This window comes from Ascaphus truei, chromosome 13 (genome assembly GCF_040206685.1).
Source record: "Ascaphus truei isolate aAscTru1 chromosome 13, aAscTru1.hap1, whole genome shotgun sequence".
Taxonomy (NCBI): Eukaryota; Metazoa; Chordata; class Amphibia; order Anura; family Ascaphidae; genus Ascaphus; species Ascaphus truei.
The window spans coordinates 6,210,403-6,415,590 of NC_134495.1; the positions used below are offsets into that span (position 1 = coordinate 6,210,403).

General features: G+C 47.9%; 5 protein-coding genes and 2 non-coding genes across 12 annotated transcripts; 4 read left to right on the forward strand and 3 right to left on the reverse strand.

Annotated features, from left to right (window-relative positions):
* The first annotated feature begins 16,519 nt into the window (after positions 1–16,519).
* Positions 16,520–42,693, forward strand: ALDH2 (aldehyde dehydrogenase 2 family member). Its single transcript, XM_075568180.1, has 13 exons — positions 16,520–16,747; positions 22,818–22,922; positions 26,485–26,625; positions 27,783–27,862; positions 28,788–28,899; positions 29,456–29,584; positions 30,274–30,387; positions 32,230–32,332; positions 33,992–34,176; positions 35,609–35,773; positions 37,438–37,595; positions 38,089–38,203; positions 41,769–42,693. Exons 1-13 carry the CDS (start codon positions 16,613–16,615, stop codon positions 41,799–41,801), a joined length of 1,575 nt encoding a protein of 524 aa, XP_075424295.1. The 5' UTR covers positions 16,520–16,612; the 3' UTR covers positions 41,802–42,693.
* Positions 42,694–53,081: 10,388 nt separating this feature from the next.
* CCDC63 (coiled-coil domain containing 63) lies at positions 53,082–83,469 on the reverse strand. The gene is made up of 10 exons (XM_075567876.1): positions 83,295–83,469; positions 80,513–80,702; positions 79,335–79,454; positions 78,393–78,574; positions 74,154–74,341; positions 70,542–70,759; positions 61,859–61,933; positions 61,355–61,547; positions 54,451–54,657; positions 53,082–53,315 (listed from the first exon to the last, which is right to left on the reverse strand). Exons 1-10 carry the CDS (start codon positions 83,444–83,446, stop codon positions 53,158–53,160), a joined length of 1,683 nt encoding a protein of 560 aa, XP_075423991.1. The 5' UTR covers positions 83,447–83,469; the 3' UTR covers positions 53,082–53,157.
* An 8,317-nt stretch (positions 83,470–91,786) lies between these two features.
* Positions 91,787–91,858, forward strand: TRNAQ-UUG (transfer RNA glutamine (anticodon UUG)). The gene has a single exon. It is a non-coding gene; the product is annotated as a tRNA-Gln (tRNA).
* Positions 91,859–93,133: 1,275 nt separating this feature from the next.
* Positions 93,134–93,205, reverse strand: TRNAQ-UUG (transfer RNA glutamine (anticodon UUG)). Its single transcript has one exon. It is a non-coding gene; the product is annotated as a tRNA-Gln (tRNA).
* Positions 93,206–112,769: 19,564 nt separating this feature from the next.
* PPP1CC (protein phosphatase 1 catalytic subunit gamma) lies at positions 112,770–123,799 on the forward strand. Its single transcript, XM_075568181.1, has 7 exons — positions 112,770–113,071; positions 118,579–118,710; positions 119,286–119,516; positions 120,108–120,212; positions 120,318–120,541; positions 122,083–122,217; positions 122,811–123,799. Exons 1-7 carry the CDS (start codon positions 113,017–113,019, stop codon positions 122,898–122,900), a joined length of 972 nt encoding a protein of 323 aa, XP_075424296.1. The 5' UTR covers positions 112,770–113,016; the 3' UTR covers positions 122,901–123,799.
* A 10,290-nt stretch (positions 123,800–134,089) lies between these two features.
* Positions 134,090–153,109, forward strand: HVCN1 (hydrogen voltage gated channel 1). 5 transcript variants are annotated; one of them, XM_075568185.1, is made up of 8 exons: positions 134,092–134,245; positions 135,377–135,476; positions 135,594–135,745; positions 147,596–147,833; positions 148,875–148,979; positions 149,780–150,011; positions 150,734–150,846; positions 152,835–153,109. In XM_075568185.1, the coding sequence occupies exons 4-8, from the start codon at positions 147,654–147,656 to the stop codon at positions 152,913–152,915; spliced, it is 711 nt and encodes a 236-aa protein (XP_075424300.1). In that variant the 5' UTR covers positions 134,092–134,245; positions 135,377–135,476; positions 135,594–135,745; positions 147,596–147,653; the 3' UTR covers positions 152,916–153,109. The 5 variants fall into 5 exon arrangements, with proteins under 5 accessions (XP_075424301.1, XP_075424300.1, XP_075424302.1 ...); XM_075568188.1 differs by having other exon boundaries at positions 134,133–134,241; XM_075568187.1 differs by lacking the exon at positions 135,594–135,745 and having other exon boundaries at positions 147,594–147,833.
* A 121-nt stretch (positions 153,110–153,230) lies between these two features.
* TCTN1 (tectonic family member 1) lies at positions 153,231–185,752 on the reverse strand. 2 transcript variants are annotated; one of them, XM_075568183.1, is made up of 14 exons: positions 184,826–185,752; positions 183,557–183,677; positions 181,523–181,653; positions 178,793–178,947; positions 176,860–176,947; positions 173,505–173,611; positions 173,370–173,390; positions 172,066–172,191; positions 170,417–170,542; positions 165,998–166,082; positions 157,634–157,772; positions 155,664–155,802; positions 155,059–155,184; positions 153,231–154,406 (listed from the first exon to the last, which is right to left on the reverse strand). In XM_075568183.1, exons 1-14 carry the CDS (start codon positions 185,643–185,645, stop codon positions 154,269–154,271), a joined length of 2,322 nt encoding a protein of 773 aa, XP_075424298.1. In that variant the 5' UTR covers positions 185,646–185,752; the 3' UTR covers positions 153,231–154,268. The 2 variants fall into 2 exon arrangements, with proteins under 2 accessions (XP_075424298.1, XP_075424297.1); XM_075568182.1 differs by having other exon boundaries at positions 155,634–155,802.
* Between the last annotated feature and the right edge of the window lie 19,436 nt (positions 185,753–205,188).

The following is a 205,188-nucleotide window of genomic DNA, read 5'->3' on the forward strand; positions in this document are numbered from 1 at the left end:
CGCGCTGGTGGCGCGTGCACCCGTTTAATCCGCGGCCGGTGGTCTGCGGCTGTGCTTTCAGAGCAGAGCAGGCGGTCCGACGGGGGGGCACGGCCATGGCGTCACGCAACAGTTTTGCCCTCATTGGCTGAACCGCCGCCGCGACCAGCGCTCCGTCGCCACTAGCAAAGACAAAATCCTTGTGGTCGCGCATTGTGACGGGGCAGCAGCGGCGCAGGCAGCTACTGGGGCCAGCCCCATAGAGGGCTGTACCTTGTGTGCGCCGCACACGCTGTCACGGCCACTGGGGCCCTAGCCTTATGCTTCTCTCGGAACCCAATCGGCTGTAAGGGAGAGCGAACCAGCTCTGTCTCCTATCCTCCCAGGAACTGCGTCCGGATTCGTTCAAACCATTTCCGGGTCACGTGGGATGCTGCTCCGCCGCTGTGCTTACGGGTTGACAGGGAGGGTCCCAACCCCCTTTGGGCCCCTCCCCCCAAGCTTGGACCCCCGGGACATGCCCCGGCTGTAGTTACGCCACTGAGGGCGGCAGGATGACACCATATTTTCAAATACCCATTATTTTTCTTGGAACAGCAAATTCACACGCCGATCTTAGCATCGTGCCCCAAGCAAATATATTTTACACCTTTCGTTTGTTGGGTATATAACCTCCATTCACTCTTGGGGGGGGGGGGGGGGGGGCGGTTACAACCTGTCTGTCTGCGCATGAAACCGTTCCCTTGGGCTCTCATTTCTATGGTAAGACACCTGTATACTTATGATAAGAGGGGTTCCCGCACTTTGCGGAACCTCTTCGTGGTATCTTCAGGACAACGTGTCATGCTCTCCATCAGCACTACATGAGATATTTGTTCCCTAACCCTTTGGGTGGTTGGTCTGCCTCCAACATCTGTCAACCAAGCATCTGGTGGCATCAAGTGGCATTAAGGATATGATTGGCTTGTTGACATACAAAGCCCTACATGGGGTCCCAGCTATGTGAGAGCTCCTAGTTCCCTGCACTCCCATTCGTTCACTTCCAGCTGCAGGTGAAGGACTCCTAACAGTTCCCAGAATCCCCGTCACTTCCTTTGGGCCCGAGCTTTTAGCCGCGCTGCTCCCACTCTCTGGAACAGTCTGCCCCGTACAGCCCGAGAGGCCCCCTCTCTGGGAATTTATAAAAACAGGCTCATGACCGCCCTGTTTCCCCAGGCATTTAATTAATGACCCGCAACCTGTCCGGCGTTTAATAGCTACAGCACCGTCCCATCCTGTGTTGTATCTTTCCTTGTGTTTGGTCTTTTATTAACCTTAAATGTTTTCTTCTTTTTTTCCTTTTTATAACTGGGAAGCACGTTGAGTCCCATTGGGAGAAGAGCACGCTACAAATAAAGTAATTATTATATGTACAATCAATTTAGCCACACTTTGGTTCATGTCTTCAATTGGCTTGTTTAAAAGTAAAAACCATGGGTCCCTTAGCACTTTGATCTCAGTTGTTCAGAATAAATATAAATATCTTGGCCCCATAGGATTGGCTCAGTGAGTAAAGACACTGACTCTGAGAACAATGACACTGATTTTTCTGGGGTTCCTGGTTCAATTCCCAGTGTCAGGACCTTGGGTAAGTCACTTTATCTCCCTGTGCCTCAGGAACAAAAAATAGATTGTAAACTCTACTGGACGGGGACTGTGTCTGCAAAATTTCTCTGTACAGCATTATGTACACTAGCAGTGCTGTACAAGAAAAAACAATCTATATATATCATTCTAAAAAATTGTTTGTCTGTGGGTTGTTGCTGATTGGTTGGCGGTCACAAACAACGGTATGGGGGATGTTAAACAAGCTTCTAGGACCCCCATCTTTTCATTCTTGGTGGGGTGTGCCATTGAACCACTTCTCCCAGTTGAGCCGCTTTGTAATAGTGAAGAATATTTGGCATATCCAGACCGCCTGCCTCTTTAGATTACATTATGTTGTTTCTGATTCAGGGTTTTTTTATTGTTTAGTAGAAATGTAAGTATTACCCCCTACAAAAAGGGTAATTCCTGGGTTGGTACCTGTATTGAGAGGCTATGGAAGAAATATAGGAGACATGGCAGGGTGTTTATCTTAATCTCCCAAATACGACCCAGCTGCGAGATTGGGTAAGAAGGCCATTGTGATATTTATTTCTCTAACTTTTTTAACAGGTGGGCATCATTAAATATATACCGTAATGCATTCATTTTGGGGGGGAACTGAATGCCCAGATATTTTAGGGTTTTTGGATCCCATTTGAAATCAAAATCAATATGTAATTTTGTAGTTTGTGGGGGGAGATTAATACTGAAGGCCTCTGATCTGGAGTTGATCATTTTAAACCCAGAATAAATGCCTAATTGGGACATTATATGGAAGAGATTAGGAAGGGATGTCAAGGGTCTAGTGATGGTTAAAATGATATCGTCTGCAAATAAGGCTATTTTAAATTCTTCTGCTGCTACTTCAAAACCTGAAATATCTGCTCTACTCCTGACAAGGCAGCTGAGGAGTTTTATGGAGAGGGCAAAGAGCAAGGGAGAAAGGGGGCATCCTTGCCTGGTCCCGTTCGTTCGATATAGAAAACTTATCTGAGGGTTGTCCATTAACTGTTATGGACGCTGTTGGTGTCACATACAGAGCCTTTATACCTTCCATAAAGGAAGGTATAAACCTTTATGGAAGGAACCTTTATACCTTCCATAAAGGTTTTCCCAAACCCAAAAGTTTCTAGATTGGGACTTTATCTTTAGCACTCTTATTAACATTTTTGCAAGTCCATCTCACTTTTTTTCATACTTAAAATAACAAGTTTCCAACTTAAAAAAATAAACTGAACTAGTGGATTATATTGTTGCTAAACCTTAATTGTTTTCAGCTCTTTTCTCAATATATGTATATTTTTATTAATGAGGGGTGGCTCAGTGAGTAAAGACACTGACTGGCACTGAGTGTGAAGCAGGACAATCTGGTTCAATTCCCGGTGTCGGCTCCGTGTGACCTTGGGTAAGTCACCTTATCTCCCTGTGCCTCGGGCACCAAAAACATAGATTGTAAGCTCCACGGGGCAGGGACTTGTGCCTGAAAAATGTCTCTGTAAAGCTCTACGTAAAACTAGCAGCGCTATACAAGAACATGCTATTATTATTATTTGCCTTCTTTGAAATGTTCTTCTGTGAAATTAATATGGCAGTCAGGATTCCTTTACTCCAGAGAGCCAATAGAAAACGGTTACATCATTGGCACCATAACATCGCTACTTTCTTCCTATTGGTTGGTATCAACCCCGTTATTTCAGCTCCGGGGACGCTTATTCTCATTATGTATTATATAATGATGTCATAGGTTTTACTGCTGTGAAGCGCTATGTACATAGATGGTGCTATATAAATAAAGATATATATATATACACACACACTATTAAAATGGGCTGTAGAACTTTGCTAAATCTGGAGATATTAGTAGGCCCCGGGGACGTTGGCTGTACCTTAGACTATTTAATGTTACGACAAGCAGACTGAAAATAGAAGAAAACTGCACACAATGCGCACCAGGGATTAAAATAAAGTAATGATATTTATTAATAAAACAAAAAATAACTGAGGGGATCCAACCCCACCTCAGTACACAAGTGCTATAGATCCGGGTTGATGTAACATGGGACAAAAACCACATAAAAGGGTAAAATGTATCTAATTAGACTAAATCTACAAACAACACAACGATTAAATAAAAAGGCATGAATGTTCAAAAAACAGGATGCATATACCCAGAATTAAGCTAAAATAGTAGCTGAACAACTGCCTGAGACTGAAAGGGGGAGACGGAGACTTAGGCTGGGGCCATAGAGGGTTGAGCCGCGCTGACGCTGAGGCTCGCCTACTGAAATCTGCGCGATTTCATGCCCAAGCGGGCGCGATCGGAGGCGGGGGGAGACTGAGGGAGGCAGGCCAGTGACCTCGCTGGGCCAATCGCCCGCGACGCACCAACATCGACGTCACGGCGCCGTGACGTTGAGGCAGCTCCGCGCTGATTGGATGTTTTCAGCCGACATCGCGCTGAAAAACAGCTTGGCGCTCGGCTGAAAACTCCAAAGCCTGAGCACGCCTACGGATGCTCGCGTGAGCCCCCCTCCCAAGGCATCCTCATTGAGGATGCAGGGGCTCAGCGCGGAGCGTCCGCACGGCTCAGCACGGCCTGTCCTTCTATGGACTCGGCCTTACACTGAAGCCCCAAGCGGGTTCCGCAGGTGAACGTATGAGGGCCCGGACCGCGCCAACGCAGAGATGTTACCACCGCAAGAGCTCCCTGCAAACGCCGTCTCAGCCTAACAGCATACGCGCAGAGTGACCTGTCGTGACCTCTACGCGTTTCGCACAACGTGCTTCGTCAGGAGGTCACGTACAGAGTCACGTACGCGTATTTACATAAGCTTCAACCAATCAGCAGCCGAGCTGTGAATTGAAACATACTATGTACCAGACGTGTATATTGTATCGTGGGACATGTATAACCAAATATACTCAGAGATAATGATCTCCATCGAAATATGTTTAGACAGAATGTATAATCAGTATAGTTACTGCATAGACATTTCGTCCAAAAAACATATCTTAGAAACGGGGTGAGTTCTATTAACTCATTAAAGCCAGTGGGGTTCCTTGTTTGAAATGTGAAGATCCAATATTGTTCTCTCTTTAATAAATGGAGATCTCTATTGCCTTGTCTAATGTTATAAGGAACACATTCCAATCCCTTAAATCTAATACAGCTAGGGTCATTGTTATGAACTCCTTTGAAGTGTCTCAGTAAGGGAGTGAGGGGCATACCTTTCGCTATAGTTTTAGGTATATTCCTAACATGTCTCAGATGTTCCAGCATGCGCATTTTAAATGGTCTCTTTGTCTTGCCAATGTACTGCATATTGCAGCTACACTGCATGACATAGACCACATGCGTGGTGAGACAATTTATAAAACTCTTGATGTTATAAATATGATTAGTAGCAAAAGATGTGACAGATTTGTCTTTGGTGACATGATTGCACGCCTTGCATTTGCCCAATTTGTATGTGCCTACAATTCCTAAGCGTGTTTTCATATCACCAGAGGCTGATAGCACTTGTGTACTGAGGTGGGGTTGGATCCCCTCGGTTATTTTTTGTTTTATTAATAAATATCATTACTTTATTTTAATCCCTGGTGCACATTGTGTGCAGTTTTCTTCTTTTCATCTCAAGGTGCCCCCCATCTTGGGGGTCACCTTGTTCCAGGAGCCTATTGGGGAGACGCTTTACACACATGCTGCAAGGGGATTAATGCTTCCAGCAAACCGTATATCTGCAGCACGAGCGCTGAATCTTACTATATATTTCTGAAAGCGTCATATGTGTCCGTGTCTGTATGTGTCTCCCTGTGTCCCTAGCGGCAATCCCATTGGACCTTGGGCCAGGCCAATGAGATTGCTCCCTATGCCCGCCCGCCCCCGCACACCTCTCATTGGCCTGAGGAGGAGTGACGGGCCAAAGGAGAGACACACACACACACCCCACCGGCTCCCGGACGGAGGGGAAGCGCGGCCCTCCTGCCGCCAACTTCAGGCTCCTCCCCCCCTCTCTCTCAACCGGCTCCCGGAAAGACAGAGGGAAGCGAGGCGCTACCTCACCGCCGCACCCTTACCTCTCCGCAACATCCCTACCACGTGCGCCGCCACCCTGCACCGGCTCCCGGACGGAGGGGAAGCGCGGCCCTCCTACCCCAGCCGCCAACGCTCCCTTACCCCCCCACCGCTAACTCCCCAGCCGCTAACTCCCCGGCCGCTAACTCCCCGGCGCTACCTCCCCGCCGCTAACTCCCCGGCCGCTGGGGGGCCAAGCAGCCTCCTCGGATCTGCGGCAGTCCCACTCTCCACCACCTCTCACTCCCGTCGTGTGTGTGTGTGTGTGTGTGTGTGTGTGTGTGTGTGTGTGTGTGTAGGGACATTTTACTCCTGCCAACAATTTGTGCCTCACTTTCACCCCTACCCCTGCCCTTCACCCCCCCTACCCCTGCCCTTCACCCCCCCCTACCTCTGCCCTTCACCCCCCCTACCCCTCACCCCCCCCTACCCCTGCCCTTCACCCCCCCCCTACCCTTCATCCCCCTTCCCCCGCCCTACCCCTGCCCTTCACCCCCCCCTACCCTTCACCCCCCTACCTCTGCCCTTCACCCCCCCTACCCTTCACCCCCCCTACCCCTGCCCTTCACCCCCCCCCCTACCCCTGCCCTTCACACCCCTCTATCCCTGCCCTTCACCCCCTCCTACCCCTGCCCTTCACCCCCTCCTACCCCTGCCCTTCACCCCCTACCCCTGCCCTTCACCCCCCCTACCCCTGCCCTTCACCCCCCCTACCCCTGCCCTTCACCCCCCCAACCCCTGCCCTTCACCCCCCCTACCCCTGCACTTCACCCCCCCCTACCCCTGCACTTCACCCCCCCTACCCCTGCCCTTCACCCCCCCTACCCCTGCCCTTCACCCCCCCAACCCCTGCCCTTCACCCCCCCAACCCCTGCCCTTCACCCCCCCAACCCCTGCCCTTCACCCCCCCAACCCCTGCCCTTCACCCCCCCAACCCCTGCCCTTCACCCCCCCAACCCCTGCCCTTCACCCCCCCTACCCCTGCCCTTCACCCCCCTACGCCTGACCTTCACCCTCCCCACGCCTGCCCTTTGACTGACGCACGCACACAAACCCTGACTGACGCACGCACACACCCTGACTGACGCACGCACACACCCTGACTGATGCACGCACACACCCTGACTGACGCACGCACACACCGACTGACGCACGCACACACCCTGACTGACGCACGCACACACACACACTGACTGACTCCCGCACACAACCCCTCACAGCCGCACGCACACAACCCCTCACAGCCGCACGCACACAACCCGACAGCCGCACGCACACACACTGACGCACACACACACACTGACTGACGCGCACACACACACACTGACTGACGCGCGCACACACACTGACTGACGCGCGCACACACACACACACACAGACTGACGCACACACACACACACACAGACGCACACACACACAGACGCGCACACACACACACACGCACACACACACACTGACTGGCGCACACACACACTGACTGGCGCACACACACACTGACACACACACACACTGACACACACACACACTGACTGACACACACACTGACTGACGCGCGCGCGCACACACCCCCACACCCACGCACGCACACACACACTGACTGACTGCCGCACGCACACTGACTGATGCGCACGCACACACTGACTGACTGAGGCACACACACACCGACTGTGTGTGTGTGTGCGTCAGTCAGTCTGTGTGTTTGTGTTTCTGCGTCAGACTCACTGACGCGCGCGCGCACACACACTGCATGAAGCTGTAAAGGGGGACAAACAGAGCTGTAAATGAGGGAGGGGGGGGAACTGGATTGATGTGAATGGGGGACAAACAGAGAGAGGGTGAAGGGGAGAGGAGAGAGGAGCGGGAACATTACATCCCGGGCAACGCCGGGTCTCTCAGCTAGTTACCAATATTCTCTGCAGACTGAAAATAGAATTCAGAAGTAATTTATGTACAGTACATTTGATTTATTATTTTTTGTGTTAAAGTGTTTGATTCTTAATCTTTAATGTTTACCTTTAATTTGTCACTGATTGAGCCAGCTATGCTGAAGCACGGATATCCTTAACTCCATCCCATATATCAGGCAAGGGAACCTTCTTACTCACTGAAGTGTTTATTTGGGGCAACAACATACAAATAAAAAGGGGGAAAAGGTACTGAGGGAACTCTGGGACATGAGGGCAATGGAGGGGATGGGGAGCTGTGGGGGAAGGGGAGCTGTGGGGGAAGGGGAGGTGTGGGGGAAGGGAGGGGAAGGGGAGCTGTGGGGGAAGGGGAGCTATGGGGGAAGGGGGCTACATGTAGTATATAGGGATAGGTAAAAACCAGTCCCTTTCCCAGGATAGGAGAGATGGCGGCTCAGGGTGGCTGCTGGTACTAAGAGGCAGCATGCTGGCCTGGGCTGATGGGAAATTAACTGGGACAATACCACCTGGCAAGGGGAGGGGGGCAGTCCATGCTGGTAAAAAGCAGGGGGGGGAGAGTTGCCAAGGCAACTGGCTGAAGCCAAGAAACCCACAAGGGGTTGCAACATTGTTGCAGCGGGGAGGCTGAGGACACACTGGCAGCCAGAAGGCGGGGAACACGCAGTCCTGTTCCAGGACAGTAATAATAATGGCCGGAATGTCACAGCTTTAGCCTATGTAACGGGTTTCCCCCCCCCCCCAATCGCAGATACAGTGTGGGGGTGCAGGGAACATATAGTGTTACTCGGTGTTGGTGCGTTACCTGTTGGCTCACAGGAGGGCTGAGCTTCCGCCACGGGGAACCTGGGGCAATTATACTAGGGGTATTCACATACAACGATGCAGCGCCTCCACCTGCAATGGCTCCCACCAGAGGGGGAGTGGTTCCTCGCAGGACAACACAATAATCACATAGACAACATGTATATTAACTAGGGACTTTACTAACATGCAATACAATACATCACATTCATAATGACCTGTGTCCCTCTCACGAGGGGACACTAACCGCGACGTCTCGCAGGACGCTTCCCCAACACCAGGTGATCCCACCCAGTGTCCAAAGAACCCCACCCAAAGTCCCGCACTCTTGCAGAGAGAGTCAATGGGTGACTGCGCAGTCACTATTTAAGCTAAGGGCCCGGTGGTGCACATATGACTGTAGGTACCTGCCGAGCAATCCGGTGCTCGGGTCAGCAACACTTCACAAAAGGATCAGTCGGGCGATGACTCCTTCTGATCCTCCAACCGAACTCCTGCCAGGGCGGTCCCACTCTGGAATAGTCTCTGCGGACCCCAACGTGGGTCCGAACCGCTTCACAGGAACAGCAGCAGCCGCTGAGTCCCTAACTATCTAAGTTGCACGCGCTATACTATAGGCCGTCCCTATAGCACAGCAACCTGTAGTGGCTTTGGGGAAAACTCCTAGGGGCCTACAGGGGTGAATGACCTGCCCCACTCCCCTAACTCTTCCCAGCCCTGACTGTACTTACTAAGACCTAACGAGTCCCAGCGCCTGCAGCAGCAAGCTGTAGCTCACTGGATGCTGCAGCCAACGTGCTGCGCAACAAGGTGCCTGCCTGTCAGACCTCACAGCACTAACAGCCGTGACTCTGACAAGGCAGCACTCTATACTAAGGGCAGCGTCCCTATCTTGGGCCTCCCTCAGCAGTTACCCACTGCCCTAGTGGGGGGTTGGGGCCTACCTGGGGTGTGGGTACCTATAGGGCCGCAGGAGCTGCACTCGCTCCCCGCGCCCTTCCTTCCCTCACAGCTCCCCTGCTCCAACTGACTATCCTGAGTGACACGGTCCCTCTCTCTAGGGCAGTCCCTGGCAACACTCTCTCTCAGGGGGTACTTAGCTACCTCAGACCCTGGGGGGGCTGGCCTAGTACAGGGGGTCCCCGACTCCTGTACCCTACCTCCTTCCCTGGGCTGCTCCGGTCTCTGACTGCCTAACGTGCTCCAAGCCCGCCAAATGTATCCACTTGCCTTCTGAGGCTTCCTAAGCCCTATTGGCTCCCTGGACATGGGGCATACAGAGGCTCATGGGATCTGTAGTCCCTGCTCAGAGCCTCTCCTAATAGGCTAGGGCTTCGCAGGCTTTTTCCTACCTCTCCTGCGCCTGCGCAAGCTGTTTGGGGCTGCCTCAACCTTTCCCTGACTAACCTCACTCGCGCGCGGCTTTGCCCTAACTCTGGGGCCTTACCTGCGCCTGCGCGATCACTGCGCATGCGCGAGCCTATCATCAATGACGGCGCCCCCTTCGCCAGCCGCCGGGACCTTAGAGACGCGACCGCGGCCTTAGCAACGGCCCGATCGCGTCCCCGGCAACCGGACGCATGCGGGGGAAGCCGCGCTGCTCCCTGCTCCAGCCCCCACCCTTGGAAGCAGCCGTCGGGGCGGGTGCCGCGCTGCAACAAGGGAGGGGGGTCTCCAGGAGCCACGGGAGCTCCAGGCTACACCTATAATATTCTGTAACAAGTTGGGTCGGTCTTTGGATGTTGTTTAAGGCGCAGGGGAGCGCAATCTTTTTTCCCTGCGCCCCCCTGCCCTCTGTCCCCCTCTCCTCGCCCCCCCCTGCCCTCTGTCCCCCTCTCCTCGCCCCCCCCCCTGCTTCCCTTGCTTCAGACGTCCTGGCAACGCGACGCACATGACCCCGCGGCATTATTTCATGCCGTGTTGCCATGGCAACGCGTGACCAGGAGCGTCTGGAACAAGGTAAGTAGAAGTTTAGTGGCCCCGCAGCTCCCCCGGCGTTAATTTAAGTGTATCCGTGAAGCGTGCGGGGGTCCTCTGTAAACCCCGCGCCCCACGCAGCGAGTCTCGCACCCCCCCCCCTGAGCTGCAAACTGTAACCATAGATATTACCTTAGTAATATCAGGATACATTGTAGTTGCTGAGTTACACTGACTGAAGGATTTGATGGAAACTGAAAGGTCGGCCATTATGTTAGGCACACAATCAGGATTGTGCTTTACATATACAAATAATAATAAAAAAAAAAAAAGGGAATGTAGTTGCTGCTTGGGACGTTTTTTATGTTGTCTGCAGTGATCCTTTCCTTCCTTACCTTTTTAGGACAGTGAAAAGGCGGGTGGCATTTCCTTTCCAGTGGAAATAAATGATTTTGGTGATATATGATTCAAAACACAATATATCATTTATTTAAGCTAAAAAAAAATAACTATTTTTTTTTAAGTCCCATTTGACAGGGGAACAACCGAGGCTCCTTGAGCCAAATGCCACTATTTTCAGCCCTGGGGAACGCCCGCTACCTGAGACACCGGCGAAGTTACCGGATTTAAATGTTCCTCAGTGGAAACAAAATGGTGGCTGTAGCTCGGGCCACTAGGAAGCTGCAACATCATCGTTTAGCTCCTCCGGCCATCAACATGTGACTCTGCGTCTTGGTGACGACTGTCCGGCAACATTGTTACATTTGTGAAATTCTCAAATATGTACAAAACTAACAGATTTCCCCCCATTTGTGGTGAGTCAAAAATGTGATAATAAAGACTAAGGCCTGGGACATAGTACGCTGAGCCGCGCTGAGCAGAAGCACTTACCCCCTGCATCTGCCATCAGCGCGGCTTTAGCAGCCGCTTACGCATGCGTGCGGAGGCTCAGCTATTTTGGAGAGACAGGCAAATTTAAAATTTGCCGCTCAGGGAAGCAGAGGAGCGGTCACGTGACCGCTCACATCCAATGGGAGCGAGGGACTAGCCCCGCCTCCCGCTCCGCCTCCGCCCCCCCCACCCCGCCCCCAAAGCGCGCTCACTGCCTCGCCTGACAGGACACAAAAAAGCTCCAGTTTGAGCAGGCGAGGCAGAGCAGGAGCGCGGATCAGCGCGGCCCGAGGCCTTAGAGATGCATTAAAACAAGGGGGTGCAAACTGGGGGGTGCAGGCAGGGGGGGTGCAAACGGGGGTGCAGGCAGGGTGGTGCAGGGAGAAGAGTTTGCGCACCCCTGCATTAAAACATGCTTTGTATTGATGCCGCTTGTTCTGTCGCGTGTTACATATAGCGTGTACTTCCGGCTTATAGAAGATGTCACATTTCATTTCACACATTTTTAAATGATGTTTTGGGGTTTACGCCAAGTTGAAATTGCCGGATGATTTTTCTGCACATTCTTCTTTTTTTGGGGTGCACCGAAATCTTATTTTTAGTTCATACCATTTACATCTGTGCGCCCCCGAAAATGGCGTGAAAAAAACCTTACTATTCAGGTCAGTGTACAAGCGCACAGAGGCGCGCACACAGGAGCGCTCAGACGCACACACAGGAGCACACAGACGCACACACAGGAGCGCACATACTGGAGTGCACAGGCGCACACACAGGAGCGCACAGACACACAAAGGGGCGCACAGACGCACACCGGAGCGCACAGACACAGGCGCTCACAGACGCACGCACACAGAGGAGCCAGGGGGTGCTGCAGCCCCCCACCCAGGTGTATATATACCCATATATACCCGGGTGTATATGTATAGTTCCTGCTTCCTGGAGACATCAATGAATATAGTGTTACGCGGTTTAATCACTAATATATTATTATATTATATAAGCTTTGCTATAGTGATTCCAAACCGGGGGTCCAGGAACCCCCTGGGGTTTGTGAGGTGTCTCCAAGGGGTCTAGCCAAAAACAATATGTACTGGCAGACCTCAGGCTGTATTGGGGGGTTCCTGAGCCTGTGTGGTCTTTGCGCGGGGGGGATCGCAGCACGAGCTTCCAAAATCGCTCCCAACCGCAGCAAGGCATTGTGGGGCGTGACTTTGGAAGCACCCGCAGTGAGTTATTCGCCCCATGCTGCCTGCACACACTGAGGGTCCATTAGGGGCCTTATAAAGCGTGCTCCCCCCCCCCCCCCCCCCCCACGAGCTCAGGACACTACACTGCCTGCGATCATCGGTCACACTGTTTTGTTAGTGATAGTCTGATGAGTCGGCAATAAGATTTATTAAAGCTGCAGTTCAGTCAATATCCTGCATGTGTGGTTTTTTAATAAATCAGTTCTGTAGTAAGAAAAAATACTTTTAGCATTTTCTGTTTTAAAAAAAAACAGCTTTTAAAGACCAATTTTCTTGTATTCTATTTTAACAGCCATTTGCTAAGGCGCTGCCCCTTCATGTCCTGTCACAAGCCCTGGCACACCCCTTTGTCAGCCCTGCCCTCCCTCTAGCACATGTCAGTGCAGGAGTGCTCATGAATATTCATGAGCTTCCACTGAGTGACAGAAGCAGAGGAAAAACATATCCCATATCTAAAGATTTCGCCAATGAATACATGGAGAACGAATTGACCGGCAGCTATGCAGTTCTTTAGGTAATTAGAGATTGCACACATGAAACTATTGAATTAAAAAAAAAAAAAAAAAAAGACTGTACTGCAGCTTTAATTAGGGGTTCACAGAACAACTATTTTCTAGCGGGGGTGCACAAGGTAATAAAGGTTTCTCTACAATTAAAAAAAATATTGATTGCCTGTAATAATAATTTTGTTCTTGTATAGCGCTGCTAGTTTTACGTAGCCCTTTACAGGCACAAGCCCTGCCCCGGGGAGCTTACAATCTATGTTTTTGGTGCCCGAGGCACAGGCGATAAAGTGACTTGCCCAAGGTCACACGGAGCCGACACCGGTTCCCCTGCTTCACACTCAGTGCCAGAGTCAGTGTCTTTACTCACTGAGCCGCTGCTTCTCCCAGGTTCCCCTGCCTCACACTCAGTGCCAGAGTCAGTGTCTTTACTCACTGAGCCGCTGCTTCTCCCAGACTCCCCCGCTTCACACTCAGTGCCAGAGTCAGTGTCTTTACTCACTGAGCCGCTGCTTCTCCCAGACTCCCCTGCTTCACACTCAGTGCCAGTCAGTGTCTTTACTCACTGAGCCGCTGCTTCTCCCAGACTCCCCTGCTTCACACTCAGTGCCAGAGTCAGTGTCTTTACTCACTGAGCCGCTGCTTCTCCCAGACTCCCCTGCTTCACACTCAGTGCCAGTCAGTGTCTTTACTCACTGAGCCGCTGCTTCTCCCAGACTCCCCTGCTTCACACTCAGTGCCAGAGTCAGTGTCTTTACTCACTGAGCCGCTCCTCCCAGGTTCCCCTGCTTCACACTCAGTGCCAGAGTCAGTGTCTTTACTCACTGAGCCGCTGCTCCTCCCAGGTTCCCCTGCTTCACACTCAGTGCCAGAGTCAGTGTCTTTACTCACTGAGCCGCTGCTTCTCCCAGGTTCCCCTGCTTCACACTCAGTGCCAGAGTCAGTGTCTTTACTCACTGAGCCGCTGCTTCTCCCAGGTTCCCCTGCTTCACACTCAGTGCCAGTCAGTGTCTTTACTCACTGAGCCGCTGCTACTCCCAGACTCCCCTGCTTCACACTCAGTGCCAGAGTCAGTGTCTTTACTCACTGAGCCGCTGCTTCTCCCAGACTCCCCTGCCTCACACTCAGTGCCAGAGTCAGTGTCTTTACTCACTGAGCCGCTGCTTCTCCCAGACTCCCCTGCTTCACACTCAGTGCCAGAGTCAGTGTCTTTACTCACTGAGTCGCTCCTTCTCCCAGGTTCCCCTGCTTCACACTCAGTGCCAGAGTCAGTGTCTGTACTCACTGAGCCGCTGCTTCTCCCAGACTCCCCTGCTTCACACTCAGTGCCAGTCAGTGTCTTTACTCACTGAGCCGCTGCTTCTCCCAGACTCCCCTGCTTCACACTCAGTGCCAGAGTCAGTGTCTTTACTCACTGAGCCGCTGCTTCTCCCAGGTTCCCCTGCTTCACACTCAGTGCCAGTCAGTGTCTTTACTCACTGAGCCGCTGCTACTCCCAGACTCCCCTGCTTCACACTCAGTGCCAGAGTCAGTGTCTTTACTCACTGAGCCGCTGCTTCTCCCAGACTCCCCTGCCTCACACTCAGTGCCAGAGTCAGTGTCTTTACTCACTGAGCCGCTGCTTCTCCCAGACTCCCCTGCTTCACACTCAGTGCCAGAGTCAGTGTCTTTACTCACTGAGTCGCTCCTTCTCCCAGGTTCCCCTGCTTCACACTCAGTGCCAGAGTCAGTGTCTGTACTCACTGAGCCGCTGCTTCTCCCAGACTCCCCTGCTTCACACTCAGTGCCAGTCAGTGTCTTTACTCACTGAGCCGCTGCTTCTCCCAGACTCCCCTGCTTCACACTCAGTGCCAGAGTCAGTGTCTTTACTCACTGAGCCGCTGCTTCTCCCAGGTTCCCCTGCTTCACACTCAGTGCCAGTCAGTGTCTTTACTCACTGAGCCGCTGCTACTCCCAGACTCCCCTGCTTCACACTCAGTGCCAGAGTCAGTGTCTTTACTCACTGAGCCGCTGCTTCTCCCAGACTCCCCTGCCTCACACTCAGTGCCAGAGTCAGTGTCTTTACTCACTGAGCCGCTGCTTCTCCCAGACTCCCCTGCTTCACACTCAGTGCCAGAGTCAGTGTCTTTACTCACTGAGTCGCTCCTTCTCCCAGGTTCCCCTGCTTCACACTCAGTGCCAGAGTCAGTGTCTGTACTCACTGAGCCGCTGCTTCTCCCAGACTCCCCTGCTTCACACTCAGTGCCAGTCAGTGTCTTTACTCACTGAGCCGCTGCTTCTCCCAGACTCCCCTGCTTCACACTCAGTGCCAGAGTCAGTGTCTTTACTCACTGAGCCGCTGTTTCTCCCAGACTCCCCTGCTTCACACTCAGTGCCAGAGTCAGTGTCTGTACTCACTGAGCCGCTGCTTCTCCCAGACTCCCCTGCTTCACACTCAGTGCCAGTCAGTGTCTTTACTCACTGAGCCGCTGCTTCTCCCAGACTCCCCTGCTTCACACTCAGTGCCAGTCAGTGTCTTTACTCACTGAGCCGCTGCTTCTCCCAGACTCCCCTGCTTCACACTCAGTGCCAGAGTCAGTGTCTTTACTCACTGAGCCGCTGCTTCTCCCAGGTTCCCCTGCTTCACACTCAGTGCCAGTCAGTGTCTTTACTCACTGAGCCGCTGCTACTCCCAGACTCCCCTGCTTCACACTCAGTGCCAGAGTCAGTGTCTTTACTCACTGAGCCGCTGCTTCTCCCAGACTCCCCTGCCTCACACTCAGTGCCAGAGTCAGTGTCTTTACTCACTGAGCCGCTGCTTCTCCCAGACTCCCCTGCTTCACACTCAGTGCCAGAGTCAGTGTCTTTACTCACTGAGTCGCTCCTTCTCCCAGGTTCCCCTGCTTCACACTCAGTGCCAGAGTCAGTGTCTGTACTCACTGAGCCGCTGCTTCTCCCAGACTCCCCTGCTTCACACTCAGTGCCAGTCAGTGTCTTTACTCACTGAGCCGCTGCTTCTCCCAGACTCCCCTGCTTCACACTCAGTGCCAGAGTCAGTGTCTTTACTCACTGAGCCGCTGCTTCTCCCAGACTCCCCTGCTTCACACTCAGTGCCAGAGTCAGTGTCTGTACTCACTGAGCCGCTGCTTCTCCCAGACTCCCCTGCTTCACACTCAGTGCCAGTCAGTGTCTTTACTCACTGAGCCGCTGCTTCTCCCAGACTCCCCTGCTTCACACTCAGTGCCAGAGTCAGTGTCTTTACTCACTGAGCCGCTGCTTCTCCTAAATGTTACTCCTAAGCTATAAGCTCCACAGTGTCCAATGGTTCTGAGCCTGGGGATCAGCACCCTGCCAGTCACTCAGAGGGTGGGTGGGTGTTCTCGTGCTGCGTTTCCTACTGGCTGGTGTATGCAGCACCAGCCTGATTGGCCTGGAAGCCTCCCTGACAGGGGGTGGGGGCATCTCACCGACAGGGGGTGGGGGTATCTCACAGATAGTGGGTGGGGGCATCTCACCGACAGGGGGTGGGGGTATCTCACAGATAGTGGGTGGGGGCATCTCAGAGACAGGGGGTGGGGGTATCTCACAGTTGGGTGATTTCTTCTTCCTGTACTTTGGCAGCAGGAGCTGAAGTTAGAAGTCAGTGCTTGCGCCAGTGTTTGCGCCATGCTGCTGCTGAGGGCTGTCTTGGGGAACATTTGTTCCAGGGTCTCCCGTGTCCCCCTGGGGGTCCCGATCAGCAGATTCTCTGCTGCTGCCATCCCTGCACCCAACCCCAAGGCAGATGTGCACTTTAACCAGGTAATGCTCCTGTGTGACCCGCACGCCCGGCGGCGAGGCTGTTTCTGCAAGTTGCTGGCAAACATTGTAGGGAGAGGGGGGGTGCTGCAGAGCATTGCAGGGAGAGGGGGGTGCTGCAGAGCATTGCAGGGAGAGGGGGGGGGGTGCTGCAGAGCATTGCAGGGAGAGAGGGGAGAGGGGGAGAGCTGCAGAGCATTGCAGGGAGAGAGGGGAGAGGGAGAGAGCTGCAGAGCATTGCAGGGAGAGAGGGGAGGGGGAGAGCTGCAGAGCATTGCAGGGAGAGAGGGGAGAGGGAGAGAGCTGCAGAGCATTGCAGGGAGAGGGGGGGGTGCTGCAGAGCATTGCAGGGAGAGGGGGGAGAGCTGCAGAGCATTGCAGGGAGAGAGGGGAGAGGGGGAGAGCTGCAGAGCATTGCAGGGAGAGAGGGGAGAGGGAGAGGGGGAGAGCTGCAGAGCATTGCAGGGAGAGAGGGGAGAGGGAGAGGGGGAGAGCTGCAGAGCATTGCAGGGAGAGGGGGGGGTGCTGCAGAGCATTGCAGGGAGAGGGGGTGAGCTGCAGAGCATTGCAGGGAGAGGGGGAGAGCTGCAGAGCATTGCAGGGAGAGGGGGGGTGCTGCAGAGCATTGCAGGAAGAAGGGGAGTGCTGCACAGCATTGCATGGAGAGGCGGGGGAGTTGCATGGAGAGGCGGGAGAGTTGCATGGAGAGGCGGGAGAGTTGCAGGGAGCTGCAGAGCCTTGCAGGGAGAGGGGGGATATCTGCAGAGCCTTGCAGGGAGAAGGGGGTGCTGCAGAGCATTGCAGGGAGAGGGGGGTGCTGCAGAGCATTGCAGGGAGAGGGGGGTGCTGCAGAGCATTGCAGGGAGAGGGGGAGATCTGCAGAGCATTGCAGGGAGAGGGGGAGTGCTGCAGAGCATTGCAGGGAGAGTTGCAGAGCATTGCAGGGAGAGAGGGGGAGTGCTGCAGAGCATTGCAGGGATAGTTGCATTGCAGGGAAAGGGGGAGTGCTGCAGAGCATTGCAGGGACAGGGGGAGAGCTGCAGAGCATTGCAGGGAGAGTTGCAGAACATTGCAGGGAGAGGGGGAGTGCTGCAGAGCATTGCAGGGAGAGGGGGAGAGCTGCAGAGCATTGCAGGGAGAGTTGCAGAGCATTGCAGGGAGAGGGGGAGTGCTGCAGAGCATTGCAGGGAGAGGGGAGAGCTGCAGAGCATTGCAGGGAGAGGGGGGTGCTGCAGAGCATTGCAGGGAGAGGGGGTGCTGCAGAGCCTTGCAGGGAGAGGGGGAGATCTGCAGAGCATTGCAGGGAGAGGGGGAGTGCTGCAGAGCATTGCAGGGAGAGTTGCAGAGCATTGCAGGGAGAGAGGGGGAGTGCTGCAGAGCATTGCAGGGAGAGTTGCATTGCAGGGAGAGGGGGAGTGCTGCAGAGCATTGCAGGGAGAGGGGGAGAGCTGCAGAGCATTGCAGGGAGAGTTGCAGAGCATTGCAGGGAGAGGGGGAGTGCTGCAGAGCATTGCAGGGAGAGGGGGAGAGCTGCAGAGCATTGCAGGGAGAGTTGCAGAGCATTGCAGGGAGAGGGGGAGTGCTGCAGAGCATTGCAGGGAGAGGGGAGAGCTGCAGAGCATTGCATGGAGAGGCGGGGGAGTTGCAGGGAGCTTGGGAGAGTTGCAGGGAGAGGGGCGATGCTGCAGAGCCTTACAGGGAGAGGGGGGAGTGCTGCAGAGCCTTGCAGGGAGAGGGGGGAGTGCTGCAGAGCCTTGCAGGGAGAGGGGGGAGTGCTGCAGAGCCTTGCAGGGAGAGGGGGGAGATCTGCAGAGCCTTGCAGGGAGAGGGGCGAGTGCTGCAGAGCCTTGCAGGGAGAGGGGAGTGCTGCAGAGCCTTGGAGGGAGAGGGGCGAGTGCTGCAGAGCCTTGCAGGGAGAGGGGGAGAGCTGCAGAGCATTGCAGGGAGAGGGGGAGAGCTGCAGAAAGAGTGTGTTAGTAGGGGGGTGTTGCAAAGCAGGTAATGCTCCTGTGTGAACCGCACGCCCGGCGGCGAGGCTGTTTCTGCAAATTGCTGGCAAACATTGTAGGGTGGGGAGATCTGCAGAGCATTGCAGGGAGAGGGGGAGAGCTGCAGAGCATTGCAGGGAGAGGGGGGGGGGGTGCAGAGCATTGCAGGGAGAGGGGGGGTGCTGCAGAGCATTGCAGGGAGAGGGGGGGGGTTCTGCAGAGCATTGCAGGGAGAGGGTGGGGAGATCTGCAGAGCATTGCAGGGAGGGGGGGTGCAGAGCATTGCAGGGAGGGGGGGTGCAGAGCATTGCAGGGAGAGGGGGGGGTGCTGCAGAGCATTGCAGGGAGGGGGGGGTGCTGCAGAGCATTGCAGGGAGAGGGAGGGTGCTGCAGAGCATTGCAGGGAGAGGGAGGGTGCTGCAGAAATTGCAGGGAGAGGGGGGGTGCTGCAGAGCATTGCAGGGAGAGGGGGGGTGCTGCAGAGCATTGCAGGGAGAAGGTGGGGTACAGAGCAGGGAGAGGGGAGTATGTGGGGGTGCACGGAGAGGGGGGGGGGGAGTATGTGGTGGTGCAGGGCCTTGGGTAAGCCTAAAGCACACAGCGGTGAGTGAGAGAGCGCCGCCCTGTGCCTATAATGTCATTCTGCTATAGAAAGAAGTTACTGGTTTGTTTCCCCTCTGACCCGGTTCTCTGCAAACTTTCTGGCACTTCTCCAAACCCATTTATCTGGCAAACAACTAGAAGGAAGAGAACTGAGCGCAGCCATATAGTGAGAGTGGGGGGTGTGCTATAAACACCGCCCGCGGCCCTATAGTGAGAGTGGGGTGTGTGATATAAACACCGCCCGCGGCCCTATAGTGAGAGTGGGGTGTGTGATATAAACACCGCCCCGCGGCCCTATAGTGAGAGTGGGGTGTGTGATATAAACACCGCCCCGCGGCCCTATAGTGAGAGTGGGGTGTGTGATATAAACACCGCCCCGCGGCCCTATAGTGAGAGTGGGGTGTGTGATATAAACACCGCCCCGCGGCCCTATAGTGAGAGTGGGGTGTGTGCTATAAACACCGCCCCGCGGCCCTATAGTGAGAGTGGGGTGTGTGATATAAACACAGGCCGCGGCCCTATAGTGAGAGTGGGGTGTGTGATATAAACACCGCCCCGCGGCCCTATAGTGAGAGTGGGGTGTGTGATATAAACACCGCCCCGCGGCCCTATAGTGAGAGTGGGGTGTGTGCTATAAACACCGCCCCGCGGCCCTATAGTGAGAGTGGGGACGTGTGCTATAAACACCGCCCCGCAGCCATATAGTGAGAGTGGGGTGTGTGCTATAAACACCGCCCCGCGGCCCTATAGTGAGAGTGGGGTGTGTGCTATAAACACCGCCCCGCGGCCCTATAGTGAGAGTGGGGGGTGTGCTATAAACACCGCCCGCGGCCCTATAGTGAGAGTGGGGACGTGTGCTATAAACACCGCCCCGCGGCCCTATAGTGAGAGTGGGGACGTGTGCTATAAACACCGCCCGCGGTCCTATAGTGAGAGTGGGGACGTGTGCTATAAACACCGCCCGCGGTCCTATAGTGAGAGTGGGGTGTGTGATATAAACACCGCCCCGCGGCCCTATAGTGTGAGTGGGGTGTGTGCTATAAACACCGCCCCGCGGCCCTATAGTGAGAGTGGGGGGTGTGCTATAAACACCGCCCCGCGGCCCTATAGTGAGAGTGTGGACGTGTGCTATAAACACCGCTCCGCGGCCCTATAGTGAGAGTGTGGACGTGTGCTATAAACACCGCCCGCGGTCCTATAGTGAGAGTGGGGACGTGTGCTATAAACACCGCCCCGCGGCCCTATAGTGAGAGTGGGGACGTGTGCTATAAACACCGCCCCGCGGCCCTATAGTGAGAGTGGGATGTGTGCTATAAACACCGCCCCGCGGCCCTATAGTGAGAGTGGGGACGTGTGCTATAAACACCGCCCCGCGGCCCTATAGTGAGAGTGGGGTGTGTGCTATAAACACCGCCCCGCGGCCCTATAGTGAGAGTGGGGTGTGTGCTATAAACACCGCCCCGCGGCCATATAGTGAGAGTGGGGTGTGTGATATAAACACCGCCCCGCGGCCATATAGTGAGAGTGGGGACGTGTGCTATAAACACCGCCCCGCGGCCCTATAGTGAGAGTGGGGTGTGTGCTATAAACACCGCCCCGCGGCCCTATAGTGAGAGTGGGGACGTGTGCTATAAACACCGCCCCGCGGCCCTATAGTGAGAGTGGGGTGTGTGCTATAAACACCGCCCCGCGGCCCTATAGTGAGAGTGGGGTGTGTGCTATAAACACCGCCCCGCGGCCATATAGTGAGAGTGGGGTGTGTGATATAAACACCGCCCCGCGGCCCTATAGTGAGAGTGGGGTGTGTGATATAAACACCGCCCGCGGCCCTATAGTGAGAGTGGGGTGTGTGCTATAAACACCGCCCGCGGCCCTATAGTGAGAGTGGGGTGTGTGATATAAACACCGCCCCGCGGCCCTATAGTGAGAGTGGGGTGTGTGATATAAACACCGCCCCGCGGCCCTATAGTGAGAGTGGGGTGTGTGATATAAACACCGCCCCGCGGCCCTATAGTGAGAGTGGGGACGTGTGCTATAAACACCGCCCCGCGGCCATATAGTGAGAGTGTGGACGTGTGCTATAAACACCGCCCCGCGGCCATATAGTGAGAGTGGGGACGTGTGCTATAAACACCGCCCGCGGTCCTATAGTGAGAGTGGGGACGTGTGCTATAAACACGGCCCCGCGGCCATATAGTGAGAGTGGGGTGTGTGCTATAAACACCGCCCCGCGGCCCTATAGTGAGAGTGGGGTGTGTGCTATAAACACCGCCCCGCGGCCCTATAGTGAGAGTGGGGTGTGTGCTATAAACACCGCCCCGCGGCCCTATAGTGAGAGTGGGGACGTGTGCTATAAACACCGCCCCGCGGCCCTATAGTGAGAGTGGGAGATGTGATTTTGGACAGAATTTTTGATGGCCTCCGGCCGCTTAAAGCTGCAGACCGAGCAATATCCTACGTGTGTTTATTTTAATAAATCAGTTCTGTACTATGAGAAAATAATTGTAACATTTTTTTAAACCACTCTGAATGACATTTTTAATGTATTATAATGTAACAAGCCTTTTTTGTTTCTATAGCAACCATTTACAAAGTCACAGAGACTGAGTCAATACTCCTCTGCAGTCATTTAGTGAACCCCCGAGCCAAATCTTCGCCAATCGATGTGCAACTTGGCTAATTACTTCTCGCTGTGCGGATTGTATTGATGCGCATATTAAAGGGGGGAAGACTGGGACAGCTGCTTTGTGCAGATCTAGAATACGCGCGTTAATATATAACATTCCCAAACAGAACTTTTTTAGATTTCAAGATAAAGTGTTATAATGAGCAACACTATCTTTTATAGATGGGTCTCGGGAGGGGGGTGGCGGGGGGGGGGGGGGGTAAACCGTGTTAATTTAAACTCCTGGGGACCCCCTGCTAAACAATATGGAAGCTTAAATCTCTTGTGGCGCTGCAGCCGATACGAAGCTGCGATAGTTTCCTATTGAGCCGCGGGATGTGGGTGGGGATTTAAGTCTCCATAAGGTACCGGCGGCGCCTTCCCCGGTATCTCGGGGAGCAGGGGGTCCCGCAGCTGAAATAAATGGGGTTGTGCACCCGAGACGCCCTGCTCCCCAACGGGGGGAGAATTCTTTATTTAAACCCGGTACAGTATAGTAATCGCTCACGGTGAGAATTCGGCGTTTCTGAACAAGGAGAACGTTTGCGTTCTCTGGTCACTCGGCAGTTACGTCCCCGCAATAACCAAACCAGCCGGACCCTCCTCTCCCACGGAGCGCGTTGGGGCGATCAATAAGATCTCATTCTTGTTGGTGACCAATAGAATTGTGTTCTGTAGTCATGCCCGGGCCTTGTATACTGCAGGGCTTTGGTTGGCTGTCACCCCCAGCAGATCGGACGTTGGCGGGGATGTGATTGGACGTGGCTTGGGGCAAACTGTAATGTAACTTCCCGCGCGTTCCTCTCCTTCCTTCCAGATTTTTATAAACAACGAATGGCAGGATGCGGTCAGCAAGAAAACCTTCCCGACTGTGAACCCGTCCACGGGAGAGGTCATCTGCCAAGTTGCCGAGGGAGATAAAGTGAGTTATACCACTGCATTCGTGGCCCATTTGTTGAGTTGTCCTCCGGGGTTTGAGGGAAGCGAGGTCAACGTGTTCCAAAAGCGTAATGTAGATATTCGTTGTGACCTGTATCTCTTGCGCCTGTGACTTCATGTGCCACGCTGTGCTGGACCCTGTGGCAGGAAGGGGATTAATACCCCGAGCCAGGGGTGGCAAACTGCAGCCCTCCCGGTGTTTGCTTTGGTTAGTGGGGGTTGTCCTGCATTATTACCGCTTCTATGATGCAGTATGAGGGGGGGGGGGGGAGCTCCTCACAGTATGAGGGGGGGGGGGAGCTCCTCACAGTATGAGGGGGGGGGCTCCTCACAGTATGAGGGGGGGGCTCCTCGCAGTATGAGGGGGGGGCTCCTCGCAGTATGGGGGGGGGGGGCTCCTCGCAGTATGAGGGGGGGGGCTCCTCGCAGTATGAGGGGGTGGGTCTCACAGTATGAGGGGGGGTGGGTCTCACAGTATGAGGGGGGGTCGTCTCACAGTAGGAGGGGGGGGTCTCACAGTAGGAGGGGGGGGTCTCACAGTATGAGGGGGGGTCTCACAGTATGAGGGGGGGGTCTCAGTATGAGGGGGGGGTCTCACAGTATGAGGGGGTCTCACAGTATGAGGGGGGGGGCTCCTCACAGTATGAGGGGGGGGGGCTCCTCACAGTATGAGTGGGGGGGGCTCCTCACTGTATGAGGGGGGGGCTCCTCACAGTATGAGGGGGGGTCTCACAGTATGAGGGGGGGGGTCTCACAGTATGAGGGGCCTCAAACATAAAACTTGAAAATCTGATGCTAAAGATTTGGGGGGAAAAGATTCTCTATCAATATGGAAATTTTCATTCAAATATAACAATATCTCCTACTGTAGTAATAAAAGTCTCATTTTGGGGCCTCTTAACCTTGACATGGTTTAGGCCCTGAGAAGGTCAAAGTCTGACCTTGCTTTCCTCCAACGTATAACACAATGGCCCATGTTATCTATACTGTATATCTATATATCTTCCGAATGATGTTTCTAGTTCCTGTCTGGAATTGTACATTGATCACAATTACTGCATTTCTGTGTCAGAGGATTAGCCGTCACGTGGAATTAGCTGTTTTAATTCTATAGCGGGCAGGGTGTTAAAGGATAAAAGTTAGAAAACATCTTCTCCAAACAGGATTATGTATCAAATATTTTCTGTTCTTATTTGTTTGCCTCCAGAAACGTTAAATGCATTTATGTATTAATGCCCCGTGTTTTCTTACTGTAACATATTAGTGTGTTTGGGGGATACAAAAAGGTGTGTGTGTGTGTGTGTGTGTGTGTATATAATATATATATATATATATATATATATGTGTGTGTGTGTGTGTGTGTGTGTGCAATACAGCTCTTCTAATGATTAACATATAGTTTGTGAGAGCCCCATAAGCGTATTTACTTCTGTCGCAGTCGCTTTTGTCTCTTGGAACTTAGTGATGAATGGTTTATCCTGCCTGGGTGCCGGTGTCGGCCGGGATTGTGTAAGGTGGTTACCGCACCTAAATGCAGCCCTGCTTCCTTCTGAATACAGTATGCTACCAATGCTGTCTAACCTGTTGGCTCGCAGGCCCTAAGCCTCTGCCACGGAGAGCCTGGGGCAATGTATATGTAGGGGTAATCTCTTACCAGGTGCAGCGCCTCCACCTGCGACGGCTCCCAGCAGAGCGGGAGTTGCTCCTCACAGGACAATAATACAATACTACTCACACAGCATATAAAAGAAACAGTAGCTTTACTAACGGTAACCATAACCATGCATATATCATTCCTAATGGTGTTACTCTTCAAGGACAAAACAATACTAACGCGTCTCGCAGGACGCGACCCTTCACCGTGTTCCCACACCGTGTCCAATACCCCAAAGTGAGTGTATGTGTGTGACTGCGCAGCCACTAGTATGAGTAATATTATAGTTGGTGCACTTAATGGATGTTACAGCGCTCGGGCCCGCAAACAGACTTTACAAAGTATCCGACGACGCAGAGCGGCCAGTGATACCTTCCGGGGCGATCCCACCCGGACGGCTGATGATAGGCCTCAAGAGGTCTGGTCCCAAACCTCTGGGACGGTGCCGTGACAGTCTCTGTGTCTTTAACAACTTCTCTCACTAACGTGACAGGTTGCTATTCTAGGGCCTGTCCCTACATTAACTCTGACAGGCCCTGAGTCACAGTCAATCTGGGCCTGGGGGTATTCGGACCTAGTGTAGAGGCTACTTGCCTCTCTACACACGGAGCTCCTACCTCTTCCCCTTCCCGGTCTTCTCTGCCCAACGTGCTCCCCTGCACAACCTCCTAACCTCCCCCTGCTCAGTCTCCTCGCCCTATTGGCTCCCGGCCGTCACCTGGTCCTGCTGAGGCTTCTGTGACTTGTAGTCCCCAACTCTAAACCTCCTCTGGTTGGTCACTGCTTCGCGCTCGCGCAACCACTTGCTGCGCATGCGCGACCTCTCTTGTGTCGCCGTTTGCCTACGGAACTACTGCACATGCGCAATACAGAAATGGCGGCGCCCTGGCCGCTCGGGCCGCCGCGGAGCCTCCGGTGCACCGGAGCGCTCCCTGCACCCTTCCCTAACTCTCTCACCACAACGGAGGTGAGGGTCAGCCTGGAGGACCTGGCTACATAAGCCTGCAAGCCGATGGATCTAATGAATGGTAATCGGCTCTGTGTATCCGCTAATGCAGTCTCTACAGTAGGGCCGGCCAGCACCAGTTCTCAAGAGCCAGCACCAGGTCAGGCTTTCAGGATATCCCTGCTTCAGCGCAGGTGGTGCAGTTGTTGATTGAGCCACCTGTGCTGAAGCAGTGATATCCCTGACCTGTTGGTGGCCCTTGAGGACTGGAGTTGGCCGCCGCTGGGACTATCGCCTCCAGTCCAATAACCTGCAAAATATTCATTGCGGAAGCCAGGAGAGGGATCTCGGCAGGGGAGACGCCGAGACAGATCTAGGAAAGAGCAGAGCGATTCTGGCAGCAGCGTTTAGGATAGATCGCAGGTGAGAGGCAGGAAGGCCGGACGTTAGAAACTTAGCTGTCAAGGCGAGAAAGGATGAGGGCCTGTGTTGGTTTTAGCCGTCCGACAGGGGGAAGCTCGTATCTTGGTAATGTCACAGAGGAATAATCAAAGGTTTTAGTGACCGGATTAATTTGAGGGAAGCGTCAAATGTGACATCACCTATAGGCGGCGTGCTTGTTACTGGGTGTATGACGGCGCCACTCGCCATAATGAAGGGGGGACATAGGGTCAGGTATGAGGGGCCGTGTCTTCCACGTGTTGCGTTTGCGTCAGTGGGGGTCCTCCAGGATATGGAAGAAATATTCTTTATATATCTGTGTATTTGGCTGTATTTACATACGTGTAACTTATGTCACACGTGCTAGTGTATCATGTCTTTCGCAGCAGCTTTCGTGTCATTTTCAAACACGCGAAGGGAACCGTTTTATTAAAGGTGTCATTGTGTGGCACCTGCACATGTACCGGGCATTATCCAAGTTAATTTGTAGCCATCTCTTTGTAGGTGGATGTGGACAGGGCAGTTAAAGCGGCACAGGAGGCGTTTAAACTGGGATCACCATGGAGACGAATGGACGCTTCGCATCGGGGAGTCCTGCTGAATCGTCTGGCCGACCTCATACAAAGGGACAGAGCTTACCTGGCCGTGAGTAAGGGTGGGGGGTCCCCGTCATATCTGGGGAAACACTGGGTGAAGGGGGGGTCCCCCGTCATATCTGGGGAAACACTGGGTGAGGGGGGGGGGTACAAAAACACAGCACCACATTTGTAAGGCAGGAGATGCAAAATGATGAAGATCTCCCACCTGTTACTGGGGGGAGAGTATTTTCCATGGAGAAGTTGGGCTGTTTTTGCTCCCGTTTTGCAGCCTGACCCTTTTATTACATAAACACAGTTTTTTTTATTTATTTTTTTTGTATTTTAATTTCCCTAGAAGAACCGAACTTCGGGTTATTATTATGACAGTTGCTGCCTCTCCGTCTCCCAGCACACTATTTAGATTGTCAGCTCTTGGGTAAAGGCACTTCCTTCGCCTAAGGCTTACTTTTAGACTGGATCCCAGCATTTCTCTCTGTTTTGGCTTTATATTGACCTCTACTTTCTTGTGTCCATATAAGACCCTCCGTATATATCCATTTTAAAGCACTATGCACTCCATAATCAATCAATAAAGATATACTGTACGCACACCGGTTAATGTGTGATGGGACTTGAGTGCCACAACTTTAAAACCTAAACCTACATTTTCACACTTGTTTTTTTTAATTATTATCATTTTTTTTATTAAACGCATCCGTTTTTAATTGATAAATATTTCTAAAATGTTAAACATTTGGGAAAAAAAAGTTATGTTTCTCAAGTTTACAATTCCGTGAAACCCCAGTACTGCTACTTTATGTCTTGTAAGAGACGTTGACCCCTATACACCAGGGGTCTCCAACACCATCCTCAAGGGCCACAAAAATAGCAGCTTTTATGGATATCCCTGCTTCAGCACAGGTGGCTCAATCAGTGACTCAGTCTTCGACTGAGCCACTGATTGAGCCACCTGTGCTGAAGCTGGGACTGAGCCACCTGTGCTGAAGCAGGGATATTCATAAACCTGGCCTGTTGGTGACCCTAGAGGACTGAGCTTGAGACCCCTGCTATACACAGGCCCCCCCCCCCCCCCCCCCATGGACCATTGTAGGAACACTTCATAGGTCTGCGGCTGCCAGCGGCGGTTCAGCGCAGCTGTTCAATCGCTTCACGCCAGGCCCTGTGCTATTTAATTTCCACGCATGTGATGCGCTCTTTCTGTAGACGCTGGAGACACTGGATAACGGGAAGCCGTACGCCGTCTCCTACGCGGTGGATTTGGACTTGGTCATTAAATGTTTGAGGTAACTTACTCCGTGTGTAAATCTGGTGAGGAATCGGTTGACCTGAATTTGGCAGGAATTCCAGCAGTTGGATTTTACACAGAACCCCCGGCTGCTTCCACTGCAAAGAGATAATGGGGAAAGGCAGGGTTGCAGAACTGGCAGACAAGTGAATGCATGTATTTATAGACGCATCACCCTCCACTAATTATCTTTGCGAGAGGGAGCCCTTGTAGAAAAGTTTGCATGACTCCGGGAATCAAACCATGGTGAACTGTTCAGAGCTGTTACGCCGTATCTTTTCTGTAATGCTACAGCATATCCCCGGCGTATCCATCAGTATTTGCCACGGCGCCATGCAGTGTGTAGTCGGGGTTCGCCCCGAGTGTTAAACTGCAATTCACTGCCGTATGAGGCCGGATCGGGGGTGATGCTCTGCATCGTAGATTAGTGAGTTTATGAGTTTTGACCTTTAGCTAGAAATTGTACTATACGTTGTGAAACAAACCTCAGAAACGGCTAAGAATGTGTCTGCATGGCGTGGAAACGGGCATTTTTTTTTTTGCCTCCATTTTTTTTTTTAATTGCAGCAAAAACTGCTACCACCCCCCTGCCCCACCACACACGTTGAAAATGAGCAGATGTTTGAAAACAAGATTTTAAGAAACTTTCTCTCTTCTCATTTCCCTGCCTAGCACTCGCGTTCCCCTCCCCCTTGCCCCCCCCCCGGCCTGGGTGGGGCAATAAGATATTATCATTATCTGCTGTCAAATTCTGTCTTTTAAAAAAAAAAATGTAAATAATTCTAAAATTGTCTGTAAGCTTCTGCGTCTCCGTCCCGTGTGTGGGAGACTCTTAAAGACTAAAGACTTGTCGCTGTATTGGAAATCGGGGGTTTTAAACATGTTTTTTCACCCGATGAGTAATTGCCGTTTCCGTGTATTAGGTATTATGCCGGCTGGGCTGATAAATACCACGGGAAAAACATCCCGATTGACGGGGATTATTTTTCCTACACGAGACATGAGCCGGTAGGCGTGTGCGGACAGATCATTCCGGTATGTTTCAACCACTTTTAAAGTAATCTTTTGTACTCCAAAGTGAATTCGCTGGCAGCCGACCCCCCCCCTCCCCCCCAAAAAAACAAACATTTTGCACAACCTACTAATTTTCCCTAAACAAATGTAACCGTACTCATAGCAAATATTTGGAGGCTTCTATCTCTGTGGAAATGAAACACAAAATTCTTTGTCTCTGGATGGGGGAGTGTTTCTTCCTCTCTTACCCCCCCCCCCCCCCCCCACTGTCCTTATCAGGGAACCCATAAAGGTAATGGGGGGGATACCTGTGCGAACTCTTAGCCGCCCCGTGACATAAAATAGAAGAGATCCAAGGTCTCCCAAATATGTTGCAAAATACTTTGCCACTGAACTAACATTTGACACCGATCTCCCCTGATTTGACTCTTTAGAAGGTTGCTGACAATGTTACATTATGCTGCACTCGTTCCTATTGCAAGTCTCCCGTTCTCCCACATAGATTGTAAGCTCTGTGGGGCAGGTCTCCCTAATTCCCATTCACTTCCTGGTTTAATGTGTTGTGTTTTTTATATAGTGGAACTTCCCCCTGCTGATGCTGGCATGGAAATTCGGCCCCGCGCTGGCCACTGGAAATGTCATCGTCATGAAGGTGGCCGAGCAGACGCCACTGACCGCCCTGTATATCGCCAGTCTGGTGAAGGAAGTAAGGCCCAATGTTGAGCTTGGTGGCGTGTTTGGCGTGTTTGGCGTGTTTTGGCATGAGCTTGTACAAGAGTGAACCACAACTCCCATCCTACATGGAGGTCCATATGCCCAACTTTCAGAGCCTTGGCGAAGGTCTAGGATGAACCAGACACTTTAAGCGGGCCATATCCTATGTTTGGGACCCTTGTATGCAAATGGGAAGCTCAAAATGCATTGATCCTATAACTGTTCTGAATTGGGCTTGTCCCAACAATACCGACCAACATCAAGGTCCTTTTGAGAAAAAGCAGAGACAAATTCACTGTTGCAAACACATTAAATGGGCAACGATTTCTGAGAAATGTTTTTCCTGTTTGCATTAATATCGCCCTGGCATATACCGGTATATAAAAATAAGGAGACCATATGATACAACTTTAGTGTTTTTTAAAGGGCCATATTTTAGAATCCATGTTCAGGATGTGGAGCTGGGAAGGGGAAAACGGGTTCAGATTTTAAGTGCTGATCAGAATTCACTGCCAAACCTGCGATCCAATAGCAATTCATGTAGGTTACCCATCCGGGGGAAGGCACATACGTTCTGGTGGCGATGTGAACACCACATGGTTACGTGGTTGGAGGTGACATCTGGTGCCTGGGGCTGGACAGTAGCACAGAAAGGGGATCTACCGCTCCATTCTCTTCCAGGCCGGGTTCCCACCGGGCGTTGTGAACATCGTACCTGGACTGGGCCCAACTGCCGGTGCTGCCATCGCCGCTCACATGGATGTGGATAAAGTGGCCTTCACGGGCTCCACAGAGGTAAGGAACCCAAGAAGGCGCGCTCCCCCGGGTCGGCTCGAACCCTCTTTGCTGACAGGAGAGCTACAGTAGCAGTGCTGTACATTGTAAAACTTTACCCAGAATCCTTTGTATCTACGCTGCCTCACACTGAGCTTTACAGTTCTCTAGATTTCGTTTGCGTACTTGTGTATTTTTTTTGTGACTGAGATGTCTCGCTGCTAAGCCGGTCCGGTAGCCATTCCACTAGCACTTTCACCCACGGCACCCGTCGCCTCTCAGTAAAGGTGCACAGCTGGCTGAAGGGCTGTTCACATCCTTTTTAATTAAAATCTTCTTAAGCCTGAATCCGTTTAAACTGTATAATTGCTCATAAAGCGTTTAAGTGCCTAATAATAAGCCTGTACTACGAATGTAGCCGCCCTTTCAGTTGAATTGCTAATTTAATACGGGCACACAAGGACACAATCTAGATTGGACCAGACGTCTGTTAAACGAATGCGATCCGATTTATCTTTGGATCTTTTTACAGGATTACGCAAATGGAAACTCCCAATGACTGCCCCAACAGCGCCAACTATTGGGTTGCATGTTTTGCATGAAGAGACCTGTAATTATTAAATGCAGTATTCTTTAAGTACTGCACATGGCGTTGTAGTATACTCGCACAGTGTGTGTTTATATGGTTTACACCAGACTCGCTCTTATCTCTTAAGAAGGTGTTGCTTAGGGTGCTAGAAAGTGGGGTGTTAGGGTTACTGGCTGTGCTCTTTAACCCCAGCAGTGCTGAAAAGCTGTATACAGCGATACAGCAAGTATAACCTTATACAGATTTGTGTTAAAATGGACAAGACGCGTGACACTGTGTGCTCATTTGCATGCCATTACCCAGAATCCCTGACTGCAGCAGACGCATTGTATGCTAAGAGATAATGGGGAAAGGCGCAGGTTGCAGACCTGTCGGGTACATGTGACTGTGCTCACACGGAATTTGTATTTGCTGTTAGAATTACAGGATGCTAAGGAGGTCATTATTCCCCTAAGAGGCTGTTAGACGGAAATTTCCCGTTGACGTCAGTGGGAGTCTTTGGCCGATAACACCGTGACTGTCCACTTCGGCTGTTGATTGACCTTCTAAAAGTTATTAGATGTATAGTTTTAATCCCTTTTAGCCATGTATATTGAATTACCCCCTTAAAATTATTAGGTGTCCGATTTAATCAATTTTAGCCATTGGTTTAAGTGCATTACATGGCCAATGGGACAGTGTAATCCTCCTCCAGAACGGTTTAATCTCGCATGATCCTCTCCATTTGTGTCATTGTGGCAGAAGATCGAAAATCTTAAAATTCGCAGGTAATACATTAATCCATTCTGCGCGGGAGGTGGCCCGCCTGCTCCCGGAGGTGGCCCGCCTGCTCCCGGAGGTGGCCCGCCTGCTCCCGGAGGTGGCCCGCCTGCTCCCGGAGGTGGCCCGCCTGCTCCCGGAGGTGGCCCGCCTGCTCCCGGAGGTGGCCCGCCTGCTCCCGGAGGTGGCCCGCCTGCTCCCGGAGGTGGCCCGCCTGCTCCCGGAGGTGGCCCGCCTGCTCCCGGAGGTGGCCCGCCTGCTCCCGGAGGTGGCCCGCCTGCTCCCGGAGGTGGCCCGCCTGCTCCCGGAGGTGGCCCGCCTGCTCCCGGAGGTGGCCCGCCTGCTCCCGGAGGTGGCCCGCCTGCTCCCGGAGGTGGCCCGCCTGCTCCCGGAGGTGGCCCCCCAGCTCCCGGAGATGTTGCTTGTGCAGAATTCTGACACTTGCAGCGACCGATCTCCTATGCGACACGAGTGGGCTGTTCATGTAGTTGGTGATGTTCTGCGTTCTGCTGCAGGTGGGGCGTTTTATCCAGCAGGCGGCGGGGAAGAGTAACCTGAAGAAAGTGACGCTGGAGCTGGGTGGGAAGAGCCCAAACATCATCTTGTCCGACTCCGACTGTGAGTGCTCCAATAACTGGCCATGTCTCTGCTACGTTGTAATACAGGGAGGGGGCCGTCTCCTGTCATCGAGGGTTACCGTCAGGTTTTCAGGATCTCCCTGCTTCGGCATAGATGGCTGTCATTATGACCCACCTGTGCTGAAGCAGGGGTATCCTGAAAACCTGAACTGTTGGTGGCCCTTGGGGACTGGAGTTGGCCACCCCCGTGGTAATACATTCTCGGGGCATGCGCGGGAGATGGGGTTGAGATGTTCTTCACTCTTGATGTGCAGCATCAGGTTCCCAGCCACGCACCCACTTCAAGTGCTAGCATGATGTTTGCGCTTGTCATGCGATACTGGGAGATGTCGCTCTGTTTCCTGATCTAATCCTTTTCTGCTCTAGGCATTATTCCTGCGAGCTCTGTTTGCCGGGATGTTGGTGTCAGGGTGGGGTTTGTAGGGGACGTGGTGCTGCCACAGTGGGACCATTGTAGCCCATGTTTACTAAGCTGTCTTCTGCCAGAAGATACCACCTGGTGCTGGAGGACACTCGAGTCCTGTGCGGTAAAGCAGGATGGTGCCTTATGGGAGAAGACTGCTTAGTGGATCTGGCCCTAAATGACGCAGCTCCTGACCTTCCCCGTTAGTGCAGTATTATGCTTGTGGTGTTTTTGTAACGGGATTTCTAACGCCTTGCTGCTTAACCTTTTCACTGCCAGATGAGCGAACAATCTATTTCTTAGCAATGGTTTGCTGGCCCTTGTGGAGGGGTTAATAATTTTAGGGTAGTACGCCTAGCATAGAAATGGCTTAAGCATATTAACCTTCACTGACCGTGAGGGCAGAGGCAAGTGCATTAACCCCTCCGAGGTCAGCACTAAGGTCAGCAGCTGATGAAACATAATGGATACACAAACGCCCTTTAATATCAATAGCTGAACTGTTATGGTTTGGGTTGGGTGGAAATATCACTGCTCCTACTAAAATAAAGATAAAGTTGAGAATATATTTTAAAAGGGTTTTTTTCCCCTTAATTTCCCTGTGAAACATTGCACAAACCACGACTTTATTTAAAAAAAAAAAAAAAAAACCTGTTGTTACCATAAAGGGTTTGTGGTACGCTGTGCATTGTTTAAATGTTCTTTTCAGTAATACTTGCTATCTTTCTCCTCATTTCTTTGCTGTTTTGGCCAACGAGAACAACCTATTCCTGTTTTTCCTGCTAAGCTTCTGCAGTGCCTTCCTCTTGATGTATGTAACAATGTCTGTCTTCACTGCAGTGCCTTCCTCTTGATGTATGTAACAATGTCTGTCTTCACTGCAGTGCCTTCCTCTTGATGTATGTAACGATGTCTGTCTTCACTGCAGTGCCTTCCCCTTGATGTATGTAACGATGTCTGTCTTCACTGCAGTGCCTTCCTCTTGATGTATGTAACGATGTCTGTCTTCACTGCAGTGCCTTCCTCTTGATGTATGTAACGATGTCTGTCTTCACTGCAGTGCCTTCCTCTTGATGTATGTAACGATGTCTGTCTTCACTGCAGTGCCTTCCTCTTGATGTATGTAACGATGTCTGTCTTCACTGCAGTGCCTTCCTCTTGATGTATGTAACGATGTCTGTCTTCACTGCAGTACCTTCCTCTTGATGTATGTAACGATGTCTGTCTTCACTGCAGTGGACTGGGCTGTTGAGCAATCCCACTTTGCCCTGTTCTTCAACCAAGGCCAGTGCTGCTGTGCCGGCTCTCGGACCTACGTCCAGGAAGATATCTACAAGGAGTTTGTCGAGAGGAGTGTCCAGAGAGCCAAGACCAGGGTTGTTGGAGACCCCTTTGACTTCAAAACCGAGCAGGGACCTCAGGTGAGCCGGAGATCACAGTATCCGTTGAAGAGCCATTAAAGTTGCGATCTCATCTCGATAGTGCTTTGATGTTCTTTTAGAAATGTATTCTCGCTCTCCATTGGCGAGTTACACCACGAAATAGATATTCTGATTTTGATTTTTAAACATAAAATGTCGCTGACCCTGTGTTCTATAATTAACATGTATTCAAACTCTCAGAATCGAATCTCCTCTTGTTCGCTGCAATGTCCAATAACAAGTCCCTTAGTTGAGTCTTTCAAACATTTATTTGCAGAATTCTTTATCAAACGCACAATGTTTCGGGGGAACCCCCTTCCTCAGGGGGGCAAACCGAACTCTTAAAGACTCTCCTGACAATGGGCTGTCTCCTTTGCTTTTGGCGCCATCTGCAAATTTCACTTGTACATATTCATTACATTTTAATGATTACGGCGCACTCTAGTACTAGAACCATCCCATTGGCAGTCTAGAACCTTTTTGGCCGCGACCAAAGTGCCGCTGGCAGTCCACTACAACTCACCATTGGGCAGGTTGCTGCTGTAACATTCGTTACACAAATTGTACAACACGACCTGCCGGTGGTGGTGGTAATGGTGGTGGTGGTGGAATGCCAATGGTGCTTTTGGTCACGGCCAATTGGCTGCAGACAAAGGTTTCGTTGGCTTGTTTGAATCGGCTGTAGACCAAGGGAGTCACACATTAGCCACATCTATATTGTTCTATATTGGTGTAGAATTCCTATAGATACTTGGAACAATCTTGTTACTTGTGTCGACATTCAACATAGTCGCTATATATTTAACTTGCTATCTACAAAAAAGAAAATGCTAGAAGCGCTAATGCACTAAAAATGACGTGTGATAGAACCACTAGTGATTTAAATATAATCAAGAGTAAAGGAAACTTGTGTATATAAGCCGGGCGGCCGGATTAAAGACTGACCGATGCAGATCAGAACAGTTTACATATAACAAATACACACACATACATACACACACACACATACACATACATACACATACACATACACACATACATACATATTTAAATGTAGCACCTTCAGCCCTGGCTGTTGCACGCCTCTTCTGCACGTTCAACCCATTTCCCAATGTTATTCTCCCATTTCACGTCCGTTGTAAGAGCCTTGCACACAATCTGGGCCGCCCGCCGAGGGGAGGGAGATCCGGGACAACTGCCTCGGGCCTGGCAGCTCCAGAGGAGCCCGGCCAATACCAGAAGTGGGGCACAACTTCCATGATAGCCCAGCAAGGCCCTCTTCTGCCACTCGGTGGGTGCAAGCCCCCGGCAGCCCTGCACACAACTGGCGGTCTCGTGGTCACCCTGGAACTTGCATGTTGCACCACACGGTATAAGATATGGGTCACCGTGTTGTGCCGTACTTACTGATTGCTCTAATGACGCTCTTCAGGTTGACGAGGCTCAGTTTAAGAAGATCATGGGCTACATCAAAACTGGGAGGCAAGAGGGGGCCAAGCTGCTCTGTGGTGGGAGCGCCGCTGCTGACCGGGGGTACTTCATCCAGCCCACTGTGTTTGGAGACGTAACTGATAACATGACCATTGCCAGAGAAGAGGTATGAGCTTTGCCAACCTAAAACTATATGTAACAATGTAGCACGATTTGAAGTCTGTCTCCATTCAGCACTGGAGGAGTCCATAAGCCCTTTGAAACTGATAAGCCAGGAAGGACATTATGGCGGCTCCTTTTCAGAGGGTGGTTTTCTTTTCTTAACACTTACACTGCCAGGAGAGCATGCAAACGTTTTGCTGTTCCAGTTTCTGAATGCAGAAGACGATAATAATAATTTATAACGCGTCAATATATTCCGTAGCGCAGTACAAAAGGGATGGAGGACAAAAAACAATAAGATATCCAAACTTAACATTGTTACAGTCGGTCAGGAGGGCCTGCCCCAAGAATATTACAATCTGTAAGGAAGGGTCAGTGAAAACCTAAGGTACAGGGGCATAGGAAGGCTGGTGTGTTTTGGATAGCTGTGGGTTATTTGATGGAGTTGGGGAAGCAGTAAGTGGGAGTGTGAGGAGGTAGAGCTGTGAGAGCAGGTAATGTGTGAGGGAGTTGGGGAAGCAGTAAGTGGGAGTGTGCGGAGGTAGAGCTGTGAGAGCAGGTAATGTGTGAGGGAGTTGGGGAAGCAGTAAGTGGGAGTGTGAGGAGGTAGAGCTGTGAGATCAGGTAATGTGTGAGGGAGTTGGGGAAGCAGTAAGTGGGAGTGTGAGGAGGTAGAGCTGTGAGAGCAGGTAATGTGTGAGGGAGTTGGTGTTGGGGAAGCAGTAAGTGGGAGTGTGCGGAGGTAGAGCTGTGAGAGCAGGTAATGTGTGAGGGAGTTGGGGAAGCAGTAAGTGGGATTGTGCGGAGGTAGAGCTGTGAGAGCAGGTAATGTGTGAGGGAGTTGGGGAAGCAGTAAGTGGGATTGTGCGGAGGTAGAGCTGTGAGAGCAGGTAATGTGTGAGGGAGTTGGCGTTGGGGAAGCAGTAAGTGGGAGTGGGGGGAGGTAGAGCTGGGAGAGCAGGTAATCTGTGAGGGAGTTGGGGAAGCAGTAAGTGGGAGTGTGAGGAGGTAGAGCTGTGAGAGCAGGTAATGTGTGAGGGAGTTGGTGTTGGGGAAGCAGTAAGTGGGAGTGTGCGGAGGTAGAGCTGTGAGAGCAGGTAATGTGTGAGGGAGTTGGGGAAGCAGTAAGTGGGAGTGTGCGGAGGTAGAGCTGTGAGAGCATGTAATGTGTGAGGGAGTTGGGGAAGCAGTAAGTGGGAGTGTGCGGAGGTAGAGCTGTGAGACAGGTAATGTGTGAGGGAGTTGGTGCGATTTGGGTGTTATGTCCCAGAGATTCTGAGGTGGAGACTCTTCGAAACCTCTCCCCTCCAAACCCTCGCAATCGCCTTCAACCTCGCGAATTAACGTCTGAAACATTACTCACCGATAATTGTCAGTTCTGACACTTGCCACTAACACCATTATAATACCATTTGTTGTTATATAGTGCTGACAATGCAGACGGTGGTGTACGTAATATTGTTCAGGCACCGTGAGTGTGGCAAAGAGCTTACAACTTAATTCTGATGCACAGGGAGGTACGATTACTTGCCCAGAGTGCCTAGGAGTGCTTACACTAGCATCCCAACTAGAATTCACCCACGCCAAAGGCCATGTTCTAACTATGAAGATGTTACTTGCGCCTGTTGCATAAAATGTAAACATGTCCGTGTTCATTATTTGTAACAGATTTTTGGGCCTGTGATGCAAATTCTAAAGTTCAAGTCGATTGAAGAGGTTATTGAGAGAGCCAACAACTCTATGTATGGACTGGCAGCGTCTGTGTTCACCAAGGACCTTGATAAAGCCAACTACGTATCCCAGGCACTGAGAGCTGGGACAGTCTGGTAAGTATTGGCACTTGGAGACGGGGCCCCTGGTCCGTGATTGCGCTTCTCCGTCCAAATCCACAATCCAAACTGTTTTATTGAACCTATCTGCTCCCAGACGGGACTGCAATACCACAAAGGGGTCAGCCTGCTGAGATCTAGCAGACCAGTGATGACTTTACGACTGCGAACCCCCACCAGTATACCAAAATAGTCACCAGCCATTATTCAGACATTTTGAGGGGGAATTTAAAATGGCCGTAAGCCAGTCCCTAATAATCAATTATGAGGTAATCGTTGCCAATTGGTTCACAGATCTGTCAGGAAACCCATCACTTCCAGAGCGCACCCCGTGTGTCGCTCGCCCCGAATACGGGGGAAGTCCATATCTCATTTTGTTTTTGTGTCGAAGACTCGTGCAGATAAATCTACCAACTAAACTGCCACATTGTTACCAATCGCTGACTGCTCTATATGAAACCCACCAATTAACCCTTTGTTCTGTATTTAGGATTAATTGCTATGATGTGCTGGGAGCCCAGGCCCCCTTTGGCGGGTACAAGGCATCGGGTACAGGAAGAGAGGGCGGGGAATATGCGCTGCAGGCTTACACCGAAGTGAAGACCGTGAGTATTAGCAAAATGTTTCTAACGCTTCCCTGTGCTTAGAACGCGGCGATAACAACATTCTAATTCTCAGGGAGGGGCCGTGTCGGATATTAAGCAAAATGTCATAGCGTATCAATGTGACGGACTTACACAGAAAGATGCAATCGCTGCAAAGCAAGCATTTTATTTGTATTATATTATAGGTTATTATGGTGTCACACCCTATGAAATCCACTCTCTGTATGTATGTATCCATGTATGTATGTATGTATGTATGTATGTTTGAAAGATCCACCACCAGTCTTCTCACAGGAGATACTGTAAAGATTGTGTCAGGCCTCCAAATGCCAGAGGACCATATACCTAACCCCTTACGATGGTAGCAAAGTTTTCCTTCATGGGGATCTGTCTTAGTATATTTTTTTGTCTGGTAAAATATTTGTTATAAATTAAAATGTAATTAGTTACCTCCTTGTTTTTAAGTATGTCCTGGGCACAGACGCAACACGTTGACAACATTCTAAATGAGTTACAAATCTGCCTAAAGTAGGAAAAAGACAAAGTCTTGAAGGAACTTGGACTTTTGATGGATTTGAAACATTAGGAAATTGCTTCAGAATTGGGGTGTTGGGTAAGAGGAGGAAGAGGAGGAAGAGCGACCAGATTCTCTGTTGAACCATAAGCAGGTTTTTGGAGGTGGATCTAAGAAGATGAGGGGCTGTGTATAGTGGGGGTGAGGAGCCGGCTCGGAGAATTGGGTAACAGAAAGTATTTAAAGGCGAGAATGGGAATATGTACGTTGTTTCGGGATTTGAGGGACAGCCAACCCAGTCCCATTAACAGATCACAATGGTGGGGGTTGCAGGTACATTGGGAGAGAAAACGGCAAGTCTTGTAGTGTAGGCGCGTGTGTGTTGTAGCGTAGGCGCGTGTGTGTGTTGCAGCGTAGGCGCGTGTGTCTTGTAGTGTAGGCTTGTGTGTCTTGTAGCGTAGGCGCGTGTGTCTTGCAGCGTAGGCGCGTGTGTCTTGCAGCGTAGGCGCGTGTGTCTTGTAGCGTAGGCGCGTGTGTCTTGTAGCGTAGGCGCGTGTGTCTTGCAGCGTAGGCGCGTGTGTCTTGTAGCGTAAGCGCGTGTGTCTTGTAGCGTAGGCGCGTGTGTCTTGTAGCGTAGGCGCGTGTGTCTTGTTGCGTAGGCGCGTGTGTCTTGCAGCGTAGGCGCGTGTGTCTTGCAGCGTAGGCGCGTGTGTCTTGTTGCGTAGGCGCGTGTGTCTTGTAGCGTAGGCGCGTGTCTTGTAGCATAGGCGCGTGTGCCTTGTAGGTAGGCGTGTGTGTCTTGTAGCGTAGGCGCGTGTGTCTTGTAGCGTAGGCGCGTGTGCCTTGTAGCGTAGGCGCGTGTGCCTTGTAGTGTAGGCGCGTGTGTCTTGTAGCGTAGGCGCGTGTGCCTTGTAGCGTAGGCGCGTGTGTCTTGTAGCGTAGGCGCGTGTGCCTTGTAGCGTAGGCGCGTGTGCCTTGTAGTGTAGGCGCGTGTGTCTTGTAGCGTAGGCGCGTGTGTCTTGTAGCGTAGGCGCGTGTGTCTTGTAGCGTAGGCGCGTGTGTCTTGTAGCGTAGGCGCGTGTGTCTTGCAGGGTAGGCGCGTGTGTCTTGTAGCGTAGGCGCGTGTGTCTTGTAGCGTAGGCGCGTGTGTCTTGTAGCGTAGGCGCGTGTGTCTTGTAGCTTAGGCGCGTGTGTCTTGTAGCGTAGGCGCGTGTGTCTTGCAGTGTAGGCGCGTGTGTCTTGTAGCGTAGGCGCGTGTGTCTTGTTGCATAGGCGCGTGTGTCTTGTTGCGTAGGCGCGTGTGTCTTGTAGCGTAGGCGCGTGTCTTGTAGCGTAGGCGCGTGTGTCTTGTAGCGTAGGCGCGTGTGTCTTGTAACGTAGGCGCGTGTCTTGTAGCATAGGCGCGTGTGCCTTGTAGCGTAGGCGCGTGTGTCTTGTAGCGTAGGCGCGTGTCTTGCAGCGTAGGCGCGTGTGTCTTGTAGCGTAGGCGCGTGTGTCTTGCAGCGTAGGCGCGTGTGTCTTGTAGCGTAGGCGCGTGTGTCTTGCAGCGTAGGCGCGTGTGTCTTGTAGTGTAGGTGCGTGTGTCTTGTAGCGTAGGCGCGTGTGTCTTGCAGCGTAGGCGCGTGTGTCTTGCAGTGTAGGCGCGTGTGTCTTGTAGCGTAGGCGCGTGTGTCTTGTAGCGTAGGCGCGTGTGTCTTGTAGCGTAGGCGCGTGTGTCTTGTTGCGTAGGCGCGTGTGTCTTGTTGCGTAGGCGCGTGTGTCTTGTAGCGTAGGCGCGTGTGTCTTGTAGCGTAGGCGCGTGTGTCTTGTAGCGTAGGCGCGTGTGTCTTGCAGCGTAGGCGCGTGTGTCTTGCAGCGTAGGCGCGTGTGTCTTGCAGCGTAGGCGCGTGTGTCTTGCAGCGTAGGCGCGTGTGTCTTGCAGCGTAGGCGCGTGTGTCTTGTAGCGTAGGCGCGTGTGTCTTGTAGCGTAGGCGCGTGTGTCTTGTAGCGTAGGCGCGTGTGTCTTGTAGCGTAGGCGCGTGTGTCTTGTAGCGTAGGCGCGTGTGTCTTGCAGCGTAGGCGCGTGTGTCTTGCAGCGTAGGCGCGTGTGTCTTGCAGCGTAGGCGCGTGTGTCTTGCAGCGTAGGCGCGTGTGTCTTGCAGCGTAGGCGCGTGTGTCTTGTAGCGTAGGCGCGTGTGTCTTGTAGCGTAGGCGCGTGTGTCTTGTAGCGTAGGCGCGTGTGTCTTGTAGCGTAGGCGCGTGTGTCTTGTAGCGTAGGCGCGTGTGTCTTGTAGCGTAGGCGCGTGTGTCTTGTAGCGTAGGCGCGTGTGTCTTGTAGCGTAGGCGCGTGTGTCTTGCAGCGTAGGCGCGTGTGTCTTGCAGCGTAGGCGCGTGTGTCTTGCAGCGTAGGCGCGTGTGTCTTGCAGCGTAGGCGCGTGTGTCTTGCTGCGTAGGCGCGTGTGTCTTGCAGCGTAGGCGCGTGTGTCTTGCAGCGTAGGCGCGTGTGTCTTGCAGCGTAGGCGCGTGTGTCTTGCAGCGTAGGCGCGTGTGTCTTGCAGCGTAGGCGCGTGTGTCTTGCAGCGTAGGCGCGTGTGTCTTGCAGCGTAGGCGCGTGTGTCTTGCAGCGTAGGCGCGTGTGTCTTGCAGCGTAGGCGCGTGTGTCTTGCAGCGTAGGCGCGTGTGTCTTGTAGCGTAGGCGCGTGTGTCTTGTAGCGTAGGCGCGTGTGTCTTGTTGCGTAGGCGCGTGTGTCTTGCAGCGTAGGCGCGTGTGTCTTGCAGCGTAGGCGCGTGTGTCTTGCAGCGTAGGCGCGTGTGTCTTGCAGCGTAGGCGCGTGTGTAAAACATTTCTTGTTTTTTTTTTTTTTCGTTCCAGCTTTTGGATGCAAATGTAGCGTTTTGTGGTTGATACAAGGCAGATAATCTTTTCCCCAAATGTTGTTCTGTAGCCCAATGTTTACCTAAAAACTGAATAAAATAGCAGTTAAATAAAGAAAAAGATACAAGGCCGGTGGTGCCACTCGGATTGGCTCATCTTACCCATGTGGATTTCCTAACAGTGTCTCCATTTTGTAGGTCACAATGAAAGTTCCCCAGAAGAATTCCTAAGTGCCTCTCTGAGGCCGTTCTCCTCTGATCGGAAGACACTGGAATAAACGATGATCACGGGGGGAATCGGGATTTGCCAGAAACGTAAAGATGGCAAAATGATCGTTAACATCTTGGAAATCAGAACGGCCGCTCTGGTAGCACACGGGGAACGTGGTGGTGACGTGTCCATGTTTCTTAGCTTGGTTATCTAGAATGCATTATGCATCTTTTTATATACAGTACAAACATTTAAAGGGGCAGTTTCCCCAACTAGTTTCCTTTTTGTCCCCTTCTTCCTCTTCCCCCTCCCCACAGGGGGTCCCTGGAGGAGAAACGGGCTAATTTCAACTCCGTGGATACTCGACACTGAAGGTAGCGCCTGTACTGTACCCGTGCGGGGAAACAAAATGGAGGTTTAAATCTTCCGGGTCAGTCGGAATCCGCGTGACGCAGGGGATTTGAATCTATCGGAGGTACCAGCTGCATCTTTATCGCAGTACCGCTCCAGGGACCCCCTGCTACCAGCCGTTAATAAATACAATTCCTTTAGGGAATCCTAACCTTGGAATACTTTAGCATTTGTGTGCAGTTATTTCTTAGCGGAGAGTAAGGTTTGTTTTGCTTACGGATGCCCAGAAATGAGCCCCCGCCACCCACCCCCCTCTTAACCAATCCTTGATTTGCCCCCACGATGGCAATAACAATCTCTGGAATCCCTCTGTTAATTGTGTCCTCATTGAGCTCTACAAATCTAGTTCTTTTATCTACTCTGTATAGTATGAGCCATACCTTCTTATATACTGTGTGTGCCCACCCCTCTGTCGTCACCCCCTCTTTATAGTATATTTCTGTTCTTGTTCTATCTGTATACTCTCTTGTAACGCAGAAAATAAAGGTGATAAGAAAAATGGGCGGTCTGGCTATAATTCCGTTTGTTTAAAATTAGTGGTGTGTGTGTGTGTGTGTGTCTGTGTGTGTCTGTGTGTGTCTGTGTGTGTCTGTGTGTGTCTGTGTGTGTCTGTGTGTGTCTGTGTGTGTCTGTGTGTCCCCGTGTTCGTCCAGCACGGACTCCTCCTGGTGGAAGCTGGCAACACTCACGGCTTCTTCTGCCAGGAGTGATGTCACTTCCGCCACCACTGACTTCCGTCTCCCATCAGTACACGAACGGCGCTAAAGAAGTTTCACTTCAAAAAGGAAAGGATACAGCAAGGAAGAGACTAAGAGAAAATTACGTACAAGAGGGAAAAGAAAAACATGGGGAGAAAAGAAAGACATGACGGGGATCAGAGAGAGAGAGACGAGGGGGGGGGGCAAAGAGAGACATAAGGGGGGCAAAGAGCAAGAGAGAGAGACACACGAGGGGAAGAGAGATGAAGGGGAGAGACGTGAAAGGGAGCAAAGAGAGAGACGAGGGGGAGAAAACAGAAACAAAGGGGGAAAGACAGACATGAATGGGAGAAGAGGCACGAGGGGAGAAAAGAGACATGAGGGGAAGCAAAGAGAGAGACTTGAGGGGGAGAAAAGCGAGAGACATGAGGGGAGAAAAGAGAGACATGAGGGGAGAAAAGAGACATGAGGGGAAGCAAAGAGAGATTTGAGGGGGAGAAAAGCGAGAGACATGAAAGGAGCAAAGGGAGAGAGACATAAGGGGGAGCAAAGAGAGAAACAGGGGAAAGAGAGAGACATGAATGGGAGAAGAGAGACACGAAAGGGAGAAAAAAGACGTGTGGGAGAAAAGAGAAAGCCATGGCGGGGAGAAAATAGAGAGACATGAGGGGGCCCTGAATTTTTTTTTGCTTGGGGGCTCGCCCATGTTTAGCTACGCCACCGACTACAGCGGTCTCAAACTCAGTCCTCAAGGGCCACCAACAGGCCAGGTTTTATGGATATCCCTGCTTCAGCACAGGTGGTGAACTGATTGAGCCACTTGCACTGAAGCCGGGATATCCATAAAATCTGGCCTGTTGGTGGCCCTTGAGGACTGAGTTTGAGACGCCGGCTTTACTACTTATCCATTTTAACATGGACCCCTATAAGCTTATGCATGCCGTATTGCACAGCCTGGGTTAAAGTGCAGAGCCAGTAACCCTACTCAGGCTGTTTTGACTTTTTGGGTCTCATCAGTATGAGTTTTGTTCCTGGCTATGTAACGTGAAGCTGGTACATGGGTATCACCCAAATTGGAAAAAAAAGTTATGGTTTGTCACAAAAGTGACAAAAACCCTCCAAAAACCTCGCACTGATGAAACCCAAGATATAAAAACCACTGTCTGTGAACAGGGTTACTGGCTCTGCACTTCTGTAACCCAGGCTGCGATGAAAAGCTGTGTAATGCGGCAGGCAGAAGTTTATGTTAAAATGGATAAGTCAATGGTGACTCTACTTATTTGCATGTAATTTCCCAGAATCCCCGGCTGCAGCGGACCTTTTTGGGACGTGCAAATGTATCACGAGAGATATTTTTTATTTGCTGTAAAGTGCACAGTGGAGGGTTTTGTCATTTTTTTTTTTTTACCCACTGTAACTTGTGGGGCGGTTTTATTACACTCGGTCCTTTTGCAAGTGAATGAATGATGATGGCACCACAGGATTATAGATTACCGCTCCTCCTGTCTCAAACCCGGCACACCACTGCAATATATCTTCCTGGACTAACTGTTTTATATTTTTCACACCCAGGCGGCTGCTGCTTCTGTTATTGAGGGAACCGTCCTGTTTGTTTTGTTCCGCTTCTGTTATTGCAAAGCTCATCTGCCACCAGTTTAAAAAAAAAAAAACATTTAAAAACATTTTTATACCAATGTCCAAAATGTTAAAGGAATGAATTGTATTAAAGCGCCTCCCCTTTATCTTCGGGCGCCTCCCCTTTATCTTCGGGCGCCTCCCCTTTATCTTCGGGCGCCTCCCCTTTATCTTCGGGCGCCTCCCCTTTATCTTCGGGCGCCTCCCCTTTATCTTCGGGCGCCTCCCCCTTTATCTTCGGGCGCCTCCCCCTTTATCTTCGGCCGCCTCCCCTTTATCTTCGGGCGCCTCCCCTTTATCGTCGGGCGCCTTCCCTTTATCTTCGGGCGCCTCCCCTTTATCTTCGGGCGCCTCCCCTTTATCTTCGGGCGCCTCCCCTTTATCGTCGGGCGCCTTCCCTTTATCTTCGGGCGCCTCCCCTTTATCTGCGGCCGCCTCCCCTTTATCTTCGGGCGCCTCCCCTTTATCTGCGGCCGCCTCCCCTTTATCTTCGTGCGCCTCCCCTTTATCTTCGGGCGCCTTCCCTTTATCTGCGGGCGCCTCCCCCTTTATCTTCGGGCGCCTCCCCCTTTATCTTCAGGCGCCTCCCCTTTATCTTCGGGTGCCTCCCCTTTATCTTCGGGCTCCTCCCCCTTTATCTTCGGGCGCCTCCCCTTTATCTTCGGGCGCCTCCCCCTTTATCTTCGGGCGCCTCCCCCTTTATCTTCGGGCGCCTCCCCTTTATCTTCGGGCGCCTCCCCTTTATCTTCGGCCGCCTCCCCTTTATCTTCGGCCGCCTCCCCTTTATCTTCGGCCGCCTCCCCTTTATCTTCGGGCGCCTCCCCTTTATCTTCGGGCGCCTCCCCTTTATCTTCGGAGCACTGTAAGTTGTGTAAACTGCTCTATAGAAATGAAGTGAGAAGAACTCCAAGATGATGGTAAAGTGGTTTTCGTCCAACACAGCAACAACAACCCTTTCTCGGGGTGCAAACTATTCTAACGGGGGTGTCCCTTAAACAACCCACGTTTATTTAACCAGTTGAGTTTCTTGAAATTGGGCGCTGTACCTACGCGTTTCTTTGGCAGTCTCGCCACTGTTTGTACCATGTTGGGGAAAAGTCTTCCACTGACCACGGTATATAACCGTGGCTCCGTTCTCGAACCCGCAACAGGTCAGGTTTTAAGGATATCCATTATTTGGCACAGGTGGCTCACTCAAAATGGATGAGCCACCTGTGCTGAAGCAGCGACATCCTTTAAACCCTGACCTGTTGGGGGTTCTTGAGGACTGGCGTTGGGCTGCACTGGTATATAGCACACCCTATATAATGGTGCATAATATCGAAAGCATTTCTTATCATATATTTATATCGTGCCAACATATTCCGTAGGGCAGTACAACATTGTTGGTGGACGAAAAACAGTGAAATTGTCAAAGGGAGTGACTGTGAGGCTGGAGTCCAGTAACTGGGACAGGCTAGCAGGCAGTGGCCAGAGGCGGGCAGCAGGTAGGTAGTGATGGTTGGTCAGCGGACAGGTAATGGTCAGAGGCGGGCAGCAGGTAGGTAGTGATGGTTGGTCAGCAGACAGGTAATGGTCAGAGGCGGGCAGCAGGTAGGTAGTGATGGTTGGTCAGCAGACAGGTAATGGTCAGAGGCGGGCAGCAGGTAGGTAGTGATGGTTGGTCAGCGGACAGGTAATGGTCAGAGGCGGGCAGCAGGTAACCGGCAAGGAGGAACAAGGAGGGGAGGCTTACAAAGGGCTCCGGCTGCTGATAAGGGACCGGTGCTGATAAGGGACCGGTGCTGATAAGGGACAGGTGCTGATAAGTGGCCGGTGCTGATAAGGGACCGGTGCTGATAAGGGACCGGTGCTGATAAGGGACAGGTGCTGATAAGGGACAGGTGCTGATAAGGGACCGGTGCTGATCATCGGAGGATCCCTGCAGGAACCCACAATAACGGTCCGCAGTACCGGTGTCACAGGCAGAACTCCAGCCCGAGAATGCCGAGACCCAGCAGGAACATCTGATAGCAATATCAAACATTAACATACATTGTAACAGTACGTTAGGTGGGCCCGGACCAAGGAGCTTACACTCTATAAGGAAGGTTAAGTGGAAACACAGGGTACCGGGGGATAAGAAGGTTGGTGTGTTTCGAATTGTAACAGCATTTCTAACATGCGCAGGTGGCTGACAACGTTTGGTGCGGTGAAGTGATATCAGGTGACCCGCAAACTGAGGGGGGGAAGGGGGAGAGAGGGGGGGGAAGGGGGAGAGAGGGGGGGGGAAGGGGGAGAGAGGGGGGGAAGGGGGAGAGAGGGGGGGGAAGGGGGAGAGAGGGGGGGGAAGGGGGAGAGAGGGGGGGGAAGGGGGAGAGAGGGGGGAAGGGGGAGAGAGGGGGGGAGAGGGGGGGGGAGGGGGAGAGAGGGGGGGGAAGGGGGAGAGAGGGGGGGGGAGAAAGGGGGGGGAAGGGGGAGAGAGGGGGGGGAAGGGGGAGAGAGGGGGGGGAAGGGGGAGTGAGAGGGGGGAGGGGGAGTGAGAGGGGGGGAGTGAGAGGGGGGGAAGGGGGAGTGAGGGGGAAGGGGGAGTGAGAGAGGGGGAAGGGGGAGTGAGAGAGGGGGAAGGGGGAGTGAGAGGGGGAAGGGGGAGTGAGGGGGGAAGGGGGAGAGGGGGAGGGGGGAAGGGGGAGAGGGAGGGGGGAAGGGGGAGAGAGAGGGGGAAGAGGGAGAGAGAGGGGGAAAGAGGGAGGGATAGAGAGGGGGTAGGAGAAAAGGGGCAAGAAGAGAGAGAAAGAGAGAGAAACAGAAAGAGAGATGGAGGAGAAAGGGGGCACGGTGGAGAGAAAGGGGGGAAGGGAGAAGGGGAAGTTAGAGGGGGGAGGAGAAGAAGGTGGTGAACTCCAAGTGTTCATTTTATTATATACCGCACATATACTGATGTGGTCTCCAGCATGAAAACCCAAAGGCCGTTCTTACGCAATGTCAGGGGGGGAAGAGAAGGGCGTCTGCCAATGACTTTAGCTGCTAACGTTCGTGTTTGCTAATGAAAAACAGACCTGTTGCATATTAACTGTCATCCTGTCCTCCAACTACTTTAAACAAAAGCCAAAAATAGTTTTTGGTAAATGCGAACCGGCCGCGCTGCGAGGAATATTTACAGCTGCAGCGTTTCAGGTTTTAATTAAAGCTCTTATTTAATAAAAAATAAAACCAGGGTTATGGACCATTTACTAAGGTGGTTTATATTCTGTATAAAAAAAAGAGAGCGAAGCGCAAATCCCGCTAAAGTATAATTTGTTTTTTATATTCAATTAAAGAAAAGGTAAGTAATGCTCTGACAATGTCAGACAAATATCAGCATACAGTTAAAACCCAGTGGCTCAGTTCTGGACCTCGGTGTTCACTCGACCTTCACTCGACCTTCACACCGGATCCCCAGCCTTGTAAGTACACGGACGCAGCGTCACACGGGCTTTCCGAAGGGACGTGGCTCTGATAGATCATGGCTGACTTGCTCTCCTATCCCAACGCGTTTCTTGACGTCGGACACCGACTCACTTCAGGGAAATTGTTTCTATTTTGGGCTCAGGGCTGGGAACTGGACAGCGGCTACATTTTATTCTGCTTAAAGCAAGGGTATATGCACCCTAGGCATGTTTCAGCGCCAGCCACTCCTTTCAGTTTAACCTTCCCTTTCGTGGATAGAGAGCAGGAGGCATCGCAGGTCCCGCTGCATTTCCAAAGCGACTCTGTGTCAGCATAACACTTTGATCGCCGCGCGTTCCGCTTCTTAATAGTCTTTTATTTACATGGATAATCTAGGTCTTAAGAACCAGGACTGGCTGAAATCTCATTCTACAGAGGCAGATTGGCATCAGAATGGACTAACGCCTTCGCACCCAGGAAATGAAGGGTCCACTGATGGTTATAAAGAACGCATCACAATAGGAGAGACGGGCGAAGACTTTTGAAGCATTTAGAGACCCACCAGAAGTCATTGACTTGTATACCGCCCAAAACGCTCCTCTACAGAGCATGTGAAGATATAGCTGGCAAATTAGAATACTTGCATACGCAGATTAACGGTTCCCCGGGGATCCCTCCACATGTTGTGTAAAAGGAGCGTTTTGGCAGCTACACAAGCCCATGGGTTCTTCAAATAAAAAATAAAATCAGAGACCTCATTTTTAACGCCCTGTTTTAGCTTGGCGAAATCTCACCCACGCTAACGTAAACAGTTTCGCTAACTCAGTTAGGATAGTTTTACACATCTCGACTTAATACGGCCTGGGCTGTACTTGTGTCCGGTGACATTATAGATATAAAGCCAGTCAGCATAGCAGCCCCCAGCTGGCTGTAGCCCCCAGCCACGTGGCCCGTTTAAGTGGCAAGCATAGTGGAGTTTAAAGGGAGTTCACAAAGGAGTGAAAATGTGGACAACACCTACAGGCCCCGATTCCTGCATTTGACCTACGCTGGAAAGGGGGATATCATCTATCCCAGACTGCACATCTCAACACTTAACTATCGCTGTGATGCCGCCTTTATTTTTTATATTTGCTGTGGCCTCACTTCTTTTCAAATTATGCACTTCTTTTTACCAGCCTCATGTTGTCTCTAACTCTATTCCTATATCTCCACCTCTCCTTCCTTCACCACTTCTCAGTTCACAGGAACTCCTTTCTTACCTGCGCCCTCTGACACCACACAGCTATATCCCCTGCACTAAATCACACCCCTACAAATCCTCCTCACACATCCTCTTTCTATCCATGCTTCTCCTCTTTGCTTCTCGGGGTATCTCTCCCGATCCTGGTCCCTGCCTTATTCCTACATGCGCTCGTCCTCGCCTTCCAAATGCAACTTCTACTCCTTCTGGTGTCAACCCCTCCAACCTCATACCCATCCCCTGCCACCCTTCCTCCTCTCTCCCTTTCTCCTGTGCCCTTTGGAATGCTCGCTCCCTCTCTAACAAGTTCCTCTCTGTGCATGACTTCTTTCTCTCTCACTCCCTGCTCCTATTTGCTATAACTGAGACCTGGCTCACTCAGTCTGACTCCGCTCTGTAAGCTGCCCTTTCTTATGGTGGCCTTTCCTTCTCCCACACTCCGCGCACTGATGGCAGGGGTGGAGGCGTGGGGCTCCTGCTCTCCTCTCTCTGCCGTTACCGAACCCTTCCTATTCCTCCCTCTCTTGCTTTTCCCTCCTTTGAGGCTCACACTGTCCAGATCTTCTCTCCTCTCCCTGTTCACGTGGCGGTCATCTATCGCCCAGCTACCTCTACTCATCCCCCTTCTGCTTTCTCTCTGACTTTGAATCCTGGCTCTCTTTCTTTCTCTCCTCAGACTCCCCATGTTCTTCTCCTTGGGGATTTCAATTGCCACATTGATGACCCCTCTCTCCCTTCGGCTGCCCGTATTCTCCTCTAACCTATTCTTTTGGCCTTCAACAGTGGACCGCAGCCAGCACCCACAAGGATGGCCACTACCTTGACCTGGTTTTCACTAAAAACTTCTCACTGATTTCTCCATTTCCCACTTTCCTCTCTCTGATCATCACCTCATCTATTTTTCTCTCTCTCCCTTCTCCCCTTCTCCACCTCCATCTACCCCTTGTTTCTGCAGAAACCTGCGCTCTATTAACCTACCAGCTTTTGAGTCCACTTTATGCTCCTCCCTCTCCTCTCTCAGTTCTGCTTCAGACCCTGACAACCTGGTCAGGAACTACAACTCTGCCTTATCCTTCTCTCTTGATCTACATGCCACGCTTGCTCTCTTCCGTCCTCGCCCTTCTAACCCTAGACCCTGGCTAAATTCCCACACGCGCATGCTGCGTTCCTCCACTCGTTCCTCTGAACGCCTCTGGAGGAAATCTCATACTCTCACAGACTTCCTTCACTACAAATTTATGCTATCCTGTTTCAACTCTGCCCTCTCTCAGGCTAAACAAACCTACTTTTCTTCACTAAACAACACGCACAAGTCTAACCCACGACGACTCTTCTCTGTCTTTGACTCTCTACTCAGACCACCCTCAGCTGCCTCCTCTTCTTCCGCTATCTCACCTCAGGACTTTGCTGACTATTTTAAGGAAAAGGTGGAATCCATAAGTCAGAACATCCCCTCTGTTTCTTCCTCCCATCCTACACCTCTTCCTAACTCTCCTCCTGCCTTCCTTGACTCTTTTTCCGCTGTCACGGAGGAGGATGTGTCACTGCTGCTCTCCTCTTCTCCCTCTACCACCTGCCCTCTTGACCCCATTCCCTCCCATCTCCTAAAACCTCTTGCTCCTAATATAATCCCTACGCTAACACAGATTTTTAACTCTTCCCTCTACTCTGGTACCTTTCCCTCCTCCTTCAAACATGCAACAGTTATACCATTACTCAAAAACAGCAAGCTTGACCCTACCTGTCTTTCTAACTATCGACCTGTCTCCCTCCTGCCTTTTGCCTCCAAACTCCTTGAACGTCTTGTATTCTCTCGATTGCTCCATTTTCTCAACACCTAATCTCTCCTAGACCCTCTACAATCTGGCTTCCGCACTGCTCACTCCACGGAAACAGCCCTCACTAAAATAGCTATTGACCTCCATGCTGCCAAAGACAGAGGTCATTACACTTTGCTCGTATTACTCGACCTCTCTGCAGCATTTGACACCGTGGACCACCCTCTTCTCCTTCACATTCTCCATACTCTTGGTATTCGGAACAAAGCTCTATCCTGGATCTCATCCTACCTCTCCCATCGTACTTTCAGTGTCTCTTCTGCTAACATCTCCTCCTCCTCTATTGATCTCTCTGTGGGGGTACCCCAGGGCTCTGTCCTAGGACCTCTTCTCTTTTCTCTGTACACACTCTCTCTAGGTGACCTAATCACATCTCTTGGGTTTAAATATCACCTCTATGCTGACGACACACAAATTTACTTTTCTACCCCTGACCTTAAACCTGCTGTACAGACCAAAGTTTCTGAATGTCTCTCTGCTATATCATCCTGGATGGCCCTCCATCGCCTTAAACTCAACATGGCAAAAACAGCTCCTCATACTTCCTCCCAAACCTGGCCCTACTACCTCCTTCCACATTATTGTTGGACGTACCATCATTCACCCAGTAGCCCAAGCACGCTGCCTAGGGATCACACTCAACTCCTCTCTCACATTCGCCCCTCACATTCAAAACGTATCTAAAACCTGTCACATTTTCCTCCGCAATATAACAAAGATACGCCCTTTCCTCTGTTGCTCGACTGCTAAAACTCTGACTCAGGCCCTCATTCTCTCCCGTCTCGATTACTGTAACCTCCTGCTGTCCGGCCTTCCTGCCTCTCACCTGTCTCCCCTACAATCTATCCTAAATACTGCTGCCAGAATCACTCTACTCTTTCCTAGATCTGTCTCCGCGTCTCCCCTGCTGAAATCCCTCTCCTGGCTTCCGATCAAATCCCGCATCTCGCATTCTATTCTGCTCCTCACTTTTAAAGCTTTACACTCTTCTGCTCCTCCTTACATCTCAGCCCTAATTTCTCGCTGTGCACCATCCAGACTCTTACGTTCTTCTCAAGGATGTCTTTTCTCTACCCCCTTAGTATCTAAAGCCCTCTCCCGCCTTAAGCCTTTCTCACTGACTGCCCCGCACCTCTGGAATGCCCTTCCCCTCAATACCCGACTTGCACTCTCTCTATCCACCTTTAAGACCCACCTTAAGACACACTTGCTTAAAGAAGCATAAGAGTAGCACCGTGGCTAATGATATATACGATACATAAAGCTTGGCCCCCTGCAGACGCACTTACCTGAATGCCCTCCTACTGTCTGTACGTTCTCCCCACCAATTAGATTGTAAGCTCTTCGGAACAGGGACTTCTCTTCTACAATGTTACATTTATGTCTGAAGCACTTATTCCCATGATCTGTTATTTGTAGTCATTTGTTATTTATATGATTGTCACGTGTATTACTGCTGTGAAGCGCTATGTACATTAATCGAGGTATATAAATAAATACATACATACTTTATTAATCTGAGATAAATAAAAGACTAGTAGTAATGTGTAGAAACGCCACTTGATGGCAGCACCATATCACAAATCCTGAACCATTAAGTGAGGAGCAATTAGCATGTCCTTTATTTCCTATGTGTATAATTAGTAAAGTATTAAGCATTGCAGGTGTGAAGCGCTTAAACGAGCAACATCGTGAATATGCATTCTGAATTTTAAGTTGATTTCTCAAATGTATTAATGTCCCTTAATATATATATATATTTTTAATAAAGTATATTAAACTGAATACTTCTATAACTGAGTAAAATGTATAACTACCAGCACTTAATACATTGCTGGGAAAATAAAATGTCGTTTAGTTGGGTTTATTTTTGTAACCGGCTATTATGATCGCTGCACCATTATTCAGCAGCATCAGCGTGATTATCGCATATTTTACAGCATATTCTGTATATAGGTTACCAAGCTACTAAATATGCACATATTCAAACTGTAATTGGAGTTACATCGCATTGAAATAACGTATTCCCGGATGTTATAATGTATCATTTATTCGTTGAAGTTGCAGAATATGTAAGTCACGCGTGTGTTAGTACAGGCGACGCAGGACCGCCTGCGCAGTAATACTGCATTCACCAGCATCTCTATGCAGTCACTGCCCGCCTCTTGCCCTTGCGGTACCTCTTGTTTGATTTATAGGTTTCTTCTGGTTTGTCAAGGGAGGCCCCCTTAAATTGTTTCTTGGTGAGCAGATCCAGCAGAACCATCTTCCGCAAATCTGTGTGGTCCAGAATCCTGGGAACTATTTATAGAAATGCGTACAAAAGGTGAACATGTCAGTTTCACTCCTGTTGTATTTTATTCGTTTACTTTTGAAATACTAATATTACATTTCTTAAGTAATTTCTGATATATATATATATATATATATATACACACCCTATATAAAGGCTACCTATCATGTCAATATGTATCAAGCCCAATGTCACCCTAAAAATCACGTGGGAGATATTTTGGGTGTTGTTTCTCGAAGTCTCCTGGCCACATTAATGACGGTAAAACTTTCCCACTAAACCCTAGGGGATTGTGTTCGCTTTGATCAATCTGGACCGGTATTTCTTTTCACCCACTTTTGCAGCCGGTAGCCTTTCAGAAAATGAAACCTTTTGCTGTTGATAAGCTGGGTGCAGTTTTTGTACGCCCTCGCTTTGAGAGCAGTGTATATAATACAGCATACTCTGTGATACTCTGTAATACTCTGTGATACTCTGTGATACTCTGTGACGGAGTTTAGCATCTTCACACATCCTGCTGCAGCAGTCAGTAACGTGCAGTCCTGTGTGTCATATTTATACAACCATCATTACGATTCCCAGAATGCTTACTGGTAAAAAGAACCAAAGACAATGTTGTTAGGTTCATTTTGCGCAGGATTTCCTTGTACTATACAGCAGCGGTGCGCAAAGATTATTTTTGCGGGGCGCGGACTTCACTTACATTTCCTCTGCGCCGCTTCGCCATGACAACGCTGCATCAAATGACGCAGCGGGGTCATGATGTGTGTGGCGCCATAGCAACACGCGTCAAATTACGCCGTTGGTGTGACGTGACGTCATGTGACCCACGCGTCATTTGACGCTGGATATTGGGTAAGGGGGGGGGGCGCGAGCATAGGAGCTGGCAGGCAGGGGGGCGCAGCACAGAAAGTTTGCGTGCCCCTGCTATACAGTACACCACCTGCTTGTGCGCCGGCGTTACCATGCTGATTACTACAACGGGCGCCACTTCCACCATCTTTCCTGCATGTACTTGTTGGGTCTCCATAATATCAGTGAAATATGAGTGACATGGCGGTGGATAAATAACCCCAAGATGATCAGGTAGGGTTAAGGATTGAAAATACATTGATACATAAATCAACGTAGATTGTGTTTTACCAGGATCATCGGTGATCTCCGTTTCCAAGTCTTCTTCTAGGACGGGTGAAGATATTTTGATGGGCGCCACCAAACTAAGGAGGTCTGAGCCGCCCAAGAATGGGTTGAGTCGAACGGATGAATGATCCCAAGGCTTCTCCGGCAGGTCCTTAATATGCAGGTAGGCCTGGATCTGCAGTAGCTCGTCGGTCTTCTTCTCGAGGATACCTGTAGGCAAGGATGAAAGAACACCATCAATGGAGGAAAATGACGTGCAGGAATGGGTGACCTGCTGTCGTACATGTCCAGCGTGCCCTTTGTAAGATGACCATTGGTATACACGCTAACTTAGGAAGAAGGGGGTAAGATGGTCCGTGGTTCACAGCAACTTCAGCAGCCAACGCATGGATGTCTAAAAAAACTTTATTGATCGCTAGCAGCAAACATCAGGCAACCACTCTAACATGTTTCGTCCAGGCTATGGACTTTTTCAAAGAGTGCTGATAGTGTATGGCAGCCAAATAGATATAGGGAGTGGTGAGTGTATGCCACCAATAGAAACAGGGAACGTATTTAAACCTCACCTGTGGTAGATTAATCATTAAAGTGGATAACTATCTCCCCAACAATCCCCATAGCAATGGCTGCACAACAAGGTATTTACAACATACACATGAAAAATCTTAAAAACAAAACAGAACATATAATGAATAAATGTAAAAACACAACTACTGATGTTTTAAGTTACCAGCATCATTATTATTATATAAAGCTATATCAATTAATGGAAGTATACAGATGTATAACAAAGGATTTCATATATCTAGTACTTATAAAATCTTTTTTGTACTTATAAAGCATTTTCAGTATCAAGATTCACTTTAAAGGGATATAAACATTTTATCAATTTATTCACATAATTCATATCCATGAATACAGTGGCAACCGCATGACAGACAGTAACTTAATATGTCACCTCCCAGATCACAATGTAATTGGGTGAACACTGTGAACCCACCCCAAAACTTAGCCATTACCCCATCAGGAAGTGTTTCAGTTCCCACTCCTGATTGATGCCGGCCGGATGGAGTGTGTTCAGAGTGTACACCCAATACATTTCCTGTTTATTTAATACCCCCTCTCTATGGCCTCCTCTAGCGTTACAAGGGATATGTTCAATTGCCATATAGGAAAAGTTGGCTATTCCCCCTTTAGGGCATCTGGAGAAGTGTCTGGGAACTGGATGAGACACATCATTCTTTTTAATAAGTCTGACATGCTCGGCAATGCGGGTCTTGACTGGCCGAATGGTTCGTCCCACATACAATTTTTTGCAACCACATCTCAAAAGATAAATGGTGTAGGATGTATTACAATTCAAAAATTCTTTAATAAAATATTTTTTTCCATTGATGTCAGTTTGGACAAATTTTGTACTATGAACATATTTACACATGGAACAATTTCCACATGCATAAAAACCTTTAGGAATACTACCAATTCTTTTAAGATCAGTTTTAGTTTGAAAGTGACTTGGCGAGAGGTGTGATGCTAGTGTCTTAGCCCTACGGAATGAAAATTTTGGTCCCTTCAAGGTAAACTCAGCAATATCCTTATCAAGGCACAGGGTGTGCCAATGTTTATGCACAATGTCGCATATAAGCTTGGATTGGCGACTATAAGTCGTGATGAATAATGGACTCATATCACTATACTTGCTCTTAGATTGTATGTACCCCTTATGATGTTTGTCTTTTTTCTTTTTATCGAGGATTCCAGGGCGATCCAAAGTCATAGCGTACTCGTATGCTGTCTGGATATCTGTATATTTGTAACCCCTGGCTTGGAATCTCTCAAATAGTGCTTGTGACTGCAAAGAGAAATTCTCGTCATCAGAACATATCCGTCTCAACCTTACAAATTGGGCCCTCGGAATACTTTTGATTAAAGATTGTGGATGACAACTTTTGGCTGACAGTAGTGTGTTTCGGGAGTTTGGCTTGCGAAATATGTCAGTTTGGATTAGCATGTCATGGTCTATGTAAAGGAGCAGGTCCAGATAATTGATGCAATTTATATTTTGTTCATAAGTGAATTTGATATTAACATTATTGATATTAAGTGTGTTTATAAATGCTACAAGTGATGATTCATCGCCGTCCCATATAATAATGAGATCGTCGATGAATCTTTTATAGTAAATAATTTGTGAACGATAAGAATTATTACTGTGATATATATATTGTGCTTCCCATAACCCCATGAATAAGTTTGCATATGATGGTGCAAAACTTGTGCCCATTGCAGTGCCTAATAATTGTAAATAAAAACGTGAATCAAATAAGAAATAATTGTGAGTTAATAAAAATTTAATAGATTCTAATAGAAAAGTGCAAAGTGAAGTGGACAGATGTGATAAATTTAAAAAGTGCGTGATAGCTAATAACCCGTGATCGTGATTAATGATGGAATACAGAGAGATCACGTCAAGGGTGACCCATCTGTATTCTTTTTTCCAGACCAGATCCTTTACATCTACCATGAGGTCCGTGGAATCCTTAATGAATGACGGTAATGCCAGTACCAATGGTTTGAGATAAGAGTCCACATACCGCGATAACCCATCTCCCAAAGATCCAATACCTGCCACTATAGGACGACCAGGAGGGTCGACCAGTGACTTATGGATCTTTGGGAGATGGTGGAATACCGGAATCACGGGATGTGGACTTCTCAAAAATTCAATCTCATGTTTGTCTAATGTACAAAGTATCTTTCCAAATTCAATAATTTCATCTAGTTGACTAATAAAGTCCTGTGTTGGATCCTTTTTAAGAAGTTTATACTGATCCGGATTCCCTAGCTGCCGTAATGCCTCCTGTTTGTATTGTAGGGTGGATAAAACCACAAGGGCTCCACCTTTATCAGCATTTCTAAACATGATGTCTTTGTTATGCTTCAAGGTGTCTAGTTCATGAATCTCCGTGTATGACATTAAACTTCTTAAAAAGGATCCAACACAGGACTTTATTAGTCAACTAGATGAAATTATTGAATTTGGAAAGATACTTTGTACATTAGACAAACATGAGATTGAATTTTTGAGAAGTCCACATCCCGTGATTCCGGTATTCCACCATCTCCCAAAGATCCATAAGTCACTGGTCGACCCTCCTGGTCGTCCTATAGTGGCAGGTATTGGATCTTTGGGAGATGGGTTATCGCGGTATGTGGACTCTTATCTCAAACCATTGGTACTGGCATTACCGTCATTCATTAAGGATTCCACGGACCTCATGGTAGATGTAAAGGATCTGGTCTGGAAAAAAGAATACAGATGGGTCACCCTTGACGTGATCTCTCTGTATTCCATCATTAATCACGATCACGGGTTATTAGCTATCACGCACTTTTTAAATTTATCACATCTGTCCACTTCACTTTGCACTTTTCTATTAGAATCTATTAAATTTTTATTAACTCACAATTATTTCTTATTTGATTCACGTTTTTATTTACAATTATTAGGCACTGCAATGGGCACAAGTTTTGCACCATCATATGCAAACTTATTCATGGGGTTATGGGAAGCACAATATATATATCACAGTAATAATTCTTATCGTTCACAAATTATTTACTATAAAAGATTCATCGACGATCTCATTATTATATGGGACGGCGATGAATCATCACTTGTAGCATTTATAAACACACTTAATATCAATAATGTTAATATCAAATTCACTTATGAACAAAATATAAATTGCATCAATTATCTGGACCTGCTCCTTTACATAGACCATGACATGCTAATCCAAACTGACATATTTCGCAAGCCAAACTCCCGAAACACACTACTGTCAGCCAAAAGTTGTCATCCACAATCTTTAATCAAAAGTATTCCGAGGGCCCAATTTGTAAGGTTGAGACGGATATGTTCTGATGACGAGAATTTCTCTTTGCAGTCACAAGCACTATTTGAGAGATTCCAAGCCAGGGGTTACAAATATACAGATATCCAGACAGCATACGAGTACGCTATGACTTTGGATCGCCCTGGAATCCTCGATAAAAAGAAAAAAGACAAACATCATAAGGGGTACATACAATCTAAGAGCAAGTATAGTGATATGAGTCCATTATTCATCACGACTTATAGTCGCCAATCCAAGCTTATATGCGACATTGTGCATAAACATTGGCACACCCTGTGCCTTGATAAGGATATTGCTGAGTTTACCTTGAAGGGACCAAAATTTTCATTCCGTAGGGCTAAGACACTAGCATCACACCTCTCGCCAAGTCACTTTCAAACTAAAACTGATCTTAAAAGAATTGGTAGTATTCCTAAAGGTTTTTATGCATGTGGAAATTGTTCCATGTGTAAATATGTTCATAGTACAAAATTTGTCCAAACTGACATCAATGGAAAAAAAATATTTTATTAAAGAATTTTTGAATTGTAATACATCCTACACCATTTATCTTTTGAGATGTGGTTGCAAAAAATTGTATGTGGGACGAACCATTCGGCCAGTCAAGACCCGCATTGCCGAGCATGTCAGACTTATTAAAAAGAATGATGTGTCTCATCCAGTTCCCAGACACTTCTCCAGATGCCCTAAAGGGGGAATAGCCAACTTTTCCTATATGGCAATTGAACATATCCCTTGTAACGCTAGAGGAGGCCATAGAGAGGGGGTATTAAATAAACAGGAAATGTATTGGGTGTACACTCTGAACACACTCCATCCGGCCGGCATCAATCAGGAGTGGGAACTGAAACACTTCCTGATGGGGTAATGGCTAAGTTTTGGGGTGGGTTCACAGTGTTCACCCAATTACATTGTGATCTGGGAGGTGACATATTAAGTTACTGTCTGTCATGCGGTTGCCACTGTATTCATGGATATGAATTATGTGAATAAATTGATAAAATGTTTATATCCCTTTAAAGTGAATCTTGATACTGAAAATGCTTTATAAGTACAAAAAAGATTTTATAAGTACTAGATATATGAAATCCTTTGTTATACATCTGTATACTTCCATTAATTGATATAGCTTTATATAATAATAATGATGCTGGTAACTTAAAACATCAGTAGTTGTGTTTTTAAATTTATTCATTATATGTTCTGTTTTGTTTTTAAGATTTTTCATGTGTATGTTGTAAATACCTTGTTGTGCAGCCATTGCTATGGGGATTGTTGGGGAGATAGTTATCCACTTTAATGATTAATCTACCACAGGTGAGGTTTAAATACGTTCCCTGTTTCTATTGGTGGCATACACTCACCACTCCCTATATCTATTTGGCTGCCATACACTATCAGCACTCTTTGAAAAAGTCCATAGCCTGGACGAAACATGTTAGAGTGGTTGCCTGATGTTTGCTGCTAGCGATCAATAAAGTTTTTTTAGACATCCATGCGTTGGCTGCTGAAGTTGCTGTGAACCACGGACCATCTTACCCCCTTCTTCCTGTGTCATCATTTCCGGCGGAGCACGCTGACGCCAGCTACACCAGAGGAGGAAGCCGCTGCAGAATTCCCTGCACCAACAGGGACGGCTTTTTCGTGAGTACTCCTAACCTCCACGCGGTATTTCAGGGAGATTATTGAGGCGGTTAGTGCCGGGCTGTGATTTACTTGGGGGCGCCCCTTAGGGAGGTGTCCCCCTGTACCTCTATCCGGCTTACTATTACCCAACTCCCTGTTTTCAATACCGGAGGCTTATTGTTTCATTAATCATTGCTGGGTCTCTCTTCAATCAAGTTGCCATAAAGTGTGTGCACTACCTGTTAGCAGCCTCGGTATACTGGGTAATTCCATATTCTCTACACGCTAACTTACTCCAGCTCAGCTGTGTGATAAAGGTCCAGTGTGGTCTTCCATTAGACCTTACTCTATCCAAGCTTAGCGGACCAGCGAAAAGGAATACAGAACCAGGAGTGGGCCGTTATCATACAGCTGACCTGATGTTGGGTGCCGGCCGGGTACCACTTGTTGAAGAAGGATTGTAGTCACTGCTGTAAGGATTCTTCCCGAAATTCTTCTCCCATTTTTGAACATCAGTTACACCTCCAGGTGTCCTCTGGCCTTACCCTGTCTGCCGGAGAACCTTTGCGTGAAAAGTAACTAAGGTGTCACCAAATCGGTTAGGTTTGATGCAGACACAAAAAGAGGGGGTATTAAATAATATGCCGGCTACACGGCGTTAACACAGAGTACGTAACTCCCACGTTATCCGGGCGCCATGAAGCTGGGATGTGGGACACGGCGCCCGAAAGGCGGTAACTGCCATTCAAGTCAGCGGTCATTGATTTGACGCAGGATCGGAAAGTTGACCTCTCACCACGGCTTCAGGACTTTTTGTGTTAAGAAATCAGAAAAGCTAAAGCTCTACGTCTAGTGGCGGCCAACGCCGGTCCTCAAGGGCCACCAGCGGGTCAGGGTTTCAGGATATTCCTGCTTCAGCACAGGCGGCTCAATCAGCGGCTCAGTCATTATCACTGTGCAACCTGTGCTGAAGCAGGGCCCTTGAGCAGTGGAGTTGGACACCCTGGCCTACTCTTTTATTGCATTGCCTTTTTTTCTCCTTTGGTTTTCTCAGGTCGTTGTTGAAGGTTTTGGGGGGTTTGTTGTAGTTTTGCTGATTTTGTTTTTCAATGTGTGTGTTTTTTTTTTTTTTAATGTTTTTGATATATTTTTCTAAAAATCAAAAATGATGAAAAGAGAGAAAATCGGATGGAAAAAAAAGTGTTAAACTGATAAGTCTTACGGGAGGCATCAATGGATAGCACAACAAGGGTCCAATGATAAAACAAACATAAAACAGCAGAGATGCAGTTATGTAGTTACGTGCTCTTACGCTATTGCTACTATGTTGCTACATTGAGGTGAAACTAAGCAATACTTACTGAAATACTGCATTACATTTAAATATGTGAGTCCCTCACTCCCTCCCAGCAACTCTTTCACGGACGAGGGGTCACAGTGGAAAGTTGTGAATAGACTGTCCACCGCTGTTATCAGCTGGTCGAGAAGCTTGTTGTTCTCCTTGTATCCTTGCTCATAAATGTTAGCATCTTCAGTGGTCTTTTGGAGTTTTGCCTGGACACAAAGTAAATGCAGTTAGAGAGAAGCCCAAGGGGGGAGGGACATCTGTTAGTGAGTTTGGTGGCGTTTTAATGGCTGAGATGGCGGTTCCGTGATGGTGAGACTGGTACCTGACGAAGACTTACACAAGAGAGTTGTACTTACTGCGAGGCCTCACAAATTGTGTGTTCTGATTTCACCGCAGGCAAATGTGTACACGTGTTCTAACTATACAAAAGTGAGGAATGAATGAAAAGCAAAATGTTTTGTGTGGTTTATATGTAGTTGGGGTGTAACTAGAAGCATGCACACGGTCAATCTCTTACCTCCACCTGTTTAAGGGTAACATGTGTCTCCTCAAGAGATTGGTTTTGCTGGGACTGCAAATTAATAATTTCATCCTAGACCGACAGAAGAAAAATGTAACCAGAATAGCAAAACAGTACAAAAAGGGGAATGTATCTTTTAATTTAAGTAAATATAAAAACGTACAAAATAAGAGAAAAAGAAAATCACAACATAGCAAAGAATTAGAAAATGATGGACATGCCAATGCATTGCAGGATTACATTCCCAAGCACTTCTGGATTACATGCCCGTGCGTTTCTCTATTACATGCCCATGCGTTTCGGGATGACATGCCTGTGCGTTTCAGGATGACATGCCTGTGCATTTCTCTATTACATGCCCATGCGTTTCTCTATTACATGCCCATGCGTTTCTCTATTACATGCCCATGCGTTTCTCTATTACATGCCCGTGCGTTTCTCTATTACATGCCCGTGCGTTTCTCTATTACATGCCCGTGCGTTTTGGAATTGCATGCCCATGCGTTTTGGAATTACGTGCCCGTGCGTTTTGGAATTACGTGCCCGTGCGTTTTGGAATTACATGCCCATGCGTTTCGGGATTACATGCCCATGCGTTTCGGGATTACATGCCCATGCGTTTCGGGATGACATGCCTTGCATTTCTATATTACATGCCCATGCGTTTCTCTATTACATACCCTTGCGTTTCTCTATTACATGCCCGTGCATTTCTCTATTACATGCCCATGCGTTTCTCTATTACATGCCCGTGCGTTTCTCTATTACATGCCTATGCGTTTCTCTATTACATGCCCGTGCATTTCTCTATTACATGCCCGTGCGTTTCTCTATTACATGCCCATGTGTTTCTCTACTACATGCCCATGTGTTTCTCTATTACATGCCCATGCGTTTCTCTATTACATGCCCGTGCGTTTCTCTATTACATGCCCATGCGTTTCTCTATTACATGCCCGTGCGTTTTGGGATTACATGCCCATGCGTTTCGGGATTACATGCCCATGCGTTTCGGGATTACATGCCCATGCATTTCGGGATTACATGCCCATGCGTTTCAGGGCTACACACTAGTCAGGAGGTCTCTGGAATACCTGAGGAAGAACTCTGTGAGGTTCGAAAGTCTATTGGTCCAATGAGAGGTATCATACTACCTACTCCTTCTCCTCTGTTACTACATGGAAGAAAGGACCAACATGGCTGCCTACACTTCTTTCTTTGCTATGGAAGACACCTCAATCAGCTGTCTCACATGGCAGGTCTACAGCATGAGTCTAGTCCAACTGATGATGAACCCATGAAAGCTTAGAACTGATCAACTATATGTTGGTCCTATACAATTATATTCCCTACTTCTTCTCCCTCCTGTTACTTTACTGCCATCGGTGTGCAGGTTCTCTGGTTTCTGTCTTTTTTCGGATCATTATATATCTTAGACCAGGGGTGCGTAACCTTTCTCCCCTGCGCCCCCCTGCCGGATTTCCCCCAATGCTCGCGCACCCCCTCATTACCTTGGCTCTGGCGTTCTGACATCACAACGTCATGTAACATCACGTCAACGCGATGCCAGAATCCGTCTGAGCCAAGGTATTTCATTTATATGCCTTCGGGAAGCGCACGGGGCCTCTAAGCGCCACGCCCCCGAAAAGAATTGGGCGCACACCCCAGTTTGCGCACCCCTGTATTAGACCATCCTACATAAATCTGTACATAGACCATATTACAACTCCTCTAACGCCAATGGGATGATATGGTTTTGTGCAGCTGGTGTGGCAGCTCCATTAAAGTTGAGTGATACTAAAGACAGACAGAGGTCATTACACTCTGCTCATATTACTCGACCTCTCTGCAGGATTTGACACCGTGGACGACCCTCTTCTCCTTCACATTCTCCATACTCTTGGTATTCGGAACAAAGCTCTATCCTGGATCTCATCCTACCTCTCTCGTAGTTTCAGTGTCTCTTCTGCTAACACCTCCTCCTCCTCTATCGATCTCTCTGTGGGGGTACCCCAGGGCTCTGTCCTGGGACCTCTTCTCTTTTCTCTTTACACACTCTCTCTAGGTGACCTAATCACATCTCTTGGATCCAAATATCACCTCTACGCTGACGACACACACATTTACTTTTCAACACCCGACCTTACACCTGCTGTACAAACCAACGTTTCTGAATGTCTCTCTGCTATATCATCCTGGATGGCCCTCCGTCGCCTTAAACTCAACATGGCTAAAACAGAGCTCCTCATACTTCCTCCCAAACCTGGCCCTACTACCTCCTTCCACATTACTGTTGGGAGTACTATCATTCACCCAGTAGCCCAAGCACGCTGCCTAGGGGTCACACTCGACTCCTCTCTCACATTCACCCCTCACATTCAAAACATTTCTAAAACCTGTCGCTTTTTCCTCCGCAATATAACAAAGATACGCCCTTTCCTCTGTTACTCAACAACTAAAACTCTGACTCAGGCCCTCATTCTCTCCCGTCTTGATTACTGTAACCTCCTGCTGTCCGGCCTTCCTGCCTCTCACCTGTCTCCCCTACAATCTATCCTAAACGCTGCTGCCAGAATCACTCTACTCTTTCTTAAATCTGTCTCAGCATCTCCCCTCATGAAATCCCTCTCCTGGCTTCCGATCAAATCCCGCATCTCACACTCAATTCTCCTCCTCACTTTTAAAGCTTTACACTCTCCTGCCCCTCATTTATGTGTTATTTGTATTATTTATCATTTCTATGAGTGTCGCGTGTATTACTGCTGGGGAGCGCCACACACACACACACACACACACACACACACACACACACACACACACACACACACACACACACACACACACACACACACACACACACACACACACACACACACACACACACACACACACACACACACACACACACTAGGTCCCCAGAATAGCTCTTTACATATGAATCATGTTCCTGGCTTGCAGTTACTGGTTTGCATTTTCTGTGTGGCAATGCCTCTACAAAGCTGTACAGTCACCCACAAGTAACAGCTGCCCGTCGCCCCTCCAAACGCCATCCCCCCCCCCCCCCCGCTGCCAACATGAAAAGCACAGTGTGCGTGTATTAACACCTTCACTGCCAGAGGCCCCTGTAATGCAGTGTCAAACACAAAGGGAATTCTCTCGGTTTCTGATGAGCCAGTTCCACGTTATTCTCTGTAGTTTCTTGTGTTTATCGATTTTGCGGCTGGATTTAAGGGGCAAATATAATGGATTATTAGAGAGCTGAGGAGCTGTAGATGCAACTATTTCTTAGTTACTTCATTTTTAAGGATTGAATAGATTATAAATAGAATATATAGTTACTGCAGATACTCAGTCTTGTTATTTTTCTACAGAATTGTCTGAAAAATAACTTGGCTACGCGATGTATGTAACGGGTTCCAAGTTATGAGATAATGCTGCAGGGGCAGATAATGCTGCAAGGGCAGATAATGCTGCAGGGGCAGATAATGCTGCAGGGGCAGAGGATGCTGCAGGGCAGATAATGCTGCAGAGGCAGATAATGCTGCAGGGGCAGATAATGCTGCAGGGGCAGAGGATGCTGCAGGGGCAGATAATGCTGCAGGGGCAGATAATGCTGCAGGGGCAGAGGATGCTGCAGGGGCAGAGGATGCTGCAGGGGCAGAGGATGCTGTAGGGGCAGATGAGAGGATGCTATAGGGGCAGAGGATGCTGTAGGGGCAGAGGATGCTGTAGGGGCAGATGAGAGGAAGCTATAGGGGCAGAGGATGCTGTAGGGGCAGAGGATGCTGCAGGGGCAGATGAGAGGATGCTGCAGGGGCAGATGATGCTGTAGGGGCAGATGAGAGGAAGCTGTAGGGGCCGATGAGAGGATGCTGCAGGGGCAGATGATGCTGTAGGGGCAGATGAGAGGATGCTGCAGGGGGCAGAGGATGCTGCAGTGGCAGATGAGATGAGATGAGGATGCTGTAGGGGCAGATGATGCTGTAGGGGCAGATGAGAGGATGCTATAGGGGCAGAGGATGCTGTAGGGGCAGAGGATGCTGCAGGGGCAGATGAGAGGATGCTGCAGGGGCAGATGATGCTGTAGGGGCAGATGAGAGGATGCTGCAGGGGGCAGAGGATGCTGCAGTGGCAGATGAGATGAGATGAGGATGGTGTAGGGGCAGATGATGCTGTAGGGGCAGATGATGCGGTAGGGGCAGATGATGCTGTAGGGGCAGAGGATGCTGTAGGGGCAGATTAGAGGATGCTGCAGGGGCAGATGAGAGGATGCTGTAGGGGCAGATGAGAGGATGCTGCAGGGGCAGATGAGAGGATGCTGCAGGGGCAGAGGATGCTGTAGGGGCAGATGAGAGGATGCTGTAGGGGCAGAGGATGCTGTAGGGGCAGAGGATGCTGTAGGGGCAGAGGATGCTGTAGGGGCAGAGGATGCTGTAGGGGCAGAGGATGCAGCAGGGGCAGAGGATGCTGTAGGGGCAGAGGATGCTGTAGGGGCTGATTAGAGGATGCTGCAGGGGCAGATGAGAGGATGCTGCAGGGGCAGATGAGAGGATGCTGCAGGGGCAGAGAATGCTGTAGGGGCAGATGAGAGGATGCTGTAGGGGCAGAGGATGCTGTAGGGGCAGATGAGAGGATGCTGTAGGGACAGAGGATGCTGTGGGTGCAGATAAGAGGATGCTGTAGGGGCAGAGGATGCTAGAGGGGCAGATGAGAGGATGCTGCAGGGGCAGATGAGAGGATGCTGCAGGGGCAGAGGATGCTGTAGGGGCAGATGAGAGGATGCTGTAGGGGCAGAGGATGCTGTAGGGGCAGATGATGCTGTAGGGGCAGATGATGCGGTAGGGGCAGAGGATGCTGTAGGGGCAGAGGATGCTGTAGGGGCAGAGGATGCTGTAGGGGCAGATGAGAGGATGCTGCAGGGGCAGAGGATGCTGCAGGGGCAGAGGATGCTGTAGGGGCAGATGAGAGGATGCTATAGGGGCAGAGGATGCTGTAGCGGCAGAGGATGCTGTAGGGGCAGATGAGAGGAAGCTATAGGGGCAGAGGATGCTGCAGGGGCAGAGGATGCTGTAGGGGCAGATGAGAGGATGCTATAGGGGCAGAGGATGCTGTAGGGGCAGAGGATGCTGCAGGGGCAGATGAGAGGATGCTGCAGGGGCAGATGATGCTGTATGGGCAGATGAGAGGAAGCTGTAGGGGCCGATGAGAGGATGCTGCAGGGGCAGATGATGCTGTAGGGGCAGATGAGAGGATGCTGCAGGGGGCAGAGGATGCTGCAGTGGCAGATGAGATGAGATGAGGATGCTGTAGGGGCAGATGATGCTGTAGGGGCAGATGATGCGGTAGGGGCAGAGGATGCTGTAGGGGCAGAGGATGCTGTATGGGCAGATGATGCTGTAGGGGCAGAGGATGCTGTAGGGGCAGATTAGAGGATGCTGTAGGGGCAGATGAGAGGATGCTGCAGGGGCAGATGAGAGGATGCTGCAGGGGCAGATGAGAGGATGCTGCAGGGGCAGAGGATGCTGTAGGGTCAGATGAGAGGATGCTGTAGGGGCAGAGGATGCTGTAGGGGCAGAGGATGCAGCAGAGGCAGAGGATGCTGTAGGGGCAGATGATGCTGTAGGGGCAGAGGATGCTGTAGGGGCAGATGAGAGGATGCTGCAGGGGCAGATTAGAGGATGCTGCAGGGGTAGATGAGAGGATGCTGCAGGGGCAGAGGATGCTGTAGGGGCAGATGAGAGGATGCTGTAGGGGCAGAGGATGCAGTAGGGGCAGATGAGAGGATGCTGTAGGGACAGAGGATGCTGTGGGGGCAGATGAGAGGATGCTGTAGGGGCAGAGGATGCTGTAGGGACAGAGGATGCTGTGGGGGCAGATGAGAGGATGCTGTAGGGGCAGAGGATGCTGTGGGGGCAGATGAGAGGATGCTGTAGGGGCAGAGGATGCTGTAGGGGCAGATGAGAGGATGCTGTAGGGGCAGATGAGAGGATGCTGTGGGGGCAGAGGATGCTGTAGGGGCAGATGAGAGGATGCTGTAGGGACAGAGGATGCTGTAGGGGCAGAGGATGCTGTAGGGGCAGATGATGCTGTAGGGACAGAGGATGCTGTAGGGGCAGATGAGAGGATGCTGTAGGGGCAGAGGATGCTGTAGGGGAAGATGAGAGGATGCTGTAGGGACAGAGGATGCTGTAGGGGCAGATGAGAGGATGCTGCAGGGGCAGATGAGAGGATGCTGCCGGGGCAGAGGATGCTGTAGGGGCAGATGAGAGGATGCTGTAGGGGCAGAGGATGCTGTAGGGGCAGATGATGCTGTAGGGGCAGATGATGCGGTAGGGGCAGAGGATGCTGTAGGGGCAGAGGATGCTGTAGGGGCAGAGGATGCTGTAGGGGCAGAGGATGCTGTAGGGGTGACTCTTGGGTAGGCCAGTCCTAATGGGTTTACTTTCAGTGTGACGAGAAGGTAACACAGATGACTACAGCCAAGGTTTGCTCTTTATTCAGTTACAGGTCCAGTAATTACATTCAGGCTGTGTGTGTGTGTGTGTGTGTGTGTGTGTGTGTGTGTGTGTGTGTGTGTGTGTGTGTGTGTGTGTGTGTGTGTGTGTGTGTGTGTGTGTGTGTGTGTGTGTGTGTGTGTGTGTGTGTGTGTGTGTTAGCCAATAAAGAATATCACTTGTGAGCACATTCACATATCTTAGATAGGTCTGCAGCCCTGCCTTTCCCCATTATCACCCAGCATACAGTGCTTCCACTGCAGCAAGGGATTCTGGGAAATTACATGCAAATTATCCCATGCTGTGCTTAAAAGCTGTGTGAACAGCAGAGCATTTGCTTATATGGGTTCCATGTAAAAATGGATTTCAGGCAAAAGTTGACACGTGTGCTCATTTGCATGTCATTTCCCAGAATCCCTTACTGCAGTGTAAGCACTGCATTCTAGGTGATAATGGTGAAAGGCAGGGTTGCAGACCTGTCTAAAACATGTGAATGTGCTCACAAGTGATATTCCTTATTGGCTGGCTGGACACACACACACACACACACTCACTATGTGTGTATATTGCGTGTCCTGATCTGTGTGATTGAATTACCTGTTGATTTCAAGTGCTGTTTGTATTAAGTGTTGAGTTAGAACCAGAAGTAGTTGGAAGAAAGAGTTAAGCAAGATATAGTATATTGAAGTACAGTAAATTGTTAGAATTTATAACTCTATTGTTGCAACAATGATCAGGATTGAGACTCCCACTCAGTGGCCATCCTGTCACGTGTGTGCACTTAGAGAAGCTGTTCCAGGGAGCGTATCGCTGTGGGAAGTGTGAGCGGGGGGTCGCTTTGGAGTCTCAGATTGCTGATCTGAAGAGGACACTTGCAATATTGAGGGACATTGGCAATCTTGAAAGGGGTTTAGAGCTCACTGAGCAGGTCCTGGCTGGGACTAATGGTGCAGATGGTGGCGCTGGGAGTGAGGAGCAGGTAGGTAGCTGGGTAACAGTTAGAAGGGGAAGGAGAAACATTAGTAAGACCACACCTTGAGTATGGAGTACGATTTTGTGCACCACTCTTAGAAAATACATTATTTAACTAGGGAAAGTGCAGAGAAGAGCCACCAAATTAATAAAGGGGGTGGATAATCTGATTTATGAGGAGAGGCTAGCTAAATTAGATTTATTTACATTAGAAAAGAGGCGTCTAAGGGGATATGATAACTATATACAAATATATTCAGGGACAACATAAGGAACCTTCAGAAGAACGATTCTTTCCGAGGTTAGTACAAAGGACACGGGGGCCATCCCTTAAGGTTGGAAGAAAAGAGATTTCACCAGCAACAAAGGAAAAGGGTTCTTTACAGTAAGGGCAGTTACAATGTGGGATTCATTACCCATGGAGACTGTGATGGCAGATATGATAGATATGTTTAAAAAAAAAGGTTGGACATCTTTTTAGATAGGAAAGGTATACAGGGATATACCAAATAAGTAAACATGAGTAGGATGTTGATCCAGGGATTAATCCGATTGCCAATTACTGGAGTCAGGAAGGAATTTATTTTCCCCTTATGAGACAGCATTGGATGATATGACTCTGGGGTTTGTTTGCTTCCTCTGGATCAATATGCTGTAAGTACGGATATAGGATAAAGTGTCTGTCGTCTAAATTTAGCACAGGTTGAACTTGATGGACGCATGTCTTTTTTCAACCTCATCTACTATGTAACCATGTAACCATGTAACTATGAAACATACACACACATTTATATCTCCTGACCCATTGTGTTATGATGCGTTAATTGATGTTAATTGATTTTAATGCTACTCTGCAAAACTTGTTGACTATTAAAATAAAGAAAGATAATTATAATAGTATGTCGATGTACACACACACACACACACACACACACACACACACACACACACACACACACACACACACACACACACACACACATATTACATTGTCACATGGTTTACTATGATGTCCAGTAATAGATAACAGACCAGCAGTTAGTTCTATGTAGAATATTCTGGCACAATGTATCCGGAAGGGAAATGCTGTATTGGTAACATCACAGCCTCTGAAGTGGGTCAAATTTGGCATCAAATATCAGCTCTACCAAGCAAGGACGTGTGCCTGAGACATGGCACGTACAGCGCTGCTGAGTATAATATGTATCACCCACCTCAAGGACTTTTATTTTCTCCTGCAGTCTCACCACTTCATTATTCAATTCATTCATAAAACTGTAGCTGGCAAAGTTCTTCTCCTCGTTTTCAACGAACTGCCCGATCAGAGTCTCCATGTCCTCCTCTCCGCTCAGCGCCACCAGCTGTTTATACGTTACTTGGTAGCTCTCAATGACATCTGCTCTCGCCTTTAACGCCTTTTCTTCGGCCAAGGCTGTAAAATAGAAGGATTGAGCATTGTGGAAGACGAAACGTGTGTCGGGTTGCCCAGGTTTGTATCTTGCAGCACGTTAATGTTGTTCAATATTATTTCGTGTGTGTCTGTGTTACTCTGTTGCTGAGATACCAAGCCACAAAAAACATGGCCACAGGGATGCATAAAAGTAGCAACCATGGATTGCCACAGAAACCACAGCATTCAAAAGCTATAGACCTCAGAGACCTGGATTGACTAAGTGCCGCCGTGGGATTTCACATCCCAATCCAGCGCTAACTGCCACCATATTGCCATTTAGTGAACCCCGCTCGAAATGCTTTTTGTTGCTGTAACTTAACCCTTCTGCCGGGCAGGCTGGCAATGCAACAACGGATTAAACTCGAAAGGTGCTAATTGTCCATTCTATACTGTGCTATTTTATTATATGTGATCATATATAATAGTATACATTATAATATTATTTAACTATACCATTCTAGAGAAATCCACTCTTAGACCCAATAAGAGATAGGCGCAGCTGCCCGTATAGAAAGGGTCTTCAGACCATATATTAAATATAAGACCAACAAGGCACAATGTGTCAGGTACAGATTAACCCTTCTTCACAACTCTGAATGACATTTTTTATGTATTATAATGCAACAAGCCTTTTTTGTTTCTATAGCAACCATTTGCAAAGCCACAGATAATGAGTCAATACTCCTCTGCAGCCATTTAGTGAACCCCCAAGATGAATCCTCGCCGATCGATCACAGGACAATCGTCAACTTAGCTAAATACTTATCATTGTGTGGATTGTATTTTATATATAACTAGCTGATATACCCGGCGTTGCCCGGGCGTGGAAGGGCAGGGGGCGTGGAAGGGCGGGGGGGGGGGCAGGGGGCGTGGAAGGGCGGGGGGGGGGCAGGGGGCGTCGAAGGGTGGGGGGGGCAGGGGGCGTGGAAGGGCACGGGGCGTGGAAGGGCGGGGGGGGAAGGGGGCGTGGAAGGGCGGGGGGGGGCAGGGGGCGTGGAAGGGCGGGGGGGGGCAGGGGGCGTGGAAGGGCGGGGGGGGGCAGGGGGCGTGGAAGGGCGGGGGGGAAGGGGGCGTGGAAGGGTGGGGGGGGCGTGGAAGGGTGGGGGGGGCAGGGGGCGTGGAAGGGCGGGGGGGGGCAAGGGGCATGGAAGGGCGGGGGGGGCAAGGGCATGGAAGGGCGGGGGGCAAGGGGTGTGGAAGGGTGGGGGGGGCAAGGGGTGTGGAAGGGTGGGGGGGGCAAGGGGCGTGGAAGGGTGGGGGGGGCAAGGGGCGTGGAAGGGCGGGGGGCAAGGGGCGTAGAAGGGCAGGGGGGCAAGGGGTGTGGAAGGGCAAGGGGCGTGGAGGGGAGGGCAGGGAAGAGGGGGGCAAAGGGCAGGGAAGAGGGGGGCAAAGGGCAGGGGGGGCAAATGGCAGGGGGGGCAAAGGGAAGGGAAGGGCGGGGGGAAGGGGCAGGGAGGGGCGGGGGGCGAGGGGCAGGGAGGGGCGGGGGGCGAGGGGCAGGGAGGGGCAAGGGGCAGGGATGGGCGCGGGGGCAAGGGGCAGGGATGGGCGGGGGGGCAAAGGGCAGGGAGGGGCAGGGGGTGGGCAAAGGGCAGGGAGGGGCGGGAGGGGGCAAAGGGCAGGGAGGGGCGGGGGGGCAAAGGGCAGGGGGGGCAAAGGGCAGGGAGGGGTGGGAGGGGGGGCAAAGGGCAGGGCGGGGGGGGCAAAGGGCAGGGAGGGGCGGGGGGAAAAGGGCAGGGAGGGAGGGGGGCAAAGGGCAGGGAGGGAGGGGGGGCAAAGGGGAGGGAGGGGGGGCAAAGGGCAGGGAGGGGCGGGGGGGGCAGGGGGGGCAAATGGCAGGGAGGGGCAGGGGGGCAAAGGCCAGGGAGGGGCGGGGGGGGCAAAGGGCAGGGAGGGTTGGGGGGGGGCAAAGGGCAGGGAGGGGCGGGGGCAAAGGGCAGGGAGGGGCGGGGGGCAAAGGGCAGGGAGGGGCGGGGGGCAAAGGGCAGGGAGGGCAAAGGGCAGGGAGGGAGGGCAAAGGGCAGGGAGGGAGGGAGGGAGGGAAAAGGGCAGGGGGAGGGTAGGGGGCAAAGGGCAGGGGGAGGGAGGGCAGGGGGCAAAGGGCAGGGGGAGGGAGGGCAGGGGCAAAGGGCAGGGGGGGGGAGTCAGGGACGCGGTAAATTACCCATTCCCCTGCGTTTCCTCACATTGCACCCGGCCGCGCTCCTCCTCCACCTCGGGCTCCTCAGCGGTGTCCGTGACCCCCGGCGAGGCTGAGAGGCTCCAGTGAGGAGGTGTTGCGCCTTGCACGGGAGAGGCGGAGAGAGCCGGAGGAGCGCTCTCGGGGATGGGGAGCGGCCTTTGTGAGGGGAGAGCCGCAGAGAGCGTGCTCTGTGAGGGTGGGGGGAGCGCCGGGGAAGGGTGAGTTCGCCGGGGAAGGGTGAGAGCGCCGGGTGAGAGCACCGGGTGAGGGAGAGCGCTGTGTGAGAGCGCCGGGTGAGGGAGAGCGCCGGGTGAGGGTGCGGTGTGTGTGAGGGAGAGCGCTGGGTGAGGGAGAGCGCCGGGTGAGGGAGAGCGCCGGGTGAGGTTGAGAGCGCCGGGTGAGGTTGAGAGAGCCGGGTGAGGTTGAGAGCCGGGGGAGGGAGTGGCCTATGGGAGGTGAGAGCCGGGTAAGGGTGAGAGGCGTGGGGAGGGTGAGAACCGTAGGGAGGTGAGAGCCGTGGGAAGGGTGAGAGCCTTTGGGAGGGTGAGAGAGCCGGGGAGAGTGAGAGAGCCGGTGAAGGGAGCAGCCTGGGGGAGGGTGAGAGCGCCGGGGAAGGGAGCGGCCTGGGGGAGGGTGAGAGCGCTGTGGGAGGGTGAGAGCGCCAGGGAAGGGAGCGGACTGTGGGAGGGTGAGAGCGCCGGGGAAGGGAGCGGCCTGTAGGAGTGTGAGAGCGCCGGGGAAGGGAGCAGACTGTGGGAGGAGAGAGCAGGAGAGAGCGTGTTCTGGGGGGCCAATGAGAGCCGGGGGGGGGCAGACACACCGGCCAATGAGAGCCGTGGGAGGGCGGGCGGACCGACGGACCAAGCAAATGGTCTCCGGACACTCACAAACAAGATTTTAGATTATATAGCTATAGATATATATGTTATTTGTATTATTTGTTATTTATATGATTGTCACGTGTATTACTAATGTGAAGCGCTATGTACACTAATGGCGCTATATAAATAAAGACATACATACATTATATTGATGCACATATTAAAAGGGGATTAAAACGGCAGCTCGGGCGGCTGCTTTAAACACTCATTCCAAGTTCTCTTATGGGTTTCTATGTCACATGATCAGCCCAAAAGGATGAAGAAACAGAGCAGATGGCACTTTCTGGGAGATATCCAACTCCTTCAATACCTTCTCTCTTTAATCTAATTTCTTCCCCATCCAACTCTGAGCGGTCAAAAGACTTGATCTGCATAAATCCCCGGAGTTTTTTCTCATGGTCAAAGGTTCGGACCAGTTCCTTGATCTCGATGTTATACTGGTTGAGATCTTTGGCACACCTCTCCTTCATGGCCTGGATCCGAGCTTGATTTTCTTCTCTAAACACGGGGAAGATATTTCCCACGTCATATAGTTCCTGTGTTACTGTATCTATTAGAAATACTCCCAGGCACGTCTGCTGCACCCAGTTTCACTGCCAAAGGGCCTTGCAACGTATACTGTATGAATCTAAGCTGCAAAAATGAGCAGTTCGCTCTTTGCCAGCACAGCACATTTCAACCTTGTTTTAGAAGTGGAGATCTGCTTAGACCAGGGGGATCTCAACTCCAGTCCTCCCCCCCCCCCCCCCCCCCACAGGTCAGATTTTCAGGATATCCCTACTTCAGCACAGGTGGTGCAGTTGAAGTGCTGACTGCCGGGGGGGAGGGGGGGTGACTGTCCCACACTCACCGTCGCCCCTACCAACCATTGTGCCCAAGCACTGCCATCTACTGCACTTATTCCCTCACCTGCTGTCTCTGTAACTCTCCCAACATACCACTTAGATTGTAAGCTCTCCGGGGCAGGGATTTCCTTTCCTATTGTCTGACTTTGCTGCGTTTATTGTATTATTAGAATTCCCTGTGCTGTATTATCTTTGTGACGATCTGCGCACATGGTAGGCGCAATATAAATATAAACAAATACATACATACATACAGTACATACATACTGTACATACATACATACCAACCTCATACCCATCCCCTGCCACCCTCCCTCCTCTCTCCCTTTCTCCTGTGCCCTTTGGAATGCTCGCTCCCTCTCTAACAAGTTCCTCTCTGTGCATGACTTCTTTCTCTCTCACTCTCTGCTCCTATTTGCTATAACTGAGACCTGGCTCACTCAGTCTGACTCTGCTCTGGAAGCTGCCCTCTCCTATGGCAGCCTTTCCTTCTCCCACACTCCGCGCCCTGATGGCAGGGGTGGAGGCGTGGGGCTCCTGCTCTCCTCTCTCTGCCGTTACTGAACCCTTCCTATTTATCCATCTCTTGCTTTTCCCTCCTTTGAGGCTCACACTGTCCAGATCTTCTCTCCTCTCCCTGTCCATGTGGCGGTCATCTATCGCCCACCTACCTCTACTCATCCCCCTTTTGCCTTTCTCTCTCACTTTGAATCCTGGCTCTCTTTCTTTCTCTCCTCAGACTCCCCTGTTCTTCTCCTTGGGGACTTCAATTGCCACATTGATGACCCCTCTCTCCCTTGGGCTTCCCACTTTCTTTCTCTAACCTTTTCTTTTAGCCTTCAACAGTGGACTGCAGCCAGCACCCACAAGGATGGCCACTACTTAGACCTGGTTTTCACTAAAAACTTCTCTCTCTCCAATTTCTCCATTTCCCCTTTTCCTCTCTCTGACCATTACCTCATCTCATTCTCTCTATCTCGCTTCTCCCCTCCTCCACCTCCATCTCCCCGGTTCTGCCGAAACCTGCACTCTATTCACTTACCTGACTTTGAGTCCACTTTATGCTCCTCCTTCTCCTCTCTCAGCTCTGCTACAGACCCTGACAACCTGGTCAGGAACTACAACTCTGCCTTGTCCTCCTCTCTTGATCTACATGCCCCGCTTTCTCTCTGCCACCCTCGCCCTTCTAACCCCAGACCCTGGCTAAATTCCCACACGCGCATGCTGCGTTCCTCCAGTCATTCCTCTGAACGCCTCTGGACTAAATCTCATACTCTCGCAGACTTCCTTCACTACAAATTTATACTATCCTGTTTCAACTCTGTCCTCTCGCAAGCTAAACAAGCCTACTTTTCTTCACTTATCAACACGCACAAGTCTAACCCACGCCGACTGTTCTCTGTCTTTGATACTCTACTCAAACCACCCTCAGCTGCCTCTCCTTCCTCCATCTCCGCTCAGGACTTTGCTGACTATTTTAAGGAAAAGGTGGAATCCATACAGCAGAACATCCCCTCTGTTTCTTCCTCCCATCCTACACCTCTTCCTAACTCTCCTCCTGCCTTCCTTGACTCTTTTTCCACTGTCTCAGAGGAGGGTGTGTCGCTGTTGATCGCCTCTTCGCCCTCTACCACTTGCCCTCTTGACCCCATTCCCTCCCATCTCCTAAAACCTCTTGCTCCTACTATAATCCCTACGCTCACACACATTTTTAACTCTTCCCTCTGCTCTGGAACCTTTCCATCCTCCTTCAAAAATGCAACAGTTATACCATTACTCAAAAACAGCAAGCTTGACCCTACCTGTCTTTCTAACTATCGACCTGTCTCCCTCCTGCCTTTTGCCTCTAAACTCCTTGAACGTCTTGTATTCTCTCGCTTGCTCCATTTTCTCACTGCCTATTCTCTCCTAGACCCTCTACAATCTGGCTTCCGCACTGCTCACTCCACCGAAACAGCCCTCACTAAAATAACTGACGACCTCCATGCTGCCAAAGACAGAGGTCATTACACTCTGCTCATATTACTTGACCTCTCTGCAGCATTTGACACCGTGGACCACCCTCTTCTCTTTCACATTCTCCATACTCTTGGTATTCGGAACAAAGCTCTATCCTGGATCTCATCCTACCTCTCCCATCGTACATTCAGTGTCCCTTCTGCTAACACCTCCTCCTCTATTGATCTCTCTGTGGGGGTACCCCAGGGCTCTGTCCTGGGACCCCTTCTCTTTTCTCTGTACACACTCTCTCTAGGTGACCTAATAACATCTTTTGGGTTTAATTATCACCTCTATGCTGACGACACACAAATATACTTTTCAACACCCGACCTTACACCTGCTGCACAAACCAAAGTTTCTGAATGTCTCTCTGCTATATCATCCTGGATGGCCCTCCGCCGCCTTAAACTCAACATGGCTAAAACAGAGCTCCTCATACTTCCTCCCAAACCTGGCCCTACTAGCTCCTTCCACATTACTGTTGGGAGTACTATCATTCACCCAGTAGCCCAAGCACGCTGCCTAGGGGTCACACTCGACTCCTCTCTCACATTCAAAACGTCTCTAAAACCTGTCGCTTTTTCCTCCGCAATATAACAAAGATACGCCCTTTCCTCTGTTACTCGACTGCTAAAACTCTGACTCAGGCCCTCATTCTCTCCCGTCTTGATTACTGTAACCTCCTGCTGTCCGGCCTTCCTGCCTCTCACCTGTCTCCCCTACAATCTATCCTAAACGCTGCTGCCAGAATCACTCTACTCTTTCCTAGATCTCTCTCAGCATCACCCTCATGAAAACCCTCTCCTGGCTTCCGATCAAATCCCGCATCTCACACTCCATTCTTCTCCTCACTTTTAAAGCTTTAAACTCTTCTGCCACTCCTTACATCTCAGCCCTAATTTCTCGTTATGCACCATCCCGACTCGTGCGTTCTTCTTAAGGATGTCTTCCTTCTACCCCCTTTGTATCTAAAGCTCTCTCCCGCCTTAAACCCCTTTTCACTGACTGCCCCACACCTCTGGAATGCCCTTCCCCTCAGTACCCGACTAGCACCCTCTCTATCCACCTTTAAGACCCACCTTAAGACACACCTGCTTAAAGAAGCATATGAATAGCACTGTGGATATTCTGAATACATGATACATAAAGCTTGGCCCCCTGCAGACGCACTTACCAGAACTCCCTCCTACTGTCTCTGTACGTTCTCCCTACCTACCAATTAGATTGTAAGCTCCTCGGAGCAGGGACTCCTCTTCCTTAATTTAACTTTTATGTCTAAAGCACTTATTCACATTCTCTGTTATTTATTTGATTACCACATGCATTAATACTGTGAAGCGCTATGTACATTAATGGCGCTATATAAATAAAGACATACAATACAATACAGTACATACATACAGTACATACATAATGTACATACTTTACATACATACTGTACATACGGTACATACATACATATTGTACATACATACTGTACATACATACTGTACATATGGTACATACATACATACATACCAGAGACTCTTACATCCACCACCAGTCTAAGTTCTTTCAAATCTAAGGCTGTCACACATTTTAATCTGGTCTGTAACTGTTTCAGTCCTTGCTTCAGCACACGTGGCTCAATCAGTGGCACAGTCTTTGAAGTTGCCCACCCCTGTTCCACATAGTTACCAGTGTCCTCCATAAAGCGCACTTACCTTTGGTCATGTGCCTGCATAGACTGTCCAATCACAGCGTCCATGGCGATCTTCTGCTGATGTAACTCCTTCAGGAGCTTCTGGTAGAACGCGTCGAATGCTCCTCTCTGGGAACGCAAGTGGTCAATGTCTTTCCTCAGCTTCGCGTTCATGACCAACATCATGTTGAAATTTGTTGTGACCTGTGACACACATTGCGGAGCAGGTTCAGTGCTTATTATTATACAAATGTACACGTAATTGGCTGCCACAGAAATATTCAATCAGACTGCACAGCGTTCCAGGTGCTTCGTGCGTTAAATCTGGCCCGTTTGTATTTTCTTTGGCTCACTTTCACTCTAACCATAGCGGGTAATGGTGTGGGGCTTCAGCACATGTGGCTCAATCAGTGAACTGAGCCACTGATTAAGCCACCTGTGCTGACGCATGGATATCCTTAAAACCTGACCTGTTGGTGGCCCTTGAGGACGGGAGATGGCCGCCCCTGCTCTAACTCATCCTGTTGACATTCCTCAAATCACAAGCTGATGCCAACAGGGCAATATTGGAAGTACGTACACTCATGCCGGATAACAACGCCTCTCCCCCGGTATGTCAAACACCGGGTTATCTGCACCGTCTCTGCCGGACTCGTCTCTTTTACATACATTGCTAAAGCAGATTCAAGTCATTTGACTTTAGTTTCCCCAACATTGTGTGGTCATCTTTTGAATACAGAATAATTAAAAATAATGAGGTTTATGCAAACCTCTATATTATATTTGGAAAACTGGACATTAGGTTGAATTGCATTTGGGTGAAACTGAGCGAGGATGATCATATGGGGAATTTTGAGGTTTCAATTGTCATCATTTGTCAAGATTAAAAATGTACCCAATGCCCTTTGCACATCATTCTGACACATAACGTGATATACATACGTATTATTATTATTATACGTACATGATCGAGCTGGGCCTCCAGCATCTTGATCCGCTTATTCAAATTTTGACTTCGATTAATAGTTGTCACACCAGAGACAATTCTTTTCTGGCTGCTAATTTTTTCTTCCATTTCTTTAATCTGCATAAAACATACACGTCATATTACATACATATTACAGACAAAGGGACACAAGTATAACTGACATGTTCTATTGATAATAATAATAACAGCATGTTCTTGTATAGCGCTGCTAGTTATACGAAGCGCTTTACAGAGACATTTTGCAGGCACAGGTCCCTGCCCCGTGGAGCTTACAATCTATGTTTTTGGTGCCTGAGGCACAGGGAGATAAAGTGACTTGCCCAAGGTCACAAGGAGCCGACACCGGGAATTGAACCAGGCTCCCCTGCTTCAAACTCTCAGTGCCAGTCAGTGTCTGTACTCACTGAGCCGCTTCCTCTATTGCCCATTAAACAAAAAATACCCCCTGTGAGCACATTCACACGTGTCTCAGACAGGTCTGCAAACCTGCCTTTCCCCATTACCCCTTAGCATGCAATGCTTCCACTGCAGCCAGGGGTTCTGGGTAGTGACATGCAAATGAGCGCTCAGTGTCACCTTTTGCTTCTTGTCCATTTTAACACGGATCCCATAAGCGAATGCCTGCCGTATTACACAGCTTTGTCAGCACATCCTGGGATAAAGAAGTGCAGAGCCAGTAACCGTACTCACAGACAGCTGCTTCGAAACTTTGGTGTCTCATCAGTGTGAGGATAGTTACTGATGTGCAGCTGGGAGTGGCTGCTGGATACTGCACATTGGGACCCTAAATACATATCTTCTGCAATGTAACTTCACTCTCTAAGGCAGCGGTGCGCAAACTGGGGGGGCGCGTCCCCCAGGGGGGGCAGGGGATTTTTGTAGGGGGGCGCGGTGGTTTCAGAGGTCTCGCGCTCTTCGCGACGGGATTTAAATGAAATGCCGGGGGATCGTGTGAGGCCTCTGCTACCTATTACTTACCGAGATTCAGACGGCTGCTGACGCAGCGCCATGGCAGCGCGGCGACTCGTGACATCACATGACCCCGCTGCATCATTTGACGCAGGGAATGGAGGTAAGGGGGGCGCGAGCACCGGGGGCAGCAGACAGGGGGGGGGCGCAGCTGCAAAAGTTTGCGCACCCCTGATCTAAGGTACCTTGATGTCCAATTTGGATATGAGAGCTTTTTCTTCTTCAATGATGGCGTCATATTGATCTTTTATCTCTAGAAGGTCTCGCAGTTCTGTAACATTGTTACTGTCGAGGGAAATGTTTCTCTGAGTGTTTGTCAGGCTTATGTTCAACGTGATCTCTTTGCGTTCTTGGTGCAGTGAGGAGATTTCTTTCCTGCAGTGGTGAGAAGTACATTGTTTGTACATGAACACTTGAAATTATGTTTACATACACATAGATTACCTGATGTGTGTGTGTGTGAGCTGTGTGTGAGCTGTGTGTGTGTGCGAGGTGTGTGTGTGTATGTATATATACACACACACACATACACATATACATACACATAGATTACCTGCCTGCTGTGTGTGCATGTGTGTGCGTGTGCGTGTGCGTGTGCGTGTGCGTGTATGTATGTATGTATGCCTATTGTCCCTTTTTCCATCACGGTAAATGGTACGACCATTTATCCTGTCGCCAAAGCACAATGTCTATGACTCCTCCCTTCTCCATTCACACCAAAAATGGTGTCTTCTTCCTATATACACACAGCTCACACCAGGCAGGTAATCTATGTGTATGTATATGTGTATGTGTGTGTGTGTGTGTGTATATATCTATATATATATATATATCTATATATATATATACACACACACACACACACATACACATATACATACACATAGATTACCTGCCTGGTGTGAGCTGTGTGTATATAGGAAGAAGACACCATTTTTGGTGTGAATGGAGAAGGGAGGAGTCATAGACATTGTGCTTTGGCGACAGGATAAATGGTCGTACCATTTACCGTGATGGAAAAAGGGACAATAGGCCGGGTTAAGGAAGAAATACGAGGAGCTCAGTTTTAGCCATATTAAGTTTAAGGCGGCGGAGTGCCATCCTCGAGGATATAGCCAGGACACAATTCGAGACTTGGGACCTGATTGCAGGAGTGAGGGTATAGGTGGATAGATATATCTGTATATTATCTGCATAGAGATGATATCTAAGGCCAAAAGAGTTAATCTAGTGATAGTCTGTAGAAGAGAAAAGGAGAGGTCCCAGAACAGAGCCTGGAGGTAAAAACCAACAGAAAGATCAACAGAAGACGAAGACATGATAGCAACAGAGACGGACAACGTGCGATGGGAGAGGTGGGATGAGAACCAGGACAGAAATTGGTTGCGGATACCAAGAGAGTTTGGAATATGAAGGAGAAGAGTGTGCGCCACAGTACAGAAGGCAGCAGGGCGATGGAGGATGAGAAGCAGGGAAACATGAGCTTGGGATTTTGCTTTATGGAGACCATTGGCTTCTTTAGTGAGCACAGTCTGAGCTGTACGAAAGCCAGATTGTAAATAGGAGGGCATGGGAATTAAGGAAGTCTATCATAGGGGAGAACACAAGACGTCGTAGCAGATTGGAGGCAAAAGGTAGGAGGGATACAGGGGGGCAGTTAGCAAGGCACGTAGGGTCTACGGTGTTTTTGAGAATAGGTGTGATCACCGCATGCTTAAAGGAAGAGGGGACAGTGCCGGGGGTCAGGGAGGAATTGAAGATGTGGGTGAGAGTGGGGACTAAGACAGAAGTAAGAGATCTGATAAGGCGTGAGGGGATAGGATGGAGAGGGCGTGTGGGAGAGAGAGAAGAGAAAGTCCGCTTAGAAACTTCCAACTCTGTAACAGAAGAAACGAATGGAAGAAGGAGACTTAGGTAAAAGCAGAGAGGAGCGTGAAGGTTCAGTACATATGTATGTTATATATTATATACATATATGTAATTGCAGAATTGTATACACATACATACATAGGTAGTGTGTATAGTGCTCTCATATATATCTTTACATATATACTTTTCACTTTCTTTTATTGTGTGTGTGTATATATATATATATATATATATATGTGTATATATATATATATATATATATATATATATATATATATATATATATAATAAAGAATATCACTTGTGAGCACATTCACATGTCTTAGACAGGTCTGCAACCCTGCCTTTCAACCATTATCACCTCGCATACAGTGCTCCCACTGCAGCAAGGGATTCTGGGAAATGACATGCAAATGAGCACACAATGTATCACCTTTTGCCTGGAATATCCATTCACATATATTTTGTGACCTGAATTGCTTGATGTTGGCGTTCATTAGAATCACTACCCCACTATTTGGTGCGCTTCCTAACAGAACATTTGATAACCCACACTCTAATCTGCTGCACTAATCGCTCCGTGACCCAGTTATTATGAATACCGTGTCTCCGAGCTGATCACACGCACGCCGTTCAATGCGAATGTATAGTATCAAAGCCTTGCGCACTGCCCCGCTCAGCACGGAGGCCCTGGCAAGGGCAGGTTAGCACTGGCACGCTCAGCATGGAGGCTCTGGCAAGGGCAGGTTAGCACTGGCACGCTCAGCATGGAGGCTCTGGCAAGGGCAGGTTAGCACTGCCCCGCTCAGCATGGAGGCCCTGGCAAGGGCAGGTTAGCACTGGCACGCTCAGCATGGAGGCTCTGGCAAGGGCAGGTTAGCACTGGCACGCTCAGCACGGAGGCTCTGGCAAGGGCAGGTTAGCACTGGCACGCTCAGCATGGAGGCTCTGGCAAGGGCAGGTTAGCACTGGACCATCACCACACGGATGACGTTGGAGTTAGGTACATACGTGTGTTCTGAGCTTTGAACCCTTTAACCGCCTACTTTGCAGCTTCCTAGCGGTACGCAGCGTACGCTCCCCAGCGGTGTCACTTACTGCTGATTCTCGATACATCGTTTCGCCCTTTTATTGTACGCCCTGCGCGACGCCTCCAGAATCCGGAACTGCTGCTGGGCCTTCCTCAGCTCGTTCTCAGCCTGCGCCTCCCTGGCTTTCTCTCCGTCTTTCTTCCTCATGTAACGTGGCATGTCTCTCCGTTATTTATCCACGGCAGGCGCGTTCCTACGCATCAGCGAAAAAACGGGAGAGGGTGAACCTGTCGTTAGTCATAGTCAGGAGAATATAAATCTGTGACGTCCCCCCCCCGACTTCCTACGCCCTGGCCAAAGTGAGCCTATCATCATACGGGAAATAGCCGTCCATTTCCGCATCATGTGATCGGTCCAAGAGGCCCCGGGCGCCGGAAATGCTCCACTTCCGTTTTGATAAGGCTGGCTGCGGCGTTGCGAGAAACAGGCGTCAGAACCCCACTATGAGGCCGTAACAGACAAAGAGGGGGGGAAAGATTTCGCTCATTAACCCTGTGAGTGCCGGAGTGCTCGTGGCGCCTGAGTGGCACAGTGCGCTCAGGTGACCGCGGCAGAGATTTGGGAGTAAATGAACCTCACTGGTTGGATGGCGCCCTGTGCTGCGTGGCATCGCAGGACGCTATCGGCGACCCCGCAAAGAAACAAGCCCTTCGAGCCTCATCGTGGGTCTCCCAGAGTGCCAGCGTCGTGTCAGCGTCCTGGGGCACTCAAAGCGTTTAGGTGCGATGATGGCAATCCGGCATTACCGCGGGAAAACGGCTGTTGACTTGAACGCGCTTTAATTAATCGCCCCCAAAGAATTGATAGCGGGTCTGACTCTGATGCATGCAAACACAGGGCCACACAGGTGTAGCAGGATGTAGCAGGATGTAGCAGGATGTAGCAGGATGTAGCAGGATGTAGCAGGATGTAGCAGGATGTAGACAGCCTTACCGCTCCCAGAGCCGGGTGAAATGCAGAAAAGCCGCCGGGGGACGTGGCAGCCGTGTTAATACTTCCGAGGCCGCGATAGGCACGGTCACAGGACGGCGCGGAACTGTAAGGTTGGCTACATCTGTACCTGTATTCTACATGCACACGTACATACATACATACATTCATACATGCATACATACACATACATACAAACATTCATACATGCATACACGCATACATACATGCATACATACACGCATACATACATACATACACACATACACACATACATGGATACATACATGCATACATACATACACACATACATACATACACATACATACATGCATACATACATACACACATACATACATACATGCATACATTCATACATTCATACATACATGCATACATACACGCATACATACACGCATACATACATACACACATACATACATACACACATACATACATGCATACATACATACACACATACATACATACATACATACACACATACATACATACACACATACATACATACACACATACATACATACACACATACATACATACATGCGCTCATTGCTACATGCACACTATACTGACAGACACAGAGCAGACTGACTCTCCCTGCGGGTTTATAGGTTTCAAGCTGGGGGTCTCTGGAACTGAACGACCTTAATTTTAGCTCCAGGTTCCCCCTGCTTCCCGAGATACTTACCTCTGTAGGGGGTGCCGGTACCCCTGCAGACGGCCGCTCCAGCGGGGCATGGTGGGGCCATCAAAATGGCGGATTTACAGTTCCCGGGTTACACGGGCCAATAGGAAGCCGTGACATCATCCCTTGCGGCTTCCTATTGGCCCGCATTACCAGGACATTAAAACCTGCAGAGCTGCTACTGGCTCCCACTACCAAGGTTAGTATCTCTGCAAGCAGGGGGTCCCCAGTGCAGAGATTAACGCGGTTCAGCTCAGGAGACCCCCTGCTTCCAAAAAAATGACCGTCACGTTAAGCCTAACAGGGTATTTTCAAAGGACACTGATGTCACATGGTCAGGTTTTTCCCCCATAAAGAACATATCGTTAACTATAAAGCAGGGATATCGTTAAAACCTGTCCTGTTGGTGGCTCTTGCGGACTGAAGTATGCCGCCCCTGCAATAGATTTAGTTTAGTTATCATAATGCTAAAGCGAAAAATGAACAATATATATAATATTATATACATACATAAACATACGCTATTCAGATGCCTCGTCCCTGTTGCCTCTGGGGCAATCTTGAACTTGAATGAGTTTATTGATCCTGTTGCTAGGTTGCTACAATTCTATGTCAGAACTAAACAGAATGATGTGACCACATCACTCCCACTGCAGGACTGTCCACATCATTCCACGCGTGGCTACTGGGGAAAATCTGAGCTCCCCATTCTACGGAGTCGGGAGGTGGAAATATTTAGCAAGTATGCACACCAACACGGGGTTAATCGTGCCTTCTGCCACCACAGTTACTGACCCAGTATACCAGCACCTGATGCCCCTTGAATGTACACATACACCAACACACAGGGATACACGTACACAAACACAGCTGTAATAGCTGCATGAGTTAATCCCGTGAGCCCTGTGATAAATCAGTAACAGAAAGGTGGTTACCTCTGTGCCCATGTCTATTTCAGTGATAATTCTCCATCATGGCATACTTTTAATACACTAAACCTCTCACTGGCAGCGTAGTTCAGAATAGCAGTATTTGTGAAAGCGTGTACCTCGCAATATGACGTGTATTCCCATCGAGGGACTCAGGGAGCTGTGTGCAAAGGCAGGAAGGGAATGGAAAATATAAGTGACTAATCTTTCTAGCTTGGCAATATGCCGGTATAGAACCTAATCCGCAGCTATCATTAAGGGTCCTTAGGGGGCTGGTGAAGATTATTTAAAAATAAAACAAGTGTCTTCGTGGTCTTGTAGGAAGTAAGGTAGTATCTACAAACAGAAGTGCAACCACAATCTGCCACATTGTACAAAACCCTTTTTATCACAAGTCAGTTAAACAAAAAGGGCAAAATTGCCCTCACAAAACAGAAATGTGATCTGTCCTTAATCACACGCAGAAATCTGGCTGCCTCTGCTGGTAAACTAATGCAGAACCAGGTCCGCTGGACCCAGCGTCTCAGATTACAGACAAATATCATTACAAGAACGTACAATGTCAGTAAATACGGGACAGTTCCTTAAAATAACAGGATAAAACAGAAATCTCTATATACATTACCATATGTCAGGATTCCCCCCCCCCCCCCCGAGAGGTCAGTGGCGCGGAAAGATGAGAAATCACGTGTTTGATCCAAAACACACGTCTGTTGAAATCTGATTTTCATCATACCTTGCTAAATCTTATGCCCACTATGTATATTTATTTCCCCATTTATTGTTAGCCCAATGGGAGAAGCGCAGGGATTTGCTTTCTGTCTTTTCACACTTGTATGGCCAATCTTGTCACCAGCAGCATGCTCCCTACACAGAGAAGCGCGGTGAATATATATATTTGCTAAATTTTATTTACTAGTTTTTTCCCCATTGAAACAACATAAGCCCAAAGCTGTCGTATGTCAGCTGCTAGGTTGACGGCTTTAAGACAGAGTAAAAAAAAACTCCCAAAAGATGTTTGAGTTTTTGCTTCCCTCTCCCCTCCCCCAATTAAGTCCTCTTTCTAGGTCTGCACAGACCCAGGAAAAGTCTTGAGTCGTCATAAACCCAATATATTGCATTTTTAAACTCCAACTGTTGCTACATTAACCCCTGTAGCACCAGGTTGACTAAAATAAATAATATGGCATGATATTATCATGACAGTTCATTATCAAAGGGATTATGTGTCCCACATCAGAAACTGTTGGAAGGTCATCTATATAATTAGAAAGCGAAAGAGAAGTTATATTTTGATGCAATCAGTTTGACAGAAAACAGAAACTTACAAGTTACTTAGAAAAGTCATAATGAAAGAATTAATATCTACTGAAATAAATGTGTGCTATCAGCTGTGTGTGTAAAGTAGGTCATGTAAAACCTGGATAATATATAATAATGCGAAATATCTGTTTAATGTGTACATCATGTTTATTATTTTAATGACTAAGAGCATGAGAATATAGTTTGTGAAACGCCCGCTCACCAGGTTCCTCGGAGGAGTAAGGGTTAATCCCTCTGGCTTTTGCATCACATGATACAAGTTTAACTCTTGGTGGGAACCTGTGTTTCATTTTTGTTTGTTTTTCTTTTACAGTTTTTCCCATTAAATAAATACATGAAATTCAGTGTTCCCACAAATCTTCCCTCTGTACCGTGTTGGGGTGACGTTTCCTTCGTTTAACGTTCCAGCCGAGACTTATCGTGACTTAAAACTATTGCTGCACAACGAATGCTCACAGTGTTTTTGTTTTAGCTGATGCGCAAACATTTCTGCACATGTACAGCGCCTGTGATCTCGTCTTCTCACTTCTCCTTGTAATATTGCACAACTGGGTAATGTTGTTACAGGCGGTCCTCGGTTACCCAACGGAATCCGTTCTGGAAGTAGCGTTGGATAGTGAAACCGCTGTAAAGTGAGTCCCATGTTAATCAGCGGCGGTGAGCGTCGGATAACGCATTCAGGCGTTGAAAAACGGCCCATAGGGAGGCATTGTAAAGCGTTGGATATGCCCTTCGTTGTAAAGTGAAACTTTGGATAGCGAGGACTGCCTGTATTAACAGATGTTCTGTTCCTTTCAGTTTGGGGCTGGAAGGACGGGGTAGTGTGTGAACCACCTCTGGGTTTGTACATGGGTACTGAGCAACCCTTTCTGCGCTCTCTGGCAAAGTGCTGGTATACCTATCAAGTGCAGCAATTTATCCTGATGGATCAATAACTTGCATTTGCTCCTGCTCCAAAGGTATGAAGCTTGTTACATCTCGCGCTGAGCAAAGGAGGTTAACGTCTGACCGAATGACGCAAATCTGCTCCATTATATTGACTCAAACTTTGATACATCTCCTTATACTATTAATTACTCCACGCAACTTCTCACCAACCGCTCCACAACTCATTCCCAACATGCTACCTGGCCCAAATCTGCTCCATTATATTGACTCAAACTTTGATACATAGTTACATAGTTAAATAATTACATAGTAGTTACACATAGTTACATAGTAGATGAGGTTGAAAAAAGGCACGCGTCCATCAAGTCCAACCTATGCTAAATTTAGACAACAGATACTTTATCCTATATCTATACCTACTTACTGACCCAGAGGAAGGCAAACAAAAAACCCCAGTGTTATATCATCCAATGATATCTCATAAGGGGAAAAATAATTCCTTCCTGACTCCAAGAATTGGCAATCGGATTACTCCCTCCTTATACAATTAATCACTCCACGCAACTTCTCTCCAACCGCTCCACAACTCATCCCCAACCTGCTACCTGGCCCAAATCCGACGCAAAGTACCTTGTTACATTGACGCAAGCGTAACACTAAGGCCTCGGGCATGGTCAGCGCTCGGCAGTGAGCTCCTGCAGCCGCAATGAGAGCGGCTTTAGCAGGGGCTCGCGCACGCTTCCGCAAGCGCGTGGAAGCGTAGGACTTAGAAAAATTTTAGATTTTCGCGTTCATGGGAGCGCAGGGCCGGTCACGTGAGCGGTTCGTCCAATGAGGGCGAACTAGCTCCGTGACGTTACAGGCCCCCCCCCCCGACAAGCCCCCGAACGGCGCGCGGTTTAAGGCCTCAGCCTCAGCGCGCCTCCGCACGGGCAAAGTCTCTATGGACTCAGCCTAAGTCAAAATCATACCATTTGCATCATTTTTGAAACAATGCATGATAAATACGACCTTAACTCGCAGTGACTTTCCACGGCTGCCATCTTCCACCAAGGAGCGCTGGCGTTACCAAAACGCACCCAATAAAACCGAGAGGCCTTTATTGCTGTTGTTAAGAAAATGTAGCATTTCGAAATAAAGAGAAACAGCACGTCACATGCTTTCTACGATTGGACAGATAAAAAGCATTCCTGACACCGATCATAATACAGATTGTAGTGTTATCAGTTAATGGCAAATAATGAAAGATTGCATTCCAACAAGAAATGATGAGATTCCAGCTATGAAGAGACGAAGAAAAGGTTTGCCCTGTGACGCGGTGCGTGGTATTAGGCTGACAGATCACTGTGTCCTCGCACTGAGCAGTGACGTTCCCTTACTAACCTATAATTATTGTTAATATTAGCTAAAGCTGTAAAATACACAAACAAGTTGAACGACAGCCCTGCTCCTGTATACGGAAGTAACGATGCAATCGGAGTCCCGACACTAACAAGGTTAATGTAACACAGACGTAATCGCTATAGCAGCAGAGTTCATTCAGCTAATGACTGGAAACGCTGATACATTTGTAACTTATAGGAGGTTTATTTATAAGTCTTCTAACAGGATAACCGGTGCGAAATGGGAGCAAAAATGTACATTATCAAAGAGAAAAGTGTCTCAAATAAATAAATAATTGTTTCCTCAATCTTGTGCTATATTTTGGGGCGGGATTGCTCCAGTTTTGCAGGTGTATAATCCTTTAATTATTTATTGCTACTTATTCAAATGAAAACTTTTTATATCCCTGGTAATTTGAAATCTCTTTTCAGATGTTCATGGTAAAACCCAAACAGAAAACCTTATTTACCTCTTTCATTTCTTACACGTCCCCTACACGGTTTAAGACATTAGGTCGCGACGAACAAATCGCCACCGGCGTTTATCGGTTACTCACCTCGCTGCCGGGACATCTCTCCACCGGCCGCTTCACCACCAAGGTAAGCCCCTAACCTTACCCCTTACCCTAAAGCCCCCTCATTTAACCCCTAATACAAACGCTACCCCCTACCCTAAAAACCCTAAACTCCTTACCCTAATTACCTTCCCTAAAAACCATAACCCTTTAACCTAATCCCCTTACCCTAAACCCTTTACCCTAATCCCCTTACCCTAAACCCTTTACCCTAATCCCCTTACCCTAAACCCTTTACCCTAATCCCCTTACCCTAAACCCTTTACCCTAATCACTTTACCCTAAACCCTTTACCCTAATCACCTTACCCTAAACCCTTTACCCTAATCACCTTACCCTAAAAACCTTCACTAAAGCCCCCTGTACTTAACCCCCTACTCTAACCGCTAAAACCCCTTAAATTAATTTACCTTAATGACGAAACAGCCGGTGGCTGAGTGGCCAGCGGCGGATCGGCTGCAGTGATGGACTCCTTGGCAGCCACACACCGGCGCCGTCGTGGTTGCGGCAAAACAGCCGCGCGCGACCGAATATCCGATTCTATCTATCTATATACACATATATATATCTGGGAGGATGAAATGGGAAAGGGTGTTGTTGAAGCAATGTGGAAAAGAAAGGCTGTAACCGCAGTACCTAGAACAGTGGTCGGCAGCCTGCGGCTCTTTCCGCTCCTACTTGCGGCTTTCTGCAGGTTGCTGACCCCCCAGCTTCTGCCGCGCTCCCTCATTATCCTGGTGGTAGCTGCTGGGGGGGCCCCCCGTCAGGCGCTAGTCGGGCCGCCGGGCCGGCGTCTCCCCAGCTGCTTACCTGCCTCTCTCCTGTACTGTCCCACGCCGGGCTCTCATGACGATGCGCGCCGGAACAGAGCCCGGCGTGGGACAGTACAGGAGAGAGGCAGGTAAGCAGCTGGGGAGACGCCGCCCCCCTACCCCACAGGAGTGTGAGGGAGAGAGGTCCAATGTAAGTGTATGTATGTATGTGTGTGTATTTGTGGGGGGGGGGGGTAGTGTGTGTGTATTTGTGGGGGGGGGTAGTTTGTGTGTATTTGTGGGGGGGGGTAGTGTGTGTGTATTTGTGGGGGGGGGGTAGTGTGTGTGTATTTGTGGGGGGGTAGTGTTGAGTGTATTTGTGGGGGTTAGCGTAGGTGTTTTTTGGGGGGGCAGTGTATGTATTGTGTATTTGTAAATGACAATGTTTTGCACAGAAAAGCAATGAAAAAATAAATAAATAAAGGGACTTATTACTGTGAGACGCATTTTATTCCCCACATATTTTGTTGTATGTTAATGTTATACAGTACAGTATATACCTATTAGTGTGTGTATTGTATATACCTATTAGTGTGTATGCATTTCATGCATGTGCTGCATGTTAATGCTTATACAGTATATACCTATTGGTGTGTGTACAGTATATGCATGTGCTGCATGTTAATGCTTATACAGTATATACCTATTGGTGTGTGTACAGTATATGCATGTGCTGCATGTTAATGCTTATACGGTATATACCTATTGGTGTGTGTACAGTATATGTATGTGCTTGGGGGTGGAATATTCATGCATGAGTTGCGGCTCTCTGAATATTTTGGATAATAATAATAATAATAATAACAGCAGCCAAAGTTTATTAGCTTTGCTCTAATATTTCTGCGTTGTATTGTACTGTTGGTCTTTGAGGTGATATAAATGTGAGGTGTGTAGCTACCTGCTGTCATTCTGCGGGTCATTGTTATGCATTCCTTCCCATAAACCCCTCTGTCAGGTTCCATGGTGTAATGGTTAGCACTCTGGACTTTGAATCCAGCGATTCGAGTTCAAATCTCAGTGGAACCTGTACACTTTTTTACCCAAAGTGTTTACATAAAAAAATAAATATGTATTTAAATCTAAAGCACTGACGCTTTTAGTCACTCTTTAGTTTGTACAAGCAGGGATCACATTTCTGATCTTTTTCCTTAATTCTGCGCTCTTTTCATCACCCAATGCAATATATACATTATTAACAGAGGAGGAGCGGCTCAGTGAGTAAAGACACCGACTGGCACTGAGTTTGGAGCGGGGGAATATGGTTCAATTCCTGGTGTTGCTCCCTTGTGACCTTGGGCAAGTCACTTTATCTCTCACCAAAAACATAGATTCTTTGTGAAGTGCTATACAAGAACAAATTATTATTATTATTATTATTATTATTATTATAACAAAATTGGTTTCCATGAATAAATCTGTATTTCCACGTGAGGTGAACAGACGAGACACAGAATAAAGGTGTTATTAGCCTAATATGGAAACACTTGGGGTCTGATGGTCTCATCTTTCCTTATACATATCAGGAAAATGAAACAAAACATGTTAACATTGTGCTCTGCGGATGTAATGTTGGCCGAGCTACACAGCGTCTTACAGTTCATCGCAATGAATAGGTCATAATGCGCTTTACGACTAAGCTGCGCTTAGTAACTGTGGCCCGACGTGGCTTGCACAGTCACAAGGAGCAGGCAGGGGTATTTCAGCCGGGACACTTCCTGGGTCATAATGCAGGTGCATTAGTGATGTCATCCTGACCTACAGGAAGTAGATCACACACACACACAGATATATATATATATATATATATATATATATACATATATATATATATATTGTACAGAGCAATATGTGAGAGCAAATACCTTTTATTTTACTTAAATAAACCACCTTATGTGAAAAAAATTCTATATACATATATCCATAAACTTTTTATATAAATGAATAAACAAAAACGATGTATGGGAAGTGTTATTACGGGAATACACCCAATGAAAGAATCATTGCACTCCCTGTTGTCTCTAAATAAATGGAAACTAAGGTACGTAGCGCTCTGCTTTGTACTTTTTTTGCAAATGCCAAATTGTACCATTTACTCACCCACATCATTGCACAAATAATTGTCCACTTACAACCCAATAACGCTATGAGCATAGATCATATGTTGAGAGCTAAACTTTTAAGGCCTTTGAGGTTGATCCCATAATATTCTGTTGACAAAGTCTGAATTAATGTATTTTGAGGTACATTGTGATTCGAGAATAAATATGAAAGTAGACAGCAATTGGGAGTTGGGAAAAAGGCAGGTTCCACCGAGATTTGAACTCGGATCGCTGGATTCAAAGTCCAGAGTGCTAACCATTATACCATGGAACCTGTCATAGAGAGTGTTGGGATGCTGTACATAACAATGAAATATATAATGGAGGGAACCGTACATGACATACAGTATCTGACTCACACTAATGTCATTAAGAAAAGGTTTTCTTGAGTAGTAGGGCTGCAGGCAGCTTTCTCGGGGCCCTGGACTAGAGTCCCTCGCCAGGCCTTCCTGTCAGAGACCTTGCAAGTTCCCTTTCTCTTACCCCCTCTCACTTTCCAACCACTCCCCGTCACTCACCACCCTCTCTATCTCCCTCATTCACCCCCTCTCTCTATCTCCCTCACTCACCCTCTCTCTCTATCCCCCTCACTCACCACCCGCTCTATCTCCCTCACTCACTCTCTCTACCTCCCTCACTCACCCCTTCTATCCCACTCACCCCTTTTCTCTATCCCTCTCACTCACCACCCTATCTATCTCCCTCACCCCCTCTCTCTATCTCCCTCCCTCACCCTCTCTCTCTATCTCCCTCACTCACCCCTTCTATCTATCCCACTCACCCCTTCTCTCTATCCCCCTCACTCACCACCCTCTCTCTATCTCCCTCACTCACCCTTTCTCTCTATCCCCCTCACTCACCACCATCTCTCTATCTCCCTCACTCACCCCCTTTCTCGATCCCTCTCGCTCACCCCCTCTCACTATCCCCCTCACTCAACTGTCTCTCTCCTTATCTGTCTCACTCTGCCTCTCTTCTCTCACGCTGCCCCCACTCTCTCACCCACCTCTCTCTAACCTCTCTCACTCTACGCCATCTTACCCAACCCTCTCTCTCAGCCTTCTCTCTCTCACTCACCCTCACTCTCTTTCACCCCCTCTCCCACTCACTCACCCCTCTTCCTCTCACTCACCCCTCTCACTTACCACCCTCTCTCTCACTCACTGCTCCTTAAAACTCCTATTGATACATATACCCACTCCTCATACTCACTTTTATTAAGATATCCTGTGACTGGCTGCCGAGTCCCTCAGGATAACTTGGTGGAGTATAGAGTGCTGGTCTGACGGACATTGGATCAAGTAAAGTATGACCCCGAAGGACCACCCATCCACAATAGAATGATACTCACACTTTATGTATATCTTGCAAAAAAAGAGACAGAAGACCCTTTACCAAACTGTACATCAATAATTTATCTATTTATCTATCTATCGGGGCAGCAGAGAGCAGAGCATACAGGGAGGAGAGCAGGGGGGGCAACAGAGAGCAGAGAATGCCGGCATGGAGGAGAGCAGGAGCCCCAGCAGTGAGACCCGGAAGTGAGTCAGTGTCTGCTGCCAGGGGTCAAGATTAGTGTTGGAGCGGGTCCTACTTAAAAAAAAAAAAAAACGGGTAACGTCTACCAGGCCAAAATGAAATGATCTACCTGGCCGGGTAGCCGGTTACCCGGTTGGCACTTACCTGGGGGTGGAGGAAGACGGCAGCGACATCTAGGCAGGTCAGCAGAGGTCCGGTGGCGGTGGCAGCATCAGCAGTGTGTGGTCAGCCGGCACGGGAGCTGCAGGACTCCATAGCAGTGTCAGCTGGGGAACCATGTCACCGGAGCAGGAGCAGAAGCGTTCCTATTGGACAGCGACTGAACACAAACTGCAGATGCTGCCACCGCCACTGGACCGCTGCTGACCTGCCTAGATGTCGCCGCCGTCTTCCTCACGGGCCTTCCTCGCCTTCCGTCGCTGACAGCAGGTAAGTGATCATGTATTTTTCAGCTACCCTGACATTACCCGGCGCCGGGCCCACTTTTCAGTTGCCAGGTCCGGTTAATGTCCGGTTAGCTGAAAACCTGCCGGGTAACGCCGTGTACCGGGTAATTCCGGGTACTCGGTACATCACTTGTCAAGATGGCTTCTCCCAGGAATGGGGGAGAGAGACACAGAGAATGGGGGATATAGACACAGAGAATGGGGGAGAGAGAGACTGAGAATGGGGGAGACACTGAGAATGGGGGAGAGAGACACAGAATGGGGAGAGAGACATTGAGAATGGGGGAGAGAGACAGAGAATGGGGGAGAGGGAGACTGAGAATGGGGGAGAGAGACACACAGAATGGGGGAGAGAGACACACAGAATGGGGGAGAGAGACACACCGAATGGGGGAGAGAGACACAGAGAATGGGGGAGAGAGACACAGAGAATGGGGGAGAGAGACACAGAGAATGGGGAGAGAGACACTGAGAATGGGGGAGAGAGACACTGAGAATGGGGAGAGAGACACTGAGAATGGGGGAGAGAGACACACAGAATGGGGGAGAGAGACACACAGAATGGGGGCGAGAGACACACAGAATGGGGGAGAGAGACACACAGAATGGGGGAGAGAGACACAGAGAATGGGGGAGAGAGACACAGAGAATGGGGGAGAGAGACACAGAGAATGGGGAGAGAGACACTGAGAATGGGGGAGAGAGACACTGAGAATGGGGAGAGAGACACTGAGAATGGGGGAGAGAGACACACAGAATGGGGGAGAGAGACACACAGAATGGGGGCGAGAGACACACAGAATGGGGGAGAGAGACACACAGAATGGGGGAGAGAGACACAGAGAATGGGGGAGAGAGACACAGAATGGGGGAGAGAGACACTGAGAATAGGGGAGAGAGACACAGAGAATGGGGGAGAGAGACACAGAGAATGGGGGAGAGAGACACAGAGAATGGGGGAGAGAGACACTGAGAATGGGGAGAGAGACACTGAGAATGGGGGAGAGAGACAGAGAATGAGGGAGAGAGACACAGATAGTGGGGGAGAGAGACACTGAGAATGGGGGAGAGAGACACAGAGAGAGAGATGGGAAATGTAGTGGAACATGTTATGCTATGTTTTACTATATATATACTATATATATATATATGTACAAAAACAGAAAAAAGACAGGCGCACTCATAGCGTAAAAAGGTATAACAATAAATTTATGGAGTCAAGGATTTAAAAATACACACTCACAAACATAGCAGAATAAAAAGCAATTTTGAGTAAAACTCAACCCGCCAGACACAGGAACCAGGTAACGGATGTCTTCAGTATAGTGTCCGGTGTAGATGAACTGCAGCAACCTCTGTAAAAGCCTCCGGATACCGGGGAACACGAGGGATGCCGCCTTCCTCTAAATCCAGCGTCACAGCAGTGAGTTCTCAGCTCCAGGTACCGCGAGAACTCAGTGATGTCAGAGGATACAACCGGAGACAGTCCCAATGGATATCGTGTGATCGGCTGAGATCAATGTATTGCAGCAGAAATATTAAAGTACCATGTACAAAGTAGTGAGTGATATTAGACTGGACAATATCACATATCACATCCACATAACGCTCTCTACGCGTTTCGTCTTCGAAAGACTTCATCAGGAGATAACAGCATAGGTGTGGGACATAATTTTATAGTAAAATAGACCAATCAGGACACAAAAAAACACTAATTGCTAATGGGATACAAGAGGTTCACATAAGAATAAATTTAACCCCTATACTATCCAAAGGATGCAAGGGCTGACATGAATATCAATACTAGAAAAGGTATATATAACGTTGAAATCCTATAAACAACCAGATAGACATATTATTACAGTGACATAATACCAATATGCAAGTTGATAACAATTATATATATTTCTATATAATACATTAAAATACATTCAGATATGATAGGATAATGTAATATTATAATGAGTCATCGTTGGCTGAATATTACAATAAACAGATAATTTATCAAATAAATAACCATTACAAGTGGTTAAAGACAATAAACCTATAACTTAATAGTGTATGTATAGAGATGATGATAATAAAAAGAGGATTCAGAGAAACCAGAGGACGGAAAACAAATGCATAACCAATAATGTATATGGAAAAAGGGGGGGTAGGGGAAGAAAATGATGGGGGGGGGAAAGGGGGAGGGGAATGGGGGGAAAAGAGGAGAAAAGGTGAGAAGATGGGCATAACCCATAGGAAAGATGACAAATGATGAATGTTTTTTTCTCATCATTTATTGTTTTTTATATATAGTGGGTTTAGGTTGGCGCCATTTTTCCTCTTTTTTTCTGTGCTTGCATATATATATATATATATATATATATATATAAATATATATTGTGCTCAAAGCTGTGACCATGCAGCAAGCTTAAGCCTATAGGGAACCATGTATAAAATGGTTTTTGAAGCAAAAAGTGGCACTGTGTGCTCATTTGCATGTCATTTCCCAGAATCCCTTGCTGCAGTGGAAGTGCTGTGTGCTGGGTGATAATGGTGAAAGGCGGGGTTGCAGACCTGCCTAAGACATGCAAATGAGCATACAGTAATATTTCCATATTTCCATATATATAGTGAGAACAATTGTTCCACTACATTCCCCGTCTTCCTGCTTCCTCCCTCCTTGCGCTTGTTTTATCAGCTGGCAGAAAGAGACGTACAAGTCTGCCTGTTCCGCACATTTTGTATGCATTTCTTCTCAAAGAAGCTTCCGAGGCTGCAGTAAGAACACAAGGCATCAATTAAAGCGTGATGCAATCTCCCTGAAATAGGTTTCCCTCAATTATCATAATTGTACCTTAGAGAAAACGCTCGGTTACATAACATGTGTCTTGGCTAATTCTGTTCCGTGACAGTGGGTCCCCTCCCCGGTATCTGTGCCCTTCATATCTGTGAAGGTCTCCTGAAGTTAGGAGGAGTTCATAGCCTCTCAATAAAGAAGCAGTTTCCTCCCGTTTTGTCAGCGCTTAAGTGTTAGCTTCTCTGCCAAGCCCAGGTCTGAAAAAGCTCAAGGCCAGAACCTATTAGGACCTACTGTCGGATTACTAGAAAACCACCAGTTTGGCTACTTAGTAAGGCCGCTGGCTATATGGGGACAGTATGGAATGGTCAAGTGGCTGTTTAAGTCCGAGAACTGGTGACTTTTTTTTATTTAAACGTATTTTTTTAATTATATTTCCGTTTTCAGGAAAAGAGGTAGTGAAAGGGGTATTAGTCACAAGCAAATTAAACATTCTTTACATTGGTGCAGACCCATGCAATGGGTTTTTAGCTAGACTCATTACAAATAACCAGATAGCCAGGGGGGCAGCATGGCCCAAACGTTAAACAGATAGACCTCTTTATCAGATTATGAATTATGACCAAAATCTATATCTATATGGGGTCCCAACTCAGCCAAGGTTCCCAAGTTAGTGCAAACTCACTTAAATCGCTTTAACACTTGTTGATTCTTCATTGGAGGCCCTATGCCAAATGTTGGTATATATATAAGATTCATATGAGGAACCTCTGGAGTTCGCCTCTTAGATGTCAAATCACATCTAGTTGCTAATCACATTTGAGTAATTAGCTTATTGTCACGCTTTGATAAATTCCTGTATTGGACGACCCAGAAGAGCGACTGGGAATCCAGAGGAATAGAAAACCCAAATATCTCGGAGATCATATTGAAAATGCTGACCCAACATTGAGACACTACTGAGCAGGACCACCACATGTGTACTTAAATACCCACTTGGCCCCATCCTTTCAAGCATAATGGGGAAATAATCTGATCAATTAGATGAAGGCATGAAGGTGTGATGTACCCTCTGTACACAACTTTCTTTAAACACTCTACAAATAGGATTATTGGCCGATCTCTCCCAGTCATCCTCCCAATACCAATTCCAACCCAGATCCCTTTCCCAAATTGCTCATGTATTTATCCTCTGCTGGATCTAAGGAGGCCACCTCCAGCTATATTTTGGGATTAGCCCTTTCCGTGTGCTTGAATAGTTGCACACATTTTCAAAGCCTGTCACGGTCCGGAATACGTTTTGTATGAGAACCGAGTTGATATTATAGTGCCGAATCTGGAGGGAATGGTAAACTGACCGTGGGATTGAAAGTTTTTCCTAGAAAAGACCTTACGTAAGAATCTTACAGAAAGCCCTTAATTGATGTCAATTGTTTTTTATTCCAGGGGACAACGCCCTCTTGAGCAGACTTGGCCTAAAATCGGGATTCTCTGATATCGGCTTCCATGGAATGAGCCTACAGCAGTGTTTCCCAAGTGAAAAAAACTAACAATAGCGCTCTAACACACCCTAAATGTGACAATATACAATTCAACCACATATGTGTAAATAATAAAGCAATGTGATAATAACAATCAAGTGATCTAAGGAAAAAATGAAGAAACTTAGAAACAAACTGCAACCCTTGATAAAGACTGTTCCACTCGTCTTGCACCAGGTGATCCTCCAACAAATCAGGGGAGCTCGTCTCGTAGTTATGAAATAAAGAAACACTACATAGAATAAATTTGTGCAAACAAAGCTCAAAAATGACTACTCACAATAAAGCAGTCAAATTCAGGCAGTCATCCAACTTAAGGGGTGGATGTTCCCTGTGTATACCCCTTAAGTTGGATGACTGCCTGAATTTGACTGCTTTATTGTGAGTAGTCATTTTTGAGCTTTGTTTGCACAAATTTATTCACAACAGTATTACACTATGTAGTGTTTCTTTCTTTCATAACTACGAGACGAGCAGTGTTTCCCAACCTGTTACACTGTGCTTCCCAGATAGAAAATATTTGTTACCACTAAATCCCCTAAAGTTAAGCCCCTACCCTAACCACTAAAACCCCTAAAACTTACCTTATGTTAGAAATGGACAGCAGCTCAATGTCCAGTGGCGGATTGTCTGCGGCGGAGGGTCCGTCTGCGGCCGAACCCTGGCAGTCAGTTAAATGTCCCATTCCGCAATGCCTTGCTGTTCTGGATGAAATGCATTGTGGGGAGCGACTTTGGAAGCTCCTGCTGTAAGTGACATTGATACCCCCCAAGCTAAGGGGCAGTTTGGGGCATTACTAAGTGCGCTGTCCCCACACGGGCTCAGGAACCCAATATGCAGCCTGGGATTTGCCATGACATATTTTGGGGATAAGCCTCACATACCCCTGTTGGCAATCACTGGTCTAGAGGATCATTTAAATGTATTTGATAGATAGTTCCATAAAGCAAGAGAGTGTAACATTTTGATAGATAGTTCCACAAAACAAAGTAATTTTTTGTGGAAAACTAAAAGATTTTATATTTTTCTATGAGGGCGCGGGCAGGGGGGTACAAAAAAGAAAACGGGCTGGGGGATGGGAGGGGGACAATTTATAACGGTAGGGATGGATAAGCAACAATTATATGTTCCACAGCAGGTGGGATTTCCATACAAATTTTAAAGAAGCCTCAACCTTAGCGTATGATGTACCTACTCGACCAAGGACTGGTAAGTCCAAGTCACGTCTTAAAGCAGCAATTATTTATTTTACAGAATTGGCGCCGGGGGGGTTCCCTGAAAGTGAACATCGCTACGAAGGCCCCTCCAGTTCCCGACATGTTTACCTTTTTATGTGTCAGTGTTTCTGGTCCATAATGGAAAATCAATATGGCCACTATCCAAGCCTCACTCCCACGGGCCAATAGGGCGTCGCCGTGTCAGCAGAGCAAGACATGGCAGCTTCCTATAGGATGACATGCGTAGCCATCTTTGAATTGACTTTCATTTTACTGGCACATAAAAGGTAAAAAGGTCCCCCGAAGCTAGAAAGAGCACTGTTCAGCTTCAGGGGACCACTGGTTATTCTAAAAATGGGGGTGATTGATGCTTTACGGTATTGGATTGTAATGTCTCTGTGGTATGGCCATTTCTGCTTCTATTGTTCTGTTTTAACTGCATTCAATAATAACAGGACTTGTTTTTGTGGGGGAAACCTGAGGAACGACATTAAAGTGACGTTTTTGAAGTGCCAACGCTTTTTATTTTGGGTTACGGATAAACAAGAAACGCGGCGTGGTGATTAGGAAATGATTGGGAATAAGTGGGAATAGTGAATAGGATTTAATCATTGCTTTTTCTATCATGAATCTTTATTTAAAACAGAATTATTTGTTCTGGTTTGGATAGAAATTACTTTTCCTTTCACCTTTCACACTACAAAAACCCCACTGATTAATAGTATTACTGTATACACGAAAATACAGTGTATTTATATATTTATGTATGTTAGAGGTCATTCTGCTACTTAAAAGTGATTTGAGTGGATATTTTGCATGTTTATCTGGGATAAAGCAAATTGCTTTAGGTCATGAACTGTCACCGGGTCTCAAACCAGCATCTTCCACTTCAGAGGACAGCATCTAACTACAAAAGCTATACTTCCCCCTCTCTGATTGTTAGTAGGTCAGTCAGGTTGATGTATTAGGGGGGGGGGGGTCGATTGTTGAGAGGAGTGAGCTCAGGTCGGTGGATTAGGTGGGGGGGGGGAGCTGATTGTTCAGAGGAGTGAGCTCAGGTCGGTGGGCTAGTTTACCAGTCTGTGTAGGCAGCGTAAATGACAGTGAGGTGTGGTTGCTAAGATCAGAAGAAGGAAGAACCAGGGGGGGGCAAAAATAATGCAGAGCTGTAAGCCTGGGAATTGTATTGTAACCGGGCAGGAGACAGAACAGGAACAACAACAGGTATGCAGCAGCAAGAAAAGCGAGGCAATTAGTGCGGGGAAGAAGTAGACCTCTACAAGAATAGCTTGGAAAAAAGGAGGGAGAGACATAATTAAAACTTGCCAGGTCGTATAAGAAGCAATTTTACAACAGCAATCTCTCTGTATGTTTTTTTATCGCCCCTCTCCCCGCCCCCACCATGTTATTTTTACCTCCGAGATAGTGAGCTGCTGAAGGTAGCGGGTTGCAGTACGCAGGGCCTTTAAAAACCAGGAAGTACCAGCGCTACCTTCACCGGTATGTATCTCTGGAACAAGGACGTCTCCGGAGCTGAAATTAGCGTGGTTCATCTCTGGCGTGGGACTGCTGCTTGTAGGAGAAGTGGAAAGCTAGAACATGAGGTCAAACATTGAAACGGAAGGGTGTGCGGCTTGGGAGAAACATGGGGAAGAACATCTTTTGCTAAAATAGTAGTGGATTCATGGAACAGTCTCCTGGCAGTGGCAGTGTAGGCTAATGTAACAATAGAATCCAAAAACACATGGGATACACATAAGGGCGTGGGAAAAAGTCACGGATTATATACGGTGTGAAGCTTTGCCGCAGCTCAGGAGACTGGGTGGGCCATCTTCTATATCTGCCATTTATATTCCTACCTCTTGGGCTGGCAAGGCTACTGTTAGGGTCGCGAGGTGGCTTCTCCAAAAATACTGGACACAATGGTGGAAGGTGCGATGCTCTCGAGACATACAGACACACACACACCCCTCTCTCACGTCTCTCTGCGCTCCATGCTGTTTCCTCCTCACCTTGGCCCCACCCCCAGGCTCCTGACACCTCCTCCTGATTGGCTGCATTACCCAGCAGCAGCCAATCAAAATGGAGGCGGTTGCCCAGCTCCTTATCAACCGCCCTGCTCTCTCCCTGCTCGGGGAAATCCCACAGACCGGTCAGGTCACTGTGTCCAGAGAGGTAATACCAGACACATACAAGTCTAGTGTTACCTTTAATTTGTTACTGGACAGAGTGTCCAAATACAGGACAGTCCGGTTCAATACTGGACACCTGGACACCCTACCTACTGTATTAGCGTATAATGTATGTCAACCTTTTCAATATAAAGTCAAAAGAATCCTTCTCCCATGTTAAACAGGTGTAGAAAGTCTTCCCACCGAGAACAATACCACTGCTTCTTTTACAGCTGTCAATACGTTTCACATCGCAGACTCCTGACGAAGGGTACTGTGAGACTCTGACAGCTCTGTACATTGTAATTACATCTATAAAGAACTCCCTCGTTGATCCATTACAACATATCGTAGCCAACGAGAAATGTTCCAAGTGACCCTCCTAACATCAATCCAAACGTCAGTTTGTGGAACTTGACAGCATTCTTTTTATAGGATGTTTTCGGCCTCTCTGCCGGCTCTTAATTTCACGCCCGTCGCAGGAAATAAATCCATCTTTGCCCGTGTTGTCGCTTCTATATTTTCTTCAGAAAGCCTTGGATTAGTAAAATTGTCAGGGATCCTCGAGCTCACATTCAGATGTAATCCCTTTTCCATTAGAAACTGTCCCTTATCTGAAATTGCAAGTGTCACTTCCTGCCCCACTCTCTCTCTTTCCCTTAACGTGCCCCGCACACAACCATTAACTCAAACCCAAAGAGCTCCACTGACACGAATGTGAAACAGGCCACATCTTTTATACAACCATGACACATTAACCCTGTGGTGCCCCAGGACACAGTGACTATGTCTTGCCCAGGGAGGGCGTGTGTTTGAGCTTTGATTGTGTGGCTGCGTTCCAATGGAACCTAACCAATAATCCCTCCCCTTCCGTTTCCTCCAAAATGGCCGCCATGGTCATGTGACTGCACTGTACCAGAGAGACTGTGGCACTCAGACACCATAACCCCCCCAGGCGCTCAAATGGTTAAGAGGAACCCCCGGACTTGCTGGATCTAGCAATTCCACCACCAAGCTAATAGCGCCAGGCTTCAGTGATCCATCTCACCCAGCGGGCGGGAATCCTGACCCACCACAGCAGGTGAACGAAATTCTCTGGCCGTAAGGACTTTGGGATCCCTGCGCTACTTTTCTCCCGTGGACAGTAAGGCCACGCTTATAGTGCCGTCGCCGGCGACAGCGACGTCAGGCTGCGGTCACTGGAAAAATCAAATTGACTTGACTTCCAGCGATCGCGACCAAGCCGTCGCTCCGTCGCGCCGCTCCTACTATAAGCGCACGTGACAGCGGCAATACATTTGTACTATAAACGCCGTCCTAACAGCAACAACTAGGCGTACCAGCTATATCCTGCAAAGCTGTGACATAATCGCCAAATACTCAACAATATTAAAAAACCACCAATGAACAGCCTCTGTCGGACATGCTGCCACGTATGTTCTGGCCCAAGCACACGCTGAGGGACACGCAGGGACAGGCAGGTTAACTCCATCCCATATATCAGGCAAGGGAGGGAACCTTCTTACTCACTGAAGGGTTTATTTGGGGCAACAACATACAAATAAAAAGGGGGAAAAGGTACTGAGGGAACACTGGGACATGAGGGCAATGGAGGGGAAGGGGAGCTGTGGGGGAAGGGAGGGGAAGGGGAGCTATGGGGGAAGGGGAGCTATGGGGGAAGGGGAGCTATGGGGGAAGGGAGGGGAAGGGGAGCTATGGGGGAAGTGGGCTAAATGCAGGAAATAGGGATAGGTAAAAACCAGTCCCTTTCCCAGGATAGGAGAGATGGCGGCTCAGGGTGGCTGCTGGTACTAAGAGGCAGCGTGCTGGGACAATACCACCTGGCAAGGGGAGGGGGGCAGTCCATCCTGGTAAAAAGCAGGGGGGTTGCCATGGCAACTGGCTGAAGCCAAGAAACCCACAAGCGGTCGCCACATTGTTGCAGCGGGGAGGCTGAGGGGCGCTGGCAGCCTGAAGGCCGAGGACACGCAGTCCTGTTCCAGGACAACGTAGAAGGCCCTTCTTAAAAGAAGAGGACCTCTCCTACCGGTTGCCCCTACTAGTTCCTCCCAACTCCACCTAGTTACCCCTTTCCTATCAGTTACCCACGGGGCTGGAGGTGGTGCTTCTGTGTCGGGGGGGGGAAACCCTCCCCATTTTGGGTTCATGCCCGTCCCCCTTGTTATCACAGCACAGGATGGATAAGGACGTGAAATTAAAAAAATAAAAGTTTAGATTACCCTAATAATATATTGCAGAGGAGCCAGGCAGGGATAATATTTTGTAAGCACAAATGTTAAACCCAACTGACACACATACAGAGTTACTGATGTACATAACACACGGCATATTAACACACTAATACACAAAGGAGCTTTTACACACGCAGCTTCCCTATCATTTCTAGGGTTGCCAGGCGGCTTCTCCAAAAATACTGGACACAATGGTGAAAGGTGTGATGCACTCGATGCGCACACACACAGACACACACACACCTCTCTCTCCGCTCTCTGCTCCATGCTGTTTCCTCCTCTCCTTGGCCCCACCCCCAGGCTCCTAACACCTGCTCCTGATTTGCTGTATTACCCAAAAGCAGCTAATCAGGATAGAGGAAGCTGCCCAGCCCCCTAGCAACAGCCCTGCTCTCTCCCTGCTCGGGGAAATCCTGCGGCCCCTTAAGCCGGTCAGGTCACTGTGTCCAGAGAGGTAATACCGGTATACACATACACGCCCAGAGAGGTAATACCGGTATACACATACACGCCCAGAGAGGTAATACCGGTATACACATACACGCCCAGAGAGGTAATACCGGTATACACATACACGCCCAGAGAGGTAATACCGGTATACACATACACACCCAGAGAGGTAATACCGGTATACACATACACGCCCAGAGAGGTAATACCGGTATACACATACACGCCCAGAGAGGTAATACCGGTATACACATACACGCCCAGAGAGGTAATACCGGTTGACACATACGCGCCCAGCGAGGTAATACCGGTATACACATACGCGCCCAGAGAGGTAATACCGGTATACACATACACGCCCAGAGAGGTAATACCGGTATACACATACACGCCCAGAGTGGTAATACCGGTATACACATACACGCCCAGAGAGGTAATACCGGTATACACATACACGCCCAGAGAGGTAATACCGGTATACACATACACGCCCAGAGAGGTAATACCGGTATACACATACACGCCCAGAGAGGTAATACCGGTATACACATACACTCCCAGAGAGGTAATACCGGTATACACATACACGCCCAGAGAGGTAATACCGGTATACACATACACGCCCAGAGAGGTAATACCATTATACACATGCACACCCAGAGAGGTAATACCAGAATACACATACAGTTCCAGAGAGGTAATACCGGTATACACGTACCTGGAAAACTGCCAGAGTTGTCCCAATCTTCAAAAGTGGGGACAAAAACACTGTCTCAAACTACAGGCCAATCTCACTTTTCCCAATTCTATCCAAAGTTATGGAAAAATGTGTCCACTCCCAATTAAGCGATTACTATACCAAGACAAATTTCCCTAGCCAATTCCAATCTGGCTTTCGCCCCAAACACTCCACCGTAACTACCCTGCTAAAACTTTGCAATGAGATCCAGTGTGTAATGGAACGGGGACAACTCACTGGTGCAGTATTCCTAGATTTTGCAAAGGCTTTTGACACAGTCGATCATGTTATCCTGCTTAACAAACTCCAGAGCTCTGGAATAGGGAAGCATGCTTTAAACTGGTTTCAGTCCTACCTATCAGGAAGATCCCAACATGTGTCCATCTCAGGCTCTAACTCCAACCCCCTGGATATCACCTGTGGTGTCCCGCAAGGCTCTGTTCTGGGGCCCCTACTCTTCTCAGTGTTCATTAATGATCTTCCCACAGCTTGTAAGGAAGTCTCAATACACATGTATGCAGATGACACAATCCTATATGCGCACAGCCATAGCCTCTCTGACCTTCAACACATACTTCAGTCTGACTTTTTGAGACTCGAAAACTGGATTTCCCAAAACAAACTGTTTTTAAACACTGACAAGACTGCAACAATGGTATTTGGGACCAAGACTACATTTTTAAAGCTGCCAGCGACTGAGCTCCAGATTAGAACCAACGCTAACACCACCCTAACCCCTGTCACTAGTTTTAAATACCTGGGCATATGGTTTGACTCCCACTTAACATTCGGGATGCACATTGATACCCTGACAACCAAGACCTATGCCAAACTAGGGGTACATTACAGGAACAAATCCTCCCTAAGTCTCCTGGTCAGAAAGCGTATCGCACAGCAGATGCTAATGCCAATTATTGACTATGGAGACATAGTATATGGCTCGGCACCTCAAACCCACCTTAGCAAACTTGACACCGTCTACAATTCAATTTGTCGTTTTGTTCTCCAATACAACTACAACACACATCACTGCGAAATGCTCAAAGAACTAGATTGGTCATCACTAGAGTCTATGCGCAAAGTTCACCTTTCCTGTCTTGCCTTTAAATTCTTTATGGGCAAGCTACCCAGCTATCTGACCAAGCTCCTCACCCCTACCACATGCAGCACTTATCATCTGAGATCAGACGCCAAAAGACTGTTCATGGTCCCAAGGCTCAACAAAGTATCCGGCCGTTCCTCCTTCTCTTACCGTGCACCCCAAAACTGGAACAACCTACCAGAGACTCTCACATCCACCACCAGTTTAAGTTCTTTCAAATCTAAGGCTGTCTCACATTTTAATCTGGTCTGTAACTGTTACATATGCCTATAATATATATTATCTGTAACTGTGCACGCAATGTCTTGTATATAATGTATACCCTGCTCATTTATGTAACTGTATTTGTAACCATGTATTATTTTTCTTAACTCTGTGCACAGGACACACTTGAAAACGAGCGGTAACTCTCAATGTATTACTTCCTGGTAATATATTTATAAATAAATAAACATGTCCAGTATTACCTCTCATTTTTTACTGGACAGTCTGGTTTAATACTGGACACTGGGAAAGCCTTTTTGTAACACTTTTTTATCATTTAAAGTTGAAATCCTCCCCCTACTGTAAAATAACCTGCTTTCCTTACCGTTTCCACATTCCTGCAGACCCTAAGGCCTCGGCCATGTTACTTGCTTGCTGGCGGAAGCGCGCTGAGGCGCGCTCCCGCTCAGCACTGAGCCCCTACAGCCGCAATTAGAGCGGCTTTAGTAGGGGCTCACCTGCGCTTCCGCGCGCTTGCGGAAGCGCAGGTCTTGGGGGAATTTAAAATTCCCCCGCTTGCCGGCGAGACAGGCCGGTCACGTGAGCGGTTCGCCCAATGAGGGCGAACCAGCTCCGTGACGTCACTGGCCCGCCCCCGGCCAGTGACGCGCCCGCCCCCGGACCGCCCCCGGACCGCCCCCTGACGGCTGCTGAGAGCGCTTGCGGTAAGCAACCGCAAGGCCAGGGAAAGCACCCGCTTTCCCTGCGCCTCAGCGCGCCTCAGCACGCCAGCAGGGACCGTGGACTCGGCCTTAAACTTCACTGATCTTTAGAAAGCCCCATTTTACTATCTTCTGCTTGGGATAGAACAAGATGGCAGACAGCATCAAATGAAGCTTTAACATCAATCGTTTGATGTCGCTGCCCTCACTCACTTGGGATTGAAGAAAGCGATAAACAGGTAGGTGAGGCAAGCAAGGGATTCTGGGAGGGGAAATAGCAACCAAGAATGGCAAGCCTGGGAACTAAAATTGTTTATAAATCCATAGATTTGGGATTTTGTTTTAGAGAAAATAAAGTTAGATTGTGCTGTAAACTCTTTCATATGATGTGTTTAACTAAAAGTCCATTTTGGGTGGCATTGCAGTTAAGTATGTTTTTTAAATTTAGGCCCAAAAGCCTAAATGCAAAAAAAATACAATCAGGCAATCCAATTCTCGCTGCTTTCCTGCGAGTCAGGCTGATCTGGAGTCAGTATCACTGATTGTTAGAACATCTGCAGCCTTGTAGATTTCAATTGAGTCTCACTGATAACAATCGGCACTTCTTGCATAATTCTTCACGTCAGCCTTGTGCCGAACAAGAGACCAATGTACTGTAGGTTGGTTGTATCTGGTGCAAGCGAGCGAGATCAGGTTATGCAGCTGACAAAGAGGAGAGCAGTCGGGTAAACCTCAATCAAACCGGAATGTGTCGGTAATATGAGTGTGCGGCAGAATATTCCGTCCGTCCCCAGAAGTCATTTCATCTTTGTGTGGTTCAGGGTGGAACTGCTCTCTATCTTCTCTCCTTCAATCTGCTTCCCGTCCATAATCAGCTGATCATTATCAGAGATTTATTTATTTGTAATATGTTTTACCAGGAAGTAATACATTCAGCGTTACCTCTCGTTTTCACGTATGTCCTGGGCACAGAGTTATAATGACAGATACATAGTTACAAAAACATAGTTACATAAGTGAACAGGGTTATACATTATATATAAAGACATTGCATGCACAGTTAGAGATAATATATATTATAGGCATATGTAACAGTTACAGAACAGATTAAAATGTGAGACAGCTTTAGTTTTGAAAGAACTTAAATTGGTGGCGGCTGTGAGTCTCCCCGGTAGACTGTTTAAGTTTTGGGGTGCACGGTAGGAGAAGGAGGAACGGCCGGATACTTTGCTGAACCTTGGGACCATGAACAGTCTTTTGGAGTCTGATCTCAGGTGATAAGTGCTGCACGTAGTAGGGGTGAGGAGCTTTTTCAGATAGACGGGTATTTGCCCAGAAAGTATTTGAAGGCAAGACAGGAAAGATGAACCTAGTTCTTTGAGCATTTCGCAGTGATGTGTGCTGTAGTTGCATTGGAGAACAAAACAGCATATTGAGTTGTAGAGGGCATCAAGTTAAGTTTGCTAAGGTGGGTTTGAGGTGCTGAGCCATACCCTATGTCCCCATCTTATACTATATTAGTGAAAGCACTGTATGTTTGCCTGCCTGCCTGCATGCATGCATGCCTGCCTGCTGGATGTCCGGTGTCCCTAGCGGCAATCTCATTGGTCCCTTGGCCCGCCCGCCCCCGCACACCTCTCATTGGCCTCACACACTCACACCACCCCCTTGGCCCGCCCCCCACACCTCTCATTGGCCTGAGGCGGAGTGACGGGCCAAAGGTCCAAAAAAATAAATAAAACACACACACACACACACACACACACACACACACACACACACACACACACACACACACACACACACACACACACCTCTCTCCCCTCTCCAAATCACCTCTTCCCCCTCCCCAGCGGCATCATCTCTTCCCCCTCCCCAGCGGCATCACCTCTTCCCCCTCCCCAGCGGCATCACCTCTTCCCCCTCCCCAGCGGCATCACCTCTTCCCCCTCCCCAGCGGCATCACCTCTTCCCCCTCCCCAGCGGCATCACCTCTTCCCCCTCCCCAGCGGCATCACCTCTTCCCCCTCCCCAGCGGCATCACCTCTTCCCCCTCCCCAGCGGCATCACCTCTCCCCCTCCCCAGCGGCATCACCTCTTCCCCCTCCCCAGCGGCATCACCTCTTCCCCCTCCCCAGCGGCATCACCTCTCCCCGCTCCAAATCACCTCTCCCCGCTCCAAATCACCTCTCCCCCCTCCCCGCTCCAAATCACCTCGCTTCCCGCAGCTGCCACGCGGCGCGTAAGATGGCGGACCCCCTTCCTCCCTCGCGGCGCCGAGTCAGACGGTGGCGGCGCCCGGAAGTACAGGTAGGTGTCGCTCCCCACCTCCGGCGCCAAACGGAACTGAGAAAGGGCGCATCAACTGAGGTGTGTGTGTGTGTGTGTGTGTGTGTGTGTGTGTGTGTGTGTGTGTGTGTGTGTGTGTGTGTGTGTGTGTGTCACTGTCCACTGCCCCCCCCTCCTGTCCACTGCCCCCCCCTCCTGTCCACTGCGTCCCCCCTCCTGTCCCCCTCCTGTCCACTGCCCCCCCCTCCTGTCCACTGCCCCCCCCTCCTGTCCACTGCCCCCCCCCTCCTGTCCACTGCCCCCCCCCCTCCTGTCCACTGCCCCCCCCCCTCCTGTCCACTGCCCCCCCCTCCTGTCCACTGCCCCCCCTCCTGTCCACTGCCCCCCCTCCTGTCCACTGCCCCCCCCTCCTGTCCACTGCCCCCTCCCTCCTGTCCACTGCCCCCCCCCTCCTGTCCACTGCCCCCCCTCCTGTCCACTGCCCCCCCCCTCCTGTCCACTGCCCCCCCCCTCCTGTCCACTGCCCCCCCCTCCTGTCCACTGCCCCCCCCTCCTGTCCACTGCCCCCCCCTCCTGTCCACTGCCCCCCCCCTCCTGTCCACTGCCCCCCCCCCTCCTGTCCACTGCCCCCCCCCCTCCTGTCCACTGCCCCCCCCTCCTGTCCACTGCCCCCCCCTCCTGTCCACTGCCCCCCCCCTCCTGTCCACTGCCCCCCCCCTCCTGTCCACTGCCCCCCCCCTCCTGTCCACTGCCCCCCCCTCCTGTCCACTGCCCCCCCCCTCCTGTCCACTGCCCCCCCCCCCTCCTGTCCACTGCCCCCCCCCCCTCCTGTCCACTGCAGGAAATGCAGGGGGAGGAATCCATGCCTTTGAGGCGCCCCCCCCCTCCCTTTGACGCCCCCCCCCTCCCTTTGACGCCCCCCCCCTCCCTTTGACGCCCCCCCCTCCCTTTGACGCCCCCCCCTCCCTTTGACGCCCCCCCCTCCCTTTGACGCCCCCCCCCTCCCTTTGACGCCCCCCCCCCTCCCTTTGACGCCCCCCCCCTCCCTTTGACGCCCCCCCCTCCCTTTGACGCCCCCCCCCTCCCTTTGACGCCCCCCCCCTCCCTTTGACGCCCCCCCCCTCCCTTTGACGCCCCCCCTTCCCTTTGACGCCCCCCCCCTCCCTTTGACGCCCCCCCCCTGCCTTTGACGCCCCCCCCTGCCTTTGACGCCCCGCGCGCACACACTGACTGACTGCCGCACGCACGCACACACTGACTGACGCGCACACAAAGCCTGACTGACGCACGCACACACTGACTGAGGCACACACTGACTGTGTGTGCGTCAGTCAGTCTGTGTGTGTTTGTGTTTCTGCCTCAGACTCACTGACGCGCGAGCAAACACACAGTGACTGACGCACACACGCTACATGAAGCTGTAAAGGAGGGAGGGAGGGGGGGGACTGGATTGATGTGAATGGGGGACAAACAGAGAGAGGGGGGAGGAGAGAGAGGAACGGGAACATTACATCCCGGGCAACGCCGGGTCTCTCAGCTAGTAGTCTATAATTGGCATTAGCATCTGCTGTGCGATGCGCTTTCTGATCAGCTGACTTAAGGAAGATTTGTTCCCATAAAGCAGCGGTGCGCAAACTGGGTGCGCAAACTGGGTGCGGCCCCCAGGGGGAAGAGCGCTGGGCCTCCCCTCACGCTGCGGCTCCCCTCACGCTTGGGGAAGAGCGCTGGGCCTCTGCAACACTCCACTTACCTTGTTTCGCCGGCTGTGTGACGTGTCGCCGCGGGTCACGTGACATGACGTCACATGACCCGCAGCATCATTTGACATGGATGTAAGGCAAGGGTGGGGAACTTACCGGGCAAGCTAGACAACGGGACGCAACAGGAAACGTTTGTGCTCCCCTGCTATAAAGTACACCTAGTTTGGCATAGGTTTTGGATGTCAGGGTATCAATGTGCATCCCGAATGTTAAATGGGAGTCAAACCATATGCCCAGGTATTTGAAACGAGTAACTAGATGTCATATCTCCCAGATTATTTAATTAGCTGAAGGTTCCCAGCTTCAACCCCTGCAGAAAGAGGCACAAAGGCTGAATGGAATAGGTGCAGGGCATAATAAAAACCCTGCATCATTTTATTGCATTGAGTTTTAGTTCATTTGTCATTTTGCTCAATCTTAATACAATTATTACTAATAAATAAATAAAATAAAAATTCCCTATTAAGGAAGTGGTAAAAAAAAAAAAAATGCAATCAATAAACAAATAGCGCCAGACATGCAGGGGGCGTGGCCACCAATATCCGCGGAGTAACACATCAGCGTGGCCCTGTGCTTCGTCTCTAACGTGCCCTGCGTCTGGGCATTCAAATAGTTCCATCCCGGCTGTCCGGATCCGTGCGCCGGTCGGCTGAGGAGGAGGAGGAGGGAGTCGCCATTTTGTGCGGTTCTCGGAGCCTGTAACGGAAGCCCGGCGGAGCGTTCCTCTCAGTCCCGCCGCCCTCCTTCACTCGGCTTCTTTCTTTGCACCGCCGGAGTGTTTTTCCTCGTGCTACTTTATCCGGTTTAGTTTGGTTTTTAATTCCTGACGCGGTCGGAGTTTGCAGGAGGAGGGGGGGGGAGGCCCACAATGGCGGACGTCGACAAACTAAACATCGACAGCATTATCCAACGGCTGTTAGAAGGTGAGGCGGCCCCGGGGAAGGTGCGGAGTGCAGGCCGCGGCGGAGGCCTCGGTGTCTGCTGGGAGGTTTGGAGGGGAGAGGGATACGCAGGCGGGATACGGGGAGGGGGGGAAGTCCCGCTTCTCTGGCTTTGCTTTGAATTTGGCTCTATAACCGCCTGGAGAGGCCGCAGTCCCCTCACTGGCCTGCGTGTATTATCCGGAAACCATGGCGATATATATATATATATACACTGTCTGGTGTATAGATCAGTGCATAGGATATATACCTCTGTCGAATGTAGATTTATAAACACTTATTTGTTTGCATAAGAGCACTGAAATAACTAGCGCCATCAAACAATAGTGGGTATATATCTAAATAAAGTGTGTACGTGAATATATATAGATATATATATATATATATATATATATATATATATATATATATATATATATATATATATATATATATATATATATATATATATATATATATATATATATATATATATATATATATATCCCCCTTACAATAGTGGGGAAAGGCGCTTTCATTATCCCATTGCAGTGAAGGGGTTACTGGGATATACCAGATGTTGCGCTATATACAGGTTCTGGCACTGAAGTTGTATACACACCAGGGGTCCCAAACTCCAGGGCCACCAGCAGGCCAGCTTTTGACTATCCCTGCCTCAGCATTGGTGGCTCGGTCTCTGACTGAGCCACTGATTGGGTCACCTGTGCTGAAGCAGGGATAGCCATAAAACCTGGCCTGTTGGTGGCCCTTGAAGACTTTTGCGACCCCTGGTATAAATATATAGATGTTTCCCTGTAAAGCCTGGTTATATTGAGACTTGCAGACAAAGTCTGCGTTAAATGAAGGCTAATTCTGTGAAGTAAAGTAGTGCTGCTTCAGTGTAATCACAATCTGATCTGCCACAAGGGTCCAGTTTAATGAAGATTTGGGTTATAGTGCAAAGCCGTAAATGTCTTACCATTGACCCCCTACTGCCAAGGCACTCTGTGGGGTTAGCATAATCTGGTGACACAAGGCCCTCGCAATGTGAATGTATATGGTAACACACATTGTTAAAATTGTCACTATCTTGCACGGTGTAAAGAACTTTATGTTCTAAACAGATAATTATAACACTGCGGCCCTCAAAAACAAACTGTTTACTCCCAGTGTTCATTAGTAATGGTTCATTTCAGAGGCGGCGTTACCCTTTTATAAAAGGCAGCTGCTTTACTATTAAACCTGGCTTAAAGTTTGCTAATTTCCCAACTGCTACAATGAAGAAACGGAAGAGAATAGAAGAGAATAGGCCGCATAAAGTTTTATCTGCAGGTTCGCCGTTTTGTTGGAACAGAATCAGTGGGCTGCTGCTGCTGCACTTTCAATGCGTGGCGCTCATCTTAAGGATATGGGTAACAAATGTCAAACTGATCAGGGATTTCTATTCTATCAATCTCTTTCAGAAGTTATTTGTCCGATCTCTACTGTAAAGCCGTTGGCTACATTACACATGATCTTAAAGTACAGAATAAGACTGTTAAATATTATATTTTTAAGCTTGAACAAGGGATGATTTCCAGATAAAGTGAGTCAAGGAGCTGTTATTTGCGAACAATTCCAATCTCGGTTAAATCCCGACTAACCGGGCCTGTCCATCCGTCTCTTGTGGTCCATGGGTTTTAATTACCATGGTGTACAGCATTTGCAGTTTTTGGTTTGTACATCTTTTATTTCACCTGTGCATTACAGAACACTAGGTAAGATGTATTGCAGGGAGTGTATACACATTTTCAGGGAACTAGGACTACTTTGTTTTTATTTTGTTGACTTTATTTTGCCCCACTTTTTTTTAATTTTTTTAAATAGAATTTTTTGTATTGGTTTATGAATGTCCTGGTAGACTAATAAACGCCCAAAGTTATACCAACTCTGGATCGGTGCTCTGTATGGGAATATATGGCGGAAAAGACATAATTGGCTAGTTATTTTATTGGGTTTTAATGTTTCTACTGTTTTGATCTGCCTGAAACCCTTTATCGTTTAATACTGGGTGGTTGACCTCTCAAGCAGTGTACATGTCATAAAATCCTTTTACATTCTTTTTTTTTTTTTTTTTTTTTTTTTTTTAAAGCCTAATTTTGTTATTTTATCCCAACTTGTCTCAGTCGACATAAGCCTCGCCTTTTCTCCCACCCAGCTGTCACTTCGATAAGTGTAGGGAAGTCAGTGGTTTTTTTTTTTGTTATGATTCACCCTCTGCTATTCAACTTTAATTGAGCGATCCTAATTAAAGCAAAATCTCATCGGAAATAAATTGAGGCTCTTATGTATGGTATAAAGTATTTTAACCTCTGTAACCTAATGAGGTATGCATGCCACCTCAGAGGCCCTTATGATGTCATAGCCATGTGCTTGTTTTTTTAGGGGGTGGGAGGTGTGGGGGCCTTCGCCTGTCTGGCAGCCAGCACACTGAAGGTGCTACTAAGTGTGAGCACAGAATAGCAGTCACGTGATCAGTGCTGTAGGGCCAATGGAGGTGGCAGCACCCTCTGGCGCTGAAGGGGCTAGTGTTTCTATTGCTTAACTTTTCATTTAGGTTTTATTTGATTTTAACATAGGTGATAACTGCTTGTTCAGCTGTTTCTACAGAAGTGCATTTATAGAAACTGATGGTGAAGCCAGTCTGAGCGGCAAGAGTGGGGAAAAGAGGGTAGTTGCACTGTCCCAGTTTTTAATGCACTCAAGTTCTGAGGTCTATGTATACTAGAATCAGTTTTTAACTTATGTGGGCAGCTTCTACACAAACTGCTCCCTAACGATGTGTTAACTAGCATTATGGTTCAGTCACATTGTTGAAATTGTTACTCCCATCGTACAAAGTTACTGTGCTCTTATTTAGCATTCTGAATGCAGTCTATATTCCTAGTGTGCGAGATGAGCAAGACTGGGCTGCGAGTAACTTGACCCTCTAATGCTTTGATCTTGCGTCACAAATTACTTTGTTTAGAAAATGGAACAATTATTATGTTGTAAAGAGCACATAAATCGTATGAGACTTAAGTCATCACAGTTCATTATTAATACACTTCTTTCTTTACATTATATTGACTAGTAGTGAAGGAATTAAAGGAAGCCTGTAAATATATTCCCAGTGTGGTGATCAGGTTTGACTGAAGGGTGAGTTATTGTCTGCAGTATTAAAGGTGCCATCTCAAATAGTCAAGTGAATTGAAAAATGTTTTTCTTACTGCGTGGTCATACATATCCTTCAGTCAATTCCTTTCAAGGCTAGACTTCAAAAGATTTTTGACAAGAAGTTATGAAGATGTATGCAAAGCTGCAGTGTGGAGTACAGTAATTTGATTCCTAAGTGGGCTGGCAGGTACTGAATTATTACTAATTGTCATTATTGGTAAATGTGGAAAGCTGTAATATTTAAGTCCCATATATTGAAAGACCCTAATCTAACAAGTCTGGAGTGCACAAAGATTTCAAAATGTTGCTTTCATCAAGTGCATACAAAGCAGCCTAAAGGCTGTTCAAATTGGCAACACAATATTTGCCTCCCTGTGAGCACTGCATACCAGCAGTTCCCAACTTTTTTACATTGTGTACCCCTTGATAGAAATGTGTTCTGTGAACACCTAATGTTATTATCTACTAATCAGGACACTACACTGCCTGGGATCTGATCTTGTGGGGGTTAACACATACTCAATAAGGCCCCAAACTACACCTTTGTGTTTGCAGACTGCATTGGGGGGGGGGGGGTAGCTGCCAATTACTATGGGAGCTTCCCAAGTCAATTCCCATAGTGCGCACAGGCTCTGCAAACCACTGTTACACTTAAATAAGTACAAAATAGTTTTTGTCTGAATTTACCAACCCTTTTTGGTAATCACTAGTTTATTGTAATTTCTGTGGTTTATTACGGCTGTTTTTCCAGTGGTTGTGTAATATCAAATTATCTGTAAGATCTAAATTGTGTAGTTGGTTTAGGTCAGACCAATTGCTGATGCAATTGTGAATCCATACTCTTGATTGAGATGCCAAATGCTCTTCCCACAAAGGGGAAATCATTTTTTTTTTTTTTCCTGGTAATTTGGTATTTATTCAAATTAAACTGGTTTAGGCATAAACACTTGTTAAAGCTGCAGTTCAAGCAATATCCTACATGTGTTTTTTTTTTTTTTTTAATAAATCAGTTCTGTACTATGAGAATACTTGTAGCATTTTAAAAAAAAAAGGGAATGTTTAAAGACATTTTTAATGTTTCTAATGTAGGAGCCATTTCCAAAGTCACAGCTCCTTCTGATAGGCTCTGGCTCTTAAGCCCCGCCCTCTCTAGCAGTGCACCAATTGTATCTAATAACGGCCAGTCACCTAATAATGCTGGACTACATTGCCCACAATGCTTTGCAAGAACTGAATTAAATAACTCGAGCAAGCGATCGAACTGTAACTTGGCTAATCACTTGTCAGTGTACAGATTGTTTTGATGCACATATTGAATGGGGGGTGGGGGGGGAGTATATATATGTTTTTTAATTGGCAGCTTGAGCTTCACCTTTAATATTGTGAGGTATCTTTGTATAGTGTTCACAGATTACTTCCAGCCTGTAGCCACTTATTGCAAGCAAAAATATGAGGTTTACTATTAGCATAAACAAGCTTTGCAGATTAACACTGCACTTTTAATTTGGTCTCTTTACAAAGCAGCAATGACCTTTGCATAGATGTGGAGAATAAGCACTGGCAAATGGTGTAGATGTGGATTTTCCCCAAACGTACTAAAATGTAGTTGCACGAGTCACACCCCTCACCTTACTCTATTCTTTTGAGTAATTACATTGCTAATGACCCTAAATGGACCATCTTATTGTCAAGATATCAATCAAGATGGCCTATTAACTGTAATAGGGCTAGTTATTGATTTCACTTGTACACCTAGTATGCAGATCCCTGGATTTGAACGTGTTGCTCCTTTACTAATTATGCTGTAATGATAAGGTAGGTTTATAATGAAAGGGGTGAACTTGTGAAGACATATGAACCTCATTGTATAAGAATTGATTGTGACCACGGGTCATCTTTGTTTTATATTGATTTTTCTATAGCCTGCTTCAAGGATCCAAAACATTTGTGATGTACAGTACTTGGTCTGTGAGTAAATGTGATACAGGAGACAACTCTCTCGATGGGTTTGCCATCCTAAACTTGTGTTCACCCACATTATATAAGTTAATGTGGCTAAAAGTGACAACCCCTACACCGTACAGCAAATAAAAACATCAATATAAATGGTAACACAGTGCTCATGTAGTGTCATTTCCCGGAATCATTGTTTGCTAATATATAATGGTGAAAAGCAGTGTTGCAGACCTGTCTGGCATGTGCTCACAGGTGATTATTTTTATTTGCTAAACTTGTGTTGGCATTTGAAGGCAGTTATTAGAAACAATTTTTTTGTAATGTGTTTTTAATTATATGAAATGTTCTTGTTTTTCCAGTAAGAGGATCAAAACCTGGAAAAAATGTTCAGCTTCAAGAAAATGAGATTAGAGGACTGTGTTTAAAGTCTCGAGAAATCTTTCTCAGTCAACCAATTTTACTAGAGCTTGAAGCTCCACTTAAAATTTGTGGTAAGGATTTCGTTATTTATTTTTCTTGGACTTGATAATGTAATCATTCATTCTTTGTACATTTTTAGTCTTGCTAAATTGGCTACCAATATGCCCTTATAATGGTAAAGCTTTGCTTGTGTGATTTTTAAAAAAATTGTACACTTGGTGTATTGTAAAAGACTTATTTTTATTAAATGCATACATATTATAGTCTTATTTTATTGGAAATGTTGAGTGTTACTGATGAAGTGTTGCCTATAGCCAACTTGCATATATATTACTGGTAGTGCGTGGGCCGTGCAGCGGTTACAGAGGCCCCGCGCTAAGAGCGCGAGGCCTCTCTAAATTTACCTACCGGCTTCTTGTCCACGTGTCTCCATGGCAACGCGGCGTCAAATGACTCCCGTTACCATGGAGCCGTGGCGTCACATGGCCCCGCAGCGTCAGTGGAGGCGGGAGGGCGTGACAAGGATGCAGCAGGTGAGGGGGCGCAGGGAGTTTGCGCACCGCTGTATTTTTGTGACTTACACTGTACCCTAGTTTGGATTTCAGGATTGTGGCTTTCTCTTACTCCATTCTATATCTTTCCCCAGGTGATATTCATGGACAGTACTATGACCTACTTCGACTCTTTGAATATGGCGGCTTTCCACCTGAAAGCAACTACCTATTCCTTGGAGACTATGTAGATAGAGGGAAGCAGTCATTGGAAACCATCTGTCTCCTCTTGGCATACAAAATTAAATACCCAGAAAATTTCTTCCTCCTTAGAGGCAATCATGAGTGTGCCAGCATTAATAGGATCTATGGGTTTTATGATGAATGTAAGTACTTTTAATTTTGAGTGGTGTTTTGTCCCATCGAGTTCAACCTATGCTCCATTTAGTCGACCAAGATACTCCTCCTGTGTTTGTGTTGACTATTCACATATGAAATACTTATTTACATACCAAGCTTAATTGTTCCAATAAGTGAGCGCACCTATTTATGAAGTGGTGTTTTACATGTGTGGTATAGTGCTGTTTTGGTTCACTCAATTGCTGCTTAATCAAATGACTGTAATAAAATGTATTCCCGTACAATACTGAAATGTTCCTTTTGAACACCTGATTATTATGTTAAGTGCAGAGAAATGTGTGGACAGACTAGAGGCAAAAATACATCGCCCTTTAAGATTTTAATAACTTTAATATGTAGTGGATCTGGGCGAGAAGTAAAATCTCAACAGTTCAGTGAAACCCAGCAGATGGTTTGAAGGAGCAGTTCACGATCTCACATCGGTATAGCACAGAAACTAGATGCTGCTTTCAGCATTGCTTTGGAAGCAAACACAAGCTTTTGGCACATAGGATATCACTAGCATTTGAAAGAACTGCAACCCTTAGTGTCTCCAATCTGTTCCTGTCTTTATGTAGGTAAAAGAAGATACAACATAAAATTATGGAAAACATTCACAGACTGCTTCAATTGCTTACCGATAGCTGCCATCGTGGATGAAAAAATATTTTGCTGTCATGGAGGTATGTAGAGTTGCATCTTCTGAATTGGTGGTTTTGGGACATTATAGATTGGCCTTAAACTCTAAAAAAATACCAACATACTGACACGGGACTGCATTTTAACAGGCTTATCTCCAGACCTACAATCCATGGAACAAATAAGACGAATTATGCGTCCTACTGATGTGCCGGACCAGGGTCTTCTGTGTGATTTGCTTTGGTCTGATCCTGACAAAGATGTGTTGGGATGGGGTGAAAACGACAGAGGCGTATCCTTCACTTTTGGAGCTGAAGTTGTGGCTAAATTTCTCCACAAACATGACTTGGATCTCATATGCAGAGCTCATCAGGTATGGTGCATAGGCATTGACATTGTAAAATACAAAATGGACTTTACAGGTTGTGATTTGTTTTGCAGGTTGGCCTATTTTTGAACAAACTATCCTCCTAGATGCTGCCAAGCTGAATCTTTCAAGACTACAAATGCCTCGCCTTTTTGTAGTTTTAAGATACTGAATTACAGCACCTATGAACAATGAAATGTGCCATATAAGGTTTCCCTGACATGACAAATGACTTCTCTAAGACCAGTATTTCCACTAGCCAGAGCTTGTGACTTGTGATACTCTTGGACATTGTGTACAAGCCTAAACCTGGAACTGGGGGTGTATGGAAACTTGACATTCAGGTTGAAGCAGGGATGATTAATTTAAGGTTCCTCCCAACCTGAGCTGGCACCATATGGAACTCCTCTTTAGAAGTGGATATGAATCTATTCACAACTTAAGGCTCAACCGTACTCTGAGGGTTGAAGAGTAGGTTTTACTGTTTTGTCCATGTTTAATATCTCCCAAACCTAAACTCTGTAAGGTTTTTTAATGCTGCCCAAACAAGAGTACACTTCATGTTGCTTTCACACTGCACCTTTGTTTCTCCCTGTGACTAAATGGGCAGGTGTGCTTCAAAGGGTCTAGACTGCAGCTTGGCAGGTGACATTTGTTCATGATTTTCAATCGATCTAATGCGAATTGAAAGTATCCTTGTGTTAAATGTCTGTCTTGTTCCTAAACCGTTCAAGGCATGATTTTCCTTTTAAAATGGCAGGTTGTCTTCAAGCTGCCGTTTTATATATTAAAAAAAAAAAAAAAAATCCATACAATATGTGCATCATTACAATCTGCACACTGACAAGTGATTAGCTAAATACCCTATCGATCCGTTCTCCTGTAATCGATTTTGTTGAAGATTTGGCTCAGGGATTCTTTATATCTCTGTTAGGGCTGCAGAAGATTGCCCAAGATGCAAAGTTGTGTGTAAAATCATGTGACCAGGCAGGCACTAGATTCAATTGGTGCACTGCTAGAGGGCAAAAGGGGTGTGCAGAGCCTGTCTGAGAAGAGGAAGGGGATGTGACTTTGTAAATGGTTCCTATAGAAACAAAAATGCTTGTTACATAAGACATTAAAAATGTCTTAATTTTGTTTTTTCTTTTAAATGCTGCAAGTATTTTCTTATTACAGAATGGATTTATTAAAAAAAATCACATAGGATATTGCTTGAACTTCAGCTTTAATGTATGTATATCTTAATTTATATAGCACCATCTATGTACATAGCGCTTCACAGCAGTAATACACATGACATATTACAACACATAGTGGGAATAAGCGCTTCAGACCTCAAAAGTATCAATGGGAAAAGGAGTCCTGTCCCGAATAGCTTACTACAATTTAAGTGCATTTGGAAGTCAATTCTAAATACTGGGGCCTTGTTTACAAAGTCAGTAAGGAACATATAATATCCTGAGGTGGGTCTGCTAGTAGTGACAGGGTTCCATTCTTCCAGCGCCTTTCCCTTCCTTCTGTGATTAGAATTGTATTCTCTTTTGTAGGTTGTTGAAGATGGCTATGAATTTTTTGCCAAGAGACAATTGGTAACTTTATTCTCTGCACCAAATTATTGTGGAGAGTTCGACAATGCTGGTGCGATGATGAGTGTAGACGAAACGTTAATGTGCTCATTCCAGGTATGTTACAAATATTCATCCTTGACGCCAACAGATTATTTCAGTCTTGATCATGCCACGCTAGGTGCAGCATGTATTTAACATTCCCACGGAAGGCGGGAAATGTCCCTGTTAAGGGATAATAAGGGGTAATGAAAACTTAAGGGGAATTCAGAACTTTGTCATTTGGCTTCCTTTAAATGATTTCGCAAGGGCACTAGCTTCTGGTCTTTAAACCTTAATGGTTTGGGTAATTAAATTTTTATTTTAAAATGGACACGGAGGCCTACGGTTACCACCGTGTTTTTTTAGGTACAGATTGTGAGCTAAAGTATCTGGTTATCAGAAATTCAGTGCGGTTTGAGAAATGTAGATGTCGGTCACCCAGATTTGACCCACTTACCCTTTTGTGATGCTCTGCACTCCCCTCCGACAGGGAAGGGGCTAAACAGATCACCACCAATGGTTAATTGTGGTCCTCTTTGGGACCCGATCTTCAAAATCATACTAGTTTTCTTTCACTTGCACAACCTGCTGTAGAACAGCGAGGGGAAAGATGTTGCTGTATCGTCGCAATCTCTCCCAGGGCCACATTCCCATCCTTTATTTTGCAGATTCTGAAACCTGCCGAGAAAAAGAAGCCTAATGCAAGCAGACCTGTAACACCTCCACGGGGGATGATCACAAAGCAAGCAAAGAAATGAGCCGAGCCGAGCCTGGTTGGACTTGTATTATAGTATATAACCTCCCATAATTTTTTTTTTAAAGATTGTGTAATGTGTACTGGTCAGTTCCATACAGCTAGGTGTTTGTAGTTACTTTGTTCCTTTACTGAATTGTATTTGCTACTGCGTTCAGAACTTTTTTTTTTTATTTCTGTCAGCCCATTATTTTCTACCTGAAAGCACATAACTCAATTTTAGCTCCTGAAATGGTTTTCCTCATGCCAGTGTTACTGTACACACTCCAGAACTCGTCTTTATGATCTCATGTAACTTTGTACAATCCACATTAATTGTAAATGCTTGTTTACTACTTTAGTACCTGAAGAGGGCGCTGGTGAGACTAGGAATGTGTCACTGCTATCATTTGCATACTGTTTATACAAACCACTGTGAACATCAATTTTGTTAACTTTTTTTTAAAGGGATTGTTTCTTTTAATGTCATGTCCACACTTGTATAGCTGTCAATATTAGAAATAATGCCCTTAACTTCGCCAGCATCACTGGTTTGATGTATATTTAATTAAAGCACACTTCCCGTACTGTATACTTTCAATGATAATTAAAGCCATTATTTTAACTGTGGTGTTCTATTTCCTGAAACCTGTATCCGGATCATCAGTGTATCGCTCATGTCTTCCACAAGAGGAGGTTGGATTTGAATCTGTAGTGTTTGCATGGTAAATCACACAAGGAGAATGGATGTAATGCACTTGCTAATGGAATTGTGAACGGTGAGTTTTTTTTTTTTTTTTGTTTCTACTCAACGGCATAATTAACATCCATAACATTTTCAGAAGACTTGGAACATGCCAAAGGTGTCACTTAATGTTTACCGATCTATACTAATTTTTTTCTTAATAAAAAAAGTTTGTTTGAGCCACATGTACATCATATTTATTTGAAATTCTGTGTAATGTGTTCAGTTTAACCTTTTTATTCTTCTCTTTCTGACATAACTTTAGCCCTTCCACACTCTGTCATTTGGGAAATGTCTAGGCCGCAGTGGGAAATTATTCACTACAGTTTCCACAAACCACTCCAGGTTACATTGTCCATCTTAACCTGGATAACCCTTTCTATCTCGGTTGTAGTCATGGATTCTATAACACTAGGGTTAAAAGCAAAAACTTTGTTTTTGTCCCATAGCCATTTCTGTGGGTTAGATACAAAGTACATTTAAGTTGCTTATTTTTTGGGGGACTGGGAGACTTTTTCAAATGGCAAAATTGTTCTAAAACCAGAGGTCACATTGCAGCGTGTCCTTGTTTAAATTGAGTCCTGTCACTTTTCAGACTGTCAGGTCCTTTTGGAGCCATATTTTTAGCTCTGGGAAACCCACGGAACCAAGAGATCCTTATTCGGTTTTCTCCCTGGAAACAGTCCCATAACGCATCCAAGATTTGGTGGCTGTTTCGATCTCCCTGGACAGAGTTTTGGCACAAATATGAACGATTGGGGACTCCCAGCTATAAAAGGCAGTTTAGCGGTTTAGTATCTGTTGTGGTAAAAAAAATAATAATAAAGGCACATATTGAAGTTAAACAAACGGCAGGAACACACAGGGCTTTTTTACAGAACTAAATTAGATTTTGCCTTCAACGATTACAGTTAAGAACTAGTTATACGGTAGCTGAGCATGTCTGCAAACTGGTATACATATAATGGGTAATACATAGGATCCTACCCAGTGCTTCAGCCATTGTGCAGTTACTTTAGGGTAGTGACTAAAAGACAAATACGTATTACTGTTTATTAATTGGTATAAACACCAATAACTAGATTTTCATGAATATTTGAGCAACTATAGGTCTGTCACAGTAGATGTTTCCATTTTAGGAATTATTTGATCTAATATTCTTTGACATTTATGATGACAATGGTGTTTAGCGAAGAAGATAAGCATGTTGAAGTGGTTGACAGAGCAAGAATTATGTTCCAAAGCACCTGGAGAACATGTTTCCTGATAAAGGATGGTCGCTAGGAGGACTAAAAAAAAACAAATTCATAAAATGTTCAGGAGTGGGAGCAGCTGGATCCACACGTTACCAATTGTCCAATTGTCTTTGTGCGTCTGTTTTTAGCAGAAGGGCATTTTGAAACACACTTTAAAACCATACTTTGAATTCAAACTTTATAGTAATCACAGTTATATAGTAGATGAGGTTGAGAACTCCAAGTTGAACCTATGCTAAATTCAGACAACCGATACATTAGCATATCTTTTGTATATACAAGATTTTGATCCAGAAGGCAAACAAAAAACCCCAGTGAAACATCCAATTGTCATAAAAGGAAATTTCTTCCTGATTGCAAATAATGACAAGCAGATTTTTCCCATGGATCAACAGTCTTCCCATCTTTACTTATTTGGCATATCCCTATATAACTTTCTAAAACTGTCCAACACTTATTATTTTTTGGGGGGGGGAGAATATCTGTTGTATTTGTCTGTCTCCATGGGTACTGAATTCCACACTGTAACTGCCCCTATTGTAAAGAACCCTTTCCTTTGTTGCTGGTGAAATCTTTTTCCTCCAACCTTAAGGAATGACTCCGTGTTTGTACTGGCCGTGGGATGAATACATCTTTTGAAAGCTCCTTGTATTGTACCTGATTATTATGAATGTTATCATATCCCCTCTTAGACGCCTCTTATCTAAATGTAAACAAGGTCGCCTCTTATGTCAGATTTTCTATCCCATTTATTCATTTGGTGTCGCTTCTCGGCACTTTTTTTTTTTTTAGTGGTGCTATAATGTGTTCTATATTCAAGGTGTCTTACTAAAGCTTTACAAAGGAGCATAATTGTGTTTCTTTCATTTAATGGAGGATAAGGTCTTATTTGCCTTTGCAGCTACTGCATAACATTGGACACTATATTGCTCAGCCTGCTGTCTACAAGCACTCCTAGATCCTTCATCAAGGATTCTGCCCCTGAATTTTCCCTATTTCATTTGGAAGTCGCATGTTTATTCTTGTTTCCCAAATGCACAACCTTACATTTCTGTATTAAACCTCCTCTGTCATTTACCTGCCCAAGTTTCCAATCTATCCGGATACTGCTGGAGAGGAATTACATCCTGCTTTGATTTTATTACTTTACACAATTTTAGTGTCATCAGCAAAGATGGAGACTTTGCTCTCTACCAACCCCAAGGCAATTCATAAACAAGTTAAAAAACAAGAGTCCCATACTGATCCTTGAGGTACTCTACTCCCACAACTTTAGCCCAACTTGAGAAGGTTCAATTTACGATAACTGTCTATCCTTCAACCAGTTTTCAATTCAAGTGCAAATATTTTTAGAATCTAGTTGCTTTATTTTGTACACTAACCTCGTGTGACACTGTATAAAAAGCCTTTGTAAAATCTAAGTAGACCTGCATTGCCCTGGTCTAAATTCCTACTTGCCACCTCAAAGAAACTAATAAGGCTAGTTTCAGACAATCTATTCTTCATAAATCAATGCTAGCTATTACTAATAATTTTGTTATCATTAGGAATTCCTGAATATTATCCCTTACTAAACCTTCAAGTAGCTTTCCCACTATTGATGTCTGGTGGGTGTAGATGTACAGGTCTGTAATTCCCGGTTGTGATCTAGCTCATTTTTTTTTTTTTTTTAAATATAGGCCCTGTCTGCTTTACAGCAATTTTGTGCTGCTGAGCCTGTGGAAATTGAGTCTTTGAATATTAAATGTAACGGTTTGGCTATTACCGAACTTAGCTCCGTAAACTCTTGGATGTATGCCATCGGGGCCAGGTCTTATTTACGTTAATTTTATCAAGCTGCTTATGAACTTCCTCGGGTAACTAATTGCTCATTAATTTAGAGCTTGTGGCTTCCTTCTGCGGCTTTATTATTACAATTGATCCTTCCCTGGTAAATACAGAAGCAAAGAATTAGTTTAATACCTCTGCTTTTTCCTTATCTCCAATAATTAATCTTAGTGTTTCAGACACATTAACAAATTTACGAGCTACGAAGGAAAAACTGTTATTTCTCGTTTGAACCTCGCGCAGTGTATCTGGTACTTGTTAACTAAATTGATGTCACTGTATTATGTCAACATCCAATGATTGACACAATATTAGAAGCACAATGTAGACAATCTACATAACACCTACAATTGTGCACATTTTCAAGGGGATTGGGTGAGAAATATGTAAGATATTGCGAAAAAAGAAAGGGGTTCATTTTCCCTGAACAGCGTTTCAACCATTCTTCACGTTAATAGCGATTTATACTGTACATTGTATGGGTGAGTTTCTAAACAGGTCCTCCGCTTCCTCACCTCTGAAGGGACAACATTCCGGGGTTACTAATGCAACCCTGACTGGACCAGCATCTCACACATACCCTGCCTCCTACTTTGGGTCATTACAATAGCACAAATGTTTGCAAATACATGGAGCTCGGCCCCTGCACCAACGTGTATGTGTTTGTTGGTGGCCCCCTCCAAAGGGATGAGAAGCAGAGGGTCCCCAAAGCTGAAATTAATGGGGTTCTGCCCCTGCTTCAATCCCATGTAAAAAGTAAACCAAAAGTCGCTTGGATTGCTCCTTTTTGTTACAGATGAATGCGGAGGCTGCTTATTATTCACATGTGGTGTATTGCCTTATTAAGGGTATAACAGACACTATGATCTAAAAATCAGAGTGGTACAATCTAATATAACGGCACGGATACACTGAACTCTGTTTTTAACGTTGGTCAGTGGGAGGCCAACTCCAGTCCTCATGGGCCGTCAGGTTTTCAGGTTATCCCTGCTTCAGCGCAGGTGCCTTTAGTCATTCTGACTGGCGTTGGTCACCCCTGACTAAGTTTAACATGTTAATAGAGCTTATTTACTAAAGAGAATAACGTGAGGTTAACCCAGTTTTACTCTTTTAAATAGCGTTGCCTTCATGTTTATGGATGTTGGGGAAAATGGCATGCAAACGGTATGCAAATATGCAGTGGTCATAAGCATAACTTATTCCCCAAAGGTGCCGGTAAGGTTAATAAAGCAGGGGGGGGAATAATGTTACGTTATGTATCTCACAAGTAACTAGGGTGGCCAGGTGGCTTCTCCAAAAATACTGGACATTATGGTGAAAGGAGCGACGCGCGCGCACACACTCCCACTCCTTGCTGTTTCCTCCTCTCCTTGGCCCCACCCCCAGACTTCTGACACCTACTGATTGGCAGCAGTCAATCAGGATGGAGGAAGGTACATGTCCAGAGAGGTAATAAAGGTATGTACATACAGGTCTAGTATTACCTGTAATTTTTTACTGGACAGTGTCCAAATACAGCACAGCCCGGTTCAATGCTGGACACCTGGCAACCGTACAAGTGTAACCTGCCGTGGCTCCCACCCAGACACTGGAATAGGGCAAAAGCCACGGTGCACCGTTGGAATTGGAGTAATGGCAGGTTTAGATAAATTTTGCGTGTCGGGTCACGACACCAGAGTGGCACAGTGCGATCATGTGACCAAACTTTGGAGCGATCATATAAACGTGGTGCCAGATTACGGGGGTGCAGAACGCGATCTAACCCTAAACAATGAGTGGAAATCCTGCGGTGGCATAGAGCCCCAGGAGTGCCAGGCGTAATGACATGGTGACAGAGAAGCCCAATGCTACATCCTATATGACAAAAATACACCGTAAAATACTTAAATATTCTCTTGGAAAAAATAATTTAGTTTAACCCTTTGGCCAAAGCATTGTAAGCCTGTGAGCCACGTCAAGGCAGGCCCTGCTCACAGCGGTGGCTACGTCAAAGGGTTAAATAACTGTTATTTCCCCGCATTATTTATATCCAGTCTGGCTGAGAGTAACGCCAAAATGTAAAGCAGCAATCCAAGGAGGCGATTTTTTGGGGGGCAATTGTTTTTAACATAGAATTGAAGCAGTGGATCTCGAGAGCTGAACCCCATTAATTTCAGCTCCGGGGACCCCCTGGTTCCCAAGATACTTACGTGTCCGGATCGGCAACATGGTTCATGTAATAGCGGACTTCCAAAGCTCCCAAACCCTGCCGGCCAATAGGAAGCCGTGATGTCATCCGGTGTGTCTTCCTATCGACCCACGTTATCCGGGAGATTTAAAAAGCAGAGAGATACCGGCACACCCTTCAGAAGTAAGTATTTCTGGGATCGGGGTCCCCCGAGGCTGAAATTAATGGAGTTCAGCTCCGCAAACCCCCTGCTTTGATTCTATGCTAAAAATACAAAACACCACTTCAGAGTTACCGAACCTCCGGGAAATGAACTTCCGGTCCAGTTTTTGGTAATGTCACTTTATTTTCCATGATTTACCGGAGCTTGGTGTATCTGGGCCAAAGTGAGAAGTTGCCAGGCAATATCCTCTCCCTTCTGTATTCTAATGAGTTGTAGGTTTAAGAAATTCTTAAAAAACAGGAACCTAGGTTCCTAGCAGGATAAACAAGATCAAACCCTTTCTGTATTAATTGCTTCAATAGCAGAAGTGCCATTAACACTATACAAAACTGTCCTCATCACACTGAATAATATTACTTTAACTATTACAGCATTTGTTATCGTAGCAGCAATGATTCACACCAGTAATTACAGCTGCTTGCAAGAGACCGATATTCCTGAAAGGAATATCAGAACTTTGATTTCCTCAAAGTGAACTGCATTTGTATACTATTTGACTTCAATGATCTCTCTTTCTGTTATCTAACCTGGCACATAGCAGCCCTCTTGGGTCATTCACCAATGACTCTGTTATAAAAATTTGCCAAAAGCCCTTGATTGAGATTGATTATATATATATGAGATATATAGATATATCAAAAGAGGAGAATACAAGCCCCATAGGGTAATTCAGATTAAAAAGAATGGTTTAATCAGAGACGGTCTAAAATCGAGAACTCACAAGCGCCGAAGGTAAAAGCGTATAGAAAGGCAAATCTCAGAGGTCATCAGCTGGGATCGAACACGGGGACCAGAGCCAGGAACACAGACTTCTGAATTTGTCGATGGCGTGTGTCCATTTCAGGAAGGTGGATCAGGGAACCCAACTCCAATAATTGTCCTCCAACTCCTCAACGCCACAAACAGGGTTCCACAGTTTCTTCCTCCGTAAGTGTGATGACGCCACACATGAAGTCCAAGAGCGACCCGGCGCGTTTCATCGCTTAGTGCTGCGACTTCATCAGGGAATAAAATGTGAGGGGGCTGATGGCCCCTATATAGTCACAATCATCGATTGATATCAATAAGCTTTTAACCCTTCATTAAACGGTTGCGGGCACAAATAGAAAAAGATATATACAACTACAACATAAAAACAAAAGTGGCAATTGGATGATATCACCAAAAATACTAGAATACGCATTACTGAAATATATAGTTACGATACAAAAATGCAAAAACTGCAAATGTGCAACCCTCCCATTATTAAAACAATCAAATATATCATGCCTTAATACAGGGGTGCGCAAACGTTTTCGTCTGCACCACCCTGCCTGCTCGCCCTTCCCCCCCCCCCTCCCCTTTACATTGTCTCCGGCGTTTCTGACGTCATGTGATGTCGCATTCCCATGGCAATGTGTCGTCATGTGACCCCACAGCATCATTTGATGCAGTGTTGCCGTGTTGCCATGGTTACGCATCACCAGAAGCTGCCGGAGACCAGGTAAGGGAAGTTACAGAGGCCTCGCGCGATCCCCAGTCATTTAAATGCTTTGGGGGGAAAGCGCTGGGCCTCTGTAAGCGCCCCGCCCCCCAAGCAAATGTCATGCCCCCCAGCTTGCGCACCCCTGCCTTAATATACAAAGGAGAGAACTAAAACATCCAATCACAAGATACATATATGTAATCAACATTAATAGGACTGGTTGTCTGGAAAGGGAAAAGGATAAAGCTATACAAAAAAGAAATTATCTGTCAAAAAACAACTTGAACTAAATACAACAACCTCAATAAAAAATTTTTTAATATATATTTATTTCGGGGGTATGCACAGCGTCATTAATGTAAATGTAACAGTGTTTCCCACACCCGATCACACTGGGTGTATGGTGCATATACCTGCTGGCAACAGGAGGGCTGAGTTGTCCGCTGATGGTAGTGGGGACACAGGAACAGGCTTCTGGGGTACATACCCCACATATATCTTTAGCAGTGCGGCGCCCCCATTTGCAGTAGGCTCCAGGAACTGAAGGTGATCTCTCACGGTACAACTTATTACCTCTCCCACCAGTAAGGTCTTGCACCAGGCAGGAGGTATATTGTAACCAGGAACGGGTTTATTACTATACTCTGCAGTAACAGGAACCAGGCAGGATCTGCCCAATACAGTCTCTCAGGATTCACCGGAGGATGGTCCCTGGACTGCCACTACAGGCCAAGAGCACCCGCAGCTGTCCTAGCTCTTTCCCACCTCCCTAGCAGAGGCAGGGGTATGGTCCACACTCACTCTCCCCCAGAGGGAAGAGCACATGGGAAGGCTCCAATCTCAGACTTCCAGTTGTGTCACCTGCCTTCCTCAGAGGGGGAAGGAACTCTACTAACTTTAGGGCGGTTCTGCCCTTAAGTACAGCCAGAAGGCGGGCATCCCGTTGTTCCAGCTACAACAGGATGTACCACCCCCTGCTGTCACTCAAGTGCAGTACCAAAGGGGTGGGGAAAACCCCATACCAACTACTGGCAACCTGATTGTACCAGGGTTTACTGCCAGCCCAAGGGCAGAATAGTAGCCATCAGGTGACCTGGCTACACTCTCCCTCTTGTGGATTCCCAACAACCCCGCTTGGGTCCTAAATTTTCGGGTATCATCTTCGAATGAACCTGAACATAACAAGAACATTTCACATGAATATCACATTAGTATGCATGATATACAGTTCTCTGTGAAAACAGCACATGTCAAGGTATAGGAATATACACATAAAAAAATGGCTGTCATACTAACATAGGTTCCTCCAACATGGAGAACCTTCTCATCAATGGTAGTGCTCATAGTCAAGTTTTCTCACTAGTGTTCCTGATGCGTCAGTTACTGTAATAGAATACACTCGTTTTGGGTTTCTTTCTGAAAGGTACTCCACCGTATCCATGTACACTGATCGGCCTACCTTCCAGACCCGCACTAAAAACGCTATTCTTTCATGCATATTATGAAAAGTGCTCCTACTGGGCTCGAGTACGTAAGCCTTTACAGCTTCTATTAACCACTGTTCCCGGTTGGCGTCAATGTCCTGCATTGGTGGTTCGGGGACATATGGATACTCGAACTCATGAGAGTTCCGGTACTTTTGTACTAGATACCTTCCAGCTCGGCTAATCTTAGTGAGCCGGCAACCCTCAGCCTGACCTGGCTGAACCCAGTACAATGGTTCTTGAACGGGGGCATATAATTATCAGAGACATTACCCGAAGGTTGTACAATACCCGCCCCAATGTCTGCTTCTCTTCTCCTCATTTCTCGGGAAGCCCGTCAGGATTAAACACTCCTTTAGCCAACCAATCATCCACTATGGTCTCGGTTTCGAGTAAGAACCTTGTGCGGTCCATGAAGGGTACATATCCCCAAATCCTAGGGTGCCACCATGGTAAAGACTCAGCTGGCCCTGCTCCAACATACCATGTGTGTGAGGTAGTGTTTGTGGATTGGGAAACATCAGACATGGCATAATGACTAACACCACTATTTACATTGCACACATCTTCTACACATTTATCATCGATCAGCATCTCATTCCCGTAAGGCCAGTCCTTTCAGTCTAAATGGGACAAGAGTCTTAGAGGCCCAACGGCTCCTCTTTTTCGAGTATCGTTCTCTTGCGGCTCAATCGGCTTCCCCAGACGGTAACCCACCCTGAGACACTTGGGTAGCAGGGTTTCCCTGGTTAGAAGTCCCAGCAAAAGAAGGGCGGCAAGACAACTGAAGACCAGCTGAAATGGTCGTGGGTAAAGGGGCCTTGAACGTATCAGAGTTCCGAACAGTTACATCCCCAGGACCAGACACCGGGGTTATGCTATCGGCTGGGCAGCATATCGATTTTGGTCGAGGTGTCTAACCTTGCAAATAGTCTCGGTACTGAGCCAGGAAAGCAGGAGTGGGAACATCCGGATACACCGGAAATCCATTGTCCTTGTTGGCCATCTCGGTTGCTTTCTGTTGAACCCTGCGCTCATATATGGAGTGGATAAAAGCAGTTCTCAGTACACAAGGGGAAGCGGTACTCACCGGAGCGGGAATCGGTACTCACCGGAGCGGGAATCGGTACTCACCGGAGCGGGAATCGATACTCACCGGAGCGGGAATCGGACCCATCAAATAATAGAGATAAATATGAAAATATATAAATTCTGAAATAAATAATGTCAATCCAAGGTAAATACTTAAATGGATAGAAAATACATTTAAATTAGGTATTAGAAAAAATAATTAAAATAAAGAAAAATATATACATGATGTCGAATAGATAAAAATAATAAATGATAAGAAAAATCATATTAATGGTGATGATGGATATAATGATGTACAATAAAGGGTGCATCCAAGCTATATAATGTACCAAACATATCAACTTAATAAGAAATAGATGTAAAATAAATAACAAATTATATATATATATATATATATATATATATATATATATATATATAATCAAAAAATAAATAGATGATACCGTTCTGTGGCTAACGAAATGCTTTAATTTGTGCGAGCTTTCGAGATACACTGTATCTCGAAAGTGTATCTCGAAAGCTCACACAAATAAAAGCATTTCGTTAGCCACAGAACGGTATTATCTATTTATTTTTTGATTATTGAAGCTCGGCTAACATGGTACAGATACGTGTGTGTGTGTGTGTGTGTGTGTGTGTGTGTGTGTGTGTGTGTGTGTGTGTATATATATATATATATCCTATAGCTTTTAATATCATTAATTTTCCCTTGCCTACACTTTTGCTGTTGTAAACACCAGGATTGGACTAAACCTGAATCCTGACCCTTAGCACATCTTTTGTTACCAGACAACAACAATTACACAAATTCAGGATGTGGGAGGGGGGGGGGGAAGAGCCACCCCTAAAGTAAACTGGAATGAAGAGGCTGTCTCAGGGATAGAGCAGCAGGGAGGCACCAAAAGGGAAGGGGAGGGGGAGCTACTTTTTCCCTGGGAGTGATGTGCCCGTTGTTCTGATAGCAGCGGCGGAGGGAGACAGGAAGTAAACACGCAGGGGGAGGTATTCATGCGCCTGACACAATGTTGCAGTGTGAAGTTGAGAGGAGATCAGATCTTTGCGGGGAGGCGATAAGAGCATCAGCAGCAAACCGCACGGCCCCCTGGGGTGGGTATGTATACTCATTACTAGCCTGTCACCTGCTGCTGCTGCTGCTGCAGCTTAATATCCTATGTGGGCTTCATTAGAGAGGGGGTGGGGGTTAGGGACCCATGTCTGGCACAGGGTGTAACAGAGTGGCAGGAGTTGGGTTACCATGAGTATGAATGGTGTGGTTACTATGGGGGGAAGGGGAGGTTTATCCCAGAATGAGCCCTGTAAGGGGCAGAATAATGAGCATATAACGAGGTGAGAGTGAGGGGTCTGGTGAAGTCCATGAGAATTTGTTGTGTAACTGTTAAGTGCTTGATACACTTACAGAGCTGGGGGTGATGGGTGAGGGGTCACTCCAAATTCTTAACACCAAAGAGGTCAGTTGATAAGGAAAGTTGTTATCTGAGCTACAAGATCACACTTCAGTGGTTCATGTTTCAAAAACACCAGGTAACCAGAAAAGACACCCAATTATTTAAATCCAGATTAAGCGCCTGTGGGATTATTTGGCAAACTCTGCTTTACTTCCTACAAACAGACCACATTAGTAATACAGAGTGACATCAATTACATCAACGGAATGACACAAACGTACAGGCGGTAATGAGATTTCTGGTCCTGAGAGCTTACACTCTACAGGGCATAGGGGGCAATGCTGAAACAAAGGGTAAGGAGGCTGCTTATTGTGGGATGGAGTGTACATCAGGATGGAGTATGGTCCAGTCGCACAGCTGGTCCCTCTACGGTTTAGGGCTAGGATGGATGTTAGGGGTGTTAGTGTGGATTTGGGTCCAGCCGCACAGCTCGTCCAAATAGAGTTGGGAATGAGAGGGGGGATGTCAGGGGTACACAAGATGGACTCGGTCAATTGTATAACTATTTTTAAAAATGTAAAACGATATTGTAAAATGCCTGTTGCGTGGTGTGTGATAAACACACTGGGAAGATGAATCTGATCCTCACAGAGAGAGAGAGAGAGTACCTGGCACTGCTTTCTCTGCCATGTGGACAATTGACTGGGTGTGTGGTTTAGTTAGACTGGTCCGTGATCTATTGACTGAGTCAAACAGCCTTGTATACACTTTGGGAATAAAGACCCGCAGCGGTCGTTATTCTCTCTTGAGAACTGACTTTACTTCTTTCATTGTAGTCACATACGTCGCTCCGTAGTATCCTGGCGGTGAAGGGTACCCAAGGTTTTGCACGGTCTACCGAATCCCCTATATGCCCAGGACAGACGTGAAAACGAGGTAACTCTCAAAGTATTACTTCCTGGTAAAATATTTTATAAATAAATAAAATAAATAAATAACTCAGTCCAGATCACTTCACCTTTGACATCCCCGCTGCATTCGCACCTCATTCAGGGCCAAGTTCTGCGTTCTCCGACGCGTCCGTTTGGGCAACATTAGGCAGAAAATTCCTTGTGACATCAACGCCGATTTTCTGTCCGAAGCGGCTGGACCGGACCCATTGAAGTATATAGAATTTACGCCGTAAGCTTGATCACTTTAACCACGTGAGTGCCAGAGGATGCCCGCAGCGCATTGCTTGTATGGAACTTTTACACGTTTTGAAAATAATTTAAAAATACTTACGTCTGCTTAAAAACCAAGAAGGTGCGAGTCCGGTTTATTTAGGCTAATAAACATGCCATTGTCTTTTGAGTTCTTGTTCTAGTAGGGGCTTCCCTTTGGCATACGCTGTAGCTGTGACCTTTGACCTAAGTTAGGTGGACGCCTGGGATTCGGTGGTTGGTGATCTCGAGAAAAATGGCACGTTTCTGTTTGTTTTTTATTTTCCATATTTTGTAACCTAATCATTCCGAAAGGGTTATATTATACTGTGTGTGTGTGTGTGTGTGTGTGTATGTATCTCACATGCATAGAATTTCTACAGCTGTAGGATAAATGGCCATTGGTTACGTAAATTACAATATATATTTAAATGGTTAAGCAATTCTGGCAGTAATGGTGGGCAACTCCAGTCTTCAAGGTCCTCCAACAGGTCAGGTTTTCAGGATATCCCTGCTTCAGGACAGGTGGCTCAGTCAAAGACTGCACCACCTGTGCTGAAGCAGGGATATCCTGAAAACCTGTCCTGTTGGGGGCCCTTGAAGACTGGAGTTTCCCACCCCTGGGTTAGCAGAAGCTGTGGGTGAGTCTCGTTGCAATGTACTAATAATAAGGCCCTAACTCCTTTTTTGTCGCCATGTGTTATTTTTATCTTTTGTTAATCTTGGCATATTAGACTATTAGCAGGATTTTATGTAGGAGGGGAAAGCCGGGTTGTTTCCTCCTTCCTGCTAGGAAAGGAAGCGCTCTTATTGTCGCAGTTACTGCTTTGTAGGAAGAGGGGAAAAAACAATGCAAGGCATTGATGTATTTCCAGCATTTCTTTAACTATACATTTGTATTGTCCTATCTCACTCGCTACATCTCCACTGACCCGTACATTCTGTGTACAGCACTGAGCTCACTGCAGTGGCATATAAATATCAAAGGATTCCTATTAATCAGGTCACTGCCGGAGTAGTTATATATATATATATAATTTTTTTTTTTTTTTTTTTTTTTTAATAAGATATTTTTTTGGGGGGGGAATACACAAAAAAGGAGGGGGTATGGGGACATTTAAAGACAATAATACCTATCATAATAAAGATACAGAAAGACAAAAAAAAAAAATCGTAGGGGTCAGGTACATTTCAGGTGCAATTTCAAGCAAACATACTTAATTGAAAGGTTGGTACTTTGCGTTGTCACGGTTACACTCCTCTTCAACCCACGTCAGCCACGGTTTGGAATATTTTTCTTCTGCACGTGGTCTGGTGAGATGTTTTTATTTTAAGCTCTGGCTTTATCTTTATTTGGGGATATTCTCCGGCGAGGGCTTTGCAGATACTTATAGTGTAAGTAATTGTATAGGAGAGCCACGGGGAAGCCACGGGGATCGCTTCTCGACATCCAAGGTCCCCCGACCGCCTCAATCGTAGCCACCTTATCATTAAGGCTACGCTTATAGAGCAGGCGACGCGACCACGTGACGTCAGCCAGCGCCATTGTAAATAGCGATTCCTGCACGGTGGTGCAGGAGACGAGAAGGCGACCGGGGGGGTGGCGGAGGCATGGCCGGTTCACCCTCATTGGCTGAACCGCTCACGTGCCACTGGCGTCACGCGCCGATCGCCAGTACTATAAGCGCAGCCTAAGGATGGCTGTCAGTTTCTCCATCAGGTGGGTACGCCACGGCCTTTTTTTGACCTCTGATATAGTCCGGCCCACGTGTCTTTTAGTTGTTCACATAGCGTGTCATTTGTAATAGTTTCTCCAGGCAGATGTCAGGATATTGCCAGGTAAAGCACAAGGTTAAACGTGACTTTGTTAAAGCCATAGGGCCGTTTTCGGAGGATGTTCCCCATTGAAGACAGTGGGGTATTTTGGCTTAAAACAGCTGACTTGGCCAATTGGGCTAAATATAGAATAAGCCCCTTGGGGATTTATGTACCAAGGCAAAAAAAAAAGCTGCAACATATGTATCAAAATAAAGAATCCCATTCATTTAAAGCAGCAAAACAGGTGAAAGCTTGTTTGTTTTTTTTATATATAAATTAGTTCTGTAGTATTAGATAATAGTGACTTTTTTTTAAAAATCTTTATTTAGTTTTATTCAACTCTTAATGCCATTTTTAATAAGTTTTACTATACTGAGCATCCATTGATTTCTATAGCACTTTATAGCACACCTCCCCAGCAGTGCAAGATCTTGGCAACACTTTCCTGTTTGGAATAATTTGTTGCCAATGTTCCCAGCAGTTTGAGCTGCAAACTGTATCAATAGATAATGTTACTTTAGTAATATCAGGATGCATTGTAGCTGCTGAGTTACTCTGACGGAACGATTGATGGAAACTGAATGGCGGCCATTATGTTGGGCACAAGATCAGGATTTTGACAGATTTATTACAGGAGCACGCAACGATCGCCAGCTTAGGTAAGAATGTAGAATTATACATAGTCACGTGCTCTACATGTACGAATATCCAGAACAAAGGGAAAATAGTATTGCTGCTTTCATTTGGACTTTTTTCTTTTCTTTTATACATAAAGTGTAGACATTTGCCCCAGAATGGCTCCTTATCTGCCTGGATACATGTACCCCAGAATCGTTCTTTCCATTTTTGCTGGCGCCGGCCCACGGTAGCGTTCCTTCTTAGTTACCGTTCTGCCTCTTGGTGATGCGCTATACTGCGTATACTGGGAAGATCATGCACCCGGTAACCGTACCCCGCGTCCGTGTCAGCGACTGTCCGCAGCTGATGCATGGAAATCTCATCATCTTTATAGCAGGGGTGGGCAACGCCAGCTCTCAAGGGCCAGCAACAGGTCAGCTTGTAAGGATACCCCTGCTTCAGCACAGGTGCTGCAGTCTTTGACTGAGCCATGGATTGAGCCACCTGTGCTGAAGCAGGGATATCTTTACAAGCTGTCCTGGACTGGAGTTGCTCACCCCTGCTCTAAGGCAAACAGACCGTGATATAGAAGTGGATGTATCCCATTCTAATATGTCACTTACATCCTGCTGAACTCTTGCTGACAGTAGCACATTGGGGTATAATGTTGTATTACAGCGGCCTACGGTCCAATGCCTTTTGTTAGTGTCATTTTTCAGCCTTTTTATTCTTTTAGATAATTTTTTTTTTTGTTTCAAACATTTTTATTATTTTCTGACAGGGGTACATTCACATCACATGGTTGTTTATAGACAGTAAACTTAATTAACATATACATTTAAAAGTGAACAACCCGAAGCATCTCAAGGTTGATTGATCGAGAAGAGGCGATCTGCCCCTAGTATTTTTGTAACCTCCTATGCATTTAGATTCTACTATGTAGATCCCTTTTTATTCTTTTGATCCTCAAATGCAATATAATGTAGCCATCTCGTACAGAAATACTGTATAGTAACTGCAAACATCAATACACAATGAGATCACGTCACAGCACTGTGTAATCAAAAATGAATTTAATGTAGAAACATTATCTTTCTAATTTCTTGTGTATTTTGCACAGTGCAATTGCAGTTTTTGCTATAGCCACCAATAAATTAGATTTGTTTTTTAAAAAATTTTTTAAAACAAGTATAATGTCTACTATGGGATTAATCTGTGGTCATAATTCTGTAATATAAAATGCATATGAATCTTAGGCCGCGTTTATAGTGCTGGTGACGCGACCGATGCCGTCGCCACTTAGGTTTGGAGCGACATCGCTGGCGACAAGGCCAGTGACGTCACGAAGGGGAGACGGGCAGAGTGCAGTAGGCGCTCTGTGATTGGTGTAGAGACAGTCACATGTGGCGACTATCTCTCCCAAAATCAAATTTCAATGGCTTAAAAAAAATTGTCGCGCTTACTATAAGCGCCTGCGACGGATCTAATGTATTTGTTTTGGCGCGACGTTGCGTCGCCGGGCACTATAAGCGCAGCCTTAATGCGAAAACAGGATTAATTAAAATTCCAACAGGAGAAAAGCGAAAACCTCCTGTGCTCTGTATGAATGCTACGCAGAGCCGCTCCGCTCCTGTGCTCTTTATGAATGCTACGCAGAGCCGCTCCGCTCCTGTGCTGTATGAGTGCTACGCAGAGCCGCTACGCTCCTGTGCTCTGTATGAATGCTACGCAGAGCCGCTCCTGTGCTCTGTATGAATGCTACGCAGAGCCGCTCCTGTGCTCTGTATGAACGCTACGCAGAGCCGCTCCGCTCCTGTGCTCTGTATGAATGCTACGCAGAGCCGCTACGCTCCTGTGCTCTGTATGAATGCTACGCAGAGCCGCTCCTGTGCTCTTTATAAATGCTACGCAGAGCCGCTCCGCTCCTGTGCTGTATGAATGCTACGCAGAGCCGCTCCGCTCCTGTGCTCTGTATGAATGCTACGCAGAGCCGCTCCTGTGCTCTGTATGAATGCTATGCAGAGCCGCTCCTGTGCTCTGTATGAATGCTACGCAGAGCCGCCCCTGTGCTCTGTATGAATGCTACGCAGAGCCGCTCCGCTCCTGTGCTCTGTATGAACGCTACGCAGAGCCGCTCCTGTGCTGTATGAGTGCTACGCAGAGCCGCTCCTGTGCTCTGTATGAATGCTACGCAGAGCCGCTCCTGTGCTCTGTATGAATGCTACGCAGAGCCGCTCCTGTGCTCTGTATGAATGCTACGCAGAGCCGCTCCTGTGCTCTGTATGAATGCTACGCAGAGCCGCTCCTGTGCTCTGTATGAATGCTACGCAGAGCCGCTCCTGTGCTCTGTATGAATGCTACGCAGAGCCGCTCCTGTGCTCTGTATGAATGCTACGCAGAGCCGCTCCTGTGCTCTGTATGAAGGCTACGCAGAGCCGCTCCTGTGCTCTGTATGAAGGCTACGCAGAGCCGCTCCGCTCCTGTGCTGCGCCGGGTTCTTGCTTTTCTCCTGTTGACTTTCTCCTTGCGGACCTGCACCCCGGATGTTGCTCGACCAATCAGCGGATGGCGACACATCATTTTCCGTGTGTAGTGTCGCAGTTGTAGAGGAATGTATACGCGCTAATCACATGGTACTGGCTGCTTTCTACTCGCAGCAGAGTTTGATCCTGGTCTTTTGTATAACCGGTCCCGCGAGGAGCGCCGATTCATGGACTCTCTGTATAACCGGTCCCGCGAGGAGCGCCGATTCATGGACTCTCTGTATAACCGGTCCCGCGAGGAGCGCCGATTCATGGACTCTCTGTATAACCGGTCCCGCGAGCAGCACCGATTCATGGACTCTCTGTATAACCGGTCCCGCGAGGAGCGCCGATTCATGGACTCTCTGTATAACCGGTCCCGCGAGGAGCGCCGATTCATGGACTCTCTGTATAACCGGTCCCGCGAGCAGCACCGATTCATGGACTCTCTGTATAACCGGTCCCGCGAGGAACGCCGATTCATAGACTCTCTGTATAACCAGTCCCGCCGATTCATGGACTCTCTGTATAACCGGTCCCGCGAGGAGCGCCGATTCATGGACGCTCTGTATAACCAGTCCCGCGAGGAGCGCCGATTCATGGAATCTCTGTATAACCGGTCCCGCGAGGAGCGCCGATTCATGGACTCTCTGTATAACCGGTCCCGCGAGGAGCGCCGATTCATGGACTCTCTGTATAACGGGTCCCGCGAGGAGCGCCGATTCATGGACTCTCTGTATAACGGGTCCCGCGAGGAGCGCCGATTCATGGACTCTCTGTATAACCGGTCCCGCGAGGAGCGCCGATTCATGGACTCTCTGTATAACCGGTCCCGCGAGGAGCGCCGATTCATGGACTCTCTGTATAACCGGTCCCGCGAGGAGCGCCGATTCATGGTCTCTCTGTATAACCGGTCCCGCGAGGAGTGCCGATTCATGGACTCTCTGTATAACCGGTCCCGGGAGGAGCGCCGATTCATGGACTCTCTGTATAACCGGTCCCGCGAGGAGCGCCGATTCATGGACTCTCTGTATAAACGGTCCCGCGAGGAACGCCGATTCATGGACTCTCTGTATAACCGGTCCCGCGAGGAGCGCCGATTCATGGACTCTCTGTATAACCAGTCCCGCCGATTCATGGACTCTCTGTATAACCAGTCCCGCGAGGAGCACTGATTCATGGACGCTCTGTATAACCAGTCCCGCCGATTCATGGACGCTCTGTAAGGGGCATATTCATATTCAATGTATTTGTTACAATTGCTGGAAAGAGAAGGAACACGTGTTAGTTTATATCTTTTTTTTCTTTCACTTCATTGTGATTCTTTACCCTTTTGAGCCCCAGTTCTCCCTATCACATGCAACCCTATCACTAATTACAATTCCAGGACTAAATGCCCCAGTTTTAACCAAATCACCTTTTAAAATGGACATTTATTTCTTTATATTAACGGTTTTTCCAAGCATTTTGTTGTTTTACACCGATGATGTTTTATTTGTTATGATGTGGGGAGTTCAGTTGGTATTTTTATGGGGGGGGGGGGGGTTGGGGAGTGGGTAGTTTCTAATTAAAACAATGGTTTTGTTGCTGGTAACTACTTTATTGCCGGAGATACTATGTGTACACTGTATTTCCTTATTACCGCTGCTTGGTCATTGTAGTATGTTTGCTAATTTGACCACAGGAGCCAGGCTCTGTTGAAACTTCCTAAGTAAGAAGTTCAGCTCGTTCCATCTCTTGAGTAAGATACGGGGTAACAGGGAGAACAGGGCCTTTTTGTTTTCTGTCATTGGGTTATGCTAGCTACGAGCTGCTGAAGCGGGTCGCTTATCAAGTTCACTTAATTGACTTGGTGAAAGGTGGGATAACATATAAAGGAGTGGTTGCTGTTTATATTAAGATATATATATTTTCTTGCTTTTTCCAACGCCGTTTTAGATTTTAAAAATCTGATGTTTCATTCACTACAATATTATGTGTCCGGGAGGTTAAAATGCAGCTCTCCACAGAGCCCGGTGCAGTCTAAATGGTTTTGCACACAGAAAAAAAACTTTCAAAAGAGCAGGATATTCTGAGTGGGCAAAATACTCCCATTATATGAGAGAAACTCACCTAGGCATTAACATTAAGATCAATTCAGATGCACACCAAAAATAATCTGTTTTTGCAATTCTTTTTAAATACCGTTTATTAACTTTTTCAGATTTGATCCAAATTTGAGCATTTGTGGCTAAAAGGAGGATGGAAGTGTGTACAGAATTAATGAAATGTGTATTCGCGTTACTCTTCCTGCCTGCTGTACCCCGTCCCTTCTACTCCAAAAATACACAATGTGCGTGTCGATATGTTGTTGCATTTTGCACAGGATCGTTTCACCTTCCTGCTAACTATTGTGCCCCAAGGATACAACATTTTTATATTAACAATCCTTTTTGAATATAACCAGTGGCTACACCTGCAACAACTTCTTTTGTGTTATTATTCTTCTTGGCTATCGCTGTGAGGAATGATCAAGCCAATAAAAATGTGCTTACCAAACAAAGATCGCTTTGTGTGTTGGCAACACACAAGCCACAGATATTTACAGTAACTTTCCTTCATACTGCTTTTGTTGTACGTATCACAAGGTTATCGTGTTTTTAGTTGGATCACAAATGCTTTCATCGCTGCCCGAGCGTTTGCCAGCAGCTTGCTGAAGCTGCAGATTAGAGCTATAACCATTACATGGCAGCTCTTCTCCGGAAAGATATACAATGTATCTGATCTCAGACGCGCTATTAGAGAGGGTTGGGGTTCCTTACAATGCATCTGATCTCAGACGCGCTATTACAGAGGGTCGGGGTTCCTTACAATGCATCTGATCTCAGACGTGCTATTAGAGAGGGTTGGGGTTCCTTACAATGCATCTGATCTCGGACGCGCTATTAGAGAGGGTTGGGGCTCCTTACAATGCATCTGATCTCAGATGCGCTATTAGAGAGGGTTGGGGTTCCTTACAATGCATCAGATCACAGACGCGCTATTAGAGAGGGTTGGGGTTCCTTACAATGCATCTGATCTCAGACGCGCTATTAGAGAGGGTCGGGGTTCCTTACAATGCATCTGATCTCAGACACGCTATTAGAGAGGGTTGGGGTTCCTTACAATGCATCTGATCTCTGACACGCTATTAGAGAGGGTTGGGGTTCCTTACAATGCATCTGATCTCAGACACACTATTAGAGAGGGTTGGGGTTCCTTACAATGCATCTGATCTCAGACGCGCTATTAGAGAGGGTCGGGGTTCCTTACAATGCATCTGATCTCAGACACGCTATTAGAGAGGGTTGGGGTTCGTTACAATGCATCTGATCTCAGACACGCTATTAGAGAGGGTTGGGGTTCCTTACAATGCATCTGATCTCAGACGCGCTATTAGAGAGGGTTGGGGTTCCTTACAATGCAGCTGATCTCAGACGCGCTATTAGAAAGGGTTGGGGATTCTTCAGAATTTCACAATATAATTATAGGGTTCCTTAGCCAAAAAAAGGTTGGAAATCCCTGCCTTGGGGACCCGCATGGTGTAGCCACCAAGTCCTGGAGTCTGACACTGTGACCTAGTCACGTTTTCTGTGGTGCGCTGAATACGATCTCGCCACCTGATTACCGGATAAGGAGACCGTCTCTTCCATTCTGTGATTCCTCCCGAGCAGATCACGCGATCACAAAGTGCCAGAATGGGAACCGGCAGGCCCCCTGAGCTGAAAGCTTTCTTTCGGTTCCGGTGATCCCATTGTTGCCGGTAAAAGTAGAACGTTCCATTACCCTGTTGGGAAAACAAAATGAATCTCCCGCAAAAGGAAGCCGCAATGTCACCTGTTGCAGTTTCCCTTTGGCCACAACGTCACGCGGGGATTTAAATACCAGGACGTCCCGGTGCTTCTTTTACCGTTTAGTATCTCGGGAACTTGGGGGGGCCCTGATGCTGGGGAGACCGTTTTCTTTTTTTTCTTTTTTTTACACTAATTTAATCGGAATAAATCTCATCTTAATCCACATAAAATGTATCACAACCTACCAAAAATGTACACTTTTCCGGGTCTGTACGGCCACGAGAGGTGTGTATTACAAATGGAAATGCAATTCGATGTATGTTGAAGATCACTGCTTGATTTAACTCCCTGCAAAGATCAACGGAACATCAGTGGGGTTTTTATTCCGTGTATGATGATGGTTGACAGACCCCCCCAGATGTGCCCCAGACCCCCCCCAGATGTGCCCCAGACCCCCCCCAGATGTGCCCCAGACCCCCCCAGATGTGCCCCAGACCCCCCCAGATGTGCCCCAGACCCCCCCCAGATGTGCCCCAGACCCCCCCAGATGTGCCCCAGACCCCCCCAGATGTGCCCCAGACCCCCCCAGATGTGCCCCAGACCCCATTGTGTAAGTTCCCTGTCCAGAAACCTTTCCTTTTATAAAACTGGTATGTTCTTGCGCAGAGCGAAGGAAGGACGACGTTTGCACCGGATTGGTGAAAATCACAAGATGTGAAACTGTACACGTGTGTGGGAGAAACGTTTAATGATGTTGTTAAATGGCTGTTGTGTGTCAACAATAAATGAGGAACTGTTAGTGGAGCAATCTAAGCAAATGGCGCAATCGCCGACCTTAGAAGAGCAAAGAAGTGGCTCACAAGTGGGTGGGTTACCCCATTTCTTCTATATTCCAACAGTCTAATCCACGGTGATGAAACTGGCGGCCTCTGTTTTCTTTTACTCCTAGTATTATCCTCGTTTGTCCGGGCGCCTGAATATATATATTGGGCAATCGCCAAACCTCACATCTGCAATCCAGTCTCCGTCGTTCTCACGCTGATCTCCTGCATGGCAGCTGGACGCGGTCACAGCCTCATCGCGTCCGTTTCCATCGGATAGTGACCCCACCCTCCATCCAGTGCCCCAGCCTGTTTGGGTCCGTATCTGACGCTCTTGTTTCATTCTCTCTTCTCCGGAATTTGGCTGTGGCCAAACCATCGCTGGCGCTCTTCCGCCACCACGTCGCCGCTGATATAACTCACCGCTGGGACATTTCGCCGCAGGGCACGTTGTTCACATTTCTCTGCGAGTAAAGAGTTGAGGTATCGCATACACAGTTTGCACCTACATTGCCCAATACACGATGGCACATTATATCTGAGCACACTCGGGAGATTTAGGATCACTAGCACGGCGGGCGGCCCATCCCTGCCCCCATTTCCACCTTCTCACGGTGTTTATTTAGTCTGCACGAGTATGTACTATTTATTACTATCGGATCCTTTTATTAGCACTCGACACTGTATCACTCCTTGTGTTTGTCACATCACGTATACCCCACATCATACCTTCCCCGTTTGTGGACCTCATCCATATCCGTTACAGCATCGCTGCTCCTATCCAGCTTTATTTTATAGTTATCCTCCTTGTCGTCCATTTATTTAGTATTAATAAAAGTTCTATTGCATTAATTTGCGGAGGCCAATGGGTGCATCACATAGGGAACCTTTCTCTGTTACAAGAATTGACCATTTCATTCCTTCCTTGCCCCTCTCCCCCCCCCCCCCAGCACGGGCGGGGCAGCTGTGCGCTCTGTTAGTACTCGCACAAGGCAAGTCCTGATTGGCTGGGCTGCTCCTCTCCCAGAATGGGTTGTGGGTGGGAGGTGGAAACGTCGTCACATCCCCAGTGGATTAAAAGCGTCAGATTCAGAAGCACAGTTACTTATGGAGTATTCTTACCCGTCCTTGCTAATGTGTCTGATCTCGTCTGGGGCTTGCTGGTTTTGCTCATGTCGTGCATCGTGCAATGCAGTCTGGACCTCTCTGGCAGCAAAGGTGTTAATTATCTTCAAATAATGTCTGTACATTGTAATTAATAATCACATCGTATTTAGATTTATGGGGTCAGTCTGATTTATATCGCATTGTTGCCACTGGGTTTAAGGCAATGCTGCAAACCTTTATTTGATATGTAGTTGTATTTGCGCTTATTGTGCGCTTATTGTTTAAACGAACGAGACGCTGCGGTCACGAGATCATTTTAGTTTGCGCTGTTAAACCCTTTGCTGCCAGAAGGGTCTGCAGAGTGTTACAGGCCCCTCTGGCAAGTATAGGGTTAACACCCCTATTCCACGGAGGGGGCGCAACTCCAGCCGTCAAGGGCCACCAACAGGTCAAGTTTCAAGGATATCCCTGCTCGGTCAGCAACTGCACCACCTGTGCTGAAGCAGGGATATGGAAAATAGTTGAAGCGCTCAAATGCAGGTATATCTCAAAATGATAATCAGCCAGACCACTGTACCAGGGTACTAACAATTGATATAGTACCTATTGTGTCATATAATGGGTACTATCCTCCTGAAGACAGGTGGTGTGTGGTGCAACCCACTCACCATCAGTCTCATTGGCAGGTTCCCCTGAAAAATATACAAGTACTCACATCCTGGTAGGGCAGGCAGGCAGGCTGTGCAGCTACTCAATGCAATACAGGGAAAAGGGAGACCAAAAAGCGCACCAGCACAAACGGAGCAGGAAGAACCCAGGACAAAAAAATGATTAAAAGGGCACTTTAATGTGACAAAAGACCCATCTAATGCATTTCGAACGTCTCAGACGTTCGAAATGCATTAGATGGGTCTTTTGTCACATTAAAGTGCCCTTTTAATCATTTTTTTGTCCTGGGTTCTTCCTGCTCCGTTTGTGCTGGTGCGCTTTTTGGTCTCCCTTTTCCCTGAAGCAGGGATATCCTGAAAACCTGACCTGTTGGTGGCCCTTGACGTCTGGAGCTGGCCACCCCTGCCCTGCTCACTATTCCGATCTGACTTCAAAGTGTTCACAAATTAAACCGTTTATCTCATATCCCCTTCATGTGCTGTACAGGTTTATAAAACGTTCAATCCCAGGCTGCAGAGTGATGAGCTTCTAGCAAACCTCCAACATGTCTAAATACCTGCGGCATTTTACCTCTGTGGGAGACAACAAGGCGACAGAGCAATGGCGCGATGAAGAGGAGGAGGCGAAGCACGAGGAGATACCGGTGAAGACGCCCCATCCTTTCACCGCCTCGTACACCTTCAGGGACGCCCTGAAATGGCTCTTTGCCGCCCACAAGTTTCAGGTAGAGCGGTCTCTTTTATTCTTCGTTCACAAATGCCATGCTGGGCGCCATTATATGCTGCATATGTTGGGCAGTTGTCTGTCTGTGCGCTAGGCATTTGGAGACTGTAAGATATCATACCCACTTGTTGCACGATGGTTCCTGAGATAGAGGAGCAGGTTTTTTGCTGTTTGGATCCATTCTATTTTTAATTCTATGAGTTATTACAATTTCTCCAAGTAAGTCAGCCACTGGCTGTTGTACCTGGTAGGCTGTGTATCTGGCATGTGACATCATAATGCACATAGCCTGCTGGCAGATCTGGTCAGCCACGGGCTGTTGTACCTGGTAGGCTGTGTATCTGGCATGTGACATCATAATGCACATAGCCTGGTGGCAGATCTGGTCAGCCACTGGCTGTTGTACCTGGTATATCGACCACTGCTTAATAATTTATTTCAGCCCTTGGCAATTTGGCAATCCACAGCTGGATCTTCACATTGCTCCAACACATTTTCTGATCAAATCCAGTCTCCAGTCGAGTACCACCTTTTGTCCAACGATGGTAATTTCTTCTTGTGATATGTCTGTCCCACCGCCATTAATTTCATCACTCTGGTGACGTCGGCTTTGTTTGGTTTCTAGCCCATTCATTCGTTCTGCCGTCTCTTGGTTAATACCCAGCATGCATCTCTCCATACTTCTTTGCATTGTCTGAAGCGTCTGCATTTTCGTCGCATTTCTGCTCTAACTTTCACATCCATACGTGATCACGGGGAGAATACACGGGTCACACACGTTCCGTTTGGAGGGGCAGTGGAAGGTTCCCTTGAAATATTGTCTTGTTTCTTCCAAATGCCTCCACCCCATCTTCCTTCTCCTGTTGATTTTACTTGAAAGGTCCCAATCTATTGATACCTGCTGGCCAAGGTAGACATCGTCTTCGACTTCTAGTATATATTTCTAAGCATATTTGATGAACAGTAGTAGCATACTGAATGATGTCTTAAATTGCTATTAGATGGGATTTGGTCTCTAACATAGGTCCCTTGTTGGTTTCAGATTGCCATTGTGTGCCTGGTCATTCTTGACGCCCTGTTTGTGCTGGTGGAGATTCTCTTGGATCTGGAGCTGCTGGTGGAACATGTAGACCACGTGATACCAGAGGTAAAGTGCAAATGTTTCTTGCATTGGAACGTTGTCCTGTGTTTACAGCTTTATGTCCGAGAGGAGGGCGTTTTAGTCTTGTGAGAAGAACTATATTTAATCTTCATACGTCTTTATTTTTATACTAATCCTACGTTTTGTAGATGGAAATCATTGAATTTGTTGTGTTTGCTACAGACCGACAAAGGTGTATATGTGTATATATATGAATTGAAAGTGCATTGTGTCAATTATTCCTCTAAAATCATTAATGTATCACCATGCTCTCCCCCGCACGCTCTCTCCCCCGCACGCTCTCTCCCCCATGCTTACCCCGCCCCCCCCTTGCTGCGCGCTCCCCCGGCCCCCTCCCCGCCATGCTCTTCAGGGGCTGGCTGGAAGGCAAATTTTAAACGGGTGCAAACATAATTAACCAGCCCAAATATCAAGGCGCTCACCAGACGCGCCGTACAAACAAATGTTAACATGCACCATGCATACAATCCCAAAGTGTATAGCAATCATGTGTACACACCCCATATACACCAAATTACACCTCCCCCCCCCCCACTCTGTGTATACACACACCACATTAATCCCGTCCCTCACCCTGCAGAACAGACGCCCATAGAACATGCGTTGTATCGCCCTGTGGGGCGGTTATCTCCTTCTTTGTATGGGCGACCTGTCCCTTGGCACTAAATAATTTATTGCTTTATTTAAAATATGTACAGGAAATGTTGTTGCTAATTAATGCTAATAACTCGTATCTAATTAACGCTGTACACTTTAAATCCTAACATTATCCTGTTGGCTTTCAGGTATTTCACTATTTGAGTATTTCCGTCTTGACCTTCTTTATAGTGGAGCTTTTTGGGAAACTCTACGCCTTCCGCCTGGAATTCTTCCATCACAAGTTTGAAGTGTTTGACGCCGTTATCGTCATCATCTCGTTCATTATCGACATCGTCTATATCTCTCGCGAAGACGTGTTCAATGCGGTGGGATTGCTGATTTTGCTTCGGCTGTGGAGAGTAGCTAGAATTATAAACGGTGAATATATTTTTATTTGAGGTAGAGAAAAGATGATGATGATGATTATAATAACACTTCTGAGCACATTCGCAAACCTGCCTCTCCCCAAAGTCCATGCAGCCAGGGAGTCTGGGTAATGACATGCAAATGAGCACTCAAACTCACAGATGTTGGTTACTTGTACATATATTTATTTAATTCAATGTGGATAGGGTATTAACATGGTTAAAGGGCAGTTCTTGCATCTAGCATGCATTTTGAGGACAGAAAACTGCATTCATTTTTAGAATCCAACTCTACAATTGGTCTAAAGCAGGGGCGGCCAGGGCCACCAACAGGTCAGGTTTTCAGGCTATCCCTGGTTCCGCGCAGGTGGTGCAGTCATGACTGAGCACAGATGGTTGTCATTAATTGAGCTACCTGTGCTGAAGCAGCGATAGCCTGGTGGCCGTTCAGGACTGGAGTTGGCTACTCCGGCTCTGATGCAACTTTATAGTTCAAGTTGCATTTCTCAAAGGCAGTGACTCTTCCTCACAATACATTGCTGCATGTTTGCCTGTTTTAAACAGGTTAAACTGTGCCTACTGCAATAAAGGCCCCTCTAACAGCGACGGTATGAATAAAACACGGTTATTTCTATACATTTGTAAAATACCATTTTATTTTTTAAATAATACACCACTTCACGGCCAGCATTGTATGTTTAGTGAAGTGCTAACCCTCGATTAAATATTGCACAGGAGTAATCGTGTCGGTGAAGAGCCGAGCGGAAGACAAGATCAACAAGCTAAAAGAAAAGCAAGAGACGCTGCTTGCCAGGGTCTCCCAGCTGGAGAACCAATGTGCCGATCAGGTAACATTGCGTGTGCATGTGCATGTATAGGACATCACATGTCCTGATAAGTCTGGCTTCATGGGACATGGCCATTTACACCGGGGTTGCAGGTTTCATTATATTTCCTTTATAATGGAAGCAGGTGTTTATTTTTCTTTACCAAAGTATATATTTCCTTTTTTTTTGTTACTGTGGAATGGTGGGAACTAGTGTTGTACCGGGTCCTACATTTTCCGAAAACTGGGTAACGGTTACCCAAAATGGTTCATTTTGCCCAGCTGGCTACCCGGACGGCCCTTACCTGCAGGGTGAGGAGGACTGCTGCAGAGGGTGAGGAGGACCGAGGTGACATCTGGGAGCAGCAGCAGAGGTCCTGGTGGCGGTGGCAGCAGCAGCAGCAGAAGTCCGTGTTCAGCCGGCGGGAGCAGCAGGAATACAGCACACAGCTGATGCAGGGAACCATGTGACCGGAGCAGGAGCGTTCCTATTGGACAACAGGCTCCTCCCCGGCTGTCCAATAGACATTCTCCTGCTCTCACATGGTTCCCCCGCTCCTACTGGCATCAGCTGTGTGCTGTATTCCTGCTGCTCTCGCGGCTGAACACTGACTTCTGCTGCTGCTCCCTGACGTCACCGCGGTCTTCCTCACCTTCCGTCGCCGGCTGCTGGTAAGTGTTGAAGTATTTTCAGCTACTCTGAAATTACCTGGCGCCGGTTCCGACCCAAGCGCCGGTCCCAGCCCACTGCTGCCAGGTCCGGGCAAGTTCCGGGTAGCTGAAAAAGTGCTGGGTACCGGGTAATTTCCAGGTACTCGATACATCACTGGTGTGAACACACTGGAGGTGAGAATTTAGGATGGACAAAGGAGCCTCAGACACTTTGGGAGTGTTCCCTGAAATTGGCACAGAGATGGCATGAATTATAGCAGGGGCAGCCAAAAGCTGTCCTCAACAGCCACGGTTAGGAGAGAATGTCTCAGGTGTATGATTTGATTGGGTGGTTCTAATGACCTCTACTGAAGAGGTTATCTGAAAGTACAGGGTGTGACCGACTCCTAGTGGCGATGTTGCTGGAGGGAATACATGGCGGACAGCTGCTGCTGGACATTTCCGTGAAAGATGTCATTGATTCCGAAACTCCAGGCACGATCCAGTTCCTTATATGAAAAATGCTCTTCGTACAATATGCCAGATAGACAAACACACGGTAAGGCCTTATACAGAAACATTCAGAATAGGGAATGCTTCCAGAGCTATTATTTCTTTGTATAAAGACTTAATGCCGGGTCAGTTAGGAGAGGAAAAACACCGGAGTGAAGGGATACAGCGGGAAGGACGGGTTACAAGTTACCATCTTTGAGAACGCATGTAAGAACTTGATTTGAATACCATATGCCCGAGTGTTATTGGGAAACAATAGTTTATCTGCCAAAAACTTGACTGATGAAATGTGTCATCGTGGAAGATCTGACAAATGACGTAATAGCACCAACAGGTTAAGGCTATCCCGGCTTCATCACAGGTGGCTCAGTCGTTGAGCCACCCGTGCCGAAGTAGAAATATCCTTAGCCTGACCTGATGGCCCTTCATTGGAGTTGGTTACCCCTGAATTAGAGCAGCAGCCAGTTGGATTTAAGTTTGTTTCTCCGTTCTTTTCAAGGATTAGGAAAGTGCCTCTCTCTGAGGGACACAATTCTATTCTTTAGTAATAGGCTCAAGCTGTAAGGGGATCGTGTAGTATTACTACAAAAATACACATTTAGTGCTAAATCTCAATTACTAAAAGGTGTTAATGATAGGCTTTGAAATCTTGTCGAACATAAAGACAGTTTCAGTGCCTTATTCATACACTGGTTCAAGTGCACATATTGGCCCTCGGGGTGATGGGTTTGTCCCTGAATGGGTTAATCTGTACTGCAGTAACCCTTTCACAGTTAGGGGAGTGAAGCGTTTGTTGAAAACCTACACGTACACGTAGATTAGTTTTTGTTCTCTTTGTTTTTACAGGAGCAAGAGATTTCCCGGCTGCAGAAATTATTACAGCAACATAAAATAATCCCGGCTCTCGAAGTTACAAACGCAAGTTGAAGTTTCCAGGCAGACGGCGAAATATTTTATTGGGGACCAAAGAAGTTTGCATATGTTCTGTCTAATGCGTATACAGCATAATGTGAACAAAGTATAACAGCCCATTTATGTTAATTCAAAACGTTCTTTATTCCTTTTCTGCTACAAAATATAATGTACATGTGACTCAATAAATAAGTGATTTTGTGCACACACTTGCAGCTCTTCCTTCACAATGATGCTGAAACATTCAGGGCCAAGATTGTGCCTTTGGAGAATCACTGGTAAACAAGCAGGCAGATGAGTGATAAGTGAACGCTAACATGGCATTAGTGAGGGGGGTGAAAGCAGTTAGGTTTTTTTTTCCTGTTTGGGGTGGGGGACCTCACAGCTGTGGGGACCCCACAGTTCTTGACTCGCTGCTGAATGTAGCGTGTTTCAGGTTTCTCCAGGGGAGACAAAATGGCGCTTTTAAATCTCCCGGGTCACTCTGAACAGTAGGAACTCGCAAAGTCACCTGTTGTAGCTTCCTTGTTGTTGCAGGCTGACACGGCGGATTTAAATACGGGGAAGTACCGGTGCTACCTTCACTGGTAACTAATCTCAGAAATCACGGGGGTCCCCAGAGATGAAATAAGTGCGGCCTAGCACCAGGGATCACATCCTGGTAATGGGGAAGACGGGCGGGGAACTGCTGTTTTTAAATGTACATTATTCCTTAATCAGAACGAGGAACTGTATCTTTGAAGCCGTACGTATACACAGCATTGTGATGTCTAAGAGGCACATGCACCAAGTCACTGGGGCCGAACGCTGGAACAGGCGCGATAACTTGTACCAGCGCTCGATGCAGGCGCCCCTATGTGGCGCCCCTATGGTCCTTTTCTATCCGTGGCCCAAATCTCTGTACAAGCAAATGTAGAACGCTTTACATCTGATGAAAGGTCCATACGGAATCTGAAACGTTCCTCTCCTGTTCTCGGCGGTCACATTAAATGGAGAATTGCATTATGAACGTGTGAGTAGAGCGCTACTTTGTATCTCTGTCCCAGAGGAGACCTGCACTGTGAAGAAATGGTTTGTCTGTGTTGTGTTGGCTGCACCAGCCTGTTTCCCCACACTTTGGAATTAAATGCTTTACATTGGGTGCCCAGGTTTGGGGTAACCCTTTAACCAACTATTTGTTCTTTGTACAATCTTTCCTATGGGGTAAAAGACGGTTCCCTTTTGGGCCTGATGTCACGTTGCATCACTTGCTGCCGCTCTTCACGCACTGTGAGCATTTTGACCGCCCAATGTCTAATTATTTACAGATCCCAATGAATATTTGCAGAGCTGAAATGGATAATCAACTAACGCGTTGCATACCAGGTGTTATACAAACGGATAGAAGAAATCAAAGGGCAACTTGGCATCGATGGTTGGCGGAGCTTTGTAACCAGCTTGTGCCGGTGCGGAGACATCAACAAAGGCGACCGAGGCAGATATCGGCAGAGTTCTTCCTGAGTTGGCCTGTAAAGAGCAAAATAAATTACAAACAAGACCAGGTGACAGGGTTTTACTGCCGCGCTTCTAAACACAGCAAGGCACTGTAAAAAGGAGATTGCACCGCTGCAAGATTAGAAGCAACCGGTTGTATAAATACATTAAAACAGGACAACTCCGATAGTCAAGGGCCACCAACAGGTCAGCTTTTCAGGATATCCCTGCTTCAGCACAGTCATTGACAGCCACTGATGCTAAAGCAGGGATATCCTGATAAGCTGACCTGTTGGTGGCCCTTGAGGATCAGTTGCCCAACCCTGCATTAAAACTTTCCAGCTTACTCATTAAAACGGCGCCAGGGCCACCAACCCGAGTTATAACTGCGAGCCGATCTCCATGAATAAATATTCCTACCCCCCTCCCAGTCAGGCCACCAGGAGGTACTTGGGAAAGTATATTTAAAACCGTGGTAATAGTAATCCTCGTTTACGTGTAACGTTACAAGCACACGTTCTCCGCCTTCATACTTCAGGAATGCCAAGGATAAAAGTGAAGTATACAAACGCACAGTTATCCCATACACGGGGGGGGGCGGCTGCCCTGGAGACCACTGCATAAAATGAATGGATGCAGCAAGGCCTCAGCCCAACGTGTCATATTTAAGGCTGACGGTGCATACCGGGATTAAAGCATGAGTTATTTTTTGCGTAACGTTCACAATCTTCGCTTGAGGATTTACCAAGGACCCATATTTCGTCCATCTCACTTCCAGTTCCAAAGACACAGGGATCCTGCACATCGCACCCTTAGGGAGAGAGGAACACAGCATGAATATTACACAAGCATCCCCATTCTGCAACACGGGACCGCTGCTGCACTTGGATTCGGTTCCAGTAAAGATCCGTGTTCTAATCAGAGCTGTGAAGACCACACGTTGGGTGTTACTCATTGAACTGCGATAGTGCTGATCAGGGTAATATCGCATGGAAACTACCATTGGAATCAATGGGGCTTTCCTTTCCATAGGGCCCAGATCGGCACTACCACAGTTTAATGAATAACCCCTATTGTGTGCATAAGAATCATGACCTCCATGAAAGGCTGCGTATGTTCCAATGATGCTGATTTTGCATTAAACTTGACATAGGACACGGAGACTCTGGGAGTTCCTGCCCAGAAGGTTAACATATAAATCACAGTATATACTGGTTTCTCTGTGTTTAATGCACGTTAGCGAGGGCGCTGGGATTTTACCGTGATGCCTCCTTGTTCCGTGGGACTGACCAGAGTAATCGGCACCCAGTCTAACACATTCTGTGGCTGGGAATTTCCAAAAGAGGCCACGTACTCCGGAAACTGCCGCCCCTTCAATGCATTCAGGGCGATCTCTGCTGCAAGCGGGCAAATGGTAGCGGCAGAATAGCTATCCGATAAGGGAAAAAAGAGACGGTTATTGGTATATGAAAGATCAGGCCGATATTTATCAGGCAGTGCTCTGCACCTCACTGGGCGGCAAGACAACTTCCCATTTATTTCAATGGGTCTTCCGGTGCCAGCAGGTGTCTTATGGTGATCACTACTTACTACATATAACGCAGGTGTCTTATGGTGCATCACTACTTACTACATATAACGCAGGTGTCTTATGGTGATCACTACTTACTACATATAACGCAGGTGTCTTATGGTGATCACTACTTACTACATATAACGCAGGTGTCTTATGGTGCATCACTACTTACTACATATAACGCCGGTGTCTTATGGTGCATCACTACTTACTACATATAACGCCGGTGTCTTATGGTGATCACTATTTACTAAATACAATGCCGGTGTCTTATGGTGCATCACTACTTACTACATATAACGCAGGTGTCTTATGGTGCATCACTACTTACTACATATAACGCCGGTGTCTTATGGTGCATCACTACTTACTACATATAACGCAGGTGTCTTATGGTGCATCACTACTTACTACATATAACGAAGGTGTCTTATGGTGATCACTACTTACTACATATAACGCAGGTGTCTTATGGTGCATCACTACTTACTACATATAACGCAGGTGTCTTATGGTGCATCACTACTTACTAAATACAATGCCGGTGTCTTATGGTGCATCACTACTTACTACATATAACGCAGGTGTCTTATGGTGATCACTACTTACTACATATAACGAAGGTGTCTTATGGTGATCACTACTTACTACATATAACGCAGGTGTCTTATGGTGATCACTACTTACTACATATAACGCAGGTGTGCACTGAAAATCACACTGGTGTATATTGGTGGCAACCACCGCCGGGGTTTTTTTATTATTATTTATTTTATTTTCTAACATTCTCAACTCAAGCAGAGTTCCTTCCCCTTTCGGTTCCTTATTAGAGGAACTCGAAATCAGAATAAGAACAGGCAATGTGTTCAAGCAACTAAAGCAGCAGTGCCCTCTGAGGTTTGCTTGTTTTTTTTAAACCCCCCCCCCCTCCATTTTTTTTAACACCCCCCCCCCCCTCCCTCCAGTTTTAAAACATTTTTTTTTATCAGGGTAGAAAGCAAGGGGGCCCTCGAAACTAGCCTTTTATATCAAGCAGTAAGCGGGTCACATATTACGGGTCTGTTGTTGGCCCATTGAGCCTTAGTAACATTTGATATGACATTGCACTTTACTTTGCATTGAAATGTTGCTACACCCAATGCATCGCAGATCCTTTTCTATGCAAATAACTATTTGCTTGCTTTTTAGTTCTCCGAGAGGCTTATGGGGACACTATATAATAATACTACCACCACCGCTAATAGTACACAGGGGACATATATCAAGTGCCGGAACAGGTTCTCGCACACTCACGCGTGGGCTCCCATTGACTTCAATGGCGCTTGATAAATGTGCCCTATATAATTTTGCAGACTTAATGAGTCCCCAAGAGCTTACAATCTAATGTTGGTGCCCGAGGCAAAGTGCCCAAAACAACAAGGAGAGCAGACACTTGGATCAGAACCAGCTTCACCCGACTGTAGAGTGTGTTCTTACTCCTAAGCTACTTCTCCAGCCCAAAAGTGAAGCCTTCCCTTTGGGAGAGTCCAACCCCGGTGTCCCCGTGTGGCAGGCAGGTATCCGTGATATTATATTAATACCTCTTACTATGAGGGGGTCACTCTTAGGTTCTCTAACTAGTTTAGGGTGACTAATCGCAGTGTGCGCGCGCGTATGTGGGAATAAATAGGAATGGGTCACTTACCGCAGTTTGCACCCAGACACCGTGTTATAACCAAACACCACGGCGGCCCTGTTTCCTTCCTCTGCTAAGCAGTCTTGGTTAGTTGAGCTCGTTAGAAGAGTAAGTTGCCCAAATCTGTTGGTACTGTGAATAATGCCGGATATACAAGAGCTTCGTTAAGGAAAACACGAGCCCGGTAAGAAAGGAAAAAAGGTGAATGTGGTCCGGCTATAATTACACTAACCATCAGAAACCGTCCCACATGAGTCGGGAATGAGATGTGTGTGTGTCTTTATTTATATAGCGCCATTAATGTACATACCGCGTCACAGCAGTAATACACGTGACAATCATATAAATAATACAAATAACACAGAGGGAATAAGTGCTTCAGACATAAAAGTAACATTTAGGAAGAGGAGTCCCTGCTCTGAAGAGCTTACAATCTAATTGGTAGGTAGGAAGAACGTACAGAGACAGTAGGAGGGCGTTCTGGTAAGTGTGTCTACAGGGGGCCAAGGTTAATGTATGAGGTGTAAATTATCAGCCATGGAGCTACTCATATGCTTCGTTAAGCAGGTGTGTTTTAAGGTGGGTTTTAAAAGGTGGATAGAGAGAGGGCTAGTCGGATATTGAGGGGAAGGGCATTTCAGAGGTGTGGGGCAGTTAGTGAGAACACGCCTCTCACAGCATGGCCCAGATCAACAAGGTTTGTGCCTCCTGTGTGCACATCTCATTGCCCAATTTACAAGCCCAAAAGACCATGTATTAATTGAAAGCTCCCAACCTGGTGATACTCCGAATGCCGAACCTCTTAAATTAGCAGTTTCCCTGCAAAATCAACATTTGGCATAATCCCTATTTATATGTACTGTGTACGTCTGGTTATTAATATCAGGAAAAAAGAAACTCCAATGATTAAAGCTAAATCATTTAATCTTACACACTGAGGAACAAATTACCAGATCTACACAACATATACTAAAGTGAGATTCTACCATGAAAAGCCAGAGTAATGCACTCCAACACGCCAAATGGATATTCATGGTCCTTGTCAGCTCCCCTTACTCCCAATCTTATTCCTTGTACCGTGTACCTTTATCTCCACTTCCCTTCGTTTACCGATTTTCTCTGTAGCCACAAGCTGTATGTTCTAACTTCTCACGACTGTCCCTCACCAACTTCTTACCACATTACCAAAATCACATCCTCACCTCTCAGAAACATCCCTGACCTATCTCCGGGTCTCACCGGTGGACACCATTTTTAAAATAGTTATGAGGCCAGGTACTACAATCTTCTCTTTAGCACTGCGACATCCCTACCATATGTTATGCTATGTAGTAACAGAGGAGGGACAGGGAGGAGGGGGTACGATACCTTTTATTGGGCCAACAAGTAGTTGATATGTTACAAGCTTTCCAACCTCTCTGGGTCCTTCATCGAGTTCTACCCCTCAACCCTGAGGCTCGAAAGCTTGTAACATCCACTACTTGTTAGTCCAGTAAAAGGTATCATACCCCTACTTTGTTACTACATGGAAGAAAGGACCAACACGGCCCCCCACCCTTCATTGCCATATATTATGCTACAACTTCTCAAATAGAAATTACATCAGTTTAGTCCAACTACAGGCAGTCCTCGGTTATCCGACACAATGCGTTACTCAAAATGGCGTTGGATAGCGAAAAGTTGTAAAGCGAAACACGTTTTCCCATAGGAACACTGTTTAAATGAAAGGTTCCGTTCCTGAAGGCATTTTTAACACTAAAATACAACAAATATTTACGCAGACAATAAGATATGCAGCACACACATACATTATATAGTGTATATACTGTATTATATATAGTATAACAAAATATATAATATAATAATATAATATATAGTATAATATATATTATATACACAAACAACTTTACAAAGCGTCGTAAGAGCGTTGGATAAGCCGTTTTGGCGTTGTAAAAATGAACAAAGGTATGCATTGCATAGCGTTGGATAAGCCATTCGTTGTAAAGCGAAGCGTTGTAAAACGAGGACTGCCTGTAGTTCTTACCTCATCTTTCTTCTAATTATCTCTGTTCACTAACTACATGAACAGTACAGCTTGGGAGATCCAGGCAAGACTTACTATTTGGTGTTCACCGAAAACTAAAATTACCAATACCGATATATCGGGAAGAAGACAGGTATTGGTTGAGAGCTGGTTATGTGAGACAAGGCATCTAGGCAAATACATGCACTTGGTTGCAAATCAGACTAAAGATGTGATTTCCTAAATAACCATCTCTTCCTTCAAGTACCGCCCCTCCCTTACAGCCATCGCCAAACCACTCAAGTACCGCCTCTCCCTTACAGCCATCGCCAAACCACTCAAGTACCGCCTCTCCCTTACAGCCATCTCTTCCTTCAGGTACCGCGCTCCCTTACAGCCATCTCTTCCTTCAAGTACCGCCCCTCCCTTACAGCCATCTCTTCCTTCAAGTACCGCCTCTCCCTTACAGCCATCTCTTCCTTCAAGTACCGCCCCTCCCTTACAGCCATCTCTTCCTTCAAGGACCGCCCCTCCCTTACAGCCATCTCTTCAAGTACCGCCTCTCCCTTACAGCCATCTCTTCCTTCAAGTACCGCCTCTCCCTTACAGCCATCTCTTCCTTCAAGTACCGCCTCTCCCTTACAGCCATCTCTTCCTTCAAGTACCGCCTCTCCCTTACAGCCATCTCTTCCTTCAAGTACCGCCTCTCCCTTACAGCCATCTCTTCCTTCAAGTACCGCCCCTCCCTTACAGCCATCTCTTCCTTCAAGTACCGCCTGTCCCTTACAGCCATCTCTTCCTTCAAGTACCGCCTCTCCCTTACAGCCATCTCTTCCTTCAAGTACCGCCCCTCCCTTACAGCCATCTCTTCCTTCAAGTACCGCCTCTCCCTTACAGCCATCTCTTCCTTCAAGTACCGCCCCTCCCTTACAGCCATCTCTTCCTTCAAGTACCGCCTCTCCCTTACAGCCATCTCTCCCTTCAAGTACCGCCTCTCCCTTACAGCCATCTCTTCCTTCAAGTACCGCCTCTCCCTTACAGCCATCTCTTCCTTCAAGTACCGCCCCTCCCTTACAGCCATCTCTTCCTTCAAGTACCGCCTCTCCCTTACAGCCATCTCTTCCTTCAAGTACCGCCCCTCCCTTACAGCCATCTCTTCCTTCAAGTACCGCCTCTCCCTTACAGCCATCTCTCCCTTCAAGTACCGCCTCTCCCTTACAGCCATCTCTTCCTTCAAGTACCGCCTCTCCCTTACATCCATCTCTTCCTTCAAGTACCGCCTCTCCCTTACAGCCATCTCTTCCTTCAAGTACCGCCTCTCCCTTACATCCATCTCTTCCTTCAAGTACCGCCTCTCCCTTACAGCCATCTCTTCCTTCAAGTACCGCCTCTCCCTTACAGCCATCTCTTCCTTCAAGTACCGCCTCTCCCTTACATCCATCTCTTCCTTCAAGTACCGCCTCTCCCTTACAGCCATCTCTTCCTTCAAGTACCGCCTCTCCCTTACATCCATCTCTTCCTTCAAGTACCGCCTCTCCCTTACAGCCATCTCTTCCTTCAAGTACCGCCCCTCCCTTACAGCCATCTCTTCCTTCAAGTACCGCCCCTCCCTTACAGCCATCTCTTCCTTCAAGTACCGCCTCTCCCTTACATCCATCTCTTCCTTCAAGTACCGCCTCTCCCTTACAGCCATCTCTTCCTTCAAGTACCGCCTCTCCCTTACAGCCATCTCTTCCTTCAAGTACCGCCTCTCCCTTACAGCCATCTCTTCCTTCAAGTACCGCCTCTCCCTTACAGCCATCTCTTCCTTCAAGTACCGCCTCTCCCTTACAGCCATCTCTTCCTTCAAGTACCGCCCCTCCCTTACAGCCATCTCTTCCTTCAAGGACCGCCTCTCCCTTACAGCCATCTCTTCCTTCAAGTACCGCCCCCTCCCTTACAGCCATCTCTTCCTTCAAGTACCGCCTCTCCCTTACAGCCATCTCTTCCTTCAAGTACCGCCTCTCCCTTACAGCCATCTCTTCCTTCAAGTACCGCCCCCTCCCTTACAGCCATCTCTTCCTTCAAGTACCGCCTCTCCCTTACAGCCATCTCTTCCTTCAAGTACCGCCCCTCCCTTACAGCCATCTCTTCCTTCAAGTACCGCCCCTCCCTTACAGCCATCTCTTCCTTCAAGTACCGCCCCTCCCTTACAGCCATCTCTTCCTTCAAGTACCGCCCCTCCCTTACAGCCATCTCTTCCTTCAAGTACCGCCCCTCCCTTACAGCCATCTCTTCCTTCATGTACCGCCCCTCCCTTACAGCCATCTCTTCCTTCAAGTACCGCCCCTCCCTTACAGCCATCTCTTCCTTCAAGTACCGCCCCTCCCTTACAGCCATCTCTTCCTTCATGTACCGCCCCTCCCTTACAGCCATCTCTTCCTTCAAGTACCGCCTCTCCCTTACAGCCATCTCTTCCTTCAAGTACCGCCCCTCCCTTACAGCCATCTCTTCCTTCAAGTACCGCCCCTCCCTTACAGCCATCTCTTCCTTCAAGTACCGCCTCTCCCTTACAGCCATCTCTTCCTTCAAGTACCGCCCCTCCCTTACAGCCATCTCTTCCTTCAAGTACCGCCTGTCCCTTACAGCCATCTCTTCCTTCAAGTACCGCCTCTCCCTTACAGCCATCTCTTCCTTCAAGTACCGCCCCTCCCTTACAGCCATCTCTTCCTTCAAGTACCGCCTCTCCCTTACAGCCATCTCTTCCTTCAAGTACCGCCCCTCCCTTACAGCCATCTCTTCCTTCATGTACCGCCCCTCCCTTACAGCCATCTCTTCCTTCAAGTACCGCCCCTCCCTTACAGCCATCTCTTCCTTCAAGTACCGCCCCTCCCTTACAGCCATCTCTTCCTTCAAGTACCGCCTCTCCCTTACAGCCATCTCTTCCTTCAAGTACCGCCTCTCCCTTACAGCCATCTCTTCCTTCAAGTACTGCCTCTCCCTTACAGCCATCTCTTTCTTCAAGTACCGCCCCTCCCTTACAGCCATCTCTTCCTTCAAGTACCGCCTCTCCCTTACAGCCATCTCTTCCTTCAAGTACCGCCCCTCCCTTACAGCCATCTCTTCCTTCATGTACCGCCTCTCCCTTACAGCCATCTCTTCCTTCAAGTACCGCCCCTCCCTTACAGCCATCTCTTCCTTCAAGTACCGCCTCTCCCTTACAGCCATCTCTTCCTTCAAGTACCGCCTCTCCCTTACAGCCATCTCTTCCTTCAAGTACCGCACCCTCCCTTACAGCCATCTCTTCCTTCAAGTACCGCCTCTCCCTTACAGCCATCTCTTCCTTCAAGTACCGCCTCTCCCTTACAGCCATCTCTTCCTTCAAGTACCGCCCCTCCCTTACAGCCATCTCTCCCTTCAAGTACCGCCTCTCCCTTACAGCCATCTCTTCCTTCAAGTACCGCCTCTCCCTTACATCCATCTCTTCCTTCAAGTACCGCCTCTCCCTTACAGCCATCTCTTCCTTCAAGTACCGCCTCTCCCTTACATCCATCTCTTCCTTCAAGTACCGCCTCTCCCTTACAGCCATCTCTTCCTTCAAGTACCGCCTCTCCCTTACAGCCATCTCTTCCTTCAAGTACCGCCTCTCCCTTACATCCATCTCTTCCTTCAAGTACCGCCTCTCCCTTACATCCATCTCTTCCTTCAAGTACCGCCTCTCCCTTACATCCATCTCTTCCTTCAAGTACCGCCTCTCCCTTACAGCCATCTCTTCCTTCAAGTACCGCCTCTCCCTTACATCCATCTCTTCCTTCAAGTACCGCCCCTCCCTTACAGCCATCTCTTCCTTCAAGTACCGCCTCTCCCTTACAGCCATCTCTTCCTTCAAGTACCGCCTCTCCCTTACAGCCATCTCTTCCTTCAAGTACCGCCTCTCCCTTACATCCATCTCTTCCTTCAAGTACCGCCTCTCCCTTACATCCATCTCTTCCTTCAAGTACCGCCTCTCCCTTACAGCCATCTCTTCCTTCAAGTACCGCCTCTCCCTTACATCCATCTCTTCCTTCAAGTACCGCCCCTCCCTTACAGCCATCTCTTCCTTCAAGTACCGCCTCTCCCTTACAGCCATCTCTTCCTTCAAGTACCGCCCCTCCCTTACAGCCATCTCTTCCTTCAAGTACCGCCTCTCCCTTACAGCCATCTCTTCCTTCAAGTACCGCCTCTCCCTTACAGCCATCTCTTCCTTCAAGTACCGCCTCTCCCTTACAGCCATCTCTTCCTTCAAGTACCGCCCCTCCCTTACAGCCATCTCTTCCTTCAAGTACCGCCTCTCCCTTACAGCCATCTCTTCCTTCAAGTACCGCCTCTCCCTTACAGCCATCTCTTCCTTCATGTACCGCCCCTCCCTTACAGCCATCTCTTCCTTCAAGTACCGCCCCTCCCTTACAGCCATCTCTTCCTTCAAGTACCGCCCCTCCCTTACAGCCATCTCTTCCTTCAAGTACCGCCCCTCCCTTACAGCCATCTCTTCCTTCAAGTACCGCCTCTCCCTTACAGCCATCTCTTCCTTCAAGTACCGCCTGTCCCTTACAGCCATCTCTTCCTTCAAGTACCGCCCCTCCCTTACAGCCATCTCTTCCTTCAAGTACCGCCCCTCCCTTACAGCCATCTCTTCCTTCAAGTACCGCCTCTCCCTTACAGCCATCTCTTCCTTCAAGTACCGCCCCTCCCTTACAGCCATCTCTTCCTTCAAGTACCGCCTCTCCCTTACAGCCATCTCTTCCTTCAAGTACCGCCTCTCCCTTACAGCCATCTCTTCCTTCAAGTACCGCCTCTCCCTTACAGCCATCTCTTCCTTCAAGTACCGCCCCTCCCTTACAGCCATCTCTTCCTTCAAGTACCGCCTCTCCCTTACAGCCATCTCTTCCTTCAAGTACCGCCTCTCCCTTACAGCCATCTCTTCCTTCATGTACCGCCCCTCCCTTACAGCCATCTCTTCCTTCAAGTACCGCCCCTCCCTTACAGCCATCTCTTCCTTCAAGTACCGCCCCTCCCTTACAGCCATCTCTTCCTTCAAGTACCGCCTCTCCCTTACAGCCATCTCTTCCTTCAAGTACCGCCTCTCCCTTACAGCCATCTCTTCCTTCAAGTACCGCCCCTCCCTTACAGCCATCTCTCCCTTCAAGTACCGCCTCTCCCTTACAGCCATCTCTTCCTTCAAGTACCGCCTCTCCCTTACATCCATCTCTTCCTTCAAGTACCGCCTCTCCCTTACAGCCATCTCTTCCTTCAAGTACCGCCTCTCCCTTACATCCATCTCTTCCTTCAAGTACCGCCTCTCCCTTACAGCCATCTCTTCCTTCAAGTACCGCCTCTCCCTTACAGCCATCTCTTCCTTCAAGTACCGCCTCTCCCTTACATCCATCTCTTCCTTCAAGTACCGCCTCTCCCTTACATCCATCTCTTCCTTCAAGTACCGCCTCTCCCTTACATCCATCTCTTCCTTCAAGTACCGCCTCTCCCTTACAGCCATCTCTTCCTTCAAGTACCGCCTCTCCCTTACATCCATCTCTTCCTTCAAGTACCGCCCCTCCCTTACAGCCATCTCTTCCTTCAAGTACCGCCTCTCCCTTACAGCCATCTCTTCCTTCAAGTACCGCCTCTCCCTTACAGCCATCTCTTCCTTCAAGTACCGCCCCTCCCTTACATCCATCTCTTCCTTCAAGTACCGCCTCTCCCTTACAGCCATCTCTTCCTTCAAGTACCGCCTCTCCCTTACAGCCATCTCTTCCTTCAAGTACCGCCTCTCCCTTACAGCCATCTCTTCCTTCAAGTACCGCCCCTCCCTTACAGCCATCTCTTCCTTCAAGTACCGCCTCTCCCTTACAGCCATCTCTTCCTTCAAGTACCGCCCCTCCCTTACAGCCATCTCTTCCTTCAAGTACCGCCCCTCCCTTACAGCCATCTCTTCCTTCAAGTACCGCCTCTCCCTTACAGCCATCTCTTCCTTCAAGTACCGCCTCTCCCTTACAGCCATCTCTTCCTTCAAGTACCGCCTGTCCCTTACAGCCATCTCTTCCTTCAAGTACCGCCCCTCCCTTACAGCCATCTCTTCCTTCAAGTACCGCCCCTCCCTTACAGCCATCTCTTCCTTCAAGTACCGCCTCTCCCTTACAGCCATCGCCAAACCACTCAAGTAACTCTACCACCAATTCCATTTCAACACTGTGCTGCCAGAGCGACTTGGGAAGACAAATCAAATGAGCAACTCTCTCAGCGCAGTGGCTCACTTGGGCCAAGTGATGAGCAGTGTATACGTTACCCAACGGATATAGATATATAGAGACACACACACACACACACAAAAGGATATTGTGGCAATTTAAAGCCAGCCACTAAAGGTAACCCAACCACATAACCAGGGTTCCCGCTGAGAGGAGATGCTGCTGTGCCTTCCTAAAAGAAAACGTGATAAGATGGGAAGTTTAGATGTATGCCAGGGACATGTTATATCAACAAAACATTGTTTACTGTTCAACATTTATACTTTCTTTCAACTCCGATAACTGTATTCACAATCATTCAAACGCACACAGTGTACACATTCTCCTGTGTAAGTAGCAACAGTTACAAGCAGGGTTAATCATTTTACAGGGGGAAAAACCCAGTGACGGAGGCATTAATATAATATCAATTAATCAACCATTATCTTATGTGTGATAAGCAAGCATGGTAACAGAAGTAAGAGACCGGGGACACGGGCTGGTAACAGATACACACAGTAAGAGACCGGGGACACGGACTGGTAACAGATACACACAGTAAGAGACCGGGGACACGGACTGGTAACAGATACACACAGTAAGAGACCGGGGACACGGACTGGTAACAGATACACACAGTAAGAGACCGGGACACGGACAGGTAACAGATACACACAGCAAGAGACAGGGACACGGACTGGTAACAGATACACACAGTAAGAGACCGGGGACACGGACTGGTAACAGATACACACAGTAAGAGACCAGGGACACAGACTGGTAACAGATACACACAGTAAGAGACCAGGGACACGGACTGGTAACAGATACACACAGTAAGAGACCGGGACACGGACTGGTAACAGATACACACAGTAAGAGACCGGGACACGGACTGGTAACAGATACACACAGTAAGAGACCGGGGACACGGACTGGTAACAGATACACACAGTAAGAGACCGGGACACGGACTGGTAACAGATACACACAGTAAGAGACCGGGACACGGACTGGTAACAGATACACACAGTAAGAGACCGGGACATGGACTGGTAACAGATACACACAGTAAGAGACCGGGGACACGGACTGGTAACAGATACACACAGTAAGAGACCGGGACATGGACTGGTAACAGATACACACAGTACGAGACCGGGGACACGGACTGGTAACAGATACACACAGTAAGAGACCGGGACACGGACTGGTAACAGATACACACAGTAAGAGACCAGGGACACGGACTGGTAACAGATACACACAGTAAGAGACCAGGGACACGGACTGGTAACAGATACACACAGTAAGAGACCGGGACACGGACTGGTAACAGATACACACAGTAAGAGACCGGGACACGGACTGGTAACAGATACACAGAGTACGAGACCGGGACACGGGCTGGTAACAGATACACACAGTAAGAGACCGGGACACGGACTGGTAACAGATACACACAGTAAGAGACCGGGACACGGACTGGTAACAGATACATACAGTACGAGACCGGGGACACGGACTGGTAACAGATACACACAGTAAGAGACCGGGGACACGGACTGGTAACAGATACACACAGTAAGAGACCGGGGACACGGACTGGTAACAGATACACACAGTAAGAGACGGGGGACACGGACTGGTAACAGATACACACAGTAAGAGACCGGGACACGGACTGGTAACAGATACACACAGTAAGAGACCGGGGACACGGACTGGTAACAGATACACACAGTAAGAGACCGGGACACGGACTGGTAACAGATACACACAGTAAGAGACCGGGACACGGACTGGTAACAGATACACACAGTAAGAGACCGGGACACGGACTGGTAACAGATACACAGAGTACGAGACCGGGACACGGGCTGGTAACAGATACACACAGTAAGAGACCGGGGACACGGACTGGTAACAGATACACACAGTAAGAGACCGGGGACACGGACTGGTAACAGATACACACAGTAAGAGACCGGGGACACGGACTGGTAACAGATACACACAGTAAGAGACCGGGGACACGGACTGGTAACAGATACACACAGTAAGAGACCGGGGACACGGACTGGTAACAGATACACACAGTAAGAGACCGGGACACGGACAGGTAACAGATACACACAGCAAGAGACCGGGACACGGACTGGTAACAGATACACACAGTAAGAGACCGGGGACACGGACTGGTAACAGATACACACAGTAAGAGACCAGGGACACGGACTGGTAACAGATACACACAGTAAGAGACCGGGACACGGACTGGTAACAGATACACACAGTAAGAGACCGGGGACACGGACTGGTAACAGATACACACAGTAAGAGACCGGGACACGGACAGGTAACAGATACACACAGCAAGAGACCGGGACACGGACTGGTAACAGATACACACAGTAAGAGACCGGGGACACGGACTGGTAACAGATACACACAGTAAGAGACCAGGGACACGGACTGGTAACAGATACACACAGTAAGAGACCAGGGACACGGACTGGTAACAGATACACACAGTAAGAGACCGGGACACGGACTGGTAACAGATACACACAGTAAGAGACCGGGACACGGACTGGTAACAGATACACACAGTAAGAGACGGGGGACACGGACTGGTAACAGATACACACAGTAAGAGACAGGGGACACGGACTGGTAACAGATACACACAGTAAGAGACCGGGACACGGACTGGTAACAGATACACACAGTAAGAGACCGGGACACGGACTGGTAACAGATACACACAGTAAGAGACCGGGACACGGACTGGTAACAGATACACACAGTAAGAGACCGGGACACGGACTGGTAACAGATACACACAGTAAGAGACCGGGGGCACGGACTGGTAACAGATACACACAGTAAGAGACCGGGGACACGGACTGGTAACAGATACACACAGTAAGAGACGGGGGACACGGACTGGTAACAGATACACACAGTAAGAGACGGGGGACACGGACTGGTAACAGATACACACAGTAAGAGACGGGGGACACGGACTGGTAACAGATACACACAGTAACAGACCGGGGACACGGACTGGTAACAGATACACACAGTAAGAGACCGGGACACGGACTGGTAACAGATACACACAGTAAGAGACCGGGGGCACGGACTGGTAACAGATACACACAGTAAGAGACCGGGGACACGGACTGGTAACAGATACACACAGTAAGAGACGGGGGACACGGACTGGTAACAGATACACACAGTAAGAGACCGGGGACACGGACTGGTAACAGATACACACAGTAAGAGACCGGGGACACGGACTGGTAACAGATACACACAGTAAGAGACCGGGACACGGACTGGTAACAGATACACACAGTAAGAGACCGGGGACACGGACTGGTAACAGATACACACAGTAAGAGACGGGGGACACGGACTGGTAACAGATACACACAGTAAGAGACCGGGACACGGACTGGTAACAGATACACACAGTAAGAGACCGGGGGCACGGACTGGTAACAGATACACACAGTAAGAGACCGGGGACACGGACTGGTAACAGATACACACAGTAAGAGACGGGGGACACGGACTGGTAACAGATACACACAGTAAGAGACCGGGACACGGACTGGTAACAGATACACACAGTAAGAGACGGGGGACACGGACTGGTAACAGATACACACAGTAAGAGACCGGGGACACGGACTGGTAACAGATACACACAGTAAGAGACCGGGGACACGGACTGGTAACAGATACACACAGTAAGAGACGGGGGACACGGACTGGTAACAGATACACACAGTAAGAGACCGGGACACGGACTGGTAACAGATACACACAGTAAGAGACCGGGACACGGACTGGTAACAGATACACACAGTACGAGACCTAAGACAATACAAGGTTTTGTTGTATGCTGATGTCCCAGATGTCTGAGCAGTTGATTGGTACGGTGAGAATACAGCTAATGTACACAGCACTACATGGCCGCTACGGTTCCAGAAAACAAATATGTGAAAACATAGGAGTTCTAAGCAAAATTGTACATGTCGTAGAATATTTATGTCTCACTCCTTGAAGTCAGATAGAGAATGTAATGCTGGGAATGAGTGAGGCCTTTCCTTCCAGCGAGTGGGAATCAGCCCAAAGCAGCGAGACTCTGAGGCCGAATATGCATCACATGCTACAGCGGGAAGTCCCAACTGTATCACGGAGTGACGCGACGGACCATATGTCATACAGTATGTATGCCGTCTCTGATCACGGGTTGTGATAGTATAAGTGGAAACATTACGTTTTGATTTACAAAAAACGACACTTTCACAATACAATGAATTTGGATGAACCGCAAACATCTCGGTTTGTCTCTTTAACCGAGAATATAACCTGCACCTTTTCTTTATGTCCGTGTTAAAAACTGTTCACCGAACATTTTGGCAAGACTCGTCTTGTAATAAAGTAACGAGAGCAAAAATAAGCGTTTATCTTTATTAGGCAATAACTACACTTTGCTGCAATATTTACCTGGGTAAAATGGATGCGGAAGTTCTGCGGAAGTGGAAGCATTGCGCTGGTGACTGCGCCAAGGATGAAAGCAGCACTAACGTGTGTAATCTCGCCCCGGTCTGTGTATGTAATAAGGTAGCTGCCCTATAGAGGCACAGAGGAAAGTACAGGTTTATTAACTCATTCAAAACAATACTGTTTACTGCAAAGCGTATTTTTTTTGTGATCACAAATACAAATCTAAATAGAATTAGGAGTGAGCAGAAGAAACCTTTTGTAGTTATAACTGCAGTTTCCCATGTCTGGTATATCTGCTACCGAGCACCTGAAGGTCATTACCAATATAAATGTTATTTAAAAGTTGTCCAATATGCCGGGGCTCCACCTTCAGATCCTGGTCCTAGCATGAGCCCCAACGGGACAGACTCGAACGCTCAAACCACCATCTCCCACCAACCCCCACCCTTCTTCTCTTTGTCTTTCCCATCTCTCCCCCTCCCTTTGTCTCACCTTTTTATCCATCTCTAAAACAATGAAAACGGTTTATTGGATTGACTTGTACAATATATATGCCTATGACGTCACCGTTAATATATAACGCTATTATTTTCTGTATTTCTGCTACAAGTCCCCAATAAAGGAAAAAGATTGTTTAAAAAACAAAAACAAAAAAGAAGTTGTCCAATAATGGACATTACATTGCAACGTATAGTCCGCATAGTACGATCCAAAGGCCGACGCGCCAGTTATTCGCTGGGTACACCCAATGGAGACCTGAAAGTAAAGACCTTGTGCATGTGTGCCCCAGACAGCCTTTGGTTGGGCAGTTCCAGTAGGCCCTGTACTTTAATACTGTATGCTAAGAGTACACGTCTGTTTGACACGGAAGAGGGCAGCTTTTACAGCATGTGCCGTGTACAGCACTAAGTGTACAGCTGGAAAATCCCTATTCCTGAAATGCAAAGGTTATAATCAGGCGTGTGCAACTCCAGGTCTCAATGACTGGGAGACTGATGGAGCCACCTGTGCTGAAGCAGGGATATCCAGAAAACCTGACCTGTTTGTGGCCTGTGAGGACTGGAGTTGGCTGCCCCCCGTGTTAGATGAATTCGGACTCTCTTGTAAGACATGGGATTACAGGCGCTTTTCTGAACAGACATACAGATAAAACGCAGCGATCCCTCTGCTGCTTGTAATACATGTAATGGGCTAACTCCGGTATATTGGCGTCCTTCAGACCACTGGTTCTCAATCTATCGACCCTGAAGCACTGATCCCAAAAACGTTGGCGGTGCCTACGGCAATACCATTTGGTCAGCTCTTATCGGCGGCCTGTGCCCCTGCGCTCACTTCGCAGGTCGGTGCTGAGGGCCGATATGTTACCCCATTTGGTTCATTCAGATTGCTATAGAATGAGCCATTATTGAGATATTGAAGTCAGTGAGAAGGAAACGTCTGGGAAACCTGCGTTAGATGCAACGCTTATTAAACAGATGTGACTTTATGGCCCATATTTACCAAGCAGTGCTCTGCAATAAGACACATGGCCCATTGAAGTGTCCTACGGCATAGCACCGCTTAGAAAACATGGCCTTTATGGTACATGTTCTGCTGGACAAACGCACATACTACATTCTTTTTGGCCATAATAAACACTGGCCACTTACCTCCAAAACTACGCCTGTGCAAACCCCGGCACCACTGTCCCACACGGGCGTCCCGTCACTGAGGCTTCCTGGGGCGCGGGTCCCGTTCAGAGACGTCACAGTAATGGATTGCACTGTAATATTTACCTGCAATGTACAAATAAGGCCCCTCTCATTCAATTCCGCCCCATCCTACACGGTTACAGCACGGCGCACTCCCTGCCATAACACCCCCACACGCACCGCATGTGCCCGCAGGTAACAGTCACCTGACCCACCCAACCTGCCCATTCTCCCGTAAAACCTCAGACCCATCTCAATTCGGGAGGCTTTATCTCACATTTGGAAACCTTGTGTCTATCCCAGGCATGTTGGTATTCCCTTAATGTATTAGCCCCGACCATATCTGCTGGGAGGCGGTTCCACTGATCCACCACCACTTCAGAGAAGTACTTCCTCACATTACACCCCCCCCGAAACTCCAGCCACATTAACTCCTTCAGTACCAGATGAGGCCAGCAATGCCTTCTGTTGCAGCTACCTCAGGCAATGTAGGTGTTAAAAACCAACGCCATAACCGTGACAAATAGACGGTAGCTCATTTTATTCTCTTCTCATCCCGCCGCGTGCAATACTTCTTAATTTTATTCCTCCAAGAAATACAGAGACGACGACATTTCTACACAAAGATCATTAATCATTGCTCGGTTTCCAAAATGTACCTGGCAAAGACCGAAGGTAACTTTAGCGCAAAGTAAAATGGCACGTATGCATTAAATGCAAAGACATTATTGCCAGTGTACAATTCAGGTTAATGCAGCAGTAATACAGCAAATTCGCATAACTTTTTTTATCTCCCCACTAGGTCGGGAATCAGGGGATTCCCCCCGACCCAAACTCCCCTATTTTCAGCTCTGGGAACCCCCTGGTTACCAAGATACGTACCGGCGAAGTTACTGGTTTACATCTGCCTCCAAGGACACAAAATGGCCTCCAAGGACACAAAATGGCCGCCAAATCTCAGGAAGGCCAATAGGAGACTGCAACATCATCAGTTGTGGATTCCTATTGGGGCGGCCATTTAAATCGTCTTTAAAAACCAGGAAATAATACAGGTAACTTCACCACCAGTGAGTATCTTGCTGACCTGGTGGTCCCTGGAGCGGAGAATAGTGCGATCCAGTTCTCGAGGACCTCCCACCTGGCTCCGAGCCTGTAAAAATAAAATGGCGGGGAGGGTGGATTGCAAAAACTCACAAATGGAAACTGGTTATTTTGATATTTAACCAGCTGTTTTCCACACGAGGAAAAGAAATGAATCTTACCAGATTTCTGGAATTGGGTATCTGCATATATAAAAAAAGAGAAAAAAAAAACACATTTTCAGTAAGGATAACCAGATGACTATTTACAATATACAAGTAGGTGCAGCATGCAGAACGCTGTATTTCAGTACTTACTGCCAAAACCCTAACGCTGGTGTATGTCCCAAGGGTCAGGGCGGGAATGGAACAACTTTCTATCTGTATATCGCGAGTACACTTTAAATCCTGGTTCATCAGAAAACCTATTAAAAAGTAGAAAGGGTTAATATGGGGTTAACCGAAACCGGTAACGGCGCAGGCATCGGCCTTTTCATTATGGGCATGCAGAAGTAAACCAAGGAAGTCGGCATTTATCGCAATACACACGCAAAGCAGACTTCATAAGAAATATTATGGGTTATTCAGATCTTAACCCTTTGTGCGCTGGAGGGGCCGAAGGTTCAGAGACGCCCCCCCCAGCACATCGTGATCATGTGAACCCGCGTAGGTGCGCAGAACGCCATCTTACACTAGAAAAACAAGCAGAAAACCCATGTCACCGCTATGTCATGGTACCCCTGGAGAGCCAGACCCCATAACGTGGTAGCTATGTCATAAAGCAAAAGGGTTAAGAATGCAAATTGGGCGACATCCCCCAACGACGACAACATATCGCACAGGCAACGGGACTGTCCCATCCCATTGCACAGGCAACGGGACTGTCCCATCCCATCGCACAGGCAACGGGACTGCCCCATCCCATCGCACAGGCAACGGGACTGTCCCATCCCATCGCACAGGCAACGGGACTGTCCCATCCCATCGCACAGGCAACGGGACTGTCCCATCCCATCGCACAGGCAACGGGACTGTCCCATCCCATCGCACAGGCAACGGGACTGTCCCATCCCATCGCACAGGCAACGGGACTGTCCCATCCCATCGCACAGGCAACGGGACTGTCCCATCCCATCGCACAGGCACCGGGACTGTCCCATCCCATCGCACAGGCACCGGGACTGTCCCATCCCATCGCACAGGCACCGGGACTGTCCCATCCCATCGCACAGGCACCGGGACTGTCCCATCCCATCGCACAGGCAACGGGACTGTCCCATCCCATCGCACAGGCAACGGGACTGTCCCATCCCATCGCACAGGCAACGGGACTGTCCCATCCCATCGCACAGGCAACGGGACTGTCCCATCCCATCGCACAGGCACCGGGACTGTCCCATCCCATCGCACAGGCAACGGGACTGTCCCATCCCATCGCACAGGCAACGGGACTGTCCCATCCCATCGCACAGGCAACGGGACTGTCCCATCCCATCGCACAGGCAACGGGACTGTCCCATCCCATCGCACAGGCAACGGGACTGTCCCATCCCATCGCACAGGCACCGGGACTGTCCCATCCCATCGCACAGGCAACGGGACTGTCCCATCCCATCGCACAGGCAACGGGACTGTCCCATCCCATCGCACAGGCAACGGGACTGTCCCATCCCATCGCACAGGCACCGGGACTGTCCCATCCCATCGCACAGGCACCGGGACTGTCCCATCCCATCGCACAGGCAACGGGACTGTCCCATCCCATCGCACAGGCACCGGGACTGTCCCATCCCATCGCACAGGCACCGGGACTGTCCCATCCCATCGCACAGGCACCGGGACTGTCCCATCCCATCGCACAGGCACCGGGACTGTCCCATCCCATCGCACAGGCACCGGGACTGTCCCATCCCATCGCACAGGCACCGGGACTGTCCCATCCCATCGCACAGGCACCGGGACTGTCCCATCCCATCGCACAGGCAACGGGACTGTCCCATCCCATCGCACAGGCAACGGGACTGTCCCATCCCATCGCACAGGCACCGGGACTGTCCCATCCCATCGCACAGGCACCGGGACTGTCCCATCCCATCGCACAGGCAACGGGACTGTCCCATCCCATCGCACAGGCACCGGGACTGTCCCATCCCATCGCACAGGCAACGGGACTGTCCCATCCCATCGCACAGGCAACGGGACTGTCCCATCCCATCGCACAGGCACCGGGACTGTCCCATCCCATCGCACAGGCACCGGGACTGTCACATCCCATCGCACAGGCAACGGGACTGTCACATCCCATCGCACAGGCAACGGGACTGTCCCATCCCATCGCACAGGCACCGGGACTGTCCCATCCCATCGCACAGGCACCGGGACTGTCACATCCCATCGCACAGGCAACGGGACTGTCCCATCCCATCGCACAGGCACCGGGACTGTCCCATCCCATCGCACAGGCACCGGGACTGTCCCATCCCATCGCACAGGCACCGGGACTGTCCCATCCCATCGCACAGGCACCGGGACTGTCCCATCCCATCGCACAGGCACCGGGACTGTCCCATCCCATCGCACAGGCACCGGGACTGTCCCATCCCATCGCACAGGCAACGGGACTGTCCCATCCCATCGCACAGGCACCGGGACTGTCACATCCCATCGCACAGGCACCGGGACTGTCCCATCCCATCGCACAGGCACCGGGACTGTCCCATCCCATCGCACAGGCACCGGGACTGTCCCATCCCCTCGCACAGGCACCGGGACTGTCACATCCCATCGCACAGGCACCGGGACTGTCCCATCCCATCGCACAGGCACCGGGACTGTCCCATCCCATCGCACAGGCAACGGGACTGTCCCATCCCATCGCACAGGCACCGGGACTGTCCCATCCCATCGCACAGGCACCGGGACTGTCCCATCCCATCGCACAGGCAACGGGACTGTCCCATCCCATCGCACAGGCAACGGGACTGTCCCATCCCATCGCACAGGCACCGGGACTGTCCCATCCCATCGCACAGGCACCGGGACTGTCCCATCCCATCGCACAGGCACCGGGACTGTCCCATCCCATCGCACAGGCACCGGGACTGTCCCATCCCATCGCACAGGCAACGGGACTGTCCCATCCCATCGCACAGGCACCGGGACTGTCCCATCCCATCGCACAGGCACCGGGACTGTCCCATCCCATCGCACAGGCAACGGGACTGTCCCATCCCATCGCACAGGCCTTAATCTATAAAGTACAATGGTGCCGTTCTGATCATGGATCGGCGCCATCATACTTTATTACAGGGGTGGACAACTCCAGTACTCAATGGCTACGAACAGGTCAGGTTTTAAGGATATCCCTGCTTCAGCACAGGTGGCTCAATCAACGACCACCACCTGTGCTGAAGCAGGGACTGATTGAGCCCCCTGTGCTGAGCCGCTTGACGAGGAGAGCTGACACTGGGATTTGAATACTGCTGAAGGTTGAATGAGTAGCTGTGGGGGAGCTCAGACTTTCCTTCTTGGATGCAGAGCTCTTGGTTTTACCCGAATGGCAGAATGTTGGACAATAGGACATTACTGCCCCAGCTGGACTTGCCACAACTGATCAGAAACACTGGATTCGGCTCTTATCTGGCAATTGTAATAAAGCCAACACATGTCTTACCTACAGGGTTAGTATCTGTGCAGGCGCTCGCACCCAGAGGCGCAGGAAGCTTTAGGGACGTGTCAGCAGTCAGGATAGGAGAACCATACTACCAAAAAGATGCAAAGATCACAATTAACAGCTGGGTTACAAGACTATGAAGAATAATAAAAGAAAACAATAAAATGCACTGAAATGTAACAAGCAATGAGCAATAAGCTTTAATAATAGAAGCATTGAAGCAGCACCACCCCCCTCCCCCCTGAAGAATTTATGACGAACCTTTAAACTGCGCTGGGCTCCGGGGAGAGCTCCATTTTAACCTCCCGACACATCATAGTTAAACTGCGTAATATCTGAGACTCGCATCACATTAAAAAAATAAAAAACACCCACTCAAAGGGCAAGAGGAGTCTTTAAAATGATGCAAACGTCCAGCGGTCAGCGCGGACTGTTGCTTTTTAAAGGAAGCAATTACAAAAATATGATAATTGTCACAGACACGATTGTTGGCGTCTGTCTTGTGATGGCAGATTTAAGTAACGCGCATTAATAAAGTGATATCACGAATCTCTAAAAAAAAACTTTCAGAAATTAAAAGCGTGCAAGATCCAAAAAAGACAAACGGTCGTGTACAGGGGCGGGCAACTGCAGTCCTCACAGCCCACCAACAGGTCCGGTTTTCAGGATTTCCCCGCTTCAGCACAGGTGGCCCAATCTTCGGCTGCACCACCTGTGCTGAAGCAGGGATATCCTGAAAACCTGACCTGTTGGTGGCCCTTGAGGACTGGAGCGACCCACCCCATATCTAGTGTCTCAAACACCGTGGTGGGCTGAAGGATCTCGCACTTGTATAACCGGTAAACCCCCTCACTACAACAACAACAACAACAACAACAAAACACACAACCTGCAGCCGACCTTGGATCCCTGGATCCCACGCCATTGCCATGTTAGAACATAGTTACATAGTAACTTAGTCAGTACATAGTCAGTAACATGACTTTTAGATGCATTTCAATGCAACCAATGTTTAGGAAATCAAAGCGTGGGGCATCAGGGTGGGATATGCCAAATCCTGTATATCTGACTGCCTGGGTTCCCACGCTGTGTGTTTGCTCACTCGGTGTCTGTGTGCAGAGATTGTACTGGCTGCACGAGTCTCACAGAGACTTATTCAGAGGGTGTACCTGGGATTATACGAAGACTCATCTCAATAAAAAAGATCTGTTTGCTCTGGGAAAGTCTCTTAAAGCAAAGTACTGTTTTCATGCGGATGAGATAAAGGTTTCGGTTCTTTTGGACTGTGATATTTACAGGCGGCTTTAACCATGGACAAAAACAAGCTCAAGGGGGTTATTCATTAAGCTACGATAGTGCACCATCGCACGCAAACTCCCATTCAAAAATCAATAGGAGTTTGTGATGGTGTACTGATCGGCACTATTGCAGTTTAGTTAATAATCCCCAAAATGTCAAAAGAAAGCTAGAAACCAATTTCTTTTTTCCTTATTCAACAGTAACGTAATAATTAGGGTTGCCAGGTGGCCAGTATTTGGACACTATCGGGCAGAAAGTGAGAGGTACTACCGGTATTATCTCTCTGGACATGGTGATCTGACCGGCTTGGGGGCCCGCGGGATTCCCTGAGCAGGGTTTTTAGGGGGGCTGGGCAGCTTCCTCCATCCTGATTGGCTGCATTACGCAGCAGCAGCCAATCAGGAGTGTCAGGAACCTTGGGTTGAGGCCAAGGAGAGCAGGAAACAGCATGGAGCGGAGAGAGGTGTCTGTGTGTGTCTCACCTTTCACCATTGTGTCCAGTATTTTTGGAGAAGCCGCCTGGCACCCCTAGGGACATTACCGGCTCGTAATACCGATAAACAAGACTTTTCCCTATTGGAAAAACAAGATTAAATCTAACGTTCAAGAGTAATAAGATCAGATCAACTTTTACCTCATATTTTGTGGCATTACGTGCCACACTGGGGCCCACTGCATTTTGTGCCTCTATTTCAGTATTAAATGAATTTCCACCAAACTCCTTAAGCAAACGGTCAAAGTTACTCTCCGTTGGAACATCTGGAGAAATAAAGGATAATCCTGGCTGATCTAAAAGAAATATGAATACAACCTGTAAATAAACTTCACCAGAACTTCATATTGCAGTGCGATATATTTTTATGAATGGCAATAAAGATTATGGATAATTAAACATTTTCGTTCTGTAGCCCCATTTCTACTTGCTTCATCTGCGGTGGGCGTTGACATGGACAAATACATCCCTATTATTTACATTTTGATTTACTCGGCTATTAGCATCAAGAACAATGGAAGCGCCCAATATTTCCTTTGGAAACCCAATATTTGCTCGCCGAGTCTGGTCCACGTTGCCAGGTTTCCCTAGAGACGTGGCTCACGAAGTCAGTGGTTGGGTGGCAGTTCTGAAATCGCATGAGAGTATGAGCCAGTTTCCTTGGGAATCCTGGCAACGCTTTGTATCCCACACATTCAGCCCACCTTTTGAACCTTAATGCGGCTTTGCTCTGGGTGCGGAAGGCAGACCAGGTTTATTTGGAATCGGTGTTAATCCTTCTCCAAGCCGACAATGTCAGTGCAAATATTAAACCTGTTCACCAGTGTATTTTCAGTGTTTAAATATGGGCGCTATTTAATGCGTGTGCGGTGTTAGCATGATAGCACTGCTTTGCGGGATAAGTAAATACACAATGTAAAACATGGGATTACTGGTAAAAGCACCAGGCATTGAAAGAAATATTTGAGAAGAGAAACCTTACTACTTAAGTATATCTGGGAAGTAAACAAAGGTCCAACCATGTCATGCACTTTGGGATGGGTGGGGAGGGGTAGTGGAGGGCAAGCAAGTGGTGATTTGTGTACAGTCATTGTAGTAAGAATGGTGTGCTTTAAAGATGGCTGCACAAGTCTAAAAGTAAGGCTAAAATGCTATGCTTGTGTGGTCACCATAACATATTTGCTTCGAGCTTTTAAAGGTATTTGTCGGATGACATTTCTCTGCATCCTCACAATTACTGCAGCAATAAATAACACTCTCACGCGCCGATCTGATGTCGCGCACAGGACTGTTACCATCACAATGCTTTGAAATAACCTAGTTCCTCTATGCTGGGGGGTCTCAACTCCAGTCCTCAAGACCCCCCAACAGTCTTCGACTGAGCCACCTGTGCTGAAGCTGGGATATCCTTAAATCCTGACCTGTGGGGGGTGGGGGCGGGGGTCTTGAGGACTGTAGTTGAGACCCCCTGCTCTATGCAGCAATGCTCAAATGTGAATAGGTTACAAATCATTTATAACAACACAAAACATAGGAGACCCAAAGGCCTTATTTACTAAGCAGTGCTACTCCATAAAAGATCTTATGGCCCACTGCAGTGACTGGACCATGCAGTGCCTTCCAGCACTGGAAGTCGTCTCATGGAATAGCTCCACTTACTAAAGTTGGCCCCCATCTAATGAGCACAGCAGAATATAAACCGAATATGTGCCACATGCTGGCCAAGCATGCAATGAAATACGACAGAAACCATGGATCAATTTCATCGTCAGGTTGCTATCTAAAATGCTTTCTGCTTGAACTGTTCTGGCTAAAACAGATGGGTATTTTATAAGGGGCGATGATCATTGATGAAGGCTGGAAAAAAAGAGAGTTCTAACTCAGCCAAAAGGTGCACCTGAACTTTTATTTATTTTCATGGCCTCAAACAAATATTGTGAGCCATTAACAATAAAATACAGATACTTAGCACGCTGCCTAGGGGTCACACTCGACTCCTCTCTCACATTCAAAACATTTCTAAAACCTGTCGCTTTTTCCTCCGCAATATAACAAAGATACGCCCTTTCCTCTGTTGCTCGACTGCTAAAACTCTGACTCAGGCCCTCATTCTCTCCCGTCTTGATTACTGTAACCTCCTGCTGTCCGGCCTTCCTGCCTCTCACCTGTCTCCCCTACAATCTATCCTAAACGCTGCTGCCAAAATCACTCTACTCTTTCCTAGATCTGTCTCAGCATCTCCCCTCATGAAATCCCTCTCCTGGGTTCCGATCAAATCCCGCATCTCACACTCCATTCTTCTCCTCACTTTTAAAGCTTTACACTCTTCTGCCCCTCCTTACATCTCAGCCCTAATTTCTCATTATGCACCACCCAGACTCTTGCGTTCTTCTCAAGGATGTCTTCTTTCTACCTCCTTTGTATATAAAGCCCTCTCCCGCCTTAAACCTTTTTCACTGACTGCCCCACACCTCTGGAATGCCCTTCCCCTCATTACCCGACTAGCACCTTCTCTATCCACCTTTAAGACCCAACTTAAGACACACTTGCTTAAAGAAGCATATGAATAGCACTGTGGATATTCTGAACACATGATACATAAAGCTTGGCCCCCTGCAGACGCACTTACCAGAACTCCCTCCTACTGTCTCTGTACGTTCTCCCTACCTACCAATTAGACTGTAAGCTCCTCGGGGCAGGGACTCCTCTTCCTTAATGTTACTTTTATGTCTAATGCACTTATTCCCATGACCTGTTATTTATATATCTGTTATTTATTTGATTACCACGTGTATTACTACTGTGAAGCGCTATGTACATTAATGGCGCTATATAAATAAAGACATACAGTACAATACATACAATACTTACAATTTGTTGCTTCAATGCAGAAAACACTTGGGCTGATCAGCTCGACAGGTTGAACAACTCTTTCAGGAACCTTAGAAGAAGAATTGATGGAGTAAAGAACGGCTTCCTGTGTGCAGAGCTGGCTGTCACCCCTGGAAATGAAATTAAAATCTTACATCTAACAGTGACTTTAAAATCAAGATACAGGTTCCAGTCAAGACTGGCTGTAACAATGGCACTTTATACACAACGACTGGCTGTAACAATGGTACTTTATACACAACGACTGGCTGTAACAATGGCATTTTATACACAACGACTGGCTGTAACAATGGTATTTTATACACAACGACTGGCTGTAACAATGGTATTTTATACACAACGACTGGCTGTAACAATGGTATTTTATACACAACGACGGGCTGTAACAATGGTATTTTATACACAACGACTGGCTGTAACAATGGTATTTTATACACAACGACTGGCTGTAACAATGGTATTTTATACACAACGACTGGCTGTAACAATGGTATTTTATACACAACGACTGGCTGTAACAATGGTATTTTATACACAACGACTGGCTGTAACAATGGTATTTTATACACAACGACTGGCTGTAACAATGGTATTTTATACACAACGACTGGCTGTAACAATGGTATTTTATACACAACGACTGGCTGTAACAATGGTATTTTATACACAACGGTATTTTATACACAACTGGAGCATGCAACACTTTGCTGTTCGGAGTAATGAATGCTCCCCTAGCCGTGAAAAGTAGGATACTTCGATTGTAAGCTCCTCGGGACAACGACTCTTTCTCCCACCGTCTCATTTTATGCATGAAGCGCGTATTCCTATTACTTCATGTGTTACTGCTATAAAGTGCTGTGTACATGGAAGGCACCATACTAAGCTATACATACAGTACATATAATGTTCCATTTTGTTTCTACATCCAGGCACTGATACTCTGGACAATCTAATTGCCCAATGGGGCAGAGAACACTGGCACCTATCAGTACTTGGCATGCCCTGTGCAGGCCGCCAACCAGTAATGGTGGACCATGGCTAAAAGGTGATGGCTTCAAAGCCCTTAAAGTAATAACACACATTGGAAGTGTAATACTGTGTACAATGCTCAGATGATGGCAATTGGTGGTGAGAAGTACAACAGGAATTTATTTGCATTTACAATCCAAAATGTCCCCCATTTCTCTTTTGTTAAACGCCTTTCACCCCACAAGGGCCTGAAAAGGCCGGCTTTGCGTTAATAATAATGGCCCTTGCTAGAATAACTGAAGCAGTCAGGCAAGCAATGAAACATACGCTGATAGCAGCACCACCTAGTGGGAGAAACGGGGAAGTCAATATGTGGTGTGTTAATATTAACTGTATTCACGATCATTTGCAACTACAGCTTCAAAACATTTACAGCGGCAAGCCAAGCAGGTGAAGGTTGTGCTTATTTTCATATAACATTGAAGCAGGGGGTCTCCGGATCTGAACCCATTCATTTCAGCTTCGGAGACCCCCTGCTTCCCGAGATACCTACCTCCGGAGTAGGTGCCGGTAGCAGCTCCCCACAATGCTTTGCATCCACAGCAGCAAGGCATTGTGGGGCACGACTTTGGAAGCTCCCGCAGTGAGTGACAGCTATACCCCCCATGCTGCCTGCACACACTGAGGGGCAGTTTGGGACCTTATTAAGCGTATGTTCCCCCCACAAGCTCAGGACACTATACTGCCTGCGATCGGTCACACAGTTAGTGATCGTCTGATGAGTCGGCATTAAGATTTATTAATATGGGTCTCGCTGAACAAATTTTCTAGCAGGGGGTGCACAGTGTAAAACCACTTGGGTACCACTGATTTATATGATATACAGAATGCCTCTTCTGTAAGCATCACACATCCTCATTACAAGAAAGATCAACCATACTACCTTAAACATAGGAACTAAATCTATGAAGTGGGTGAAAGTCGCGTGCAAACAGCCCCACGCCCTCAGAAAGACGAAGCTTGCACATCATGTCCCACACTTACCTGACAATGGGAACTGAACATCCAGAGAAGACGCTGAAGTCGGAGGCATCACAGTCAGGATCGCAGCAGCAGTTGCTGTCACACTGGGCCACCGACAGATCACAAACACACAGACTGGCAACTTGGGGGGAACAAAGCGAAGGATAAAAACTTACAGCAATGAATAAATCACTTAGATTGTAAGCTCTTCAGGGTAGGGCCGCCCTGTGCCTGTTATGTTGTGATTTACTTGCTGCTCTTCTCCCCATTGTTCGCACTATTTATTCCTGTACTGCCATTTTGTGAAGTGCTGTGTACACTGTGGGCACTATATAAATACAATCATACATATTTATAGATTTACTTATTGGTGAATCCATACTTAATAGTGTTATGCGAGGGTAACATACAAAATAATATACCTCAGTGGGATTGGTCTTTACGAACAGCTGAGCTTCAAACAAGGGTCACTGGGATGAAATTCACTTAACCTCTCAGCTTCAGTTAGAGCCTGCACCCCACTTTAAAGCCCCATAGACCGCAGGCATATATTGGGCCAGGCCCCTCTCCCCTGAATTGGATACCTGACCCATGAGGTAAATGATAGATAGATAGATACTCATCAAATGCAAAGTTACAAAACGGTGTTTAGCAAAGAAGATAAGCACATTATAACGTGCTTGAGAGCGCACAAATTAGTGTCCCAAATGCTTACATTAAAGGTTTCCTGATAAAGGATGGTCGCTAGGAGGACTGAATTTATTTTTGTAAAACAAGTATCATGGGAGCATTTTTGATCAACGTGTTATTGATTACGCAATCGGACTGGCGTTCTCGTCTTTGAACCATGCTTTGAATTCAAACTTTATAGTCATTTTAGTGTTTCAGATTAGATTACAACAGTTTAACACATTTATGCGCTACGAAGTGGATTGTCTACATTGTGCTACTTATTTTGTATTAATCTACATAACAGACCTACAACTGTGCACATTTTCATGGAGATTGATCAAGAAATATATAAAATATGATGAAAAAGTAAAAGGTATCCCTTTTTCCTGAAAACGGGGAGTGTGTGTGTGTGTGTGTGTGTGTGTATATATATATATATATATATATATTATTGTGAGTAATAGATCAGGGTAATGGACACAGCACATGGCAGACAGTAAGTAGAGGCAAATGTGTATTATATGACATTCATAATGGAACACAAACGAACACATGTATTTATTCTCTAGACGCGTGCACACTTCACCGTACTGTAGGTGAGATGTGTGTGTATCCTACCTGTGGTCACCGGGGATGGGAAGGCCAGAGCCCGGGAGATCACTGAGGCGCCGGGGTCTTCCACAGTGATGGGAGGCTGCGTGACAACGTGCCCGGCGGGGGGCACGGACGGGGCTGTGACTGGGGACCCCAGGTCTGGGGTTACCGGTCGTGTTTCGATATAGAGAGGACTGATAGCTGGAGAATCGGTATTAAGCAATACAGAACCCGTAGTCTCATTAGGCTCTGTCCCGGTATGAGGCGGGGAGGACCCGGAGGTCTCATTAGGCTCTGCCCCGGTATGAGGCGGGGAGGACCCGGGGGTCTCAGGCCATGTCCCGGTGGGAGGCGGGGAGGACCCGGGGGTCTCAGGCCGTGTCCCGGTATGAGGTGGGAAGGACCCGGGGATCTCATTAGGCTCTGCCCCGGTATGAGGCGGGGAGGACCCGGGGGTCTCAGGCTCTGTCCCGGTGGGAGGCGGGGAGGAGCCGGTGGTCTCATTCGGCCCTCTCCCGGTATGAGGCGGGGAGGAGCCGGTGGTCTCATTAGGCCCTCTCCCGGTATGAGGCGGGGAGGAGCTGGGGGTCTCATTAGGCCCTCTCCCGGTATGAGGCGGGGAGGAGCCGGGGGTCTCATTAGGCCCTCTCCCGGTATGAGGCGGGGAGGAGCCGGGGGTCTCGGTATTTCCCGCTGGACCCTCCCATGCCTCGGTATCAGTCGGGGCTGGCTGGGGGGTCTCTTCGGGCCCTGCAGTTGCCGAGCTGTCAGTCCCTGTCACATACACAACGCGGGCCTGTAAGAAGACGCCGCAGAGGATCACGCATCTCCACACCGACAACATGGCGGCGGCCTGCGGGCCGTTGCTATAAACAATCTGCAGGTATCCAGGAAGTTGAAGGAAACACCGGAAGTGACGTCTGGAGACCTTTAACTCTGTGCTCTTGCGCCCTCTCTCGGCGCAGACAAGGTCACATGGGTCACATGGGAAGCCTCTGTCAAGGTCAAGGTCAAAGGGCCTACATGAGTGAAATATGGAGTTTATTGGCAATAAAAAAAGAAGTCATGTAATACATAGTAATATATAGTATATAATAGTAAAAAGCATTACATTTACTTTTCTGGCTTCGAGGAGTAACTATAACACTTTATTTAAATCTACTTAGATTATTTTTTTTTGATGGTCGTGTCTTCTGGGGGCCTGTCAATCATCACACTGTGATGTCAATCTCCAAGGATCAAAATTAGTGACATTGTGTGGTTAGTGATTCAGAACATGATACGTGCTGATTGTTAACAGTGAAACTCCATTGAAATCTGCCAGACAAATCATGCTAAAAATCAGTGAGAATCAGAAATATATCTCTGAAGGGGATGGACAGCGTCCAACCTAACACTATACTATTTGGGGGCAATATTCTATCTTCACTCTTGGGCCCTTATTCTATTAAGTGGGATAGCGCCGGTCCCATTGACACCAATAGGGGTTTTCTTACAATAGCGCCAGATCAGTGCTACCCCACGTTATAGAATGAGGGCTTTATTGGTCGAATTGTGATGGTGCAAGGTGGCATGCAGTACCATTACTTTTTATTTACAAGCTCAATATTTAAAGGTATTCATTTTAATAAGAATTTCAATTTGTTATGCTTTCAATGCATAAACCTTGTATAAACCTTTGACAGTAACCTGTAAAGATTCATAAAAGAGTACTAAGCTTTAGCACGTTTTTACTCGTCAATGGGAGTAAAAGTGTAGTAAAGTTTAGCACGCTTTTGTGGATTTGGACCTTAATGAATCCCAGCGAATGACCCACTGTGCACTCTTGAATGGTGCCTTTACCTTATACATTGTATTGGTCGTGCAAGTGTAACCAGTTGACTCCAGATGTATTTATGTATATCGTTATTTATATAGAGCTCACAGTGTACTCGGCGCTTTACAGAGACAATACAGTACAGGGAATTACAATACAATAAGCGCAACAAAGTCAGATTATGGTCACATGTCCCGGTTTCAGTCATTTCTTTTTGGTCCCCATTGGGTTTATTACGAAATCGATAGCGCAAAACACTTTAAAAAAAAAATGAGAAAAAGAAGACTTTCCAATTATATTGCTGCCTAACGACACTCATATTACTCGCGTGGTGATAAGAACACTGGCTTAGAAGGGGGAGCCCGGTGCAATTCCCAGTATTATCTCCTTGAGATGTTGGACAAGTCATCTTATTCCTTAGGCATCATAATTAGATTAAGCTCTTGTGGGCAGGAACTGATTATATCTGAAAAGTGCTGTGTTCATATGCCCTGTAAATAAATAAAAAAGGTGTTATACGTGCACAAACTATGGGAAAATACAACATGTTGCAAAAATGGGTTTGACAAAGGTCCATCATGAGACTGAAACGTTGGACGAATTAGCAATAAACCGGTTTACACACTTTTTGCATCCAGCCCTGGTGTGTTACTCTGTTCTTTTAATACTGTATTAGGCATGTGTCAGGTTTACACTGGGTCTATTTAAATGGCCGAGGTTAGAATCAAACCCACAAAGATATGTGTTGAGCATCAACACTTTAATCACTGTGCTATGCACTTTCGCATAGACCATGTCTCTTAGTTACAGGTTTAAAGTCCCCAATTATTTTAACTTTGAAGTTCGCCTGTTTAAAGATTTAAAACCGACATTAGGATAATAATTTATGCTGCAAGTGTGGAGCATTATTTCGGAGGAACCGCTGTTTAAGCAGGGCTATCTTTTATCAATCCGGTTGTCATTTATTTTCCTTCTCCTTAATAAACATGGAATATTTACAGAACATGCAAGTCTACATTTAACTGCAGATGGCGCTACAAGCTATGTTAAAACTGATGTAGTTAGCCATAAAAATTATAGGCAGCGAGAAAAAGAACCCATCTGTATTTATTATTTATTTATACAATGTGTTACCAGGAAGTAATACAGAGTTACCGCTCGTTTTCATGTATGTCCTGGGCACAGAGTTAAGACAAATAATACATGGTTACAAATACATAGTTACATAAGTGAACAGGGTATACATTATATACAAGACAATAGCATGCACTGTTAAAGATACAGTAGTACTGTATATATTATACTATGATTTCACCTTGCACCGAGGACCTGGGGTTTTGCAGAATTTGGCAGGGCAAGTTAATGAGTACTTAGTTCCAATCATTGTATTATGGATTGCTCTGTGCATTAGATCTTGAAAACAAGATGTGCACATCCTTTTTGGGTCTTGTGTATTAGCAGCGGCTTTGTGGTTCATTTTAACTCTGGATTTAACTATTATAGAGGTTTCTGTGGTCTAATCGAATAGCTCTTTGGATATGGAACGATTATAATTTTCTTCCGAACGACTAAATGTGCATTGTAAAATGTATAAGAAGACATTCCTCCCTTTATATCAGCTCTGATCTCTCGCTGTGCCGCTGCTCGTCTCCTGCGCTCTGCCCATAACTGTCTCCTTTCCACCTCTTCGCCTCTACTGCTCTCTCACCTTAAACCTTCTCTCCCCCACTGCCCCTTATCTGTGGGACTCCCTCACACTCGGTCTACGCCAAGCACCTTCTCGGCAAACCTTTAAACGCCTCTTAAATAAAAACATTCCTATATATAGTCCAGACTCGTGGCTACTGTCCCACACACACACACAGTTGCTCCTACCACCCATTGTGGCCAAGCGCTGCCATCTACTTATTCCCTCACCTGCTGTCTCTGCAACTCTCCCAACATACCACTTAGATTGTAAGTTCTCCGGGGCAGGGATTTCCTTTCCTATTGTATAATTGGTAGTATTATTCAATGTACAGTGTTGACACTGTGGGCGCTATTTAAAGATATACATAAAAATATTTATTTATTCATATTTATTCGCATACAATTTATTCACTGTTTCTAGTGTTTAGACAAGTCTATTTTATAGCATGGGATTAACCCCTTGATCTCATTCATGGGCCCATTCATACGTCGTTTCCTCCCACGTTTATTGATTTCTCCAATGTGTTCAAAATCTTTTGTATATTATGTTTTTATTTACATACAGTGGCGGCCGCCTTTAGTCTCCTGCGGCCGTTTCGGCGCAACTCTGAAAACCGTGGGCAGATGCAGTATTTGATGCGGCATGTTCCGGTATTTAAAGCCGTGGCCGCGTGCATTGTATTAGCGCTGTCTCGGCATGAATGCGGCATGAACGCGGTGAAATGCGTGGCATTCGAAAAGATGTTGAAGAATAAAAGGGGCCGTGACAGTATATTATTATTGTAGTTATATTTCAGCTAGCCTCTGTGTTTTCCTCACGTGAAAATATAGTTTCCCATATGTATGAATGTTTGTTAATTGGTATTATTGTGTTTATTACTTATTATGTATTATACATTTTAATACATTTTTCATTTCATTGGTTATTTTTCTCGTATAGTTTTTTTGTCATTATTTATTATGTTTATCTATTTCATCATATAACATGTTTTACTTTTATAGCATTTTCGAGTGCTTCTCTCTGCATGTTTTCTAGTGGTTTTTTGTTGTTGTCTTCATTAGTATTATGTGGTTGTAAATGTATGCCTAGTTTTATCAGTAAACTCACTCATTGAACAGTTGACCCACTAGGGGTTAAAATTTGATGGACATTTTTCATATTGATTGTCATGGACTATAAAAGGTCTACCAGTCCTTTTGTATCATTCCCCTGATGAAGTCGCAGTGAATGACGCCACAGAACGCGTAGGGCTGTCATTCTGTTCGAGGACCGTTCTCAAGGAGCCAGCATCAACACGGAGCCAAGAGCGGTGGAACTCTGGAGTTTGCAACATCATTTCCAGGGGATTATTGATGCAACGCTTGTGCGGACCCGCGTCATCCATGTGTCCCTGAGGGTTTGGTCCTGGCTCGTGATCTTGGCTAAAATATCCATCTATGGCTCTTGCCGCAGTCTTCCAACGCGCATGTCCTAGCGAGCTTTGCGAGTTGCTTGATTTTACTTTGTTCTGATTAAAACCTATTTTATTGATTTACGCTATGGAGCCTGTGCTTTCTATTTTTCTTTTTTTACATAAAAATAATAATGCTGCATATATCTGAATATTTATATCTGTGCTTTGATTTGCTGTGTTTATCTGTGGGTATGGGGGTATTTTGTGATGCTAAGACCCCCCCCCCTTACTCCCCCTCAAAATTTGGTTTATATATGTAAGGGGGTCACCCCCGGTTCCCCTGATCTTCCTTTGCCCCTGTCTTACCCCTGTGGCAGTGGGGCAAAGGGATGGCGAGCTTCGCCCATGCACAGTAAAGATCGCGCACGCGGTCCCCATAGAAAAGAGCTGTACCAAGAACTACAATTCCCAGCAGCCTCTGGGGACTGCACTTTCACCTTTGTCACAGGCAGCATTGAAGCCAATAGAGCTGGCAGATTCTCATGCTGCAGAGTTGCAACAATGTTGTGGGCAGATAGGGTTTTTGTCAGTTGGAGCACGCTAGTGAGTCAGAGACAGGAGCAGCCCAGGGAAGGAGGTAGGGTACAGGAGTCGGGGACTCCCTGTACTAGGCCAGCACCCCCAGGGCCCGAGATAGCTCAGCTCCCCAGTAAAGTGAGTGTTGCCAGGGACAGCCCTCAGGTTAGGGACCCTGTCACTTGCATTAGTGGGAGCTGGGGAACAGAAGGGAAGAAAGGCAGCAGCGGACTTAGTGTTAAGTTGCAGGGTGTTGCGGTATGCGCTGATAGTGATCAGTTAGGTGAGTTGGAGCAGGGGAGCTGTGAGGGAAGGAAGGGTGCGGGGAGTGAGTACAGCTCCTGCATCCATATAGGTACCCACACCCCAGGTAGGCCCCAACCCCCCACTAGTGTAGTGGGTTAAGTACTGAGGGAGGCCCAAGATAGGGACGCTGCCCTTAGTGTTGTTAGAGTGCTGCATTGTCAGGGTCACAGCGAGCAGTGCTGTGAGGTCTGATAGGCAGGCACCTTGTTGCGCAGCACGTTGGCTGCAGCCTCCAGTGAGTTACAGCTTGCTGCGGTAGGCGCTGGGACTAGTCAGAGAGTAGTGGGTCTGGAGAAGGGCTATAGCTGTTCTAGTCACCTTGAGGTAGCGCTAGGGGTAGGATGCCTGAAGGGATAGCCTGTTAACGAGGTCAGGAATTCTGGAGAGGATCTGCACTAGGCTAGCCAACAGTAGGTAGACGCCCAAGTACTGCATGGAAGAGTACTCTAGTCCATTCCAGATCACTTACCGAAGGGACTTGGGTAGTTGGGGGAGTGGGACAGGTCATTACCCCTGCAGGCCCTAGGAGTTCCCCAAGCCACTACAGGTTGCTGTACTACAGGGACAGGCCCTAGGTTAGGGTTCCTGTCACGTTAGTACCATTTATATAGATAGGGACACAGCGGCTGCTGCTGTTCCTGTGGAAGCGGTTGGACCCACGTTGGGGTCCACAGAGACGATTCCAGAGTGGGACCGCCCTAGCGGTCCGCACGTGCAAGGAGTTCGGTTGGAGGATCAGACGGATTCATCACACGTCTGACCCTTTGAGAAGATTGTTGCTGACCCGAGCACCGGAGTGCTCGGCAGGTACTATCTAATACACAAGTGCACCAACGGGCCCTTAGTTTAATAGTGACTGCGCAGTCACCCATTGACTCTCTCTGCAAGAGTGCGGGACATTGGGTGGGGTTCTTGGGACACTGGGTGGGATCACCTAGTGTTGGGGAATCGTCCTGCGAAACGTTGCGGTTAGTGTCTCCTCGTGAGAGGGACACATGTCATTATGAGTGTGATGAGTTGTTATGCATGTTAGTAAAGTCATTAGTTAATATACATGCTGTCTATGTGATTATTGATTGTCCTGCGAGGAACTACTCCCCCTCTGGTGGGAGCCATCGCAGGTGGAGGCGCTGCATCGTTGTAAGTGAGTACCCTAGTATAATTGCCCCAGGTTCCCCGTGGCGGAAGCTCAGCCCTCCTGTGAGCCAACAGGTAACGCACCACACCTGAATAACAATATATGTTCCTTGCACCTACACCATATCTGCGATTGGGTGGGGGAATACCCGTTACATTTGGAGGCGCTGCTGAGATAGACCTGGGGTGCCCTATCTTATTTTTCCAAATTGTCCAATTCCTATTTTTTTATCATGGTTGTAAAGTCCGGACACGAGGTCCACGACTGGGCCCTGAAGTTGGGAGTGCCGCCGACCCATGCGCTGGCGGTGTGCCACGTCCCTGTAGATATTCCCTCATCAGAGATACGAGCGGCATTGAGGCAAAACCCTCATCTCCGGAGGACTGCCCCCATAGTCGTGGTTGATCAGCACTTGGAAGACAAGGGGTATTGCTCCGTGTTAGTGAATATCGGGCGAAATATAAATGAAAGCCACGGTCCGTCCATCTTGTGGTTCGAACGCTCGGCTGATGTTGATTGTCCGGTGGTGTACTCGGAGCGACCCATCAAATCTAAGCCCCGCCAACTGAATAACTCTGTGCCGAGACAGAGTCACTTAATGAAAGAGTGTGCTGCCCCTCCTTCAGATTCCACCAGGGGGAGTAGGCCCAGTGCGCCTTCACCCGTAACTGCTGTCTCCATCAAAGAAAGTACGGGGTGCAAAGAAAATTGCTCGCCGTCATATGGACTATGGCAGACTAAGGCCGGGTGCGTATCCTTTTTGTTGTGCCCGTGTATGATCGAATCATTGAGTCCGTCGGGTAGTATGAACTTTGGTGTTTTGACGTGCCTGATAAAGGGGCGGTTGGAAGACGCGAACGAGGATGGGTGCCGGGAATGTTTCTGTAACAACGGTGACTGCTCCTTTTGTAAATTGGCCTGGGGACACATGTGTGGCTGCTGCAGGATACCGACTCTGCAACCCGTGCCATTGGCGGCTACAGGACAGCCCGAGGAAAAGGGCACTGTGGCCGACATAAATGAAATAGACTCTTGGTTTTCTGATAATGATGATGAGAAAGACTGTCGGGACATACACCCCAATGTGTATGTGGCCTGGCGCGCGTCCGGAGTAGATTCTCTTGTCTTCATGTGCTCCTGCCTGCAAGAAGCCCACGCTCAGGGAGCCGACGTGGCTCGGGGACCCCTCGACTTCAGGACCATCGAGGTGGAAGGAGAAATGGGCATACAGTGTTTTAGCCCCACGTGCGGCTGTTCTAGAGAGACATTGACATGGTGGTCCCGCTGTGACTGCTGCGGTCGGTGGCTATTGAAGCCTGTTGTACCCCAGCCTGCCAAACCAACCGAGAACAAGGAGCCGGGCAGTATAGCTAACCCATCTACCCCTCTCATAGACATTTCGGAGGGCCAGTGTGCCCCAGTGAACATTTTAGACCCGGGTCCAGAGCAGGAACCACGGGACCCAGATCAGCCAGTTACGGAGCCGAGCAACACGTTGGCGGAGGATCCGATCGTGATGTTGCCAGCGGACAAGGTTGAAGTCCCATCGGTGGCGATGCGCCTACCGGCGAACCACCCCAGCAGTGAAACGGAGGGATCACAGGGTAAGGTGTATATGCCCCCACCTTCTTCTAGTGAATCCAGCGACCCGTCACTAGTGGTGATGCGCCTGCCGGCGGACCACTTTAGTGACACCAATGAACACCCTATCTCGGCGGATGCAGCGCCTGCTGTGGGCCCGTGTGCCCTAGAGGAAGTGTATCCCGATGTTGCAGACCCTGCTGTGGGCCCGTGGGCCCTACAACGGCCAGTCCGGCCTACTACAGAGGTACCATTGGTCCTAGAATGGGGACCAGTACCTACCGACGACAAGGGTGAGTCGACTGCCCCAGGGGTGTCGGGGGTGAGCCTCCAGGTGACCGCGGAGCACGATGGCTCCTTAAGTCTGGTCGCCTGGGCGAAGGGCTCCCCTCTGCATTGCATCCTGGCGGAGGTGTCCTCCTTCGAAGGTAGCTGTCCTGTGGTGCGAGTGGACCAGTGCCCACCGCCGATCATTCCAGAAGAAGAGAAGCCCATCGCCAGCCAGCAGAGTGGTAAGGAACCCCCTTGCTCCCCACAGGCTCCGATGGAGGTGGCCGTGAAAGAGGCCAGAGTTACGGCTCCTGAGCGGAGTGTGAGCCCATGCGCTCCGACCCAAATGGTCCCAGGACTGGGATCCAACGCTCCCGAGTTTCCAGCAAGTAAGTGGACTGTCCCAGAAGTGCCGGGGACAGGTCCCAAGACAGTAGAGGTGGGAACTGACAGCGTCCCCAAGGACCTGTTGGCCACCGTGAATCATCGCAGTGGTAAGGTATCTACCCTTTACTCCCTGCCGGGTGAAACAGAAACTTTGAGGAAAAAGACATTGTCCATTTCTCGCTTCCCAGTGGAAGCTGTGCAAGTACGTAGGGACAAAGACTGTGTGGAGAAGGATTTAGGGAAAGCTGCCTCCTTTCAGTCCAAAAAGGAGCGGCCCATTCGCCAAGTGGTGGACCGCGGGAAAGGTCCTGGCCTCCTGGTCTATCGCATCCCTGCCGCGGATGACCGGGTAAAGGCCTGGTTAAGAGACATTGTGCTATTCCTTCCACCAGGGGGAGGAAGCAGTATGGAACCAGTGACTGTTGCACTTGAACGTGCTCTCCAAGAATTTTTTCTGGGGGAGGCTCACGGACGCAAAAGTGAGGTACCCCCACCTGATCAGTTAGGGGCACTCCAACAAAGGTCTCAGCAAACCGCCATTACTCAGCTGGCCTCAGTTATCATATGTGATCTGTCTTGTACCCTGTGGTGTAAAGTTAACCTGCTAAGTGTACCGTTTATGCAATGCAAATTTTTATTGTGTAAAATTATGCCGTGTGATGTCGTTCCCCAAGCGGGGACGTTGGATTTTTCACCAGGGGGAGAGTGTAAGGGGGTCACCCCCGGTTCCCCTGATCTTCCTTTGCCCCTGTCTTACCCCTGTGGCAGTGGGGCAAAGGGATGGCGAGCTTCGCCCATGCACAGTAAAGATCGCGCACGCGGTCCCCATAGAAAAGAGCTGTACCAAGAACTACAATTCCCAGCAGCCTCTGGGGACTGCACTTTCACCTTTGTCACAGGCAGCATTGAAGCCAATAGAGCTGGCAGATTCTCATGCTGCAGAGTTGCAACAATGTTGTGGGCAGATAGGGTTTTTGTCAGTTGGAGCACGCTAGTGAGTCAGAGACAGGAGCAGCCCAGGGAAGGAGGTAGGGTACAGGAGTCGGGGACTCCCTGTACTAGGCCAGCACCCCCAGGGCCCGAGATAGCTCAGCTCCCCAGTAAAGTGAGTGTTGCCAGGGACAGCCCTCAGGTTAGGGACCCTGTCACTTGCATTAGTGGGAGCTGGGGAACAGAAGGGAAGAAAGGCAGCAGCGGACTTAGTGTTAAGTTGCAGGGTGTTGCGGTATGCGCTGATAGTGATCAGTTAGGTGAGTTGGAGCAGGGGAGCTGTGAGGGAAGGAAGGGTGCGGGGAGTGAGTACAGCTCCTGCATCCATATAGGTACCCACACCCCAGGTAGGCCCCAACCCCCCACTAGTGTAGTGGGTTAAGTACTGAGGGAGGCCCAAGATAGGGACGCTGCCCTTAGTGTTGTTAGAGTGCTGCATTGTCAGGGTCACAGCGAGCAGTGCTGTGAGGTCTGATAGGCAGGCACCTTGTTGCGCAGCACGTTGGCTGCAGCCTCCAGTGAGTTACAGCTTGCTGCGGTAGGCGCTGGGACTAGTCAGAGAGTAGTGGGTCTGGAGAAGGGCTATAGCTGTTCTAGTCACCTTGAGGTAGCGCTAGGGGTAGGATGCCTGAAGGGATAGCCTGTTAACGAGGTCAGGAATTCTGGAGAGGATCTGCACTAGGCTAGCCAACAGTAGGTAGACGCCCAAGTACTGCATGGAAGAGTACTCTAGTCCATTCCAGATCACTTACCGAAGGGACTTGGGTAGTTGGGGGAGTGGGACAGGTCATTACCCCTGCAGGCCCTAGGAGTTCCCCAAGCCACTACAGGTTGCTGTACTACAGGGACAGGCCCTAGGTTAGGGTTCCTGTCACGTTAGTACCATTTATATAGATAGGGACACAGCGGCTGCTGCTGTTCCTGTGGAAGCGGTTGGACCCACGTTGGGGTCCACAGAGACGATTCCAGAGTGGGACCGCCCTAGCGGTCCGCACGTGCAAGGAGTTCGGTTGGAGGATCAGACGGATTCATCACACGTCTGACCCTTTGAGAAGATTGTTGCTGACCCGAGCACCGGAGTGCTCGGCAGGTACTATCTAATACACAAGTGCACCAACGGGCCCTTAGTTTAATAGTGACTGCGCAGTCACCCATTGACTCTCTCTGCAAGAGTGCGGGACATTGGGTGGGGTTCTTGGGACACTGGGTGGGATCACCTAGTGTTGGGGAATCGTCCTGCGAAACGTTGCGGTTAGTGTCTCCTCGTGAGAGGGACACATGTCATTATGAGTGTGATGAGTTGTTATGCATGTTAGTAAAGTCATTAGTTAATATACATGCTGTCTATGTGATTATTGATTGTCCTGCGAGGAACTACTCCCCCTCTGGTGGGAGCCATCGCAGGTGGAGGCGCTGCATCGTTGTAAGTGAGTACCCTAGTATAATTGCCCCAGGTTCCCCGTGGCGGAAGCTCAGCCCTCCTGTGAGCCAACAGGTAACGCACCACACCTGAATAACAATATATGTTCCTTGCACCTACACCATATCTGCGATTGGGTGGGGGAATACCCGTTACATATATATGCAGCTTTTCATTACATTTATTGAAAACGAATTACCTAAGATGCTGATTAATTAGTTCTCCCGAGATCGATCAGCAAAGATCCTGCATCTCAGGGTTGACTAAATGGCTGCTTTTCAGTTTCAATCAATCCCTCGGTCGGTGTAACTCAGCAGCTACAATGTACTCTTATATATTCTTCTAAGGTAACGTTATATATTGTTACAGTTTGCAGCACAAACTGCTGGGAATATTGGCAACAAATGATCACAAACAGGAAAGTGCTACAAAGATCTTGCACTGCTGGGGAGGTGGGATAAAACGCTATAGAAATCACAGGATGCTCAGTATATTAAAATTAATTAAAAATGGCATTGAGTTGAATAAAAAAATAATAATGTAGTATTATCTAATAATGTGATAACGTGATTGGTGAAAAAAACTGGCGCTAATTAAGTGCTAGTGATCACTTAAATTACAGTGAATAAATATAACTCATAAATAGTGATATCAAAGAAAATCGTGACTCAAATAGTGCAAAGGTGAAAGTATAATATAAGTTGCAACCCCCTGCTCAGACCCTCTGGAAGGGACTGTCTTGACTGGTCCCAGAAGATCAAACGATATTTTCTCAACCCAGGGGGAGCATGTGGGAGAAAACACAACAAAAAAACACACTAAGTGCAGACTGGAATGTACAGGTGTGAGATGATTGTGATGAGTAAACACAGGAGATACTCCTGACGAAGCCAGCCATTCCATTGGCGAAACGCGTAGAGTGGACCCGCCCAGGAGGTGAGAGGATTGGTGCCCGCGAACTGCCAATCAACCGCCGAACCGGAAGTGACGCGACGGAGCTGATCGTGCAGACCGGAAGTGACGCGACGCACCGGAGAGACCGCAGCTGGAGATCCCCACACTGCCTGGGTGTAGCAGGGAGCCTGCGGAGGAGAACTATCCAGGATATCGGCGGTGCGGTGAGCTGAGGCAACCATCCCTACCCTCCCATCACTTATATAGTGAAAAACGCTTATTTTGCTTTTAAATATTGTGAGTGCACATTTTATATCCTTTCATAAAGTTTTTTGTATACCATTGATCTGCACCATGGAGGTCTGTTTTTATCTTTCCATGTACACCTGCTAATGATACCCCAGTTCCAGCCACCTCCTGTGTTTACTCAGAGGGACCCACCAGATTCTACTGATCACGCCACTATACATATCCTACCTACATCCTGTGAGTAGGCAGCACTTAGAGGCCAAGCATCACAATCATCTCACACCTGTACATTCCAGTCTGCACTTAGTGTGTTTTTTTGTTGTGTTTTCTCCCACATGCTCCCCCTGGGTTGAGAAAATATCGTATTATCTAATAATACAGAACTGATTTATTTAAGAAAACACACGTGTAGGATATTGTATGGATTGACCCTTTAATACAATTGTTATAGCTACAAATGTAATATTGCACCGACCTACTTTGTGTATATTGACAATATGATCTTCTTCACGCGTACTTTGCAGTTGCTTTTAATAAAATGGTCGATGTTCGGTCCCAGCCTGGACTTTGTCTTGGGAAAGGCGCAGTGTGCATTACCTTTAGTATATAGGCGCTTCCGTCCTTGTCTGCATCCGTGGCAGGGACTCTTATTCCGTGAGTTCTCCTTCCGCTCCATAACAAAATACCTACACACGAAAGGCGGGTCCATTTTTTGGGGGTGGTTTTGGAGCAGGCCGGTTCCTTTGGTCCGCGGATCAATCTGAAAAAGGGGCGATTCGCGTGTTTTGTATTATTACCAGTACGCTCCACGGATTCTGCAACCTGTGGGGGAGATTTGTAGAATCCAATCTGCGGATTCATTAGGATCCGCCAATGGATTGGACTCTACAAATCCGTCCACGGGTTTTATCCAATGGCGGTTTTTGATGAAACTGCCAAAATCCATATGCAGATTTGACAGCACCAATCGGATTTTGGGGGTAACATCAGCGGGAAACGAGCGGATCGCCCATCCAGCACTACACTTCTGGGCGATCAGAATTAGGATTGCTACAGCCTCACCGAGGAGAAGTGTTTAGGCTGCGAGATGAATTACGATACTGACCACCCTTTCTATTTCTGTAAGATCATATGGAACAGTGTGTGAGTCCTGATAGGGGCGGAATGTTACATTCTGTTTAGTACGTCAGGTTCTCATGCAGCAGCTGTAAGTAACCAATAATAAAAACATGAAGTGGATATAGTAACTGAAAGGACGATATTGTGCAACAAGAGAATGAAAGTTATCCCGTGTTCCACATAAAAATATAAGACATGCAAGAAGTGTAAAATGAATGCATAACAGTGCAACACTATGCTCCAGGTTCGCCTTGGGTGAGAACAAGAAAATGATTATATGGGCCTAACGCCAGGCACGGCTGGTGCTGTTTCTAGGCACTAGTATTGCCCATTTTGCACCACTTTCATAAACAGAACGACCATGTCTCCTTGTAAGCTATATCAAAGCAAAGAAGATGGCTTCTCAACGCAGCAGCTCTGCCAGACTTACATGTATTTCCTTAATACAGCATTGGAACAGGGGTGTCTGGAGTGAAATCTCCATCACAGGCAGAAAGCAGCGAGGTCGGAGTCACGGTCTGGGGTCAGCAACAGGGGAATCAAAATCAAAAGGTGCATCCTCATTTATTTATTTTTAAAATCAGATTGAAGCAAAGGGGGTTATGCGGAGCTGGGTTCCCCCTTCTCCCCGAGATACTTAACTCCAAAAGGTGCTGCCAAGTGCACCATGATCTTAATCCACCATTTTGTATTCCCAGCCGGGGATGGTACCGGAAGCTCCTTCAGAGGTAAGTAACTCCAAAGAAATTATATATATATATATATATATATATATATATATATATATATATATATATATACACAAATGTAAATACAACTGTATGCTCATCTGCATGTCTTAGGCAGGTCTGCAACCCCGCCTTTCCCCATTATCACCCAGCACACAGCACTTCCACTGCAGCAAGGGATTCTGGGAAATGACATGCAGATGAGCACACAGTGCATTTGCATATTTGCTTTGCTGTGGAGGGTTTTTGTCACTTTTTTTACTCACCATAACTTAACTCAGTATATATATATATATACACATTTTTTTTTAGAGGTGGGGAGAACACCGTAAGCAATGAATAAACATCTATTTGGTGATGGGCAGCTCGACCCACCACACACACACACACAATTCTCTCCTCCACACAATCCCCCCACTGCACACACACACAATCCCCTCCTCCACACCATACACACACAATTCTCTCCTCCACTATACACACACACACACAATACACACACACACACCCCTCCTCCACACCACACACACACAATCCCCTCCCTCACTACACACACACACACACACACAATCCCCTCCCCCACTATACACACACACACAATCCCCTCCCCCACACAATATACACAATGCCCTCCCTCACTACACACACACACACAATCCCCTCCCCCACTATACACACACACAATCCCCTCCCCCACACAATATACACAATCCCCTCCCCCACTACACACACACACACACAAACAATCCCCCCCACTACACACACAATCCCCTCTACCACTATACACACACACACACAATCCCCTCCACCACTATACACACACACACACACACTCCCCTCCCCCACACAATCCCACCCCAATAAACAGCATACCCTGTCCCACACACGCACACACACGTTTACCTTGGAAGCGAGGCATCCAGTGCTGTGCCGGTCGCAAACAGACGCCCGACTTCTGGTCCTGTATCTTCGTCAAGGCACTTAAATACGGGACAATTACACCCCCCGACGCCTTCCCGGGACAACAACACAATGCAATGACATAAGGGACAATCCCATATGTATGAGACGTCTGGCAACCCTATAGCATGGATATATTTGTATTATACAGTGCTCACCGTGTACTCAGCGCTTTACAAATGAGAAAATACAATACAAGGAATTATAATACAATAAGTGCAACAAACAATCCCTGCCCCGGAGAGCTTACAATCTAAGTGACATGTTACAGACTTACAGAGGGGAAGGAGTAAGTGCAGTGAAGATTATATATATATATAGCTTTGTATAATACAATGTATCCAGCTGTCTTTTATGTAGAATATTAGCCAGAATATACTGAGATTGTAGATAATACAAAGTCTAAATGACTCCAGGATAAATCCTAAAGGTTGGCAATGGTGTTATCTGCGGCCGGCGACTCCAGGTGGTATTTTTCAAGATGACGATGTTAGATTTGTCTGACGGCTGCGAGGTGACACTGTTGCTGCAATCATTTCATCGGGTGCTATATGAGAAAGGTTAATGAGGGAAGACTTTGTAAAGACGTGTAGGATCGCTGTGGCTCCGCAGCAGAAATGGAACGCTGCGCTTGGAACTTACCGGGCACAAACAATCCATCAGACAACTCTCTGAATAATTTCAATGTACAGTAATTGACACCCCAGCCATAAGGGGCCACCCACCCCTAGACTTGTATAATAATCTACTTTCTAATAGTTGCACCGTTATGTATTCTACATTAATAGAGACAGACTGCTTTACTCTTTTGCTTCCAACCCCTAGCTGTTCGACATCGGGGCAGCCTACAGGCAAAGCTCTTTTTCTACCTGGTGTCCCAGATTTCCCCCACTCCAGCTTCCTGCCTGCTGACTGACACTGAGCACTAAAGACAGGTTTGCTGGAATGGGTGATGACAAAGCTCCAGATGTTGAGGCTGGCGTGTAACTTGTGACATCTGAATCTATGTGCAGTGCGAGGGCTCCAGGACAGGACTCTCCAGCTGGTGGCCGGGCCTAGAGGAGGCCCTGGGGCTCTCTGCTCCTGCTAATTTCATACTGGTTGCTTAGGCAGCTAAGTGCAGTTTTTCACACAGACTCACTTATGTGTTAACGTTATGTCAACATACATGGTACAGATGCTAGGAATGCTTGCAAGATGCTTGAATATAGTCATTTGAATCTAAACAATAAGTTGTGGCCCTTCTACCCCTAAATGTTGTCCGACCTGGCCCCTTTCAAGAGCTAGCTGACTATGGCCGCTGGCTACTGCAGCGCCCGCTGTGGCGGACGCTGCAGGGACAAGAGCCGCCCCACAATGGGGCCGGGCCCGCTGCGAGGGGGGGCTGCCGCGCTGCGCCGAGAGAAACTAGGCCACCGCCGTTTCAGCCAATGAGGGCAAACGTGCCGGGTGATGTCACAGCCACGCCCCTGTCACTCCCCCATCACGCCCCCCCCGTCTTTCCCCCTGCAGCTCTCTGCAGACCGGGGGACTCGGCTGCACGCGCCGCCTGCCTCGCAGACGTGCGTGCACCGCAGGCAGGGGGGCCGCAGCCTATCCCTTTGAAGAGCTAGCTGACGATCCCTTAGGCTGCGGCCCCGCTGCCTGCGCTGCACTCGCGTCTGCGAGGCAGGCGGCGCGTGCAGTCGAGTCCCCCGGCCTGCAGAGAGCTGCAGGGGGAAAGACACGGGGGGGGGGGGGGCGTGGCTGTCACATTATTTTCCATCCCACCATGAGTGCTGTATGTGACAACTACCTTTTGGTTTTATACTAGGTGTTCATTCATTATTTTTTAATACAGTAGCTGATTTATCCTTTGCTCCCCCCTTTCTTCCTTTGATCCCTGTACTAGTGGGTATGGAACACCACTCCTTTTTATTTCCAAATCTGCACGACGGCTGCCTTTGCATTGAGAAATTGGCCGCTCCATTTCCTTTTAAAAGGACTTGGCATGTATTTTCAGAAAGCGCTCTCCCTTTTGGTTGTAGAGCATCAATATTGTATACACCTCTCTAAAACTAAAAGTCAAAAAGAACTTTGCCCCAATGTGTGATGGGCTCAGAATTCAGGCACCACACCACTTCTTTTATGTAACACTCGTCCGCACGGTTTCTGCTTCTCTTCTAACGGAGCCGTTTCCCACGACAAATGAAAGGTGAGCAAGGATTTTGAATTCGTACGTTTGTCACATACGGCCTTTCATTTATTTATATTTATTAAATGTTTTACCAGGCAGTAACACAGTGAGAGTTACCGCTCGTTTTCAGTATGTCCTGGGCACAGAGTTATGATGATGGATACATGGTGACAAATACATGGTGACATTAAGTGAACAGGGTTATACATGATATACAAGACATTGCATGCAGTTAGAGATAATACATGTTATAGGTGAATGTAACAGTTACAGGTGACCCGTCCCGAAAACTATGGAGATTTAAAAAAAAAAAAAAAAAAAAAAGGAACAGGCAGGGCAATCAGATTCAACTTTTATATAAACTGCTAAATTATATCCAGATCTGAGCTCTCCTTCCCCACGTATATGACTGTGTAAAAAGGTCCTGAACATATTGCTCGGACAAACCACTCCTAGAGCTGCTGCCCTGGATCACCTTTCACCTAGATCTAGGGACTGCTAGTGCCTGGAAAATGCAGGGACATTACAAGTGTTTCCTATTTTAGCACTGGACCTTAGGCCAAGCTAAAAGAAGATACTTGCGTGACCTTGAGCAACGGACGGCACATAACGAGTATTTGGCCAATAGAGTCTTTCAATTTTCTCAACGCAGAAATCATGGGCACTGCTAGATCCAATGTTTGTATTCTGTACTTCCTAACCCAACAGGATCTCCACGTGCCTATCTATTCTCACTGTATTCAGCCCACCAACTCTGCTGGAAGTTATTTTCTGGTAATACTCAGTAAATATGTACATTTCTCATAAGTCCTCTTAATGGACCGGCCTGCAGCAGGACCCCTTGTTCTGGTATTATTCGGAAATATTTCTGGCTGGAACTGACATAATTTTAGATACTTAAAATACCTCTTCTTCAGAGGTTTAGGCTGTGTCCGTAGTGGTTCTGACAGCACGAGCGCCAAATCCAAACCAATGGAGGCCAATGCGGATGTGCATAGTGCGCGTAAGCCAGGGCGACCGATGCGTGGCAAGACAAAAAGGTACGTCTTTGCCTCGTGATGGCTGGGTCACGTGGACCAGCTCCGTGACATCATGGCCATGCCCCCGGCACGCCCTCGCCACCCCTCTCCCATCACACAAACCTGCAGGCCACGTATCTCGACAAGTACAGGCGCCCGTGACGTCACGCGCTCGCACGCCTGTATTATGTCTGGGGCCTTGCATGCCGAGGAAGCATAAGGCAGAATCCCCCCCGATCTACAATTATTTCGCCTAAACGTGATCCAGCTCATCTCGTGGAGCAAGATGTGTGACGGCGCTCGTCTCCGATCAGGAAGTGGCCCCGCAGGGCCGAGGTAAGGATGCAAATAAACCGACCAGAGCCCGGGGACACAGTCCTGTAAGAGTGTCCGTACTCGGTAAGCAGGCAGAGGTCAGGGCTGGCGGCCGAGTTGCAAAGTCCAGGAGACAGGCAGAGGTCAGGGCAGGCAGAAAGCAGCGAGGTCGGGGTCACGGTCTGGGGTCAGCAACAGGGCAATCAAAATAGGCACAAAGAGTTAAGCGTGACCGCAAAGACCACCAGGAGCTGCAAATGTATGAACTTTGCTCGGCGACTCCCACCAGGAAGTGCAGCCTTATATAGCAGGCTGCCAGTAACCAAAATGGCCAGTTTGAGCAGAAAGGGCAGGCAGTCTGGAAAACCTGAACTGGCAGCAAAACCCGGCACGGATCGAGCAGAATGCGTACACATCCTACCCATTACTATGTAGAGTTGCTGACTGTGCCTGAATGTATAGGGAATGACCTAACTCAAGTTGGTCTGATGAGTAAAATACTAACTCAAGCCGGTCTTTGTTTGATGTAACTAACTTTAGTTGTTGGCGGGTGTGGACTGTAGATATAGAGAAAGAAGGAAATGGCAAAAAAGGACGGTGGTGAGAACTAGTAATTCATCAACATAGGCTGTTTTACCACAGACATGATTGATAATGAAGTTAAGTGTCCCTACGTACCTTTTTTTCAAAGTAACCCTAGGACTATCCTGTAGGATGTTCCCGGAGCCCAGCTCTGGCGTCTCGCTCAAAGCGGATTCCCATATGGCATGACTATAATAAAATCAACTTGCTGCACGGATTAAAAAAAAAAACAATGTCAAATGTTTATAGGGTAATATATAAAGATTTAAAGACAGTGACGCCTTAAGTATTAAACACGGAGAGAGGCTCACTAATGTGCGATATGGGTTACCACACTGCGCTCCCACATGCAAATCTTTCAGCAAATCCGCATCAGAAATCCTGCCCACTCTCACTGACCTAGAGTCAGTCTGCTGAGTGGCAGCACCTGTGCCCTCATATGGACTTTAGTATACTCTGCAACTGTATCTATGTAGCAGATAGTGTGGCTGTTTATCAAGCCCTCTACCGAATAAATACAGCTGCACATATTGTACCTATTTCCACCAATGGCTGAAGCATCAGCTGATTCATGTAGCTGGGAGAATGGTGACTTATCTGCTCATAATCAGCTGGTTAGGGGGGGATTTAATACCACTTTTCTTGTGTGTGTTTGTATATACAAACATTTATAAATACACATTTTATTGGTAACTAGCTGAGAGACCCGGCGTTGCCCGGGATGTAATGTTCCCGCTCCTCTTTCTCTCCTCTCTCTGTTTGTCCCCCATTCACATCA

Coding starts and splice junctions, on each gene's coding strand:
- PPP1CC (XM_075568181.1), top strand. CDS start 113,017: ATGGCGGACGTCGACAAACTAAACATCGACAGCATTATCCAACGGCTG. Junction 119,517..120,107: donor CTATGGGTTTTATGATGAAT/GTAAGTACTTTT, acceptor GTCTTTATGTAG/GTAAAAGAAGATACAACATA. Junction 120,542..122,082: donor TCATATGCAGAGCTCATCAG/GTATGGTGCATA, acceptor TCTCTTTTGTAG/GTTGTTGAAGATGGCTATGA.
- TCTN1 (XM_075568182.1), bottom strand. CDS start 185,645: ATGTTGTCGGTGTGGAGATGCGTGATCCTCTGCGGCGTCTTCTTACAG. Junction 173,391..173,504: donor CCAGCGTTAGGGTTTTGGCA/GTAAGTACTGAA, acceptor TTATATATGCAG/ATACCCAATTCCAGAAATCT. Junction 155,803..157,633: donor GTGTCTGGGTGCAAACTGCG/GTAAGTGACCCA, acceptor CTTATCGGATAG/CTATTCTGCCGCTACCATTT.
- ALDH2 (XM_075568180.1), top strand. CDS start 16,613: ATGCTGCTGCTGAGGGCTGTCTTGGGGAACATTTGTTCCAGGGTCTCC. Junction 26,626..27,782: donor GGGACAGAGCTTACCTGGCC/GTGAGTAAGGGT, acceptor CTCTTTCTGTAG/ACGCTGGAGACACTGGATAA. Junction 29,585..30,273: donor TCGCCAGTCTGGTGAAGGAA/GTAAGGCCCAAT, acceptor ATTCTCTTCCAG/GCCGGGTTCCCACCGGGCGT.
- HVCN1 (XM_075568186.1), top strand. CDS start 147,654: ATGTCTAAATACCTGCGGCATTTTACCTCTGTGGGAGACAACAAGGCG. Junction 147,834..148,874: donor TTGCCGCCCACAAGTTTCAG/GTAGAGCGGTCT, acceptor TGTTGGTTTCAG/ATTGCCATTGTGTGCCTGGT. Junction 148,980..149,779: donor TAGACCACGTGATACCAGAG/GTAAAGTGCAAA, acceptor GTTGGCTTTCAG/GTATTTCACTATTTGAGTAT.
- CCDC63 (XM_075567876.1), bottom strand. CDS start 83,446: ATGCCACGTTACATGAGGAAGAAAGACGGAGAGAAAGCCAGGGAGGCG. Junction 74,342..78,392: donor ATGCAGGCACATGACCAAAG/GTAAGTGCGCTT, acceptor CCCCGTGTTTAG/AGAAGAAAATCAAGCTCGGA. Junction 53,316..54,450: donor GGAGATCACCGATGATCCTG/GTAAAACACAAT, acceptor TTCTATAAATAG/TTCCCAGGATTCTGGACCAC.